General features: G+C 42.3%; 1 protein-coding gene across 8 annotated transcripts; it reads left to right on the top strand.

The window, feature by feature from the left end:
- Window positions 1-66,728: 66,728 nt before the first annotated feature.
- On the top strand, window positions 66,729-260,773 carry Hivep2 (HIVEP zinc finger 2). 8 transcript variants are annotated; one of them, XM_041680434.1, is made up of 10 exons: window positions 66,729-67,622; window positions 109,512-109,586; window positions 178,502-178,603; window positions 237,148-237,192; window positions 237,994-243,539; window positions 244,486-244,640; window positions 247,750-247,925; window positions 251,788-251,889; window positions 252,591-253,486; window positions 258,310-260,773. In XM_041680434.1, the coding sequence occupies exons 5-10, from the start codon at window positions 238,386-238,388 to the stop codon at window positions 259,132-259,134; spliced, it is 7,308 nt and encodes a 2,435-aa protein (XP_041536368.1). In that variant the 5' UTR covers window positions 66,729-67,622; window positions 109,512-109,586; window positions 178,502-178,603; window positions 237,148-237,192; window positions 237,994-238,385; the 3' UTR covers window positions 259,135-260,773. The 8 variants fall into 8 exon arrangements, with proteins under 8 accessions (XP_041536368.1, XP_041536371.1, XP_041536370.1 ...); XM_041680437.1 differs by having other exon boundaries at window positions 109,509-109,586; XM_041680436.1 differs by having other exon boundaries at window positions 109,439-109,586.
- The last annotated feature ends 27,585 nt before the right edge of the window (window positions 260,774-288,358 follow it).

Here is a 288,358-nt window from a genome sequence, read left to right as displayed (position 1 = left end):
TATTAACTGACTGATCTTTTATCTAAGTAGAAGAGTCATGAATTTTGTTCAGCATTTCCTTTTAAAGAAGTTATAAAGCGAAGCTGTAAAAGGAGTCACAACATCCTGCTGGGACAATGGATGATAACGTCCAGGCAAACAGCTATTGGCACAAACTAGTCTTCTCCTTTTAGGAAGGGGAATTTCAGAGTAACTCTACGAACACGGCACTCTTTATAGAGTGAGGGCAATACTGTGCCGTAAAATGTGCACTTGGCTGGGAACAGGTCACTGGATCTGCTTGGCCCAGTTTGCTATTTATTAAAACATGCAAATGCATAGTTTGACTTGGGCAGTCTCTCAATACTTGGACCCACAATTTCCTTATCAGAAGCTGGACTTGAACTAGCCGATCGTTAAAGAAGAAGAGTTATAAAGTGTTCATAGCTGCTGAATAGAAATTTCAAATTTCAACACAATGAAATAAGATAAACCTACACATATCCGTGCCACAAGGAATTGATAAATAATATCAAAATATAAAGGAAGAGCACAACTAATCCAAACTGTTAAAATAAAAATAATGAAAAACCAGGAATGGCAGCTCCTGTCTTCAAGCCTAGCACATGGGAGTCTAAGGCAGACAACTGTCACTAATTTGAGCTCAGCCAAGGTCATGCAGTAAGTTCATGGCTAGCCTGGGCCACCTAGTGAGACCCAACCTCAAAAAAAAAAAAGACTATAAAACCAATATACATCGAGGACATGTAAAAATTGTCACTGAAAAAAAAATAAAAGTAGTATTGTAAAAACACCCAAAAAAAGAGAGAAGGTTGGAATGGCGAAGAGAAGGAATGACAGAATGAGGAAGAAGTGAACCGGAGAGAAGAAAGACAGAAGTGAGGGGAAGCATTATCTTTTCAGCCATCATAAGCTTTTATTTTCAGAATTGCCATTTTCTATCTCTGCCTTCCTACATTGTCTTAGGTAGGGTTACTGTTGCTATGATGAAATACCATGAGCAAATGAAACCTGGGGAGGAAAGGATTTATTTGGCTTACACATCCGCACTGTAGTTCATTCTTGAAAGAGAACAGGAACTCAGACAGGGCTGGAGCCTGGAGAAAAGAAGATGATGCAGAATCCATGGAAGAAGAGGTACTGCTTACTGGCTTGCCCAGCCTGCTTTCTTATAGAACCCAGAAACACCAACCCAGAGGTGCACCACCCACCATGCCCTGGCCCTTCCCCTTAAATCACTAATGAAGAAAATGCCTTACAGTTGGATCTTATAGAGGCTTTTTCTCAGTTGAGGTTCCTCTGATAACTAGCTTGTGTCAAGTTAACATAAAATTATCCAGTACACATCCTAAAGGGTTTTTTAAATAGTTAATACTATTATATTGAAAGTAAAAAGTATATTGTTCCTGAAACAAGAGTATGCTGTGGCCTAGATACTTGCGTCCCTTCTTCCAGGCTCTTAGGTTAACACCTAAATCCCAGTGTTATGATGTTAGGAAGTAGAGCCTTTAAGAGGTGACTGAGTCATTAGGGTGGTGTCCTCATGTATGGGACAGACCCGTCACTCCTTGCATTAGGGAAAGTTCAATGAAAAGACGCCCTCTGAATCAGAGGGGACAATGGTAATTGATCTTACCCTTCTCAGCTCTTTAAGGGTAAACAGTTAGTTTCTGCTGTTTATAAGTCACTTGGTTTATGATCTTTCCATTAAGTAATCTCAACAGACTAAGATGAGCATCCAAGCAAATAGGCCACCTTTGGGCAGTGGTAGAGTGCTTTCTAGCATGCACAAAACTCTAGGTTCAATTCTTCTTGTCTCGTCACAACAGAAGGCAGTTTTTAGATATATTACGAATATATACATAAGTGCCATATCACTACCAAAATATCGAGATCTACAGTGAAGCACTGGGTTGAGCTACCAGAGACTAGTCTAAGAGAGAGAGAGGAGTAATAATATAAGCAAAGGGGTCAAGACCATGATGGGGAAACCCACAGAAACACCTGGCCTGAGCTAGTGAGAGCTCACTGATGCTGGACTGATAGCAGGGGGCTGGGAATCTGCATAGGATCAAGAAACAGAAGGAAATAATTTTAAATGTAACTTTATGAGGATGATGGACACATTTATAGAGGAAATTAAAAATTCCCTTAAAGATATGGAGGAAAGAACAAACAAAATTGGAAGAAATCAATAAATCTCTCAAAGAAACCCAAAGAAGCCAAGAAAAAAAGTCAAGTAGGTGAAGAAAAAAGTTAAAGACTTGAAGACTGAAATAGAGGCAATGAAGAAAATACAAACAGGATGAATACTGGATATGGAAAATCTGGGTAAATAAATAGGAACTACAAAGGTAAGAATAACCTACAGAATACAAGAGATGGAAGAGAGAATCTCAGGTATTGAAGATATTAGAGAGGAAATAGATTCATTGGTGAAAGAAAACATTAAATCCAACAAATTCTTAGCACAAAATATCCAGGAAATCTGGTACACCATGAAAAGACCAAGCCTAAGAATAACAGGAATAGAAGAAGAACTCTAGCTCAAAGGCACAGAAAATATATTCAACAAAATCATAGAAAAAAGTTCCCCTTACTCCATTCCTCTCCAGCATAAGCTATTGTTGGTATTTTGATCTTAGCCATTCTGACTGGTGCAAGATGGTATCTCAGAGTCATTTTTATTTGCATTCCCTGATGGCTAAGGATGTTGAACATTTCCTTAAGTGTCTTTGGCCATTTGAGATTCTTCTGCTAAGAATTCTCTCTTTTGTTCTGTACCCATTTTTAATTGGGTTACTTGGAATTTTGATGTCTAATTTCTTGAATTCTTTAAATAGTTTGTAGATCAGTCTGCTGTCTTATGTGGGGTTGGTAAAGATCTTTTCTCATTCAATAGGCTGCCTTTTTGTCTCATTGACTGAGTCCTTTGCCTTAGAGAAGCTTCCCAGTTCCAGGAGGTCGCATGTATTTATTGTTGTTTTATTGTCTCCGTTACTGGTGTTATATTTAGGAATTGGGCCACTGATATTTTTTGAGTTGATCTTGTATCCTGCCACATTACTGAAGGTATTTATCAGCTGTAGGAGTTCCCTGGTAGAGTTTTTGTATACCTATGTATACTTTTGTATACTATCATATCATCTGCAAATAGCAAAAGTTTGACTTCTTCCTTTCCAAATTGAATCCCCTTGATCTCTTTTTGCTGTCTTATTGCTCTAGCTAGAACCTCAAAAACTATATTGAATAAATATGGAGAGAGTAAACAGCCTTGTCTTGTTCCTGATTTTAGTGGAATCACTTTGAGTTTCTTGCCATTTAATTTGATGTTGGCTGTCGGCTTGCTCTAATAGCTTTTATTATGTTTAGATACGTTCTTTGTATTCCTGATCTCTCCAAGACCTTTATCAAGAAGAGGTGTTGGACTTTGTCAAATGCTTTTTCAGCATCTAATGAGATGATCATATGGTTTTTTTCTTTCAGTTTATTTATATGGTGGATTACATTGATAGATTTTTGTATGTTGAACCATCTCCGCATCTCTGGGATGAAGCCAACTTGATCATGGTGAATGATTTTTTTTTATATTCTTGGATTCCATTTGCTGGTATTTTGTTGAGTATTTTAACATGTATGTTCATGAGTGAGGTAACCCAGACTCAAAAAGATGAACATGATATGTATTCACTAACAAGTAAATACTAGCTGTAAAGCAAAGGATATTGAGCCTATAGTTCATGATCCTAGAGAAGCTTAGTAACAAGGTGAACTCTAATAAAAACATACATAGATCCACCTTGAAAGGGAAAATAAACAAGATCACCTGACAAAATTTGGGAGCATGGGAATGGGGGGAGAAAAGAGGGTAGAAGAGGAAGTGGAAAAAAGAAGGGGGGAGGAAAACTTGAGGAAATGGGATAGTTGAGATAGAGGAAGGACATAGATGAGAGCAAGAAAAGAGATATTTTGATTGAGGCAGCCATTATGGGACTAGCAAGAAACCTAGCACTAGTGAAATTCCCAGGAATCCATAAGGATGACCCCAGCTAAGACCCTAAGCAATAGAACAGAGGGTGGCTGAACTGGCCTTACCCTATAGTCAGATTGATGACTATCTTAAATATCACCATAGAACCTCCATCCAGCAACTGATGGAAACTGAGGCAGAGACTTGCAGAGGAGCACTGGGATGAGCTCCCAAAATCCAACTGAAGAGTGAGTGGAAGGAGTAAGAATATGAGCAAAGAGGTAAAGACCATGATGGGGATACCCACTGAGACAGTTTACCTGAGCTAATGGGAGCTCACCAACTTCAGCTAGACAGGAAAGAAACCAGCATAGGTCCAAACTAATCCCTCTGAATGTGGCTGACAGATGTATGGTTGCAGCAGACTGAAGGACCACTGGCAGGGGCACCAAGATTTAACCCTACTGCTTGTACTGGCTCTTTGGGAACCCATTCTCTTTGGATGGATATTACTCAGTCTAGATAAAGTAGGGAGAGTCTTGGACCTTCCCCAAAGCAATGTGCCTTATACTCTCTGGGAGGTCAAGTGGGGCATGATGGAGGAAATGAGAGGAGGGGAGGAAGTGGAAACTGGGATTGGTATGTATAATGCCAAAAGATAGCTTGTTTTCTTTTTAAAATATAAAATAAATTATATAAAGATATCAGTAGATTCATGTGCAGCTGCTAAGCAGAGAGAAAAGCATCAAAAGCCAAGGAAGGAACCTGGAGGCAGAAACTGAACAGAAGGAAGGAACCATGGAGGAACACTGCTTACTGGCTTGTTCCCCATGGAGCCCTTTCTCAGAGGTGGCACCACTTACAATAGACTGAGTACTCCTACACAAGTCATTTATTAAGAAAATGCCTCCCAGACATGCCTGCAGGCTTATTTGATGAAGGTCTCCCTCAATTATGGCTCCTTCTTCTAAAGTAACTCTAGTATGTGGCAAGCAGACCCAAACTGACCAACATACCACCTGAACATGAGGACCTGAGTCTGAGCTCCAGAACCCACGTTTAAAAAGTCACACACACTTTTACATGCTTATAATCCCAGGGCAGGGGAGTCAGAAACAGGTAAATGCCAGGGTTCACTGGTCAGCCTATGTAGGTCCAGATGGTAGTGAATAGCACTTAAGAAATGACACCTGAATTTGTCTTCTGGCCTGCACACACACACACGCACACACACACACACACACACACACACACACACGCACACACGTACATGCACACGTGCACACACAGTGCTATAGTCTGGCCAGTGCCACCTGTTGTTAACATCTTTTCCCCCTATGGTACATTTCTAACAACTAATGACCTGATATTGATGTCTTATAATCCCAGTTTTATTTGAATATACTTAGTCATTACCTGAAGCCTTCTTCCTGTCTCAGAAGCCAGTTGGCATTTAATTTAATCCACACTTTACTTACTTGAGCCTCTGCAATTCCTAGTTTCACAGCTGGGCCTCATGATCTCGTATTCAAGAACGATTGCTCTCCAGAGTCAGGCTATATTTAAGCAGCAGACTCCTGCAGGCAGAAGCCTTGGTATTTGGCACCAATCTTTGACAAGCTGACCTCATACTAGAGGCTCCTGCTGAGATAACCAAGCTGTTGCCAAAATGAGCCTTCCTTGGTGCCTTATTCCAGCATCTTCTCTGAGACTCAGAACCTTTGCTTTTCATTTGTTTCATGGTAAAAGTCTCTCATTGACCTTTGACTCCTATGCTTACATCATAGTCACACCTGTCTTCAATACCGGGTCTCACAAGGTGATCTTTCCCTATTTCTACGCTTAGTAGATATCTCTGGTTCTAGAGTGCTGGTTTCTGCTTTAATCTGGTTAAGGATTTTTGTTAGATAAGCTAACTTGCTCCCTTTGGAAAAGAGGGAGTTTATTTTTCTTCCAGGCAAATCTCCAATAAATAGACTCTGCCCTTAAAATCCATTCCCTTGTTGTGTTATGCTGCTTGTTCATTCTGGCCACCCAGAACCAAAATAATCACACAGAAACTATATTATTTAAAACACTCCCTAGTCCATTAGTTCTAACTTCTTATTGGCTAACTCTTACATCTTAATGTAACCCATTTCTATTCATGTGTATATCACCACATGGCTATGACTTACCAGCTATAGTTCCGTTCGGCCTTTGTGGTGCTACATGGCTTCTCCCTGACTATGCCTCCTTTCTCCCAGCATGCCATTTGGTTTTCCCCACCTACTTCTATTCCCTGTTCAGGCCCAACACCGTTTCTTTAATAACCAATGGTATTCACAGCATACAGAGGAGAATCCCACATCACCTCCCCTTTTCTGTTTAAATAAAAAGAAAGGTTTTAAATTTAACATAGTAAAATTATATATAACAAAACAGGTATCAAGCAAGAATTAGAGTTACAATATTTATATCTACTTTATCTTTTATCATTACTAAGGAAAACTATAACTATCACCATCTATTCTTCAACTCCATCAAAGACTCCAGAAGGATATAATATTACTTAAATAAACAGAAAGTGTATTGTAAGCAACTTCAAAACTCTAGAATTGACAGAGACTTCTTGCTGCCCGGACAGTCACACAAAGTTCTTCTGTACTGTTGGGACATCCACCTTCAGCCTACTGGCTCATAGTATCCGGCAGACTTTTCCATGAAGCAGGAAATTCCAAAGACAATTTTGTCTATATTGATAGTTGGTCAGTAACTTTCTTTTGTGTCCTGCATAAGGTCTGGCAGATTTTTTCATGAAGCAGGAACTCCAAAGAACTATTTTGCCTTCTTTAGGCAGCTAGACAAGAATGGTTTCTTGCCAAAATGGCTAACCAACCACATAAGGAATTTCTTCAATGCCCATCTTTCTCTTGAAGTAATTGGTGCTGCCAGGAGAAGATGTGTCTCACTGTCATGAAAAGTCCTAAGTTCTTAAAATATTTTAAATGCCATATTCTAAAGGTCTCTGACAGATTTGAAGAATATCTATCTAACTGAAATACATCTCTGTACATCTAGAAAATCTAACTAACAAGACTGCAAGCTTGACTATTATAGATGGCTCTCTATTTACCTATATTTCTTAATTTTACATTACATTTTTAATTGAGCTTCACAATCACAATACAATCAAGAGCAGAAATACATATATATATATATATATATATATATATACACACAAACACAAACACACAATATAACAAAATTGACCTTAAATTTGTATCAATAAACCAAGATCCATATCCATGCAAATCTCTATAGTGTATCTCCCTTTAAATATAAGGAAACATTTATAAAAAATATTTGGGATTTGAGCAAAGTTCTCTAGACTACTTCCTGCTGATTGGGAGTGCTGTTAACCAGGTCTTTTATGGTGTATCCTGTGTCCTAGGTTCATCTCAGTCAGCAGTAGGATGAAGTAATTTTGGGGGGTTATTCATGGCACCCTTTCAGGCATCTTGGTCCATCAAACCATATTAGTCTGGAAGCAATCCACAGATTCTCATCCTCTGTAAAAACAAAAGAAGAACCTCTTTTCCAAAGCAACATATCCTTAGATCCATATTTTGAAATCAATATACCCTTAAAATATATATGTTGGTTTAGCTTAGTAGCCCATACAATAAAATGTCTTTTTGTACTTAGCTCCTTCACAGTCAAAAAATTCAAAGAAAGCATAATAATATACATAATCCAGTCTCTCTGTAAATTTTTCATCTTTATGTAGCTCATTTTTACTCTATTGTTTTTATACAAGTTTAATACTTACTTTATTATCTTTACTCCTTTAATCAATGACTGTCTGTACTCTGTCTCTTTAAAGACTTTGCTTTATTTTTTTAAAAAATCATTTACTTCTTTTTATAACTCTCTGTACTCTTTTTCTTCTCTCTCCCAAGCCAACATACATTTATCCAATGCCATGCTCTCCTGCCTGCGCACTCCTAGAAGTCCTGATCCTGCCACCTGACCAGGCAGAGGGCACTGAGCTACGGGTATGGTATCAGCTACTTTCCCAAGCAGGCATACAAACACCTAGGCCCACAAACCCCATTCAAGTGTTCCATGGCCAGACCTAAAGAAAGAGTCAGAGTTCATGCTGGCAGCACTGCCCAGAAAGCCAGAATTTCAAAACTACAGCTTTTTCCTGCTACCGCTGAATCAGGAAAACCTCTCTTAAAGGAGACACAGCATGTTGCCAGAGAGAAAAGCCCATTTGGGAAAATAAATTTGGCTAAATTCAGTTTTTTAGTATCTAGAATTCCTTTCCAAGTCCTGTCAGGTTTTATGTGGATTTTAGCTGGCCACATTGGCACCAATTTATTGTATTAGGCTGCTTGTTCATCCTGGCTACCCAGAACTGAAATAATCACACAGAAACTATATTATTTAAAACAGTGTTTGGCCCATTAGCTCTAGCTTCGTATTGGCTAATTCTTACATCTTTTTTTTTTTTTGAATTTTCAAGACAGGGTTTCTCTGTAGCTTTTTGGTTCCTGTCCTGGAACTAGCTCTTGTAGACCAGGCTGGCCTCGAACTCACAGAGATCCACCTGCCTCTGCCTCCTGAGTGCTAGGATTAAAGGTGTGCGCCACGACCGCCTGGCTTTAACTCTTACATCTTAATTTAACCCATTTCTATTAATCTGTGTATCACCACATGGCTATGGCTTACTGGCTAAAGTTCCATGGAGCTCTGGTGGGGCTATATGGCTTCTTGTTGACTCTGCCTCCTTTCTCCCAGCATGCCATTTAGTTTCCCCCACCTATGTCTATTCCCTTTGCATGCCCAACACAGTTTCTTCATTATCCGATGGTATTCGCAGCATACAGAGGGGAGTCCCACATCATTCCTCCAGCTAAGATGTTGCTTTTCTGTTGACTCCTGGGTCTCATTCTGGGAGACCTTAAGATACTGAAAAAGTCATGCATCAAGAGCCACTCTGAAACACTTGCTAGCAGACCCATTTATAAAAGATGAAGTTGCATTCAGGATTTGCCATTGTTCTTGACTCACAGGATATAGAGAACTAAAGTTTGTTGGGGTCAATACTCAAGAGTTTAGCTCAGGGGGTGGGCATTTGAACTGCAACCAACTTTATTAGAGGGCAGGCTACACCCTGCTTCTGGGGCCTGGGTCTGTTCTCCTTGCTGGGTCTCCCCATGAGCTCTCCACATTCTCCACCCCAAATGCTCTACAATGAACAGCTTGGTCTTTGAATGAAAGAAATCCTAAGAACATTTAGAGACTGTTTTGTGCTTTTAAATACATGTTAAATTCCATGCTATATTTAAAAATAGATATGAATGTTTAAGCCTATAGAAGCCATGGCTATTAATTTTGGTCAAGGTAAACCATTCGTTTCATTTTTTAAATTGAACATAAAACTATTAGAATGTAAATTTTAAAATAAAATAAAAACATCTAGAAAAATCATTGTCTGTATAATATTAAATTTTTCCTCACTTACACAATTTTTTACTCAAAAAACAAAAAAGCCTGAAGCTGCATATTGTATCTCATACCTGTGGCCATAGAACTTATGAAAATGAGGCAGGATGATTGTTGCAAGTTCAAACCCAAATATGGGCTACAGAGTGAATTCCAGGCCAGCCTTGGCTACAGAGTAAGTCCTTCTGTTGAAAAAAAAAATTTAAAGCAATTAATAAAACAAAACCCTGTACAAGTATATTTTCCCCAATTGCCAAAATCAGATTGGAGATCAACAAACCCGTTTCTAAAAATCTGTATTACAATTTTATATATGACTTTGCTGATGCATCATGTCTAGTTTTTCCTATATTAATTTTATTTCTTAATTAAGCTTTATTAACACTTTATAGTTATTCTTTACCTAATTTTTATTGATAACTCTTAATTTCAGAAATCTACTATCTGGACAGGATACCTTATTTACATGGTGTATAACAATTATTTATGTGTGAGGGAATACATGTGCATGTTTATAGATGTCAGATGACAACTTGCAAGAGTTGGGCTCCCTCCTTCACCAAATGCATCCCAGGAACTGTAGGTCATCGGGTTTGGTCACAGGTGGTTTTCACTCACTGAGCCATCTCCTCAGATCTGTGGCTTTATTATCAAAGTAATTGATGCATTCCTTGTGTCTTAGTCCATGTTATATTATTGTGAAGAGACACCATGACTGTGGAACTCTCACAAAGGAAAACATTTAATTGGGACTGGCTTAGAGTTTCAGAGGTTTAGTCCATTATGATCATGGTGGGAAGCAAATCGGCATGCAGGCAAATATGGTGATGGAGAAGGAGTCGAGAGTCTACATCTGAATTGGCAGGCAGCAGGAAGAGAGAGACACTGGGGCTGGCTTGAACATTTGAAAAGTCAAAACCCACCTCCAGAGACATACTTGCAACAAGGCCATATCTACCCCAACAAGGACCTATACATGCTAATAGTGCCAATATCTAATTACCAAATATTCAAATCTGTGAGACTATGGGGGCCATTTATATTCAAACCACCACACCTCACTACATTAGATCTTTGTTCTTTATTTAGCTCAGCTTCTCATGGTTTCCATCACTGCACAGTTTTTAGAATGCCAGCACAAACCTAAGTACAATTCTTCCCACTTCTCAATTTGTTCTTTTTGTCTTTTCTTTATAAGGTTACAATGTAATTATAACTTTCTCCCTTCTGTTTCTTCCCTCCAAACCTTTGCGCATGTGTGTATACATATCTTTGTTCTTTCAAATCTATTGCCTCTTTTTTCAATAATTGTCATTACACGCATGTATGTATGTATGTATCATATATGTATTCCTAAATATAGCATATTCAGTCTGTAATAATTTGAATGCATGTTTTCAGAGCTAACCATTCAATACTGGATAACTAACTGGTGTACTTGTCTTTGCAGCAGACTCTTTCTCCATTCTCAGCAATTCTTGGTTATCTGTCATTCACAAGACTCTGCTGTCCCCTTTAGCATATCTGCTGTTGTTCTTGTTTAACTATTGTGTAAGAAGTCATATTGGTGAGACTTTATGGGTATAGCTTCTGACATTACTAGGAGACATGATCTCTTGGCAAACTTCCAGATCCTCTGCCTCTTACAGTCTTTCCATCCATCACCTGCAATGTTCCCTGACTGACATCAGAACTGGAATTGCACAGTGCCTCAGACATTCAGCTGAACTTATACTTTTCTATACAAAATTCATGTTTCTGAATCTTATTCTTGAGGCTATTTACTAGAGGAAGATAAATTAGAATAAAGTGGTTTTGGGCAAGCTGGACCTTCCTTTAGGGTTCACAGAGGTTAAGTTTTCAGTTCTGCACATTAAGAAAATACTTTTCAGAGTGCCTATGCTAAAGGTCAGTGATTATCAACTCTCCTAAAGCTGTGACCCTTTAATACAGTTCCTCATGTTGTGGTGACCCCAACCATAAAATTAATTCATTGCTACTTCAAAACTATAATTCTGCTACCGTTATGAATTATCTTGTCAATATCTGCATTTTTCAATGGTCTTGCATGACCCCCACGAAAGGGTCATTCAACCCCAAAGTGGTCGTCACCCACAGGTTGAGAACCATCGGTCTATGATTTCATTGACACATGCAGAGTTTGGGACTTGGCAAATGTTGGAATGGCTACTTTAGTTTAACAATGTGATGTTTTTATTTGTTCATTTGGTATAATAAAGCAATTTCTATTTTTTAAAAAAAACTCTGTGAACCACCCTGTTCCTATTTCTTTTTTAAAAAATTCAACTATATGTTTAAGGAAAACATTCTTTGTCTTAGTGAATGCAAGACACAAAGAGCAGCCTTGTGTTCATATATTTTGCATATGTATATGAAGTTTTTATACATTCTAGTTGCAGTAAGACTTGGATTAAAATGGAAGAAAATATGTATCTGATTAAATAATACAGTGTGATTAAAAGGTGGTTTTCTTGTGGAAACCATCATTTGTAATACTATTCTCGATTTAAAAGGAACCACCACAACTTCCTGGTGAAAGGTCTTACTCTTGGACAAATGTGGGAGTTAAAAAGAGCAGGCCTGGAATGTCTTACAGTGTCACAAAATAGGGACATGCCAAGTAAACGTAATAAAGATTAGAGTTTGCCAAAAAGACACAGAGGACAACACACAGACCTTGAATGGCCAAACTTGAAACAATTTGTGCAAGAAAATAAATAGGAAGTATTAGACTGTAGCTGAAAGCATAAAGAAAGTGTTCCTGAGATCTTACAGATGTGAATAGATTATTAAATCAAGAACTAGCCTTTACAGAGGAGCCCTAAGACATTGATAGAACATCTATCCTCTCAGAGAGGTCAAGAATAACTTCTTCCAATTTAAAAATATGGGGTGGCGCACGCCTTTAATCCCAGCACTCGGGAGGCAGAGGCAGGCGGATCTCTGTGAGTTCGAGACCAGCCTGGTCTACAAGAGCTAGTTCCAGGACAGGCTTCAAAACCACAGAGAAACCCTGTCTCGAAAAACCAAAAAAAAAAAAAAATATGGGGCTAGATATGGTGACTGCCAAGGGTGCGACATGCAAGAAAGTAAATATTCAAAACTTTCCTTACCCTGAATCTCCCTACTGAAGCCTATAGGAGGCTGAATTAACCCCCCCCCCCCCCACACACACACACCCCAGGCTTCATGTGGTAAGAAAGAGCTAGTACAAAGTAGGGAATGCAGGAAGATACCTTGGGTAACATTTTTACACAAAAGTTTTCTAACTTTGGAGACTTTTTCCCGCTTTGAACCAGTGATCAGAGCATAATAACCTGGTGGAAACAGTCATTTATAACACAGAACGTAAGAGCCAAATGTGAGAAAACTGACTTTCTGAAGAGACCGTTGAGTAACCATCCAAGAAGCTGGCTAGTGGCCCTGGCCTTGTTGTAACCTGAGACAGACCTCATGCTTTTAAAATTGTCTATGGCCAAGTTCTCTTTTACCTGTGGTCTGATGTAATTCCAGTGACTTCAACAAATAGGAAAACAGGGCTGTGTGTGTGTGTGTGTGTGTGTGTGTGTGTGTGTGCAAACTTTCTAGAGGCTATATAGCAATATGTCAAAAAAACCTTTTAAATTTTATTATATGCATATTCCACCTATTGTGCAAGCACATACAGATTAAATCATAAGGCTATTAATGTTAATCCTATTAATAAACTGCTTCATGTCTCAACAGTGTATTATTTATGTAAGTATTATATAATGTTTGCACAAATATAATACAGTCACTGAATAAAATGCTTCGCAAGTCTTATGATTCATAATGTATAAGGTCATAGTTCATTGTGAGCAGAAAGAACTTTTATAAAGAAAGGGGAACAATTAAACAGAAAGTATAATACTGGTTACCAGGTTCCATGCGCCTGGGAGAGAGGAAATGAGTAGATGCTGACCTGCAGTTAGGAAAAGTACATTCAAAGAATATATTACACAAAATATTGGCTAGAGTTAGCAGCAGTATGTCATTCCTGAAACTCATTAAGAGAGTAGATATTAAGTCTTCTTGTGGTAGAAGCAGTATGAGCAATAACGCAGAAGTCAATTCACTCTGCAACATAAAAGTATCATTCAGCTGGGCGGTCATGGCATATGCCTTTAATCCCAGCACTCGGGAGGCACAGGCAAGTGTATCTCTGTGAGTGGATAAAGGCACTGGCTACACACACTGCTCAACTAAATTCCTTCCCCCAAACCCAAACAAAGGTAGACAGAGAGAACGGACTCCACAAGGTTGTCTTCTGACCTTCTCGCATGTGCCATGATGTGGGCATGTGTATGTACACACAGTCTCCAAATAATAATAATAATAATAATAATAAAAAATAATAATAATAATAAATAAAATTAATACCTGTATAAAAGGGAAACCCATACCAGTTCAGTGACTATATATTAGCTGCTAAAATCAGGGAATGCAGATGACAGACTTTAAAGGTTATTGTTTCTTTGACGTTTTTCTGCTGGAATCTACTATATCTTAATTATAACTGCCCTTCACTCCTCACCACCAGCTTTTCCCATGATCCCCCTAAATATCTCCCTCCCAACTTCATATCTTCCTTTGATAATTATTTATTGATTTTAATTCACTGAATCCAGTTAGCGCCGCCACCATGCCTGTGACTTGGGGTATGGGGAAGCCTACTAATGGCCTACCTCTACAGCTGCCTCAGCGCCTCAGCTAGGACCAGCTAGGTCAGCAGGACCAGCTTGGGAGAAGTTCTTCGAATCAAGTTCAGTCTGCACCCAGGGTGCAGAAGCAGCTGTGTTTTGACTTGTACAATGGTGCTGACAATATTCCTTTCTGTTGTGTGAACTTTTCATGTGGTGACATGGAATAGACATCTATTCACCTTATGCTGGGTTTACTTCCATAAGACAGAAGAATAAACAGATGCAAGGAAAGAGTTTTGGTGAGCGTGGACAGGAGGTCCACTTCTTGTGAAAGATGGACCAGTTTGTAAGAGCATCATGACCGCTAACGCGAATTTGCTCATATATCTGTGAGCAAAGAGGTAGCACAGTTGAAATTCGGTTACTGCTGGTAGAACGTATGCACGGAACGCCCTTTAAGACATCCCTAACACAAAGTAGCACATTTCTACACTGTTAAGGCAGACAATACCATACAGGTCTCAAAGTGAGGCTAAAAGGGGCATGTATGGCTTGGTCATGTTTTCATAAGAGAGTCCAGGGTGACAGGTAGAAGTCACTGGGTTGTGGAGGGACCTGGAAGAAATAAGACAGTTTCTCTTCTTCAGATGAGGTTTACAGAGGATAGTATCTAATATTTATTCATTCTTCCTTTATTCTAAGCATTGACTTCATTATATCCTCAAAGCAATCCAGCACTGAAGTTAATATTGGAAAGGAAATCCCTGAGAAAAGGGATTATATTAATTGTGGTCCAATCTTCAGTACAGAACCAGGGGCCTCTAAAGCAGCAACTCTGAATCACAAATTCTGAAGCACTGTCTGTCTGTCAAGGCGGAAGGAAGACCTCCTAAGAGACTCCTCCAGCAAGGTGTTTAGGAGGTCATGTAAAGGGAAGACCGCCCCTTAAATGGCAATACATTAAAAATAAAACAAACAAAAAACCCACTGTAACTTACTATTTGTTTGTTTTTCCTATTCTTAATGGCTTTCATCTTATTTTCCTATTTTTAGAGGCCTGTTTGATATCTGATGATAGAGAAAGAAAGAGTGTGGATGGCCGGGGTGCGAAGGTGAGGAGGATCTTGGGAAGTTGAGCGAGGGAAACCATGATCAGAATATATTGTAGGAAAAATTCTATTCTACAATAACAACATTTATTTTATTTGTATTCAGGCATGTGCATGCACACACACACACACACACACACACACAGAGAGAGAGAGAGAGAGAGAGAGAGAGAGAGAGAGAGAGAGGGGAAAGAATGGGTGCTGGTTCCTATGGAAGAGTAACAGTGTGTGCTTTTAACCATTAAAGCATCTCCAGCCCCTTCCATGGCATTCATTTTATTGTGTTAAGATGAAGTCAGAATATCCTCGAAGCACACTGCTGAATGAGAGCAGTATTGACCATCACAAATGGAGGAAGAAGAAGGATCTGGTAGATTAAGTAAGATGGTTCTTGGGGCAACTAGATTAAGTGTGTAGTCCACATAAGTGGAATCTTCATGATCTTAGATGTTGGGGTTGCCTCCCAGGCTCTAACAGTGGAATGGCTCTACACCTTGCTCATTTGAAGAAAAAAGAGTAGTTTGACATGTTCTGGTGAGTGAAAGGTGTATCGCTTGGCTTTTGAAAATGTTCCTCTTAGAATACCTTCTATCTTTAAGATGATGGACATGCAATTCAAATAAACTACGCTTGCTCTATGGAGTTCTCCCCAGTCTACCTTTTCTTTCTCAGATCATCTAAACTACACAATTCATTCATTTCTGGAAGGTTCCATTTAATATTCCTTTATGTATCATCGATATTTGGGTTGTTGATAGAGGATAGTTGAAACTGGATGCAAAATTGTGTTTGGGGGGCACAGTAACTTTACATCCACTTTTTATTGATTTATCTAATGGGTTTCCAAGACTCTCCCACTGTGTGTTGGGTACAAAACAGAGAGCAAAGGAAAAGTAAAACTTTTGCACCCCCTCCCCCACGTTTTCCATTTTAGCAACAGGAGAAAGAAAATGAATAGTAAGCAGAAAGAAAAAAATTCAGAAAAGCATAAGTACAATGAATAGATGGGGCAACTGAGAAGGCAAGGGAGACCAACTCTGATAGCGTTTGAATTGAGTCATGAAGATCAATGTGAGTGCTTCCTAGTGGATCATGCAGCAAGAGCAAATATCAGATAAAACAAGATGACTAAAGACAGAAGGGAAGGACCAGCGTGGTTAGAGTATAACGAGGGGTCTAGCAGAGCCGACTCAGCAAGGCAGAAGCCAGCTTGCAGAAGGCTTTGCCTTTCCTGGGAGGACGTGTGTGTTTCAGTCTAGAGGCACCATGATCCAAAGGGAGACACTTAAGTTTATTGACTCTTCACAACCTGGCCTAAACATCTGGTTGGAATAGAAAATGGAATGGAGGAGACAAACCATAACACTAATTAACATATCTGACCAGAATCCATCTTAACGGATAATCACCATCCTACCCTTCCTCCTTCCCGAGAGAATGTTTAGTCCCAACAGAATTTTATATAAACCCTCATGTTGGGACAAAAGGATCAGAATCCCCGAAATGCTTGCTTATAGCTCTAGTGTTGCTATTGGAAATGGAATTGCTTGTCCAGGCTAGTGTGAACTTTGCGAACACCGACAAACAAGGGGTAGGTGCATATTTCTGAAATGAACACATAGAGGTAATGAGCTAGCTTCAGGAAAGAGAACAGCCACCTCTTCCGCTAGGAGTTTGGCACACGCTACACAGTTGAGATAACATGCCTCAGGTTTCTATACTGAACTGGTGGTCGAACACAATACCCTCAAATTGGTCCTTGGAATCCTCTCGTTTCCCAAATGTCAAAAGTTCATCTAGAGGTCTGAGCAGCTGGCTCAATGGGTAACATGCCTACTACACATGCATGAGAATCTGGGAAAAGTATGACAGTGTGTTTCAGTAGCCACAACTCTGTAAGACAAGACAGGCAGACCATGGGGGCTTGCTGGCCATCCAGTCTAGACAAAATAGAGAGCTCTAGGTTCAGTGGGAGGCCCCATTTTCAAAAAATAAGGTAAAGTGTCAAGATGAAGACATCTGATGTCAACTTTTAGCCTCCACATGTGCCGTACAGGGTCAAGTAAATGTACCTGTGTGTACACGGTACCACCCCCATGCCCACACACACACACACATAAGTCATTCCAAAAAGTTTGAATATCATTTCAAACATGCCACATATTTTAATTCTGACTACAAAGAAATCCTAAAGGAAAAGTTGTGCAGCACAATTTTTTTGGACATACGCATGCACGCACGTGTGTGCGCACACACACACACACACACACACACACACACACACAAAGCTGCTTCAGATTACCCAGATTTCAATATCTCAGTTTCTGTTCACTTTCTCATCACCATTAGGACTCTATCGACGACAGAGTTTTTGCCAACTATGCTACCGAATGCTGTGTTTAAAAAAACAATTACAGATGGCAATCTACTTGGCAAATATCTCCTATAAAAATAAAGTAATAATGCTCTAAGTTGATTTGCTGTTCCATCAGGCAATCAAAGCCGATGAGTTTGGGGTTCTTTTTCCTTTTTCTCTGCTTTGGTCAGCTGTGCATGGAGAGCTGGCAAAGGAAGCCTCTGTACTTTCCACTTTGAGGATATTGCCAAGCAGATTCCATTCATTTCCAGTGGAACCTTGGAAATATTCCTTTAATGTTAAGCAAAGAAAGTTTTGTGGCAAAGAGAATGTCTCCCTTAATGAGGGTCTTTTGTTTGGATAGCGTTCTTCATGCTTGTTTCCGGATGGGGGTATAAATCATTATCATAGATCAGCACCCGAAGTCGCTCCTTCTCCAAAGGATCTGACTCAGCGAGAATAATAAAAAACACGAGACTTGTCTGGAATGTCCATTGGAAACATCACCCTCTAGACTTCCACTAGACTCTCCTAGAAGCCATTGCTCCTTTCCAAAAGTGTCTCCCGGGGGACTCATAAAGGGGGGCGGGGGGCAGACAAAAAGATACGAAAAGAGAACTATGCTAAGAGGAAAGTATTCATAGAGTCATCCTGAAGATAATGCAAGAATCATGTCACAAACCCATGATGCAAGCCTTGACTGAGACAATCAGATAGCTTGAATCTTAATACTAAGTAAATTTACCATGATTTATGTACCAATCTACCCATTAAATTTAATGATTTGTTCAACTGCCGGTAACCCATTGCCTTATGAGCACTAACTATATTCATGTTCTGTATGCTGCGACAGTTACCATCAGATGCTTCGGCCACTAATTCTGTGTTGTGTAAAGGTGACATTTCACATCTAGGTTTCAAGCAGGAACATGAAATCATAAAGGAATACCAAAAGCATTATTTTTTTTTAAACAGCCAAACTGAAGTTAGGGGAAGAAAAATAAGTCAGCATTTAATGGATGGAACAGAGAGAGAAAACATCTGACAGAACAGTAGGAAACTTCGCTCCGCTCTGAGTGCCTCGGCGCCACTCACGCCATCTGTCATGCATTTCTCGCGAAATAAACAATTTCAGAAATGTTTTGGCCAGGGGAGATGCCGTTTGCTTTTTGTACCCATCTATTTGTCTTGTATGGATTAAAGACGATGGCCGTGAAGGAAATCATCACGAAGGAGCTACTTCGACCCTGATCGCGACTAGCTCTGTGACTTGAAGGCTCTAGTGTAGGACACGAGCTACAGATAGAATAGGAAATGGGACGGGGAAGGGGGAGGGGCAGGGGCTTGAAGAGAAAGGATTTGCTGCCAAGAGCAAATGCTGAATTTCCTGCCGTTTTTATTTCCCGAAATCAGAGCGGCTGCAAGAGGGCTGGCTGGGAGAAGGAGCTGGGGAAGGGAGAGGTGATGAGCCCTCTCTGGGGGGTCTCCATACACTGTTTGAACTATTTCCACAATCTGGCAATACTTGTATGCCAGAGGAAAGATGACACCCTCTTGCTTATGTACAGTTCTTGGATTATGACTCAGTTTACTGTTCAAATCTCTCCCCTCCATTCCATGTGCGAAAGTTAGCTTTTCCGATTATCCTTCCCTTCTCGCAACACTACAATGACACCTTGAATTTGACCGTTGGTGGCTCGGTGTAATGTTTTTAATACCACATTCGAGAATGCTTTCTCTATTTTTTGAGTCATATTCAATTTTTCTCCAGTGTTTCTTCTACCATGGAAATGGAATCTTTTTCTCCTAGTGAGAACACTGGGACAGGAGATCCTGAGTCTGGCCTCGGCTTCAGGGTTGCTCTGTGCTCTTGGGAAAGTCTCTTCATCCCCTGTCTCTTCACTGTGTTTTTTGTCCCTCGGGGAGATGCTAAAGGTCGAATGAGATAATATATTTATAGCGTCCGGTTTGCATTGAGAGATAAACATTTATTCCCTCTTGCACGTCTTTCCTCCTTGCTCCCATTACTTGGTGCCTCTTTCCTGTCATGCTCCCTGCCCTGGGATCCTTTTTCTTCCTCCTCTTCATTGTTCTTTACATAGCCAGAGGCAAGGGCTGACATAACAAGGGCATATTAGGCTAAGAAGGGTCATCCCTTTTACAGCACACTACAGAAAAAAAGGAATTTGAAGGATCTATAACTCATGCTTTATGAATCAATAAAAAGTAACACATTTTAATCATACACCTTTAGTCTGAGTTATTCTACAGATCTCTCTCTCTCTCTCTTTCCTACTCTCCCACACACCTCCACACTTAACTGCTTTCCTCCATTAGTCTCCTTTCCCACCTCTGCCTGGCAAGGCATGCCTACTGGTCAATAATGGCATGACTGTCAGGGTGGTGGTACCAACCACCTCCTGATTGAATTCAAGGCTCCACAGGAAGGAACTCATACCTGGTACTCACAGCTTTGCCAAGAACCCGTGGCTGGAGGTTCATCATCCCCAGAGGAGAACCTACTATTGTTGTTTTGTTAAACGAACATGGTATCAAATTGCCTTTGAAACACTTGTCTTTATACCATGAATTATGTGTGCATTTCTTAGTCCTTATCAAAGAAGATTCCTTTTGCAGCGGATGAAGACTCATACAGAGACTGACAAAGGTCAAAGTGAAGGGAATACGTAGTTGTGGAGGGTGCAGTCTTAAATGCAACATCATTTCACATACAGACCCCCCCTTCTATGAAAGCTCAGGCAATACCACGGAAGAAAAGGTAGAAATATTATGAGAATTAGAGTTTGAAGAGGAGTGTTGCTAGCTGATGTCATCTGTTCATGACAAGGTTGATTCAGGCATGTTCTCACTGATTGATGTCGTCTGTCCATGACATGATTGATGCAGGCATGTTCCCACTGACTGATGTTGTCTGTTCATGACACGGTTGATGCAGGCGGTTTCATTAACTGATGTTGTCTGTCCATGATGCAAACATGTTCTGACTTCAACTGTGGCTGCTTAAATCACAGAAAGGAGAATGGCTCATGAGAACCTACACCTCCCTAAGGGGCTCTTGATAGTTAATAAAGACTGGGGTAGGAGTTCCCTTGCAGTGGTGTAGACACTGACAAGTTTCCCATTCATCAGAAAACAATGTCATTGAATGAAATTCTACTTAAACTCAGAGGGTCACACAGACAAAAAGAGACATGAAAGTAAAAATGGGGACTTGTTGGAAAGAGGTTTAGAGGGAGAAAGGGAGAAGACAGGGTAATAAAAGGTGAGGATTAAGATTCATTATATGCAGCTTTTAAAGTAGGGAGAGTTCTGGCATTTACTTGTGGTTTTTGAAATTGAGTTTATCCTTCATTAATGTACTTCAGAAGTTTCTGAGGTCCAAATGTATTTCCTGTTTTCTTCCTACATCCCTCCCATCATCTCCTTATGATTTCCTCATCCCTTTGGCTTCTCTTGAAATTTTTGCTCATTCTCTACTGTCCCCTAATTGTATATTCATTTGAGATTAAGAATGATTTCTTCTCGTTAAAACCAAGTTCTGAGTGGTGGTGGTGCATGCCTTTAATCCTAGCACTCAGGAGGCAGAGACAGGTGGATCTCTGTGAGCTAGGGGCCAACCTGGTCTACAAGAACTAGTTTCAGGACAAGCTCCAAAGATACAGAGAAACCCAGTCTCGAAACACCAGAAACAAAACAAAACAAAAACAACAACAACAACAACAACAACAACAAAAAAGGTCCAGTGGTACTGTGGTGAATCTTGGCTGTTGAGTGTCCACAAAGGCCTGTGTGTTAAAGACAAGTCCCCAGATGGTGCTCTGGAGAGGTGGTGAAACCTTAGGAGGTGGAGTCTATTGGGAAGCTCAAGGGTCATGGGGAACATGCTATAGAAGATAGAAGGGAACTGTGGACCTGTCTCTCTTTCTATTTCCTTTTCTCTTGGATTATGAGATTGAGTAGTTTTACTTGGATACATGTTTCTGCCATGATGTACTGTCTCCAAAGAACACTGGGGACAACTGGGTCATGGAATGGAACCCCCAGTCATGTTTCAGAACAAGGCCTTTCCCAATGTAAATTCATTATATCAGTTATTTTGCTGACTACCATATCTTGTTTGTTCAAATTTCCCTCATGCATACTCATACTAATGCAATTACTGCACTTAACTGTTTATCAGTGGGATAAAATTTTTTATACATACCTCTCACTTTCGTAGGTGACCTAGTTTCAAATGGTGTCTCTTTCTAAAACCCTTTTAGAGTTACTTCTTTGCTTTATTGTTTTGTTTGTTTTTGTTTCAGGTACTTGAAAAATCCCTAAACTCTAGCTTTGCCTAACTTATTTTTAATAGGGTCTTCCTCTTGCAAGTTCCTATTGGCCCTTCTAATCTTTCCCCTCCCTCGGTTACCAGGTAATGACAGCTATAATAAAATTCTACATGCCATTTTAAATATTACTGCATTGTTCAGAAACCCACTTTTCAGTTGTTTGTTTCTGCTTCTTCAAGCTAGCAGTGAAATCCGGTTTCAAGTCGCCCCAGCAAGTAGAGTACTTTGTGTTTAGTCTTTGTGTAGCCTTCTGTAATGATGCATGCTTCTGTCTAAATAGAAAAGAATTCTGTGTGGTAACGGGGCCATTACTTGAGACTCTTTCTGGTCAACAGTGAGAGGTGGGGGAGCATGTGTAACCTCGCGGAAAGCCATAAAAGAGAAAGTAGAGAATACAGATTTATTTGTGGCTCAGAGCTGTGATTTACTTCAGGTCACCCATGTGCCTGTCTGTAAATGACTCACTCACTTTTCTTAAAAATCAGATATTTGCTTAGTGCTATTTAAAAACATTGAGATTGTGAGCTATTACTTCATATAAGCAAGATAAACCAGGTCCTGGCCAAGTGACAGTAACTCGGCTTTCTTGCTATGCTTTATAACAGCCGCAAAGTCTCTAAGCCATGCTTCTCCCAATTACTTTCCAAACTCTTCTAATCTGCCCCATGCTGTCTTTTCTGTGTACTTATGACCAGTGCTGGTAACTTAAGAGAGACCTTTAGGAGCACACATGCTGGTATTTGCTTTGATGTGCCAAGATCCCCAAATTTCTGCCTTAGAACAATGCTAACTGGTTCATGTTTATCTAGCTTTTAGTATTAAGCATTAAGGGGTATTTTTGTCTTCTTTTTTATTGTATCTTGACCTTAGGCCTTGCTAGGTAACCCTGGCTTGCCTGGAACTCACTGATTGTAGCAATCCTCTCACCTTTGCTTCTTCAGGGCTGAGATTAGTGGCATGTTCCTTCATGCCTAGCATGCCCTCTTATGTGTCACATTGTCCTACAGTCTCTCTACTGTCCTTTCTCTTCAATAGTCCCAGAACAGCATATGTGAGCCTCTCCCCATCATGATTGGCTGGTATTTAATAAACTAAGCCTAAGAGACAAGGTTGGAAGAAATTGAAAATATAAATTGAAAACAGAGAGAATAAAGATGGCGTAAATATAAAGCATTAGGTGTTTTAGGAATTGTGGACACAGTGCTGGATCAACGCAAGACCTTGTCTATGGCAATAATGATATATGCAACAGAAGGGATTCAAGCTCAGGAACCGGCCAACCAGTTCAGGTGTACAAAAACTCATCTTTCCAGGAAGGTAAAGTGAGGTCTTGCTGGCCTGGTGACTAGGAGAGCAACCTAGTTTCCACAGCCAAATGTGATGGGAGAGAGGCATGCATGTGGTGCTCTGTGGCTCCTGAAAGGGAAGGACACTCAAGAGACCATGGAGCTATAGAATGCATAGGAGACTCTGCTAGGCACAATGATGCATGCCTATAATCTTGGCCCTTGGAAGGCACAAGGCAGAGGGTTGCACTATTAGTGAGTTTAGCAAGCTAGTGCTACAAAGCAAGACAGAGGCTCAAAACACATGGCTTCTTTAATTCTTCTTCTTAAAAAATGATTTCTTCCTGCTTTGATTATTAATCATTTGCTGACCATGCTATTGGTACAAGATTCTGTAGCGCTCTGAGAGTGCCAAAGAAGCTTGTCTCTTACCTTGTGCTTATCATTTTCTCACTGTTTCAAGAGTCTTCGTGACTTACAATCTTCTCACTTTCTCATCTACGACACTTCTTTCCTTCTTTCCTCACATGCTATCAGAATTGCTTGAAGTGGAATGACATATCAGATTCACCTTGACTAGTTAACATCTGGAAAGCCGGAAGGAGGAAAGGGCAGTGGGCCACTTGCGAAAACTGGCAAGGTGAACATATTGAAGTAATACGGTCAATTTAGTTTCCTCGCAGGCATTCCTTTTCTTCCTTTTTTTTTTTTTTAATTCTCCTCTTATATATTATGTCCCGGCTACAGTTCCCCCTCACTCCACTCTCCCCCATCTTTTCCCCCCACCTCCCCTCTCCTGCAGATCCATGCCCCTTCATGTAGCCTCAGAAAAGAGCAGGCCTCCCAGGGACATCAACCAAACATGGTGGCATATATAATATGCTACATTAAGATCAGGCATGTACATAGATTACAAGGATACTTGCTCAACTGTGTTCATAACAGCATTATTCATAATAGGTTGGCATTTCTTACTCACTGTGAAAAGACCATATGCCACCCAAAATAGCTACAAATCAGCCTAACACAAAATCATAAACTTACTTAAAGCATTATGAGGTTTTTTTTGTTGCATTTTTGGTACCTCACTTGTACGGTTCTCATATGTAAACCTTGTGGATGACAGTATAGTGTCCTAATGTCAAAAAGTTGTCTCTCCTCTCCTGTAGGGTGAAAAGTTGTGTCTCCCATAGTATAGGTGCACACTGTGGCATATCCGGTCTGAAGAGTTCATGTTGCTCTCTTCTTCCATCACTTCATTGATTTTATGATGTACAAACCCTTAAAGCCACAGTTGTAAGCCTGTGGGTCATGAGCCCTTTGGGGGGTCAAATGAACCTTTCACAGGGGTCACATATCAGATATCCTGCATATCAGCTATTTACATTACTATTCATAACAGTAGAAAAATTGCTGTTGCAAAGTAGCGACGGAGTAATTTTTATGGTTGGGGGTTGTCACAACATGCACAACTGTATTGAAGGGTCACAACAATGGGAAGGTTGAGAACCACTGCCTTAAAGGACCTTGGTGGGATCTGGCCTCTGTGGGCTTCGCTCTACTTGTCTTCTCGCTCTGACGTATTCTACATGCAAGAAGAGACTGACTCTTTCGAAACCTTTCTAGTGGTTGTTGTTGCCTCTGCAGGAGGTGCTACACAGACTCTTCCATCACTCTTAGTCCCCAGATAATGCCAGCCCATACTCTGACTCTCAACTTAGACCTCATTTCTTCTGGGAGCTCCACCCCTCCCCAACTAGGATGGAATCAGAGCCTTGGCTAAACTCTTTTACCCATGGTAATGGACTCTTATCCCTGGAAAGCCATAAGCCCAAATCAGTTCTTTCTTCTATATGCTGCCTTGGTATTTATATCACAGCATCAGAAAAGAAACTAATAAAATCAGAAAGACAATTTCGTACAAATGAATGAATACCTATATTTATCTATCCTTATCAGTGATATCTGAATATGTGCCATATAAATGCACACACTGTACGTTGATGTATGTTTGTGTGTGTGTTTGTGTGCACACGTGCGTTCACACATGTGGACAAGTGCACACATGGACATGTATATAACAGATCTGGTGACATGGCAGATACTCATAACCTTCTACCTCAAAGTGTGCCTTAGATTCAGTTTCTGGAAGACACCTGAGGCAATCCAGGTGTAGGATTTTCAGTCTTGATAAATTTTCACTTACCTGTATAGAATATCTTCTTATTTCATTCTAACTTCCTCCTTTAGAATTACTTTTATTATTCTTGTCAGGGATCCTTCCTCCCTGTAACGAAGCAAGACATTATTCTTGGGGCACAGGTCATCCATTTTTACACATCGCCTCAAACAAGTCGGGCTTTCAAAACTGTTTTGATTTGAAATAAACTGAACCAGAATGAATATTTTCATATGATCCACTCTGTCCTTTGTTGTTTACACAGTTGCTCTTTTACTTCTGCGAACTCCCTATAGCCGGAAGCCCATCAGGAGGTCTAAACAATCACTTCTTCACTCTGATTGTTCGGGAAGATGGTTCTGTCAGCTTCTCTTTAGGGGCTATTTTTGTGAATCTGTGAACGGAGATTTTCCAACAGCATTTGATAAACACAAAAATAGAAGTGCTGAAAGTATTAAAAAATAGAAATTATTTACTTAGGGGTGATGATCAGTGCCCCCCTCCTCTGTCTTCTTGCCCATCAGCACAGAAACCAGGGGAAGTCCCTGTCTTATTCCTTATATCTCAGAGCCTGGATGATTCTTTTAAGAAACCGCGTAACAAATATCCAGTGTTCACTACAAGCATACAGATCTCGTAGCCCCACCAACAAAACAATGTGGTGCTGTGGCCAAAGGGCTCCCACGCCTTCTCCCCACACATGACCAGCTCACTCTGCTGTCAGCCAGCTACCAACAATGTCCCCCCTTAGTGTCTCTACATCTCTAGATTCTTTCCTACCACTCCTCCAGGCTTATGATACATTCTTTCCCTCCTGGTTTCATAAACTGAAAAGGACAGCCGGATTATTTCTCTTACTAGCCCCTTCTTCATAGGAGTTATCCTGGACCTTGTTGCCTTCCTGGCTCTGGTTCTAGCGGAACTGACGTTGGCTGTTATTCTCCACGCTAAAGTAAGAGGGAGAGTGAAGAACTTAGCACTTTTGACGCTGTCACTAGTACACAAGGGAAAGCTTATAACTGCTGAAGGCATATGACCCTGAATGAGACATGTCCCTTCCAGAATTTTTGCTACAAGTGAAAATATTTATGATTTCCTAGACTCTTTATCAACCTGCCATTCCCTCAATTTGATCACAAATAATTTATAACATACGTCTTTTATAAGCCTGAAAGAAAAAAAAGATGGTTAATACAATCAACCTACACATCGTTTTTTTAAAAACCAATACAATGCGTAAACAAACTAAAACAAGAAATAAGGTGAAAATGATTTCCAGCAGGCTAGCGAGAGTTTTATAATGCAAAAGCATAGGAATTAGCATTCTAGAGCACACGACAGTAGAGGGAAGGCGTCACATCTATTATCTAAGTCAGCTTCTAGCCATGGCAAAGGCAGATGGAAGACCTGTCTAACCTGCAGTCAGTCATCTGGGATTGAAAACTGCATCAGAGGTGATAAAGTAGTCTGGAAAGGGGAGTTTGAAAGGGACAGTGTTTCTGTGTGAAATTGGAAGCCCTGTCTAGACTCCAATAATATGAACACCTTTTTAACGGACACAAATCACCTCCAGAATATCGAGAAGTTAGATGGGATGCAAAACAGTTTGTTGTTGTTGTTCTAGTGCCTGAACCTTTCTTGTGCATTTCGGCACTCCTGCATTGCTGGAACCAGGATAGGGACGCAGTCAAAGCCAGTAGTCTCTTATCGTGATAAACTGCCTCCCCATCCTCTGTTGATTTCTAAAATGTCACAAAGGGGATGACAAAGCATCCGTTGAGGGCCACTGGCAATTGACAAGCAGGGAGTGCGGGCAGAGTTGTAGAAGAGGCATAGACGTGATAAGGGTTTAGTTTGACATTTATGGGGATGGGTGACGTTGCAGTGTTGCTGGAGAAATGTAGTGTGCCTCTGAACCTCATCTCTCAGAAACTGGTCCTGACTTAGGGATCCTATGGAAGGCCATAGAGCCAGGAAGCAGCGGGAAGAGGGGAGCTTGATTCCATAGCAAGAGCATTCTTGGCTCTGGGGCTGAACAGAAAATGAAGAAACGATCAGAACCACACACACAGCCAAGAGGCCCCTTCATGGAAATTTCGAGGGGGTTCCCAACTGAGCTATGCCAGATGCATGAAAGCCCAGTTTGGGCAGAGAATGTCAATCAAGCTATTCACAGACTCCAGCTGAGGGAGGTCCTGTCCACCGCTGTGCAGCAGAGCCAGAATCTTGGCCCAAGACCCAGCATGGAACAATGCCACTCTCTGTGGGATTTTTCATTCTCTCTCTCTCTCTTCTTTAAAAAAATTCATTGTTTTCCCTTTTATAATAGAAATAATAGATGTTCGTTGTAAAATGGTCCTACAGTGTACAACTGCAAAAGAAAAAAAAAAACCAAAAAAAAAAAACCACAAGAAGATTCTTTAATCCCATCGCTCGAAATTAGTTACTGCTTATATACGTTTGTTTTGGTCTTTTCCTTGTGTGCATAAAAACATTCATTTAAAAGACATCATATCACATGTATTGTTTTTAGCTTTTCGCATTGGTCTTGCAAATGAATGTATTATGACTTTTTATCATCACTGATCTTCAACAAACGGGTTCCTTCCTTCTCAGTGCTTACAGCATATAGACTTATGTCTGCTTTCATGCTAGGTCTATGAGGAAACTGTCAAGGGACAAAAAGATCTCAGAAATAATTATTTTTCTCATTTTTTGCCATCACAAACTATGCTACAATAAGGCACTATCAAGTATGCACCTTTGTGTAAGGATAAAAATATTTTCATAATTAAATTGCCAAGTAGCCCTGAAAAACAGCATCAAAGGAAGTTTTACCAAACAGTTTCAAACAGTGTTTGAAAATGCCATTTTATTTAACCTCTGAGTAAACTAGTTAGCACCAATGTATTTCCTGTTTGCTCTGAGGAAAATAATAATTGATCATTTTAAAATATAGTAAAGCATGTGAAATAATCACCTTTTGAGCTCATACCTTCCAAACCTATCTGTTAAAAGATTTGAGTGTGGGTCTATAGCATAATAGATGGTATGCTACCAAACATGTCCACTGGAGGCCTGAGTGCGACTATCCAGAAAAAAGATCTTCAACTTAGATTAAAGACATTAAGAGAGAGCATTCTTGATCATACTGGGCCTGTATCAGTAGCATGTGAGAGACGAGATGATACAGAGGAGACCGGCTGATATAAATAGATGCAGGACTGGAGTAATTCAGCCACAAGCCTGGGCATCCAAGGATGGCTAGGGAATGCCAAGAATTGCCAGGGTATACCAAGGATTACCATAGAATGTCAAGGATTGCCAATGGTCACAGAGCACTACTACAAACCCAAGTGTATGTACATTTTCATGTGTGGTAGGTTTTCATGACATCGTATAACATGTGACTTCTGGTACTTGACACTTTTTTTAAATTTTAGTTCAATATTCTCAGTATCCATTCCAACTGTAATTCTTTAAAATATTTCCATTCCCTATGTGTAGCTGAATAATGTCCTATCATACTAGTATAACCCAATGAATATCTATTTATTAGTTGGTGGATATTTTTACCACTTCCTTTTTTGGCTACATGAATGGTACTGTTACAGACACATGTGTACACTTTCATGCGCCCAGATGCTTTCATAAGCCTAATAGTGGAATTGCAAGTTCACTTGACAACTCTGCTGAGCTTTTGGAAGAATATCAAAACAGTTCCATGGTAGCTGCATGATTTGTGTTTCCAGTTTTTCCCTTTTCCACTTGTTCTGTTATTATAGGTACCCTGGAGGGTATTGAAGGGTATCAAATTGTCATTTTGATTTGCATTTCCTTAGCGGCTAATGATTTGGGCCACAAAAATTGCTTTCAGTCCTTCAGAGTATTCCATTGTGCATATGTAGCACGATTTTCCCAGTGTGTATTTAAGTAGTTCCCTGTGAACGGATATACAGTTCCCAAACCCTTTTTGGCATCGTAAGTAATTTTCAGGGCATCGGTTTTCCTTCGCCAACACAGAAGGCTTCTGAGTGTAGACTGAGGATTAAGATCACTAGTGAGGGATCACACTCAATCTCTAGTCATATAGTGTCACACAGTCTTCCTGAATAAGTGCGGTTATTTTCTCCCCATAGTGATTAACAGTGCACCAACAAAGCAATGACTATAGACTGCAAGAGATGCCATATTTTGCAATTAACAAGCCATTTATTTGCTTTGAGATGACGTTTTACAAAGCAGCCCGTGCTCGCCTTAACACTTGAGATCTCCCGGACTTCACCGGCCAACCAACTCTCACTCCTACTGCACGTACTGGCTTTGTGGGAGCCTAGGCTGTTTGGTTGTTCACCTTAATAGACCTGGATGGAGGTGGGTAGTCCTTGGACTCCCCACAGGGCAGGGAACCCTGACTGCTCTTCGGGCTGATGAGGGGGGGGGGTTGATTGGGGGAGGGGGAGGGAAATGGAAAGCTGTGGCGGGGAGGAGACAGAAACCTTTAATAAATAAATAAATTATATATATATATTTATATAAATATATAAATTTATATATTTGAATGAGATGCATGGGTGCATCTTGTTCCTGTCCTGGAGGAGATTAAATTACAACTCTACACCATGTTTGGAGATGTGTGCAGAAGCTCATGCACTGGAATTATAATTCCCAAATTCATATAGAGTTGTTTGGAGATGAGGGTGTGAAGGTGGGACTTTGGTGGTTTTCAGGGAGGAGAGACTCACTGGCTCATTCCTTCCCATCATGATAGGATGTAGTGCTATGATGGCCTTTACCGTGGGATGATGCTTTTGCCTTGCTCTCTGGCCTCCATGTCTTCAGACCTGTTTGCCAAATAGCTTTTGCTCGTTGCATTGTTTTAAAACCCTAAGATCCTCTGAATGGAAGAGTCCCAGAGAACGCCCAGAGTCAGTGGTGTAGCAGATGCCAGGTTCCTTAAATCAGACCAGTGGTGCTTTGCAATCTACCCCTGATTGTAAAAATGCATGGGAAAAGCTGTTTACTAAGTGACTCACTGGGTTACACTGCAGCTTCCGGAATGAGATTTTTTTTTCCCTTCTTCCTTTTTTTTCTTGTTTTATTTTGGGGGAGGGAGATGGGTGGGATAGGAAGGCATAATGTGAAAGACACAAAGAATAAATGAAAAGAAAGTAAAAAAAAAAAAAAAGTCAGAAGAGGGTGACTGATTTCCCAGAACTGGAGTTACAGACAGTTGTGAGCCACCATGGGGGTGTTTCCTCTGAAAGAGCAGCCAGTGCCCCTAACCACTGCAGCCCTATTTAATATTTAACGTGTCTTTTTTTATTGGAAGCTATGCACAAAATGCTTGTGTTGCATAATGAAGTATCGTTATCTAGAGGAAATACTTGCAAGAATTTTTGAATTGTAGGCTGAACAAGTTCAAATTTTATGGGGTACGATTTTTGCTTGAAAGAACAACTGATGAATTTTGATTATTTGGGGCAGACGTATACACTTAGATGTCTGAAACCAACCTGTCATTTAAGGAAAACAACTAATTGTATTTGTTGCTAAAATGAGATTTGAGTTATAGAAAATTTTGACATCTCAGTTTTTTTTAAAAAAAAATCATGATTTCCTTTATATAGACTCCACAAACTTCTTGTTAAACTTATACTAAATGGCCTTTAATCCCAGCACTCGGGAGGCAGAGGCAGGTGGATCTCTGTGAGTTCGAGGCCAGCCTGGTCTACAAGAGCTAGTTCCAGGACAGGAACCAAAAGCTATGGAGAAACCCTGTCTCGAAAAATCAAAAAAAAAAAAAAAAAAAAAAAACCCAAAAAACAAAACAAAAAAAAAACCCCACTAAATGTTATTTGAATTCTTGTTCTTCTGTGAGCTAGAATATGCATACAAAACTGGCTTGTTTGTCACATGACTTAGTGGGAGCTCTTGTTAATAATAAAGATAAATGTTTCCAGCCTTTCTGCTGAACGTACATCCCCTTTAAAAACCTCTAAAAAAATTAGTATCTTTAAAGGGTTTCTCCAAGTGGATACTCCAAGTGAGTGTCTTTTTAAAATATGAGAATCGTTCTGTGGGGCTCCCTAAATTTATAGTGATTAACACTCAACACAAGAACACATGAGTGTCTGTTCCGTACACCCATGTTGGTAAAAGGTTTCTAAATCCATCTGTGCATGAATCAAAACCTTTGCAATAATAAAACAGCTCCCTTTGTTGATAGTTGGCCCATTGCTTTCCTGATGCCTGTATTTTTTTTTCACTGTGCACCAAAACAGGGGTCAAACTATTATTCACGCCAGAGGCAATTTCTCTACTCAATTCACCAATTTCTAGCTAGTCTCATCCTTGGCTGTTCTTGAATATGCTATCTCCGCACCAACTCAAGGTAGTGGAGCTGCCCTCATTATTCAGATTCTGAGCAAGTAGAGAGGAAATCTATTGAGGAAGGGGTCTCCCAGACCAGATATAGAACCAAGTCTAAGTTCAGAGCCTGTATATAGATCATGGGAAAATCATACAAATCCTGGGTGTGGGCTCTAAAAACCCAATGAAACCAACTCTAGAGACTGTCAGACTCTGATTTGCATGCAGACACAAATCTAGCACTGGTATGGTTGAGTTGGTTCTACAGAATCTCTCTGGACTAAAAACTGCTTGGGACTATCTAGTCAACCTGCCTTGGGCTGCTTTGTCTGACAACTGCATAATGCAAATACTAAACAAAGAGTCTAAAATATGTGAGGTAAGAGTACATTGAGTACCCCCCAAGAGTCTTGATTACCAGCCGATGGCTCTACTGGGAGGTGGAAAGAGCTTGCAGAGGTGAGCCCTAGTGAGAAGAAGGTGGAACTTAGGTCACTGGAGATAAACCCTTAAAGGGCAAAATTAACTCCAACTCTCTCTACCCTATCTCCATCTCTTTATCCTCTCTCTCTTTCTTTTTCTCTCGTCTGTTTTTTCTCTCTCCTTCTTGCAGTAGCATATTTTTGTAGGCCCAAAGCAGCAAGACAAAGTTACCATAGATGCAAATCTCTGAAGCCATGAGCCACACTAACTTCTCTACCTTAGGTGCCTTGTCCCAGTGATGGAAATCTGACCCATGCAAAGGATGAAGTAATTGTCACTTGTGAATTCTGCTGGTAGTCATTAAAGGCAGAAGTGAGTTACCCATGCTTCAGAGAGCTAACACATCTTCAAGGCTAGCCTCGTATATTTTAGTAGTACCCTGCTCGCTTACAGTTCTGGAGAACACAATATATTTTTCTTTTCCTATCTTTCTCCAGATGAAGGAATGTGTGATTCTAGATTCTTATAACACTTGGTTCCTGGGGCTTATGGGGTAAAAAAAATGCTAATATCAAACCATGAATAGGACTATCTCATTCTAGCAATAAAGTATTTATTCGCTTGTTCACCTACACAAGTTAACAACCATGATAGAATGCAGCAATTCACTCATCTTTCCCCAGAAAGAATCACTCCCGCCTCACATATTTGACTAAAATAGTAGAAGTGACACAGAGTGCTTGTTCTTCCAAAACAAATTCTAAGAAGTCTTGTGTACAGCAGCCAGTTAGAGGCTGGGAACCTTGATTTGTAGATCCTTCCAGTTTCTCCACTCATTGTTGGACACTTAGGGTCAATAGGCTGCAGTAGCATCTGCAATCTTTCTATGTTCTAAGACCAGAACAAACAAGCATCCTGTGTAGGTTGTGTTTGCTCATTAATGACTGAGAAGTGCCATTTGCTGTTGTGTGTGTATATGAACATGTGTGTGTATACTCATGTCCTCCTGAGTTTTGATCTATCTGAAGGATACTGTAAACACTTCCCTCCCATGCCCTGTGAACATATCTGTGTTTTTGGTTGAGTCTACCTACAATGGCAGTCAGGAGTGACTGCTAATCTCTTAGCAATGACCCTTCTGTGGAAATGAGGGTAAAGTCTAGGAACTGTAAAGATCAGGAGAGGTAAATTGAAAGTTGAAAGAGTGAAAACAGGCACAGGGCTAATAAAAATGCCATCCTCAAATTTTGTGAGGCCCAGGCCCCAAAATAAATCCCTTGGGATTTCACTAATTGTAAATGAATACGAATTAACTTGCTTGAAATACAAAGATGTAAGGAAGAGGGTAAAGAGAATTAGGATGATAGCCAAGAACTGAGGCAAAATGGTGAAGGGCAATTACATCTTACGTTTGTATTTTCTCATTTTATGACTTGATTCTCCTATGGTTGGCTGGTGCAGTAATTATCCTTGTGCTGATTTATCTGGCATCTTCAAGAACTCAGGGAGGAAACCACAAGGGTAGAAGCAAGAAGGAGCTGATCCCACCCGAAGACTCTGGGCTGAGGTGAAAATAAAGATGAAGAAGGATCCAGTGTTTTTAAAACACCACACGAAACATGGCAGGGTCTAGAGAGATAGTTTATAAGCTAAGAGCACTTAGTACTTATTACTCTTGCACAGGACATGGGTTCAGTTCCTAGAATCCACATGACAGTTACAACTGTCTATAACTCCACATCTAGGGGATTCAACTCCCTCTCCTGACCTCCATAGACACCAGGCACACACAAGGAAAACACACATAGGGATAAATTAGATAAACAAATTTTTTTATTTATTTATTAAAGATTTCTGCCTCCTCCCCGCCACTGCCTCCCATTTCCCTCCCCCTGCCCCAATCAAGTCTCCCTCCCTCATCAGCCCAAAGAGCAATCAGGGTTCCCTGCCCTGTGGGAAGTCCAAGGACCACCCATCTCCATCCAGGTCTAGTAAGGTGAGCATCCAAACTGCCTAGGCTCCCACAAAGCCAGTGCGTGCAGTAGGATCAAAAACCCATGGCTATTGTTCTTGAGTTCTCAGTATTCCTCATTGTCCCCTATGTTCAGCTAGTCCGGTTTTATCCCAGGCTTTTTCAGACCCAGGCCAGCTGGCCTTGGTGAGTTCCCAAAAGAACATCCTTATTGTCTCAGTGTGTCGGTGAGTTCCTTGCTCGTGCTCTCTCTCCTTCTGCTCCTGCTTTGGACCTTGAGATTTCAGTCCGGTGCTCCAATGTGGGTCTCTAGGTTAATATTCAGGAGGATGCCTATATGGATAAACAAATCTTTTAAAAATATTTTAAACAAATCATGGTAGCAGAGTATATGGCTCAGCCATGGCGGACTCAACAGAGACCACCCAGGCACTACCCAGGAATGGACCATCCAAGGGGAAAGTCCCTAATGTTCCAAAGGAAATACTTACCATTCCAACCACTGTAGATAGGATCATTTGGTGTCCCTTAACCCAGCACACACCCATCCCCTTTTCACCAGGACACCCCCAGATAAATGTCAGGCAGGCAGGGGTCCTAAACCTTCTAAATCCCTCAACACAATTTCTGCTGTGATAAAAAAAAAAAACACCCCAACTGAACTAGAGGCTCTCTGATCATGCCAATATGTTGGACACACAGAGAGTCCAGATCAAACTTGAATAAAGGTTCTTTGCCTTTGCATACAGGACTCAGTCTCCTTGTTGGTTTTTGGGAGACTCCACGATCTGGGCTTAACACGAGCAATGAAGTTTCAGGTGTTTTGCCATGGAAATCACTTCTAACATCTTCAGTTATTGGACAGGGATTTTTCATCACTCTTAATTTTTCCATTTGAATAAACAATGGCAATTTGACTTCAGTTGTTCATGGAATTTGTTTGTTTGTTTCTATGACCATAGCTGTGGCAGTTCTTGGATTCTGAATATATTTCCATAATTCTCATGAAATGGGGGTGGTTAAGAACTGGGGAATTCTAGGGTTTTAAGGTTTTTTTGTTTTTATGTTTTATTTATGTGTCTATGTGAGTGACTATCACATGTGTGCAGGTGTCTCCAGAGGCTGGAAGAGGCATCAGGTCCCTCAAAACTGGAGTTATAGGCAGTAGGGAGCCACTTATGTGGGTGCTGGAAACTGAGCTCAGGTTCTCTGAAAGAGCAGCAAGGGTCCTTAAGCACTGAGCCATCTCTCCAGTCCCATGGAAGAGGCATCATCTTTTTTAAATGTTGACTAAACAACCAACAGATAAAGGCTAAAATAACATTGAACTCTCAGATCTTCACATATCTCTATGGGAGAGGCATTGCTGTGTCTATTACAGTGAAAGAAAAGGAGGCTTGGAGAAGTAGATGATTCCTCTGTTGTACATCAGTGTCACCTTCTCACTGTGACCTACTCAGTCAGGGTCACAGCTTTCTATATCTTATATGTGTCCCTGCTTGGGCCACACAGTCACATAAGCTGTACTTCAGAGATATGGAAAGGGGGAGGCTGGCAACTGGTAGATAATCTTGTCATGATGAGCATCACATAGACTGTTACGGTATTTCATTAACATGATCAACTATTGCTTTCTGTCATATTTTGGGGTAGAGGGATAGGGTCTCACATAGCTCAGGCTGACTTAGAACTTACAAGGTAGCCGAGAATAACCTTGAACTTCTGATTCTTTTGCCTCTTCTTCTAGAGTGCTGGGATAACAGGCGTGTCCCACCATGCTCTGTTTCTGTTGTTGTTGTTGTTTGTTGCTGTTGTTTTGGTTGAACCAAGGGCTTTGTGCAACTGAGTTACATGCCCAGCCCCACTATTGTCTTTAAGGGAATGCAGTAGAGCATTGGCATCCTGAAGATTTGGATGGATACATGCTTATGTAGTGCCTATGGCTGAGTCTAAAGCAAAGTTCACCTTCATGTTTCTTTGAATATCATTTATCCTGTGTCCACAGATATGTGCAGTCCTTAGTCTGCATGAAGGAACACCTCTTCACATTAGATACCATTATAGAAAACTACAAGTGATCAAAATGCAGATTTTTGGAGTCCAGTCCCAACTGATACATCTATATTACAAGTCCTGTACCTAAGGCTCAGGGAACATGGCAGAAGACGGGGAGGAAAGAGTCTAAGAGCCAGAAAAAAAAGGGAGCTTTCGGTGAGATTGTGCCTCCTAGTAGTGTCAAAAGCTACACCCATGAAGTCTCACCAACATGACTGCTTAATCATGAGATGACCAAGGACAATAACAATAGGCAGGCTAACATGGATGCGAAGGGGTGCAGGGGAGCCCAGGAGGCCTCAACACACAAAGAACTACAAGCAACTAATGAATGCTGGGAGTGAGAGAGATCCTCTTCTGCAAGGAAGGGGGCACCAGTTGGTATCCAGTACCAAATGATCAGCCCTGAAAACATACATACAGGTGACATTGCCCAGGCTGAACAGGTTGTACGTGTGTGTGTGTGTGTGTGTGTGTGTGTGTGTGTGTTTAATAACAATTAGGGGTGGGGAGTCATGAATTTAAAAGAGCCAAGAAGGTTAAATGAGAGAATTTTGCAGTAAGGGATAAAAGGGAGAACTGATGCAATTGTATTGTAATTTTAAAGAAGAAAAGAAACAAAATGGAAAATCCTTATCACCCTGGAGACTTTCTATGTTTTATTTTCATGTATTGGTTTTTCCTTTTGCAGTTCAGGTTAGATTTGAAATCACACTATAGCCAAGGCAGGCCTTGGACTTGAACTCCTCCTGCCTCTGCTTCCCAAGTAGCTGGTATTACAGGCTTGAGCTGCTAAGACCAATTTAACTGTTTTGCTCTGACAGTTGCTACAAATTCAAATGAAGCAAACAGGATTGGTTAAAAACAAAAGAAGTCAGCGTCAGGCATGAAAAGTGGCAAAGACTGCCGTTTCTGCTATGCTTCCCAGGATGTGCTGAAGTTTTACACAGAGTCAGGAGGTTTAGAAACCACACCGAGAAACATTCCTTGGAAAGGGGAACTCTTCAATGGTCTAAGATTACAGGTCCTTGAAGCAGAATGGTATGCAGTTGAGTTTTCCATTCACAGTTCCAGGAAAAAAAATGGGATTTTTTTCCCATTAAGAATACTGTTATTTGGTTATTTTGAAGTATACAGTACATACATGTATTTTTTCCAAAACCACTAGATTTCATAAGTAACACACATTTGAGTATCACGAGGCTTCTCTATTGATTTTTAGAGCAGTCCTGGGCTCAAGTATAGAAAAACTGGCTTTCAAACACAGAATAGCAGCTGGGTCCTTCATCCTTTGGTTCATAAGGCACTTAAATCTACTATTTGTTTCTTGAGAATGCCTTAGCTACTCATATTTATAATAATAAAATCTACAAAACAACTGCCAATAAATCCTGGGAGGGCTGAATGTTCTGGATAACAGTGTTTTTATTTTCTACCCTGAAAAAAATTCTTTCTGTGAGTCTTATTTAAAAAGAACAGTGCTTTAAAACTTAAGAACCCTAATTAAATGAAATATAACTAAAGGACTGTATATTGTAATTTCTTCTTCCTTCCTTACCTTATCTCTCAAACTAAGAGGGAAGTAAGCTCTGGGAACTTTTGTCAATTTGACACAAGTTCAAGTCAGCTGTGAAGAAAGACTCTTCATTGAAGAATTGCTTCTATTAGATTGTCCTGCAGGCATGTCCGTAGACCTCTTTTTGAAAAAATATTATTAATGCCTGATGTGGGATGGCTGAGCTCACTTTGAGCTGTGTGTCACCCCTGGGTGGATGATCCTGGGCGGTATAAGAAAGCAGGCTGAGCAAGCCATGAGGAGTAAGCCAGTCAGCAGCTTCCTGTCTTAGCTTCCCTCAGTCATGTCCTATGACGTGAATGTGGAAGCCAAATAAACCCTTTCCTCCCCACGTTGTTTCTGGCCAGATTTTAATACAACAGAGAAGCAAAGTAGAAAAGCTACATCTATATAGTAAGCTGCATAAACTCTCTAAGCCCAGTTTAACCTAGTTCTTTTGTCTTCCTTTAAAAATAGGGAAAACAGTAAAAACCCAATTAAAAAATCCTAGAACTCATGAAAATTAAGGACACTGAACACAAAGTGGTAAAAAATGAAGGCACAGGAAGGACTGCACTTAGGTCAGGAATCTGGGACCAGGGGAACTGATCCGTCTTCTAAACCGAGTGGGTCACTGAGATTCAATCACTCTGTGTGCAAGGCTCTGCTCTCTTTGGTTGGGCCACAGTCTCTGCTAGATTCTCATAAGGGCTAAGAAGAGCTTTAGTTAACTCTTGGCTTACATCTAAGTGAGTCAGAAAAAGTACCAAAAAGAAATTTCGATTTCACAGCCATGATCAGAACTGTAGGATAATTGATTGGAAATAACCCCAGTGAGCATGACTTGGATTTTTCTGTTTCTCTTTGAATCCCTTTAGATGTGAGATTTTATTGGCCAGGTCTAGGCCATAGGCCAACTTTCTAAGTTGGAAGTACCTGGAGGGTGATCAGAGGAATGGAAGGATGAAGAAAATGAAAGTGGATGAAGAGAAAAAGCTCAAGATAAAACGGAAGCAAGTGAAAAGAACGCCTGGTCAGCGATCCAGGTGAACTCGGCATGAGTCATTCTTCCTAATGGAGCTTAGAAGGCATGCACCAGATCAATAGCTGCATATCAAGTGTCAGAGGCCACGATAATCTGTTTGAAGAGTGCTATCAGTCGCTGCAGGGCGGTTACGATCGAGACTATCACTTGGTTATGGTTCCAGGGGTTCACGGAAATCCTCGGTGTTCTACTTCCCTCTGTTATCTTGTGGAAGTCACAAAGGTGAATTACACAGGAATCGGGGAGCAATCATTCCCCCTGTGTCTTTGAAGACACTGTTAACCTCCAGGTTACCACTTTGATCAGTGGGAAAGAAGGTAATGTAGAGTAACATCAGTGGTCTCCTCTTGACCTTTGCTCCTGTGACGTCATTAATCCTATGGGTCAGGGAACCAATAAGAGGATTCTGCCCAAGGCTAAGTACTTAGCCAGAGATCACACTGTAGAGAGAGAGGAAGAGCTAGAAGTTCCGAGACCAGATGCACCAAACCCTTGAGTTAGTTGTGTGTACAGCTCTCCCTTCTTTTGTCTCTCCGCAGCCACCCTGTGCTCCACTGATCTCCTTTCAGTCTCTCTAGTAGTTTTGAAAATGGCATCTTTTCCTCAGCTGTTCTCACTGAATTCCAAGCTTGCAAACATGGCCACTAGACTAGGAGACCCACCCCACCTCCTGGCCATAAGCCCAGAACCTGAACTCCAGACAGGTTTTGCAGTAGACTATTTTCACCTGAGAAACGTGATGTATAAAAAGAAACTTCTCCTATTCTTTAACAATGATATCAAATCTTCTCAAGTATCACTCTTTGATTTGACTGACATTTGTTAAGTACCTACTCAAAGTCAAGAATTCTTTGAGAAACCTGTATCAGAGTCCAATGAGAGCGGGCTGTTGACTTAGTGGTTAAGAGCACTTGTTGCTCTTGCAGAGGACTCAGGTTCAATTCGCAGCACCCACATAGCTGCAGGCTTTCTTTGAACCATCTGTGACTCCACTTCTAAGGGATACAGTGCTCTCTTTTGACCTTGGCAGGCATGCAAAGCACTTGTATACATAAAAATAAAAAGATTTTATAGAGAGCCCAGTAAAGCACATAGACAAACAATCAAACAATATTAGGGGGAAATACAGATTTCTCTGGTGACACAAAAACAAAACACTGAATTCAGGTTGATGGGGGTCAGAAGAAGGTTGTATGAAAGTCTTCTAAAGAGGAAGATGACTAGGTCAAGCTTCAGGACTGGATAGGGCAGGTGAAGGTGGTAAGAACAGCAGCCGGCTAGAAAAAGGGTTTGTAGGAGAAGAGGTAGCCATACATCATTCAAGGACGAGTAGGACTTGTAGGGCATTCTTCAGGACTTCAGGATAGGTCAGAAAGGAGAGAGAGAGAGAGAGAGAGAGAGAGAGAGAGAGAGAGAGAGAGAGATTAAATGGACATTGTCCATCTATACCAAGCAAATGCCCTATCACTGGGCTACAGTCCCAGCCCCTAACATGATTTTTGTGGAACTCTAATTCATTGGCCACTCTCAGTACTATACAAGAATTGATGCTGCTTTGGTTCTGTGTTTTACTTATAGATGGGGTATTAAAACGCAAAGACCTTGCTTTGAACACACTTCAATATGTGTCTATCCTATGATGGACAATTATATTTTCAAGTACTTACCCAAGAGAAATAAATACACATCTCCACACAGAGATTTACACAAAAGATGTTCAAAATTGTGTTGTTTATAATAGCCCCAAATAGAAAGAACACAAATGCCTATCAATAGAAGACTGGATACACAAATTGTAGCCTGTTTATACAAGGCAGTTAGATTTAGTAATAAAACAGAGAGAATGACCAATATACACAACAGCACGTTTGTTCCTCCTATCATTCTAAACATGCACACAAGTGATTGTTTACTGCAAGAATAGGGAAAATGTTTTATCATGACAGAAATCATAAAGTGGCCACTCAGGATGTGGGGCAGATGAAGAAGGAACTGGACAAATGGGAGTGTCTGGGGAAACGTGCTCTGTAGGTGGACCTTTCTACAGTGCTCCACCTTGCTTTCAGGGATGGTTACAAGGTCTTGTTCAGAACTCATCAAGCTGAACGCTATGACCGTGTGCATTTTATTAACTGTAAGTTCTGCCTCATTTTTTAAAAACACTAGCACGAATGTTGTTCTCAAGGACCTAAAGCTAGCAGCATGGTTTGCTATGGCTTAGCTGATACAACTGAAGACTTTAGAACTACACACTGATTCACAATTCTAAAATCCAAATGCGTGGAAGAGAAGTGAGCAAAGTATTAAAATGTTATTCAAAAAGTGAATCAGCCATAAACACTTTGTGCTAACTTGTGTAGATATTCTTCTGACGGGAGTATGCCCGTTATAACAGAAGCGTTTTCAGCTTGTAGAACAGATAATAACTCATGAGAGGAACAGCTATGGACTGGATACTCTTTACTGAGATCATTCACTTAAGTATATCACAAGAACTCACTGGAAATATTTATTTTACTTCTCACAAATTTGGTATACAATCCTAACACTGATAGATAAAAATGAAGCTAACAGAATATTCAGCAACGATGTCAACAACAAACTGGTTAACTGATATCATCAGCTGGAGGAGAGTACTTTAAATTAGTCACACTTATGAAAATTTACTATGAGTATATTCCCAAGAGTGACAGAGTCGTCTCATGTAGTAGATCTATTTCTAGCATTTTTGAGGAACCCCACACTCACTGATATCCTAGTGGCTACACCAATTTGCACTCCCACTGGCCGTAAATAAGTCTTCCTCTTTCCCTACATTCATTTCAGCATCGAGTGTCATTTGTATTTCTGATCTTAGCCACTCAGATTGGGATAAGATGGCATCTCAAAGCAGTCTTAACCTACATTTCCGTGGTAGCTGAGGGTGAGGAGCTTTTAAAAATGTTCCGTGACCATGTGTATTCCATTTGAGGACTCTCTGTCTAGTCCCATGCCCCATGTTTTAATTGGGTTGTTTGTTTCCTCGGTGCTTAGTCTTCTGAGTTCTTTGCACACTCTAGTTACTAAGTCTCTGCCATATTTGTAGCTCATAAATAATTGTTGCTGGTTTGTGTGCTGCCGCTTCACTCAAATGATGGTGTCCTTTGTCGTAAAGAGGCTTTATAGTTCCATGGGATCTTATTTATTGATTGTTGCTGTTCATGTCTGCCATGTCAGGATATCCGAAGAACCCTAGCTCCTAGCATAAAGATCCCTGCTTATCCACATTTATTGCTGTTTTGTTCTCAATACCTAGGAAATGGAAACAGCTTAGATGCCTACCAACTGATGAATGGATAATGGAAATATGGTGTATTAATACAGTAAAATATCGTATAGCTGTTAAGATAAATAAAATTATGAAATTTGACATTAAATGGATGGATCTGGAAACACCATTCTGAGTGAGGTAAACTTTATCCACAAAAAATAATTGTATGCTTCCTTTCATTTGTGGATGTTAACTTTATATTTTCAGATACGCATGTTTTATTTGGAATATTTATATTCAGGGAATTAGTAAGGGGCTATGAATGAGATTTCAAGGGAGGAGAGAGAGAACATAATGGAATAAAGGTTTGGGGGGAGGGGGGTAATGGACCAGAAAGGGTTAACTGGGAAGAAAAGTAGGAAGGGAAAGGTAGGGAAGGGATAACTAACTCTAAAAACATTTTTAAAATTCATATGGAGTCTACTACTGCTGATGCTTCCTAAAATATATACATATACACTTATAAAAATATTTATGGAGTTCCCCTATAAAGAGGCAGTGATGCCCAATTGGACCCCACAAGTTAGTAAATAAAAATCCCCATGCCAGAAATGGGTCAGCTCTCCTGGAGCTGTTGGCCAGTGAGGTCCCATAGACGAGCCCCCAAACATTACAGTTTGTCGGCGGTGCCCTTGATTCCCCTACAGAACTTGCTGGGAAGATCTTATGTTTGAATGTACTTGAGTTATAAAACACAGGGAAATCTAGCAGGCGGTCACCTGGAAGCTTTGTCCCTACTGGTTAGCTTGTATCATGCTGTAAGGTGCTGAAGAGAAAAGTAATCACCGATTTTCTTGCTCAGTTGTGAACCATGTGAGTGACAATAATGACAGGCAAGACATGCCATGCAATACTGTCAGGAATGTCATCAGAGTAACCAACTACTTATGCTTTGCTCTTAGGCTCACTCCCTAAATTGCAACCCATAATTGTACCAATGTTGGGACCAAGAACCTTTGGAGAAATACGTCATAGGCCTGGGGGAAAGCATACTACTATTATTCTGCTAAATAAGTGCAGTATTAAACCAATTCATAATGACTTACCACGAAACCCATTGATTAGTGTGTCTGACAGCCCTCTTGAGAGAAGCTTTGGTTTGTTGGTTTTTTTCAGATGGTAGTTACATAGAGATCCATAACTAGTCAGGGTGCAGAAAATAAGAGACTATGGAATGCTCAGTCCTAAATAGGACACCTAAAAGGATTTTGCAGTGGCCTGAAATCTCAGCAGCTTGGTCAATCTTGTATGAAAGAAAGATGACAGAGGTTTCCCCTCATTTATCAAAAGTCCTGAAAATGCAATGCTATAACTGTGACTAGATTGGAAACCTAAAGGAAGAAACACATTTTTTTAAAAAAGAGAAATAAACTCTACCACAGGAAAGACTGTGACTAAGTTACTCTTTTCTTTGTATACTTTGTATAAAAAAATAGAAAAATAGTATTGATATGTGATATTAAAATGAAGAACAAAAATGCAGATCAAACAATCAATAAAATATGTTTCACCCCTCAATTTGTGATTTTCTTGTACTAGAATTTTTAAACATAATTTGGTGTGATATTCACTACCACGGACTTCGTTAGCTTTTTTTTTCTTTTTCTCCTTCATTTTAAACAACATTTTCAAAACGACACTAGTGTAAAGCCCCAGTGGCTTGGGACTTCATGTTTAGACTGTCTTCATGAAGGACAAAGTGAGTGGGTTTGGGGTTGGGCGGGGTTGACAGGATGCTCTCCTAAGATACATGGAGCCTTGGGTTTGGTTCCACAGCACCACACACAACCAGATGTGATACACAACTTTAGTCCTAGCTCTCTGGATGTGGAGGCTGGAGTATCAGAAGGTCAGCTTCCTTCAAAGCTGAGATATACGAAACAGTGATTCAAAAGAAACACACACACACAAAGATTTTCTACACTGCCTTATTTTCAGCTTTCTTGTAAAAACATAAACTTGGTTCCTTTCTGGTTTCTTAATATTTGGGGAAAATTTTGCAAATGGGTAAGATTTAGCTTTTGCTGTCCATTATTGTCTACATATCCTGAGTAATTCCATTACCTGCCTAAGCTTCAGAAAGAGCGACGGGAAGGATTTTGTAAGACAGTGACAGTGCTGTCTTCAGTTTTCCAGGTGATCTGAAGTTGTGTTGTTCACAGTCTGAAGGGAGACTGCCCAGTGGACAGGGTTCCTCAAGGAGACGCCTAACCAGATCTTCCCACCAGGATCCCATCCAAACAGATGTGAGCCTATTTTTAAAGACTTCTGGGAAAGGGAGATTCCCTATCTCCCTTAGCAACGTGTTCCAATGTTTAACAACATTTGCCGTTGGAGAGTAGGGCTCTTGAGGCTGACTTGAGTGTTTTTTATATGTTTTTACATATTAGTGGTTTTTTTATTTATCTTTCTCCCTTTTAGTATCAATTGTATATTCTTGTTTCTTTGCCTTTTTCAGTTAATTTCATTTATAGACATTTTTCTTGCAAATAAAATGGAGTTTTAAATGATCAAAGGTTGAAAATAAAACATGCAGAATATAATTTTATGAGACACATTATTTGAAAGGGAATAAATTTTAACTAATATTTTACACAAACACTGTACCAACATTTGATACTCTGTCCCGGTAGTTGTGAATGTGTGAACTTGTGTGACAATCAGGGACATACTATTTATTGAAACATTACGATAAGATAGTTACACCTGTAAATGTGTTTACAATTTTATCTGGCTTTAAAGTTTCTTTTAAACGCTCTGCCAACCATTCATATTTTGTTTTTTTAACAAATTTGTATTTATTTTAAGTGCATGTGTGTTTTGCCCATGGAAGTCAAAAGAGACAGTTAGACCCTCTGAAACTGGAGCTGGAGATGGTTGTGAGCCACCATGTGGGTGGTGGCAGCTGAACTTGGGTCCTCCGGAAGAGCAGTAAATGTCCTTGATTTCTGAGCCATCTCACCATGCCCAACCCATATTCGTCTCAAGCTGATAAACTCTGAACTAGACTTGGGTCTGCGGAGTACAAAATACACTTTCTGCCACGTCACTGTCGAGTGCTTGCCTCTGACTCCATCTGCACACCTACGTAACCAATCATGTTTAAACACACAGCTGGTCACATCTCACAGATTTGTTAGTTCCAGGAAGATAAAGTTATCTGTACTACTTCTTCCTTTCTTGTATGTAGGTGTTCATGAGTATGAGGGGGTGTGTGTGTGTGTGTGTGTGTGTGTGTGTGTGTATCAGAGGTCAACCCAGGTGACTTCTCATTGCTGATCCACCTAATTTCTTTTTAACATTTTTTTTTCTAATGATCATTTTGTGTGTATGGATGTTTTGCCTGCACCACTTGTGTGCCTGGTACCTGTGGAGGCCAGAAGAGGGCATCACATCCCCTAGATCTGGAATTAGAGACACTTGTGTGCCAGGCTATGGTGGCCTAAGTCTTTAATCCCAGCAGTAGGGAGGTAGAGAGACTGGTCAATCTATGAGTTCGAGGTCTACAGAGTGAATTCTAGGATAGCCAGGGCTACACAGGCTACACCCTGTGTCCAGAAATAGAAGAGATAACAAAACATAAACCAAGAGAAAGAGAGAGACAGTTGTGAGTTACCACGTGGGATATCATGGGGTGTTGGGACTTGATCCTGGATCCTCAGTGATCTTCACCACCACTGAACCATTTCTCCAGCATCCTCCACCTTAGGTTTTTGTGGCAAATTCTCTCACCGAAACTGAAACTCCCTGATTTGCCTAGACTTTCTGGCCAACAAACCCAGGGAGTCCTGTTATCTTGCCCTGCCCTAGCCCTGGCAATAGAAGTGTCTGTTGGTGCCAGCCCAGCTTTTCACGTGAGTGCTGGGTATCCAAACCTGGGTTCTCGTGCTTGTGTGACAAGCACTTCACCAACTGAGTCATCGCCCCAGACTGTTTGGAATACTTCGTGTCAAGCACTTGCTACACACAATTCCACTAGTGATTTATACAGTGGACCTATTCCCTTTCAGGATCTGTTAAAACGGGAGGACATTTTAAAATGACAAACTTTTACCAATGCACTCTAAGAAACTGGTCCCAAGCTTTCTGCATTAGGGACTAGGTAGCTGGCAGATGGCTAGACGTGGAGATGTGGAGTGAGAAGATGATTGTACATCACAGGGCCTTGGCTGTCTAGGTTCAGGTCAATGGTTGAAATGTATTTATTTGTACTTCCTTGTTTACTCATGTGTCTTTAGTCATCTTACGAGTATCAGCCAAAGGAGGAAAATTATGAAGAAGTGAAACTTTGTCTCTGAGTCCTTTGCTGGCCTTGGGACCCTAGTTCTCATACTGACTTGATCTGCCTAGCCTAAATACAAAGCAAAGTGCTTAGTCTTACTGCAACTTGATATGCTATGTTTTTTATATCTGTGGGACACCTTCCCTTTTCTGAATTGAAAAGGAGAGGAGGGTGGGGAAACTGTGGTCAGGGGATGTAAAATAAATTGATTAATTTAAGAAGGAAGTGAAGCTGTTTGGAGTCTGAGTGATCTTTCAAACCCTCAGGTCTCCTATTGGCTGAATGACCATGCGCCACCTTCCCACTGATAAATATTTCTTGTTTGTTTTTAACCCCTTGCACTTTTGGCTTTTGTGGGAGCCTTGCCCCCCAGCTCCCAAACAAGTCACACATAATAGATGCCCGGCTTTAGCTTGCTTTCTTTCTAGCCAGCTTTTCTTAAATTATCCCGTCTGTCTTTTGCCTCTGGGCGTTTACATTTCTCTGTTTCTATCTAACTTTTCTTTTTTTCTTACTCCTTTGCTTGTTGTGTAGATGGGCAGTTGACTCTTCTTTTCTTGTTCCTTCTCTCTCCTCCTCTTCCTTCTCTGATCCCTGATTTCTCCTTGTCTTTATTCTCTTTGCCCCAGCCCCTTTCTCCTATCCTTGCTCCTGCCTCACTACTGGCCATTCAGCTCTTTATTAGGACCATCAGGTGCTTTACACAGGCAAAGAATCACAGCATCACAGAGTTAAGCAGATGAAGCATAAAAGAATGCTTTACAACTTTGCATCATTAAAACAAATGTTCCACAGCATAAACAAATGTGACACACCTTAAAACAATATTCTACAACAAATGTTTATTCTTAATTATTCTATGAATGCATACAGCAGTGAGGTGACCATTGACATTGGGACCTCTGTTGCTCCTGTACCATTAAAATCTACTAAACCACTGACACTTTTATACTCTAGAGTTACTTGCTCATCTTTTGAATTTTATGTCTACCATTTTCCCTGAACATCACCTTTAAAATCATACTGATTGACCTAGTTCTGGCTTCCTGTAAGGCCGTACCAGAAGCCGAGCGGCATAAAAGCAGCAACCATCTGATTTCTCATAGATCTGGAGGTTGGGCATCAAGTATCAAGATGCCAGTAGTGATGGATTCTAGGGAGGTTCCTCTTTTGGTTGCAGAAGGCTAACTTCTTGTGTCCTCATATGGCAGAAAGACAGCAAGTTCTTTCTCAGGCTTCTGTTGTGAAAAGCATATTCCCATTTCTGAGGAGTCCACACTCGGGTCTTATTATCTCCGCAAGGCTCCACCATCTAGTACTATCATCAGCAGTTCCAGGCTTGGATTTCAACATACGAAATCTTGGGAGAGAGGCTCTGTCCATCCAGTTTCTTCCAAGAAAACTGTTCGCATTTGTAATTTGCAGTGCTCTGGCTGGCCCTTGGTTTTTCCTCTTCGTCCATTGACTTACTGATTCTCTTCTCTCACATAGTACGTGTGTGTGTGTGTGTGTGTGTTTGTGTGTAGGGGGCTCATTTTGCTTAGCATAACACAATAAGCAATAAAGAACCGCAGGAATCATGCTGTTTCCCCACTTCCCTGCACACCACTCTCAGCTTTATTCTTCAACTGTATCTGAAGATGAAAGGTGCTAACATCATTGTCATTTTGGAAAGAGTGCCAAACAACTGCAGAGATTCACACTTTCCTAAAAAGTGCAGGGACTGTGTCCTCAAGGATGGAAGTACAAAAGAAAAAGCCGCTTCGATAGCAGCAATCTGTCTGCAGCACAGACTAGACCATGAGTCCACCTTGACCCAGAAGGTTCTGCAGAGCCAGAGCTGAGTCTTCATCGTTCATCCGGTTCTTAGCCTTCTTCCTGCCAATCAAGACAGCAAGGGGAGGGGAGTGACTTTTTGGCCCAGGAGCCCCGACTGCTTGAAATGAGGCAAAGATCACCCAGGCACTTCAGAAGCAAGACACCAGATGGTAAAGAACACATTTCCACCGCTAGACGTTTGGAGGAAAAGGCTAAAGGTGAAGGTCTTATCTCATCTGTCAAATGATGTAAGTCGTTATTAAATCAGGACAAACCAGTTAACATTTGAAGTATAATTTTTGTTGCTATTTATAATGCACTCACCAGTTCGCTTGGCTTGCCAGGCTTATTTAATTGTGTGTGGCATTTTTGCATTTGTTAAAAGCTTAGGGAGAACAAGGAAATGACCTACACACATCACAGTTTGGAGTAACGCGAAGCTTTTCTCCCTGTACCAATTAAATGTTAGCAAGTTTGAGCTACTTGATTAAATCGTGCATTATTTAAAGTAACTCTGAACTTTTGATCACAGGAATCTCTTCAGGTAAGCCTATAAACTTGGTAACACTCGTAGAATTTGGGGGACATGTTTGATTTTTAGATAGAAGTGAACACATGTGAACTCAAAATAAAATTTAAAAAGAGAGAGAGAGAGAGAGAGAGAGAAATGGTCACTGTAAATGAGTCAGCCAGCTTTTTACTACATTAATATCAGTATCAAAAGGAAAACAAAAAAATCGTGCAACGACCACATCTGCAAAGGGAAATCTTGATGTATTTTTTTGCTACAAAAACTGACAGAGTTGAGTCTTGAAGAGCCCCTAAAGGATAAAGTCTTGGTAACTCAGAAACTTACTTGAAGGAAGAAATGGTAGTCAGTTTCCTCTAACTGACTAGCTAGTGAGCCCAGCATTAGGAAAAGGAGCCATCCACACTTTTACCGCCAAGCCAATAAGTATTAAGTTCTTCCTATGTGTTCAGCACTGTACTAAAAAGGTTGCTTGTCTTTTGTGTATATGTGTTCATATGTGTAGGGTGTATGTGTGCATGTACATGTACGTAAGGATGTGGGCACGTGTGGAGGCCAGAGGTTGACAGCAGGACTTTATCCTCAATTGCTTCACTACCTTATTTTCTAAGTCAGGGTGTCGGAATGAATTGAGAGCTTAGTTTTCAGCTGGACTGGCTGGCCACTGGGGTCTGGTAACCTCCCCGACTCCTTCTCGCAGTGTTCGGATTACAAGTGGGTACCACGTCTGGCTTTCTAATTGGTTTGGGAGGTGGAGAGGGATTGAATTCAAGCCCTCACACCAAGTATGTTCCCCTCCGAGCCATCATCTTCCCAGTCCTTCTGCATGTCTTAATTCAGATTATCTTTGGAACAATCTTGTGAGATGGTGATCTTATTATGTCCATTAGAAGGACAAGGAAACAAGTCACATAGATAGTAAGAATTAAACAACTTTGTCTTCTGAGAGACCTACAAATACTCTTAATTTGAATCATCCTTCTCTGGCCCCTAGAAGTTACTTTTCTAACCATGCACTGTCTTATTGAGTTGTTTTTTTTCCAGAAAAGCATTATGATCTGTTTGATAAAACAGTTTTTATCAAATTTATTTGTGTTGTAAAGGTGTTGGCTGACCTTCTAGCAGAGAACTGTTAAATTGATTTACATGCATTCATGTGAGCAGAAATATACATACACATAGTATTTGCTAAAAAGATGTAAACTGATACAGGTATTTGAGTTCTATAGTGACATACTCATGGAACTGTCAATGCTCTAATTAAGTCACACAGCACAGTAATATCTCACATTTTGTGTGATAATGCATGAAAAAAAAGAAATTAAGTTTTTAAGATGGAAGATTCTAAGGGCAAAGTAAATTTGGGAGTTGTTTTATTAACACAGTGACGTGATTTGTATTTGTACCTGACCATAGAGAAAGGTACCCTTTAGAGATATTCAGAAGGCTATGATTTTTGCTCATCTATTCTGATAATACAATGGCTGTTCCAAGACAAGCTGAAGGTGGTAACCAAGGGCTTCATTTATCTGAAATTGGAAGTGCCTACAATGGGTTGGCAAGGCTGTGGGCAGCATTGTATGTTTCCCAGCTCTCTCTAATTAGCCCTAGAAAAATGCAAAGAATAGCACCCACATTCCGGAGGACTTGCTACCTGAAGAGTCATTTTCCTTTTGTTATATGCAGTGTGTATAATTATGTTTTCAGAAAGCCTTCTGCTTTGGAACCTTTCCCTCCCTGACCTGCCACCCAGTTGTAAGCCATACCCAGCAGCCTCTGTTTATCGAAGTGCTAAAGGTTGTTTCTGAGAAAAGCTTATTTTAAAGTAATTAATTGTGTGTGTGTGTGTGTGTGTGTGTGTGTGTGTGTGTGTGAGTGTGTGATTATCCCAATGTCTTTCTTTCCAAGTCTTTGAAAGTGGTCTACCCAGCAATTGCACCTCTAGCTTCAGGCCTACTCTCTTGGTCGCTTCTCAGGACCTTTCCTTCCTCTCCCTACCAAGCAAGCCGCACTGGCCTCTCAGTTCCTCCTGGTGCTGGGCTGTTTCTGTCTTGAGCCTTTGCACTTTCTGTTCCCTTTTGCTGAGGGCTTCTCTCCCTGTTATTCACCAGTCAGTTCTCAGGCCAAATGTCAACTCTGCAGCTCACCCTACTCACAGCTGCTCTTGTTTCACCTACTCATCTACTGCCTATGATGACTTCCTTTGTTCTTACTGTTTGTTTGTTTTTTTCCTCTGAAGCTGATTTACTTACTCTCATTTCCCTATGGTCCATAGTGCTTTTATCTTCCTTGTTTTTCCATTTATCTTTAGCCACTAAACAATACCTAGTACGTGGGCCCTTGTAAATATGTAACTACATGTCTTTTTATTCAAAAGTCAATCTATGGAGGTAGAAGTTAGATTATAGATTACTTTGGGGGTATATTGATGGGGAAAGGGCTTAGGAGAAAGTCTGGTGTGTTAAAAACATTCAATCGTTGCCATCAGGGTAATGGTCACATGAAAACACATATATGTAGACATGAATTTAGTTATACATTTATCGTTTGACAACGTTTGACATTTACAAACTGTTTTGCCAATTAGTCAAGAGATTATCAACCCACACGATATTTGGGGAGCTTTTCAAACTAGATGCCCAGATACAACATCTCTAAATGGTCTCTAGAGAATCTCTGAGTGTTGGAAAATAGCCGTTGGCTAAGGAATGATGGAACATCAAGAACAAAACAAGCTGGCTCCCCAAGGATGTATACTGCTCCTTTTATGTGGGTCTGCTTTGAGTGGGCTCAAACTGTATCTTAGGTAAGGTCTTATTAACAGAGGGATGTTCACACATTTCAGGGTCAGTACCACGGTGACAAGAATGGAAGATTAAAATACAAAGTATTAGCTGGGCAAGGTCTCATATACCTTTAACCTCAGCAGTTAGGAGTCAGAGTTAGGCAGATCTCTGTGAGTTCTGAGTTGTAGGCCTACCTACAACTCATAGTGAGTTCTGGGACAGCCAGAGTTACATAGTGAGACCCTGTATCAAACAAAACAAAACAAAAATACAAAGTATTTATTTAAAAAAGGGTATCATCAACACATTTTCTGGTTGAGGATTCCACATTCTCAATGAGGAAAAATACTAGAAACAAGATAAAATTAGAGGACATTAGCAGGGTATACACCATTATAGACCATATTAATTTTTTTGAATAAAAAGCTTTGACATATTCACTTATATGTAAGAAATCCAAGCAGAAATGACATTCTGAGTAAGTTGTTTATTTATTGAAAATATGCCTTTAAAAGATATAAAATAAATGATCCTATTACTCAGTTACCTTGTGAAGACAAGAGCAATCTCATCTGTGTGAGTTAATTTTTCAAGTGCAATAAAATCTTAACTCAAGTATGAAATGTTTTAAAAATTACTTAAAACATTTTTAATCTTGTGAAATCTTTCTAAACAGAGCATGGATTTCCTCTCTTTATTATACAAAATGTATAACTTGGGCACACTGGCTTCTGCAAGGTTGAGGACATGATCCACCTTGATGGGCACACAGACTTTTACCCATGGCTGCAGGTTGTATCGCCCTTGTCCCTGTCATAGCTAACTGTGTCTTTCCCTCTTCAGTTGCTTTAAATCTGCACAACTTTAACAACCCCCTTTGCTGGGCATGTTCCTCTGGGTCAAAATAATAATTGCACTAGCATTCCTTTGCATGATGCAGTGCTTTTAATTTGCTCTCCTAATAAACACTCCATTTCTAGCAAGAACATGCGTTGCTACAATGCTTAGTAGCAACTGATTACCATTTGACACCGTCTTCCCTCTTAAATCAAGGTTCAAAGCTACACAAAAAAGCTTCTGCTTCATCAGAAATTAGACCAATAGGCAGTCTAGATGTGGATGAAGTCATTGTTATCATAAATCCCAAAATAGTAAGTAAAAATAAAAGGCTTAATTGGTAAAAGAAACACACATTCCCTCCCCAAGACTAGTCGTGAGAAACAACTCTCATCTGTTGCAGAATAATCCTTCTGTACAGGGTGAATATGTATTACTCTCATTGGATAATAAGGAAGTTGATTGGCCTATAGCAAGGCAGGATAAAGTTAGGCAGAATAATCAAACAGGACTTTGGGAAGAAGCAGGGAGTCAGAGAGACATCAACCAGTTGCCAAACAAGCAGGATGTGTAGAAAATGAGGTAACAAGCCATGAGTCACATGGGAAAACATAGAGAAGAAATATCTAAACATAGGATTTAGAAAGTAGCAAGCCTGAGCTATTGGCCAAGCATCCACAATCAGACTCTGAGTGGTTATTTGGGAAGCGGCTGCTGGTTATTTAGGAGCAGGCAGTCGGGATAGGAAAACTTGCCTACACTCATTTCTTTTTTATTTTATTATTATTATTATTTATTTATTTATTATAGATTTCTGTCTCTTCCCCGCCACCACCTCCCATATCCCTCCCCCTCCCGCAATCAACTCCCCCTCTCTCATCAGCCTGAAGAGCAGACCAGGTTCGCTGCCCTGTGGGAAGTCCAAGGACCTCCCATCTCCTTCCAGGTCTAGTAAGGTGAACATCCAAACAGCCTAGGCTCCCACAAAGCCAGTATGTGCAGTAGGATCAAAACCCAGTGCCATTGTTCTTTACTTCTCAGTAGTCCTCATTGTCCGCTATGTTCAGCGAGTCCAGTTTTATCCCATGCTTTTTCAGACCCAGTCCAGCTGGCCTTGGTGAGTTCCCGAAAGAACATCCCTATTGTCTCAGTGTGTGGGTGCATCCCTCGCGGTCCTGAGTTCCTTGCTCATGCTCTCTCTCCTTCTGTTCCTGATTTGGACATTGGGGTTGTAGTCCAGTGCTCCAATGTGGGTCTCTGTCTCTGTCTCCTTTCATCGCCTGATGAAGGTTAATATTCAGGAGGATGCCTATATGTTTTTCTTTGGGTTCACCTTCTTATTTAGCTTCTCTAGGATCATGAATTATAGGCTCAATGTCCTTTATTTATGGCTAGAAACCAAATATGAGTGAGTACATCCCATTTTCTCTTTTTGGGTCTGGCTTACCTCACTCAGGATAGTGTTTTCTATTTCTGTCCATTTGCATGCAAAATTCAAGAAGTCCTTGTTTTTTACTGCTGAATAGTACTCTAATATGTATATATTCCATACTTTCTTCATCCATTCTTCCATTGAAGGGCATCTAGGTTGTTTCCAGGTTCTGGCTATTACAAACAATGCTGCTATGAACATAGTAGAACATATACTTTTGTTGTATGATAGGGCATCTCTTGGGTATATTCCCAGGAGTGGTATTGCTGGGTCCAGGGGTAGGTTGATCCCGAATTTCCTGAGAAACCGCCACACTGCTTTCCAAAGTGGTTGCATAAGTTTGCATTCCCACCAGCAATGGATGAGCTACACTCATTTCTTAACATGCAGCATATCGAATTCCTTCTATGTTGCCTTGGGCCCCAAACTTTTACTTACTTCCATCCACTCCATAAGTACCAATTTCTTTGAAACTGGACATCCATGTTTTGCCTGGAGAAGAACTTGGAGGATGTGGAAGGCATTAAAGTTATCTCACCTGCGTTCTCATTTCTCTTGGATATTATTTTCTGCTTCTCTTCTTCTATTCTTAGCAGTTCAGATTTTATAATTTCCTAATTGGGGATTCCTAACCTCCATGTTGTCTGGATGAAGGAGTGGAGGTTCAAAGAGTGAATCGGAACTGAAACCAATATCCTTAACTGCCACCTTGCTTCTGCCTATGAAGCCTGGATTCTCATTACTGCCCTCTCCATCCACAGGCCCCGAACAAAGGCATCCTACAGGACTGGACTTACCAACTGTGATAGCTAGTATTGCATGGCAACTTGACTACATCTGCGTAAGATGAGATTGGGCACATTCAGGTCGGTATGACTGTAGACTTGACTACATCTGGAATCAACTAAATCCCTAAATCTGGGAGTACCTGGGAGGGGTTGTCTTGATTGCGCCATTTGACACAGGAAGACTCACCTTCATCTGGGCCACTCCTTCTGGTGGCAGCCCACATAAAAGGACAGGGAAGACGAAGGCTTTTGCATTTTGCCTGCTTGTCCTCGCTCTCACTAACGAGGTCATCCATCCTGTTGCTGAGGTATTCCTTTACTGGCGTTAGAACCTACATTTTCAGGATCCCAACATAGACCTAAGACCAGCAGCTTTGTAGGAATCCTCCAGGACTCCTTCCATGAGTACGATAAAAAGAAAAAAGAAAGCATAAGGAAAGGGATTAGAAACTGGTTTCATCTTTGATAATTTTGGCTGATGGCTGGAACTGACTGTGGCCTCTTGTGAGTGGCACAAGCAGACAACCTACAGTTTGGGCAACAAGCCTGGGTTGTTCGGAGAGTCCATGGGACCCCTTTGGCCAACAACTCAATTAGATATAATCCAGTCCTGGAATTGAAACCTTCATTTGGTGATGAGAGGCTTTGTCTCTCTCATTATTTGGCGATTTCATTCAAATTGCTTTCATATATGTATGTATTTTAGGAAGCTTCTGCTGTATTAGGTGTCCATACTACTCCAAAATGGCCCTTTATTTTAGCTGTCTCTCCCCATATTTTCTCCCTTATCCCCCCCAGCTCTTCACCTACCCTGATCTTCCTGTCCCAGCTCCACTTCTACCCTTTCATAACTATCTATTCTAATTCCCTTTCCTAGTGAGATCTATCTGCCCCCTTCAGTCCTACTCTATACTTGACCTCTGTGCTTCTACATATTATAGCTTGACTACCATTGCCTTAACGGTTAATATCCACATATAATATCCACGAATAATATCCACATATAATATTAACAGTTAATATCAACCTATATCACTCAGGATGACTTTTTCTAGTTCTATCCATTTTTTTTTCTGAGAATTTCAGGATTTTATGTTTTAACTGGTGAGTAATAGTCCATTGTGTAAATATGCTACATTTTCTTTATATATCTTTCTGTTAAGGGACACCTAGGTTTTTTTTTTCTAATTTTTGGCTATTATTAATAAAGCATCAATGAACATGATGGAGCAATGGTTCCTGTGGTAGGATGAAGTATCCTGTGGGTATATGCTCAAGAGAGGGGCACTAGTAGTTTTGATGGTAATTAAATTTTTTTATTCTTTGAGAAATTCACACAATGTATTTTGATTATATTCACCCCCTTCCTTCACACCACTTTTGCTCTCAGCTCCTCCCAGATCCAACCCTTCCCGCCTACCCACCTCCACTTCGTGTCTTCTTTTATGCTTTTATTTACTTAATTTTATTATTGCTGCTTTTTTCCACTAACCATGTTGTTGAGAGCTCATGGGTGCAGTTTCCCTGAGGTGTGCAGAAGATATTATCTCACAGCAGATATCTTGGCTGTCTCATTCATTCAGTCTTCTGCTCCCTGCTTCTGTAAATGTCTCTGAGCGTCGGGTGTGGGGGTTCTGTTGTAAATGTGTTAACTGGGGACAGGCCCCTACTCTCAGTTATTGTCTGCATGTTGACAAGTCGTGGATTTCTATAATGATCTCTGTCACCTAAAGAAAGATGTTTCCATGGTGAGGATAAGAGCTGTACTTTTCTGTGGGTTTATACACACAAGCATGAGTATTTAGAACACCATTAGGAACTGTACTGGTTTGGCCAATTGGCAGTAGTAGGCACTCACCTGGGTTCCATAACCTCACTAGTCATGGGCAGTTGCCTAAATTTGAAGTGCTTGACATGAATCCCCTTCTATCTAGCATGTCTTACATTCCAATTCAGCGGCTCTTGGTCACCCCCAGGATATAAGTGCCACCATCATACCTTTTGAAACATCTTGCCATGCTGGTCATGGTTATGATTTGTAGGCATTACAGCTAGATTGGACTTGCTGGGTTGACTGGTTTTCCCCCTGGGTAGCTTGCATAGTTCCCTTGGATGGAATCTTATTCCTGCTGCTTTTTTCTTTCATTCTCCAGTCCTTAAGAAAGTAATGAGATGTAGTGGAATTTGCCTTCCTTAGACTAAAACCTGCTGGTATCTGATGCAATCTCTCTAGAATGTAATACACGAGTTTCACCAGTGGCTTGGGTTGTGAAATATGAAATATTCAGTGTCTGTCACACATCGTGGCAGGGTCCATGTCAAACGAGACCAGAACATCATAAGAATCTGTTTGTACCAGCTCATGCCTCAGCCTTCCTGTCCCTGAGTGGCCACATCCAGAGTGCCTTTGTGCCCCTGTCCTATTTACCTTTAACTGTCAATGCCACCTAGAATTGCCTGGGAATGGAGTCTCAGTTGAGGGAATGCCTAGAGCAGATGGGCCTGTGGCCATGTGTGTTGGAGGATTATTTTGTTGATACAGAAGGGCCGAGCCCACTGAGATTGGAAACACCCCGTGGCAAATGGTCCTGGGATATGTAAGGATGATAGCTATCAACCAGCCTGAAAGTGAGCAAACCAGAGAGCAATGTTTTTCCCATAGTTTCTTCAAGTTCCTCCTTGAGTTCCTTCCCTGAAATCTCTCCATGATGGACTGTATGTTAGAAGGAAAGTTTTCTTCCCTGAGTTGATTTTGGCCCACCTGTTTCATCACAGCAACTGAAAGGGAACTGGAGCATGGCCTCTCCACCCTTTCTACACTGGGGTTAATTCTTTCAACAGGCATTTTTCCTCCTATGTAATTATTTGTGTACAGATGAAGCCTAATTTTTAAAAAGAGACATCAAAAATATCTTTTAGGCAAAAAGGGGCCAATTGGCTATAAAGAATTAAATAGAACACAGGAAAATGTGACCAAAAGGAGCGAAGGGGATTCCTGGTAGCCAGCCAGCTCAGTTTCATCATATTCAGTGGACTAAGGGGTGGCTCTCACACTTCGATGAAAACTGGTGTAATGTGAAGCTCTTATTCACCATGGAGCTTTCCAGATCCTAACCCAGGGGGCAGTACAGACTTTTGATTAAGCTTATCAAGAGATGCTGTTTCAGGCCTTGGAAGGGCATTTATGGAAAATCTGGAGTATTAAAAGACACGCGGTTGTCAATATGCTTTTCTTCTTCTTCTTCTTCTTCTTCTTCTTCTTCTTCTTCTTCTTCTTCTTCTTCTCCTTCTCCTTCTCCTCCTCCTCCTCCTCCTCCTCCTCCTCCTCCTCCTCCTCCTCCTCCTCCTCTTTCTCCTTTTTTCTCCTCCTTCTCCTCCTCCCTCCTTTTCTATTCTTTTTTAAATACAAGGTTTCCCTGTGTATCCCTGACTGTCCTGGAACTCACTTTGTAGACCAGGCTGGGCTTAAACTTAGAGATCCACCTGCCTCTGCTTTCCAAGTGTTGGAATTAAAGGCATGCACCACCACTGATCAGCTTTCTGTTTATGTTTTGAAGGCATGGGAGTAAGCAACTTATCATTTAATCCTAACAGATGTCGCCTTAAGTCACACTGTGGTCCTAGATAATTAGACCTTCATTACTATCACTTCCCTCCACTTTGCACGCAAAGGATATTACTAGTTGAACAAACCCAATGGTGTATGTTAGGATGTTTAGACCTGTGTTCTATTAATGATTTTAAAAGACAAGACTATTTTCCCTTAAAATCTTTTACTTCGAGATCTAGGTATTCTCCATAAAGCTAATTACGATTTAACTTATTTTTCTTCACATATCAATTAAAACAGATGAAAACGGATGATCCACTGACAGGCAGTTCTAAATTTTTACTAAGACCACCTGTTATATTCCATTTGTTCATCAGAACAATCCTTTTAGTGTTGCTGATTTTTAAGAGCATTAAATTAGTCAGAGTAAATGGCACATGTGTGTATAATTTATTTGTGAGTGGGGATCATGTGTATATGTATGTGTGGGTGTGTGTGGGCATGTGTTCACGCGTGTAAACTAGAGAGCAATGTAGGGTGTAACTCCTCAGGTTCTGTCCACCTATTTTTGAGACAGTTTCTCTCCTGCCTGGAACCCACAAGTGGTCTAGTCTAGACAGCCTGCAAGCCCTAGGTATCCTCCTGTCTCTGCCTTCCTAGCAGTGGGATGGCCAAGTACATCTCATTGTGCCAGGTTTTGACGTATGGGTTGTGGGGACTGAACTCAGATCTTCATACTTGCAAGGCAAGCACTTCATCAACTGAGGTTATTCCCAAGACACATTTTTCTCAATTTTACAGGAGGATTAATAAATTAAATTAACAATTAATTATAATTAATTAATTAATTAAAATTTCTCCTGTAGTCCAAATTTATGCAGTTGGCGATATTGGATACATCATTATGGTCAACTTCTTAATTTAAGTAAACAACAAGGCAGAATTCGAAATTTAGTAGACAAATCTGTGTGACTCCTCCTTTGTGTGATACTTTCTCCATGAGGGATTTCTCACTCTTCCAAGTACAAGCATGACCAACTAGATCACCCAGCCAAGGCTAATGACTAGTTCACGTGTAAGGACATGGCTGGAGCTGCCCAAGCTACATGGGAAGATCTTCTTCCACTTTAACCACCAAAACAATCAACTGTAAACTGGGAATGCTACTGCCATGCTTCCAAATGTTTGTCTAGAAGACAAAGGAAACAGAGAGATGAAAATTCCTGAGAGACAGGCAAAGATCTAACTAGGAGAAGAACAATTTGCACTGAGGATCTTGCTGAGCTCCCAACATCCAGCTATGAGAGACAATGAAATCCCTGTGTTGCAGTTTGAAAATGAGATGCTCCTGCAAGTGTATGTGATGAGGTGACATTCTATTGAGATGTGATGGAACTGTAAGGCAGGGACTGGTTGGGGACAGTAGGTCACACTTGAGATGTGATGGAACTGTAGGGTAGGGACTTGTTGGGGACAGTAGGTCACTGGGGGCATGTCCTTGAAAAGTCCATATTGTCCTAACTCCTTCTCATTGTGCCTTGGTTCTGCTTTGTGTTTGTCATGGGATGAGTGACCTTGCCCCATGTTCTGACTCAACATGGGTTCAAACACGTGGAGCCAAGTGGCCATGGACTGAACCCTCTAAAACCACAAGCTCCAAATCTGTGCCATTAAGTTTGTTCTGTCCATTATTTTATCATAATGATGAGAAAAATAACTAATACAGAAAATTTGTAGTGGGCAATTGGGTATTTCTTTGTTGCTAAGCCTACCCACTTGGCCCATAAGGTGTTGGAACTGGATTGTAGGGGAAATTGGAAATTAGGAAAAGTCAGTTAAAGAAGCCCAAAGTGTTGCAAGGAGAACCAACAGGGTGTTTCAGGGATGGGGTGGAGGGCTCAGAGGAACAATCCAAGTAAAACTACAGTCAGTACAGTTTTCTTTTTTTGTAATCTCAGGTAGAACTATGGAGTGAGTTGGAAATTTGAAAAGAGAACATTTGTGATACATTCTGGCAAGCAATTTATTGATATTCATGCCTTGAGACTTTAGGTGATGCAAAGTGTAAAATTACTAAACTAGTTAATCTGATAAAGAAAATTATAAGCCATCATAGCACTCAGGTTGTTGTTGAAATAGGAGCGGCGGGGCTGCGTCCCCGGCACCCGGCCGCCCCCACGGCTAGCTTTACCAGAAATAATTACACAGAAACTGTATTTTTTTAAACACCGCTTGGCCCATTTCTATCTAGCCTCTTCTAGGCTAGCTCTCGCACCTGGACTAGCCCATTTCTAATAATCTGCTGTAGCCCACGAGCTGGCTTACCAGGAATGATCTTAACCTGCGTCTGTCTGGAGTGGGAGAATCATGGCGACTCCTGACTCAGCTTCTTTCTCCCAGCCTTCTGTTCTGTTTACTCCTCCCACCTATGTTTTAACCTATGAGGACCAAGCAGTTTCTTTATTGCTTAACCAATGAAATCAACAGATTGATATATGACACTCCCACATCAGGTTGTGACATGGTTATTGTTGACTGCATTTAGCTGGTTTATAGTGAGAAGTACCAGCAAAATGATAGTAGAAAGATTAAAAAGCATAGTTTTGGAATAAAAGTGAGAATAAAGTTTGAGCCAAGCATCATGTGGTTCCTGAAGAGACTAGCCCCCACCCCCCACATGCGCAAACACACGTACACACACGCACTACACATGTGTACACACACATATAGCAAGGGGGACAATAGAAAAAAGATGACTTGAGGTATCTCAGGAACTGGCCATATACCACCCATGACTAACTCAAGTATATGAAAAGTGAGCTCATTTAAACATTTTCCCTGGTAAAGAGAGAATTCTGAGATGCTTGAACAAGGCCAGGCTGGGGACAGCTATGAAGATGTTTCCTCTGGACCCATTTCATTATGTTTAGTCGCTCAGATACTCGAAAGCCACTACAGCTATGGCCAAAAGTGATCTTAACTGATGAAGTTGGCAGCAGACCTTGGTCCATCCATGTGTAGCCAATCTTACAGGAAGAAGGAAAGAGTTAAGGGATCATGAGGCTTCTACCCTGACTTCGAAAGAAAGCTTGAGAGGCCAGGCAGTGTGTGATGGGCTTACCCCACGAGGGTGGCAATATGAAGCTCTGATGGTGAAGACTCATGTGGAAACCCCAGGGAGTTGAAGAGGACACGGACATGAACTATCTACCAAGGGAGGGAACAGGCAGGGAGTTGAGTCATCTTGAGATAGGAGTCACTTGCTTGTAAACCAGAAGTCTGGGGAATCAAGGTTGCCAAAGCATTTCGAACTCAGTTCATTCAGCACGCCCCAGTGTGTGGACATGGTGTTTGTCCTGCTGGGAGTCAGTCTTGCTTAGGTCCGATCCTTTCTTGCTGTTATCCCATTCTTCCTTTTTAGGATGGGAATGTTGACTATATCTTCAAGTGTATATTCTTCTTCATTTTAGAGGCCATTACAGCTAAGTGTTAGCTATGAGTGTCGGAAGAGACATTGAATTTGGACTTTTGAGTAATATTCCACATCTAGAGACTTTGGGAATTATTTTTTTGATAAATAAAAAAATTTTGCATTAGGAAGTGATCATAAACCTTGGGACCCAGGGGTGGAATGTTCTCTTCTAAATCTGAAGTGCCCTCATAGGGCTTACTTATTGAAGACTGGTTCTGCAGATTGCTGAACTATTTGATGGATGTGGTTTCTACCTTAGGAGGCAGGAGTCTAGCTGGAGGAATCAGATCTTTGGAGATTACATCATGAAACCTATTCCTCTCCTCTTTTCTTAATTACATTTTTTGTTCTTGTGCAAATACCCTGTGACCGAAGCTACTTATACAAGAAAGAGTTTAATTGGGCTTGGAGTTCTAGAGGGTGAGAGTCCATGGGGACAGATTGATGGAGTCACACCCCTTAAAGCTTCCCAAACAGTTCCACAAACTGGGGACCAAGTATTCAAACATTTGAGCCCCTGGGGACCATTCTGATTCAAACCAACATACTCCTCCTGCTGCTCCCTGTCCAACACGTGATAAACAGCCTCCTCCTTCACATGCTCTTAATGCCATGACATTCTGTACAGGCACATGGAGCCAAGCAACTATGATTCATATATGAGTGAATGCACACAAATCATTCCACTCTTATGTTGCTTCAGCTGGCTTCTTGGCTACAGTGGCAAAAGAGTAACTAATATATCCCATTTCCTTAAAACTTGCTGAAGTTGAGGCTACATTCTCTAGGCATTTTATGGACAATGTCTTCTTGGTGATCAGGCTTTGTACTCTGTGGAAGTAGGTCTTAAGCATTAGAATGCATTAAATAATCAGCTGCTATAACTGTTAAAAATGCAGTCTTTGGCTGGGCACTGGTGGTTCACACAACTTTAATCTGAGCACTCAGGTAGCAGAGGCAGGTGGCTCTCTGGTTTCAACCTGGTCTACAGAGTGAGTTCCAGGACAGTCAGACTACACAGAGAAACCCTGTCTGAAGGGCAAAAAGAAAAGAAAAAGGAGAAGGGGGAGGAAGAAGAAGAGGAAGAGGAAGAGGAAGAGGAAGAGGAAGAGGAAGAAGAAGAAGAAGAAGAAGAAGAAGAAGAAGAAGAAGAAGAAGAAGAAGAAACAGAGAGTCTGGAGTTCACACAGATTCAGTTAGAGGGGGGAACTGGGTGGCCGAAAACTTGTTTGTTCAACCTTGTCCTACAGCGAGAGGAATCCTTACAGTTGCCTAGAGTCTACTCACTGGTTGTCTCAGTGTCTCCACACCAAACCTTTTCCCCTTGCAGTCTACACAAATTTCAAGTTTGGAAGGTTCATGTTAGTCTTTCCTTTTTCCTGATAACTGCTCCTCCAGATATCTGCTAGGACAAATCATTTCTTTAACCTTGGTAGTAAGTTTCTTTCTTAGTGTTTGACACAGTGACAGGACTATCTCACTCCACCTATATGCTTTATTTAAGTTTTTTTTCTTGAATCTCTTTACCTTTTAAAGTCCTATACAGTTTGATTTTCATATTTATTATATACACTGATTCTTTCCCTCCCCCCTTCTGCCTAGAAGGAAACTCCTTGAATTCACAGTTCTTTCATTTGCTCACCAATGTGTCCAAAGTGTCTTCAGTACATGGCAGACACTCAATAAATATGTTTTGAAGGAAAGCATTTTCTTGCACCAGGATGAAAAATGTGTGTTCAGAACTATTAGTATTTTAGTTTCCTAATATCTCATAATCCAGATGCTGAAAACTTCTTTCCTTTGAAACTGGGACATCCTAAGGGGATGCGTTTAGGGAGTGATGGAATGGAAGTTCTGCCTGGTTTCTGGTGCTCCATAGAGGTGTTCCCTCTGAGTCCACTGTGCTTTATCAAGCCTCACTTCCCATGGGGCTTTTCTCGGGGTGGCATGCAGTTTCCTATCCAATGCCAGCTTTATCCTTGGAGGAGGAGTTTTTCTGTGACTATCCTGTCCATCCTTCTAAGAAACCAGACATCCACTGACTGTGCACAGCATGCGTGTGCTATAGATATACAATAAGGTTTATAAAGGGAGTTTGCGTGGAAGGCAAAGGTGCTGCAACCATTCCAATAGAAGCTGAAACAGCAGGCCATGCCGGTGAGACCTACTCAGGGAAGAGGTGTGAGCCTCAAGGTGCCTTTTACTAGAGTCCCATGGATATCTGGCTCTGGAATGGCTAGCAGTGATTTGCTCTCTCTGTGCATAGTGGCTTGCACCACTCAAGCCTTGTGTATATTAGACAGAGAGCAATGACTGATGTATTGAAAGACTGTGACTACCGTTCCAGTAGACATCCCATAGCTATAGGTAATATACTTCCCTTAGAAGCAGAGCCATGGGTACTTCTTGTGCTAGGGATTCCCGAGGCTAATTTCCACTGGTCCCACCGGGGTCTCCTGTTTGTTTATATTCATATTGATATATATTTTAACATCTATTCAACTCAGTTCAATCTATCGTCTTTGACACTTGATAACTTTCACTCAACGTAATCATTTTAAAAGTATCCAAGATTAGCTGGTGGGGGTGGTACATGTCTTTAAATCCAGCTCTTGGGAGGCAGAGACAGGCAGCTGTGAGTTTGAGGCCAGCCTGGTCTATAAAAAAGCATTCCCGGCCAGTCAGCTACACAGAGAAACCTCGTTTAGAAAAACCAAATCAAACCCAAGCAACCAACCAATCAAACAAACAAACAACAAAAACCCTCAAAAGTGTCAAATATTGATTAAAGACATTCTTTTCAGGAATCTTTTGATGGTAAGATCAGATTTTCACAATTTTTTGTATAATACCTTCCTTTTTAAAATACTTATTTCAACTACCCATGTACCTGAGTATTGTAATAATCAGAATAGACTCAGAATACTTTGTTAGTCTTTAAAAGAGTGGCTAAGTTTTCAAGTAACATTCACTCCACTGAGGCAAACTGCTGCCTGCTACTTTGTTTACTCAGTTTCTGAGTGCTTGGGCAGCTGCTGTGCCGTGTTTGCTGAAGGGAAATTGGATTCTTAGAGAAACTGAGTAATCTTCCCTATTAAGCAATTAAATAAAATAGGCTCTGGGCACATTTAGCAGGTGGGCTTGAAAGTGGAAAAAAAATTGAAGATCACACTTGGATTTTAAATGGATATTTTAAAGACAGACATTTAAAAGAAAAATGGTGGTTGGGATATTTCTTTTTCCTATTAAGGCTTTCCAGTTAAGACAAAAGGGGCGGAATATCAAGGAACTTGTACAATGAAAGAAGAAGCTGCTTAGTGGAAGAAGGCCCTGAATTTAATTGAGACTCATCTAAAAAACATAGTAAATCTTATTCCTTATCTCCAGATTTTTCTTCTTCTAAAAAGTGATTAGAATTTTTATTTTATTTGCCATTTCATTTTTGTAGAGTCGCTCTTCACAGTAATGCTGTCACAACACAGGGACTCTCATAACACTCTGTTTATAGGTCAAAATGAAAACCAAAACCAAAACGAAACTAAAGGCGTTATTCTTCAACTCATTACAGAGGCGGCCCTTCACTTTTAATGAGAAGGTTAGCGATTTTTTTTTTCTATGTCTTGTCGTTTGGTAACTGCGAAATCTGAGACTGGAGACGGAGAATATCCCTTAGTTGTTGGTGATATACCGGCCTTAATAGCAGAACCACAGTTCTAGTCTCTCTGGCCCGAATTCCAGAGGCTAATTTCCACCCCTCCCACGGAGTCACCTGCTCCTGGGGAACCCCGGCCAGAAACCGGGTCGCGCCAGGTCAAATCTTGTGCGTCTCTTGTTTACTCCGCCCCAGGCTGGGCGGTGGCACGGACAGGGGGTGGGGAGAGGGTGCTACGGCCCGGGCCAGCCCGGGACGCTTGGTTCCGACAGCTTGGGCGAAGCTGCTTGTGTGCCCCGGGTGGGTGGCGCGCGGTCGGGCTCTGCGACTAGCCCACCCGGAGAAGACGCTCCGGGCGTCGGCGCCGCCCAGAAGCCTGTGTCTGCGCTCAGGCGCAGCGACCTCCTGGGGACCTCCCCCGAGGGTGCACACGAGTCCACACACGCTGGGTAACGGCCCGAGGGAGCCCCGGTGTCCCCCGGGTGTTGCCGGGTTGGGGAGGAAGCCAGAGTCCCGGCCCCTACTCGCTTGGGATTCCCTCCCCACCTCCCCGACGCCCCGCCCAGCTCTCCCAGGGCTGGGTGTGATTTCAGTCCCTACCAAGGAAACAGAAGCGCACAGCTGGAGGTGGCAGCAGCTCGCCCCCTTTCCCCGAGCGGCGCCCCCAGGAAACCGGCAGCTGCTCCCCGCGCCGCTGCCCCAGCCTATTTGAATACCCCGGCGAGGGCGGGCGGCTTCCTGAGCAGGGTGCACCCGGGGCACCCTGGGGAGTGACCCCGGGCAAAGCAAATGGGACTTTTCGAGCGCATGAAAACTTCGTGCTTCCGCCGGGGTACGGAAAATGCCAGTAAAACACTTTGAGAGTTCCAGGGGCCGCAGTATAATTTTGTTGTTGTTGTTTTTTTCTCAATTGATAACAAAATCGTGAGTAGAGGCCGGGGAAGAGAAGAGAGATGGGGCAAAATATGAGGACCACACTAATCACCTAATTCCGTTCCCTAGGAAGGCAGGGAGCCGGTACGTGGGAAGGGGGGTGGGGTGGGAAGGGGCTGGGCACGAAGGAGGTTTCCACACCCTAGTAGGAAATTCTCAGACTGCTCCAGACGCCCCAGTGTTTCTGCGTGGCAAGCTGATACCAGTTCTCAGGGGAGATCCCGGCTCTTAGCGAGGGGAGCTCAGCGGCGACCTTTCCTCCCCCGCGCGCCCGCAACGGGGCCAGTCCGGGTCGCCGGGCGCCCCGCACATCCCTCGCCCCACTGGCCAGCGCCAGACTGGTTTTTCTGGTTCAGCCTCCCTCCCAGGGACGCGCTGGGGGATCCGATGACGTCGCTGGCTGAGTCTCTCCCTCTTCCTCCCTCCCTCCCTCCCCGCGCCTCTCCCCCGCCCGCCCTCGCCGCGCACTCCTCCTAGTAACTTCTGTTCGGGGAGGCGCTGCCAGGAATAACCCGGTGCGTCCACAGCCCGGAGGGGAGGCGGCCGCTGCGGCTCCCGCACGCCGACAAACTGCGGCCCGGGTCCCGCGGCTCAAGCCCTTTTCTGGCGGCTTCGGCCCGGGCCCCGGCTCCATCTCCTTACAGTGTCCGAAAATAAATAAATATATAAATAAAGGCTAGAGGAGCCAGGGCTGGCGGTGGGGATCGCCTCCCTCCCTCCTCCCTCCCTCCGCGCCCGCCCTCCCTCTGTCCTTAAGGAAATGCTACCAGACACCCCCCACCAGACACGCTCAGCCTGGGTGAGGAGCGGCCGCGGCAGCAAGAACAAGGGCATCAGGGAGCTTTCCTCCCCTTCTCTCCCTCCTCTTCTTCCTCCAGCGCAGCGGTGACTTTACAGGTGAGCGGCCGCCGCGGCTGCGAGGATCCCCCCCACTCAGCCCGCCTTGTCGCGCCCTCCTTCGGCCGCTGTCACCCGGACTGCCGGGAGCTGACAGCCACCCGAGGGGCTCGCGGCCGGGAGACTGGCGGCCGGCGGGAGGCGGGCTGGAGGTGAGGGGGTGGAGAGCTGGAGAGCGGGGCGCCGCCGTGCGCTGTCTCTCCCCGGTGGAGGAGGGTCTCCGCAAAAAGAAAAAGAAAAAGAAAAAGAAAGAAAGAAAAAGAGAGAGACATCTTCGGTGACTGTGGCACAAGTATTTGCCAAGTTGAGTCTTGGACACTGAAGCTTGCCGGGAGCCCGAGCAACTTGAAAGGTCTCCTGGCTGGGTAGCAGCCTCCCTCCACGCCTCGACTCTTGGGTACTGGGTGCAGCCCGGGGGTGCGTGGAGGGCGCACCGGCCGCTGGCAGAGCAGAGCGGCGGGAATCTAGGTCCCTCCTCGGCTCGGTAAGTGGCCTCGGCGCTGGGTTTATCCTGCCTGCTCTTGAGATAGAGCTTGTTTCACTTTACCCTGAAATCGCCTTCGCCCAACTCCATCGCCCCCTCCGCCGCGCGCGACCCAGGCCGGTTTCCCGGTGGCCCAGGGGTGAGGGTCAGAGGAGGGGGAGGGGATGGGGGGGGGGAGACCTCGACGAGGGGGGTCGGGCGCGCTGGGAAATGCGGGGAATACCCTGGCCGAGGATCTATGCAGATGAGGGGAGGCTGCTTTGCGTAATGTCCTGGGGGGGGGAGGGGGCAGCGCGGGAGCGCTGGAGGCAGGAATGTGCCTGGTTACTAATGAGGGACGTGCACCGGCGCGCACCGCCCGGCCACCGCTGCGGCTGCCGCGGCTGGCGGCCCGTTGTCAGGTAGCGGGGGAGGGGGCGCGGTGCGGGGCCGGGGGCGGCGCGGGCAGGCGGGCGGGCGGACGGCAAGGGCCGGACCGCCGGCCTGCGGCCGAGCGAGAGCCGTGGAGGCACTGGCTGTGAGCATTTCGGTGACTCCTTTCTCCTCCGGAGCGAGGAAGGAAGGAAGGAGAGAAGGAAGGAAGGAAGGAAGCGAAGAAGGAGGGGACTGTCTCCATGGAAGGTTCAGGCGGAGGCGCCCTCGCCTTGCGGGTGCACCGGCCGCAGAGCGGCTCCAGCCGCCGCCGGCTGGCCCCGGACGCGTGGAGACGGGTGGGGGCGGATTGCATGCTTATTTGTGCTTCTGCTTGGGGGATCGGGAAGAAACATGTGTGTTTGGGCTGTGCACCGTGAGGAGCTGGGTCTGCGCCTTTATGTCTGTTCCCTGAAGTGGGTGGAACGTTGGCCCGTTCCGGGAATGTTCCATGACGTGGTGCAGCCACAGGAAGGGGGTTAACGAGGGGCTCTCTGCCGCGGCGGCTTTGCTGGCTGCTATCAAAGCAGATGTGCTGCTGCTGCCGCACCTCTCACCTCCCTTCACCCCCAGTCCCCCTCCTTTCTATTCTGTGCGTCTGGTACTGGTAGGGCTAAGACAGGAAAACATAGCTCTGTGTGTGCGTGTGTATCTCTCTGTGTGTGTGTGTGTGGTGGAGGGTGATGTGCGTGTGTGGTGTCTGTCGTATTTGGTGGGGGGACGACTCCAGATATGCCCTGCCATCCCAGCTGTTATCACAGATCGGTGCGCTTTATACGCATGTGCCTCCCGCGTCCTGTCCCTCTTACATAACAGACCCAGTGCAGCAGAGGACGGGAGCAAAAGAGACCCCAACCCTCCAGGCTCATCCTGTGTGGGGGCTAGAAGGTCGGAAAGGGTCTCTGGGTGTTGTGCTTTAGGGATGCGGCTCCCAGTGAGGAAGAGACAGAGGGGAAGGAGGGTTTCTTTTAGTGGCTCATCACTGGCCTGCCTACTTGAAAGCATCTAAGTGCAAAGGACTGCAGGAACTAGTCCTCCGAATGCGAAAGCTTTTGACTTGCATCGCCAAGGGAAAGTGGGCGCTCTCACCTCAGAGATGCAGTGAATAGAGAGGGTCGGTATGCTTGGAGGAGACCCGCAGTAATGTGCTTGGGCTGGGGGCAGAGGGGTCTAGCGCAGAGGCAAGCAGAGGAATCTCTAGGTAATAGGTTACACGGGAAACCCCAGGACACCTGTAATGGCTTAGAATTCACACAGGAAGCTGTGCAACTGACATTGCAAAACCCTTATGCTGTGCAGTTACTTAGGCCCAAAATGAACACAGAGAGACTTGCTTCCTGTACTTTCATTATATTGAAAAATTGAACTGATTTTTTTCCTTCTTCCTTTTCTGCCATTTTAAAAATAACTCAATTTATTTAAAAACTATATTGGTACTTTCTTCCACTCCAAAAACTAGACTTCAGTAATTCACAGGAGGACTATTTTTTTTTTTTGCCAACTCAGAGCCCTCATCAAGGGCTATTGATTTTTTTTCTCTTCAGTACAGTTGTTTCTTTTGCGTGAATGATCAAACCAAGAAATTACTTGAAATATTAATAAGATTCATACTAATTAAATTTGCTGTGATCTATCCTCCTAAAAAAGGCCATGGAACTTTATTAGACACATTTCCTGTACTGATACAGTGATGCTATTTGTCCTTGAGCAAACCAAGTTATTTTAAGTATATCCTTATATTATTATTTATAAATGTGTTAAAGGTTTGCGAATGCCTGATTGTTTATATGTCTTATAGGCATGCCAATATAAAATTTTACAAATTACCCAAGAGGATTGTATAATGAGCCTGTTGGGTTTGAGTTTTTGGTTGTAGAAGTTTATCAAAGCAGGAATGCTTTGCATCTGAGTAATCTGGAAATCATTTTTCATTGCTAAGAGAAAATTCTGGTGGAGCTCTAAGGAATCATGGTACCAGATTACAACTGCATTTTTATTCTGGAGGGGAGGGAGAGCTGCCAATATCCACATAATGACGGTGAACTTCAAGTGTCATAATCTCTTGGACCACTAGGCTTGAAATAGGCACTATGTTTCTCTTGTGCAGAAAAAATGCGATATCACAATGCTGCATCTTCTGAAAATTGTGTGAGATCATTGATTGCTTTGAGAATAGATGGGGTATAACACAAAATTTCATATTATCATCTGTGGTGTGTTCAGTGGTTGCATTTTTTTAGATTGACTTTATTAGCAGTAACTTATTGTATATGAAATTGCTTAAGATTAAATCAGTGAAAATTGATTGGGGGACAGTTGGGGGAATGGTAATATATTAAGGCTATTTCATATTTAGAATTTAGCTTATATTTTAACTGGTTAGATCCTTGGGGGCTGTTGGGCTAAAAAGTATTAAACTAGACATTTTTGTAAGACATCACAACATATGAAGAATTTATTATAGGTAACATATCACATAAGAGAATGGTGTTGTTTGACTACATTGAAAGATTACCTAGCAGAATGTTTTGATTGATCAGCTCCTTTTCTATTGGATGCGCTTACAAATGTTCTTGTTGCCATGAAACAAAACAGAAGACAACATTTATCCAGGCGTGCCTTGGAGGAGAGTGGTGCATGTGTCGGCCTGAACTCTTGGCAGTGTGACATTATTCAGAAACCAGGTTGAGTGCCTTATGCATATTCTAGTAAAATGATAAATTTATGTTATGCTTTGCCATTTTTTTTTAAGTGGGAAAAACTTCATTTCAGCCACAACAACCAATAAGCCTGCTCTTCGTGTTTCTTTTCATTTCTTAACGTAGTACCAAAACGTTGTTTGGCCTGGTGAAAGTGTAATTCAGTATTAGTTGTGAAGTGATTGAAACTTCTGTGGTGACCATTATAATAAGAGGAAAGGGGCTCAGATCAGCGGGAAACACAGCTGTGGGGCAGACGGGTTGCAACTCTCTTACTGGCTGAAAATACAGTTTTCACATTTTAGTTCACATCAGCACAGGGAGCGCCTTCTCCTACATCAGCCCTTTGCATCCATCCCGGGGGTGGAGACGTGGCTCTAGTGTGTGCCTGCCCTTGAATATTTCAGCGGTAGACTTCTTGTCTAGGAACTTTCATGTGAATCCACTGAGCTCATGTTTTGGCTAAACTTTGGTATGTAAGCGCTCTGACTTTCAGAGTGATATCAGAGAGTGGAGCAGAGGAAGTCTGCTAACCCAGGTTAAGGAGCTCAGGTTTCATATGGCGTTTCAAACCTTCCAGGGTAAGTGTTGGCTTTAATCACTGAAAGTCTTCAGTGATGCCAAGGAAATACTTAAATGGGGGCTTTGCTGTGAAACTAGGGGTGGACATAGAGTATTGAGACATAGGGAGATTTTGTTTTAACATAGTTGTAGTCTGAAGGAAATGTCTGAGAAATGGTTTTACTTTCTTATTTGTTCCTGCTATCACCACGGAGCAGTGCTCCCTTTGTGCTCATTACGGCAAAAACCTGGAAGAATGAGTTTGAAAATCAGTATTTTGCAAAAGGTGTCAGACACCGTTAGGTCATTTGGAAAAATATTTTAGCACTTAATTATTGTGGCACAACTCCAAAACTTCACAAAAAGAGGATGTGTTTTTTGCTCTGTGCGACTTAGGCTTCTCGAGATGAGCCAGTGTTAGAGTGACATGGGCCTTTCCTGGCTACGTGGTTGCCTTAGGGCTGATCCAGAACTGATGTCTCATCTACTATTGGTCTGGACCAAAGATGTGCTAATCTTATACATTCACACGATCCATCATTTGAGGTTATCAACTACGACAAGTTGATCTATTGTCGTAGTTAATCCATATGTTTAAACTTCCTGTTAGCTTAAAGCAGAGGGCAAACTTGTAGACATGGAGAGGAAAGGATGAAAATGATGCTTTGGTCCCTCAGGGTGAATCTGGGCAGGAAGCAGGAGTCGTCTCATCCCTTTTGGATGGTTGACTTCAGGGTCAGGAATAACCAGCCCCCACCCCTGCCTTTTCAAACCTGTCACTCACAATCTTAGCTGTCTTTTCCGAATACCACCACAGATGTCTTATCATCACAACTGATATTCTAGTCATTTAGTAAGTAGTTTTTTTGATGGGTCGACCATTATGCTAGCTACTAAGGATATAATGATTGGATCAAATGAGAAAGGGAGTGGGTAGATAGACACTGGCCACGTGGTCAATGTATCTGTGTAATAATGTGCTAGTTTGCTGTGGAAAATACATAAAGGAGTTTATGTCACCCTGGTCTGGGAGCAAAGTGACTGGGAAAGTGTCGAAAGAAAAGTGTCATTTTCTTGATGTTGGGAGACGTGCATGTGTCCAGGAGCTGGAAGCAAGCCAGTGAGGCTGGAGGGCTGATAACAAGAAAGAAGTGATGACAAGATAAGGCCAGAGGAGGAGGGTGAGCCCTGGGAGGCTGGTGACCGCATGAGTGATTGCCCAATCAGGCATAAAGGAGGCCTGCTCTTGGCAAATCAGGCCCTGTGATGTCCTTCCTACTGGCCATGTTAGAGGATAGTTGTCATAGTAAAGCAAATTTCCAAGGACTGGATGGAGCTGTGGCACAGATCTCTCCTTCATAGAGCTTCGTTATCAATTGGTCTGACCCTCTGGGGATTTGGAATGTCACTGAAGGAGCTGTCTTCAGTGTATGCTCATATTTGTGATCATAAGGAATTTAAATTTCAAAAATGTTTATTTGGGGGCTCTAGTAAACTGAACTGACCGGCATCATTGATCCAATTGATGAATAATTACCAATTCAGAGAGTGCTCTTTTTTTCTTAAAACAAGGTCTTTGAAGTAACCAATTAATCTTTGAAGCCCTGAATGAGCTGGACCTATTATTTCTGAATGACTAGTAAAGGGTGAAACTTACAATTCTCTAGATAATTTATCTACATGACTGCAAAAATCAGGATTCAATTTCACATGATTTGGGATCAGTGTTACATGACGTTGAAGGAAAAGAACTGGAAACAGAGGCTTCTGAAGATCTCCCTCCTTCTTTTTCATGTATACCATGTTGTTAATGTACCATCAATCTCAGTCTTTATTGAATATTGAGAACGTAGGTGGCAGTCCGAGCTTGGACTCCGTCGACAGACTCATCACCAGACAGCAGGACAGTTATCTCCAACTTGAAGGCTTGTTTTACAATCTGCAGAAGACATATGGTTTATTAGACGCTTTATTATAAAGTAGAGTTAAAGCTTCCAAATCAAAGTAGAGTTAGAAGCTTCCTGCTTCCTAAACTGGAAAGAACTGAAGGTCTTCACAGGAAAAGGGATTTGTAATTGAAAGCTTTGAAAGCTGAATAAAATAAGCAGTGTGTTGTGATAGGGTATGGGGTGGGGGTCAGAGCAGTGGTACCAGGGAGGGGGAGAGTCAGGGGGAGTTTTGGAAGGTAGCTGACTGTCTATCCCCTGGGACCATAGTAGTCTGGAGGAAGCTGGGTTGCACTTGAGGGTTGGGTCAGAGCAACCATTCTATGAAGTGTGGGTTTTAGAAAGGTTCTAAAGGCCTTGGTAGCTGGGAGTTGGTCAGATTGCCCTACCATTCAGAATGGAGGCGGACTCTGTTGTGTGACAGTGAGACTTTAATCTCTCGTCTAATGTTACCTTAACAGGCAGTAAATAAAGTGATTAAAATATTTGATTAAACATTGCCATTTCAGGTTTGAGCAGCAATGTAAGTGAGGTATATCACTATTATTTTAAGTTGCTCTACAAAGTTTGACCCTAAAAAATAATTCACGATGACGTAATGGAAGCTGATCATCGAACACCAGTGTGTAACAGTGATCATGGTTAAATCACAGCGCGTTTACACCGTGGGGTGGAAATGTGTAAGGGATGGATTGGTGATTCGTTGGAAAGTCATTAGAACATGGTGTTTAGTTGGTAACTATTGGATCTAAGTCATGATGGTGTTGGAGAAGTGGAAATGCAAAGCTTGACTCGACAGAGGTTTGTTTGGTGGTTTCGTTTTCTCTAAAAAGAAAGAAGATCTTATTTGCATTGTGGCAGATTCACTTATGTCAAAGGTATGGGACTTTGGCAACCAAGCTTTGGGTAAATTTGGACTCACCCTCATTTGTCGTAACTTAAGGTTCTGCAAGTATTCACACCATCCCTCGAACATATAAACATGGTAGAAAATCATGTGTTCAGGGAGAGAGAAAATATCGATAGTTACAAGATAACACCAGGAATTCTTATCTAGATCGTGGCAGAAAAGATTTATTTTAAAATCGAGATTCTGTCTAATTCCATAGAAGGAAGATTGTTGGGAAGGTAATTTAAATTGTAAGTAGCTTTGTACTCCAAAATGGGAGATTCATTTGAAACTATGCTTTATTTCTCTTGGAAGCCGGACAACTGGTTTAATAGTGTACATATGAAACGCTAATTTGCCTTGTTAATTGGATGCAATTAAATTGAGGTTATTTTATACCTCTTAATTGTCTGAAAATTACATGTGTTGCCATCTCTGTATAGTGGGAGGCGAGAGCCAGGGAAGGGATCGCAGGCGTGCGGGGCAGAGGACGAAGGCTTGGCTTGGTCTTTGCAGGGAACTTTTTGTGACAACCTAGAAGCTAGTCATCCGAGCTCTCTGGACTTCATTTGGAAACGGAAGAGATGGGAACAGATGGCTTTTACAGCCTCTCTCATCTTATATTTTATCAGTCTAAAATTCGACTGCATTGTTACAGGGGGCTGCAACGTCATTTTATTCTGTAATCATGGTATTACCCAAATGTACAAAACACTTTAAAAAAATTGGCACAGGGCCAATCTAGCAAATCAGTTAAGAGGAAGGGATTGGGGGCTTAAAGAACTCTGGTCCTATGACAGGCTCCATAGCAGGAACCACTTCCCACTTGGGAGCTCATGGCCACCCTTGAAGAGATTTGGTGTCATTATCTCTGTGTTTGCAAGTGAGGAAACTGAGTCACCCGTGGAGCAGCACTTGAACTCAAGGCTCTGTGTCAACTCATGGTGTAGTTGTTCATGTTAAGAGTCCTTTAAAAATGAAAAAAAAAAAAAAGCCAGCTAACTATTTTTATCACCAAGTACAGGCCTCCCTCAGCAGCCTGTAGGTACTTACCAGGGGTTTAAGTGGGCATTCTCTGGGTCGGGAGCCTCGATTTGAAATCAGAGCAGGGTGAAATGGCCCTGGGTGTATTCCAGCTGGGGTGGGGGTGGGGGTGGGTGGTTGAAAACTCACTTGACAGCTCTGAGGTTATGAAAGGAGGGACTATCTATTGGAGGGCCACTGTGAAGCTCCTGTGGGCCTATGTGCTCAGATCCCTGTGAGCTCTCAGTGTGTGTATGGTGCTCGGCGGCTATGATTCTTTTTAAGGGATTGCATGGGAATGAAAACACAAAAGAACTCAAGTTGTTGTGACAGTAAAATGTTCCTGAACTATTTTCAAATGGTCCGTTAAACTCTTGATGGAAACGGTTTAGAAAACAGTGTCATAATGCACAAGGCTTCGGCAGTTAACAAATGGAAACACCAATTAAGATCTTGGATATTCCTCAGCCCGCTCAGCCAGTGTGCTGCACCAGTGAAGTGAACTGAATTCTCTGGTGTGGGAAGGGTTCAGGCTAAAAATAGCTTTGGGTGCCTGAATTACCCAACTTGAACTTTTGCCTAAGTTTCAATAGCCCGGGAGAAATAGTGTTCCCCCCTGAGGTCTTGGGTCCGCTCGTGGGGCAGTTTTGGGGACTGCTGATTTTAAAATGTTTTCATTCAGCCAAGGTTGGTGGTCTGGGAAAGGTGGTGGTCTAGACACGGAGGCATCACCAGTGAACAAAACAGTAAAAGAGAAGGCCTGATCCTTAGGGGGTTAGCATTTTAGTAGAGGAATTTCGGAATGTTCTGGCAAATTCAGTTACTATGCTGTATGTTTTTCAAGGTGTTCGATAATTCCTACTTATATAATGAGTGTCTTAGCCTAAATGGGATTTAAAGAAACCATGAGAGATTACTTCAATCACTCCTAAAATATCCCACTGATTTAAACATATGTATACAGACATGTATGTAAACATATAAATAAATATTATAGCACTATTTATTCCTATTTTTTCAGGGTTAAGGGCACAGCAGAACATGCACCCAAACCAGGATTTCATCCCTAGTACTGCAAAAAGAAAATTTAAAAAAAAAGTGGAATTCAAATAGTTTTTAACACTCAGTGCTATCAGGCTTTGGCATAGACGTGGAACACCATTTCTTTCTTTTGCAAATGGCATATCACATTGTATTATAAAATGCATTTGTGAGTTTGCTGTCATAAAGATTATATTTGGAATTTATATTTTAACATTTCAATGAATAAAGTTTCTAGAAGATTAGGTTGGCTCCCACTTCCACCAAAGTCTGCTGACCACAGTGTGTGACAGTGTATTTGCTGGATCTTCAGAAGCATGCGTTGAAGGCTAGGAAAGAAACTTTATCTCTCTGTGAGGTGGGATACGCATACAGCCATGTGAAGGAACCTTAAACAGATCCAAGTTCTGATTAGACTCAGTCTCAGTGGCCAGTCCATCTGTATGCTTCCCACGAGTGGATGTTGCTGTTTTGGGTTTTATTCTATGTTCTCTAGTTACAAAGACCTCTTGAAGCCACGATCTAAATCTCCTGTCTGTTTTCACCCTCTTGGGCTGAGAAAGGGACTTTGTAATTGAACAGGGCGTCCGTGTGAGAAGTTAATTTTCTTTGCTCATCTTCTGTTGAAGAGCCTCTAAGGAAGAGGGTTGTGTGAAGGGGTCCTTGCTCACAGGTTAGGCTGTGAGGAAGTGCTGTTTCCTAGTGGGTCAGCTAGAATAAATATGGAATAAAAGAGGGAGTATATTCCTTTTCTCCCCCTTTACCCTTATGCCATGGAGGCCAAGCGGAAAAATAGAGGAGGGTAGACTTGGAGCGAAACTGTGCCCTGTCTTGCAAAGCTGGTGGTGAAATTCTGTCTTGGACACTGTGCAGTGGTCCCTTGGGTCAGTTCTGATGGGCAGCTCAAGACTTTATAGACAGGTCATGAGGAGTTCAGCTTCTAATTGCCCATGGAGCAATGATCAAACTTGGTTGCTTTTCTTCTCTTGCTTTTTACATCTGGGATAATCTCCATTCCTTTAAGCAAGCAAGAAAACCACAAGGTTATAAACATTCGGTTTATTTTCTTGTCCTTAGCCATGTGACAAAGTTTATTCTTGACGTCTAAAACTTTGGGGATTAAATGAGGATTTCAGATGCCAGCACTGCTCTTCCGAGGCTGTGTTCATTAAACCGCACACCAGGGCTGGAAGAGCCACCAGAATGGATGTCTCTACACTCTGACCCCAGCACTTTATTGCTTGCCTCATTATTGATTTTCAAAATGACTCAGGCTAAGTGACTGTACCTCTATCATATTTTTTTTTCCCATCTGTAAAAGCGAAGCTTTGCTGGTAGCTCTGCTCTGCCTCCTGGGAACGGAGCAGGGCAATACAAGAGAATCACAGGGACTATATTTAGAGTGGGAAGCAACACTGACTTTTGAGAATAATTCAGTTGCTGGAGGAAAAAAAAAACCCCAAAAAGTCTCAACACACAGCAATATGTTTGTGACAAGGGTTAGCAGGCCCTTCTTGAGGTGGCTGATTATTATTGCTGCAGTATATTACAGAATATTTGTTTTCTGAGAGATAATGATCAGAATGTTCCTAGCTTCTGATAATGTCCCCTGATGGGTTTGACTTGATATAGATCATTATCAGGCAAGGCTAATAAAATATCAAGCTAGTTACATATATATTCAAGACATAAATAAGTAAAAAAAAAATGAGGGAAACTGAGGGAAGGAAAATTCATCCAAAGGCAATTGTTTCTGAATGTGTAATCTGTTTACTTGTTCAAATGACCTTAGTAATATGCATGATGAACTTGATCCCAAATTTAATCAAGTATAGCCTTTAAAATGGGCCAAGTGGTTCAGAATATTCTCAATGACCTTTTAAAAAGCACAGCACTCATCAGTATTGAATGTAACAAATAAATGAACATGAAATGTGGATGCTAGATTTTTTTTTTTTGTAATGGACAAATTCCAAATCTGTTAAGTCATTAGTTGTGTTTTGGCTGTGTTTGGGGGGAATTTGCTGGTGTTAAACCTAATGAAGCCTGACAGTGGTCATTAACAGCTGGAAAAGTTTTACCCCTTAGTGGATGAATTTATGTCTCGAAGAAACTGCCCTGACCACCCTTTTTTTTATTCATATGGTTGATACAAGAGGGGACAGTTGAAGACAAGCAGAGGACATTTCAAAACTAATAATAATTACTGTGGTTTTGAAGTTGACTAAGATTATATGACATTTTATAGTCATAAAAACAGTGTTTCCATGTGTATCTTAACACTTGTGATTGCCTTTGAGCCAACTGGGTTGGTTTAAGTTTCATACAAAGTTTTCACAATATGCCATGCCACGGCATAAAGGAAATGACTATTATTTGTATTTGACGTGTGAGTGCCCCTGGAAAATGAGATGGAAGAAGGGAGAAGGCTGAGGAGTAGTGTCTTCTGGAATGTGCCTATGGCTTGGTGTTTTAGCCCATGGAAGTTAGTTCCTGTGCTTTTGTTCCTAGTGCCCTAGAGTTTGTGTATGAGCCAGCTGCACCTTTAGGGGCAGCAGAACATCTCATAAGATGTTTTTCTTCTTTCCCTGTGGTATATTGTGTAGGAAGTATGGCTGTGGTGACTTAGCCCATTCAAGTGTGAAATGATGCTGATCAATACCTTAAGTATAAGATCCGATGTATTGATCTGTCAGCTGGTAACAGGGTGCTTTGCAATGTGAAGTCTCTTGTGTGATTCTAGGAAATAGATAAGCCATTATTTAATCCTCAGCCATGGAAGAAAGAATTCAGGGCAGTTCACCCTGAACTGCCTGGATTCAGCCTCTACTTAAACACCATTTTCTTTGGGAGGCCCTGCCTACTTCTGCGTAGTTCTCAGCGGCAGTGCAGAATAAATTTCCCCATTGTCTGGCAGACATTTCTCCAGTTATTTAGATGATAATAGTGTTCACTTTGTTTACTCTCTTTTTCCCAGTCTAACTATTCATAGTTCCTTTCAACTAAATCTCATGGGATATTTTCATTTTTATTATTTTGTACGGGATTGGGTGTTCATCATTTTGTCCCAGATTGGATATTCATGTTTGAAACTTTTTTAAAAAAAATCAGACCTCAAAACTAAGTTGCTTAAATCTATTTACTCTTTAGTTCTAAAGTTTAGAAGATGGTCCACTTGGTTTAAAAATATTTTATAGAAAGGGCCTAGCCATGCTAGTTGACATTTTGTAGATAGCTTATCTAGTGCAGAGGTACCTTGTAGAATCATACAGTTCGAGCAGATTTTAGCAAGTGTAATAACAAGATTCTGGTATTATATGTATGAGAAAATAAAATGCAATATAAATACAAGGTGGTAGAAAATAGAATGTTTCACCGCTGTCATCAAAACCTGTATAATCTAACATGCTTCTGAAAAGAACTGTGGAAAGCAAGCTATTTTTAAAAAGAGACAGGTGAAGTACCACCAGAGAGGCTGAGATGATACATTAAAAAGGTGCAAAATAACCCTTGGTGGAGGATGCTGGGGGAGGGGGGATTGCGGGAGAGGTTTCTTGGAAGAAGGGATGCTTGAGAGAGACCTGACTTTGACAGGCCTGAGCACCACAGTGCAGGGAAGTGTCAGCAGCGCCTGCAGAAAGGCCTCTGCTTTGAAGACAGCTTGAATGCCTAGGAGGAGTGTGCCAGCTGAAAACAGACACTGGAAGACAATTTTCTTTAAGGACTTGAGTTTAGGTACCCAAAACCGTAGGCAGTGAGAGATGCATTATACCATGGTGAGAGGTTGAGCCTCATCATTTTGCAAATACAGTTGAAAAAAGGTGAACCAAATAGGGGAAAGAAATGGATTTGGAAGTTCCTATGCAAGAAATTCAATTGTATTTGTAAATAGCATGACACATAAAGACATTGGTTCTGCACAGTCTTACTGTTAATTCTTCTGTACTACCTGTCTTACAAGTGGCGATGTCTCAGATAATGACCTCAGTCTCAAAGGCAGAGTGAAGCCAATGCGTGGCCAGTGAATCCATTGCTATCCACTCGAGTGCCATTTACGCCTACCCCTTTACACTTCCTACCTTTGGGGAGTAATAATGACATGCTTAGTTTAAATTATTATCATGTTAAGATAGAATAAACTAATGTTTTCTGCAATATCTTTACTCATTAAAAACGAGGGTACAGAATATTGCAGGCATTTCCATGCATGTGCCTCAGCTGTGCAACCTCTGCATAGTACAGTATAATACTCAGCTATTTTTGCATTTTTGCAACAGCCTTGAAAACTATTCCTATTGAACTCTCCACTGCCTGTAGTGTCTACAGGAAAGCAAGTTTTAATTTCCCTGCTTAGATTGCTTATTAATCTATAAAGTGAATAGCTAGGGAAGTCAATGTTTAAACAGAATGTATGTCATAGAAAGAACAAATTTATATAGAAAGGTGATAGAGTAGCCTTATAATAGAGCTAATGATTACATATTACTAGAATAAGAGTTCTCATTTACTGAATAGGTATTTTGATTTTGGATCTCTTAATGGTTATGAAGATTGTGATATTTTAACTTTCTTCGTGTTTTAAATTTTTGGAGAAATATACTTTATGTGGGGTTAGTGTAAACGCAAATAGTGTGTGTATCGTTACTTTTCAGATGTCATTGAGTACATGTAAGGACTCTAATGTTCAAGCACTATTATAAATTAAATTTTACTAAAATTTATAAAATATAATTAAAACATACTGTTCTGAAATATGAAATGGAGCTGGTTGCTGACAAAGGAGGTGTGCTGTCACACACGGGTATGCTTTCTAACTGTTTCACCAGTGTGTGTGTGTGAAAACACAGTAACAGCTTCCTAGAGATGTAAGGTCTGAGGGCATGGTGATGGCATCTTATCCTGCCGTCACTGAAGGGAGAGGCAAGCGCTCCTTGGACCACTTGTAGTTCTTGGGACTATCTAAGTTACATGTTCTTCTGTTTGAATTGCTACCCAGTCAGCCATACACAGCACATACACACACACACACACACACACACACACACACACACACGACCATATATACATAATGATAAAGTGTTATATAAGTAACACTGTAAATAACTTTTTAGACTCTCATTCATTCGTTCTTTTTCACATAATGAAAAAGCTTCGAGAACCTGAAGAACTCATAGTTTAATATTATGGTCTGTATTTTCAATTATATGTTTATCCACAAGTTGATGTATTCTATTGCTGCTATACTGGTTTTTATATCTTTAGTCTGTGCTAAATTTGTAGCAGTATTAATTTCATTTAGCCTGTAATTAGGATTATAAAATAGGAGAATTTTTAACCATTTGCTTTGTTCTTTCCAAGTGTCATCATCAACAATGAAATATAAACCGGAAAGCGTGAGGTTTAAATAAAATCTTTACTGAGCCTAGACAGTATTTGGGCAGTCACTTGTAGTTTGTGGTATGTTAATTATATACCAGTGACATCATTTGAAAGAGTAAGTAAGAATATGCACTCATAAAGCAATGGTTAGTGTAGACTTACTGAATAAAGCAGTGACTGAGAGAGGGACACACATTGTAACTAGCTGGTGAGGAGTCCCTCAGGGGAAAGACAAACCACTAAAGGTCTTCTAGGATTGGACACATTGTAATCTCCTTTACGATCAAGATGCTTTGACACTGTTGGGGAGTTCATAGTTATTTAAAAGTTTGCGCTCTCTCTCTCTCTCTCTCTCTCTCTCTCTCTCTTTCACAGACACACACACACACACACACACACACACACACACACACACGGCTAAGCATTTAAGAGCACTTGTTACTCTTGCAGAGGCCTTGGGTTCAGTTCCCAGTGCCAGGGGATCCTAAGCCCTTTTCTGACCTATATGGATGTGGTGCAGACAACACACACACACATAAATAAAATGATTTTTTTTTAGTTGCTGTGTCCATGCTGAGGAAATGAGGCATTTGGAGCGATCATTTTTTACACCCTTCCGGGACTCACAGGGGGCATTGCCTACCTCCTCCCTGAGGTAGAGCAGTGGAGGCATCCGGAGGAACAAGGACGTGGTGCTCCTTGTCAGTAGCATTGACAGCAGAAGAGCTGAGGTCTTCACAAGTCTGCCGACTCGGACAGAGTGCACATTTAAGTACTCAGAGCTTATTTCCGGATGACAGTATAAATATGTGTGAAGTAAATAGATTTTTTTCTTTCTTTCTTCTTTTTCCTCCTGAGACAAGGTTTCTCTGTGTAACAGCTCTTAACTGTTCTGGAATTCACTTTGTACACCAGACTGGCCTCAAACATACAGAGATCTGCCTGCTTCTGCGTTCTGAGTGCTGGGATTAAAGGTGTGTAGGCCACCGACGCCTGTCATAAATGGAATATTTTAATATTGTGTAGGTTTAAACTGATTATCCAATACACTGATTTTGTTCTTCAGGTGTTAAGGTAAAAAGACAAGAGAGAAAAGACACATTGACAGCCGGGTGGTGGTAGCACATGCCTTTAATCCCAGCACTCGAGAGTCAGAGGCAGGAGGATCACTGTCAGTTCAAGGCCAGCCTGGTCTACAAGAGCTAGTTCTGGGACAGCTAGGGATGTTGCACAGAGAAACCCTGTCTCCAAATAAATAAATAAGTAAGTAAATAAAGACACATTGATTTGGGACACTATAATGGCATCCTAGATTCCCTTCAATATTGTCTTAGTAAGGACTGGAATGACAGTTGACATTTATCAGATTACATGTTTATGCCCCTTTAGCATAAAAAATAGTCACCTTTTAAAAATGAGGGCTCTTGGATTGGACACATAGCCCAGTTAAAGTGTTTTCCTGCTTTGAGCCCAGTACTGCCATGGTGCATATCTGTAATCTCAGCACTAAAAAGATAGCGGCAAGAGGATCAGAAGTTTAAGGTCATCTAGCTAAAAAATTGGTCACAAACAAACAAACAAACAAACAAAAAACAACAGACTTCTTTATTAAGAAATAGACCTAGATGGTGAGCACTACAGAAGAGGTAAAATGTTGCTTTCTGTATCAATTCTTCATTTTTTCCTATTTCCCTAGGTTACAAGGAAGTTTACATTTAAGTAATGTTATCATATAATAGAATCTTAAATATGTTGAAATATGTGTCATGAGATCAGTTTTAGGGTCTCAGCAAATTGAGAAGACTGGAGAATTCCCATATACCTTTCCTGTGTGTGTCCTGCCTCTTCCCGTCAATATTGTACCAATGAGGAAGATGTATTTCCATCCAAGGACTTATATTGAGAAATTGCCATTACTGAAGGTCATGGTTTATATGGTATAAAACTGTAACTATCTTGTGTCTTATCCTGTGATACACTGTATAGTTGAAACTTTAGAGACAGTGGTTAATGCATATCATCCTGGCTCACCATGAGAACAGAAGGCATCATTTTTCTTGTAATTAACAGTCTATCTCATTAACAAACTGAAATGAAACTATTTCAGTTTTTGTTTCATAATGATTATACAATACCTTATGGTCTTATTTTTAACCACTATTAACCTTAACCCACTGACTTGTAGAATTACCTAGGGTTATCATGGTTAGGACTTGAAGCTAAATAGAAGGCTAGAACTTCAGGATAAAGGCAATCAAGTCAGTGGCGTAAGAGCTATGAACTAGGCATTTGTCCTTTAAAATATTTTGGTCAAGTATTTTCTTGCTATTATTCAGGATAAATATAAGATTGAACTGATCTTAGGAGACTTTTCAAAAATGAGTTAAGAGCATTAAAACCTTAATAAGTGAAAGTTTTTATTTTGTTTAATGGAAAACAGTATTTCTTCTTATCTTTGACTTCATTGGAGGTATGCAGTTTCGAAATATGTCTTCTTTTCTGCCATGTGACAGTTGCTTAAAGAATCCATATTGGAGGTAGAAAGTGGCATTGGAGGGGTGTGGGAGGTATGGGAGAAAGCAGGCAATTTAAGTGGTTTCCACTTTTGATGCTTCAGAAAAGAGTCCCAGTGGAGAGTCCTGTCAGGGAAACTGAATCAGGACTGAGCCAGGAAAGTGGTTCTTGGGGGCCCTGAAGATGCTTGCCTCTTTCTGGGGAAATGGTCCCGGCAGTAGAGAGCCACTGTAGAGGGCAGGGCCTTAAGTGGCCTGGACCTGGAGAGTAGATCCCACACCCGGGGATGCGGCGGGAGCCTTGGCGCGCAACCTCGCCTGCGCGCCCCCGCCCTGCTCGCGGCTGAACTTTGGCCCCCGGGGCGGCCACCCGAAGTAGCTGACTGCGATGACGTCTCTGCTGCTGTCAGTGCACAACAGGAAATGCTCTCCGCCTCCCCCCTTCCTGCCGGGAGAAAGTGGGGCTCGCTGCTACTGGCAGCCGGCCGAGACCTAGTTTCGGGGCCCACGGCGAGCACCCAGGTTGCGCAAGGACTCCGGCTGCAGGGCCTGGCAGTGCGGAAAGCCGGGGTGAACACTGGCCGAGGAGTGCCCAGCCTGGGGACCCCGAGCATCCGGAGGGGTCCCAAAGGAGGCCCTGGGTGCTGAATAATGCTGATCTCATAGGGCCTGGGCCGATTCTCCTTTGCAAAGTCCTCAGGAAACCTCCTCTTTAACCCTCCTTCTGAAGGCCACCTTTTCACTTTGTTGTGGAAGTACTGACAGGGGCAGGACAAGGCATAAACATGACGCCAGGAGACCCTGCAGGACACATGCCTAGCCAGCAATCGGCCTCAGGCGTCATTTAACCTGTTATTTAAGTAAAGTCAAGTTTGCTTTGGAAAACACAAACCATTTTGCAAACTTAAGGACAAGACGGCAGCAGCCGTGGATTTATTATCTTGAAGTTGCCGATAACTCGTGTTGACTTTTCATTTCCCTGGTAGATCTAAAACAACTGAAAACAAGCAGAGTCAACCTAGGCTTTTTGATAAGAAATGATGGCAAGATCTTTGAAAATTGCATTTTCTATGTGATAATCAAGATCACGATCTGTGATTTCGTACTGTGGATGCCTGCGTCTCACGTGCTTGCAAGCACAGTAAAGGGAAGAGCCATCAGCTAAAGCAGACATTGTGATAATTTCCGTGCTTGACTCATGAATAGGCTTTGTAATGGTAGATTGTTCTTCTGGCCACACAGCCAAAATGCCAAAGTTCACTAGGAGGTCTGCCGAGGTTTCTTGTATCACAGACTTGACAAGAGTTTTTGTTAGATGAAAATACTGGGTAGTAGTTTCTAGTAAACCTGAAAGTCTTGCGGGAACACGAATGCTGTTTATTCTTCGCGTTAAGCTACTGGTAGAGCTTACCACTGACCTATGCCTGCATCCTCAGTGATTATGTGTAGCATACGATGTCATCAGCCTTGGGGAATTGTCAACTGATTTATACAGCGACGGACTTTAAGGCTGTCTGAGTAGATTTTTGAATAAGACCTGTGGATCTTGAAATTATGCCTTTTTGGGGGGTGGGTGGGTACCTTTTTTTCTTTTTGAATTTTGACAGAATATAGAAGGCTACTTAGTAAAATAAACTTGGAGCTGGAAAACCAGGGAGTAGTTGAGGGGAATTGACTTCATTGCCTAGACGTCATTACGACTTGCTAGCAGTCTTTATCAAACACAGAGCCTAAATAATGTAAGGCAATCTCACTACCCCTGAGCTACACCCATGATACACTTTTAATTGGTAAACAGATTTAAGAGCAAACCAAAGGGCAAGAATCAAAATGTCTCATGGAATTGAAGAGTATTGCGTGAGTGAAATGTTAATTTTGGGAAGTGATTTTCTTTGTTATGTGAAATTAGGCAGATGGTATACTGGCCATCATGAAAACTGTATAAGTGCACATCAGTCTCCTCTTTGGGGTCACATTATGTTTGAATCCACGCTACTCTGTTTCTTCACTATGACTTAATTGCTTCCAAATGCATTGTCCATTCATAACATTAGCATTATGAAAGTATTTATTTAGTAATAGATTTATAAGGATCAATTACTCCAGATTTGTATTAACAATAATCCCCCAGGTTTTTTTATGCAGCATCTTGTTGGAGGGTGTTAAGTAGGATCCCAGACATATTAATTGAATCTCATAATCACCAGGAGATTAACACACTGTTGCATAGAAAAACCGTTGTGTGAGAAGTACTTCAGGGTGGCACCAAATTTGTATTTTATAACATTAATCCAAACTAACACTTGATCTACTTTGGCGGCTCAAATACATGTACTTTGTTTCATATACAAATTAGATACACCTAGTTTGGAGGTTATATTTTCTTTGCTGTGGAAAGATCATACGTCTTCATGGAGCTACCCTACAGATCTCACGAGAACAGTAGAAAAATGTCTTTTCAACTCTCAGCGTGGGAAGTTGGATTCCTGGAGGGAAGCCCTCAAATAAATTTAATCCTGCAGTAGAACTCAGAACTATAATTTGAAATACTTTTAAAAGATTTATTTAAAGATATTTTAAGGGATGGATGTAAACACCTGTATTTACTTATACAAAGAATTTGCTGTCTACTGTAAACCTTTCCCAGTGAACTAACTGTGTAATCAAGGGCTGAGTTTGCTCTGTCCTTGCCATAGCTCCAGTGCCCAGAGCTGCGCCTCGCCCTGAAGTCTGGCTCCACGCACAGGTGCTGAATGGAGCAATTGGACGAAAAGGTCCTGGTCACATTGCAGATGTGGTTCACATTCCTGGCCGGCTTTCAGGATTCTCTTTGTCAAGTGCTTTAAACTCAGCAGCGATGAGACAATACTTGAAGCTTCAGAAAATGAAATATAAGCATAATAGGTGCACAATAAATGTTTATTAAATTGAAATATTGAAAGACACACAATGCTTGGCAAGCCCGCAGGCCCGGCGTTCTGTTCACTGTTTTAGTCTTTTCATCGAGTTTGAGTCATTTTTTTTTTTTTTTGCATCACCTTGCTCTATTGATTGACAAAAGAAGACATTGGGGCGGGGTAGTAATAAGCAATCCACTTGAATGGGAAGAATGTTCAGAAGCACTTAACCCTTAGGCTCTGCTTAACAGTGTGAGATCTGAAGTGAAGACTCTAAGCCTAATGCATGTTTGACTTTTCATCTCTAACATGATTGCTGCTGATGCTGCATTCAAGTTTTCCTGGATTAATGTCACCGGCGGTACTTCCACTGCCCAACAGAGTGCTTCCCAAGGCAGGTTTCTCCTGTGTGCCCTCTGTATGATCACATTGGACCCCAGGATCTGAAGGGGCCCCAGTTTGATCCAGTGCTGTTGTGTTAGCCTTGACTGTTTCAGTCTTAAGCAAGGATCTCTGTATGTTTGTGTTGTATTGGCTCAGCACATTATCTAGCTGATCTCGATGCCCTGCTGGTGTCTGTGTCCTGTGGGTGTCTTGACAAAATTAATGTCTGGCTTGTAAGACAGACATGTAGATGTCAATTCTTGTCAATCCTGAAAACGCTGGTTTTGATCGTGAGGTCTTGCTCCTTCTCTTTTGCTCAGGTGCAGTGAACTGGAAAGAAGGCATTGGAGATCTGTGTTGTGAGGCTCCTCAGTGTCAGCGCATCTGAAGTTGAATATGCAAAATCTTTTTTCATTTCCTTTTTCTCATGACAGGGTTTCTCTGTGGATCGCTGACTGTCCTGAAACTCTCTCTGTAGACGAGGCTGGCTTCGAACTCACAGAGATCCACTTGCCTCTGCCTCCCGAGTGCTGGGAAAAGTCATATGTCACCACCACTTGGCAACAAACACAATTTTAGAGAGGAAATCCATGCCTGAAGCTCTCATGGCAGCCTGTTGGTTGGATACCGCTGACGGAAAGCTGGGAGTGGAGCAGTCGGAGTGGTCATGTCTGTACTAATTTCCTCTTCCTTAAAAGTAACTTGTTGCCTTTCCTCTCCTCAGCGATAATTTTATAATTTTATAAAGGTTACTAAATGATGAACTATTTTTCCCCACTGGTGGTGTTGGTCATTGAGACTCATCAGCACCTTTACAACTAGTTATTGATTTGTTGCTAGCCATACGTTATATATTGGCATTATTTTAATCGAAACACCCTTGTTTTCTGGAGAACACTATGCATTTATGTGCTCATGCATAGATGGGACTTTCTGGTACTAATCTATACTTGAGGGATTTAAATTCCATAGTTCTTACCGAGAGCTAGCACTACTGCCTACTCAGATTCAGAGCGGGAAAAGAGTGCTTGTCCAGCACTGTGTGTTGAGAAGCTGACCTGCTTCTGCTTGAATGCTGCCTGGCTGCTTTCCCTTGTGTGATTTTGATCAGGTGATGTCATTTCTCTTAGCTTCGGTTTCCTGATCTGTAGCATAGGCACCTGGGTAAACTCCTAAACAAGACTCCTGAGCATTCAGTGTGTTGAAGTCCTTGGTCTTTCAAAAGCACCCAGTGACGGTGAGGAAAGGTTAGACCACTCCGGATCTTATTATTTTAAAAAATTAGATAAAAAGATTTTTTTTTTTGTGTGTGTGTGTAACATGTATGCATTTTTTTTTTTAAATACAGAGTTCCATTGTAGATGAGGTTGGCTTCAAACTTCCTATGCTGATGTTAAATTCCTGGTTCTATAACTTCCATCTCTGGAGTCTGGGGATTATAGCCTCTGGACAGTTACTGTATTTTTGGATCCCAGATGAGATCTTACATCTCAGTTGAGTGAATGAATTGACTTGCATGCAAGAATAAGAATATTATGGAATGAAAGCAAATGTGGAGGGAAGCTGAGGGAGATGAAGGAGGCTAGACGAGTCCTCTTCCCTTCCCTGGGGGTGTCATGAAATGGCTGCAGCATCCTGGACACCCGGATAGCATGGTGGGGAGCAAGGACAGGAGTATGGGCCGTTAGCTGAGTCTAAAGGACAAGTGGCACACCATGATACATGGGGATGCTAGCTGAGGCCATTTCATGAAGATGTGGACTCAGAGAGCTAGAAAGTTAACCAAGAATTTTATTCTAGAAACCATCAGAACCGAGAGTTCCCTGCGGGAAACTGTAAGCCTCCGTAACAAGGACACTATGGAGAGTTCAAACCCATGTCAACATTGAAAGGGATTCAATATTTGGGAGATGACTTGCATTGATTCTTTTTTAAATATGTCATTTCCTGTTTATTGAGAATGATTATTTTTGCCCTGGCTTTTGGTATCTATAGGGAGACATTTAATTTAGACACCGAAGTATATGAAAGAGGATAAACTCCTAGAATTTCCAAAGCAAGTTTTACCGTCCTTTCCTCTCTATTTTTTTCATTGTAGGCTACAACCCCCAGTTTCTAATGAGTTCATAGCCCTGCTTACTCGTAATTTTCGGTATGAATGGGACCATATGTCATCATCGTCACTGTGGATAGAACACCTTGGGATTTTTAATTCATGAGGACTGAAGGAAATTGTTGGGCACTTGGTGTGTTTATTAATCTTTCCTTACGTTTAGTTATCGTATACGTTAAATTCTTTGTCATATGAGGAAGGATGTTAATCTCCTTATCTTATAGACAGAGAGGTTTAGTTTCTTAACCAAGGTCACACAGCCTGTGGGTTCTAAGCATTTGAGTTTTAAGCTCAGGTAGTCTGAATTTAAGACTAGGTTTCTTTTTCTGTAATGATATTACTTGCCTTCTTATGGATCTGCGGTGTCAGTGGTGAAGGATTATCTGGGTTAGGGAGACAAACAGAGAGCAATATTGTCTTTAACAAGAGTAGGAAATGCGAGTTTAAACAAACGGTCTTCCTGTTAAGGAAAATGCATTTTCTTTTTCTAAAAGGCCCATTTTCCCCCTGTCACTTAAGAAGTAACCCAACTTCTTTTAAGAACACCGCTTGACCTGTGGGATGCACTGAAATTGCTTTCCTGGTGTTCGGGCAACTCTCAGGGAGTTATCCCTTTTGGTGCTGGTCATGGGGGTCTTAGTTGTTGGGGCTGGTACTGGCACTACAACTGGCTGTCTGGATGGTACAAGAGTAGACCACCGTTGGTGTTGCCAGGAAGTCAAAATGTGAGCCCCACTCAGCTTGGGATGTAGGGTTGGGCAAATGTCAGTCCTTAACGCCTTGACCTCTGGAAGCCAGGATATGGGAGATGCCAAGGTGACTAAGTGACACATGAGTATCTGAATAGGCAGAAAGGACGTTATTCTTCATGCTCATCATTTTCTTTTTGTCTCTGACCATCTCTATCTGTTATATAAAATGGGAAAAGTTTGCAGAAAAGTTGTTTCTTCACAATAGACAATAACTTGACGTTGCGGAACCAATTTTCTGTTAAAGAAGTACTTTTAAAAAAGTTATTTCATGTTCTGGGTCTTAGCAGTGTCCTTAGGAAGCTTTGTGTACACAGCCCGAACAGGGCGTTTTTAAGCCTATTGTTACATCATTTGAATAGTTGATTATTCCAGACCCGTCTGCCTCCCTTGACGACGTGGATTCTTTACACTTAAGCATCAGTCATTCCCGTAGAATGGTAGATTCATTTACAGTTTATTGATATGATTGGTGAGTAGTAAGGTGAAGTGTGCAAGGAACAGAGGACAGTCATGTCAGGTGTGTTTATTTTCAGCCAACAAAACTAAGTGACAGTCACCAATATTTTAAATGTCATTTTACTAGCCTCACATAGTTAATGTGCACTACGTCTTCATTTCCGGAGCTCAATGGATTTGAACGTAGAGTTTATTTTGCAATATACAAAATTAGAGAATATTTGTAAAATGGGCCTTGGCATGATGGGGAGCTGTTCATGGTGCCTGCCGCACCAGGGCATGGTTTCACAAAGAGCAATTTGATCTGCAGAAATAGCCTGTGCTTGAGATGACTTTGTGGACCTTTATTTGCATGAAGATATTTGTAGGTACTTCCTGGTTTAAGTTTGAGCTTGGGAAGTGGCTTCTAAGTAAGATTCAGCTTTTAATTTTTAAAACACCCTAATGAATCACGAACAAGGATATATAAATTTCCAAACCTGGTGAAGACGGCAACTTTTTTGGGAAAAATACAGATGATTTTATATTTTTACATGCATCAATGGCAGTTTTTAAAGTCTTTACTACTATTCCTTTTTCCTTTTGTTTGCACTTTTGTCTCCTTAAAAGAGAAGGTTGAGGTGACTTGCCTTATAGGTCTTTGCAGCCCTTAGAGGTTTGTTTTATTTATCACAGTGTATAAAGGGGTGGTGGCGCACGCCTTTAATCCCAGCACTCGGGAGGCAGAGGCAGGCGGATCTCTGGGAGTTCAAGGCCAGCCTGGTCTACAAGAGCTAGTTCTGGGATTGGCACCAAAGCTACAGAGAAACCCTGTCTCGAAAAACCAAAACAAACAAACAAACAAACAAACAAACAAAAAACGTAGGTTGAATACACACCGGAATTAAGAAAGCCACTGTGAACCACTGAAAGTGTCATTAAACTAGAGTGACAGGATGGATAGGAAAACCTGGGATTCATCAAGATACCCAGTGTCTTGCTGGGTGTATTGGGACACACCTTCGAGGTGGAGGCAAGTAGGTCTCTGTGAGTTCAAGGCTAGCCTGGTCTACACAGTGAGACCAGGACAGCTAAAGCTCTGTAGTGAGACTCTAAATCAAAAACAAACAAACAAACAAGCCTAACGTGACAACTTAAAAGTAATGTGTAGGGCATTATGTTCTATGAAGCAGTGCACAGATGTGAACTGTTAGCAGTTACATGGTCGGTGACAGTGGTTTTAATCTGAGACATTAGAAACTTGCAGTTGGGTTGATTTATGCAATCACCTTAATTGATTAGAGCCCTTACGCCCATTTTTAGAAAATAGCTTGTACGTAAGAAAATACATTTATGTAACTTGAGGCTCTTTCCTTCATTTCCTCTTGTATTTGTTTTGATTATTATGAATGCGTTCGTTCCCTAAAGTCTAGGGAACACTCCGCTGTTCAGTGGAGAGCAAGAAGCTTGTTAGAGAGTTTTCTGTTTCTACAGCTGCGCTTCAGGGTATCACATTCTGAAGAGGTCAGCTGGGCATGACCTCATGGGCATGAGACAATTCTGAACGAGCCACAGGCCTGCAGAGTTGCAAAGAGGATACAGAATGTCTGAGTGCCGGGACACTGCTCGCTGCTGTTAAAGCTGAAGCTGTCCTGAACTGTTGATGACTGTATTATCAATACTGCATTGGAGAAGACACTTGAATCTAGTTAAATAACATAAAGCTACTGCAAACAACATTTATTGTATATTCATTGTGCTATGGTTGGGGCTTCCTGGAAAATTAAAAGCATGCTATATCCATCTTTCTGAAAGGGGAATTTGCATTACAATGGAGTCGATGAGAACACAGTGTCTCCTTTCAACACACTCATTTACTCTTCCTCAACTTATTTACAAGTGTTTGCCGAGCGTCGTTTCTGTGCCAAGCACTGATTTAAGAGTTGAGTTTGTAGTAGGACAGGGTAAGTCCGGTTCTGGTTTTAACACATGCTGGGGACACTCATCTCGGTTAGTACAAGCCTTGCTGAAGCCCAGGCGTGCATGTGAATACTCTGCTAGGACAGAGACCTCAGGCCAGTGAGCTTGCAACAGCTTGAGGGAAATGCTTGCCCACCAGCTCTGTGGTGGACGGAATTACAGGGGAAAGGCATGCAGAAACATGGCTATGGTCAGAGCATCCCGAACCAGGGAGGGAAAGCTGGGGGAAGTTGGTTGCACTGGTTCTATCCTGGCCTTCTGTCTTAATTAGGGTTTCTAATGCTGTGAAGAAACTCCATAACCATGGCAGCTCTCATAAACGAAAAATATTTCATTGAGGTGGCTTCCATGTTTAGAAGTTTTGTCCATTGTCATCCTGGTGTGGCTTACTGGTGAAAGGCAGACATGGTGCTGGAGAAGTAGCCGAGTGCCCTACATCATGGCTTGCAGGCAACAGGAAGTGACCTGTCTCGCTGGGCCTGGCTTGAGCTTATATAAGACCTCAAAACCTGCCTCCACAGTGATACACTTCCTCCACCAAGACTACAACTACTCCAACAAGGCCAAACCTCTTAATACTGCCACTCCCTTTGGGGGTCATTTTCTTTCAAACCACCACACCTTGTAAACCCATGTTAGAATTTTGGTCTTTGCCCTAAAATAAATGGAAAGCCATAGAAGTTGTCAAAATGGGCAGGAAATGATCATATTTACATTTTGAAATTTTCTTTGCATATGGCATGAGGGGTGTTTTTATACTGAATATAGACTGGATTACAACACTGGATTAACCTACTGTGATCACCTAACTAGAGTGGTAGAGGGGGACAGTAGAGGAAGGTGGAAAGACAGGAGAAGTTAGAGTGACTTCTCAAAGGAGAATCTTCTAGGACTTGATGGTGGGCTGGAAACAGAGAGAAATCACCCTGAATGTACTATAGGCATGTGATTGTTGCATTGGAAGGGGTAGAGGTGCCATTCACTGAGATAGGGCTCACTGAAGGCAAAGTAAAACAGGCTTCTGGCTTTGGTTTTGAATGACCGAGTCAGCAAGTCATCCAATGTCAAATGACCAGGCTGAATCTGTAGGTCCAGAAGACAGAAAGGGTTGAGACTGAAATGTGGGGGCCACCAGCCCCTTGATGGTGGCCAATGGGAAGAAAGAGGCATAAGAAAGGGTGCCGGGCTGACCCTGAAGTATTCTGGCTTTGAGGTTGGATGTGAGGTGAGGCCATAAGACAAATTAGGCAACACTGTCTAGAAAAAAGCCGTGCAGGGGAGCCACCATGGCAGTATGTAAGTAGATGAAATATGTGTTTGCTTACTAAGACTGCTGGGCTCTAGTACCACACACAAGGAGGCTGGAACAATAGGTTCCCACAGGCTTCTTCTGTGGTCTGAATATTTGAAGTCCGGCTGTCAGCAGGTCTATCGCCTTCCGAAGACTTGGAGGAAGACCCTGGCCAGGAGCTTTCAGTCCCAGCTCCTGGTGACAGCTGGTGATCATGGGCATGTTCTGGCATGTCATCACTCTCATTTCTGCCCCTGTCTTCACATAACATTCTCTCTGTGTGTCTGTCTTCTAAGGACACCAGGCATGTTGGATTAACGGGCAACCTCATTTCAATATGACATCATCTTCACTAATGACATTTGCAGTGACTTGTTTTCTAAATAAGGTTACATTCTGGGGGACTCTGTGCTCAAGACCTCTGTGTGTATTTGTGTGTGTGTTTGCATGTGTATGTGTGTGTGATATATAAGTAGATAAAGATTAGTGTATATAAGGAGGACTCTAAGCTGTGTGAGGATTTCTTCTTATGTAAGGCCTTCTGTGGCATGTAGCTTCAATAGAGACACAGTTCCCATTCTAGACAGTATTATCTGGCCCAGTAAGGTTCAGATCTAGCTTAATGTATAGCAATAGGAAGAGGGCAAAATGGGAAAAGAATAAAATGAAAATTTGTCCTTCCTTTTTTCTTCCTCTTCCTCCCCTCCACCTCCCTCCTTTTCCTCTTCCTCATCCTTCACAAGAGGGTGAAATTCAAATTGAGCCTTGGTGGATGCAGATTAGGAATTAAATTTCTGGGCAGTGGAGGTAGAGAGGGTCTGGGGAAAGGAGAGTATTCATCCAGTCTTCAGTTAGCTTCTGGAACCTTCTACGTAGCAGGCAGTGTGCCAGGTGCTGGGGAGCCCTGATGTTTGGATTAGACACTCAGCTTTCTGACATCCATCTCTGCACCCACCACCATTTTTTTTTTTTTTTAAAATCTGAGACTAGGTCTCGCAGAGTTTTCCAGGGTGACCTCAAACTCTTGGGCTTTAGTGAGCTTCCTTCTATGGCCTCAAGAGTAACTAGGACTATAAGAATATACTACCATGGTACCCTATGTCATTTTAATGAACAATATGTGAGCAAAATTATCTCTTATAATTGTGTTCATGTTCACAATCATTAGTTTAATAATAATAATAACTGATCAGCTTATTCAAGGATGGCTAATCTAAATATGTTACCTACGTTTACAAATTTAATTTTTATTAAAACCTTAGGATGTAGTTTCTCCCATATTTCATATGGACTAACATACCACCAAAGGTGTTATTTGCTTTAATGAGGAAGCACAAGGCTTGTGGTTAGTTGGAAGAAGCAGCTGATAGTAAGATTCATGTTGATTTCGGAAATTTAACATATAGAAAAATGCTTCTGTCTTGGAATAGGTGGGCAGCCTGTGTTTGATGGTGTAAAAACATAATGGACAGATGAAAAACTGGAGGCTTAAGGAATCTAGGCAGGCTGTGGAGTGTCCACATCCATCCACAGTGGAGTCCAGATTCTCATCCGAGGAGCTACACCAGAACCTAGTGCTTAACCCTCTGTTCCACACCCCTGTGTGCTGTGACAGCAAACACTGAGCAGTTCTAGGAGCCTTTTAGAAACAGGTACTGATACAAAGAGAAGTTTCACACCAGAAATTGGTTTTTTTTTAGATATTAACTCCCTTGGTGGGAGTATTGTCAGCGTAAGAGGTATAACTTCATTTAGGCCACACACACACACACACACACGCACATACACATTCTCTCATATACATCTTATGTGCCATTTTAGTAAAAATTAGTATGTTTTCAAACATGCTTGATGTTATTTTTTCATCCTTTCTCTTTCTGTATGACTTCCCTTCAACTTCTCAGTTAACATTCCGCCACACACACACTCCGTAGACCCTTGTTACTTTCCTGGTTTCTGTGGTTCCTATGGGTGTAAGAGCCAGAGGACCCGGACATGTGCTAGGAGATTTCGCAGATATGACAGGAAAGCTTAACCCATAATCCCTCAATGGTACGGCTTCCTAAACAAGACCCGAACACGTTCAACATCAGTAGAGAAGCAGACATGGGGACTACAGGCAACCAGAGAGTGTTCTAGGAGTGGGGGAAGTAGCCTTCCTAGGGGGTGAGCCCCGTGACCGGTTATCCAGTATCACTTGGCCAGCCCTGGAATCATATACATACGAAGAGCCCGAAGTGGACTGAGCAGGTTGTATTTGTGTGCTTATGCTTGTGGATACGTGACGGTTACAAAGAAAAATGAATCTGAGAAAGACCAGAGCATGGGAGGAGTCGGAGGGAGGAAAGAGAAGGGAGGAAATGATGTGGCTATATTTTAATTTAAAAAAAAATAAACTTATCTATTGAAGACGAGATAACATTCAAAGGCTCAAATCTGACTTTCCGGGTACAGAGCAGGTGCTGTGTGCAGGCGAGGGAATCGCACAGGTGAGTGAGGCTGCTGAGGGCCTTGGCTGGGTCCTTGGAGCCACCAATGGTGGCCACAGTGAAGAAGACCCGCGAGTAAGGCAAGAGGTGCAGGTGTAGGTGGGGATGGGACAAGAGTGGGTGACTTCTTGTGGAAAATGAGGTGCCTTCAGCCCCGTTCTAGGTTTCACTTCCTCTGGAGGTTGCACTAGGTCCCTCACACCCTAATCTTTATCTCCAGTCTCTCAGTTGTCATCAGCGTTGCTGTCACTGTGCTGCTTTAGTTTCGTTTCCTGTGCAGCTCCCGTCCCTCTGGTCTTAGGTGACCCTGTAGGTATTGCTAAGGTGACTCTGTTGGTATTGCGAGCTTCTGAGGCTTGTGGGAAACTGCCCGTGTGCACAGCTCAGCACGGGAAAGTGTGCTCTGCCCGGATGAATAAACAGTCAGGAGTGAGGTGCTGTGGATTAGCTTACTCTTCCATTTTAATACTTTCCGTCCTGCAGCTCTTGATGTGGGGTTTTCCCCTTGCTGGCTTTGAAAATCAGATAATTTCTCATATTTCAGGTGCTTTGGATCTATCCCATTGATGTTACGAAGGGAAGTTTCTCTTTCCGTGGTCTAGAGGCAGCTCTTGGAGTGAAAGGTCTTGTGTTCTGGGTCCTCAAACTTGAGGTTTGAAGATGATGTAACTGTCTGATGAAGAATCAGAACGAAAACTGGCCCTAAGCTAAGATGTCAAGACCCATAGGGCGCCATGAACATTGGTTCTGCCCACCCTGCAGGGAAAGAGACCAATGCTGTATCATGAATAAGAGGACAGTACTTTTCTGGATGCCGTGTACTAAGTATATCTTCATTCTTGCTTCTGAAATGACTTGATTTCTTCTTTCTTAAACATGGAAACCCACCTAGGCAGTTGTCTTGTATAACAGACTTTACCATGCCACCTAAGTGTCTCTAGTCTGCAACGTTGAGGTTTCTCGTGGTCCAGGATAGGTATGAACACAGCCCAGCCCAAAACTGTAACCTGACTTGTTTGGCTTTGATTTTTGTCAGCTTGACAAACTAGAGTCCTTTGGGAAGAGGAAGCTTCAGTTGAGGAATTCTCTCTTTCACATTGGCCTAGGGCTTGTCTGTGGGATGGTTACTGAATTACTAATGTTGGAGGCCCAGAGCCCTATGGGTGGTGCCCTCTGTAGGCCTGTGGGCTCAGACGCTAAGAAAAGTAGTCGAAGGACCCAGAGGAAGTGAGCCAGTAAGCAACCTTCCTCCGCGCGTGGTCTGTTTCAGTTCCTGACTCAGTTCCTGCTGGAGTCCTTGCCTGGGCTTCCCTCAATGATAGGCTGGGTTGTAGAAGTCTAAGTTGACATAAACATTTTCCTCCCCAAATTGTCATTTGGTCAAAATGTTTATAACAGCAAAGGAAAGCAAGTGAGGTATTATTAAAAACATGAGAATTTGTGTGTGTGTGTGTGTGTGTGTGTGTGTGTGTGTGTGTGTGAGAGAGAGAGAGAGAGAGAGAGAGAGAGAGAGAGAGAGAGAGGGAGGGGTAACAGCCTCACTGTTCTTGAATATGGTCTTTGTGAAGGATTACATCATGTGACAATGTCTAAAACTTAGGAAATTTCCTTTGCGTCTGTATTTTTATTTTGTAGGTTGTTCCCAGAATGGGCTCTGAATCATAATTATTGACTCCATAATATGATGCTAGAACTCAGCATTTCGGGATGCCTCCCTGGTCATCCGGAACCATTACAGCAGGGAAAAGCCATGCTCATTCCTATGGGAGGAAGAGGGAAATGGCAGCACAGAGAACTGCTAGGACATACAGGGAGTTGCTGAGGAAAAGACATGCTTTTCTTAGAGCAGTTTGGGGGAGACTTATCCGAAGGGAGCAAAGTGCATCTTTAGATAGAAACAAAAATGATTGTTTATATTTGGCCCTGGAGTTGTATTTCTAGAATAAAAGCCACTTCACAGAATTGCTCTTCAAACAGCTCTCTGTGATGATGGACATATCCTATATGCGCTCTGCCTGAGATGAGAGCCACTGGCCCTCTTTAGGGCGTTTGGAACATGATTATTACCGCAGTTGAGGAACCACACTTTACGTTTTATTCGGTGCTGTATAAAGTTTATAATGTGAAGTCCCACGGCATTAGTGGCTGTCATATGGGACTGCGTCGCCAGATGAAAAAATATGCAAAGGACTTAAGCCAGTGTTTGGATTTGGATAATTCTCTTGATCATAAGTCATAGAGATTTTGATTGGCTTTTACTTTTCAATATAGTTTGTTACAAATGCTAGCATGGAAGCTCTCATACAAACAAATATGACAAGTGCAGTAAGCTATGATGTGTAGTTTGTTAGGGACATCATCTGCCTTTGTATCAGCACACAGGTCATACACGCAAACCTTCATGTACACACAGAGATGGGCAAGCTGACTCGTGGGTGTGTGGGTGTGGATGCATGCTTTCACATGCTCTTTCTTTCTCCTTTGGCCTTTTAATATGGAGAAAGGGAGAAAGAGGATGGCTTTGGGTGATTTATCCTTTGGAAGGAATAAAAATGACTATTAAGTCTCCTACTGGGGAAAATATCAGGCTGGGAAAAGAGTTCTTACTAGGTAGTTTTCATCCCTGACCTACAATTACTGACACACTCGCTTAAGAGTTCAAGTGGTCCTTAGTTTCTGTGCTGTAGACTCGGGGGGGGGGGGGGGTGTCACAGTGCTACCTGTCTGCCTCAAAAGATAATGTCTATTTATAAAGCTTCTTTTTAGGGTGTTCGGTCTAAGCCAGTATCTTAGATTTTTTATAATCCTGCAGCACACTTCTTTTTCTCCTTGTGTTGACTGTGGTACCAAGACACATGGCTATACATATTTTCTCCTCGATCTTCAGTGTCGTCTGGCAATCTCCACATCCCTTCCAGACCCGCTTGAAAGTCTCCCTCTTCACATTCTGCGCCAGCTTTGCCTGAGAAACTTCCTTTCTGGGTCCTCACAGTACTCTGCCAAGTTTTGGCTGTGCCCACTCCTCCAGAGTGGATGTAGCCAACCATGCCCTGGAATACTCTGCAGTGTTGCTTCTAGATGCTTTAAAGCTTTTTTTTTTTCCCCTCTTATGTCTGTGCTTTGTTTTGCACTCATTATAATGGAAGCTCCCTGGGCAGAGGCTGACTTTGATCTTTATTTTCTTGAGCTTTCTAGAATTAATTTTATCCAGTGGCGTGCAGAGAGTGGCCTTCCACGAAGGCTGCACTGTGATAGTTAAGTAGAGGGCATGGGAATTTCAGGGCTTAGACCGGCGTCTTTCAAAAGCTCTGGATGGCTGTTTAAAGCAGAGGTTTCCAATTGTGTTATGTCCAACAGTCTCTAGGGGTGCTTCTAGGATTTAGGTCTGAAGGTTCAATAACACAGGTGATTGAGTGGATTTGAGATGGGTGCAAGATGCCTGAATTTTAAGGAGTGAGCCAGGAAGTGTGCATACAGCTGCTTTGACTGCTGCTCTCTGAGAAACTGTATATTTGATCTGTATATTGCGATACCACTTCTAGCCTCTACCTGGGAATGACTTTTGGTGGTAAGGAGTGTTGCTGTTAAAGATTGCAAGATCTTGGGGGTGCTGTTCTTCTTCTTATTCTGGGAGGAAAGAGAAGATGAGGTGGGGGATTTTGTAGGAGAAACATTTGTTTATCTGGGCATGCTGCTGCATGCCTTTGATCTCAGCACTCGGGAGGTAGAGACAGGAGGATCAAAAGTTCAAGGCCAGTTTTTAACTGGATAGGGAGTTTGAAACCAGCCTGGGATACATGATACCCTGTCTCAAAAAAAAAAAAAAAAAAAAAAAACCCAAACAAATCGTCTGTTTAAATCATTATCATGTCAGCTAGTTTCGACTGAACACTAGACTATGGTATCAGAAAGGGCGGGATAACCATGGATGGTTTCTCAAGCCACAGTGGTCTAAAGCAGCCCCTGAGCCTTCACTCAGTTTGTTTGTCCAGAATCAGTTATTACAGGCTTCGCGATCTGACCCTCCAGAGACAATTAGGGAAGTGTCTGGAAAGCACATAGGAAGAGTGCCACTGGAAGCAGGTGGTACATTGGTTGCAAAAGTAACCACCGACAGTCAGACAGTAAAAACTCAAAGTCAGACAGAAGACATCAAGAAACCAGGAAATAAAAAGACATTTAGAAGGCAGAACCATGCTGGGCGGTGGTGGCGCACGCCTTTAATCCCAGCACTTAGGAGGCAGAGGCAGGCGGATCTCTGTGAGTTGGAGGCCAGCCTGGTCTACAAGAGCTAGTTCCAGGACAGGAACCAAAAGCTATGGAGAAACTCTGTCTCAAAAAAAAAATCTAGAAGGCAGAACCGAAATGTAGACTATGTGGAGTGACTGAAGGACGAAGGGACCAGCAAGAGCATGAAGCTGCCTTGGCTTGATCCCAGGAGCTAGCAGTGATCTGCGGCTCCATCGGAGGCTGTATTTCCAGAGCTCAATGAGAGCTGTGACTCTTGGGAGCTGCTCCATAGGAATCTTAGAGTAGCTTGAAATTAACAGCTGGACAAGCCACAAATCCATGACTTGGAGATGGTCATCTATGTGCAGAACTGAAGGCATAGCCGACTGAAAAGATGGGCAAATACTTTCCTATTTTAGTCCGTACAGTCTTGGATATTTACATGTTTGGTACCTGTTTCACTCTTAGTTGCTCGTTAGTGTTGCTCTCCTCTCACTTGCCATTTCCATGTTTAAATCACCTTAAAATACATAGAATGTATGTTTTTGGATCGCAAGTCCCCACGTATGTAGTTCTGACACTCAAGAATTTTGAGTCATTATTCAATATGCAGCATTCTTAGCTCACAAAACAGCTTATTTTAAAGTCGTCAATAATGTTCAGATAGTTAGTTGCATATAGATCTGAAGAGGTCTCTTTTTACAGAGCTAACGTTGGATCATATTTTACGTCGCTAATTATCCTTTAATAGATCATAATGATTTCCCTGGGGAATGGTACATCTATTAGAAGTAGATATTTCAGCATACATACTAATTAGAAAAATGCACAGTAGTGCCAGCCCATACATAAGCCCCACACAGCAAAGAAAACCAAGGCTGGCCTTGAACCCTTAGGCTCAAGCGATCCGCTGTCTCAGCCTCTTGAGTAACTGGGGCTACAGGTGTGTGTCACTGCACCTGGCTGAAAAATCGCTTCTAATGTTGTGTAAAATCGGCTAACCTGCTATGAGTTCCTCTCCACCTCGCTGCAGAATTCTGTTGTCAAGTGGCTGTAGAACTCAGAATTTATTTTAGTCAGAGAGAGGAAGGAAGAGGTGAGAAGTCTTTTACTGTAGGCATACATTAGGTCCCAGTGAAAACCTGAAATAGGCAGAAGCCTTTTTCCTTCCAGTAACATCCTGCCAATTAGACTTGAATCAATTCGTCAGGGAGGAAGAACCCAGTTAACCAGCTCTCGGTCTCACCGTGTTGTATTGCATTTTATACAAAAGCTACATGTTCAAACTTGCCTCTTTCTTCCATCACTTCTTTCCCTTTCTGATTAGAAACCACAGCCCCAGCTAAGAACAACTTAAATACCTGGTCTGATTCCTGCACTGGGCTAGGCATGATGCAGGAAGTGCAGCGCGGCTTCTGTGTTGTTTGGGTCGGCAGGGAGGATGCAAGCAAGAGTCAGTGATGCATCCACACAGGAACTGAGTACGCTTAAAGACAGAATGGGAGGCAGGAAAGAAGGGCAAGTTCATAGAGGAAGATCATTGCAGGAAGGAAGCAGGCGAGCGTCTCTGGAAGATAGGGGCCTTGAAGTATGCTTGCCATCTTTTTAAGGAAAAGTGGACTCAGAAGATGGCATTCCTTGAAAACAGAATGTTATAGACAAAATTTAGGATCACCCTTGCAGGGCTGAGCAAGACCTGGGTAGTGCTGAAGTTTTCAGAGTGCCACTCACACAGCCTTCCCTGTGAATGATGGTCTCTGGAGTGAGCAGCATCGTGCTTCTGAATGTCAAGGGCAGGGTTTTGCCCAAGGAATCGTTGATAGGATAGGCTGGACAACTGAATATACTGATGGATCTTCTGTCAGGGTCATTGAACTAAAATAGCCTTATTGCCTCTGAACCTTGTGCTGCTAGGATGGAGTTTCCTTGGGAAGAGAAAGCTGAGGGTGATATTTTAAATGACAGGGTGACAAAGCATTTTGGGAGAGTCAGGGTAAACTAGCAGTAACCAGGGTAAAATGAATTGAGATGCGACCAGACTTCAGATGGGTTCAGAGTGATTCTTTATGGCCTTCCAAATAAAGCCTGAGTAACACAGCAAACTGGCGCTCTTGGGGAGGATGCAAGACCCACACCAAACCAGGCCTAGCATCAACTTTCTCGCCTTAGTCTGTATCTTTTGTTTATGCCTCCCACAGAGGCCTCATTTCTCTGCTTTCTTGTATAATAATTAAGATATTAAGTAAATATTCCAGCTTCCAACTTTTTCCTTGTATGCCTGTCACTGTCATCTGCTCTCCACCCAAACATCTGTTTGTGGATTGGTCCTGGGCTCGGTTCTCTCCTGTGTTGATCACGGTTTTTTACTTTTGGCTTGTAGTTAATTTTAGTTCCAGTTCATGGATCAGGAGCCCAAGAAGGGGGTTTGTTAACATTGTACCGGAGCAGGATAAGGGCCAAGTAACAAGGATGGAATTCTGAAGATGAACATGGATGTCCATCCATCCGTCCGTCCATCTGTCCACCCATTCATGGTTTATTACGTACTACTGAGGTGAGCCACCTCTTCCGTGTGGTGTTGTCACTGGGTCCTGCTTTTCTGGCTTCTGTCTTTCTTCTGTCAACCTCTTGGCAATTTCTACATGACAGCTGATGACCCAGGGGGAATAGCAAGGCCTCTGATGGTGTTAGTGGCAGCTGGTTTTATTTTTGGATTTTGTCAGGTGTTTGTAAGTTGAGAGCTGTTTGTATTCAAACAATGTGATTTGGTGGTGTATATGACCTCCCATGGAAGTAATGAATGTGGCAAAATGAGGGGATAAAGTGAACAGTCTTTAACATCACATTCTTCTACCAACTTTAAAAACCTGGGTGTGGGTGAACGACTAAGAAGACGGCTGTGCTGTGGAATACTCAGTCTCATGTCAGGTGGATCTGAGTTTTGTTTGGTTTAGAGATCTGGTCACTGATGGAATAGTCACAGGTTGATGGAATTTACATGTTGATCCGTTTGGGAGTTTTTTTTTTTTTTTTGGCACCTATCAGATTCCTGTAGGTCAGTTGTTCTTGTCAAGTTTACATCTTATCTCACCAACAGTATTGTGGGATAGAAAACATCTGCCTTGTAGCAATTTGATTTAAAAAATTTCCTTATATGTACATTTGAAATGGTTACCTATAATCCTTAGTTTCAGTCTTGTTGAAAACATTTACTTTTTTTGCTGATTTCCATATTTTAGTTTTAATGGCCACACAAATTTGACTACAATGTTCAGTTTTCAAAAAAAGTCTCCTTTCTGACTATTTTACTTCTCTCAAAAGTCTGTTTGTGAAATAATCTGAACATTTGTTTAATTATACACAATCCTGGTATTATTTGCAAGTATTTTTCCCATTTTTATCAACATTGTACCAGAGTAAAAAAAAAAAAATCACCTCATTGTTGTACTTCAGATTTAAAAAAAAAAAAGCTGGTAACTTTTTTTTTTTTTTTTCCTAGTCCTGCTGACTTTCCTTGCCTAGTTCTGGTGACTTTCCTTTAGTAGTCCTGGTGACTTTATTAGTCCTGGTGACTTTCCTTTACTAGTCATATTTGTTTTCTAATTCATTTACTCCTCAGTTAATTTCAAAGAGGTCTCTTTGAACTCTGTTTACGCCAGATGTTCTTTAAATTATTTTCATTGCACCAGTTTACTGATGTGTGTGTGTGTGTGTGTGTGTGTGTGCACGCACGTAGATGTGCACACACACACATTATACATGCGAGGTGGTCAGAGGACCACTTGACAACTTGTAGGAGTTGGCTGTCTCCTCCTCTTTCATGGGTCGGGGGATCAAACTCAGGTGACAGTACTTTCGTCTCTAAGCCCTCTTGCTGGCTTATAAATAATAATTTTTAATTTTGAACTTAGTTCTGCTGTTGGTATGATGTATTTAGTTATTATTTTTTCTGTTACTCACAGGTTTTGGGAGTGTTGGCTTGGTATTTGAGTAATTTGTTGGAGGCTAGCTTCTCATCAGTGTTTCCAGTGTTCTGCGAAAAGTCCTAATGGCAGTATGGGTTCCTGGTTGTTAGTATTTAAGTGGATACTTGGTCTTCTGTCAGAATCACAGAATGCCTATGCTGTTCATTTGAAAATAATCATGATCTTACTACCTAGAGATGCTACTCAATCATATATTTACAGATTAAATGTAGCATTATTGACAGAGAGTTTGGATAGTAGATGAAAACTCTATTCAAGAAGTTTTTGCATTAGGTGTGGGGGTGCATGCTGTAGTCAGTACCCTAGAGGGTGAATGTCTGACCAGTCTGAGCTATAGAGGGAGGTCATGCCTCAAAAAGACAAACCATAGATATCCATTTCTAACTACGGTGTACGTGACTGGTAAATTAGGAAATAGACATTTTGTATTTATTTAGTGCTTAAAAGCAGCCCATGTTTGGGGATTACTTTTTCCATGTGCTGGTAAGCATTTGCTCTACTACTTCTCAGGTTCAGACTCTATTATGTAAATGGAAGTGCTTCTGGAATTTATAATGCACTCCAGTGTTTGTTTTTAATTGGTTCAATTGACTTTTAAACAATCTTGTTAAAATAACCTGTTATCTGATAAATACAGTTTATTGATAGCTGAAGACTTTGTTTCTCAACTCTGACTTAATGATGAGAATTCAATATACCCTCCAGTCTTTCTATAGGAGAACTAACATTTTGAAAACAATGGAAGATTGCTTTTCTTGAATTCATTTTGAAGGATGATCTGTATTAAGAATATTATAAGCAAACAAGAAAACCACCTACATGGTTATTGAGAATGTATAGCTTATTGATTTTTTTCTATTTTTTATTGATTTTATTGAGCGCTACATTTTTTCTCTGCTCCCCTTCCTGCCTACACCCTCCGCTTAAACTCTCTTCCATGGTCCCCATACTCCCAATTTACTCAGGAGATCTTGTCTTTTTCTACTTCCCATGTAGATTAGATCCATGTACGTCTCTCTTAGGGTCCTCATTGTTGTCTAGGTTCTCTGCGATTGGGATTTGTAGGCTGGTTTTCTTTGGTTTATGTCTAAAAGCCACTTATGAGTGAGTACATGTGATATTTGTCTTTCTGGGTCTGGGTTACCTCACTCAAAATGTTTTCTAGCTTCATCCATTTGCCTGCAAAGTATGGTAATTTCTCAGAAAAATAGGAAAAAAAAACTTTCTCAAGACCCAGCGATAACACTTTTGGGTATATATCCAAAGGATGCTCAATTGTATCACAGGGACATGTGCTCAACTATGTTCTTAGCAGCATTGTTTGTCATAGCCAGAACCTGGAAATAACCTAAATGCCCCTTGACCGAAGAATGGATAAGGAAAATGTGGTCCATTTACACAATGGAGTACTACACAGCTTAACTGATTTTTAATAGTCATGAAGGAAAGGAGTCCTGCTTACAGTGCATGTGACATACAGCCCACTGTTAACCGACATCCATAGATATAAAAGCATGGGTTGCCTATGGTTACTTAAACTGATAACACATAGCACGAGGGTGTTGGAGAGCATGTCTGAAACACTTAGGCTGAGCAGATTTTGGGGATGGAGCTAGTAAACCTCTTCCACAGACTGTTATGGGTGTAGTTGATGCCAACTTAGTAGAGGGAGCTTGAGATTCAAGTTCTGAATTCTCCAATTCTTTTTCTCTTGGGTAAGAAAGGCCTGCTTATTAGAGTCTGGCCATGCACCCAGTTGGTTTGTCTTATTTTCATTTGGAAAGAATACATGAGCTGAAATCCATATCAAGTTATGATTTCTACTCTAACATACGGATAAGAAATTATTTGTGTGTGTGTGTATGTGTAATAATGTGTGGAATGAAACATCACATTCGTCTTCTGTGTTTCTCATATGCTTTATTTATGGTTAGTTTTTTAAAGTTAGATCCTGCATTGTTCACATTTCTAGGGAAATACATATTATAAAGAAAATATGACACTGACATCTTTTTCTCAGCCAGTTAAATGGTAGTTCCTGAGTTTTCTGAAAACAACTCTAAAGGAGATGGGTGAATATATTGAAGGTGATTAGTTCAAAACATGAAAAGCAGAAGTGGGCATGTATGTCCCCATTTCATTGATTTCATTTTCCCTGTCATTAGGGGCTACTCATCAAATACTACTTGAATTCCAGATACAAGAGTAGAGTTTATAAGTCTAAAAGCTACTAGAAATTCTAGTCTCATCCTGATGAAACCTTTCATATTTGTTTGTAGCTCTCATGAGTGAGTTCGCCCTTCTTCTCATTGTACAGTGGCATGCAGGCATTCTTTCTGCTTCCTTACACATATAGGAAATGGGCTGATGACATTTGGGCCCTTGCTATGGAATAATCTTTCCAGACTGCAGATTGCTACTGTGAAGTGCATTAGTGTTAGCGTGATGTGTGTTAGCGTTGGCATTTCCTACATCATTTTGTTTTAGGAAGGAAAGTGGAGAGAAGAATCTTTGGGAGGGGAGCATCATAGTCTCTGAGAAGACATTAAAAATTTGAGAACTTTAAAAAGTAAAACTCAGTCCAAAAGAATTTCCACCATAATGTTTTTCCACCTTCTAGTGAGTTTGGAAATCGATTATCAAAGTCAGTGGGTGAATGCTAGGAGCCCCTGGACTCCCCAGTCCTGGTGGGGAGGGGGCTGATGATTTTATGGAGTTTCTTTGTTGACACCGTGACCTAAAAGTTATGTTTCAGGTTTCTTGACTCCCTCTTGGCAAGAAAGCTCTTAAGCCTGTGAATGTTGTTTTTATTAACAGAATAGGGCAGAAGCAGTGGCTTAATGCCCACACTTATTCAACAGCAAGGGTGGATTTGTAGAAAGTATGCTCTCTGGCCTGAAAGAAGTTGGTTTTCACATTATTGTTTTGCTCTTGTTTCCATAGGAGAAGAAAAATTGTGGATACCATCTTAATGTGTATTCTTAATGTGTTGGGCTATGATGGTTAATATCCAACATCTTACATGTCTGGGTGATATATTGCACAGTCCTTCGACTTATTTATTATAAAAGAGAAACATTGGGAAAAGACCCGATGATTCTTTTCTGCTCTCATGAAGGGATCACTAGAAGTCCCGCGGAACTTTGGTTGCTCAGCAGTTGCACATGCAACTTTTCCTGCTGTCATTGCCAGCGTCCTGTTTGATCATGCATATTTGTTATTTATTCTCTACTCCGCCACCCGTAGTGTGCACTTTGTTTGTGTCACTCGGGACAAAGATGGGAATGCATGCTTTCAAATAGCACGAGGTTCTAGCTACGTTGCTCAGAAGATCTTGAACCACTAGGTTGCTGGCAGGGTGGAGCCATTGAAAGAGAGTGGGTCTGTTTAAGTAGATGCCAGATTCATCAATTTTAGGTGCATGGTATCTAGTAGTTAGGAGAATAGATACTGTTGGGGGTGAGAAAAAAACTGGGGTACAACAGTGGAAGATGTCATTCTTGAGTGTTTTGGAGGTATTCAGATCAAAGAAGAAAAGTTACTATGAGAACAAAAGCCCAAAGTCACCAAATCATCATTGAAAAAAGGCTGGTCTGAGGTTGGGGAGTTGTTCAGTGAGTAAAGTGATGACTGCACAAACATGTGGTCGTGAGTTCAAATCTCTAGCATTGAGGTAACCACTGAGTATAGAAGCATGCACCTGTAACCCCAGATGTGGGAGAGTGGGGGCAGATGGATCCCTGAGGCTCCCTGGCCTGCCATTCTAGCTAAAACAGTGAGCTCAAGGTTCATTGAAAGACCCTGTCTTGGAAAAGTTTAATTGGGGGAAGAGAGAGAGGGAGGGGAGGGAGCAAAAGGGGGGGTTATACCTGATATGGATTTCTGACTTGCACAGGTGCATGGGTGAGCACACACATGTACACATATACATTTATACACTACCTACAAACAGAAAGAATAAAAGAAAGAAAAGAAAAAGAGTGGGTCTTGTCTATTTCAATGTTGATTAACAGTTAAGGAATCTGGTTTGCCTGTTTACAGTGTGGCATACGATAGCACACTGTATGCCATGATGCCCCCCACTTGGTTCATATAGGATTGACTCTTTTGTGGTTTATAGACTGAAGTTATGAGTTTGTGTATAGGATACTATATTTTGTTAGGGGGATGTGACATTATCATGCCTGCCCTCTTATAACATCAGCCTTGACCAACTTGGTTGAGATAGAGGCTGCCAGGTTTTTCCACTATAAAGTTACTATTTTTTCTCCCTGCCTCTTCTTAACTGGGCAAAACTTATGCTTTCTCTCTCGAAGAGTGTGTGCAGGGGTGCGGGTGGGGCAGTTATCAACACATTTTATTGGTTGATTGATTTCACTCTGGACTCATGGATGTCTGTTTTATTCTTTGGGTTATCATTCAATGCCATTGCCATGTATCTTACATTAAGTGTTTCCTTTCCTGTCCATCTCTTCTTCTGTTTCTTTCTTGCCTTCTCTCTCTCTTCTTTCTTTCACACAAGGTTTCACTGTTTGGCTGGCCTGGAACTCTGTACGTAATCCAGACTGGCCTTGAACTCACAGAGATCCTTCTGCCTCTGACTTTTAAGTGCTGAGGAAAGGTGTGCAGCCCCATGCCTGTTGTCATAGATTGTCCTATGAAGTAAATGTTTTTTTCATTGATCGCCGGGGACCTCCACGGAGCTTGGCACAGCAGGTGTTAGCTACATCCTGCTTCTCCTTTCTTTACATGTCTTTCCTCGCATTATTCAAACCTGGAGATTTCTTTTTTTTTCAGCCATTTTTATAGTCACATTTTAATGTGTGCACTCTGAATGGAGAAGTTATAATATGAAACTTCTTGTCAGCAGATTGGTGAATTTACCTGAGAAATTGAGAGTCGAGAGTATGAGGAGGTGTGACTAGGACCAGAAGCTGATGTCCAGGTAGGAAACCCAAACTCGCTTTCTTTAACTCCTTTGCACTTGTTTTAGCAGAAGCTGAGATGTGAAGTCTAAAATGGGAGGGGGGGGAGGGTGGTGGCAGAGATGCTGTTTCCGTAAGGAAATCACACCGTTTCTTTTTCAGATTCTGCTACTTAGTGTCCAAACAGTAGGATAATCGCTGAGCTTTGAAACCCGGTCCAAAAAGAACTTGCAGAGGAATATGTATTTGAAAATGGATTCTAGACATGATTTTGATTCTTGAAACCTATTCAAAAAGTAATTATCACAATATAAATAATATTTAGGTTTATCGTGCCAGAGATTACACCTACTGGCTGTGAGATGTTCGATATGTATCTCAGCGCACTTATTAAATATGGGTTTATTTATATTTTACGTTTCTCGCAAACTTCCCTGGATGTTATAAGGTCATAAACACCTTCTACTAGAAGGTGCAGGGACGCTCATGTATCATGTATGTGCTCGCGAAATGACATATGGATGCTAGAAAAGCGAGAATCAGTTCACCAGCTGCTTTTGTGGTGCTGATGTTGCGAGGTTAAGAAACACGAAGTCAAGAGCAAATCCGAAGTGCAAGTACGGTCTCTACTCACAGTGATGCTGACCTCTGCTTTAGACATAGAGCGGCAGATGATGCGTCCATCTACACTGCAGAGATTTAGGAGCATGGCAGCTTCTAGTCTCTCAGAGGGGATGTGTACACCAACGCATTTATAACATGGTGCTGGGGGGAAGTTTGTGGGGGAGGAAGTAAGTCCTGCTCACATATTGTGTGTGTGTGTGTGTGTGTGCGCACGCGCATGCGCGTACTTGGTGATCAGGTCTGATAAGAGACCACAGATGCCCACAGGGGTCATTTCCACTTGCAAGCCGGGTCAATATCCAAGCTCAGGAAGGCTACTGCAAGAGTGCTGCACTTCTTCCCTCTAGCAACATCAGCAAGGATGCTGCTACTTGGGTGTCTGTGGGGGTGGGGCATTGGGTTGCCGATTTCCAGCCTCTTTCTAGAGAGCACTGCTAAATGGCAACTTTATACCCAAAGGGGCTGCTGACCACTGAGTTTGGTTTTCTCCTTTGTGGGAAAGGGCAGAGCAAGTGCTCATGGAGTGAGAAGTTCTGCCAGTGCTCTCCTGGACTGCAAGTAACTCAGATGTCAGTTCTCCTCTCAGTGGGTCTCACAGCCACACCCATCCCCAGAAGTCCCAGCTGCCCTTTGCTTCCTTTCTTCTTCAGGGTAGATGACACCTCCCCTGTCTGTGTTCCGGTGGAGCAACCTTTGTTCTACTTTCCCCAATCCAGGAGATAAAGGAGGAATATTCTGCTCTTTTAGCTGCTGTGAGAATAATCTGCCATAAGTCTCAGACTGCTCTTGTTCTGTGGAAAACGTGAACTTGAATATTGATTATCATCTCCACTGGGTTCAGATGTTAGCAATAAAAAACAATATCCTATTCTATACAGATTTTTTTTTTCCTTTTTGGTAAGACAGTTATGCTATTTAACTCAAGTTGGACTGGAATTTGAAATCTCCCTGCCTCAGCATCACAGGTGCTAGAAGTATGTATCGCTGCTCCCAGCCTCCTGTGGGTCTTCACTCATTTCATCCCTCAACTTTAATATCTGGCCGGAATCTTGGATGCTTCCAGGGGTAGAAAGAGCTGAGGTGAGGCTGAAAGGGAGTGACAGTGTGCTCGGAAGATCCTTGTGCAAGCGCCAGATGGTGTTTTCACATCTCACGGGAAGGTCCTTGCTAGCAGACTCCCAAAGAGAAGTGGCGCGGTCTAGTGTCGTTTCTGTTGTGAACAGTCTCACTGGACTTACTGGAAACTACGACGAGGCCTCAGTTGATCAAGTGCTCTGCATGCAAGTCCAAGGACCAGAGCTTGGGTCCCGGAACCATGGAAAGGCAGAGTGTGCCTCGGAAGGCAGAAACAGTGGATTTCCTGAGCCAGCTGCCTAGAAGACTAGCGTTATGGGAGAGCTTGAGGTATGCCCGAGAGGTCCTACCTCCACATACACACAGCTGCAACCATTCACATACTTGCATGTGAACATGTCAACATGCATACATACATACAGACAGACAGGTATAGTACATGCACGTGCATATGAAAAGAAGAAGGAAAAGGCAGACATGGTGGCATACATATACATGTAATCCCAGTACTGGGGAGGTAGAGGCAGGAATATGCCTGAAGTTCCATGGCCAACTAGTCCTGCTGAATTGTGAGTGCTGGGTTCAATGAGAGACCAGGCCTCAAGAAGTAAGTGGAGAACAATAGAGGAAGACACCTAACATCAACTTATGGCTTCTCCGTGTGTGTAGACACATGTACATACATACATGAACATGTATACACATACAATACATCTACTAATAACTAAGGATAAACGAAAAAGAAATTTTCTGCAACAGTCTATTTATACACATATAACTGGTTTCATTTTTTAATTCATTTGTTCAGGTATTTTTGGTTAACTGTTTTGCACTGGTCAACACACATAAAAAAAGACAAAATATATACCTGCCTTGACTTAATGTACTGTAAGTGAGAACTGCACACTACAAAATCAAATAAACAAAACAGAACAGCAGCAACAACAACAACCCACAGTACAATATGAAGCAGGCTATATGAGGTTCAAAGCATCCACTAAATCTAACCGTGCCATAAAGGGAATACCCTTGCTCTGCTTGAAGGCTTTGACAGGGGCATAAATGCCTGGTTTGCATTTTGCAGGATGGGTGAAATTTGATAGCTAGCAGGAGAAGGGCATTCTAGAGGTCCAGGAAGGTGGTGTGTAGAACACGGAGACAGGGAAACAGCAAGGCACTGCCCAGGGAGAGCAGCATGTACATGTGGTTAACTCGCTGGGTGGATGGAGAAGGAATGGATCCACAAGGGGAGAATCTTGAGGAAGAGCTTGACTGTGACTCTGTCCATCAGGGTTTGCCATAACGATGGATGTGACCTCCATCCTGTAGGAAAGGAAGAGAGATGTGCTCAGAATAAGATTTTTTGTAGACCTCGTAAGGTAACATCATGAGAATACAAGTTAGAGGAATTCGGTAGCATCTGAATTTGGATTTAAGAGACACAGCATGCAGGCCATGACAGTCTTCCTCCAAAGATAAGACTTGAGGTCTGGACTAATGCTGCGGTGTGGAGAGTGATAGACACGGAGCGCACTGTTACCCTCTGGAAGCAACACTGAGTAACCGAGTCCGTGTGACGAACATGAGAAAGGAGGTGGTCCCCATGACTACAGCTTGAGTGACAGGGTATCTCAGTGGAGAGACCGCTCAAGATGAGGAGGACAGGCAAGCCTTTGAGGAAAGCAGAGACCCACATTGGACGTTTGCTGAATCTGTGGTCTTACAGTCTGGAAAGGCCTGGCTTTGCAACCAAATGACCTGATTTTCCACTTTACTTCCCCAACTGCTTACTGGAGTGCTGATATGTCTGTGCCTTTGCCTCTAGCACCCTTGGTTTCCTGTTCTGCAAAGTGGGGCTGACATTGACTTGTAGGCTGCTTAGGAGAGGTGAAAGCGATAGTCGACACTGATTTCTGGACACAAAGCCAGTTCTTCCTCCAAGAGCAGATTGTTATTACCACGATGTCTTCAGGTTCATTCCAAGCCCGAGAGGCCAGCAGAGAGGTTGAAAACACAGACTTCACAGTCAAGGGAATGAAAGCGAACAGAACTGGCCAGGAGCACACCTCTGCTAGACTCATTCACTTGGCAGTGTTGAGAGCTTGTATGTCTAAGACGACAGAGACTTAGCCTTTGGCCCAAGAGTCTTGGTGTCTGCCGCACAGGAGAGGGATGGAAACCAAGGAGTTTCTAAAGAAAGGACCTGGACAAATCAAATCTAGTGGTGTGTGTGTGTGTGTGTGTGTGTGTGTGTGTGTGTGTGTCTGTGTGTGTGTGTAATAAAACATGGGCAGAAAGGAATGTAAAATGTTTTACAAGTTGAGCATCAGAGCTACCAAAATCTAGAATGTACTTAATATTCTGAGGGCACTTTCTTGCCCCTTTTAGTCTCTGTAGGACCCAAAAGTAGTTAAATCCTGATTTTTTTACACTACCTCCCCTAGTTTTGCTTGTTTTGTGATTTATAACTATGAGATCAGATGCTCTGCTTTTGTGTGTGTGTGTGTGTGGCTTATTTCACTCAATATATGTTAATGAGATGAATTTTCATTCTCTCTCTCTCCCCCCCCCCCCCCCCCCCCGAGACAGGGTTTCTCTGTAGCTTTGGAACCTGTCCTGGAACTAACTCTTGTAGACCAGGCTGGCCTTGAACTCACAGAGATCTGCCTGCCTTTGCTTCCCCAGTGCTGGGATTAAAGGTGTACACCACCATCGCCTGGCTGAGATGAATTTTTCTGGTGTACCAGCAATTCATTCTCATGACAGAGTTGGGTTCCATTGAATGAATGCAATTGAGTCATTTTACTATTCATGAATTTGGGTTCATTGCACAAGGAATGGTATTTCTGTGAACATCTAAGACATGTCAATAGGGTGTAACCTAGGGGGTGGAGTTACTGCATCAAGAACTTGTGTGTATCAATTGTAGCAGCTTCTTCCACTTATCTTTGAAAAGGGCTGTGCCAGTTTATTCTCCTTCCAGCAGGGCATGCGCTATCCAAACGAGCCACTCTGATGTTGTGCTTCTGCCCATTTAACAATCATGCCTTGGTGTAGTCCTGGAGATTTTCTCTTTTCTGTTGGTTTATGAAGTTGACTCCTTTTCTCACATTGTTTTGCTATTGGATGTTCCATTTTATAATGAGCTCATTGAAGTATTTGTCGCTTTTCCTATTGGTCTTTCCTTCTTTTGGAAGCATCAATATTGAATGAGAGAAATAATATTGAGGACCTGCCAAGAACTGGGATTACCATATAATAGCAGCTGTGCCCTATGCCCTCTTGAAGGTTGTGATTTTGAATGACTAGCTGTGTGTAGGAGGGGTGAGAGGCTGGAGAGTGGAAGAGCAGGGAGCCAGGAAACACCTATTGATGTGAACCTATTGACATGTGTGGAAAAATGAGAGGGAAAGTTGAGCCTTTTAAGGAAAATGGGACAACCAGTTGAGCAGAATCCTGGAATGGCCACTGTGCTCCGAGCTTGGAGACAGAAGTCGTGTTAGTACAGTTATGGTCAAAACTGTCTGAAAACCAGAGACTTGGTGCTTGGCCCTGCAAATGTTGTAGGCTTGTCCTAGATACAACTTTGAGAAGCCAACTGTGGAGTGTGGTGTTTTGAAAGAAAGCTATAGGATTGGGTACTGTGGAGTGTGATGTTTCAAAAGAAAGCTATAGGACTGGGTACTGGTGGCCAATTGTTGGCATTTTGGCCAAGGAACAAATTAAAGAACAAGAAAGGAAAGTGAAAAAAGATAAAGGATAAGAGAATAAGATTGCGGAAGGTAAAAAGAAGAGTTAGGAACTTAAGACCTTAGAAATCTCCCTTCACTGTTCTTCATCGCAGAAGGGAAATTTCAGTGGACGCTGGCAGAACTCAAGATGAATTTAGGCCAACAAATGAAAAATAATATGAAGGTTTAAGATTGTACGGGGGGAGGAATAAAATAAAGTACTGCTCATGGCAAAACAAACTGGCTACAAAGTCAAAATATAATTATTGAAATAAAAATGTAAACTTCAAATTTTTCCAACAACTTTTAAAATGTGCTCCATTTATGCTTTTGGTCATGGAATAAGATAGGTGTAAGTAATTAAACTAGATTGTTTTATATACTCTAGAATATTGAATTGTCAGTGGTCCAGGCCACCTTCAATTTCTACAAGGTCAAGCTTGTTACTGAGGTAATTGTGACTATTTAGTGAAGTCTGAGGGCAATGTCTGATATTCAGGCAATGGGGACGGGTAGGAGAATGGTTACAGACTTCTACTCTTAATGCCATCATCTTGCGCTCAGAATACCACCCCACTACTCACCAGCGATACCCTGGGCAAAGCTAGCTGGAGCCAATCTTATCTCCTAGAAGAGAATTACTCCTGAGATAGACTAGTAAGAGTAAAATACTTGGAATAGTTCAAACAACACTGTGGGTACTCAATAAATATTATTCTTAAATATAGCTTGTGTTGTCATATCCTCTGTTAAAGGCACATACAGTTTTAAATAGGCATCAATATATATATATAACATATATTTAATATATATATATATAATTTTGTTAAGTTTCAGTGCAGTTAAGTTACATTTCTCTTGAGCTTTATTCAGTTAAAATCACTGGCCATTTCTTCCTCAGTGCATAAAATGCGCTCTGTGTCATCATGCCTGAGACATGGCTTCTACTCTCCGAGTGCTCAAGCTTTGGACTCTTTTCCTATTGGTCTGTTTTCTTTGGATCATATTTGGTCTATGCTGAGAAACAGCTGAGAAGCTAATTGAAAGTAGATTCTCATCACAGGTGAACGATAGTGACATTAAGGGCAGGGGAGGCTGGGATCACACCTCATCTTGACATTACTGGGCTTAGCGTAGGACACCAGAATGATCTGCTGCATTGTCCAGAGCTACAGGCAATAAAATGGATGGAGGCAGATAGGTACGCTATCAGAGTATCTGACATTCAAGGGGTGACCCTAGGATAGTACTGACTATTTGAATTGTATACGACTGATCTTATATGTAGCTGATTTCCTCACTTGAGTGACAGGCTCAGGACCATCTTGCTGAGTTGTCAGGATGGTTAAATCAACAAATACTTGTAAAGATGCTTTATGAACCATAAGATGCGGTGCACCTGGGCGGTTTGGCACGATTTCTGTGCTCTCTGTTTGCATTGCTGAAGATTGGTGGTTCAACAATGAATACTTATAATAATGTAATTTTAAGAGGATTACAGGGGACCTCATTCTCCGCAGAGTAGCCTCTAGTCTGATAATGGACGGTTAACTTCCTGCAGAGATTAGTTCAAAAGAAAAAAAACATGGCTGCAAGGTAGAATAAAGATGGGAAAGGTTAATGGGAAGAACCAAGGGTACAGTTAACTGGTGCGGAACAGAATGGGGCCTGGGGGGCCATAGTGAATTCTTCAAGGCTTTTCTTCATTTAGTCCCCAATCGAGAGGAGGGAATTGACAGCTGAGACTTGGAAGTCAGACCCCTGCTCTATCCTTACCTAGGCATAACTTATCAACACCTCTGAGCACCAGTTCTCTCAGCTCCAAAGGAGAGTCAGTCCCTCGCCTGACCAAGTTGAGTCAACACTGTCAAGTTCCCTGACAAGTAGCTGTTGTCTTCTGATTACACATTGTCAGATTTAAAGGCAAATCAAATCACACACCTGCTGAGTAGGAATACGGAGAGCCCAGATACCAACAGCACTTCACTGACGGGGAGGCTTCACGCCAGGATCCAGTCCAAAACATTACACGTGTATTGATGTCATTAGATCTCTGAAAGTAGCGGATGCCCTTCGGTGTACCCAGTGATTCCCACTGAAGTTCAGTCTGTAGTGCCAGCTCGGGCAAGGTCACCAGGAGGTTTACAATCCTTAGCATTGATGATTTGATCTCATTTCCCTCATTCCTGGAGTATTCCTGCTCCTTCCAGGTTAGTAGAGCGGTGTGGGGAGAAAGGTAACAGGACTGACTGTCTGGTGGGTATTGTTTTTTTCCAGTGGGTATTTGCATTTGGAATCAGCATCATTGGTTACCTAACTTTTTTCTTTTCAAATAATATTTTAAATTTTTTCTTCGGACATTTCATGCATGTGTACAAGGTATCTTAATCATATCCACCCTCCCTCTCTCCAGCCCTTCCAATGATTCTCCCTCCCAAGTTTATAGACCCTAAACAAGCAAGCAAACAAACAAACAAATCAACAAACCGTCAAGCCCAGTTTGTGTTGTTCAAATGTCTACAAGTGTGGCGCTAATCACTGGAGGCAGGGGCAGTGTATCAGGACAGCCACCTCCTAAAGAAAAGTGACTTCAACAGTTGTCACCTGCCAACAGCTCCTGTCCTAGCTAGCTTGTGACAAAGACAGTGTCTGAAGCCAACTTGGGGAGGAAAAGGTTTTTCTTCTTACGCTATGAGCCACAGTTCTTCTCCGAGGGAAGTCAGGGCAGGTACTAAAGGAACTCAGAGGGAATGAAGTAGGGACCTTGGAGGACCCTGCTGATGGCTTTGCTCAAATTCCTTTCCTCTTCAAGCCAGGCCCAAGTGCCCAGGGGTAGCACCACCCACAGTGGGCTGGGCTTCTTCACATCAACTACCAATTAAGAAGATTAGCACCCCCTCAACATACACACATCCCATATTCACAGAGCAACCTTATGGAGGCGATCTCTTAATTTAGGTTCCTTTGCACCAGGTAACTTTAGTGTGTGTTGTAGTAATAGGAGTGGCGTGGCTGCGTCCCCAGCACCCCGGCCGCCTGCACGGCTAGCTTTACCCGAAATAATTACACGGACACTGTATTCTTTTAAACACTGCTTGGCCCTTTAGCTCTAGCCCTTACTGGTTAATTCTGATATCCGGATCAACCCATCTCTAATAATCTGTGAGCACCGGTCTTACCGGGAAGACTCTAGCCTACGTCCATCCTGGGTCAGAGCTTCATCGCGTCTGCCTCAGAGAGCAGAGCTATTGCATCTGCCCCAGAGAGGGGAGCATGGTGTCTCTGAGCTTACTTCCTCTTCCTCCCAGCATTCTGTTCTGTTTTCTCCACCCACCTGTGTTCTAACCTATGAGGGCCAGCCAAGCAGTTTCTTTATTTTTTTTAACCAATGACCTTCCTTCAGCAGTGTGTCAACTTGACAAGATAAAATAAAACAACTCACTACCCCTCCCCCCCAAAACCAAACCCAGTCCAGCTCCCCAGGTAGGGGTGAAGCCTTGGAAGCCCCGCCATATTCCATGCTGGAATTTTTAACTGACTTGATCTTGGGTAGGTCTTGTGTAGGTAGCTACGGCTGCTGTGAGTTCGTGTGTATAACAGCTGTGCCATGGAACTTTTGAGCATGTTGTGAACTCTCACTGAACTTCGCTTTTTGTACAGTGTAATAATTATACTTCTAAAAAACTGTAGAGCCAATTCTGGCACTGTCTCCAATTCTAATCTCTGTTCCTTACTCCTGTTTAAGTAGTTGGCTTGCACTGAGGATGAAGCCTTGGGCATAGCCTGCCGTCTGTTTACATTTTAAGCCAGTAGGATTCTTGGTCACTTAGCACTTTCTCATTTTAAATGGGAAGCTTCCCCACAAGATGTAGGACTGACCCCTTTGAGAGGGCATTAGGGTATTCACTTTAGAGTGGCTCTTTAGTTTCTTTGCACTGCTTGTAATGAAGATAGGCTTATCACGTCTGTTTTGTCATTATTTGGCATTCCTTGTCCAGATATGTAAACTTAGAACACAGTCCCTTTAAGAACCGCAAGCCATCAGTAAAAAATAACCCAGAGCAGCTCAGGTTACTGCCAGGCTCTAGAGACTTCAGGCGGTCAGGTTGCTTCTGTCCAGCTTCCACTGTCGGGGTGGAGGGAGAGCATTCTCTGCCCCAACAGAGGAGGTGCTGTGCATTGGTTGTGTGATCAGATGTCCCCAGCTCTTGTGGACCCTCAAGGAGACTTGTTTTCCTCTGGGCGTGACTCTTCTTTTGGTGTGGAAGACTTCCTGAGTGGATTCCTTACATTGCTTTAAGTTCATTGGAGCCCTGTTCTAGGACCTGAGGGTATGAACCACTCTTTGCTATAATCTTGGATCTTGTATTATTTCATTGAAAACAGAAATGGAAAAAGATTGAATCCTATCAAAACAAGCACACCTCTGCCCAAGGTGAAAATGTGGTTGAATAGGAAGAAAACGTCATGCCAGGACACACCCTTGTCCCTGGACCCCAGAACCTGTCTGCACATGCCTACTCCTGATGGCCTTTCTATAGAGGCTTGGTCTTCTGGACTGGGCAGAGCTGTGGGATCCAAGAATAAGTAGGATCTAATGCTCCATAAAGATCAAACAAACAAACAAAAACCAGACTGAACTCCTTAAATTAGGTCCAGTTTTTCAGTTGTGGAACAACAAGAAGAGGCCATAAGAGACATTACCATGCATGGTATGAAACAAAGACCCAGCTAGGTGTCTACCATCTGGGGCCTTGTCTCGAGGATGATGCCTAAGAGCTAGTCGTGAAGGATGGAATTTTAACTGGTAGGTGGCATCTGTGAGTCACCCCATCTCTCCTCTTATGTAGAAGGAGGGTGAGGCCCGGAGAGGATAGGTGACTTATGGGAAGTCACCCAGCTGGTTAGAAGTAGATCTACAAACGCAGTTCAATTACACACACCACTCCTCTCTGTCAGGAAAATACAGTCAGATTCAGTCAGGATCCCTTCAAGCCCCAAATCTTACCTATAAATGGGAATTGTACTGCATGGCACATGGCTTTATAAGGTATCACAAAGATTTGCTAAGTGAGCGTGGGCGAGAATACTTTCAAAAGCCTCCAACTGAATGTATTAGTACTTATACATATGCTCACATGTATGTGATGGTATAGGCATATGGTACCTTCTCTAATATGTGGCTAAAATTTTAAGGGGAGCAAATAAATGAAACTGAGGTTCTCTTTTAGAAACACAAAAACCCCCAAAGTTTCCGGAATATAGAGAGAAGAGCACTTAGGGCAGTTGAGCCGATGGCTTTGTTGACTGACTCTGTGAATGCACTTTCCTGAAAATCTCAGCCCGTCTTGGAGTTGTCCTGACGCTGATGTTGTGGATCCAGTGGGTAGTAATTCATGATTGAAAGTCGTAGAAGAAAAATGAACTGTAACTACTGTTCAGATACTGCCTAGTGCTGGCATTCCTTGTCCATATAGTACCTCTGGTGTAATTCAGGAGGCAGTTCATATACTTAAGAGCTGACTTAAACATTGTCTCCCCTTGGTGGCAAAGACTGAAGGCTGTGCCCTGCAGGCGATGACTGTAATAGACCCATTCTTAATGGAGTTTACACATAGAAGTTCAACCATCCTTGTAATTATTTCAAGCTCGAGTCTTCGCTACAGACATGCACTCAGACTGGCAAGACATATGCATGATGTTCTATTTGTAGCGCATTGTTCTCTATAATAACACGGGCTGGAGAGTTAAACATTATTTTTATGACTCTCAGTTATACCATTTGCATTAATCTTTATATGCCTGCTTTCTTTTACTTGATCGTTATTAGAGAAGACTCAGAAGCTGTAATTAAAGTAGTAGTACCTGACAGATGGGAGGTCAAATGTTACTTTCCTACCGAAAGCCGAGCTGAGATGGGAACCTCAGAGCTGAGGTTTCCTCCCGATTTCTGTGTGCTCGCGGATGTAGTCTGTGTCTCCACGTCATGCTGGCTGGTTTACCTTCCTCATACGTCCGGTCTTTCACTCCCAACATGGCACTCCATTGTGCAAGGGGACAGGACCCTTAGTGAGTTTGCAGCCTTAGACTGTAGACAGGGCAAGTTTGTTATATGTAGTCACCTACAGTAAGAGACGTCAGTAGTTCTGAAAGATACAGTGTGTAGAGACCTTATTGAAAAGTGATGCACTGGGACTGTCACGTGATCCTCTGAGGCTGCGCAGAGTACTTTCTGCCCCTTTTAGAGTAAATTTGCGGCTGGGTGGTGGTGGCACACGCCTTTAATCCCAGCGCTCGGGAGGCAGAGGCAGGAGGATCTCTCTGAGTTCGAGGCCAGCCTGGTCTACAAGAGATATCTCCAGGATAGGCTCCAAAGCTACAGAGAAACCCTGCCTCAAAAACCAAAACCAAGCAAGCAAACAAAAAAGAGTAAATTTGCCCAGAGAGCAAGGGCTACAACCCCCCAGTCTGATTTCTTCAGCAGAATGGGCAGTGTTGACCAGGCGAGTGAAGATCCACACCCTAAGGACCACTGACACTGGAATGCTTGTCATTGTGACTGATTTGGTGACCAGGGAGAAGGCTGGGTACGCAATGGGGCTCCGCTTGTGTCAGGGTGGTAGCCATGAACTGTGTGGATCTAAATGAATTAGGATGTACAAATCAGTTTTCTAGGCATGCTGAGCTCTCTTTCAAGTATATTGGATGGCACCAGTGTACAGACATGTGCTGGTCAGGCTGATGCCTGACAAATGTATCTATTTGGACATGGAAAGTAAGGATTGTTCTGTTGCTGTGCAACCTTGAGGCACGCCTTTAATATCCCAGTGCTCGGGAAGCAGAGACAATCAATTCTCTGTGAGTTCAAGGCCAACCTGGACTGTATATTGTGAAATCCAGGGCAGCCAAGAGACCCTGTTTTGAAAAGAAGAAGGAGAAGGAGGAGAAGAAGGGAATTCTTCTGCTGCATGTTTATAGTGTAAACATGATCATCTCTTCCCTGTGCTAAGTGCATTCTCCATAGGTGCCTGAAGCTACAGCAGGGCAAACTTTAGCAATCTCGGTTTAACCTCAGCCTTCTTTGTTAAATGAGAGCACAAGATTCCCAGAGGTGACGTCATTGCATAATGTCATGGTTAGCTTTCTGTTGCTGTGACAGAACCCCTGTAACTAAAGGCAACTTGGGCAGGAAAGGGTTTATTTCTCTTATACATCACAACTCATCAAAGGAAGGCAAGGCAGGAACGAGAGACCAGAGCCTGGAGGCAGAAACTGCAGCAGGACCATGGACAACTACTGCTTAATTGTTTGCTCAGCTTGTTTTCTTGTACATTTTAGGACCACTTGCTTATGGATGGCCCCTCCTACATGAACCACTAATTAAGAAAATGTCCCATCACTTGCTGACAGGAAAGTCTCACTGAGGCATTTTCTCAATTATGGCTCATTCTTCTCAATAACTCTATCTTGTATCAAGTTGGCCACGAATCCAGCCAGAATACCCAGTGTAATAGTTTGCTCTGAGAAGAGTGATAATGTCAGTGCCGAACACTATCATTCAATCTACATCGTTTGCGCTCTGCTGGGAGCTGGAGGGGAACTAATGAGTACAGTCGCCTTTGATATCAGGAAGTTCAAAAGCAAACAGGCTGTTTAGGCAGAAGAGTTAATAATTACAACAGCACAAGCGAGTCCTGATACAAGACTACATGTGCCGCAACCCAGAGCTGTGGAAAGGTTTTTACAAAATAGTTGCCATTGTGTGTGCGTGTGCGTGTGAGTGCGTGTGTGTATCTGTGTGTGTGCGTGTTCTGTAGCCTCTGTGTGGAGAAAGTCAGTAGACGGCTTTCACGAGTCTGTTCTCCCCTTCCACCATGTATGTTCTAGAGTTTGACCGCAGGCCCTCAGGGTTACTAGCTAGTGTCTTTATCTGCTGAGCTATCTCTGGCCACTTTGAGATTTCAGTGGAAGTCATGCCATAGACAGATTTGTGATTCGTTAAACCCACCCTTGGTTCTTTTCATTTCTGTATGGTGCAGTTTGGGAGGACTTAGGGATGAGTACTATGCTTACCCAAAGAGAAACAGTGAGAGCTAAAACTGAGGTCGCCGCAGTGGAGTTAGAGAGAATAGAGACTAAAGGAAACTTGATAAAATTGACTGGTGTGGTGATTACGTGTGGGAGCTGAGGGTTAAGGCTGGGATGACGGTAACTCTCACTGTTCACCTTTGGTACGTGAGTGTTTGGCCTTATCACAGGAAGTGAGATACGTGGTGAAGTGTGTGTGTGCGTGTGCATACACATGCATACACGCTTTTCTAGGTACATTACACGTTGGAAAAGAAGACAGTAACTTAATTAAATTCAGTAAGTAATCCTATTTGTCACATTAGGAAAAACAGCTAGTAAATACTGAAACTTTCAAAGCTACAAAAAAAAAAAATATTTGAAAACAAAAGTCTCACTGAGCTCCTGAGACTGATGGGAAGCTAACCCTACAGTACAAATTGATATTTCACCGTCCTCTGTTACGCATGATATATTGAACTGGAATGTATTTTCCCACTTTTGATATATTTAACATGTGTAAAAAAGACTTCCTCGTGTGGTTTTTCATGAGTGATATAGAGGATTATCATAGCCTTCCTTTGTGGTGATAAATATCCAGAGTAATACTTCTCAAGGAGGAGGGGTTTCCTTCTTTCTCAATTAGAGAGGTTTCAATTCATCGTGACACAGAGGGTGTGGTGTGGCATCTTAATGTCACTGACGTCATGGCGACTAGGAAGTTGGCTGGGGGAATAAATCCTACCAGGTCGTCCTCTCATCTGTTCCATATGAACCCTCCGTTTGCTAGATGACGTCACTCACCATCAAGGTGGACCCCTCCCACCAGCTAGCTCTCTCTGGAAACACTTCTACAAAGACAACCAGAACTACGTTCTGCTAATATCCTAAGCATCAATCAACCCCAGCGAGGCTAACCATTCCAGGAGGAACTTAAATATGGCTTCTGGAGGGTCTAATGCTAACAAGGGATTTATTCTCCTATCTTGTATTACTTTTATGCTATGCTGGCTTACATCTCCCTCCATGCCTCCAGTTCAGTACAGGTATCTAAATAACCTGATCTTAGGTTAGAGAGCTCGTGATTTTGGTTATGTGTCAAAAGATGAAATCGATTGCTTTATTGATTGTACATTAACTTTTAAAACATTCAAGCTATGTTTGCCTTTAAGATGTATTTATTTTTATTATTTATTTATATATTAATTTATTTTTACGTTGAAACAGAGTCTTACTCTACATCCCTGGCTGGCTTGGAGCTTGTTGTGTAGACCAGGCTAGCATGGAGATCATTATGTAGATGAGGCTGGCCTGGCCAGGAACTCACAGAGAACCTCCAGCCTCTGCCTCCTGAGTACTGGGATTAAATGTATATACCACCAAGCCCAGATGAAGAATGATTGATTGATTTTACGTGCAAGAGTGTTTTGTCTACATGTAAGCCTGTGTATCACTTGAATTCCTGGTACTCTTGGAGGCCAGAAAAGGTAGGTACCAGTTCCCTTGGAACTGGAGTTATGGATAGTTGTGAGCCACGATGTGGGTTCTGGGAATCAAATTTGGGTCATCTGGATGAGCAACTGGTGTTTTTAACCACCCAGTCATCTCTCTAGCCCCGGTAGTGTTTCCTTTAAGCTCTTAATTGTTGTACCTAATGCAGGAAGTGATGTCGCAAATTGAAATATAAAACTCATCATGATAGTGTAGTCTGATTTAAAGTAAGCAAGTTCCCTTTCCTCACAGGAATAAAAATTTAATATTGGATATGGAATTGTTTAAACCAGGAATGAGGAAGGAGCCAATTTATGGGACACAGTCTTGTTCCCTGTATTGACAGTTGCCGTGTCTATGTGATTGGTAAAAGGGCTTGCAACGAACTTGACGTTGGTAGACCTGTCCAGGCATAGACCAGCATGACCAGAGGCTGTCAGGTGTGTGAAGTCCAGTGGCACCTGGTGATACCTGGGCACTTTGGCTTGCTCTGAGCTATTTAAAAAGCAAGAGCTGTGTAAAATTAGTGAAATTATTTCGGCTTCTGAGTCATTAATTTAAGGAACATTCTCATTTTGATAAAGGGGACTATGTCTCAACTGATTATTTTTTCTCTTTCTTAAATTATCTTTGTTGTATATTATATATATGTATATGTTTGTATGTGTATATATATATGTATATATATAAACATACACACACAGGCACACACACACACAGATACACATATCTCCACACACACAGGCACACACACACACAGATACACATATCTCCAGATAAAACCAGACACTGAAATTTTGTGAAATGAGACCCGCCCTGTACAGTTTGCCCCTTGGCCTCACATCCTATACATTGCTAACATGTGAGCTGTTTGCTCGCGAACGCCGGTGTGGATGAATGGAATGATGGAGGTGCAGGCCTGTTTGTTCAACACTGCAGAGATCCTCGACTGGTGAACATTTCCATTTAGGTTTTGTAAAGTAGGCCGCATGCTGTTGACACGTATGCATAGGAGAGAAATTCGAGCCCTCTGTGAGATCTTTGAACTAAAAATAATTTTCACCTGTATTTATAGCCCTGTTATCATACTTGAGGAAAGTGGTGGAGAACTTACCCGTAGAGGAAGATGTCATCTTAGCTCTTCCAGAGAAGTCAGGCTCTTCTAAATAAAATCCCAGAATACACTGTCAAAGTTTCAGCCTTGTTGCTAAGAGCTTTTCGCTGGTTGCGTGGGCAGGAGAGTCAGTAACTTTGCGTACCAGAGATGGACTGTATCCCAGACCCATATTCTGCGGCTGATAATTTGCATGGTAGCAACGGAAATGTGTCCATGATTAGGAAAGCATTGTTAATTAAGGCTAGCAAGGCGGCAGAGCAAGCAGGCAAGGTGTTCAAAGAGCAAGCAGGCAAGGTGTTCAAATCCCGAGGCTGAATTTTAGGCTCTGTCTTAGACAGCTTCCTTCATTGTTCACTGTGGTGGATCATTTGCTTAAAGGAAACTTGAACGGGAACATTTTTAGATATTTAACTAGAAAATATGCCCAAATCCAGTCTTTGTTGATCTGCAGATTCTGTGAAGGACCCGTTCTGCCGGGTAGCAAGCTGTGCATATGTTTGAGTAGGAGGAGAAAAGAACAGATGACTTGAAAAATATTAAAATTGTGACAAATGTAAAAAGTTATTTTCCTCCTCATAAAATAATAATTAAAAAGAAAACCAACCTAACCACCCAGGCTTTCAGTCTCCATTAATATCTCGTCGCTTGCTCAGTTAAGATAGTTGCATATCTTCCTTCACTTGTGTACCCATTTGTTGAACAATGATAGTGCTTATGCATTATTAATCTTAATTAGCATGTAATATTCCACATGTAGCAGGTGTATGTAACACACACCGTAATTATTTCTATAAATGATCCAACCACTTCTGAAAAAAATCATAACCGCAAAGACAGTGGGCAAAGTGTCAGCTTCTCCGGTGCACCTTGTAATTAGGCTTTGTACTTCTTAAAAACATGTTTTCAACAGACAAAAGATGCACAACTGCAGTTTGTATTATTTTTCTAACATTGATTTAGAAAGCAGCCAAGACCATGTATCTCTGGACTACTCGAGAGGAGGGTTTTGGGGTGTGCTCTAAGCAGGAGTTGTCCTTTGAAGGCTGTTTATGAGCTAGCTGGCTGGTACTGGTTTGATGCTTTTAAAGTTATGCTAAAATTTACTAAGCAGCCTGTTATGGTGGGAGCATTTTTAAAGCAAGCACTCCTGGTTGTGTCTGTTGAACTTAAACTCAACCACTTACTGTGGCACATTGACTTCAGGTCTGTTGTAAGAAAGTCTAAATGTAGGCTGTTGAATAATCCCTTTGAGGGCCCTGTGACTATTTTTATGCCTGGATATGCGTCATCAGTGGGTATTTTCTCCGGTGACTCGCTTACATCAGGTCTCCTTCCATACATTCTACCAGCGAGTGACTTATGATTGATGGGAACCACGGCTCTTGTTTAGCTTTATCTGTGACCTCAGCGAATGGACAACAAGAATTTCCAGGCTGTTAAATTCCCTGCATGCCTGAAGACAGGGGCTCACGATGTTGATCAAGGCAGGTAGTGAGGGGTATCATTCACCAGTGATGACGGGGGAGGGACAAGAGAAGAAAGGGGAGGGAGAAAGAGGGGAAGGGAGGGGAATTCCTTTTGTGGACTGCAGCAGCCCTGGCTCAGCTAGTCCTTTAGCCCTCCTCCGTGGCTGCCTGTGGGGAAAGGTGCATATCCGGGACATGAGAAAGTAGATAGTTAGAACCTTGCTGTGGGCAGCGGGTGGTTAACTCAGGGGTGGATCTTAGAGCAGCATGGGGTTCTTTTAAATTAGTTGAGGGATTGCTTTTCAAATCGACCCGATTTATCCATGAGCAATTGGATTTTTTTTTAAATCATGAATAAGAATTGAGGATTTAAAATTTAAGATGTCCAGGAGGCACAGCACAGTGATGGGAATTTGGTGTTGTGTTTAGTCTGACGATATTTGGCTATCCATCTGGCGCTATTTTTTTTTTTTACCTGCATCTTATTTTGAGAAGCTATGGAAAGAACTGTGCATGTATGTCTATGTATGGAAATGAATTATAACTAACACACAAGAATGGTTAGTTTTCATTTCCTTCCTTTCCCACGTGTGTAAGATGACTACAGAGAGATTGGTCCCAGCATCTAAGCAACTTTATGTGCTGCTGTCTCCTAAGTGGTTCCTCTGTCTGTCATCTGTCTGTCCATCTGCCTCCCACCGCTTCTTTGCTCCTCTCTATCTTATCTTGCTCTCTTGATCATTTCCTCCTGCTGCTTGTTTGCAGAAGCAATGACTGACTTCCTGTGGAGTGAAGGGAGGTGGGGCTTGAGCAGGTGGGTGGGGGGTCACATGTGAGTCAGGGGCTCTCTGTGTGGTGATTTTTCTAGTCGTTAGTTTGGTTTCTTTAAATGACAGGCAAAATTAAAACACTCCTTTCACTGTAATGCAATTATAACATTTACTCATTTAGGTAGAATTAGTTTTCTGGTTTTTTTTTTTTTTTTAGGATGACTTTCATCATGAAAAGAAATTACTGATTTTGCTTACCAATTTTATTATCCTCCCACTCCCAAATAAGGACATTTTCTCTTAATGTAGCTTTACCAGTCTTACTGCAACAACTTTCTTGATGGTTTGCCTCCTGGGAACCACACTGGGAGATAATCCCGGACTCTGGGACCCTGACAAAGCTGTGTGGGGTGAAGAAACCATCCTGGACGGACGTGTGTTCACAGAGCTTTCGCTTCATTCTGCCCCAGGAAGTGGGCATGGGACATTTTGTAACTATTTTCGTCGCTTCCTTGCAAAGGAGCGCTCTCCTCATGGTAAAAATCTTATCACCTGTCAAGTCATAGTACTTCAGTTTGCGACATTTACAATTCAAATGACTGAAGGAGCAGGAGAGAGAGAGATGAGCGCCACTGCAAACCTCACCTACAAAAACACTTTTCTTGCCTTTTGAAAACTTGCTCCTGGGATAAGCAGCATGACTCACAGCAAGCAATTTATCACTTGAAATTTGTGAGAGATTGAAATTCAGAGCTATGCCTTTTGAGTCAGTGGGGATATAATGAATTAAGCTTTCTCCTACCGCATCTGTTTAAAAGGAGATCATTAAAACATGGGTGAGACCCCTTGTTTGTTGATTTCATTTTAGTATCCCCTCGGAACCACTGGCAGCTCAGCTGGCTTGCTGAAGAATGACAGTATGTGCAAAGAAGAGTTTGGGGGCGGGCTTAGCTGAGACACTTACACTCTCCGCCGCTCGGGGTTATGGGGATGTTATGAGGAGGTATCCAGTTCGCCCTTTCTTTAAAATCCCTGTAGTCTTTCATGTGGAGGAGTGCGAGGGCAGAACCAAACACGGAGGAGGATTATGTATTCTTCATTAAAAATATCTATTTCACAGAAGATTGTAATTTGTGTGGGAGAGAAATAGCTGCTTGTCCCTTGACGGCATTGTGCTTAGTCCATAAGAGCTGTGTGAGTTCAGGCAGGATCGCCTCGTTTTGGTGATCTTATGACTGCCTCAGTTTGGAGAAGAGAATGTAATTTTGAGGCCACATGCTGATGGGTAAGAGTAATTGTTCTCTTTTTGGCAGAGCTTAGCATAGAATCTGCTTTGGCATTTTTGTAACTATGTATGCAAATCTATCTTTCCCCTCCCACCCCAGCCTGCCTTTCTCTCTCTCTATGTCTGTTTATTTCTGTAATCTTCAGTATTGTGAAACTCTAAAGGTGTAAGACAGAAAGATCCGCATTTGATGTGCAAACCTGAGTTTGAGCAAGCTCTTGGCTGCAAGTGGCCTTTCTGCTAAAGCGGATCCTGCAGTCTGAGTGGATGTCATTGTACACTTGGTTTCTATGGAGATACTTTTATTGCTTGTAGATGATCAGTCTGGGTATAAGGTTATATAGCAGCTTGGGTCAGAGCTGCTGATGGGGGTTCCTGGTTAATGTGTGCTTCTTGCTGGAGGAGGAGCTCAGGGGAAGAACACTGGGAGGTTCTGTGTTCAGCTGCTAGCCCCTCGTCCCCAGAAGCAATCCACTGACTAAGAGTCATGTTGTTTGTACAGAACCATGAGGATACCAATAACAGCCTTCAACATGGAGGTCATATAACAACTTTTCTGTCTTAAATAAGGGCATTTGACTCTTACATTGTATTTGGATAAGCAGAAACCCCTCAGAGGCACCTACAGTTAAAGCGATGCCTGTGTCAGGAAATCGAGGTGCCAGACAAATCGGAAGGCTGACTTACGATGGAGCTCATGTGTGTGGGGTGGTCGGGGGTTATATTTTGTTTGGTATATGATGCTTCTGCTTTGTGAGTTCTCCTTGGTGATTTAGGATTCTTGGCTCTTCACATCAAGTCATTGTACAGATGAGACCCAGGAGGCACTGTAGACAGATGAACTCTATTGGAAATTGTCCATTCTGTCGACCATGGTTCAGGGGCAGGCCCACACATAAGATCTTATCTGTGAGGGTTGAGGAGCTGAAAAGCTCTCTCACCTCATGGGTCTGATGTCACCAAGAGTGGGCAGACTCCTCCTGTGGCCCTGATAAGGGTAAGGAGCTGGTAATTGGTTGAGGCTGTGTCTATGACCCCGAGTACATTGTCTTAATCACCCTATGACAAGGATTGGCAGAGGCCCCCAGTGACTGATGTTTGGATAGACCAGGAAGTACTTAGATTTCTACAACAAGATGTCATCGTTTAAGCCAAGGCGGGGTTTGGAACTCCTGCCCAGGGATGGCTTTGGGGAAATATTTTCACAGGGCAGAGAGGATTAGAGGTGAGTGAGGGGGAGACACAAGGCAGGTGGAGTAGACGGAGCAAGTACACTCTTAATGGAAATATTATTTTGTACTCTTTTCTTTTCTTCAATTGGAGAAAGAGGAATTGCGTGGAGCTGAAAAAATACCCTTGGATCTAAGTGTTCTGAGATTTGTAAGTAGGGTTCTAGAGCCGGTGCTGGGGTTCAGGGAATTCCACCAAGGACATTCTTCTAAGTCCACTGAAGTTTGATGACACTACTCACTTGCCTTACAAAAGTTAAGACAGCTGCAAGGAGTCACCTGTCACCCTGTGTGGAGGGGATTCCTGCCCCATCTCAGACCGAGTGGCTTCCTTCACTTTGCAGTTCACTTACTATAGAATGCTATGCAAAACTTGCCCTTTCTAGGCCTTTGTTTTCCTTAACTGATTAAAATTTCCTCCCATGGAGATTTATAGATATTTAAATAACGGATTGCCCACAAATGTCTCATTTCCTATAAAACCATAGCCTGATTCCTGTGTGAAGTAGCTAAGGCCAGATCCCCAACTGGTTTCCTGTGTTATTTAGATTAGTTTATGTGCGTGGAGAGGTAGGTAATTTGTAAGGTCACACGGCCAAGTCCAGTAAAGAATTTATCTTCTTCCTGGAGGAATAAACTATGAACGGCTGGGAACATATAGTGTGAGTTGCGAGAAAGGATCTGAGTATTTCACAAATACAAGACACAAGGCAAAATGTCTGCCCTTAAGAAACTTCAGTCTAGCAGAGGGAAAAAAGGGTGAGCATCTCACACTTGACTAAAACAGATGTCTGGGACCCAAAGGCAGATTCAAGAAATGAAGGAGAATGGAATTCTGAAGTGGTTGTGGAGCAAGGACTTCTCTGTCCAGATGGGGATGTGGGCACGGGATGGTATTGGAGCTTTGCCTTGACTTTCGACTAAGGGAAGACTTGAAGGGGGACCTAGTACCTTATATGTGTAAAGATTTAGGCAATGCATGAGAGCCACATGAAGAATTGGGGGCAAGGTCTCGCCAGTGCAGACCAGCTTTTCCCATTTGAAATGAGTAGCTGAAGCAAAGTTTCTCTTTTCCATGGAAAGCCTGCCTCCAAGGGAGAGAACAGGGCACCTTTACCGCTGTAAAGCACCCGGGGCCCTGGAGAACCTGCGCCTTTAAAGGCCGGTCATGCTTCCTAGAAGAGAGGCCTCTTTGTCACCAATGTAGGACACATTGGTGACTGTCTCTTGTGGCAAAGGGTTGCCTGATCGTCCCACTTGAGGCTCCTCTGTCCCCACTGGGATGCTTGGATTCCTCTCTGATCTTTGTTCCTTCTCTGTAGTCTCTATTTGGGGACCAGGGTAAAGCCTCACCTCTCAGAGCCTGGTGCAAGCTCTGGGACTCTATTCTGGTTGCGAGGGAGCTGGATTTGGGTGTCTTTGAATACTGAGCAGAAACTTTCCGACATACTCGTCTTGTTTGTTGGTGGGAACTCATCTCTGTTGGAAAAAGCTAAAGGAATAGGAAAGCTGAGCTTGGAATCCTGGGAAATGTCCCATCCTAAGACTGGGAAGGAAAGTAGACTCCAAAGAGGCCGGGGAGGGGTGGAAGCCAAGGAGAAGGCTGTAATAGGATGGGTGGTTTTCAGAGCCCTCAAATCCTTTCAGGTTTAGGCAGTCACCCTACACTGGTGGTGCTCTCTGCTAATCCCTGGATAGAACAGTGACCCAGACATAGTCGCTGCTCTCAGAGTTCATTGGAAGTCAAGGATCAAGGCCCTTGCTCTGATTACAACATAACCTGGGAAAACAGAAAGGATACGAGGCTGGCCTAGTTTGGAGAGGAGCATAGGAGTGTCACTTAGAGAAGCAAGATTTTGTGAAACTCCGAGGAGGGTGCGCTGAGGTGTCCAGCCACGACAGCCATGCAGAGATAGCCAAAGTCAGTTGGTCCAGGATGGTGGGCACGAGCTGAGAGTTCATCAAGAGAGGAAAGAGGCTGCAGCGGCTGTGAGGAAGAGGAAAGCATGGGGGGCAGGGAATCTAGTGTTAGCAGGCTGACTTTTGAGTCTGAGACAGAGAGACAGAGGAGAAGAGGGTGCGAGAAGACAAAGTGGAGGCTTCCAGAGGTCAGGTGATGAGGGGCTTTCTGGCAGCAGCTTGTGAAGTATATATCTCTAATTTATTCCTATCTCGTATGCTGGGTATCCGCGTTCTTTCATGAAAAAAAAATCTACTGGATATTTCAATTGATTCAAATCAGGCTGTTCCTGAATCCATTGCAAGGATCATCTTGAAATAACATTTCAAGTAGATGAATGTGAAGGTTCATAGCCTTCTCTAGCTACTTGTTGCCTGTACAAGAAAGGCATTCTTCATAACGATTTAGAAGTCACCAATTTCAGAGGCCTTTAGAGTTTGTCAAACACTTTCAACGAAGAGTCTTGCTAAATCCTTACAGAGACCATCTGGTAGATGGGACAGATATTGCTCTCTCCTCTCACTTTATAGCTGCTGTAATTGAGGATCAGACAAGTTAAATAAGTTAAATAACCTACCTAGCTAGTGCCTCACCGTGCAGGAGAGGCAGAGCCAATAATAGATGTCAGGTCTTCTGAGGTCAAGTTTAAGGTGTTTGTCGCACCGTGAACTCAGCTTGCCTGGAAGCCCTTTCTCCCTTCGGAGGCTAGACTTTCTGAGTTAGGATGCTGAGATGTGGCGCCTTTGGTTCCAGCAGCACTGCAGGGAAGGCTCCCTGTGTCCCTGCGGTCCCGTTGCTGACACTGCATAGAATTTGCCTTCTTGGGCTGTCAGCGGAGACATCTGCCCCAGCTGATTTTCTTCTAGATTAGGAAAAGCCTGTTTCCTGCCAGGACTTCTGGGGAGGTACAGAAACCACTGTGTACTTCCCTGATGCCATCCTCAGTGTCTGCTGGCATTGTTTGGAACATGGGGAGTGCTTTTTGCCTGTGTCCGCATTGGTGTTTGGATGGGTTATAGCCATGACCAGGATCACTCTCTAAATTCTTCAGGGAGGTACGCCAGGGAATCAGGCATTGCACCTAGAGGAACTATAGGTCTCAATACTGGTTTCAGAATGTATGCTCAGTTGTGCTATTAATGGACATTTTACACAAGGTACTCAGACAGAGGCTGTTTTGGGAAGTGTTGCATGTGGAAGGGTATAGAGCCATACTTTGAAACACACGTTAGAGTCAGGAACATTTGTTAGCAGTGCAATGATTGATGCATCTGTGTTAACATCATCTTACAACATGCCCCGTTTCTATCAGACATTCGATCAGCTTCTCATTGCACGGAAGCTAAAGTCATTTGGATTTTGACAGAGCTTCTTTGGAGGCAATTTACTGCCTCAGAAGTTCACATGATCAAGAAAAAGTCTGACAATTAATTGGAGTATCAAGAACTTCTTCTAGTGAAGTGAATATGTGCATGGGAATTACATGACATACTTCAAGAGGGCTGCACTGCCTTCATCTACAATAATTTTTCTGCCCCCGGATCTTGGCATTGGTTTGGATACATGGCTCACATCTATTGGTGGTGGGCAGGTTTCCGTGACCAAGAGGTATTTCTTTGCAATGACAAAAGCTGAGGTAGAGAGTCTTCATACGTTTACAGACCCATGCTGTCATCCTTACACCTTTCTGTCCCCTTGGAATGATGCTTTCCACCTAGAACAGTTGCACAGGTCTCCAGGAGGCTAAGGAATGACTTTCTGAATATTTCTTATGCTTTCAAGTGCGGGAATTGAAGGTTCCATAAATATAGGGAGATTGGTTCCAAGAGTCTCCACTATCAAACTAGATGTTTTTCTCTTTATTTTCTCTGATGTACCAAAAGGTATCATGAGTCACAATTCTTTGAAATGAGATACAAGTTGTATGTGGTAGCCAGGCATTGTAGGGAGGCAATATTGTGTCAATCCCGAATACTACTGACTGGAAATCTTCCTGAAGTGGGGTTTAAATTTTGAACATTTTAGCAATACATCATGTAACTTGTAGGTAATTGAAAAAATTCACCAGAGTAACATTAGAAATATTGATCTAGGTAGTCACGATAATTTAATAATCCGAGGCCCAGCGGATAAATTATTATTAATTAGCATTAATACTAATGGATGACATTATTAATGGAATAAAGCAGACACTTTGTAGAGAAGAATAGACGTATGCCTTTTGAGCTTCTTTTTGCAGACATGGCACCGTAAGTTGAAAGATGAGCAGGACATTATTAATAGAAGCCTGCTCAAAACGTATGATGGTGGAGAACAAGAGACCAAGTGGACACTTTGGTGGATAACACTGTGCCTTCTTGAAAAGAGACCTCATGTGGCATGGCCCAAGATAGAATCCTTCAGAAGTGCGTAGTCTTTCTATTTCACCGCTCTCTCCCGTCACTTTCTGGGTGGCTTCAGGTATTTGAAACCATTCTGACTTTCTCTGGCCTGGTGCTTCTTCAGAGCTTTTTGGTGTCCTCTTCATCATTCTCGTCCCAATTCGGCCTCGCTCTCTTGTACCCGGACACTTATCTACCTCTCTTCTAGCTCAAATTGATTTTGTTCACTACTGTTTGGTCAATTTTGCAACTCTCTGTTGTTGGAACTGTGGGCTGTGTTCCTGCCGCCCCAGCTCCTGGTCGCCTGGCTGGCTTTAAACCCGAAATAACAACACACAAATTGTATTCATTTAAACACTGCTTGGCCCATTTTCTGATATCCCGATCAACCCATCTCTAATAAACTGTGTAGCACTGATCTTACGGGGAAAGATTCAGCATGTCTGACCTGGCAGCTTGCTTCATCTCATCTGCCCGGGAGAGGGGAGCATGGCCCTTGAGCTCACTTCCTCTTCCTCCCAGCATTCTGTTCTGTTTACTCCACCCACCTATGTTTTAACCTATCAGGGCCAAGCAGTTTCTTTATTACTCAACCAATGACCTTCCTCCATCAACTCTCTACTTGCATTCGTCTTTCTCACACAGAATTATTAAGGGGGTCTTTATTGTTCATGGTGTAGGGGGAAACTTAGAATTAAAAGTGGCACAGGAGGTGGAAGGCAGAGACCTGTGTCCCCATTCCCTTGGCTTCTTATTTGCCTTGTTCTAAATGCCTCCCATTTGCATGGCATTACTGTCGCCAGTTTCTTACTCGCCATCCATCCTGACCAAAGTCGGGGCCATTGTTTTCTCCTTTCAACTCTACACATTTGGAGTAGCTGACCACCATGATAAACGCTCCCTTCTCTTAGCTTCTGTGACATTCATGAGACTTTTCTCTCACCCGCCTCCTGGTTCTCCTTTCTACCCTTGCCCTAAGCACTGCAGTCGCCTAGGGTTCTGTCCCCTTGTTTGATCAACTCTCTGAGCAGATGCCAAGTAAGCATGTGGTTTCAAGTTGCTCACTGTTAAAGTTTTATCTCTATGAATAGATTTTCTTGTGAGTTCTCAACCTGTCTACTTGCTGAATATAAACAGTTAACAAAAGGGAATGGTTGATGTCTCTCTGGTCAGCTCTGCTCCCCACAATACATTCTAAAAACTCCTTTCTAGTACATAGAATAATTACACATACCACCCATGCTCAAGTAACAATTTGAGTATAACTACAAATTCTTTCCTTTTTTAATCCCCCCCCCCGTGTGTGTGTGTGTGTGTGTGTGTGTGTGTATGAACGAACTCCTGCTTATGTGAATTGAGTGTATATGTCCACATGGCTGTGGAGGACAGACAACCTCATTGGTACAGACAACCTCGTTAGAAGCTCCATCTATCTCTTTTGAGAATGGGTCTTCCGTTGTCCTGGACCTCACCAATAAGGTTAGGCCGGTTGACCACCCAGCTCCTAGGATTTTCCTGTTTCCGTCTTCCCATCACTAGGATTACAACAGTGCACCACCATGCTCTGGCTTTTTTATGTGAGTTCTGAGGTCAGGTTTGGTTCTTCATATAAATAACAAGCACTTTATTGTCAGAGCTATCTCCAAGCTGATTCATTCTTGAGTCTACTCCGTTACTGTATCCCAAGGTAAATCTTTCTGTATCGTTTTCCAAAAGATAGGCAGCATGGTGGAGCTTTTCAGTTTGTTCTGCTACAGCTTCTGTCAAAGCCGCTATTTAGAGGCATAGTCTGTTCCAGAAGGTGTAAACTGTCTTTCTTGACTATATTCCCTGAAGTAACTTGGGAAAAATTGATAACAATTATTTTTTCTTTTGCTAAAAGTCCCCCAATAGACTATGTTTACCCTTTGAATAAAATCCGGACCCTTCCCCATGGCCATGGATCTGTGTTTCTCAGGGACCATCCTTTTACTGCTCCGTACCCTGTTAGGCTCTCACCGTATGGCTTCGTTCTGTTCCTAAGTTTGCTAAGTTTGTTTCTGCTTTGGTCTTTGCACTGAACTGTTTTCCTTTGATGCAAAGCTCTTCACTTTCATCCGCTCAGGTACGACGTCTCCTTTTTAAAGTCTCAAATGCCATTTTATACAGGCCGTTTGTGACTCAAGTTTGAGCAGACGCCTCTGTCCTCAGTTCACCCTTAAAGTTTTTCACTGTGTATAGCCATTGTGCACAGCGCTCCATGAGGGCTTTTCATCTTGATATATTGTACCTTGAGTTCCTGTTGTGCCATTTGTTTTCCTGCAGTTTCAAGTGTGCTTTTATGTCGTATATGTGTATATATGTCCATGTGTGTGCATATATGATCTTGTGTATCTATTTATAATCTAGAAATCACATGTGGGGGAAACTTGATAGTTTTTTTTTTCCTGAGATTGGCTAAATTGCTAAATCCGCTTAACACAGTTGTCCATTTTCCTGCAAATGGCTTTGTTCTTTATGTATGGCTGAGAGACATTCTCCTGTGCATATATAAGCCATTTTCACAATCCAGTTCTCTGTTGTTATCAACCAAGGTTGGTTCCATAGCTTAGCTATTGTGACCAGCACAGCAGTAAACACTGAGGTGCCAGCATCTCTGTTATGTCACCGTGGAGTCTTTGTGCAAATACTTAGGAAGGGTACATATGAGCCAGGTAGGTCCATATTCGAATTTTTTGGAAGAACTTTTATACTGATTTCCATAGTGGCAGAACTAGATTGCATTCCCACCATTTGGTTCATCTTCTATCTCATCCGTTTCTTTATAGGAATGACCAGATGTGCTCTTGTGTGTGTGTGTCTTCCCAGTATGAGCTCCTCAGGTTCCTGACATGGTGGATTATCGCCTGTATCACAGGACTCAGCCAAGAGCATCGTGGGAAGTGGATACTTAGGGGTTCTTGTTGACTCATTCACCTTCTTATACCCGCTCCGCTTATCTAAGACAAAGGTGTAGACAGGTTAACTCAGTGACCCCAGATTGGCCCTACCTTCTCAATTTTAATACTTACCTCATCTCCAAGTCCCTGACCTGTCCAGTTGACCATAGTTCCCTCTAAATGGACCATGTTTATTCAGGTTTGCAGGCCTGTGGCTCTCCCTTCCTGAGTGTCTTTCCTTTTCTCTCCTGTTGGCTGCATTCCCCAGCTGTTTCTCTCTCCCTTTCCACCTTACTATTTAGTTAGTCAGACTAACCTCAGACTTTTCATCCTCCTGCCTCAGTCTCCAGAGAGCTAGAAATATAGCAGTTTGCTCAGTTTCTCCTTTCCTCCTGAGATCAGCTCTTTTAGTCCACCATGAGATGCATTAACGCATGGGCTGTAGCTCAGCCCTACCCCTTCCAGAAGTTCATGCTCCAAGGGTGTCAGCATCCAGGATGCTGTGTTTGCTTTCCAGTTTGATGACAAGCCCATGCTTTCACCCAGAATATGAATTTCAAAATCCTAAGACCATTTGCCTATGTAGTTATTGATATGGAACAAACAAACTTCACAAACAACAATCAAAATAGGTATATATTTAAGAAGCCTGAACTGGAGAAAAAAAAACCGAGAATAGAAATTTAGGTAGATTATGATACAGTGTTTTATAAAGATTTGTAGGGGAGTGGCTGGAGAATTGACTGAGCGGTTAAGAGATCTTGTTGCTCTTACAGAGGATCCAGGTTCGATTCCCAGCACCCACACGTGGCACACAATGGTCTATAACTCCAGTTCCGGAGGATCCAATGTCCTCTTTTGGCCTCTGTAGGCACGAGACATGCACGTGGTACACTAACTTTCATGCAGGCAAAATATCCATATACATTTAAAAAAGCGATACAATTACAAAAGCCTTTTAAAAATAATGTGTAACTGAGCCTATGAGAGCTTTTGCTACGGATATTTGTTTTCTTTCGAGATGTGTTTGTGGAGAGTGGAGAGAGAGACAGGCATTGTTTCTCCAATTAACTCGGGTCAAAGCTCGAGTTGGGTTTTTAATTTGGTTCGCTCTGTTCAGGTATTTGGAATGCGGAGAAGCTCTATGAAAATACCCTGCCTACACGCTTTGAATATCCTCTTCCTGCTTATCTTCAGAACAGCTTGCTGCTTTTAATAGCGAGTGCCTGAGTGCAGGGGAGCCATGTGTAGTGGGAAGACGTAAGTACAGTGTGTCCTCCACTTCCCAGCTGAGGTCCTGGGCTCAGCTCGGGGCTTCCTGAGAGCCTGAGCTGTGTTTTCTCTTTGATGTTGGGCAGGCCCCCAGAACTCTGATTCAGAAGGATGCTGTTCATTCCTCTTCGACCCTTAGGAGAGTTCCTGGTCAGCGCTGAAACATTCAGGAAGTGGAAGACACCTCGTGTACGCGTTTTATGTGGATGGTGATTTATTGTTGTCCTTTAAAAACTTTTCTGAAAGTCCCTCTGGGTCTGGATAGGAAAAGCAAGAGTTGAGGAGTCGCAGGCTTGTTTGATCAGTTACGGGAATCCAGTGCTATGAAATCTGCCCGAATTCAGGGCCCTTAAATGGCATAGTTCTCCCCTTCCAGAATGGCTGGAAAATGCTTACTTCGAGTTGGAAGTAACCATATACTTCTTTTCCCAAAGATAACTCTTCAAATATTTCAAGCAGATGTAAGAAAGAAAAACATTTGATAGCACGAAAGGCACCCAGTTACAGTCTTTGTAAATAATACTTATCCCGGAATGCACTGTTTCTTTTACCTCTGTTTTCTTTTGCTCTAGAAGTCCTATGAATCAAACCCAGCGTCTTATGCATACCAGATCAGTGCTCCACTACAGCCACATCCTCTGCCTCACTATATTTCGAGGGCATCCACCTATTTTAGAAAAACAGGGGTGAAGGAGATACTTATTGCTGTATTTATCTTTCTTGGATTTGAAGTGAATAGCATTACTTCACTGAAGAGGATTGATGTAAAGGTTTTCCAGAAGGTTCCATGTGTTAGGTTCACTGCCAGGTATTGCTGGCAGGGCAATCTATTCTGTGTTCTTATGTGGTGTCCTCTGCTGGGTCCCTGATATATAAAAACACATGTGTTGTCTAATACCTTAGTATTGCCACCATAATTTCTTTCTGTGAAAGAGACTTTTTTTTTTTTATGGAACTAAGGGACATTTCTTGGTGTGTATGTCTTATGGTTGCTCTTGTAACCTTGTTAAAGCCCCCTAGAGAATTAACACCTGTGTAGATTGGGACTGGGGACCTCAAGAATCTAGGGATATAGGATAGTGGATTGGGAAGTGGGACTTAATCTAAAACTGTGGGAAACTCTGGGGTAATACATTGAAAACTGTGTAGTGGGAATCACTAAGAAACCCGCTGATTATGAAATCTTACCTTAACCTTCAATCTTGGTCACAAAGAGGCTAATTAACTCCTATTGAAGAGATGTGGTAACCATTTAATTTGTGCCTCTCCATGTAGGGGATATCTACATGGAGATATAAGAGATTATCTATGTATCTCTTCGCTTCCTTCAGGTAGGGGCTTTTGCATTTTTTGTCTTTAGGTAACGATTTGAATGCCATTTAAATGAGGATGGACTCTGATATTATCTTCCTTGTGAGCTCACTGGCTTCTCACCCACCAGATGTAATAATACCAGCTGTTTACTCAAGCAGAAAAAGATGCATCAACTCTTGTTTTATAGTGATGTCACTTCCCACAGTCCATTTTGCTGTTATTTCTCCTCTTTCTCCTCCTCCTCCTCTTCTCCTTCTCCCCTTTCCTCTCCCTCCTGCTCTTTCCTTTTTCTTGCTGTCTGGCTTAACCTTTGTTTTGTTTTGAGTGGGTCATAAGTATCAGAGAAAATTGTTGCTTTATGGAAGTGCTTTCAAAGCCTCATTGTCTTAGACATCGGACATCCTTGTTCCTCCAGTTCGGGAACATTTGGTCAAAAGCAGATTAATTGCTAAGCTATCAGTAAATAATTAACCACGGACTTGTTCCCAAGTTATATACTCACTGGCTTAGAAATGGCTTCCCAAACTACAGCAGATAAGGGAGGTTATTCCTGGCTTCACTGTGTCCCCATTTTTAATGACCTGTAGCGTGGGAGACATCAGCTGATTCCCACGCACTGGTCCAGCCAGTCAATCAGCCCCTTCCTGGGGTTTTCTCCTACAGTGGCAGTTACTCAGGAGATACTGCAGTCTTCTAAGGACTTCTCCCTGTGAGTCACTCTGGGTCTGAACGTGGGGACTGTTGAGTTCAGGGGGGAGCATTTTGTTGCACCACCATTGAATCTGTGATCGTTCTTTTTTTTTTTTTTTTAAAGATTTATTTATTTAGTATACAATATTCTGTCTGTGTATGCCTGCAGGCCAGAAGAGGGCCCCAGACCTCATTACAGATGGTTGTGAGCCACCATGTGGTGGCTGGGAATTGAACTCAGGACCTTTGGAAGAGCAGGCAATGCTCTTAACCTCTGAGCCATCTTTCCAGCCCCCCCTTTTTTTTTTTTTAATTTTTTTTTGTGATCGTTCTTTGTTATGACCCAACTCAGTTTAGTTGCTTGGTCGTGTACTTTCACTTCTAGCTGTAAAAGGCCTTTGTTTAGGTCTGGCATGGAGGTGCACAGTGCAGCAGGCCTTTCCTTGCAGAACTCAGGAAGCAGAAGCAGGCAGATCTCAGAGGTCAAGCCAGTCCGATCTGCATATGAAGTTACAGGCCAGCCAGGGCTGAATAGTGAGACCCTGAAATTTATTATATGCTAATGGTCTAAGAGCATAATCTCTATCTGCGAACCAGTCAGTACTTTGCCTGAGTTTCAACTGTATGCAAAGTTCTTCTGTGTCTGGTAGACACAGGCAAAGAGAGGCGCCATGGCTGGCTGCAAGGGCCAGCCGGTAGAGATGGGGAGGTGAGTGATAAATATGGATGAGGGCCAAATAGGGTGTTAATGGGAGCATATGTCTCATGCTTTTATAAATATGTATTTTAGTGATTGATTTTTATAAATGTTCCATACAGAGATTTTTTTTTTTGGATTTGTAACACGAAAATGCAGATAGTATTTGTGTAGAAGCTGTCATTTCATCCCATTGTCTTCCTTAAAAGAAATATTTGCAAAATAGCTTGGAATTATAAAATATATGTTTTCTGGTCTTTCACAATATACAAAATTGCATTTTGAGCTATAAAACAAGCAACTAAGGTCCTTATTCATTGTTATTTTTTAATTATATTTTTAATTAATAAATTGTGTGCATGTGTGTGTATGTGTAGTTAGTGTGTTCATGTGTGTTTGAGGGAGTCAGAGGATAATTTGCCAGCGTTAGTTGTCTCTACCTTGTGGGTCTGGGATAGGGTGTGCAAAGACTCTCTGTGTGAGCTGGGAGGGATCAGGAACAAACGAATTTTCCAATGGCCATTGTTAGCCCTGTTTTCACCTACTGCTCTGTGTCATCATAACAAACACATCCGCTATTCACCTCCGCCTTCTCTGTGATGGCTGTGAATATTTGTCCAATGGAGGGGGCGCTTTCTTCTTGAACCTGAGGAAGGCTGCATCAGCAAGCGAATGATTTCCCTGGTGCTAACAGTGTCCTGATAGGGAAAAGGTGGGGCGCCACAGGTGATGGAGGTAGAGGATGATGAGTGTCGCATGTGCATGTGTGTGCTTGGTCTCTGCTCATTGGAAGGCTCCCTTGACACTGATTTCTGTTTGGTTTTAGAAGTAACATTTATTTTTAAAATGGGGTGTTCCTCATGGTGATGAAGTGTGTAGGCTCTGGGATTTAATGCCGTGGTCATCATCTCAGTCCCCTTAGAGCCAAGGGACAACTGGGAAAGTTTGTAAAATCTCTCTGAGCTCAGCTTTTAAACTCTAGGATCAGATGGTTGGTCTATGTGAGGGCTGTTGTAACACTTGAGGCGCCGGGTACTCAATGTCGGTGGCAAGAGGGCATGATGTTTGTTCTCTGCTACTGTAGTGTTTTTAGCACTGTGCCTCAGTCTAGTTCAGATTTTACTGAGTAGTTTATTTGCCTGTTTCTCTTTCTCTGTTCTTTTCTTTTGAAACAAGATCTGTTGTAGTCCAGGCTACCCTCATGACATAGCTGTGGATGACCTTGAACTCCTTTGTCCTCCTGCTCTTGTCGGTCCAGTGCTAGGATTGCAGGTGTGTCCATGCCCTGGTGGGAATCTGGTCTTTGAGAGGAAAGTCGGGCAAGAAGGTTGATGAGAAGGAAGGTGTTGTGGAGAGTTAGAGAAAGAAGAGTGAGCTTTAGCATAACCTCCTGAGGGCAAAAGCCAAAACAAAACAAAAAACCACAACAAAACCCAGCCGATGCTTTGGGCTACATCTATTTATTGACTCCTCATGACAACCCGTACTTTTCAGATACATGATGGTGTACCAGAACTTCTTAGTGACTGGCTCACAGGCAGGGGGTCTGTGCATGGTTCAAGAAAGCTAAGAAGGGAGAACTCCTGGATTCAGGCCACTGTTCCCTTCACTCCAGTTCACAGATCCTGCTCTGCCATGTGGTGGTCTTGGTGCAGGATCCTCCAGGAGTGGGGGTGGGGGTGGTGCTTCAGCAGATGAAGGTGGACATGAGTGAGGATCTGGTCCTTCTTCCTGTAAGATATGAAGCCAGAATTAATAGCCATTCTTGGCCTGGCCTGGTCACCGCTGTTTGAGGATTGTCAAGGACTCTTCTGACCTCTTAGGACAAATTACGTTTAGTCTCTGTGAAGTGCTGTTTGAGATCAATGTTCTGGGGTACAAACTGTCAGTGTTATATTTTTCCTTTCTGGTGTGTGTGTGTGTGTGTGTGTGTGTGTATGCAGGCATGTTTGTGTGTAAATGTGCATGTTGCTGTGTGTGCAGGTGCTTATGTGCACTTGTGCATGTGAAGGCAGAGGAGAGCCTCTGATATTTTTCTTCACGTACTTTCTACCTTGTTAAGTTTTTAGTTTTGATTTTTAATTAGGGTCCCTCAATTTTATCTGGAATTTATCAAATCAACTAAGCTGCCTGGCCAGTAACTCGCAGAAATCACTTGTTCCTTCTCAGTGCTGAGCTTATAGGCACAAGCTTGGCTTTCTTTTTCCATGGGTCCTGGGGACTGAACTTGAGTGAACTTGAGTCCTTGAGCTTACAAGGCAAGCACTTTATGGCCTGAACCATCTCCCTAGTCCCTGTCAGTCTTTTCCTTTTGCTGTGAATATAATGAGCCTGTGCCCAGTGGTTTAACATACGCTATGAAAGACTGCAGATTGACCCTTTCTAACCCAAGGCTTTCTGGGATAAAGGTGTCAGTGACCTTGAAGTTGGTGAGCAAATGACTCATGTACATATCATTGAGGCCTGAGCTCAACTCAACTGGGTCTTTTACTTGTGTGCTAAGTGGATGTTTTACATTTCCTGGAGGCAGGAAGATGGTTTTAAGTTTTGCTCTTTATGTTGAAAATAGCGAGGAACATTAGGAACTGGGCTTCAGGCTGGGGCCGGAGTTGAGTACACAACTTTGGTTACTGTCCCAGACACTGAAACAACAGCAACCACCCCCAACCACTCCCAAACCACAAAGATGCATTGTCTTATACAGCATATTCAAAAATCAGGTGGGTTAAGATGCGGGAAACTGATCAGAGAAAATCTAGCATAGTACTTTAGAATTTTTAAAAGACTTCATTTTAAATTTAAATGTGGATAATTATTTCATACTTGTCAAAGGGTAAAGGTTAAACTGACTTTGGTAGTACAGTTGAATGCATCGTTTCCCCTACATCTTGTTTTGCAGTAATTTCTTTCTGAAATTTGTGCATCATTGATATGTATACACTTGTCAAACAACCGGATTTGTTTTTACTCTATACAGTTTTGAGTATCCGTAATGTTGTTTTAAGAAAAACCTTGCCTTCATGAGCCTTCTTTTGCAGAGAAGTAGTAGCTTCCCTGAAGATGTGACACTGCCAATGGTTTGCTTTTTTTGAAGTAAGTTATCTGGGGCAGGGTTTCTCAACCTTGGCGTTGTTGACATTTGATTCCAGATGTTTCTTTGTTGTGGGGAGCAGTCTTGCGCAGTGTAAGATGCATCTAACATCCCTTGTCAGTCAGCTAGCAGATGCCAGCAGTCCTTGCCCTTCTCTGGTAGTAAGCATCAGATGTGTCTCCAGACACTGTCAAGTGTGCCTTAGCATTTGACAGAAACCATGGCTGACTGGGAGCTACTGACACAGATCTTCCGCGTTGTATTTAAATCTACCTGTCTGTGCTAGCCTACAAATTTGAATAGACCCTGGCAAGCTCACCAAAAGGAGATGTTAGACTTAGAGATACACCTATCAATTATTAAAGCCTAAGATTATAGCAAGCCCAACTTGGATTGAGAATAAGTGTTTTGTAATCAACTCCCAATCCCCATAAAGAATTCCAGCTAACCATAGTTCCAAACATTTTGATTATATTGTCTCTTCTCTTTCAAAATGTGGAGATCCCCTTGATTTGAATGAGTTGATAAAAATAATTTGTTTTCTTTAACATGTCAAATGATTGCAGTTTGCCATGTGTTGCAAGATTTATCTGATTAGAATATTCTTTGTGTGTCTCCTAAGAACTTAATTGCCTTATTGGGTGGATCCATGTCGTGATGAGCGAGAATGTGTGCCAAAGGGTTGAGTTTCAGAAATTCATTCCTAGACTTTTTGGAAGACAGTTTAGCATACGGTGACAAGTAGGTGCACCTGGTTATTAACTTTTGGAGGCAGGTAGGCAACTCTCTTGGCCCGAGAATTGTTTGCTCTTTAAAACACATTTTGCTAATGATAAAGCATGCTTTCATACTTGTGACCCAGGAGCTGAAGCTCTGGCCAATCAGAGGAAGGAACTGGCTAGATGGTAAAAGGAAGTATTTGTTCCGTTATTGAAGCACATGGCCTCTTGCCATCTTTGATAAAGGATTGAATATTGTGCACCCAAAGTCTGCTGCCCTCTTGACCCTTCATCAGTCATCAGCTGGTCTGCGAGGCTGCAGGAGCCAGAGGGCAGTAGGATGACTATTGTTTGAGCGTTGTGTAACTCCCCTGAAACGGAAATACTGACACAGCAGTATCACTAAGGGATATCTTTCTGGTTTTCGATTATGGGCATGTGTTTCCTTTCCGTTCTAAAGCTGTGTCAGGTTACAGGTATAAAATGGTGAAATTTAGGGCCTGAAGTTGTGTTATATAGATGGTCAACCAAGAAACTTCTGGAAACTTCTTTTGTTTGGTGGAAAAATGATATATGATCTCTTCTATTACATTCTTGCGTGTGGGATCCTACCTAAATTTCCAGTGTTGTAAAAACTCTAGAGCAGTGATTCCCAGTCTGTTGGTTGTGACCCCTTTGAGGGTTGCTTATCAGATATTTACATGATGATACATAACAGTAGGAAAATTAGAGTTATGAAGTCGCAAGAAAAATAATTTTTTGCTTGCGGGTCGGCACAATATACGGGATTACACTAAAGGGTCTCGGAGTTAGGGAGGATGAGCGCCTGTGGGTTAGAGCATCTCACAATTGTCTCACGTTGTTCTATTAAGGCATTAATGACTGAAAGAAGTGACTGGTAGCTGTGTGACTGCTACCATACATTCTGTTTGATTTTTCTGACTGGCTCAGGAAGACTTTATCAGAAGAGCTATGTTTAATATTCACAGCTTCATTTCATCTAATCTTTATATTTATGCCACTTTCTTGAGCAAGTTAGCATATCAGCTGCAGCTGTTGCTGACCAGAGTGCCTGAGAACTGGGTGGAAGAAGGGGAAGAGATAATGGGTTCAGGTTCTTTGTCTCAGAGCATATCTGTCACCGTCAATCTGTGCTGATAGCAACTGGCTTGCAGAAGGCAGCTCAAGCCAGACGCTTGTTCTGCATGTAGTTTGTCCAAATACGCAGTTGTGGATGTCACAGTGATAAATGCCGCTGAGACATAGTAAAAAACCGGATGACTATCTGTGATTGTCAGGCTTTTCGTGAATGTATAGTGTGGATTGGTTTGGGCCACCAGTCTTTCTGCAAAGCTATTGATCTGTGAACCTTGATTTTTAACTAATATATCAATAGAAAAATAGATGAAAATCTGTCATTATAAAAGAGGGAAACGTTTGCTCCTGTGTTGAGTGAGCAGTGATGTTTCTAAAGGAGGTTATTTAGAAATAATAAGAAATAATGAGAGGTAATTGGTAAACTGTTTCTTGCATAGGGCATGGATATCTTACTGAAGTCAGATTCCTGGCACCCACATACAAAGCCAGGCAAAGTGCCACATGCCTGTGATCCCAGCACTGAGAAGGCAGAGACAAAAAAAAAAAAAAACCAGCAAAATTGATGAGCCACGGGTTCTTTGAAAGACTCCGACTCAAAAACTGATGGAGTGTGAGGGAGGAGGAACCCCCTGTGTTGACCTTTGACCTCTGGATGTGCATGCGTGTGTGTGCCCAATCTCTGTTCATATAAACAGACCCATATAGACAGCATACTTGTGTATAATATTTATACTCACACACATGTTCTAATACTAGTGTAGAAACAGCCCAACCACCCTTAGTAGAATAGGTTATAGGTTTGGCAGACAAAGGTCAGATTATCCTCACCTTGGAATTCACATAATTTCTCTTTAGATCTTGTTCCTCAGTCTTTCTTCTCCGGGTTCCTTTTGGGGAGAATTGAAAACCTCCATCAACAGCATAGCTTCATATGTGGTTTTCCATAAAGAAAGCAAGGGAAAGGGATTGATTTTACAAGCAGTTAGGGAGACATAGCTACCCCATTTACTCTTCCTGTACTTAACACTGTTGGGTTTAAGAGAAATCTTTATGTGCTTCAGTCCGATCTTTCCGAGGGCTGCCGTAATGATGAGAAGAAAGCCCTTGACACAGCCTGGTACATTAGTCTCTGAATTAGTTAGGTATAAATGGAAGTTTCTGTCCCACCCGGTCCCACAGTCGTTCAGTTCCAAAGAAACACACAGAGACTTAGACCGGGTGGACCAGAAACTTCAGTTTATAGTTAGGGTTTCTATTGCTGTGAAAAAAAAAAACCAACCTTGAAACCAAAAAGCAAGTTGAGGAGAAAAGAGTTTATTTGGTTTAAACTTCCACATTGCTGCGCATCAGTGAAGGAAGTTAGGACAGGAACTCAAACTAGGCAGGATCCTGGAGGCAGGAACTGATGCAGAGGCCATGGAGGGATGCTGCTTACTGGCTTTGCTTTCCCATGGCTTGCTCAGCCAGTTTTCTTATAGAACCTAGGACTACTAGCCCAAGGGTGGTACCTACCACAGCAGGCTGATTTCTCCTCCATTTGAGAAAATACCTGAGAGCTAGATCTTCCGGAGGCATTTTCTCAGTGGAGGTTCCTTTCTTTCAGGTAACCCTAGCTTGTGTTAAACTGACCTAAGACTAGCCAGCACAGCCCCAGCCCCAGTCATTCTCTTCATTGTCATTAACTACAAAATACTTGCTGCTTTGTGGGCTACTGTTGGCCTCTCAGACCTAAGTATTGTGTGTGTGTCTCTGATGTAGAGATACACACAGACGACTAATAACTGAAGGAGGAATTGGTGCTTCTTCCGTTTTACAGGAAGACTCCATAGCAGAAGAAAATATCTGTGTGGCTGGGGACTGGGAGAGGGAGGAGGAATTACATATGGCTGAGCAGTTCCTGTGAACTGGTGACCATGACAGATAGTTTCCTCTCTTGAACACTTAGAGCCTGGAATGCTGTCTAGATATTTATTGGACTAACTACTATGAAGCTATTTAGTTCTCCAGCTGGCTTTTGAGGTATTTACTGTCATCATTACCATCTTAGTCTTGAGTCCGCAGGAGTGTATATGCCTTGCCCAAGATTTTGTTGCAGTTCATTTGGGGCAGAGCCAGAGGTCAGACTTACAACGTGCCTGCTCTCCGTCTAATTTAACTTCTGTCGCCTCCTTGGCAAAGTGAATGTGATCTTTGTCTTACAACGTTACAGATAAAGAATGGAAATATGGAGAGGTTACCGTGGCAAGGCCAAGGGCAGAGGAAGGATTTGAACCAAGGCCCGATTTCCCGATCAGTTTTACTCTTCACCTTTGCAGGGTGGGATGTGGCAGGGGGGGGGGGGGAGGGATTGTCTTGCAAAAGCTCAGAGTTGTAGCTGTGGGGATGCCTGGCTTCCTCCTCATAAGGGTGGATAGGGTTTTGAAGATGCCCAGAGGTGTGTCATACTTCCCAATAAGGCAGTAGAGTCCTATTTACAGAAGACCGTGAAGGCCTTTCTGCTTCCGCCATGTTTGATCGTCTGATCCCCATTCTCTGTCTCCATCATGGAGCTTCTTCTTGATTTCATTAGTTTGCCGGTTTTCAGCGTACTGGGCTCCGCTATTCCTGTTTATGAATCGTTGAAGTGTGCACTTTAAAAAAAGCAATTAAATTGCCATCATAAGTTATAGGATGCCTGAAGTCAGTCACCTGATGTAATGGTTAGAGGTGTCCATGTGCATTTAATTACATAGCTCAGTAAAAGAAGTTAGTAAATCTTTAAAATCTTTAATTTTTTTTTCCTTTTTCTGGTAATTTCAATTTAATGATTTCTGAGCTTCATTAGTGACATGACTCTATTTTTTGGTCATTTTTAAATGAAATTAAGATTTTTCTTACTTTCAGTGTTTCTCGTACTATACCTGATGCATTTCTCTTCCCCCACCTCCCACCCCCACTACATATATGTCTATAAAAATAGACAACTGAATTTGAGCTCAATGAAAACTCGATGACAGCAAGAACACAATTCACAAATGGACTGTGAGCAAGCTTGTTGAAGGAATCTATTTTTGAAGATTCCAGTTTTGTGCTCTAAGCCCCAGACAGATGGATCTAGATAATGTTTACGGTGTGAGCACGGACGACTTGGGAGGTAGCTGCAATGCGTAAGAGGTGGCTGTGTTAACTCCTACAGGGTTAGGGCCTCCGGGAAGAGAACACTGAAGGACTCTGCCCAGCGTCACCCGTGAGAGTGGTCTTTCTCTCTTCAGGGTATTTCATTGTTATTTTCCTTTGAGAGACATTGAACTGAACCGTCCTTCTGAAACAAGCAATCTTAAAAAGCAAAGCACGGAGCAGTAGACGGGGGGGGGGGGGGGGAATTGGGTGTTTAATCGAGGTGAGCCATAGCACATGTGTGTACCGCCTGCTTAAAATTTACCAAATGAACGGGGTCATCGTCATGTGCATACTCTTCATGTCCTTCCTGCCCATCTGTAGGCTGATAACTGTCCTTGGCTTGGAAACAGTTTTCTTGACAAGCCTTTATTCCTCTTTGTCAAGTCATAAATCTGACCTGTGACTTAGTGGAGTGTTGGTAGTAGTGCTGTAGCCATAGCCTAATTGTCGTCCAGTGCATTCTGAAGGGCTAGCTGTGATATTGGGACCTATATACTTATACCATTGGCAATAGTAGCTGTGATATTGGGACCTATATACTTATACCATTGGCAATAGTAGCTGTGATATTGGGACCTATATACTTATACCATTGGCAATAGTAGCTGTGATATTGGGACCTATATACTTATACCATTGGCAATAGTAGCTGTGATATTGGGACCTATATACCTATACCATTGGCAATAGTAGCTGTGATATTGGGACCTATATACCTATACCATTGGCAATAGTAGCTGTGATATTGGGACCTATATACCTATACCATTGGCAATCGTAGCTGTGATATTGGGACCTATATACCTATACCATTGGCAATCGTAGCTGTGATATTGGGACCTATATACCTATGCCATTGGCAATCGTAGCTGTGATATTGGGACCTATATACCTATGCCATTGGCAATCGTAGCTGTGATATTGGGACCTATATACTTATGCCATTGGCAATCGTAGCTGTGATATTGGGACCTATATACTTATACCATTGGCAATAGTAGCTGTGATATTGGGACCTATATACTTATACCATTGGCAATAGTAGCTGTGATATTGGGACCTATATACTTATACCATTGGCAATAGTAGCTGTGATATTGGGACCTATATACTTATACCATTGGCAATAGTAGCTGTGATATTGGGACCTATATACTTATACCATTGGCAATAGTAGCTGTGATATTGGGACCTATATACTTATACCATTGGCAATAGTAGCTGTGATATTGGGACCTATATACTTATACCATTGGCAATAGTAGCTGTGATATTGGGACCTATATACTTATACCATTGGCAATAGTAGCTGTGATATTGGGACCTATATACTTATACCATTGGCAATAGTAGCTGTGATATTGGGACCTATATACTTATACCATTGGCAACAGTAGCTGTGATATTGGGACCTATATACTTATACCATTGGCAACAGTAGCTGTGATATTGGGACCTATATACCTATACCATTTGCAACAGTAGCTGTGATTTTGGGACCTATATACCTATACCATTTGCAACAGTAGCTGTGATTTTGGGACCTATATACCTATACCATTTGCAACAGTAGCTGTGATTTTGGGACCTATATGCTTATATCACTGGCAACAGTAGCTGTGATACTAAGACCTATATACCTATATCATTGGTAGCTCTCCTGATTTGTGTTCTAGGCCAGGGCTTCCCAAACAGTTTCTACTTGCAGCCCTAGTTATAGAGACATCCAAATTGGGTGCACAAATTAAACCTTTACTGATGATAAACCATAAAGAAATTTATTATTAAGCATTTATTTACTACATATGTAATTTTATTATCACTGTGTGGGGGGCTGCATAACTGTAATTCCCACACTTGGGAAGTGGAGGCTAGACTATTGGGCATTCAAGGCTAATCTGGGTTATGTATTGTTTATGAGGCAGACTGGGCAATATGAGACTGTGTTTCAAACAAAACCAATAAATAAATAAATTAAAAATAAATTATTAAAGGTAGAAACAAATTTGTATATTGAGATGGATGGGTTTATTTGTTTATATATGTATATATATATCCTTTATATATATAATTAAATCTTAGCTGAATATTTGATACTACCAGATACAGAACATAGTTTACATTTTTCAGAGGTGATAAATATTTTAATTTTATAACCTGTCAATGCTGATAACTCTGCTTTGTATAATTGCCTCGCATAAAATGTTTAGGGCCACTTAAAAAAATATGTTTTGACATTTTATCCTAACTCCAAGCCAAAATTCAGAATTATTTTTGCTGACCCAAGTCAGCAGCTCAAACTCAGTTTTAAAAATCAAATATTCGAAAGCAATCTAATCCAACGGAATGCTGATGAGATAGATACTTCCATGCGGAAGAATAATGGTAGGAAGTGTTAAAATTCTTTGTTTTCTATAGCAATATTATGTTTTTATAAAAGAACAAATCTTTGTAAATACAGTAAGAAATGTTAAAATCCATGGTAGACAATAGTCTCAAATCTGAGCCGGTGTGTTTCGGGCAGCCCAGTGCAAAGGGTGTGTGCTGTGTGTTTGGAACCAAGGCTGGGGTGACGCTGTGAGTCGCCACACCGGTGAATATTGCCTTAAAAGCCTTGGGTCTACCGCACGTTTGTTCTTGAGTTCAGTTTTGGTCATGGAGCTTTAGAAACCCTTTTTCTGTTGCTAAATTTTTCACCACCACAGTATGGGGTTGTAACCCACAGTTTAAGGAGCCAAGTCCTAAGCTCCTCCTAGAATTGGCAGGAAGGATGTCGAGGCTGTGGAGCTCCACTGTAGGCTTTTGGAGGCGGAGGTAACAATGTTAGAGCGATTAAGTTAGGTTTGAGTTCCAGACTGCAGAACTTGAAAGTGGGGGTGGGGGGCAGAAGAGGAAAACCCTCTGCCAGACCAGCAAAGAGGGAAGAGGGAACACCCAGCCACTGCCACTCCAGCCCCCCTCCCTCACACCCCCAACCACAGCCCTTTCTCTGGTCTGTCTTACTGGGTGGCCCTTTCCAAGGAAGGGGACAAAGGTAAATCATGCAGGTTTAATTTGAAAATTGCTAACACACATATCGCCTCTCGATACAGCCCTCCTCTGTAGCAGGGCAAACATTTCTCTACACTGGGACAAACTGCATAACATCCCTGGGATGAGATTTAAGTAATGAGGGTGTTTTGGAGGTATGTTTGAGGGACCTGTGGACTGTGGCTATTTCTTGAATTGTCCCTGGGATGTGAAGCCTTCTGCAGGAAGACCCGTGTGTTCTTCCGTATGAGATTCAAGTCTGTTTCTGAGATGGAGATGGGGCAAGGACTTGGACTCGTCCACCGTGTAAAAGTGAATAACTGATTGTGGCAGTGAGGCACTGTACTGTGAGACGTTAAATTTCATGTTTCTTTTCTTTTCTTTCTTTTTGAACGGGCATGACAGCTACTATTGAATTTGGCCTTTTTTGGTGAAAGACTTTCTAAGCTTACTTGATTTCCACATTACTTCTGAGATCTCAACTGAGTCTGTAATGGCGTTCATAACTTGGTATTTGCCGGGCTCTGCCCTTGCGTCTTGCGATATTGTGTCTTCTCAGCTGTTGAGTTTTCAGGAGGTGATGCTTATTAATGCGGGATAACTATTGAAAGCCAGTAGCAATTTGGAGACATTTCCAAAAACACATCAAGTTTTAAAACAATTCAGTCTCACGTATCATGGTCAGGACAAGGCAGAGGAAACGTTTGCTGTCTTTAGGATGTATACTAAAGCAGCCCAAGGCAGACTCCTATAATGACGAGTTTATTTAAATGTACAAGAATTCTTTTGTAAGCAGTTTCCCATTATATTTGGTCCGATAAAATAGAACTGTGAAAAAGATGTAAGAAAAAAAATAGCCAAATCTGCCCTTATCCTGTATACATGTTCACATATGCGCCCATGCATTCAGTGTAGTAGCAAATCTGTTGTTCGTGCTTCTTAAATCCATTGTCCTTGGGGCTGCAGAGATGGCTCAGAGATCTAGTGCCAGGACCTTAGTTCTGTTCCCAGCGCCCAAGTTGGACACTTGGCAACCGCCTCCTGTCCCGGGGGAAGCCAACACCTTCGGGTAGCACTAGCACCTGCACGCTTGTGCACAGATGCACACACATCCACATAATTAAAAGCAATAGAAGTCTAAAGAAGTCAGTGCACGTGTAGAAACTGTCGGAGGGAGGATGGCATTGGTCCCTCGCCTCTACAGCACATTCGTGACGTTTGTTCCCTGATCTTTTATAATTTAGTCCAGCTCCATGGCTCTGCTCTTTGAGAGATGGCCGCAGCGCGAAAGGAGAAGGCAGGCTTGCAGAGATGCGGCAACAACGGCTGATAACAGGGTTTTAGCAGACAGTGCTGGTCTTAGCCCTCACACTAACTCTCTGAATCTGTTTTTATTTTTATTCTTTTTAGAAAAAAGGATTTTAAGTTTCAATGCGAAAATTCAAGTACTGCCTCCTCATTGTTGGTGGCTCAAAATCATGTCAGAGAGCAAGTGCTCACTTGCCCTCGTCCCGTCTTTCCGCAGCTGTCCAGTGTGGCCATCTGTTCTTTCAGGTGGACGGGACTCTAGTCTCCAGCAAGGCTGCCGTCCTGTCTGGTCGGCTTGCTTACCCCCCTCTTCCTTAGGAGCCCTCTTTGAAATGGAATCCTTTCCTAAGCAGAAGCCCCACACACCAAATGCTGTCTATTTATAATCCACAAGTGCGGGGCTGGCAACTTAGAACTCAGATGACACGAGATGGTTTAGTGGGACAAGCCTAGTTCTAAGAGCAGTCAGTCCATTGAGGACTTGGACAGATCTGGTTTCTTTCTTTTCAACCTATTAAAATTTCATCTTCGTTACATTTTAGTAGCAGTGGATAGGAGGAATGTGCATACATGTTAGACCAGAGCCCAACAGAAACAGGAGCTGGAGACATAGCTCATTTAAAGTACCTGCCATGTATGCATGGGGACCCGAGTTCGACTTTCAGCAACCACATAAAATCAGGGTGTGGTGGCATGAGCCTCTGATACTGGTGTTGAGGCCAGAGACAGGAGGATCCCTGGAATCTGTTGGCTCATTGGCCAGTGAGGCAGCCTAGCCAAATGGGAGTTCCCACTTGCAAAGAGAGACTCAATCAAAAAAGCAGGAATGGTTTCCGAGGAATGACTCATAATGTTGATCTCTGGCTTGGATATATACATGCATATCCTCACATTCACAACAGCAACAATAACAGAAAGCCCCAGCAACGCAAAACCCAACTGTTGGCGAAAGACAGTGATTTAATGCCTACGAGTAATAGTGATACGTTTGACTGGTCTTGGGCTATTTATTTTCTTCCTTTAGAGCATTATGAGTATATGTTGAGACAGGGTTTCTCTGTGTAGCCCCCATTATCCTGGAACTGGCTCTGTCGACCAGGCTGGCCTCAAATTCATAGAATTCTGTCTGCCTCTGCCTCCCAAGTGCTGGGATTAAAGGTGTGTGCCACCACCACCACCTGTGTATGGAGTGGTTTTGTATCATACCTGGTTCACTGGGATACGGTATTCTCCTTTTATGCATAAAACTGGTTTCCTCAAGTTTCCACATGTACATAAGTGGTACTTTATGAGTCAGTCTTGTGAGTAGTCCGGGAAGCCATTCTAACTGATGTAGTGACCGGGGAAGACTCATTGACAAAGTATTATCTGTCCAGTCACTGTCCTCTGGGAGTTGGGTTGAACATTTGAAAATACTTGACTTTGGTTGACATCATTGGTAACTAATTGGTGGGTGGTTCCTTCACGGCATGTTCCGGTTATCTGATGTAGGCCAGAGGAGTCTCAGTGAGTTTCGGTTTCCTGGATAGCACAGCCAAGCCTTCTCTGAAATGGTGGTCGACAGCGTCTGTTTCTCTTAGTTGAGTTTCAGAAACTGTAACGGATTAAAGCTTGCTTCCCTCCCACTGATAGAAGGTACAGAAATAGGTAGGTTATAGAGCACTGTGAGCATGTGTTCAGGTAATTTAAAAATCCCCAAAACAGACAGGAATTACCGTATATTTACTTATTCACATCAAGGGTCCATTTCAGTGTTTCTCTTCTTTGTTGTAATTAACAGGAGTGGGCCATACAGAATCAACATGTGTATCTTTAAGTGTGATCGTGACTCCGATTTTCTTACCTATTTTACTCTTTAGAGAAATAGAGGCCGGAAGGGATAGAACCCTTTCTCTCTCCTTTCAAATAGGTTAGAAGAGAGAGAAAAAAAAAACCCTCTTTTCAGTTTCCCTAGTGTGTTCTTCAGTGTTCATAGATTAGGCTAGACTCAGCCCATAAATGAACTTCCTTCAGTTCTACTTTCTGGGAATAACAACCATTGTGCCTGACGTTTTCTGCAGGTTGTGCAGATTTAAGCTCAGGTTCTCATTCTTCCCCACTCCCTCAAAGTAGAGTCCTCTGACTTCAGTGACTTTAAAAAAATAATACCCCAACTTCTTGCTTAGCAATACAGTGATAAACATTTTACTTGTAACCATTTCTTAAACAATTATTTCTTTTGAAAAAAAGGAACAGTTATTTCTTCGGTCTGTTTCTAGACATGCTTAGTATCTTGTACTGAGCATATATTCTTGGCTAATGAAGCTCCGCAGACTGTTTTTGCAGGGAACCAAAGTCACAGTATTGGTAAAGGAATTATAGAGAGAAATCTGTTTCTAATAGGGTCTTCTTCCTTCCTCTTCAGATTCTTTTTGATGGGTCTGTGTAGTTCCTGGCCTCAAAGTTGTCAGTCAGAAATCACTTCCCTGTCCCGTTTCTTCCAGTGTTTACTGAGCACCTGTAACATTCCAGATGTGCTGAGTAGCACGCAACCCCTCAGAGCTCTTGGTCCATGAGAAAAACAGATGCAGACAAACCGCAGGATGAGGGTTTCCAGAGAGATGCGTGGGAACGTAGAGCGAGGAGGGGAGACACAGGTTACAGATAAGAGTGGAGGCCAGAGGCCTGGCTGGATGCTCAGGAAACACTCGTCTCTTGCTGTGACCAAGGCTCAGCTTAAAGTGCCGGTGGCTCTAGAGATGCACAGATCACGTTGCATTCCTCCTGCAGGACGTATGTGTGTGCCTGCACGAGCATGTATGTACGCACATGCATGTGTTTATGCCTGAATGTGTGTGTGTGTGTGTGTGTGTGTGTGTGTGCATGTATATGTGTTGCACATGCATAGCCATGAGCCCACATGCACATGTGTTGATAAGTTTTGGGGGGAGGGCCTGGGAGGAACTGACTTTAGAACAGGGCCTGACTGAAATGGTAGGATCAAGCAGAAAAACAGCCATGCTGTTTTTGTACTTAGCAGACATGTCTTTGAAAGTCCCCAGAGAAAGAAAAATAGCATTGCCCAGTAAGGGAGAAGGATGGTTCTGTGGTTATAGGTAGGTGCTAGGTTGGGATCTTAGGTTCACTCTATTGGACAGGCACTAGGCTCCTAACTGTGGGATTCGCTTGGCAAATCTGATGTACAATTCCATCTGTAAGAACAAGCCCCAGGTCCTCTTCTCCTCCAACCTGTAGCTGGGATCAGCTACAAGGACCTAGCAGGGAGCTTGTATCAACTTCCTAGCTTAAGCCCATGCCCAAGGGCAGCTTTCTGGGGTAGCTGAGGCTCAGGGAAGTTCATCCCAAAGCCCCGAGTCCTGTCTCAGCAAAGGTGAGGCCCTCCCTCAGAATGGACCAACCCTGCCTGAAATTAAAGCAGGGTTTCAATATGTATACACTACCCATGATTAGGTGTTTACAGCATCTAATCTTCAACAATTAAAGAGAAGAAGTGTGGGTGGGGTAAAAAATAGCGACACCCACATTCTGAAGTCTGAGAAAAACAGGAAACTAGTCTTTTTTAACCAGCGATGCCCAGAACTGGTTATTGCAAAGAGCTTGTTTTCCTAATGTGATGTGGTCAGCCCAGCTGTGCCAGAGGTCGGTTTCTGCTCATTATGATGGGCGTCTGTGGATTTCTTTAGCTGACAAACCTATAGACAGGCGAGCGTAATTATCAGTGGTAACCTGGTCATTATGGCCGGATGGTGCTTCGAAAACAATTTGCCCCGGTCCTGAAAGCCCCTGAGAACATATGAAATAGGAACATTTGACCAACACATAGTTATTTCCAGGAGCTGTAGATGAATCAGGCCTGGGAGCCATAGAATGGTTGACTGTAGGAGAGGCGATGGAGTTTCTGCCATCATGATTTCATTTTATTTTATTTTTTTTAGGTCGTCGTACAGCACTGGGTGACAGTATATCATTTTCCTTGCTTTGCTCATCAGTTCAAGCTTCACGCACTAATGTTTTCGCCTTCTTGTTATTGTTGGCTTCCATGTCCGGGTGCAGTCAGATAAGTTGAAAGTTAAAATTGGGGTCACCGAGAGTCATTTATCATCCTCAGTGTCCCAGAGGTTCCCTCATCACTGCATTTGTGGCCAATATAGAAAAAAAAATGACCATGGGAAAAAGCGATGCAGGCAATGGTCGGCTAGACTTCTGGCCTTGGGACACATGTAGATGGTTTCAGAACCAAAGCGAAAGGAGAAATCCCCATTACCTTCTCTGCAGCCTTTCACGGAAGAGCAGCTTCGTGTCAGATGGGGTGGGGACTAGGGTGGTGCTGAGGCTTCCCCTCCACTTCCTGCTGTGGGTTCCCTGCTAGTGGGAAGCCCATCTCCACCAGAGCCCTCCCTGCAGACCATTCTCTGTGTCTCCGCGTCACCTTAGGGACAAAGGGGGCATTAGACTTGGGGAAGTGAAGTACTACAGCCGAGATTTCACTGCTTATGGCCTTTCGCTGTTTTGGTTGCCAAGCCAAGCCAAGCCAAGCATTCTGTTTGTGTAGTGAAGGCTTTATGCTTGTCTGTTTGCATCAGTCTTTACAGTTGTCTCTTTAATAAGTAAATTACTCACCCTTCACTCTTGCGAAGCTTGTTTTCAGTGCTTGATCCAGGCAATGTGCCTGGGCTTAGCAATGCCCCCTCTCCAGCTGACTGCCTGGGCAGTTCCAAAAAAGGCCATCGTCATCCCTGCTATTGATTTCTGTGGCACGTCACTCAGGGGAGAGTTATTTACAACGAGAGGAGTCAGCCTCTTGCATCTGTCTCTTAGGGTTAGCACAAGGGTACTGTACAGCAAGGCTGTCTTCATTCTGATCCAGGGAGATGTTTTCCTTCCCTTGGAGGAAGCTTGGCCAGAGTCCTGGGTAGTCAAAGGAGCAGTAAGTGAATCTGTGTGTGTGTGTGTGTGTGTGTGTGTGTGTGTGTGTGTGTGTGAAGGTCTCATTTTCTTTTTAACCCCTCACAACTTCTCAGTGAGCAGGGAAGACGGTGGATGGATGTCACTTAGCCCTTACCAGGATGTGGTAAAGGTAACCAGATGATGGCTGTCAAGTACACTCAGACACAGATGAGAGATAGTTCTAAAAGTATCAGCCCTTGCTGGGGGAAAAGCTAACAACAGATCTAGCAAACCAACATGTTTTATCGAGACTCAGGTTTCAAATGCATGCTTAAATCTGGTACTTCTGCTAGAAAACAAAGCCCTGAGGCATTATGATAATGCCGAAATGGCAGGGGGAAATGGATTATTGTTACTTTAACTTTATACATGCTTCCACTGTGGTACATTTTCTGTACGTTTTCATATTCAGATTTTAAAATCTAAATAAAAACCTTTCTCATACTCCCAACAAAGGTTGTACCTTTGCCACAACCCCGTTGTAATAGTTACCTGTTGAGTGAAGCTACACCTGTGAATAGGACACAGTATAAAAACTCAGGCCACAGAGCTGGTGAAATGACTGGGCTTAGGGGCACTCGACCCTCTGCCTTAGGACTAGAGTTCCATCCCCAGAATCTCTGAAGAGCAGCTCACAACCACCTCTAGTTCAGTTCCAGGGGACTTGCGCCCTCTTCTGGACTCTGTGGGCCCTGCACTCACACACACCAACCTCCCACAGACACACAATGCACATACATAATTAAAACTAAAAACAATTCTTTTTACAAAGTTCTCTGAGTGAACACTTAAGAAAATAGTATTTTTCTTAGCCTAGAATTTTCAAAGTGTCCCTCTCTGTCATTACTGAACTTCCCTCTCTAGAGTTATAAAGTGCGAAATTTGTGAATACGTTTGACCACAGACTCCTTAAGCACAGTTTGGTGGCGCCCATCGGCTCCCATGTGTGACTTTCTTTGAGGAGATGCAGTGAACAGAATAGTCCTCCCCTTCTCTACAGACAGAGACCTTCTCGGATTTTATAAGGTCAGCATTTCTAATACACCTCAGAGCGATGTGAAAGTTGGGCCTGTCTAGCTTGTTCAGAAAATATTCCCTTGGAGGGATAACTCACTGTCTGCTGGGGGTTGAGGGAGTGGGTGTGATTGCTCACGGCCAGGCAGGGGTGGAGGAGGCGGGTGGCTGTCTTGTCCTGCAGATACCCAGATGGTAGGAGCCCAGGTTGGAGAGGCTTCCCTAGCTCACTTTTCTCTCCTATTTCCTAGCAACATCCTTGCCCCTTGAGCTCTCAGAAGGAAGCCATCCTGATGACGGTGAGACTCGGAGAGGAAGTTGTCAGTAAAATGGTGCTTAGCTGGAGATAGGGGTGTCTGAGACAGCTGACATTTCCTGCCTGGGTCAGTCAGTCCAAGTGGACTAGGGCCTGGGCCCTCCTGGAACCTGCACCCTGCAAGACATTGCTGCTTGTGGAAAACCTTTGCAGGGGAGACTTACTTGCTTTAACACCTCTTGGCTGTAAGCCAGTCCTGCCAGAACATGCTCTCTTCTCCTGCTTGTCATTTGACGCTGGATGAGGAACACAGCTGCTGCTTAGGGACAGCTGTGGCAGGGGTTCTCGGCTCCTAAGAGTACCAAGAACCTGCCGGAGGAGACTTCAGTTTAGAGCCAGGTGAGACCGGATTGATGGCATACTCCACCTGCCAGCATCCAGAAGCTAAGCTGCCTTGATTTTCATGTCCTTAATTAAAGACCGGACATTACACTTTGATAAATCTAAACAGTATTTGGGTTTGGTTGGCTTTTCTTTTGGGTACTCTTTGTGGTGGAGAGACTGGCTTGTACGCTGTGAAATAGTTCCCAGCATCCCTGCCCTCCGCCCACTAGATGACAGCAGCCTAGCCCTGCTTTCCTCCCAATCTCCATAGTCAGAAGTAGCCCCTGCCTTTGCTCCGTGTCCCTTGGGAGGCCAACTTTCTGCTGTGTAGACCATCATAGGCTACCAGGGAACCAGAGGCCTGTATATGTGCCAGCCTGAACCAGCCTTTTATCAACAGCACGAAGGCTGAACTGAGGAGGCCAGAGTAGGAAAGCAAGGACAGAGAGGGTTAAATTTCTAAATAGTGAGTCTCCCTAGTCCATGACAGAGTGAGTGGTAACCCCAAGCAGGGGATTTCCCCTGCTGGCTTGTGGCAGGAATTCCCTCTCCCTCTTGCCCTGAGCTCCCGGGACTCCCTGCTCAAGGAAGGCCCTTGTTTCTGACTCACTTAATTCTCCTCTCTCTCCTGTTTCCATTTTCTGCCCCCTGTTGCTGCCAGTAATTGTACCAACCCTGCTGCCTCTGACAAAGATAGGAGCCATTGAGAGTGTTCCCGTCAATGCCGTGGCAGGTCAGTCTGCCTCTAGACAACGGGTCTTGCTATTCTTACTTCTTTGTTTATTTCTTTGAGTTCTTCCCGGTCTTTTGTGGCCCGCATAGGGAAAGACAGTTTTCTGTGCTATTGACTCAAGTCCTCAGTTTGGCTATGTGGCAAGAAACTGTGCCATGGAAGGTTGGCAGGCTCTGTGGTGCTCCTCTTCCATTGCCCTAGGCTAATTCTAAATCCAGTTATATAAGCTTTAGGAGGGTAGCCTGGAGTGCCTACTACTATTTGTGGCTTTAGTCTGGAGGGGAAGCATGATCCAGACTTCAAATATGAGGTGGAAAAGTGAACTTGGAGAAGGTGATTTTTTTTCAGATAAGATGTGGAGATGAGAGATAGATGAGCAGAGATGGATGAGAGAAGGGTTGTCCTAGCTTAGCCGTCACCCGTTATAAGTGAGGCCTTCTGTAACACTACAGGGAGATGCTCTGGGTAGGGAGGTCAGAGTTCGCACTCCCATGGGGCAGAACCTTCCCTCTCAGTCCCAAACTCAGAGAACTGACGAATTGAAACAGCTGTGCCCTGCTTTCCTTATGAGGGATAGAGGACGCATGGAGATATTTTGGAGTTCTTGGGGACGTGCTGTGGTATGCTGTCTTTACCAAATGCATGCGTCTGCCAAGAGACGAAAGGAATAGCAGCTATGGATTGAGATCCCGGCTCACCAGAGACAGTAAGAACTAACTGGGCCCTGTGAGTTTTAAAGGGGAAGGATACAGGAGCTGCATGCTGTTCAGGACTGTGGTGGGACTAAAGGAAAGTTTAGTTACAAGGGAAGCATAGACTCCCGAGTTGTGTTTGTATGTCATATGACAAAGGCTTATATCCAGTTTGTCAGGGTAGGGACATTTGCCATTTTACGTTAGGACTAAGCACAGAGGGGATTGTTGCTCCTGGATCTGAAGAGGTTCAAGGATTCTCTTTATCCTCATACTTTCCTGCTTCCCCTCCAAAGTTGTCAAAACTGTATAGGTGGACACTTTAGATAGATGAATTTTCCACAGATAGAATGTGAGAGTGGAAACTTCTAGAACATCTTACTGATGATTTTGAGGTTGGGTTCAGGGTGTGCTGGGACATGGGTTAGTTGTAGAAATGAAGTATAATTCTGATTATGCAGCTTCCGGTCCTGAGTTCTGGAGGACATGCCATTTGCATGTTGTCAAGCTCAGAGACTCATAGACACCCTGTGCCTTCTGCTTAGGGATTTAACTGGCAACAGTTGCTTTTCAATGTCTGCCCTTCGCTAATTCAGAGATTCATAGGGGACAGTCTTACAGTAGCACACATTTGTTTGCTGAATGAATTGTTGGATAAACGAGGGGAAGAAAATATTCATCATGGATATTTTAAAGGGTGTTTTTATTTATTCATGGAGAATTTTATACCTATAGACAAGGTGCTTGATCATATCCCTTTCAATCCTTCCCTCCACCCTCTCCTGATCCTCTCCGATACCACATCCCCCTCCCAGCTCATGCCCTTCTTTACTTTTTTAAAGTTCACTGTGTCCAATTAGTGTTGCTTAGTTGTACGTTGCCATCCACTGGAGCGTGGGCAACCTACCAGGAAACATTTTTAAAAGGAAAGTAAATGCTATTTTTCTTTGGAAAAATTAAAGACATTTCCCAATAATGAAGTTACTGCAAAATTTAAAAGAGCAGCATGTAGTGATTTTTCTTTAAAAAAAAAAAAGCATGGCTCTTATTCAAGGACAACAGGAATAGATTGTCATTTCTAGAGACAGGGAGCATGACACACTCTCCAAATGTCATCTAGAGGAACACAGGCACAGAAAATCTTCCAAACATCGATTTTTAACTGACATTGGGGTAAGAAACGCTTTTTAGAGCTAGACTAAATTAAGACAGTGAGCCAGGGGAAGCCATGTTGTGAGATATGTAAGATTTTGTTGTTGACTGTGGAGTACTGAGCTTTGCTCTAAAAGCACCCATCCCCATGTAGAATCTGGTGACAAAAGACTCCCCCACCCCCCTTTATCACAGGGCAGTCCCTCCAGCTCTGTGAGTGGCCAGAAATGATACCATGTCTTTAACTCTTCACACTTGGTGCATGGAGTCCCTTTGCCACTGAAGTCCTTAAGACTTGAATTTGAAAATGGGGTGTGTGTGACTGCAAGGTGTTCTGTCTTTCTTGGACCTAAGGATCTTCTTAACTTCCCAATCTGTGGATCTATCCATTCAAGATGGTAAGTTGTGGGTTCATCGTAGATGATTAAAAGATTCTTCTTCAGAGCCCTTGGGATGGGTAGAGGGGTAAAGGGGCTTTCAGCCAAGCCTGACAACCTGAGTTCAATCCCAGAAACCCACATGGTAGAAGAGATCAGATTCCTGCAAGTATGCATAAACATTGTAACATGAATAAATGAATAAAAGTAAACAAAAAATACATAAATACCCATCTTCAGCACTTCATCTGCTGCCATGAACAAGTTCCTTAGACTACTGAGGTCCTGAGTGGGAGGTGGTGATAGGAAGTAATTTTACCTGCCTCATAAAAAGATTAAGAGAAAACACACAACAAAGCCCAATGGAATCAGTAGATGCTGGCTGCTTTGATTTTTCTCTGATGATGGTTCAAATTTCATTATTATTTCTATGTGTGTCTTTTACTAAACATTTCTAATAGTAAGATCCGATTTTAAGCATTTACTTTGTAGAAACTAGAGTGGCCTAAACAGAATCTGGACTACCAAAATGACTTGTTATAGCTTATAAAGAAATCGGGTAATGCCTGGAGCATCTGTGTGAGTCTGCATACAAAGCGTCATACTGAAGGCCAAGTGGACCCTACTCTTGGCTAGGAGCCAGAACATGTTTCCAGGGCTTATGTGTTTTAGGCCTTGCTCCTTCTTGTTGGTCTAGATTTGTGTTTATTTTATTTTATTTTTACTGACATCTCTTAAGACTTAACAGCAAAATACTTAGAAAATTCCTAACTTGTAAACGAAATAAGAAAGTGCTTCTTTTATTTTTAAACTCCCCAGACACCAACCTCATATGTCAGGCTCTCAGGTCTAGAGGAACACACACCCTTCCCTGAATGTTTCGTCCCATGAATTAAAAACTAGGTTTTCAGTTAGACCCACACAAAACAATCCATCACACGGTAACGCTTGTGTTTTTTGGTGGGAACTTTTTCTTGCTGAACGCTTTCGATGTGATGGCTTCCTTGTTAGGAAGTGACTTTCAGAATGAGAACATGGTAGGACGGAGTGCATCAGTCTGTCTGGGTGTGAAATGGGAGGCACCCACCAGTGTTTTCTCTCATGTTGCTTCAGATGTCAGTGTTTCACTGGTGCCTTCAATACTCAGGCTTAGGGCTCACCTCCTCTTGAGACACATGTTTGAAGAGTTCCTTCAGCAGGGCAGTTTGGGCCTCCTCTTTGTCTCCGATACTATCTGAAACATTATAAACACTGGTTAGACTTTCCAATGGAAGTGGTTGTTATTGCATTAATTTAAAAACAGCCTTAAAAGCAGGAGTTCATGCTGCTGCTGATATTTAAAGTTCTTCTGGCGGAGGCACGTGGCTGCCTAGCCTTTCCTGTGTACCCTTTCCACAGTTCTGTCTGGTTTCTTCCTGATTCCTTTTATGGCAGAACAGCCTATCCCTTTGATTAAAGGCTCCCCGAGTCCATAAATCAATATTAGTGGTTAGCTAATTGTTGAGAATTTGAAGTTTTACTTTAACACAATCAAGTCATAATTATTTCTTCACTCTGGCCAAAATTTAATCTTGTAAAATCTTGTTAGGACATTGTTATTCTCCTCCCTCAGGTCTTTTCTTTTACTGAAAAAAATGTTGAAATCTCTTCTATCTTGAAAAAAAAGAGAGGGGGAAAAAAAAGCAAAGGATAAAACAACTCCCAAGGCTTTCGCCACTCCTGCGTGACTTGTTTCTATGGCTTCATCATTTTGACCACCTAACTTGTTATCACAGCAGCTTCCTAATTTTGAAACCCAGTGACACATTTCAGTCCGTGACTGACTTCAGCTGTTGCACATTTGCAGTTGACTCTCATGCCTCACTCTTTCTCTGTTTGTCTCAGTGGCTGTGTGCCCTGGTAGCCTGGTCACACTGTTGTTTTTAACCTCTTTACACACCTGCCTTCATTATGACTTCAACCACATTTCAGGCACTGGGCCTCTTCCTGCCCATGGTTTCCGAAGTGCCCTGTCTTCCAGGGCACGCTGTCCTGAGCATCACTCTAGGCTCATGGATACAGGTGGGTGTGCGCACACACACATTCCTTGCGTTCCGTACCTGGAAGTGCAACGGTTCCCTCTTGGACATTTCTATCTAAGATATTTCTGAAGACACCTCAAGCTGAGTTTGTCCCCAGACTGAACATATCTCCTCTTCAAATTTGGGGCTCTCCCTGTCTCCTTGACAACCGTCTGCTGATGAGTATTAAAAGTCCCTCCTCTTGGGCTCTACTGTAACCTGATGGGCCACACTTAGCATACTTCCTCCAGTCATGTGATTTTTGAGGTTAAAGACCACACTAGCAACCTTCTGCTGAGGCAGCATGGTGTGCAAAAGAATAACAGATCACAGAAATAACCAGTTAGAGAGACTAGAATACTTCGGTATCAAAATGCTGCCTTTTCTAGTGCTATCTACATTTAAAAAGATCATCCAGCCTTGTTAGTTGGATTTAGCCTGTAGAATTCCGGAGGAGACGAGACTACTCTTGTCTCCATAGAGCAGAGCTCAGTTGCTGCTTGAGCTGGTTTTAATCACCATCCATGACGGGATGGTGGCAGTAAGCAGTTTTCATTCGATTTTCTCAGGTATTTGTAAAAGTAGTGGCTGGAGGAGGTAGAATCCAACCACCTGCTTGAGAAGCTGGGATATAACTTACTTTCTATGTATCCTACATTCTCATGTGGGTCGGGATCGGGGAGGGGGCCAGATAAGACACTTCCATTTGTGAAGACACAGGAGTAGGGAAAACATCAGTGTCATTTAGGGAGGTCATTCCCAGTCCAAACAGAGGTGACACTCCCTCTCTGTGTGGCCTGTGTTCATTGAGACTGTCTTGAAATCTATTGCTATTAGGCTCATCTTTCTGTGCCCATGGTTTCTTCACAGTACAGTAACTTTAGGGGAGGATTGCTATTGGAGTTGTTATAATGTTACAGAGATTGAAACAGGAAGCAAATTGTATTTCATTGGACAGTGAAGTCTATTAAGCGGTTAGATATTAAAATGATGTTTTTGGTTTCATAAAAAAATTAAAAGTCATCAATCCTTATGGGTTGGTTGAATGTAGCCTGTTGTAACTACACAGAACAAGTGCCTAGTTACTACAGATTAATCAAAGCTAATTTTAAAAATTCGAAGCCTTAGCTGTGAAGACTCAGCTCTAGGTAGGCTGGAATTTTTAGAGCTATGATGCAGACCCGAGTTATGTAACTGTCTTTCCCTTTTGGCATTCATAAAAACAAGAAACACACTTCCTGCAGTCATCTCACGTTGGGAAAATAATTTAAATACATGAATAAAAATTCCGTTTGGCTCTTTGGCTATTACTAGACTTTACATGGATCTGTAGTTGGAATGTTTTTGAGGCTGATACTGGTCTGGTTGTCTTTTGTAAGGGACAACAAACAACACATCCTGTTTTTAGAATAGTCAGCACCAGTCTCTGGGGAATAATTACAGAAATAGCTAGGGTTCCTCCTATATCAGTTAGAAGCTCTAAAATTTCCATTTTATTATGTTTTTCTTCAAAGTCCTCTTCATAAGTGTGACTTAAAGAAAATTGTTTGGTGTCCTCTGGTTCTAGAGTCCTGCTAAGTCCTGGCTGGTTAAGATGGTGTAACAACAGCCATCTCAAATGCTAAATATTTGTGAACTCCTCTTTTGTTTTGTTTTGTTTTGTTTATGTTTTATTTTTAACCTCTTCCCTCTGGTAGTTTCATCTTTCGGAGGCTCACCAGAATTCCTTTAAATGTTTGCTTATGTCAAAATGAGTGAAAATTGACGAGAAAAAGATATTTTGAAAGGATTGTAATGTGGCATCAGGGCTGGCAAAGGAGCCAGAACGGTGATTTGCAAGCTGAAAATAAGTCTTCCTTTTAAGCAATCAAGTAAAACACGCTCTCTACCTTGGCATCCCCACACCGGATTAGCAAGGAGCTGGAAGTTATTCTTCCCCCAGCATGCCATTAGGAATGACAGGCGGAGCTCTGACAAACTGCCGGCTTCATAGAGCATGTGCTGCTGGCCATACAGCCATGATGTACAGGCTCCATTAGTACCGAGTGCCCTCAAGTCACATACATCTCCTTTGAAAAGAGACCCGACAAGCTCTGTCCCTTCTAAAGAGCATTCCTGCAAGGTGGCTTCTTACAGGGAAGCCAGTCACTTCAGGGCTGCAGGGGTCCCATGTCTCTGCTGTTTGCTTTACCTTAAAGGGCAACCAGCTCCAGACATCACATCACAAGAGATTTATTTGTTTTTCTGTAACTTAGAGGCTGTGTGTGGGTGGGGTGAGGGAGTGCATGCGTGTATGCGTGTGTAATGAAGGTAAGAGGTCAGTGTCGTTGGATATTTTCCTCACTCACTCAACGCTTTATTTTATTTTATTTTTTTTTTTGAGTCTGAGTCTCTCCCTGAACCTCGAGGGTACTGATTAGACAAACCTAGCCTGGCCAGAAGGTCTCCCCAAACCAGCTTTTATACATGTAGACTGCCTCAGATCAGAACCCAGATCTTTATGCCTATGCTTGGAACCCTTTGACAACCCAGGCTGAGCTGTTTTCAGGGTCTTCCTACAGGGCGGGGATCTCTGTCTGTTTCTGTCCCTGGTTTGTTCTCTGTAAGAAAATGCGAGCCCAAGACATGTTTGAAGCAGATTCTATTTCTATTGACTTAACTGGCTAAGTCTCTCCAGCAGAACCTTCTCCGTCAAGAGCTGTGTCATGCTTGTGAGCCAGAGTCTGTAGTCTTACCTTAAATCCTTGCTACCTACAAGGGGACTGTTTGCTGTGCCCTGCCAGATCGTAGTGCTGTCAGGATGTAATTAACATTCGATGTGACTCTAATTAAATAGAATTGGTGGGAAATTTCTGGGAGGGTGTAACAATGCAGACATGATGTTTGCATTTAAATGTTTGAGATTACTCCCTTTACTGAAAACACACACACACACACACACACACACACACACACACACGGTATATCTCACTCAGCTCTATTGTTTTGGATTTTGGCTGCAGCGTATGGGGACCAGAGTGCATTCAGCATGCATTGTGGTGTCGCTCTTTCAGACAGAAATGTGGAAGAATGTATATTCTTTCCCTTTTTTAATTTCTTCAAAGAGATTCAATCGCAGCTCTGACAGGATAGGGCAGGATCTCTGAGAAGACCTTCCCAGTGCTGGGAATTCATAGATTCTACCAGGTCCCTTTGCCTATTGTCCCTGGCAGTACACTCCCCAGCAGCTCCCAGAGTCTTTGGCCAGCCTCCCAGCGCCTCTGGCTTTGATGTGTGGTGCAGGCTGTCCTCTGGCCAGGTTGTTGTTGCTGTGGCCTGGGCTTCACTCACCAAGTGCCAGGAGGGATGTCCTGTCTGCAATATACATTTCCACAGCCTTAGTCCTGAGGCTGAATCTGTCTTTGTGTCAGCCACAAGTGGCTGTCCCTGACTGCTCTGCTGTGCCTTCTTTGGGTGTCTGCTGGAGACAGGTTTGCACTCTGCCTGTCCTTTGGGAGGAGGGCCCGCCCTTCTGTGTGGGGGAAGACAGCTGCTCTCTCTGCCAGGTCCATTGTTAGTCTGAAGGGTTTTCTAGGCCTGGCTCCCTGGGAGAACCAACCCAGCTAGTTGAATGGCTTCCTCTGGGGGCTGCACTGACCTTCATTTAGTCTAGGCCTAGTGGTTGAACTCCTGAAGACATCACTTCTGGCAGGGGAAGTCTTTCTCAGCTGAACCCTGTGTGAACCACAATTCTAGGGGTGTAGTTAGAAGCTGTGCTACTGCAGATCTAAGTCTGTGACTTCTGGTGATTCCCCCTTGGCGGTTCTAAAAGCAAGTAGACCCGTGAACACAGAGGATTGCAGTGGCGGCAACCAAGGAGTATAAAATAATCCTGTGTTTCCTTTTTAGGGACAGCTGTTTACTTCTTTATGTGGGTGTTGATAAAGTCCCAAGATTTCATGGTTGCTTTTGTTTTCCTCTTCACTTTCTTTTCCCCCACAAAAACTTACTTTGTTTTGTGTGTTTTTGTTCTTTGGTACCCTCAGGTGAAATTTTGGAGCTCTTTTGCTGTCGTGGGTTTGGAGAAATGAAATAGTTGTAGTTGTCTTGGTCCCATGACTCAGGGGAGAGTACCAGAAAGGGTTCTGAGTAGAGAGTTTTGGGGGAAGGCAAGGCTTTGTGGTTTCATCAGGGCATCTTATTCGTATTGTATTTCATGTTCTGAAGCTGTTCATAAGTTAGACTTGATTTAGATTTCATAAGCTGACGACATTTTCTCCTTGTTCGTGAGGGCTTGCACGTCCAGATCTGGGATGGACCTATGGATGGAAGACAGTTAATTCACTGGAGGAAGTGGAGTTCCAGGGCTCTACCTAGTAGAAGAGTTATGATTACAGGTGTCTTACAGTGTTCAAGCCTTGAAGTCTTGAAGTGACAGAGGTTCGGTAGGAAAAGCAAGTCCCAGGGATACTTAAGGTTAGTTCGTGCAGCGGCGGCAGCCTGCCTCAACACCTAGGCAGTGACATCATGGCCTGCCTCCAGGTACCTTTCCACCATCAGCTATGACAGGTGCACCTTTTAAAAGTGCGTGCCAGTCACAGCGGCCCTCACTTGCTTCTCTCTTACCTCTTTTCTGGCCTGTTCTCTCTGTCTCCCACCCACGTCTCTCATGTCCGCACTTCTAGATGACCATTCCCTCATTCACTTCCTCCCTTCCTCCTCCCCCAATCAACCTCTTGCACTAACTCTGTTGAGGCATGTTTGCTTAGTGGCATACCTTGGCAAGGCCCGCCAAAAGGTACCCACTTTGCTTTTTTTGTTTGTTTTAATCCTTTCGCTGGATGCATCAGGCCAGTTGACATTACTGTGAAACACGGCAGGAGCATCCCAGTTTGTTTTCAGTGCCTCACTAAGGTGATGGAGTATGTTCTACAGCCAATGGAAGTAGAGTGGTAACCTGGCCTCGGGACGGTGCCCTGTCCTGATTCTTTTCCAAGTGCTTCTCCTGCACTTGCCGGTGGCAGTTACATCCCCACAGTCCCATGTTACCGTCTTCACAATGGCCTCTTGATGGAATTTCTGCTTTCATAGAGATCTTTTCAGTTCACTGTTGCTTTTCTATTGACAACTTTGTGCGGTACATCCAACATTATGTGGGCCAGCAGGAAAATGTTTCTGAGGAGGTTAAAAAAAAAAAGGTATAATTCATGAATGATTTCATTTTGCTTCTGGGAATGTTTCTTCCTGTTGCCAGCCAGGGTGGGAGGACAGGAAGAAGATGCTGTAGCTGAGGGTGTTATGTGGGTGTGTGCCGTCCCAAAGTACTGTATAGGAAGCATTTACTTTTTTTTTTTTTGCAATAAAAGTAATATTCAAACACTAACAGAAAATCATCAATTATGTTACAAAGTTGTGGCCTAATGCTGTTGGAGCTGTTATTAAAGACGAATGTTAACCAGAGACATACATGTGCATAAATATGTATACCAAAATGATAATTTTGTGCTCCCAGGCTTACACCCAAAATGTCATTCCTAACACTGTTACTGTTGCTAGTGGAGCGGATTTGCATGGGGCGAAGGCAAGCTATCCAGTCCTCTCCATCCTTGGGTAGACCTGAAAAAACTTGAGTTGCAGTCTCTCTTTCCTAGGTTCAAAGTGGATTCTTGCTGGAAGTCTCCAGCAATGAGATCTTTGACCTCAAAGCAGGTGCACTGTAATTATCTGAACTCTACTTTCTTGCTCACCTTGAAGGTCCGTCTCTTTTTTCTGCCTACTTCCCATTCCACTCTGGGGCCTGTACCTTCAGCATATTTGAAGCCCTTGGTAACTGCTGTCGACTAAACTGAATGCTCCCTGCTCTCAGCAATTATTAGTTTTAGGATCTTCACTGTGCCTTTTAGCATTGAGTACTTACTCTTTTTTTAAAACACTTATTTATTTTTATTTTATTTTATTTTATTTTTTGTCATAGGCATCAGGTCCCCTGAACTGGAGTTGCAGACAATTGTGAGCTGCCATGTGGGTGCTGGGAATTGAATCCGGGTCCTCTAGAAGAGGAGTCACTTCTTAACCAAATAGCTGTCTCTCCAACTGCAGCACCACTCCTAAGAAACAATGTGTGCATGCCCTCTCTCCACCCTGCATGCCTGTGATGTGTGTGTGTGTGTGTGTGTGTGTGTGTGTATGTTGTTGTTGCTCAGGTCTCATGTCATAGACTTTATCACTTCCGGCAATGGCTAGCAGAAAGGCAGACACTTACCCGGCTGGCTGAGAGTTAAAATCTTGTTTCTCCAGCTGCACCCTCATACTAGCACATGATTTATATTTTAGTTTCACCTCAGACTTACAGGATCTAGAACTGGCATTGTAATTTAACAAACTCCCCTGTTGACCATGTGTCTGTTAAAGTTATAAAAAGCACTGCCAAGACCACACCACCTTTAGCTCTCTGCAGAGGCGCTGTTGTGACTTAGAAAGGTATCTGGCTATTGCGGAGCACTGCTGGCCTTTCCTGTGACCCTGATGCTGGCTTTAGTCTTTACGTATGACTGGTCCCACTTCGGACTGGCAAGATCGTTCCATCTGTAAAGCACTGGCCTTGCAAGAATGAGGATGAGTTCTGGAACCCAGCACCCATGTTAAAAAAAATAAGATTGGGTGAGGCAGAGACAGGAGGATCTCTGGGGCTAAGTGACCAGCTTGTCTAGCAAAGTAACAAGCTCCGTGTTCAGACATACGCTGTCCCCCAAAATAAGGGAGAGAGCTATTGAGGAAGACACCCAGGGCCAGTCTTTTTTTTTATATAGGTAAATTTTCATTTTCATTTTAATGAAGCGCAATTATCTAACCTTTTTTAAAATGACTCCCTGGTGTTGGAACCTACTGTATGATTTTACATAGCATTGCCATTTTTAGACACACACATATGCTGCCTAACAATATAATTGGCTGTATTTTGGTGAAAGAGAAATGAAGAGTAAGAGAACAGTGTGCTGGTCGGAATGAGATGTCCCCCATAGTTCTGGAATTTGAATACTTGATCTTTAGTTGGTGATTCTGTTTGGGAAGGTTTAGGAGACGTGGCTTTGGTAGAGGAAGTGTTTCTTGGAGGAAAACTTTGAGACTTTATAATGACTTGAGGCTTTTCAAGCTTGCTTTCTGTGCTTCCTACTTGGGATTTAGGACGCGAACTCTCAGGTTGCTGCTCCAGCAGTTACGACTGCCTGCTGCCATACCTCCCTGCTGTGATGTGTATAGACCCAGGGCCAGTCTTTGTGTGTGCACTCTCTCTCTCTCCCTTCCTACCCCCATACATACATGTATACATGTACACACATAGTATATGAACTAGAGATTCTGTGTGAAGTCATAATCTTTATTTGTATTCTGGCTCAAACTATCGTTTCATGCAAATCATACACAGCTCTTCAGATGGCCTCTTGTAGATTTCGCACTAAGGAGCAGACAGTATGATTACCTTTGTTCCATAACTCCTCCTCCTCCTTCTACTTGTTCCCTCCCCCCTCTCCCTCCCCCCCCCTTCCCTCCTCTCCCCCTCTTTCTTTCTCCTTGAACTGCTCACGCCCACTCAGCTTGCTATTTTGAACTCCAGGGAAGAAAATTTGTAGACATCTTGCAGTCTTTGAGGAACTATAGTTCGGATGAAATATCTGCCACTTTCTCTATGCATTGTCTTTCTCCAGTAAAGCAGAGAAATGCCTCTTCTACTTTCACACCACTGAACACACGGTGTGGCTTCTAAAGTAAACACAGAACCAGCCTTGGTCCTTAGGATTCTCACATGGACAATCGAGATGCTTCCTCCTTTCATTTGTGTGTGTTAGCCTTCTCTTGCCCATCAACCTAGCGTCTAGATATATGGACCACTTACACTATCTGAAATGTAACATTGCTTTCCAGTACCTATTGAGTATCCATTAAATCAAGGGCGATGGCATATGGTTATAATTAGCATGCACAACAAAATGGAGACTGTTTTCAGTCCAAAAAAATAAGTTCAAAATATTTTATTATAAGAGGTCTTATGTAGCTCAGATTGGTCTCAAACTTGCAATGCAACAGAGGCTGACCTTGAATTCCTGATCCTCCTGCCTCTACCTGTGTCACAGGGGCCTGGTATGTTATTATGTATCCAAGTCACTTGCACTCTCTTTTCCTCTGTCTTTGAATCCAAGCCTAGATGACAGAAGAGGCAGGAGACATTGGAGAATGGGGAGGAAGGAAGGTACTTGGCACTGGGAGGTCCGAGGCATTCATTTTTGTTTTAAATGAGCTCAAGGCTTCTTCAGATGGGGGAATAAATGGCTGATGGGGGTACTGTGTGGATGTGGTAGTGTTTATGTATGGTTTGATCTCAGTTTTGTCAAGAAAATTAAGCTGCTTTATTTAAGATAGGACTTATAATACTTATCATCTACCTAATCCCTGTTTAACCACAAACAGGGGATATTATTCTGGAAGACTTAAAAGGAATTAGCACAATTAGTTGCTGGATAGGCATGATGTATTTTTAGCAAGTGAAATAGGAACGGGAAAGGGGGGAGGGGAGGCTAACAGAATGTGAACATTTATGGGATGTGAAAGTCGGAGTGTCATCCACACAGAGATAACTTATAATACAGTGAACTTGCTTAACGTGGAAACGTGAAAACTAAACTCCTAAAATGACGTTTCCATTAATCACACCTAAATATTGCATTTATGATAAGTGCCATTTTAACCACAATCCAAATGGAAGTTTCTGAGTATGATTGAAATGAGGGGTAAAGAATACAGGGATTGAAGGCTGCATAACCTGGATTAAAGCAGCTGAGAACGTTGCAAGCACACAGGTGTATTCAAGATTGTTAGGACAAGAATCACAAGGAGCAGAACGTTGTCCTTCTACAGACTCAGACACACCACACGCAGAAGTACCTGAAGCAGCCCAAAATGTGCATGCCGTGTTCATGCGACAACACAGAATCGATAGTTCAGTGCCGACCACATAATGTTACAGTTTGAATCAACGTTCCATCTTCAATGTGTGGACTGAGATAATAAAAACAGAAGCGAGAAACTAACTCCATAGACTCCAGATAAAGATACAAAATAATCCAGCAACCAGGAGCTGAGAGGATGGTGCTGGCTGTTGTAGAGGGCCTGGGGTCAGTTCCCAGCACCCATAGCAGTTGGCTCACAACTGCCTATAACTGCAGCTCCCGTATAATACAATTCACATGCATGCACACACGCACACACACACACCCACACACACTACATAAAAGGCCACTTAACTATAAAAGTAAAGTCAGGACCTAAACATGGTCAACTTATATGATTATTTAATTTTTTCATTAAAGATAAAAGACAAATTATTTTAAGCAGTAGAATTGCTGTCACCATTAAAATAATAATAAAAAGAAACTGAGGTACAACTTGAATTGAAAAAACCTCTTTTTGTGTGTCAAGTACAAAGTTAGAACATGTGCTAAATGTAGGATACCTATTTATTGTTGGTTGCTTTATAAGAAATTATAAATGCTTTGATATGGGTTAAATATGAGTTCATAAAATATTCCTGCTTTTCGATTTAATAATTTTTTTCTGATAATATTTTAAGGAAAATAGTATTTCCCGTGATACCCATGAAAGCATGTGAAGTCTTTCCCCATATGGGACAAGACTAATGTAAGAAGTGACTTCATTCAGACCCTGTGGACTAGGACATGGCTAGGAAAGATGAGCAGCTCGAATACGTGGAAATAAAAATTACAGAATAGTAAGTAAAAAAATCAAGAGGGCTTATGCAGTTCAAGGGCATCTGTGTAAATGCCAGTACTCGTATTGAGTTTGTGTAATAGAATAGGACTGTCTGTCTGATTCAAATATTTACAATTTTGTTATTTAGTTCTAAGGAAAGCTAATATAAGTAACTAAGCAGGGTGGTTGTGCTAACCAGGCTGTTAGGTGGCGCCAGTGGTGATGGAATGGTCTGAAGTTTGCCATGTTTGGCGTCCGGTCTCTCTTGGCACTCGTTTCTCTTCACCTTTCTGTTGTATCCTAAACCAAGAAGCAATTTTAACAGAGTTAATACTCGGTCGGCTTTTTCTAAGGTGAGATGCCTCAATTTGAAAGGGGACACGGCACAAAAGAAACCAGGAAATCTGTTTCTGGTTGCAGACCCTGGGAGGTACTGACCTTCTGAGCCTCGGTTTCATTGTCAGTGAAAGGAGAGTGTTGAAAGATTGCTCAATGCTAGCCCAGGTGTGGAAGGACAGGGTGACTTGTGGTTACTCCAGCTGTTGGGAGCTACTTCAGCAGCCAAGCACTACCCTGCCCCAGAAAGTATCCCAAGAGCTTGCGGAGCTTGGGCCCTGGGTACGAGCAGAGAAAACCGTCCATCTAGCCCCAGCCACGCAAGCCCAGTATTGTTGGCTTTGAGGCACTTTGCAGGCACTGAACATGTCCTTAAGTCATCTGAAATCACTGCTCATCCCCAACAACAGATAGAGAGAAGCTGCTTGTATCTGTGTAGGTGAAAAGGCTGTTAGCATATGAGCCTGATAACAGATGGGCCTGACTGGTTGTATTCAGAAATTTTAGACTTCTTAGGAGGCAAAAATTGTATCATTTAAGGGAACCCTATTCTATGTAAGAAGCGAATAAGACTGGAAAGGGATGTTAGATTTCAATGTTTGTCCAGGTCAGTTTCATGTTGTACAAATTAAAAGAAAAATTAAATAACTGTTAAGCTTGAGGGCTGGAAACATGGTTCAATGGGTATAGTACTGGGTGCAGAAGCACGAGGACCCAGCTTCAGATCCTCAGGCACCTATATACACGCAAAGCCAGGTGTGGCTGAGCACATCTGCAGTCCCAGGGCCAGGAAGGAGAAATGAAGATCTTGGGGGGCTTGCTACCAGTCAGGCTAGCCAGTGAGTGAGTTCCTGGTGTAGAAAGAGTCCCTGTCCCAAAATATACAGTGGCGCCCAAAAGGGAGACACTGGTACCATAAACACACGTGCATACACGACACACAGCCACATACAATGAGAAGAAGGGATCTTGAAGTGTGTTCTGCCTCATGAGGAGATGAGTCCTAGTCTAGTCTAGAAAGTGACCAACTGAAAGAAGCATGCGCCAGCCTCTACATACACCCAACCTGGCCTGTATTCACAAATTGTGCCATGAACCTAGGTACCATTGTCACTTGAAAGCCTTCGAAAAGCTTGGATAACAACAAAAAAGGAAAGATAGATATTTTCTCAGCTTTAGGTGTTCAAAGACAGTCTTTGTGTTGTGCCATCTTGCACTTCATCAGATGATGATTTATTTATTGATCCAACAAAATTAACACACACACACAGACAGACGCAGACCCACAAGACACCAGCACACACAGAGATATGGAGACATGCGCTTGTGCGCACACACTTACACAGGATGAACGGGGGGGGGGGGGCGCAGGGCAGTGGTTGAGATCTTACTTTGCAACTGCAAGGCCTTGAGTAATATTCCCAACACCACAGAAATAAATGGATGGATAAGTTAATAAGCAAAGCACATGACATTTGTCTTGTCATTCTAATGGCAGGAACTCTGCAAGGATAATAAAGACTGTTTATCTTTGCTAATGAAGAAGTCTCTTGAGTCTATGCCCAAGTGAGCTTCCTGAATACCACTCAGTGATCAGCTATGAGGCCAGAATCTTGGCATAGATTTTCTTGAAAGTTCACACATATTTCTTTGACTACTATAGGCTCTTCTTGGATGTGGCTATTGTTGTTTTTATTACCCATTATCAGCAATCTTTTTTGGAGTGAAAAATCTTCTAAAACTAGAAGTGGATAACAATTTATTTCATGCTGGTTTCTTCTAAACAATGATTGATTTCACTAGCTTGAGGAGCAAGACTGGAGACTGGAGAAACTGCGCAATAAAACTATGTATATATTATGGCTTTGGAATATAGGCTTGAACGTTGACTAGGGTGGGGTTGTGTTTACGTTCTGTGACTTCAAAATACCGGCTTGTTTGGAAATACTGAATCTATCCCAGTGCGACCCGATTCAGGATTCCCTGGGAGCTGTGTAACTTTCTGTCATCTGCGCTCGTGCCCCATCTGTCCTGCGGCGTCTATTTTAGTTTCTCTCCAGGTGAGCTATTGCTCGCTTTCTCTTGGAACTGCTCCCATAACTGAGACAGTAATTTGATTTCTGGACCTCAGGACCGGCATTGCCCTGGCAAGACGAGTGGAATGTGCAGGTTATATTTGTAATCAGCTGTCGATAAGGCTTCACTGCTGTGAACAGCTGTTGGGGGAAACAAGACAGCATGCTCGGAATGGTCTGGAAACCCATCCTACTGAATTCTTTTCAAGATGGGTTGATGGCTCTTACGAATAAGTCACCCGTCTAGGTGGTCGTGTCTGTTCCTAAGCAGAAATTGATGTAGCTAAGATTTAATGGCTTTGGTGAAGTACAACCTACATCTTTATTGTGTTCAGCCAATTACAGTAATCAATGGGGGTTATTCCAGAATGAGCTCAATGCTTGCTTGCATGTGATTTTTAATGCCCTTGTATTATGTGGTCAATGGTTCCCATGTGCCTATCGGGGTTGGAAATAAACTCTTTCATCTCCCTCTGTGACTTTAATCTCTCTATGCTTGAACATTCATTTTGTCCCAATCATAAAATTTAATCCAGTTACCAAATACTTTTGTTACTCTGTCGCACGGTGCCAGAAAAGACGTATTTGTAGTCTCGAGTTGAATTTTGTATCGTTAGGTTACAGAGAGTTTCCAGCTCCCCATTGAAATGCTCTTCTCTTTGTGTTTTCCTTAGGTGAAGTCTGTGAGTTTTGTCAAAGACAATGATAATCAGATCTACTGGAAAGATTAAGTGAATTGATTTGATTGGAACCTTCTCCCAACAGTCAGCCAATAGGTAAGTGAATGTACACGCTTTCTGTGGTTTCACTCCAGTTACCAAAGTGTGATGTTAAGTGGGTGTTAGGTGAGATTTTGACAGGAATAGTTTGAAGCTCTCAAAATCAGTGCTAGACCTTGGGGCTGTGACTTCAGTGAATGTCTTTGTAAATCTGTCCTGCAGCTTTAAGAATTATTTCAGGTTTAAAATTGTGTGTTTGATTGTGTTTGGTGTATGCATATGTCTGTCTGTGTGTGTGTGTGTGTGTGTGTGTGTGTGAGTGATGTGGGGGGATGTATGCATATGTATGATGTGTGTGTGTGGTATATGTGCATGGGTGATGTGTGTGTAGGCTGTATGTGCATATGTATATGTGGTGGTGTGCATGTGTATGCAGATACACAGGCCTGTGTATACAAAACCTAGGTGAGGATGTCAATATATTCTGCTCTATGCCTCCCTGCCTTAATCATTTGAGAGGGGCCTCTCACTGACTAGACTTGGAGCCAGCAAGCTCCTGAAGCCCTCCTTGCTCTTCCTCTTCAACACTAGAGTTATAAGCAAATATAAGGCTATGCCTGACTTTTTACTTGGGTGTTCTGATCTGAACGTAGACTCTCACGCTTACTGAGCAAGTACTCTTACCCACTGAGTCATTTCTGTTGTCTTTGTTCTCTGATTTGGCTTGAACAATGGAAAAATTTACCATTTGAAATTGCTCCTTTTATCAATCATTCTATTATATTGCATTGCATTGTGTTAGATGCAGAGGATTGAACCCGCGCTCCTTGCACATGCTAACTCCAGATTCTACTAAACCCCTTTTATTTTATTGGTAATTTTCTTGTAATCTTGGATCAATATGTGAATATCCTGTTTTGCTTTGGGGAAAATCTGTGTGTAAGTGTGTGTGTGTGTGTGTGTGTGTGTGGTGTGCGTGTGCATGTGTATAACTGCATTTTACTGTACTTAAATCTAAGATACAATGAACTTTGAAGGAAATCCCACATCTTGCCATATTAAGCCATTCTGATGCCATGGAAATTTCAGTTTGTGTGTGACATGATCAGACATGTAAGTCAGGACTTGCTCAGTTGACCTTCATGTTCTGCTAGATAGCACTGGAGGCTCCTGAGACAGAAAATTGAGAACCAGGAGGTGTTTGGGCTGTTCCCAGATCTCTAGGGACTGCCAGAATTTAGTGGGAACAGGACTTTGGCTACTCTTAAAATGTCAGTGTAGTAAAGCCTGCTCTCTCAAACAGATTTTTGGCATCAGAAAGTCTAAATGATTCTGATTTTAGGGCTTGGTAATTTTTTTTTTAACACAGGCAAACTCATGCTTTAATTAACCCCTTGCATAGTAACAGAGAATTTTGGGGGAAACTGTTTTCCTAATTTAGGTCACAAGATTGGAATTACTGAAGTCTTACACGTTTTCCATGATGCTAAAATTGAATACCTTGCTATTTAATTTCTCTTCAAATAAACCAGAGCCATTTAAAAATTCAGTGAATGTTGATGAATAAGGGAAGGAAGTATCTAATTACTCAGGGAGGAGGTTTCAAACAAAACCAAACACCTATGTTTGTTTAGCTGTGAGTCCCTAAAGGTAATCTCTCGCTGATAATAGTGTCTGGACTGGCTACCAGCAGCTGCCTTATCTGAGGTGATTTGCCTTGAGGCCTCAGCCTTAGATCTTGCTTTCTTTGTGTAGCCTCTGGACATTCAGAAGAGGAGAAACTTTGGATCTAAAAACTGCAGGGAATCTTTTTCCTCCTGCCTTGTAAGGTTCAGTATTCAAAACACATTTGTGACTACCAGTTCTCATTGTTATGCACACATAGGCCATTTGGGGACAGTTTTGGATACTTAAAGAGATATCAGGCAATCGGATGAAACTCTCATCAGGAAGAGAGATGTTTAAAACGTTTCAAAAGCAAAGCTTGATCGTGTTTAGTAGTTACTGTGTATGTCAGAAGATGAAAATTAATACCCCAAACCATCAACTTCAATATTACTCACAGGCTTGGCTCTTATTCTTTCTCCCAGTGTGTGCACCACAGTGCTCACATTCAGTTTCAACTTGTGAAATGTAATGTCAGCTACGTAGAAGAGACTGAAAGTGGACATAGCCTTGCTGCTTGAGCCCTGGGCCTCTTGGACATTAGTTCCTTGAAAATACTTTCTGTTTTGTGTTACTTAAGTGTGTTACTTAATCCATAATATTCTCCAAAGATAAAACATATGGTTGACCAGAAGTAGGAGCCAGTGACTATTGATGATCATGAAGACAGTAGTTAGTGCTAACAGTTGAACAGGAACTGTTTGGACTGTATAGGAACTATATTCTGTCCACTCCATGCCTGGTGGTTCATTTATTTATCTATCTATCTATCTATCTATCTATCTATCTATCTATATATCTATCTATCTATTTATTAAGGATTTCTGCCTCCTCCCCGCAACCGCTTCCCATTTCCCTCCCCCTCCCCCGATCAAGTACCCCTCCCTCATCTGCTCGAAGAGCAATCAGGGTTCCCTGACCTGTGGGAAGCCCAAGGACCGCCCACCTCTATCCAGGTCTCCTAGGTGATGCCTGGTGGTTCTTTAGCCTACCAGCAGGGACCTACCTCACAGAGATGGCCTGTTTTCTCAGTTCATCCAGATGCTGTTTTAGGAAGGGTTTCCTACTCTACGTTTTTCTTGTAATGTGGACAGACAATATGGTCAGTGACTTCTCATAGACTTTAGTGGTAAATTTGACCATGTCCTCTCACTCAAGGGATTTTCCTCTAAATAATAAAATATTCACCATCACAAATTTGTGGCATATAGAAAGATACTTCAAAGAAGGAAATTCTGCAGCCATTAGAATATTCATTTTATGGTACTTCCTGTCAAGAATAAGAAATGTGAATTATTTTATTTTTATAATAATGTTGGTTTTTATACACTGCTGTTTTCCTTCAGGGTGGTAATGCTTTTGACCAATCTTAACATTATATGTCTAGCTAAAACCTGGGTTGGTAACCGTTGGTTCTGATCTATGATCAGGTGGAAGTGTCATTCATTGAATGGGTAGATTTATTTAGGAATTTGATAAGTGCTGTCTTTGCATTAGAGGGAAGAGAAAACATTTTAGCCTTCATTGAGCAAGCTGTATAACTCAAGGTCCTAGCTGTAATTTCACAGTCATTTTAAAGTAAGAATTAAGAATCCATATTTATTGGGAATATTAGATTTCAAAGTAGTAGTTCGCTTGCCCAGAATTATATAACTACTACAGTTATTAATATTTAGAATCATAAATTGTTGAAGTCTTATATTAAGAAGTATAAAATGCCTATTTCTGATGTGTGTCAAAATTGCTATATTTTGTGATTTTTTTCAGACCCATTGTTCAACCTTCCATAGCTCCCTTCTCTTCTGATATGCCCATATATGTTTTTTTATTCTCCTTCTGATTTCTAAAAATTCAGAAAATAAAAGAAAACACTTTCTTGTATTTGGACACTTTTCAGCTGCTCGGATGGCATCCATCAAACCTGCTGGGCTTACTGTGGCTTCTCCTGTCGTCGCAGGCAATTAGCTCCTGTCTTATCGGGGTATAGCCAATGAACTGTTTCCTTTTGTATCAGGGCAGTTTTGTAGATTTTCATGTGCATGGAAGCCATTTCATTGTAAATCCCTTCTTTTTTATTATAACTGAAGAGGGTATCATACATGTTTGAGTATTGACAAGAGAAACTAGACCACTGGATGTTAAGAGAATCACTCAGTACATGACTTCCAGTGACCTGACTTTGTTCTGTTTTTTTTTTTTTTTTTTTTTTTTTTTTTTTTTTTTTTTGGTTTTTCGAGACAGGGTTTCTCTCTGGCTTTGGAGCCTGTCCTGAAACTAGCTCTGTAGACCAGTCTCGTCTTGAAACTCACAGAGATCCGCCTGCCTCTGCCTCCCGAGTGCTGGGATTAAAGGTGTGCGCCACCATCGCCCGGCGGCCTGACTTTGTTTCATCATTATAATAGACCCATATGGAGTCCATGAGTTACTACTCGATTTTATGAGCTATGTGGTTCCAGTTTTCAAAAAGTATTTCCCTGAATTCTTCAAGCATTTCACTTGGCCACACATTTCATTCATTATGAAATCAATTTAGTCAACCTATTTAGTCAATCAGCATTCATTAAGACAGTCATACGAGCAACACACATTTCAGCCCATGTCTGTTCTATAGCTGTTCAACACCACGATGGAAGGCTGCTCTTGGATTTAACAGTGTTCTTTTCTGTAGAGTTATTTCTGCCTCTTTCCTTTGGTTTGTACTGTATGATGGCTGTGTGGGGGACTTCTCATCAGTTGCTTCCACCCGCCTCTGTGAAACTGAGGTTCTGTGTGCCGTGTTTCTGTGTGTGTTAGCACCCAGTGTCATAGTTAATCATTTGCAAACAGTGTTCACCTGCGTTATCACCTGGGCGAAAACAGCTCCATATGCTTTAGTTTGTGTGCGAGGAAATGAAGGCTATGGCTGGAGAGCTGGGTGCTACAGATAGTGGCTTAGGCAAAGCCACAGCCCCAGTGAATTAATCACAGAGACAAAACACAACCCTGATTTACATAATGTCAGCTGGCATGTCACAGTCACCATGAGGGCATGGGTCTAGTTGATGGACATTATCCAAATATTGGAGCTTTGCAGATATGGTCAGTACATTCTGTTTAGTCTGATTCATATAAGGAAAGAGAAGCCATATTGAAATTATGAGAATTATCAGATTTTAGGGATTCTCCAGCCAGCCCAGAAGATCGAACACCAACCTGGCATCCGAATGTGCAGTTTTCAGACCCCTGACAGATGCAATCTAATGAAAGACACTGTAAGGTTTACCCAGTCATTCTCCCCAACCTGAAACTCTCGTCATCGTCAAGCAATGCTCTACCCAATTCAAAATGAGTTCTTGGATCCAGGCTTCTTGGTCAGTTTCAGCGCTTCTTATAAATTCTTAAAGTGGATAATGGACCAAACCACCTCCACAGAGCTTCTCATTTTATGTTTGAACATAATGCCACGGTGATTTCTTATCTATGAATTCCCAAATGATAAGTTAACTTTCCCTGCTGCACTGTCTGCTCTGTCTGTTGTTGACACTAAAGATTGCTGAACTTTGCTGATGTCATAGTCTGGTGAACATCTTCATTTTATAGTTACCGGTCTTTCTGTTTTATTTTATCTGGTCTCAGAATCCACTCAGCCCTTCTATTCCTCTCATGTAACTTCTTGACCTTTTTTTTTTTTGTGTATGTATGTGTGTGTGTGCGCGCGTGCGGGCTTGGTAGCACACAAACACATGCCTTGTGGTGAAGTAATTTATGTGAATTGTGTGTTTATTGTGCTGTGTATCTAAAGGCCCCACTTGAGAGCAACAGTAGATCTTTGTTTTAACAATATCTTTCTCAGCCTGGGAGAAAATAAAAAGGCTCAAGCAAAATAGTTGACATCCCGTAACTACTTGTTGAATTTCATTAAAATATTTGTGAATTTCCTTTCAAACTTCAAGTTAAGAGTCTGAGAAATTGATACATAGAGAATGACTCCATGACATTAGTGATATGGATCAGTAGGTCTGAATCTTACTAAATATCTGCAACAGAGTCAATAACGACAAATTTCCAAGCTTTTAGTGCCCTTTTTAGTGTTTTCATTTGAAACTTTATTATAAAAAGGTAGCAAATAAGAAAAATCATGCACCAAGACAAATCAAACCCAAAGACTATATGTTTAAGTATATATGAATATATTCTATAGTGAAGTATAAAATCCATGAGAAGTTCCATAACTTCCATTCGGAATGACTGCTCTGTGGAACTCCACCCTGGGTTTTCTCTTTCCTTGAGTTATGCTGTCTTTGGGTCTAGTACCTTCTTGAAATGTAAAATACAAATGCTCAGTGTAAAACAAATACCATGACAACAAAAACAATTACCTGTGAAAAGACTCATGAGACGAAATGACATGGGACCAGTGGTTTAGGGGTAAAAAGCCTAGCCAAGATGGCCCTGTGGCACTGGCACTGACTGCAGAGTGAAGGCCTAGATGCTTCCTGGAGCACCGGGTGGGGAGGTGCTGAGTGTTTTTGAGTAGAGGGCCCTTTAGGAGGCTCCTGTGAGTTGTGTTCCCTGGTAGGAGCACAGCAGGGTAGGGTAAGAGGGTGAAGCAGTCTCTAGGGACTTAGGGCGCGCTCACATTAAGTCACTCAAGGGCGGTCACCTAGTGGCATTGCCCTTACTGTCTCCTCCCACACTCGTATCACAGACAAAGGCCCTGCCTAGCTGGCTTAAGTGGATGTTTGCTTCCGAGGCTCAGGGATGTCTTTCTCACTTGCCTTTCCTTCTCAGTTCCTCACACCCCAGGTTTTGATTGCCCGGGCTTCTGTGGCGCCCTTCGGCCCTACTTACTTCCTTCAGGTTCTCTTTACACTAGCATAGCTCACCACCCCTGGTAACTGTTGCTGTATCCTGTGTGTCCCAGGGCGCCGTGCCCAGGATTGTTTTTCACTGAAAAAGGTGCCAGCTGTACCTAGTGGGCCTTGTCATCTGACTTCTTTGTGAAGTGGGGGTAGGGCAGTTGTTGGGGACCTGAGTTGGAATAACTGGGCAGTACAAAGGACTGAAAGGGCACAGATAATTGGAAGAAAAGTATATAGGAAGCAGTGAGGGAATCCTGATTGGATGGAGACCTCCCCCCCCCCCCCCCCCCGCCCCCAGTGCCTCACTCACTCTGTGTGTTTTCCAAAGTGCTCATTTTCATGCATATGCTCTGGAGGTGGGAGAAGGAGGCTTTGAACCACGAGTTAAAATAATGACTTTTCACATAAAAGGAAAGTGAAAAGAGATGCCAGGTTGGGTAGTGGCATGATCAACTTGATTTTATGTATTTGAGATAATAACAGACAAAATGCCGTGTATTTTATTCTTTTCGTTTTTCATGAGGCTTCATCTTTAAAAGTAAGAACGCACAGGAAAAGTTGCGTCTTCTTCCTCTTCTTGCTGTTCTTTCAGCTCATTAAGTAGTCCCAAAGATTTAGGAGGGGTTCAGGTTTTTTTTCATCCCTAACCCTTGCCAAGATTCCCCAAGAATTTACCTCCATGGGAACATGTTACTTTTCAGTATTCCCATGAGCCTGAGTGTCTCTTTCAGCCAAGACAGACAGGGGCAGAGCTGCCTTTTCCTTCTGAGGAGCATGACCCCTGCCCTTCATGACTTGCTGAAGTGGCACAACGAAGGGACAGTTTGACCCTTGCAGCCCTAGGTGGTGCACAGACGCATACTTTTCTTTTTCTGTGACATATGTCTCTTGACAGTCTGGTTCAGGGAAATGGGGGGGGGGGGAGTATTAAGCACCAAAATAAAGACAAATATACCAGGTACTTGAATGAATTTATTCTTTCAGTTGGTGATGTATTTAACACCCAGAAAAGCTTAGGTTTTTAAGTTTGATGGTAGCAATGAGTTGACTGGTTTGGTATAATCCACTGCTCTTCCCGTCCGTAGAGGTGCGTTTTCAGCTTAGAAGAGCTATTCTGGATTAAGTTAGTTCACGAGCATCCTATGATCCTGTAACTGCCATTACTTTTGTCATTACTCTGTGTAGTAATGATGAAAGCGAACATGTGGTAAGTGTAGGGGCAGCCAGTGTATCTTAGATCTCAAGTCATGAACGATTTCCATTAACAGAGTGATTTGTGCGCAAATAAATAATTCATGGCTTGCTTCTGTCATCATCTTTAAGTGGAAATTTGGAGAACACCAGTCATCACAACCGCCAACACTGCTGGCTTGAGCCCTCATCCCCTCCCCCCTCCTTTTTTGTAGAACTTGAGCTTTTTTGGCTACTTGTGAAAACTTTAGTTTTGTTAAATTCAGGGAATATCTAGTTGATTCAGTTCTGCCACATGCAGGTTAGTGTTTGGGAAATAAAGAGGAGAACGGAGTTAGGAGTAGTATTTACCTGACTTGAATTTAGGGAAGCTTGTAGCCCTGAGTCAGGAATGTCGAAAGAGAATGCTCTGTGACATCCGTGCTCTCATGGGTGTCCTGGGTTGGGGGGAGGGAGCCTCGAGGATCAGATAGGATTTCCTAAGGATGACTTTAAACAAAGGGAAAATCGTGTCAAATGGAGGAATTGTGCCCACCTGTAGCAAGGCCTGGGATGGATATTATTGTTTTAAACACAGAATAGGGAGGAAGCGGCGTATTTAAGACAGAGCATTGATGAATGGGGAGAAGATGTGAGAGGAGAGACATGGAGGCCGGCTAAAGAGTAGAGAGAGCCTTTCAGTAATTATAACCTATGCTTTGCTTTAGAGAGAACTGGAGGAATCTTACCACACTTTTAAGCTAAGGAGACACACAACTGACTTATGGGGAGGATCTAATTAAGTCTTATTTAATGACAACATTGAAGAGAAAAATCAGAACAACTGGAGGTAGATAAGCCAGGAGGCTACTAGTTCTCTCTGAGTTCTGAGCTCAGATGGTGTAAGAACACAAGTAAGGAGACAATTCCGAGAGATCACAGTAAGTAAATTATCTGTTTGCAGGATATTTTCTTTGAGGGCTTGGAGGGCTTTAAAGGCTGAGACAATTCAGTGTCTTTAGTAAATGTCAGGGAACCAATCCAAATTACAGAATACCAGCTAAACTCCATACGTTATCCTGGGTTTTGAAATATGTATTGTGGAATATGAGAATTATTCTACCTAAAATAGATGACTATTATTTGGGGATTTTACATATGGACTCCGTTCCCTAAAATTCAGAGCAGGCTTCTTTAAGTGCAATGGTGGGAGCTGAGCAAGGGTGGTGAGAATAATGTCAATTCTGTACCAGAAAGGTGGGAAATGTGGCTGGAACAAGATGCACAACTTGGCCTTGAAACTCAAATCCAGTACTTGGAAGTGCTTTAGTTACGTGTCTATTTTTTATGTTTGTCTCAAGTATTTAAAAGAAGCCAATGAAAAGGAAACATGATTTATTTTGGCTCACAATCACAGAGGCTTCAGTCCATGGCCACTTGGCTACATCACTGTGAGGCTATGATGGAACAAAACTGCTTACCGTATGGTGACTCGGAAGCAGAGGCTAGGGACAAGATACCTTTTTAAAGCCCAGCCTTCAGTTGCCTTCTTCTCCTAACCAGGCCTCTCTGCTCCTACCTCCCAAATGCCATTACATCATGAATCCATTACTGGGTCTGTTTGTTAGAGCAATGCCCTCATGATCCAATCCCATGATGTTTAGATGCCTCAGCTGGGGACTCCTGGGGGATGCTGTGTTTGTAGACTGTACCGAGCTGTCGGAAATGCAGTTGAAAATAAGACAGGAAAGCGTGAGAAAGCAGAGGGAGGAGGAGCTTGCTAGAGAGAAGAGCTCCTCCTGAGAGTTACATCCTGAGCTGAGGGCCCTGTTTTCTTGGTGGGGAGCAGGGGCTATGCTAAGTGTGTGAAGGTTCAGGGTGTAGTCAATGCCTGGATCCAAGAAAGGGCCAGTGGGTGCCGCCATGGATCCCAAACAACCATGACAAAGTTTCAGTGTAGAGTGGAAGTAAGCATGTTTGGAAAGTTGTTGAAATGAGGGCAAAAGCATTTTGAAAGTTATTTCTTGTCTTGAAGATGTAATCAAGCACATCCGCGAGCAGGACCGAGCTTTTTCTCAGTGGTTTCTCCTTGTTGGGTAAAGTTTATATAATCCCCGGGTAGATCTTTGTGTTCTGGCTGGTCTTAGAGGCATTGCTTGAGAATGTGTTTGTCCTGCGAAGTCTCTGCCGATTTCAAAATACTGCCGAAAGTGTTGGATTTCCTGCTACCAGCTCCCCACCCCCTCCTTGCATCCTCCTCAGTTCCTCCTTCCCACGTGGTCCCTTGGGCACCCTGCTGACGGTGCCTAGTGCACTATACACCCTTGGCTTAGGTCAGGGAAGTCCTCGGGCTCTCCTTGGCCCATGGCCCACGTAGAAGGAGATTTCTGTGGAGAACAATCTAGGGAAGTGGGTGTGGGAGGACACACACAGACGCGGTCGTACACACGCGCATGCGCACACCTACTAGTTCTTTTCCTGTTCTCAGGGATACTAATGGACAGATGACTAGACAAACCACACAGTCACATACAAGGGCACATTGTGTCATATCCTGAAGAAGGAGAGGGTTGTGGTGTGGAATTCAAGCAACAAGTAAGAGGGATAGAATTTATATATTTGTTTGGTTTTTCCTGTCTGTATATTTTTAAAGAAATCATTCTGAGCAACTGGCACAACAAAGAAATTTTCATGCAACTACCCATATTATTAAAATTATGTGGATGTATTCAACTTGTACTGATATAACCTTCGATTTTGAAGAAATAGGAAAAGTACTTAAAGAAAAGACAGGATGGCAGAAAAAGCATGAGCTCTGCAACGCACAAGTGCACAAAGAATATGAACACGTCTGTACTCATGTGTCCACTTACTGATGGAACCTTTAATCACTGAACATTTTCCGAGTTCCCTTTTTCTCCAGGCTAATGACTAGGAAATGCAACTGAGTTGGGCAGAGACTTGCAAAATTTTAAACAAAGTGTCTTATGGGGAAAAAAGCCAATATAAGCAGGCTTCCCAAGATTATAGAAAGAGAGTTTGTCTGAAAGTCCATTTATAAGGTGACTATTAGGTACTTATTCCCTCTGTGATTTGTTTCCTGCTTCTTTGGGCCCCATATTTTGTTGAGCCTGTGAGAACTCTAACTGGGTCTCAGAAGAACAGCCGTGGAACCTGCTAGGCTTCTGAAGAGACCCTGGTGACCCAGCCTTCACTCCTGCAGCCTTGGGACTCCCTTCTTGGTGAATACAGTGGACAAGGTGCCTAATAGGGTGCTGGCTTCCCGCTGAGGTCTTAGCTGAAGCCCCCTGGGCAGATGGGGCCCCTGTGCTTGTCTGTGTGCCCACAGATTGCGTTCTTTCCCCATTTCTGGAAGCATCAGTAAAGATGCTATAACCAATGGCAGAGCTCAGAGCTGAGGACCCGCGGGCACTGGAGACTTAAATCCAGACTCCCAGAGTTTAGTTGCGTTTTTAGTATCCTGCCCCTGTCTCACACTCATCATTTTGTAGTTTTCTTTTGTGAATGACAAGTTTGGGTCTTGCAGGATTTGTCATTTTTATTTAGCTTGTTTATGTTACATGAGGAAACAAGGCCCTCATTTCCTCCTCCTTACTTGTTCTGTAGCACAGATACGTGAATGTTTGGTTATGTGTAGCAGGCTGGCAGGTTCATCTCTGTTTCAAATAATCAGAAATTCAGATTTAACCAAGAGGCTAGGGGCCTTTGCTCTTAATCCTTAGTTCTTTTGTTTCTGAAGCAAATAAAAATGTGTTTCACGATATAAGGACAAGTGGCAATAATTTTCATTATGCCAAGGCTAAACTTAGAGTCTTATTGTGAGTGAATATTAACACATGTTTTTTACAGTGACTAAGATATTTTAATTTATTATGAATTTTGAAGTATATTAGTATTTTAAAAACACACTGATATAGAATTGGAAGGTTTCCTTTTTAACTATGGTGAAATATTAATGTGAATTTTGAATTCTAGAAAGAAAAAGATAATTTCATTTTATATGATTTTTCTACATATTATACATTTGCACCTCCATTATCTTTTCAAACTCTGTATCTTCTTGCATCTTACGTATATGACTTTGGAGAAAAGAGAAACTAGCCCGATATACACATCTAGATCCTTCATTCATTCAGGCTAGGGATTGGTCAGCTACTTTTGCTTTTCATTTTGCAAGACACACCAGTGTAAGTGAGTTGTCAAGGGCCTAAACAACACATGGAAATGGATGGGTGGAGATGGAGAGAACGTTTCTATCTGATCTCGAAATGTCGGAAATTATCAGCCAACTGCAGAATTCTCTTTGAACACTTGCATGTCAATGGATGTAGCATTATGGAATATCTAGAAACGTAAGTGCACTTAATTAATTAGTTTGTTTATTTGGGGTTTTGTGGGGAGAGGTAGGGTTTCGTGTAGCTTAGGGAAGCTTTGAGGCTCATCGTGTAGCCAAGGATGGCCCTGAACTCTATATGGTCCTGCCTCCACTAACCAGGTGCTGGGGTGACCGGTATGTTGTGAGCTGAACCTCTTCCAGAGGACAGACACCAGACTTATAAAGTGCTTTGGTTACTTAACTTAACAACTTTTCTCTGAGTATCCTGCAAGCAGCTACACAAAGTCTGGGGGCCAACTTTTGATTCCTAAGTTCCTTGAATATATATGTGGCAGTGAAGAGAGTCTTCTAAGAGTTAAAAAATAAATGACATTTTTAGGAAGCCAAATTCAGAGGTTGAAAAGACATTTCTAAATCAAATACACAAAACCAAACTTGTATTTTTTTTTGAGGAAGCTTTATTTTCAAGAACCATTCTACCCTGCGCAACGTGGAGGGTACAAGCTCCATTCTTTCACGCTTCCCCTTAGAATTCAGAAATGAACTAGTATGCAAAGAGAACCTTAAAATACATCTAAAGGGGGCTGGAGAGATGGCTAGCCAGTCAAGAGTGCTTCCTGCACTTCCAGAGAACCTGAGTTCTGATGCAGCCCAGACTTGATAGCTCACAACTGCTTTTCACTACAGCTTCCGCAATGCACTGCTCTCTTCGGGCTTCCTTAAGACGTGTGCAAGTTTGCACGCACATGCACACACATGCACATACATACACACATCATGCACACATGCAGAGAAGTGAAAAATTTTAAATATATATATGTATGTATGTATGTATGTATTTGTGTATCTGAGCCAACCATGGTAGCATATTCTTTTAATCCTAATACTTGGGAGATAGAGACAGGCATCTCTGTGAGTTCAAGGCTAGCATGGACTACATAGTAATTTCCAAACAAATTAGGGAGAAACAGTGAGACTTTGTCTCAAAACAAAATAAAACTACACACACACACACACACACACACATGTATGTTGTATGTGTGTATATATGTATGTATGTATATGATACTTATTGAAATTATAATAACTCATTATATCTGCTTTACTCATGATATATTTTACATGCACAGATTTGATACATTTTAGAAATCTGATGAAAAATTTAAATTGAAAAAAATTAATTCAATTTAAGCTTGGCATCAGGAATTATTCTTCAGAACAGATGCAAATAGCTAATATTTTTATAGAACACATTTTCAATTCTTTTAAAATAATGATAACATTATTAGTGTAGCCTTTTCTTAAGATGTCTAAGAGAATTGAATCTGAAAGTGTTCTGTAAAATTTCCATAAGGACCATAATTAGATACACTTAGAATTATTTATTTAATTATATAAAATAATATAAGGAGATATAGAATTTATATGTTTGATTTTCTAGCATAGGAACCCTTCACATAACAAAACAACGCACGCACACACTCACTCGCACAAAGTGGGTTTTATTACATATCTTCAAAATCTCTAAAATTCCTTCTGTGTTTGAGACAAGACAGTCAATATTCCTTTTACCAAACATTAATACAGATTATTGTGAGTTAGTCCCTCAATCTCGATAACTAAGAAACATCTTTCCCCCAGCCTTTGAAATAGAAAAGAGACAATTCTATTCAAAATATTCACTGTGTTCATTAAGTTGTTAAAATACTTGATCCAAGATTTGTCCTTAGAGTTTATGTAATGGACAATGGCCAGAAATATAAAGTGATGCTTTTGGAAGCCTGCTATGTCCTCCTTGGCCTTCATTACTGGTGTTCACCCCACTAGACACTCATTGTAATAAGTCTGAGAAGGGCACACGTATAGGTCTGAAGGTGATGGAGAGGAGCCGTGCCGGAAGAGAGATGGAACGAAGATGAAAGAGGGGCTCAGCTAAGTCTTCATTTTGCCTGTAAGTAATTTTATCAGACTCTGGCTACAGACTCCATCCATCCTTACTCTTCGGACACATTCCCAATTGAGGATCTGCTGTGGTTTAGTTTTTAGCTAGAAAGCAGAGGTGGCCCAGAGGGACAATGGGGGCCATATGTGTTGCTTCCTTACTTCCTCTGCCTGGAGGGACAGTTGAGGGGACATGTGTGTTGCCTCCTTACTTCCTCTGCCTGGAGGGACAGTTGAGGGGACATGTGTGTTGCCTCCTTACTTCCTCTGCCTGGAGGGACAGTTGAGGGGACATGTGTGTTGCCTCCTTACTTCCTCTGCCTGGAGGGACAGTTGAGGGGACATGTGTGTTGCCTCCTTATTTCATCTGCCTGGAGCCGAGTGAACATGCCACACGGGGAAAATCCTGGGTGGAACTCATTTTCTGACAGTGCTGGAAAAGGAGAAAGGATTGCAAGCCAAGCTTAGGTTGGGTCTTAAAAATTTATAACTTGGGTCACAGGCAATGCATACATGACTACAATAAAATATCAAAGTTTTCTACAGTAAAACATATATTGGCTGTTATAATGTTTAATCAAAAGCAACGTATCTTTTGAAAAGTGTATGAATAAGCTTTATAGTTTGTGAAAAAGAAATTGGATCTTAAAAAAAAATATATAACTTGGGAGAAAGTCCTAGCTGCCAGGATTTGTTGGGTATCAAGTGTAAGAGTTCAAGTGAAGGCTCCCCGACATTTTTTTTTAAATCAGCGATGAAATCTTTGTCTATAAAAACCATTAAGTTGCTAAGGATTTATTTTTAGTTGTTCAAGTTGGAGATTTGTTGGGGGTAATTTTCTGGCTCCTTTTTTATTGTTTTGAACAGCAGTTAAATCTTCATCAGCTAAAGAATTTGAACTATCCTGTTAATATATTTTACGTGGGTCAGCTTGACAAGCTTGTTTACTTTTCATTGTCTGAAGCTTTCAATTTGGAGCAGAATGCCTCTTTTTAGGTTTTGTGTGGGGGGGTGCTTTTTCTGTTTCTGAACATAAGAAGATACATATGCCAAGGTTCTCACTTTGTCTATTCCCAGTGACCTAAAAGATTTAAAATAGATCCAGGAATGCAGCTCAGTGAGCAGTCTGGAAACCTGGGTCCCATTCTTGGCACCCTATAAGCCAATCATGGTGGCCCATACACTCAGAAGTTCAAGGTCATCCTCTGTCACATAGTGAGTTTGAAGCCAGTCTGAGATACAGAAAGCCCTGTCTCAACATGGGGCTATGGGACGATGGCTCAATGAATGAATAAAAGCCATGCACTTTAGCCTATGTCTGTGATCCCGGCACTCCCATGAAGAGATGGGAGACAGGAAGGAGAATTCCCAGAAATTTTAGAGCCAACTAGCTTTATGTATCAGCAGAAAACCAGAGAATCTGTCTCATACAAAGAGCAAATGGGGACTTTGATACCTGAGGTGGCCTTCTGATTTTTAAATGAAAAGTGTGGTGCACACACATTTGTACTCCCACAGTAATGTGCATGCCTTCGGACACATGAGCTCACACACACACACACACACACACGCACTACAGGTGTATGCACACGCACACATAAAACCAATCAATACTAAAATTTAATTATGTTAAAATTATACAAAACATCATTATATTTATTCAGAAAATAAAGTATGAGAATTTAAAATTTTGTAAGCTATTTCAAAAAGCTGTTTTAGCAAATATCCAAAATTATTTATTAAAAACAAGTCTGCATTATAATAAATAAGTAAAACATTTTTGATCCAAAATTATTCTAACAGTTCAAGCATATATATATACATATATATACATATATATACATACATAGATAGATAGATACACACACACTAATAAATTATTCTAACAACTACTATGTGTATATTTAAGTGTAACCAAGTCTCAAGCTGTTTTGGTGGAACTAAAGCCATGTGCAGATTTAGTCTGAAGTGTTGACTTATATGTGACTATAAATAATTAACATCATGTTTCCTGTGGCCAACATCTTTACTAATAGCAGACTCTAAGAAGGAATGCCTAATTGCAAAATAGTCATCAAGTATCGTGTGCAGTTGTGAATGCTGCAGTAGTTCAGCAGCAGCAGGGGAGCCCCTGGCCAGATAGAGCACTGAGCAAGGGAAGCAGAGAGATGCTTGGTGTGGCTGTCTATTGTTGTGTAAGAATCTTTTGTGCTTGTGCTCACAGCCACAGCTAGGCACTATAACTTTTGTTTAACCCAAGCATTAGGCAGCCTAAACCTGTGCACTTGGAATGGTGTCTACCTACACACTCGTGAGTGCCCCACCTGCAAACCTTCAGGGCATTTATTTCAAGTATTTTGGTTTTTTTAAATCAGTGCAAAGAGATTGGGGAAAAGATCCCCCCAAGAACCTTAACTCTTGAAGTCATGGTTTAGGATTACGGGCTACTCGATATTCATGACAAAGGTGCGATATAGTTTTCAATACATTTTGTGTATTGTATACATTGTGTGTGTGTGTGTTTATGGATGTGGATCTTTTAAAGCATGAGACTCAAGGCATGCACTTGTCTTGCCTGGGTGCAGGGCTCTGCTGGCTGTGGGGCATCTGGGCATTAGCATTCTTGCCGTGGGCACCATCTGCAGAGGTGGCAGAGGGCTACCTTCCTGAGGACACTAGAGGGAGCTGGCACTGGCAGGAGGAAGCCGCAGATGGTGTTGTGACTGGCTGTCAGATTGCCTGTGGGCTCCTTGAAGGTTCCCTTGCTGGAGTCCTAGAAATACTTGGTCGGGACTTTTCAAGGGGACCAGAGGTCCTGTGTGAGCAGGTGGGGGCTGGAACGGGCGTTGTAGTTAATTGGGGTTAATGTAGCTACATATGTACTTGCTGGTATGATGGGGAGGCCTGGTCGTGTCCGCAATTTATTTCCAAGTCAGCAAATGCTCCCTCCTTCTCAGTCACAGCAGAAAGTAAGGGCATTTCTAGAAATGAGTTTTTGTTGTTGTTGTTTTCCTGAAGTGGTTGGGAAGGAGAAGAGTGGGTTTATTTCTTCTTGTGATTGTTTTCTGCTGAGGAAACAGGGACACAGCTAAGTGACTGTAACTATGTGGAATTATAAATGGCTTTATCATTTACCTAGGGTGGAACTCTTACCTACAGATGTACAGAATTCAGTTGAGAAAAAAATAGGTATCACAGGTCTCTAAACCACATGCTTGCATTTCTGTTTTTATTAGAGTGAGAACCTGTGGCAGCAGGTATAGCAGGGTCCATGGCTTTGCTTCCAGCTGCTAGTCCTCTCTCTTCACAAAATGCCTTTATGATATGGCAAGTAAAGATTATGCAGGCATTAGACCTGCACTATCTCTTGTTCATATATTTTGCTTATAATTTCGATGTGGCTGTTTCATAATAGTTAAAAATATAATTCAGTGTGTTTTCTGTTGCATAGTTAAAAATATTATACTCTTGTAAGATCCAGAAACATCTGATAGAGGAAGACAGCAGAACTGGTCTTTTGTGTGCATCTAGAATATTCATTCATTCATTCATTCATTCACTCAGGATAGGGATTGTTCATTTGCTTTTTGCTCTTCATTCTGGTAAAGGCACACCAAATAATCATAACTGGATTTTCCTCAGGTTGCTGAGAAACACCTTGCCTCCCTTTCCTCCTTTCTCTCTTCCCTCTCTGTGACAGTGGAACTCCTAGGGAGGCAGGCAGATAGGAAGAGCTCAGAGAAACAGGAAGTAGATCCTCTTCCGGGTGTCCATTCTCAAACTCTCCCGAAGCCTACAATCACCAGCATGTTGACGATGCCAACAATTCTCTTCTACAGCAATAAATTCTCTCTTATTCACGTCCATAGAAATTGAAAAAGATTCTTCTAGAAATCCATTGTTGGGAGAGGGTAGGTATGCTTTTATTTCTCTCTGTGACTCTTGTCTATGGAGGAAGCAGAAATAGGTTCCTCACGGCAAGAGGACAGGGATGTATAAGACCAGACAAAATCTCCTCTTTTACCCTGAGGTATCAAGGCCTTATGACTTGGTAGTTACTTAAAATCATACTGTAGAAGAGGAATTCAAAGAAGTGTCCTTTCTTTGCTGGGCTTCCTGGCAGCTACCATTGATTTTCGTGCCAACTGAACGTGCACCTTTCTCCTCATTAGTAAATGTTTGACTGTATAAGGAAGATTGTACCTATCCTGGTCTTAATGGCTTCGTCTCACCTGCCATTTCTAGACCTGGTGGGTGAGCTGTGGCAGTCTCCACTCAAGCTTTCCCCAGTGTGCCCCAGCATCATGGGCTTGTCCTATTGGAATCAAGAAAATAATCTATTTGCCCTAGATTATTTGACTCCACTTCAATGGTCATATTCAAAACTATGCACGTCTTCCTTTATGATTGACAAATCTTTTCAACAATGCGATAGGCTTGCTTCAACTAACTCAGGGACTCTTCTGATATTGTTTCTCCCTGACGTTTAGGTGAATCTATGTTAGAACTACGAACTGGAAAATAGAGACCTAATGGCTAACATCTCGCTCCATGGTGCCACCTTTAAGCTCTGAGTACGTCTAAGGGCACCATTGCTTTTATCCCCACTTACCACTTGAGAAACCGGAGGCATCAAGAGGCTAGGTAACTCACCTGATGCTCTGAGTTGTTCACTGAGTGAGGGATGGGATTGAAAGCTGAAATTCTGGCTCAGTGCCCACGACCTGGCCAGGATGCTGCTGCTTGCTTCTCGATATTACTTCCGTGCTGTGCTCCAGGGATTTCCAGTCTCCGTTTTACTTTAGTTTGGGGAATGAGTGTGGGGGCCTTTGAATGTTTTAGCTTGTCAGTGTAGTTAGCTCAAGGAGGAAGACTCCTTCCCCCATCTCTCAAAGCCGCCTCTGAAGATACTGTTGTCATTTGGTTCAAAGCCTGTTCTGCTTAATTCCCTATCTGTATGAGGGCAGGAAAACCAGGTTCTTAGCCCAAACTCGAATCGTCTTGGAAAGTGTCAGATTTGGACTGTCTGTGTATTTCAGGGATATGACAAGGCCTCTGCCTTTGCCATCAAAGCCTCCTAGTTGGCTGCCTTAGTAGGTACACTTTGAATATTTCTGTCTACATTGCTGTGTTTTTAGAGGGAAAATAAGTTTGCCAGTGTTTATCTTCTTGAACACTAGTTGACATTTCGTCAACTAGGAAAGTCTGAGTGCTGGCTGAGAAGCCAAGCTTGCTAGCTAGAACCAGTCCCCCAGATGGTCAGGCTGCGAGGCAAACCTGCCTCAGAGATAGATGCTCCCCGCTTGACGTGTGGGGCTGTGAGGTGTGCCGTTCCCCGTGTCTGTGCCCAGCATGCACAGCGCATTTCTTCATAGGCTGAGACAGATGGTACGGTGCAAACTAAAATGATGAGGGAGGAAAGAAAGTTAAAAAAAAAATAGTAGAAAAAGGGCATTTGATTTTCTAATTCCTAGTTCGGAAGTGAATTCTAGCTCCTGTGATTCACTAACACATGCAGCGTGGCTCTGAGACTTGAATGCATTAGCATCTGCTTGAATAGCTCAGAGTAATCAGCAGGCAGCAATCTTTTCCTTCATGGCTACCGTTCCAAATTTCACGGGGTTGCCTCCAGATCCGAAAGATTTGGGCCGCTGGAAGATACTGAAGATCCATCTAGAATTTTTTTTTTTTTTCCAGAGGAAGACATCCCCCACCACCCGTATCAAACAGCAGGGAAAGGAAATGGGCTAACTTTTACTTTTATGCTCGAACATATATTTCCACACATACACATATCAGTGGGAAGGGGGCCCAAGTGCCTGGCCAAGTAGCCATGATAAGGGTAATTAATCAGGCTTCGTACAGCTGCTTCCTGACATTTCTGCAAGTTGTTGTGGAAAAATTAATGAAGGTTAAATCAGCAATGGTTTCAAGCTTGGCCAGTGGAAAGTATGACAGTGTTTCCATCAGCAAGTAAATTGGGCTGCTTTTTTTTTTTTTCTATAGGGGAAGTGGTATGATATGCCTTCTCCACAGGAAATGGAAAAGGGGTAGCTAAAATGTGTGCAGTGCGGGTATGCAGGGGTGCTCCAGGGGTGTTCCAGGGGTGCTCTGGCAGGCTGCCTTTGATCGACACTACTGTTTGCCCATTGTGCCGGAAGTGTACTGTGTGTAGAACAGAAAAAAAAAATTGCTTAAAAAAAAAAAACACCCAAAAAAACAGTGAGGTTGGCCTTCGGTTGACCTGCCACCTCAGAGAGGCTGATGCCCTGTGAACGTGAACTTCAGGAGACAGAATGTGGAATTTATGACAAGCAGAAAGTGAAACCCACCTGTCTGAGTTTATTTTTCAAGCCAAGGTAGCTCAGTCCAGGCCCTGTTCACATCCTGCGTAACCCTATGGGATTTTCCCCGGCATTAGTTCAAAATTTTCCCATAGGGTCACACAGGATGTGAACTAAGTAAACACTTAACAGGCACGATGAAAAGGAAATTAGCTTTTTAAACGGTCCTTTCACTGTTGGTATCCTGTCCTTGTTAGAAACACGGCTGAGGGTCACTTGAGTGTTTTTTTTTTCCTCAAGTCATTACATTATTAATGGAATATATTAATCTTCCCCGTGACATAGGAAATGCATTTCCTTGTATAAGAAACACAATCTCTCATGTACATTTTTTTTATTTGTGTTTGTGTTGGATGTATGTGTTGGGGAGGGGTGGGTGGATGGATGGGTGGATGAGGGCATCTAAGTGTGGAGTCCGGAAGGCAACCACATTCCCAGCCCATCTTCCGACCGTTTTGAGACAGGGTCTCTCATTGACACTGTGATGTGTCACCTTAGCTGTCCTGCTTCAATTTCACCATCTCTAAATTGGTGGCAGTAGAGAAAGTCAATCACTATAACCTGTGTAAATGACCCAGACTCGGCATCTCTCTCTCTCTCTCTCTATTAAATACATCTGTCTATATGTGTTTATCTGTGTTATCTATGCATCTCTGTATATCATTTCCATCTACCTATAGCTCTCTTCATCTTCACTTTAAGATGTAGTTTAGATGTCATTTCTTTGCGCATCATTTTTGCAGTTCCTCAGGGTAGACTTCCTCTATGACACACACACTTTGCCCCTGGTGTTCCTCTGCTGGTTGACATAGTTCTTTATTCTTAGGTTCTGTTGGTTCTCACCACTCACAGGAAAAGTGTGAAGTTCATGGTTCTTATCATTGCTGGTAAAGCTTTATTTACCTCTGTGCAACACACTCAACTTGAAGCGCAGCTTCTTTCTGAAGACACCAGGGGGCTTCCTGTGTGCTGCTGGGAAAGGGTTGGCATTTGCTGGAAGAAGTGTTTAGCTTGGGGTCGGGACTACGTGTAGCCACCCAGTCATCATTGAAGGAGCAAAGCATCAGCATAGAGGGAAAGTGAAGGTGGTAAGAGAATAGAGTTCTGAAAGTGTGTTTTCAACCCTGAGCCACACCCCCAGTCAAGGGCCTTTCTCAGGGAGGGGTGTAGGTGCGTCCCTCTGTGGGTACACACACATGTGGAGACCAGAAGGCAACCTCATGTCTCGTTCCTCAGTGCCATCTACCCTGGGTTTTCTGAGTTAAGGTTTCTCGACAGGACGTAGAGTGTACCGATAAGGCCACACTGACAGATGAGCAGTCCTATAGATCTCTGGTCTCTGCCACCACTTTCCAGTTTTTCCCTGGGTTCTGGGGACTGAATTTGAGTCTCTGTGCTTGTACAGTAAGCACATTACACACTGAGCCATCCACCCAGGACCAAGTGCTTTTTCTATATCTCTAACTACTATCACAGTGTGCTTTAAGCCAAAGACGTATTTTGGTTACAGCTTTCACGCTGGTTAATCACTAAGTGATTTTTAAAAACAGGCACTGTTAAATTTCTGGGATAAAACTCAGGCCTCAGAGCTTTGGTTCATACTTTATATTTACTAAGAGCAAGGATATTTTGAAGGTCATACAGATCTACTTGCTTCAGGATTGTTGAAGCCTTCAAATGTTGAACTAGTACTCTCCAGTTACATTCCACAAAGACTCCCTCTGTTCGCAGATGGCAGTCACTCAGCTGTTCTCATTCCCCCTCGTCTCTGCCCCATCATGCACCCCCACAATTCCTTTTCCCCTCTTCTCCCTCCATTTTTCTCTTTCCCTCTTCCTTGATGCCATTGCGATAACAAGATTTCAATAAAAGTGTATCTAGAAGCAGGTTGTCTTAGTAATCCAACAACTTAATGGCAGAAAATTCTCTACTTTGCTGCTGTAGATTAATGGCTTACAAGCAGTAAATTATGATTTAGATTCTTGAGCACAAAAAAATAGTGACTTTGAAGCAGGAGGGTCTCGGAGGAGGAAAATGTGTAGTTGGCTGTAGGAGTTCTTAGAGCCCATTTATGTGGGGTAAATGGCAAGTTAGTATATGGGGAGAAAAATTCAGAAGGTAATGGAGGGTGTTAGATGGTCTGCGTCTTTGACGTAGAGAGAAGCTGTTGGTTCTAATATGCTAGAAAACCATGAATACAGCACAGGAAGATGTGGCGTGTAGGAGGAGCACACTGACAGAAGGGTCTTCATCTCACGAGGGGCTGAAAACCCCTACAGGTGCTGAGAGTAGTGAGTGGATCCGGTTGTCAGGAATTGAAATGGGATGTGATTGCAGAGGCTTGTGTCTGTGCAATGCAAATAAAGAAATTAATTAAGGAAATCCAAGGAAGGAAAAAATACGGGCTAGACATGGCTGAGTTGAGGGCAGAGAGCAGCAGAATTGGAGATTTCGCTCATTAAATCGTTGTCATGGACCCTTGGCTCTCCTGAGACCCGCAACCGTTGTGCTCAGGCGTTTCCGAGCCTCATCTCTGCCTGGCAGAATTTTCAAGCCCTAATTTAACATCTCCCAGCTGCATAAATATTTCTTTCCCAACAGCAGCTCATAGCAACCTTCCCTCTACTGCACTTGTATAGCACTATTATAAATGCAATGGCACTCAGCTTGATCTTCAAGGCTATAATTTGCATTTTCATCTGCATGCCTACTTGTCTTCTCAAAGAGATCCCAGACTGATGCAGAATTGATATATATATATATATATATATATATATATATATATATTCTTTAATGTCAAAGGCAGATGGCAAGATCTTAGTGTATGTACTAGGGACTCAAGAAAGATTGAGCTTTTAGTAAGTCCTCAAGGGATTACTAGATGAGACAGAGGGGAAGAAGTACAACACACAGTCCTTAGTCTTCAATTAAGAGGACGATAGCGGAGTTAAGCATTCTGCTCAAGAGATTACCAGTATGGCCAACATTTGAGATTAGGGGATGAATGCCTTGGAATTCGGAGCTTTCTAAAATGAGGGAATGCGTGTAACTAATAAGCACCTCTCCACTTGTTAGGGTCGCAGTTCTGAACTTGGAGGTCAGGGGACAACTCTCCGGAGTCAGTTCTCTCCTGCCACCTTGTGGGACATGGGGATCAAATTCAGACCCACAGGCTTTGCCTGTAAAGGCTGTCCCTGCGGAGCCATCTCAGAAGCTCCTCCAGGAAGTAATCATACAACAGGAGTTACCAATGTTTAGTTGACACTTTGAGTCCCAAGGCCTTTTCTGTTCCTTGGATAACTTTCTCCCAACTCTTTTGTGTGATCATATCATCCTTCTCCACCTTCGCTTTTGTCCTTCCATGCATCGTACTTCTAAACACTGGAATAGAGTCTGTCATTGACTTGGTTTCGCTCTGATGTGAGTGTGTCCTTCCAGAAGTATGTGTTGCGAACTGAGTCCTCAGTTCCACAGTGTTTGGGCGCAGGGCCTATTGACAGGTTATGAGACCATAAGGGTTTTGCCATATTGAATAGGTTACTGCTGTTATTACAGAAGTGGCCTCATTATCAAGGGAGTGGGAACCTTATCAGGATGTGAATGTGCTTCTCTCTCTCTCTCTCTCTCTCTCTCTCTCTCTCTCTCTCTCTCACACACACACACACACACACTTACACACACTGTAACCAATGGCAGGATGCAGTAAGACTGCCTTTCCCAGATGCCAACGTCTTGATTTCAGACTTTCCATCTTTCCATCTTCTGGAGCTGAGAGCTAGTATTGTTACCATAAATGACTTCTTCTTCATCCACCTCACCCTTCCTCCTCACCAACTCAGCCTTCAGTAAAGCCCATGTTTATTAGTTCCCAGAATGCACTTTGTTCCTTGGCACTTCTCTGCTCTTTGCCTTCCGGCTATTGCTGTTACCCAGTGTTTCTATTGGGTGCACTTCCACAGGTGCTTCAGGGCGGAATGGCCAGTTGCCTCCTCTTAGGCAGTACTTCTTGCTCATCTCCCATATCCTTTCCTCCAGTGCATGGAAACACCCACTCACCTCCACTCTTAATGATTTGTCCTCACTTAACTGTATCTGCGTAAAAATAGCTATCATTTACCTGACTATAGATCATAGGTGTTTGATGATGTTGTCATACTATTATTATATTTCCAGGGGTCTACTTCATAAGTTAACAAAGTAGAAAGGAAGAAAAGGTGAACCTATGGGCTTATTGCAAAAACATCAACATTGGTGATGGTGCATTCAGATATAAATATCATCTGTTTAATAAATTATCAAATTTAAGGTGTAACAGTATACTACATTTTATCTACTTCAGGGACAAATTTAAGGAAAATTAAATATATAGGATATATGTATATATATATATTCTTGTATAGTAATAAAATCTTGAATGTCAATATTTTCTAGAATCTCAAATGTTCAAAAACAGAAAATGGGAGCTATGAATGATGGTTAATTTAGATAGTAGATTTTAAAATATTACAAAGATGAATCTTTGATGGAAGCCAGTGAGGCAGATCAGCTGGCAAAGGCACTGGCTGCCATGTCTGAAGACCTGTTCAGTTCCTAGGACCCACATATGGGTACAGAACCAATTTTTGCAAATTGACCTTTGACCACACCACACCTCTGCATGTGCACACACACACTCTCTCGATAACTAACTAAATAAAAATATTCAAAATACATAACAATTCAAAAACAGAATACTAATGCTTGTAGTGAAATAAGCCCAGGTAACAGTTTTGGTTTTGTTAATATAAAATTTATGCTATAATTTTTGGAAAACCATAGCCTGCCCTGAGTCTCTCCCACCCACCACCTCCCCTCTCCCCCAGATCTGCTCCTTCTCCTTTCTCTTCAGGTATAAATATCATCTGGCTTATAAATTATCAGATTTAAGTGGTTTAATATTATACTACATCTTATCTACTACAGGGACAAATTTAAGGAAAATTAAATATGTAGCATATACATATATTCATGTATAGTAATAAAATCTGAATGTCAATATTTTCTGGAATCTCAAATGTTCACAAACAGAAAATGGGAGCTATGAATGATGGTTGATTTAGATAGTAGATTTTAAAATATTAAGAATACGAATCTTTGCTGGAAAACAGTGAGATGACTCAGCTCTCTCCTAGGGTATTAATGTAGCCTTTTCAATGTAGCCTCCAATGACCTCCTACTAGACTCTGTCCTCTCTCACATGGCTGTACTTGGACTAGTTCCACCATGTGAACTTTTAGGGGGTACGCTCAAACCTCATCTAAACCACAGAAGACAGATGCTTAAATTGTGGGTTTGGAATAGGCCAGGTATTTTAACTGTTCTCTTGAGTTAGTTTCTGTTATATGTGTAAGTTCATTAACCTTTTCTTCTGTGACTTGTTACCTTTTATGATATTTAATTTTCTGTCTTTCATTGTCTTGGCTTTTAAGGATTTCCTGTTAGTGCAGTTTGGAGCTTTGTTAAACCCTCCCATCACTACTTGCCATGCCCATCATTACACACAACACACATGGCTCAACATTTACTCTCTTGACCGTACGGAATCTAACTGAAACCATTCTAATATCTTTTGCTGCTGATTCTATCTTTCTGTCATTCCTGGAGACAGTTCTAATAGATTAATTTCTTTCTCTTTTGTGGATCTTCTTTGCACACTTCTTTTCATAATTGAAAATTTGGGGTCAGATATCAGAATTTTACCTGGCTGCACACTCAAAACTTTTGCATTCCTAAAAGTCTTCTTCAGCTTTTTTGTGGGCAGAGTTGAGATTTGTAGGAACAGCTTGTTTCTCTCATAGGTAGCATTTCCCCCTGGTTTCCCTTCTCCCACGATCAGGGCAGGATCCCTCATAGTACCCATCCAACACATGCTTCATGCGTTCGAGCTTTTTGGCTCTGGCTGGTGGAAGCAGACATCCTTCTAGTCCTCTGTGAGCTCTGGCATTTTTCTTAAGATTTTCAGGCCATTCTTTTCTCGTGTCAGTGTATATAGACACAGTTGACAGTTGAGTCGCTTGTCCGGTGAGTTTTCTCTGTAGAATGTTCTTCCTGGTACTTTGACTGTTTTCTTGAGCTTGTGTCTTAGGAGCCCTCCACGCATAGAGATTGCAGGTGTGTGCTTAAGTGAGCCCCACCCTGTGTCATGACCCTTCTCCCAGTGACCATGCTCACTTGGTTCCAATTTTCTACCTTTCTTGTTGTCCCTAGCCAGGACAGTAAGTCGGGCTCCTCTTACTCCATGCTCTTGGGAGGCGAATCAAGGCCTATTTTTGCTTTGTTTACTCATTTATGTATTATCTGTTAGTCTGAAGAACTCAGGATGCTGTTAGAAATGTCTCAATATAGGGTTGAACTTAACATACACACCTAACCCTGGAAGCGAGATCTGTGAAATCGGCATGGAGAGAATCTATTAGGAAACATTTTTGTCCCGTTGATATAAGAATTGTTTCTTTCTCTAAACTACCTCCACGTTTATAAGCTTTTAAAAAAAAAGTCACGTGATGTATATTCAGTTCTGAATTGTGACACTTAAAAACAATGACTCTTTCTTCCTAGTCCCAATTTGACATTCTTCAACATGGTTGCATCCTATGGCCAGGGATTTGTAACATGCAGGAAATTTTAGCTATTGAACAAAATGCTTGGGTGTAGAAGATACAAATGCCATGGTTTGAGCAAATCATGTACTTACCCATATTTCTATGAGGCCTTGTTTCTTATATCGTTCTTAAGTGATTATTTCGATTTCCCTAACCTTTCTGCAGTGGAGGGGCTTGCTCGTTGCATTTTTAATGATTTGTCTTACAATGCTAGTGAGGTCATTCCATGGTGGAATGCTCCCTCCCTCCCTCCCTCCCTCCCTCCCTCCCTCCCTCCCTTCCTCCCTCCACCTATCTCTCTCTCTCTCTCTCTCTCTCTCTCTCTCTCTCTCTCAACACACACACACACACACACACACACACACACACACACACACACACACCTCGTGAGAACAGGTGTTTTCCAGAGAATGTTTTGATTTACTCTTCAAAGATAATGACATTTGTTTACACAGGCAGAGCTGGGGGCTGGGTCCGTGTAGACTTTTCCTGAAGGAGGGTGTGTGTACCACTTGCATTGACAGGGAGGTATGAGGGCTGAGGAAGGATGGCAGAAGAATTCCTGAGAGGTAGTGCTCGCATCGACCGACTCTAAATATTTAATGCTGAGAGAAGAGGCCACCCCGTTTCCTCCTTGCTGTTTCTTTTTTTCTTTCTTTGGTCTCCTTGTAACACCACATAGAAGAAATCATACTCGGCAGGCTGTGCAATAGTATCTCTCGTGTCATAGCTTGCCTTTTTTTTTCCCTATAAATCAATGTATCTTTGTATATTCCTTTCTGTCGTCATGACAGCCGCATCCAGATTCCTAACTAGCAGCATGAGAAAATAATTGCAGCAGCAAATATGTAGACTACGTCTGTATTTTGTTATTGAATAACTTTCATGATGGTTTTAAAAAGCACTAAAACTATTATATATGTAGTGATTGAAATATTCATCTCAAAATCTACTTTTACCTGGCCATGTAATACGGTAATTATAATCACTACCACTATATAGCAATAACCAATTTCCAGAAACTGTTATGTTCTTGATTTACATAATTCTCATCCTCACAATTCCCTGCAGGATAGGCATTGTTGCATGGGGGAAGGGGTTATGGCATAGGGGGTGGAGCATGAGGGAATCAGCCCAGAGAGGACAAGACATTTAAGCTCATAGTCTGAGTAAGTGGCAGAGCTGATGATTCAACATGAGTGTGTCTGACTGGAATTTATGCCAGGCTCTTTTCCCCTACAAGACTGACAGTGAATTTCTGTTTACTCCCCAATGATTGCACATGATAGAATAAAAGAAAATTCAGAATGTTGGCCAAGGCCCTGTAAAATAAAATACTGAGGACCCCCTTTGAGAGCCCCGTGTTTGTCGGATTGTTTTCTAGGGATGACAGGTTGCTGATGCAAGTAGAAGTGACTCATCTACCTTGGGGAAGCCCAGGGAGAGTGCAGTGGCGTGGTATGGGGTGGGCTCAATGTTGAGATGGAGGGTACAGGATGAAGATGGGGATGTTTTCAGATGATATCAGGAAGAGATGGTGCCTGAGTGGAGTCTTCAGTGGGAATAAGAGGTAATGGCCTTCGTTACCTCTGTTAAAAGGGTAACTGAGAACTTGGTTTGAGAAGCCAGCCCTGACAGCAGGTGCAGTCTCGGGCTGTGGTTATTACATACATTAAGCTAAAGAGTAGGTGCCTTAACCCACGTCTACCATTCTAAATTTTCATATTTTAAGCATATATTGTATGATATCTTAGATTTTGGGAGGGAATATCCAAAGACAAATATAGTTTAGCTTTCATGAGCCTTTTACTTTTAATACGAAAGGGGGAAAAAAAAAAACCTGTGTTCCTGTATTTATAAAAGAAGACAGAATGTAGGGTTTTCTGATACAACAGCACATTGACAGTGAGATGGTTATTACCAGCAGAAAGTTTACACACCCAACCATCCATCCATCCATCCATCCATCCATCCATCCATCCATCATAGTCACCTGTCCAGTCTGCCAGGTAGACCACATACACAAAGAGATCATTCGTTATATGTCAGATTTCATGAGTAGCTGCCATGTAAACTGACTCTGGTGTCCATGTTGTTTTTAATATCATGGTGGTCATGATGAAGAAAATAAACAGAGCCCCATGGCCTGCTTAAAGACACATGGGTGGAAAAGTCTGTTTGTGCTTGAGAACAATGCTTAAGCTTCTTTTCTGGAGCTGCAGAAACTGAAGTAGAAGGGGAAGACTAGGCTGACTGGAAGTAAAGCAGTAAATACGACAGAATCTTAAATGGTAGACATGGGTTTTAGGAATTGGAGTCATGCTATGAAGTTACCCTGAATTTCTCTGATCAGTTTTTCAAGGCTTGCCCCTGTGGGCTTGGAGCAGTTAGTCAGGACTTCTATCCTTAAGAATATTTTTATTATTTTAAGTGTGTGTGTGTGTGTATGTGTTGCCCATGGGAGTCAGAGCCTAAGATCCCCTTGAATCTGGAGTTACAGGGAGTTGTGAGCTGCCTCATATAGGTTCTGCGAGCTGAACCTGGGTCTTCTGCTAAAGTGGTACACATTCTTAACCGGTGACCCATCCCCCTATACCCAGCATTTATATTCTTAACTGCATCTGCCTTCCAGCTGGTGAACATCCTGGCTGTTGTGTAATCTCCTCCTGATTTGGATGCACAGTCCTTCAGCAATTCTCAATACTGTATTATAGAACACACCCCAAAACATTATTGTTGAATATATACAATTACAATACTAGATTTATCAGAGCATAGTTATCCAGCCATAGATTTGAAATATGCTTCTTATTTAGTGTATCTTTATGGGGGGAGGGAGTAAGCTTAATTCATGTCATTTCAATGTAAAAGGACTTTTTTTGAACAATGCCAAAACACAGTTTGTCAAGTGACTGTCTTCATATGACACATATGACCCCTTCAGTCCAGCTGTATGAGGACTGTGTCCATGAGACATCTTGCTTTGTATGCACTGATGGGCCTCAATGCAAATAGAATGTAGACTGTATTGAAGACATGCAAACTGAGGGTGAATTTGATTAAACGAAGCATGAAGGCAAAGATGACCTTTCCAGCCCATGGTTCTGATGTCTTAGCCAAGTTGATTCTGCCTGGTTTTTGGCAGCCCTTCGCTATGAATGTATTGTTCCACCACCTGGGTAGCGTCTCCCTCCAGTCTCTGCTTTTTAGAGTCTTCCTGAGTCTGCCTATTGAGACCTGTATTGAACATCGGTGTCCTTTGTTGAGCCGTCCTTGAGTACGGTGGCCAGAAGTGCCCATGCTCACTCTGTGAATGGTCCTTGTAGCTCTTGCTAAGATTAAGTTAAGAGACTTTGTGGCACTCGTTTCAGTGCCAGGTCCTTACAACTCATTTGACCTTAGAATAGTATTTAAGCACTGTAAACCCTAGCTAAAATTTGGGGACAATACCACTCACCCCCCCCCCCCAGAAGTATTTTGATAACGAAATGAGAGGATGTATGCAGAAAGCTAAGCATGCTATTGTTGTTATATGTGTTCAGGAAATGGTCAGTTTGTTTCTTCTCTGGGAACAAGTTCTGAGGCCACATGCTATCTCTTAGTTATCTTTGGAGGTGATTGCCTACAGCGATCTCTGAAAGAGTCTGCCCTAGTTCCTGGAACACAGCAAATATTCCCTCTATGTATATATACCCAGTGTGATTTCTGAATGGGAGAACGAACTGCATAGAAAAGGTCTTGACAGATACAACTTGAGGCTTTGGATACACAAGACAGTCCCCGGAGAATGTGTTCTGAATAAGTTCCATCCCCCAGAGAGCTGTGGAAGACCTCTTCCTGGAGAATTCAGCTTGACTAGGCAAGCCCCGAAGGAGAACAGAGGAAGGCGGTTCCCATGGCCTATCTGCTCCCTCCTTCCATGGAGATGAAGAGCGGGTCTTGTGGAAAGATTCCTGTGTTAGGTGGAGGGAGCTCTGGCACCTAACCACGATGTTCTCAGAGGTTGGCTGGAATGCCGGGGTGGGGAGTATCTTGAGAAGGAAATGTTCTTCCTACTTGCTTCCCTTGCTCTCGGTGAGAAGCACAGGCTGTCCCCTTTGTGCAGGGACCAGCTAGAAGAAGTGGCCCAGGGTTATGCACCTGTGCTTTTGGCCCCTTGGGCTCTTTAAGGGCATCTGCTGATCTCACCAGTCCACCTGCTGGCCTCCTGCTTATGGTCCATTTCATCTCCTCTGGCGTCCACTTGGCATTGAGTTCATCTTAAGAAGCAGATAACCTCACTTGCTAGCTTTCTATCCGGAGGTTGTTAAAGGATTTTGTGTGCTGTGTTTTTCTTTTATTTATTTTTGGATAAGGGCAACATTGTTAGTCGGGGAGACCTGGTGGAGTCTAGCTGGAAGGATTCATCTTGTTAAAGTCTGTTCAAAGTAAGTATTTGGGCTTCTGTATGGGAGTTTCTCCACACGAAGATAGTTCATGTGGGTAGTCTGATACTCTGTTCTCTTTCTCTCGAACAATCTCTGGAATACTGAGTTTGTACTTCATTGATGGCCTAGGCATAGTATTCAACCTCCAGTAAATAGCTTTGGTCTTACTCTTACTTAGTACCTTAAGCAAAAGTCACTAGAGAGAAGTGTGCATCTGCTAGTTACCCCAGGCAGAAGTGAGCCAGGACCTTTAAGTCAGTAAGTATACTGAGCCAGTTCAGTTTTTCCTTTACCTGATTCACTTGACGTCAGATATTCATTCTCCATTTGACTCCTGGCTACTGTTCCTCCCATTTCTTCTCCAACCCCCTGAAGGAAAGAGCTGTGAACCTTGGTGTTCCGAAATTTGTCTTGGCATCAGGCTAGGCCCAGGAAAGCGTGAACATCACTGTACAATGTACCTTACAAGCTCCGTGTCTGTGAGCCCATTGGCCTGTTTCAGCACCTGCATGATTTTTTTTTTTTGTTCTCTGAAATTTTTAGAGCTGACCAGGCCACACACGTGGGGCATTCATTTGTAATTATTCACACGTCCTTTGAGCTCTTTGCTACAAAGGCATGGCTGTTGAGGCTGTGAGCAAATTCTTCCAATTAAAATGTGTGCATGTTGGATAAAAATAAATTGGCATTATGCTTCCATGTGCAGTTAAATTCTGAGCTCAGCTTCGTGCACTGTGACACTGGAAACAGGCTTGCCAACGTCATACCATAATGAAAGGAAATTGGAGAACCAGGTGACCTAGTTTTGGTATTCCTACATGAGGGATCCTCTAGTGATGAACTTGAAACCTTCCTGAGCTCAACAAGTTTGTATGGAAAGGAGACCATTTGGGTTCCTCTTGCCCTTCAGGAATCAGGAGAAGCATTCTCATGAGCAAGATACCTAGGAAGGTGTACTAAGAGGTGACTTTGGGAAGGTGTCGTGGCCCTCTAATGCAGGAAGAAAGGCACCGGGTCTTTCCCTTTGTTCTGTCCTGATTGGGTCGCACAACTGTGGGGTCAGGGTCACTATTAAGCTTATTTTCAGTCTAAGTATCTGTGTTTACTTGAGCCCAGAGAGGATGTCTTCTGCCTGTGTCCCGAGGGTGTGTGTGGATGTGTATGTGTGTGTCTGTCTATACATAGTTGTGGGCTATTTTCTTCCCCGTTGTTGACTACAACCATAAAAGATGCAAGCAGCAATGGTTTCACAATTGAGCCCTAAGTCTTTGTACCCACATAGTGTAGGAGAAGTCTTTCCCCCCTCAGCCCTCTTCTTCAACTAATTATATGCCTTGCTTGTGCAGCTGTAATTATTTCACCAGCCTCTGCAAAACTTCTCTTTAAAATATAGTCAGAAAAATAGCAGAAATGAACCTATTTTGAGAGCTTGTGTGGTAAAGCAAATTCCACTGAAGGAAAGGGATCCTCTGGGTTGGAGCCTGAATGACAGCGTTTTATCACTTGTAAGTTCAGGTGATGGAGATAGGCCAGCCCCCCAGTTTCCTTCTGGACCCAGAAAAGACCCTTGACAGATTAGGAATAAAATGCACTGCAGTCTTGACCTAGTCAAATGGTGGCATGTTTTCGAAACCACAGAACTTTCCATGCGCACATTTTCTTTAATGCCCTTAGAAGAATGCACAGTCACCCTTTCTGTTTGTAAGTGATTTTGTGTCAACGAAATGTTTTAGATGTCATTTTCATCCACGTCCTGGATTAGCCTCTTAGCTCCGTTAATTTTAAAATGACATAGGTATTAGAACATCAGAATCAAGGTTTCTAGATTGCAGCATCTAGCTCAGCTTTGGACACATGGCGGGACTCGCCCTCTTTATATTAAAAGATGTAAATTGACAAAGTCATTTGCACAATAAGAAGACTCCATCCATCCTGCTCTCTACTTTTTTTTTTTTTTTGAAACACTGCAAGTCAGTGTGTCTTTGTCATGACTGCTCCCTCTCCAGGAAATTCCCTTATTAGGGGATAATGCTGTTTTGGAAGCTTTAGACTTTGCTTATAATGCATTTTGTATTTTTTTGGGGGCACTGTAATTTTGATCTTTAGAACTAAGCTTGAGTAGATTAGGAAAAGAGAAGCCAACAATGTTTTGTGAAATTAGGAGACGTAGAGCTGGGGATGTTTTCTGCGCATGGCACATTTTTTCCCTAGCATTACTTAGGGACCGCTAAGGTAAGCAGATGCACTTACACAGCAGCGAGCACCTTTTAACCTTTTGTGTGTGGCACTGGGCTGGTTGGCGAGCTGCCAAACCCATGTCCTATCTGCTAGAGCTCACAGACTGCAGCTCCTGAGCTCACCTACTCCTCCACCTGTTGGAGGAACCCTGTGGCTGAAGCACTTATCCCTGGAATGTGGGTAGGTCATGTGATAAATGTACACCCTGACTCCTAACACACTCCCTGAGTGATTCTCCCCTCCATTCCCAACCCCCGTCTATAGCTTGACCCTTTGATGGAGGTTGAATTATTGTAGAATGTAAGTCCCTCAGTTTGAAGGATACTTGATCCCCAAATTACCCCCAGGATAGAGCCACCTGTCAATCACGCTTTTTAAACTGCCGTTGTAAAAAGGGCATTCTGTATCCTACCCCACCTCCCACTTTGGCTACAACTGCTAGTAGCGTATTAACAAATACAGATAGAACCTCTGCCTTCCAGGCCTCACACTGACATTCTGCTGTGTGATCGAAGTGTGTCATGGTGTTAGGGAGCACTAGGAAATGTCTGTCCTGTAGAATCACAAGAGAGCCCTGGGGGAGGCTTCTGTGACAGAGATTCCACTCAGAATGGTATGGAGGCCAGACAAGTTCACAGAGCCGTGAGACTTCAAGACTTAAATGAAGAACTTAAGGCACAAAGGTCTGGATTGAGTCATCACTAAAACTGCTGCTGAGGGTTGTATGAAGCCATCCTTCAGAGCTTACAGTGATGTCATGATTGCCATTTCCTCATCCACTCACGTACCACTTCTTGGTGGGGTATGTATGGAAGAGGTACACAGTCAGGTGACTTTGTTTAATGAACATCATGGCATGTCCTTCCATGAACAGAACTTCCCTGATGTTGCTAGGCAAGGTCAGTCGATGTGGCCACCGCTGTAGATGGAGTCATTGTTGATGGAGCCGTCTTTAGGTGGCGCATAAAAGTCATTTAGTTTTACAGGAATCAAGGCCAGCAGGGCAGGGATGATTGTACCCATTTTTAAGTGGGGAGGCTCAGTCAGATGAAGTGGCTTATCTAAGGATATATAATATGCACAACAGAATCAGTGTTCTCTCAGAGGTGTCCGCCATCCCCAGAAACACTGGGGGAGGGGGCCTAGAGTGAGAGAGAATTGGCTTTCCCTGTCCCTGGCCTTCTCTGTGGTCCTTGATCTTATCTAACCTTCTCTAGTGAGAACCATGAGAGATAAAGCATCCTGAGCCTGCTCCAACTTGCTTAGTTTCTACCTCTTACTGTTCTACCTCTTACTAATGTGTCTTGTGGGCTCCCTTGCTGCCACTTTTTTTTGGATTCCCCCAATCTGGCATCATACGTGGTTAGACCCAGGGAGGGCCCCCTCTTGTCTTATATGAACTAGCATCAGAACAGCCTGGAGGAGCCAGCAGAGGTGCTGGATGGGTCGCTCTGTGACATTCATGGCCAGAGGGGATATCGCAGGCCTAGCGAACAAGGACGTTTCCAGTTTTAGAAAAGCAATGACCCCTTTGTGTTATTTTCATAGACGTTAACAATTTCCATGCATTCAGGGAGCTTTCTCTTCCTAAACCTCCGTCCTCTTTTTTTTAAAAATCCTCTTTCCCGACTATGGTGGTATTAAAAGAATTATGTTTAAGATTTCTTCTCTTGACTTTAAATTTGACTCCCTCTACAGATTAAACTCATTTACACCCAATAGGTACTAATCAAGCAGAAAAAAAAATCTTTTAGAAATTGTATTGGTAAGAATTCTTTTACCAATAGATTTACTCATTGTGGTGAAGCCTTCCTTTTTATTTTCTGAATATACGGGGCAGGTATAGAAATGGAGGCTAAGTCGTTAGGAGTCTGAATACTGGAAGGAATCGGGTGTTTCGGAGGGGAGCATGAAGCAAGGGAAGAGGCCGTCTGTTAGTTCGAGTTCCACCTTTTTACACTTGAATTCTGCACCTCTCCGAGCAGAGGCAGAGGTGCTTAATAAGTGTTAATAATGACTAATATCACATCACAGATGTTAATTGAATGTTGAGAAGTATCTAAAAATTACAGTGATAGAGACACACTTCAGCAGCCGAGCATGGTGATGCTCTTCCTGAATTGAATTCTACAGGGTTTTTTTTTCTTTTTTTTTTGTATGTGGGTGAGCAATTAAGACAGGTTTTTCACACCAGTCAAATGCAGACGTTTTCAGTATTTTCGTGGTGCCACCCGACCGTACTGCAACCCAGACACCAAGTCTGAAGTAAGGGAAAGTATTTGCTACTTAATCTAATATCCGGGGAACTTCTCAGGCAAAAAATCTGAGAATAAAGAGCCCTTAGCAATTTGACCTGGATTTGAAAAACATCTGGAATTTCTGGCCTTACGAAATTTGTGTACGTGGGGCCATCGTGCATAAGGAGTAAGGTGAAACTCCAGCTACGGCATGATGCTGGGTATCTGTAGTGGCCTTGCAGTTAGCATTCTTTTCGTTCCTGTGAGAGGGACTGGTTTTGCTCACTGGCTGGATCCCAGCCCAGAGGTGTCCCTGCTTTCTGATGTCACCAGCTCGCTCCTCTGCTGCCTTGAACTCCATTCACGGTTTCATTGACGTCAGTTGAACAACTGTTGTTGAAGACACTGAAATGTTTGGAATGGTGGGAGAGCTTTTCCGCAGGTCTTACTTCTTCAAATAGTTTGCTGAAGCTGCTGGCCAGTTCTGAGTTTTTATTTGGTGATATCGGGATAGTGTGGAGGATGTCTGGGGGTGTTTTTCTTGCTCTGAGTACTTTAGTGCTGTGCAGATAAATGACTCTCCCCAAGGTTGATAAGGTCCCTATTCCCCTTTGACCTTAAGGAATGTGTAGGTTGGTACAGTGGACGGTGTTGCCCTTCTGAGCTAAACCCAGTATGACAAGAGTGGCTGCCTGCCAGCAAGTTGAGAAGTGAGTTTATTCCTGTCATAAAACAAAAGGTCCCCCAACAGAAATTCTTGTGATAGTGATAGTCCATTAAATAAGTTGATAAAGCATACTAAATATATATTCTAAATATTTTCATAATTGAAGTTATATTGATACCAGAAAAAATCTGTATGTTTATATAAACACATTCACATAGGCTTATATACATGCGAAATCCATTTCAACTATGGATATGCATGTTATTATTAGACTCATGTAGCTTAAGTTTTGTACCTGTATTGTAGGTATTAATTCTAGAAATTTAACCTGCCAGTGTAACAAAAAGAATGACAATAATTTATGCTGTCTTATGAGTGATAGGCGTTGTCCTAAATAACTTGCATGTGGCATCTCATTTAATACTCAAAACAACCTTCAAAACTATTTTAGGATGAGGAAACTTGTTGGGGGAGTCATTCATTTAACCAGGGTCTCCTAGTTGGTGGATAGTGTGTGAGGATGGAGGCCTAGCTGGACTTTCATCCCAATGTCCACTGCCTTCGTGGGGTCACTCTTGATCCAGAACAGTCAGAAGCAGAATTGGTTTGCATTTGAGAAAATGAGCTATGCAGAAAATCCCATCCAAGAAGACGACTGTGACTGTGTATGAGATCTAGGAAGAGGACAGCACCATCCTACGGATGCAAGGTGTTCTAGGCATTGCTTGGTAGCCATGATGGCAAGCATGGAGTTTCTGACCCAGATGGCTCAAATCAGCAGAGAAGGTGGTGTTGGTTGCTGATCCCGCCTAGCCGAGGGCAAGAGCCCTGTCCACTTTCTTTGGAGGAGTTTCCTCTTCCGTGCTCTCTCTTCTTGGCTGGCAGATGTGCCATCAGATGCAATGAGAGAGAGTCGTGAGTTCCTCGTCTCACCCACAGATCCAAATGGGAGAGAATTTCGGAGTCTTTGTGAGATAAAAATCTCCCTTCACATTTGAAAGCTGCTGCTCTTTTTTTTTTTTTTTTTTTGGTTTTTTGAGACAAGGTTTCTCTGTAGCTTTGGAGCCTGTCCTGGAACTAGCTCTTGTAGACCAGGCTGGCCTCGAACTCACAGAGATCAGCCTGCCTTTGCCTCCCGAGTGCTGGGATTAAAGGTGTGCGCCACCACTGCCCGGCTGAGCGCTGCTGCTCTTAAGAGCCCACTTGAGGATGATTTCAAATATTCCTCCCCTGGTGTAACGTTACCATGGCTTTGGCCTCACAGAAGACTTCGTAGATGAGGGGGAAACTGTTGTTTATGAAGCGCCTTTGTTTACAGTGTGGGTGTCGGTTGGGTGTTGTATCCTTGCTAATTTAGCCGGGCCGTGGTGGCGCACGCCTTTAATCCCAGCACTCGGGAGGCAGAGGCAGGCGGATCTCTGTGAGTTCGAGACCAGCCTGGTCTACAAGAGCTAGTTCCAGGACAGGCTCCAAAACCACAGAGAAACCCTGTCTCGAAAAACCAAAAAAAAAAAAAAAAAAAAAAACAAAAATAGAATCTTAATGAATTCAACCTTGAAGAGAATATTTCAGATCCATCGCCTTTGATGAGTTACTACTGTCTTTGGCATATGTAGGGGCTATGAAGTAATTTAGAATTGAATTATACTTTAATTCAGCTTGGTACCTCCACTTGTTGAGATGAAGTTTTACTCACTAATGCCTTAAGAAAAACTAACCAAAATAAATACCGGGTTTGGTGCTAACTATACAAGTATGTAATGAAAGCAAATTTGCAAATGGATGCATTTGGAAGGTTTACAGCAGTGGTTCTCAACCTGTGGGTCGCAACCCTTTCACAGGGATCGAATATCAGATATCCTGCATATCAGATATTTATATTATGATTCATAACAGTCGCAAAATTACAGTTCTGAAGTGGCAACAAAAATAAGTTTATGGTTGGGGGGATCACCACAAGATGAGGAACTGTATTTATAGGAAAGGGTCGCAGCATTAGGTTTATAGCTTTAATTAGCTCTAAAATAATCCCATTACCCTATTGTATAAAAACTTTGTAACTGGTTTTTGTGTTTACATAACGTTCTTGGTGCCCTCCACAAAGCAGAACTTAGTAGTTAGTCCTTTGAATTTTTCTACCTCTTTTTTTTTTTTTTTTTTTTTTTACCCATTGGCAGCAGAACTACCATGTTTGTTAGTACCACCGCAACAGCAGTATTTACTTGGCATTTAAAGCGATTTCACTTCCTTTTCCACTTATATCAGCAGGCGACCTTATCATGTCATCTCAATGTTGACTTGCCAACATAGCTACAAACACGGTGTGAAAGTGAGGTCACGAACTTTATTGTCTCTGTTTTGCGTATTAAGAAACTCAAGCTCAGAGAGATAACGGTTTTTCACTCAAGGTTGGTCCATAGAAGAGGAGACAGAGCACCTGTTTCTGTGGACCACACAGGCCGTGTGCAAGGAGACAGGGCACCTGTGTCCATGGACGTAGTCCTGCTCTGGGAAGTAGAAAGCTTGGAAGGCTCCTCGTAGGTAGTCTTCCAGAAATTGGGCTGACCACTGCTTGTCCGTTCTGAGCCTCAGTTCCTTCACGTGTTTTTGCATTAGAGTTGAGGCTGTAATAGATTTTGCATAAAGAAGGCATTTCTTTTTTTTTTTTTTTGATTTTTCGAGACAGGGTTTCTCCGTAGCTTTTGGTTCCTGTCCTGGAACTAGCTCTTGTAGACCAGGCTGGCCTCGAACTCACAGAGATCCGCCTGCCTCTGCCTCCCGAGTGCTGGGATTAATGGCGTGCGCCACCACCGCCCAGCCAAGAAGGCATTTCTGATATGCTTTTCTTCATATTGTATTGTTCAGTTCTAAAGAAATATTATAATCTGTTTGTTGAAGTAATTTATATCCATATTAAAAGTCAAGGAGCAGATGCTGCAATAAAATTAGTCTGGGAGCGTTGTCTAAGTTTCTCGGCAAAAGCACAGCAAGGTGCCTAGAAATCCAGCAATACAATTCTTAATTCTGTAATTTTTTGTTCTTTTTGTGTGCTTTTTTGTTATGTATGGGGTTTAGTCTTGACTTTTTCTTTTTTTTTTTTTTTTTCTTAAAACAGGATTTTGCTCTATAGCCCAGATTCGGAAGAACTCACTATGTAAACCAGGCCTGAAACTCCTGATGTTCTTATTTCCTTAGCCTGCAAATCACTGGGATTTTTAGACATGAACTATAATATCTACCTCTCTCTTTTTGTCTTTTATCTGCTTTTGTTTTATTTAAAGAAAGTATCTTCAAGCCAGGCGGTAGTGGTGATGTCTTTAGTCCAGCAATCCGGAGTCAGAGACAGGCAGAGCTCTATGGGTTCTAGGCCAACCTGGTTTACAGAGAAAGTTCTAGGACAGCCAGAGCTGTTACACAGAGAAACCCTGTCTTGAGCAGAAAAAAAAAAGTTAATGGAGTTGATTATGGCTATTTAATCTTTTACACTGTTGAGTATCAAACCCAAAGCTTTATTCCTATTAGACAAGCACCTTACACCAGCCCCAAAGAATTTTTATTAAGATTGTCCTTAGCAACTTCCTCTTCCTTCAGTGATAAATGAGAAAAAATGAGAGATTCAAAATGGTATCAGTCAATGTGGAACCACTGAGATTGAGTGAACTGATGCTGATTGAGAACCTGCACACATTGGCTGTTCTCCTAGCCGAAACGAATGCAGCCTGCCATATTGTTATGTGGGTGTTAAAAACACCAGCATTACACCAGGAAGCCCATGTTGGGCACTGATCATTACTGTTGGCTAAACCCCAAGTGGGAATTTAAAGCGCATATCCTGTAGTGTTTACATTTACTTGAGAGGCAAGATTGCCTTAAATCATATGCAACTGATTAATCAAAATGACGCTTTGTTTTCAGACTCCTCATTGTTTAAAAACGTAACAGCGCTTAGGATCATTAGTGTTTGCACGGGAATGGATTGGGCAGCTTTGCGACTTGATCAAATGGATTCAAATCTGGTTAAAGTACTGGCTGCTAAATCTGATTTTTAACTCTGTGCATGCTCGACAGAATCTTCATCCAAACTCTCTGGTAAACTGCAGAAGGCTGGGGTGCAGATCTGCCAGCATAAGTTATCTGTGTCCAAGAATATGTCAAATACATTTTCAATGCCGCCTGCTGAGACTTGGCAGTAGTTGGAAACTTGACCATGTCTCAGAGATAATATCATTTGACCATATTATTTTATGTTATTCATATGCAGTTTCTTAGAGAAGGAAAAATAAGACTTGTTTCTATTGCATTGTGTTGCTTGCATGTATCTTTCCTGTTGCACTTGTAAACCTTTCTAGAATCAACATCCTATAGTTAAGGATTCTGGAGGGGGAAACTACTTGGAGAGTTTCCATTATTTTTTATAGACCTGGAACTAATTAGTTTTCATAGCTGTGCTGCCCAAACATGATTATAAGGTACAAATCGATTCAATTCTAGAAACAGTTCCTAACTGTACTTAGGATGTTTCTTCTAATAGTTCCCATTACTGAGATGTGTGTGTATTTTATGTGGCTGAAACAATAAAAAACCAAGTATTTCGTGGTGGAAATGATGTTGGTGATCAAAAGTATGCCTCAAAAAAACTAGATGCTTCCTCAGAGAGGATGCACATTTGTATGTTAGCTTTCTACCTGTTCAGAGAGGGCCACCACATAGACTGGAAAATAGAATGTCTATTCTGAAGTAAAAATAAAATTCTTGTGCTGCTGGGACAGCTGAGTGGGTGAATATCTGTAAGCAGATTCCTGCTCTTCCATGTTCATGTCTCAGGGTCTAGGAGGTCCATTTTTGAGCACTAAACAAGAAAAGGTTTTTTCCAGGTTTCCAGGTCTTGGTTACTCATTCCTTAGTTCCTCTCTTCTTTCACATTTATTTATTTATCCCTTCACTCGTGTGAAAATGTGCACCAACTTCCTACTCTGATCTCCGCTGTTGTAGGCTCTGTGGTACATTCACATGGCCGTGTTGGCCTGTGTGCATATGTGTGTGCCCTGCAGAGGCCGCAGCAGGACATTAAGTAACTTTCTGGGTTTCTCTGTGCCTTGTTTTTTTTTTTTTTTTTGGGTTTTCGAGACAGGGTTTCTCTGTGGTTTTGGAGCCTGTCCTGGAACTAGCTCTTGTAGACCAGGCTGGTCTCACAGAGATCCGCCTGCCTCTGCCTCCCGAGTTTTCTTTAGACAGGATCTTGAACTGAACCAGAAGCATGACATGTATGCTAGACTGGCTAGCCAGGAAGCTCTCTGGGTCTGCCAGTCTCTGCCTACCAACGCTGGAGTTACAGGCATCTGCAGCCATGCCTGGCTTTTCCCCTGGTTGTCAAACTCACATCCTCCTGTTTTGAGAGCCAGCACTCTTACCCACTGAGCCATGTCCCCAGTTCCACAAATGGCTTTGTGATTCTCAGTGTGCTTCAGAAGTGGTTGAGCATACGGTACACAGTTAATTTAATAAAGCCAGGAGCCTGGATTTCAAATAATAAATAATGGTTTATGCTTCTGAAACCTACTAACATTTCTGAAATCAGGATAGCTCAGTTTTTACACTTAAAATATAAAGGAAATTGCCCCATCCTTAAATAAAAAAATATATGTGTAATTTTTAATTGCCAAGATCTGATATAGATAATGGCTTTGGGTTCATCATCTAGGGACTTTTATTGAAATATAAATGACAAAATTTGGATATATTAGCAAATTGTTAGATTTACGAGCACAGATAAAATTGGCATATATTCTGAAACAAAAACAACCAAACAACAACAACAACAAAACCTTGAAAATGACTGTATAAGAGTTTCCTGGGACCTGGGGAGACATCTCCACCAGTAAAATGCATGCCAACCTGAGCTCCGTCCCCAGAACCCTTATGAGAAAGTAAATGTGGTACTGCGAGATGGCTCAGTGAGGAAAAGCACTTGCTGTTTATGCCTAACGACCTGAGTCCAGAGACCACAGAAAAGCCAGATGTGGTAGTGCAAGAGTTTGCGATCTCCTCTTGCCTTCAGGAGGCAGAGTCAGAGACGAGATCGCCTCCAGAAACTCCTTAGCTGGCTAGCCAGCATCCCTTATTCTTGCCGGCTGCCCTGTGCTGTGGTCACCTGTCATTCCCAAGCCTTCCTTCTGTGCTTACTATAGTACTTTTTACCTCTGGCATCCCCTAACTATCTCTGTGTTTCCCTTCACCTGTCTTAAGTCTCCACTGCTTTTACTTTTTCTTTGTGCGCTGCCTCTCCACCCTGCAGAGTAAACTTTGGTGGCAGGACAGATTCGACACCTGTATGTTGGCCTTGATTCGTATTTGGTGTCATTAAAATCAGTTCACACACACATACACAAGCACACACACACACATACACACACACGCACACATGAATGCACACAAACGCACACAGATAGGCAGACACACACACCAGTAACCAAATAGCTAAATTTGTGAAAAGAAGGCTCTGAAGTTATAACTTTAAATCATAATCCTCACTGATGTATATTCATCAAATAAACCTCTTTCATCTTATCCCTATTCCTCTACATACATAGCTCAACAGTTAATGCTGAGATGACTTGGAATTAAGTAGTTGCTTACCTACTACAACACTAAGGGGTAGGAAAGAGAGAGTTACATGGGCAACAAACAAACATTTGCGAACGTACTACAAAATGAGAAAGAGTGATTTGTATTTGAGACAGGGTTTCACTGTAGAGCCTGGGTCAGCCTTCAACTCCAGATTCTCCTGCCTCAGCCTCTTGAGCACTTGGATTAGAGGCATGTACAAGCATTGTCAGATAACATGACATTTAATTAAGCTAAACACCATCTGCCTAGCTCTACCATTTTGCCAAGATACTCTAACCTCCACCACTCAGCAGGGGAACCCACAACAATGGGGTGAGGTTTTATCATATTCATCTCCTCTGTGGCAAAGTTGAGTAGAAGGAATTATGAAACTCACCTATGGTGGCTGCATGAAAGGGACCTTCTGGATTAAAACTTTTACTTTGAAAGTGTTTTTGTTATTGTAATTTTCATTATTATCAGAGAAACAGGAAGCCAGGGGGAAAAGGAATGGCAAGACAATGCCACCATGTCTACGGAGTGAGTTAAATGAGGGAACTTAAGGAGAGAGAGCCAGTTCCAAAGTGGAAAAAACCAAAACAAAACAATGGAATGTTGAGATGGAAAAAAAAGGAAGGAAAGCAGAGGGATGGGACTGGGGGAGAGAAGTTGCAGCAACAACTTGACATAAAATAGCTCTTGCAGAAAACTGGCTGTTAATTAAATCATTGCTTCTGCTTTGGATACTAAATAATGTACTATTTGTAAGAATTGATTAAGCGGACATCTAATTTTGCCAACTTTTACTCCTTTAGGGAAAATTAAATTTTTCATCAAATATTTTTTAATAAAACTGGAAAGTAATTCAAAGGCCATTGATTTTTTTCTTGTGCCATCTTCCGTGTCCAATAATTTTAGAATTGAAGTTATGAATTATCGACATCTCTCCTTTAAAGGTGAAGGTCATTTACTGTCTAGGATCCATTTTTGTACCCAGTTGGTTTATGTGACAAGGCTAGATTATTAATGGTTGAACAATAAAGAGTTTGGATAGTTACAAAAAAGACAAGATCTGACTTAGAGTTTGAAGAACTGGCCCAGACCAAGAACGTCACAGTGTGTCTTGACTCTCAAAGCAAGACAGACTTCCCTCTCTCCTCCTTTTCACCTCCTAGTTGAGTGACAAATTTAATGATTTGGAAATTCACACTATACATACTTTTGGATAAGCATAAAATCTAAATGATAGCAGGAGTTTATACTTATTTGTTCATAAAACAAATGTACTTTCCATCTGACTTACTTGATGTCAAATACGTTGAACCTTAGCCTGTAGCTCTGATCTTGGTAGACCGTGTGTGAGCTGATGGACTTGTGGGGAGAGCTGGTGATGCCAACATCAGAAGAGCACAGCAGCTTGTAGGCTGATGCCTGGGGACAGCAGTGTCGAACAGACATCCAGCTGTGCCCTGTAGACAGGTAATCATGTTTAAATGCTCATCAGCCTAGTAACATATCCTAGCAAAACAATAAATGCCCGAAAATGTGAGACGATCATCAGAAACATTAGGGAAAGAGTCATAGATGGCAGTTCTAATGCACATTTTTGCCTTCATAAAAAGAAAAACATTTGTAATTCACAGTGCTTTGATATTCAGTTTTTCTCTATTCCAGAATAGCAGTAACTCATGGATTATTTCCAATCAATTGACCTGTCTCCCTCCCTTCATCTCTTCCTTCTTTTCTTCTTTCCTGTGTTAGATTAAAAAAAAAAACTAGGCTCCTTCACATTCTGGGCAGGCATTCTGCCACTGAATGGCATTGCTAACCCCCAAGTTTATTTGATTGCTAAATAATAATTTTACATTTTTATGGAATACAGTGTGGTACTTCCATACACATGAACATGATCTTTTCTATAACCAGGACACTATGCAAAATGGCAGAGTAGGTATTTGGGGTTCACTTGTTAAGCCTTTTTTTTGTAATGACTCTGTAACAGTCCCTCTTCTAATGTACCCTGTTCAACATTGTGTGCATGTATGCTCGCGTGCATGTGTTTGTGTGTGTGTATGTAGTATGTGTGTATTGTATGTGAGTTTGTGTGTATGTCCCCATGTGTGTGTTTATGTGTATGCATGAGTTTATGTACATGTGTGGTACATGTGTATGTGTACTTGTGTGTGGGGTGTGTATGTTTGGTACATGTATGTATGTATGGTGTATGAGTTCATGTGTGTGCCTCTGCATGTGTGTGGGGTGTGCATGTGTTTGTGTGTGTGTATATATTCTGTGTTTGTGTGTGGTATGTGTATGTGGGAAATGAGTCCATGTGTCTGTGTATGGTGTGTATATATGTATTTATGTGTGTATATGTGGGTATACTGTGTGTTTGTCTGTGTGCATGTGTTTGTGTTCTGATGTGTGTTGGTGGTGTGTCAGTGTGTTTGAGTGTGTGTGTGTGCGTGCATCTCCAGAACAAGCAACTCACAGCCACTTGACACTGAAATTAGCACTCCTCACACTCCAGAGTTGAGCAATGAGCCACAAGAGTCTTGCTCTTTTATTCATGAGGAGAAAGATGTGTCTAAGCGTAGCCTGTGAGGCTGATGGAATGTATCTTGAGCAGCGCCCTTAGTGCCCTTCAATCATCTTTCACCAGCACTTCTGAATCTTCTACTTGGCGCAACTCAAGTACAGTTCCATTCTGTAGCTGAGAAGGAGCAGGCATCCTTCTGTTAGACAGGCCATGCTCAAACTGTTCCTGTCACTGAGACACAGAGGCCCTGTCTCAGTCATGTTCTCATGTCCTCTTGTCGTAGGATTTATGTTATGATGGCTGATTTTATTTTGGAGAGTTCTTATCTAAAGGATAACTGGTGTATTCTAGTCTTTCACTGAAACGATGACTTAGCATATTTTTAGCCTGAGGGACAAAATGAAGATCAATAGAGGTCTTTCTATGTGCCTGAGAGGCTCATCAATGAAATATTAGCCCCCCACAAAATTCGTTGAAGTCACATTACATTTTTTTTTAGAATCACCTGGGAAGAAGCAATCCTACAAACAACGGATATTTTTCAAATACTCATTTCTCTACCCTCTACCTGTCTATAAGGAAACTCTCACTGTCTTAGTGAAAGCAATGTGTAAGAACCCACGGGTGTTTTCTGAGACTAGAAAGGCCAGGAAAGCACTCGGATGGAAATGGTGATACATGGGCTTTCTAAGTTGTTATTACACATTAGAGATGAGTGATCGAAAAATATATTCAAGAGTAATTAAAAGTAGAGAGGGAGGGACCAAGGGAGGGAGGGAGGAAACAATGCGCTTATAACAGAGTGATCAACCTGTACATTGTTAAGTCAAACTATACTCACGTTTTAAATGAACCTGAGATTTTTCTCCTCATTCTTTTATTTTTGAGATTATAAGGTAATCATGCCATTTGCTCCCTCCTTTCCCTCCCCTCAAGTTCTCGCAATTAGCACTCCATGCTCTTTCGAATTCATGGCCTCCTATTTTATTTAATTTTTCTTACATGCATAAATGTATATATATTCCTAAGTGTAACCTGCCCAGTCTGTATAGTGTCACTCATAGGCGTGTTTTCAGGGATGGTCATTTGATACTGGATAACCGATTGGTGTTCTCTTCCTTGGGGAAGCCTATTTCTCCTGCACTTGGCATTCCTTCATTGCCTGAAGTCCTTATGTAAGGTCAGGCCTTATGGGGTTTCCTCCATGTCTTGTCCTTGTTCAGGTCATGTTTAAGACGTCATGCTGGCGAGGCTTCATGGGTGTAGATTCTGGCATTACTAGAAGACACAATCTCCTGGCAAATTTCCTGATGCTCTGGCTCTTACAATGTTTCTGCCCTTCTTCCATGATGTTCCCTGAACCTTAGATGTGGGAGTTGTTTTCTAGATGTATCCGTTAGGATTAGGCTCCACAAGTCTGCATTTTGATTGGCCGAGGTTTTCTGCAGTGGTGTCCATCTATTTCCCTGAGAAGTTTCCTGGTCGGGGATTAGGACCACACTTCTCTGTGGGCATAACAACAAGTACTTAGAATGTAGTTAAAGGTTATGCCAGTGCAGTAAAGTGGTGGTTGTAGGCTCTCCTCCAAGATGTATGACATCACTAGCCCTGGGTGCTTGACAAGGTTTCTGTGACCCAGAGATTTTTAAGCAAGATTTACTATTACTCTTTTGGACAAACTCAATATTTATTAAATATGATTGTTTTCATCTGGTAATTACATATGAATCTAATAACCTGAATTTTTTTAAACCGCTGTCTTCCCTCTTTCATTATAATGCTTAACAATATACCCATAAACTGTTGGTTTCTATGAAATGTAAACATTGTAAACCAGCATTTTGGTGAAATATTTTTCTTTTATTTTGATGAAGAACCTAAACTTTAAAAACTCTCTGAAAATTAATGGAAAAATTAATTTTTCTAGACAGTTTCACCATGTCTTCATTTTAATAGTGAAAATAATTGCCTAGCTTGCAGGACCATAACTGATTGCCTGTCTGGGCAAAATCACTTCAATCAATTCTATGCCATTTGTGTTAATATCATTTGAATCTTTGCTTAAAATCACAGTAATGCCTGGGAAGGTGCTACAAGGTCAAAGGCAAGCTTATCAGTGACAGTACCAAAAAGGTTTGTTGATTTTCAAGAGAGACACCAAACATGGAGTAAGTGAGGTTAAGTCACTATAGTTGTAAATCTGTTGAAGCCATTTTCCTCTTCTCAGTGTGAAATCCTCCACCTGGGTGAAACAGGATCTCTAATCTGGAACTTCAGAGATAAGAACATGATATGAGAGGAGTCTGTCCCACTTCCAGGAGCCACTGTGCAGGCAGAACCGAGAGCGTTTTCCCAGTCCCAGCTTGGCAGATGTTCACAGAATCTGCTTGGTCTGTGGAGGTGGCTGGCAGGAATAGCGAGTCAGAATTTGTCCTGATCTACTTCGAACTGAGTTCTCTGTACCTTTCTTACCTCTTACTGTAGAGATGAGTAGATGGCCAGTCTCAGGTATTCGGTGAGAACTGCAAAAACTTGTTGCCTAAGAATAGCTGTATCTATGGAATCTTGGCCCATTTATGTCTTGGATGAATCTTGGATGAATTTTGCTTTGAATGCAAAACAGTTCAATGTTTGTCCTCCTTTTTGCTCTGAGGGTGCCATTTTTTTTTTTTTACTTTAGCTTAAGCTCCTATTTCCAAGGGACATTATTTTCCTCTTTCTTTAAAAAAATAAATTTTATTAGTAGAAAAGGATGCAAGTAAATAAAAAACATCACACAACGTAATTAACCAGACCCAAAGTCTATATAACTCCATGACATTTTATGCAGCTAAAATAGGCTTTCAGAGGAGCTTCCCGTTAAATTTTACACTTTTTAATCTCGAATATATTTTATGTGCTTATTCACAACCTAACCCCCCAAAAAAATTCATGACAGAATTAGAACTAGAAAAGCGCTTAGTTTTATACCGTCTTTTATAGTTTGTGTTCATCATCTGCATTCAGTTCCTTCCTCATCTCCCTGTATTAGGCCTTTCTTGTTCTCTTTTCTTCATGTGATACTTTACTCACATGTATGTATGTTTACATAAATGTTATTGACTAAATTCTACATAGGAGAGAGAACAAGTTTTTTTTTCTTTCTGCGATTGTCACATAATCTCAGAAATTAATTTTATTTTTAAAGGGATGATAATGGATTGCTGAACTATATATGTATATATGTAATCACAATATAGAATATGGTGTCTTTTTGATTTTTTGGGGGGATGGTTGTTGTTGTGGTTGTTGTTGTTTTGACATCATCACTATTCTTCTGATGGTTACCAGTCCATGTTCTTTGTCTTTGATGAAATTTCCCGTTTAGCAAAGACTGGCGCTTGACAGGTGACATTTGGAGTGCTAGCAGTGGTTGACTTGAGGCAAGAAGAATCAAGTTAAAACAGAAAATAAATCTAGCATTTGCTTAATAATTCACTGTTTGCTGCAGTGGAGTTTTATCTAGCCTCCCACGTTCATCTGCTTGCTGACGTGGCTTCTGCTTCAGTCGCAGAAGCTATTTTTTGCACCTTTTTTGTCTTTGGAGGAATCAAGTGGGCCTGCTTGCTTGTAATGATTCATATCTTAAAGTGCACAGGGTGTCCTGAAGTCCTGCCTCAGGGATGCAGTAAGGTGATTGAGGGGTCAGGGAGGAGGGAGTGAAAGCACTTTAAATACTTGTAAGAAGTAGTCCAGGGACAAGGCACATTTTCACAGTTGGTTTGTGATTCTTTAGTTCTATTTGCAAAAGTTTTGGAAATATCTTGGCAGCAATGCAGACAGTGTTGTTCTTATTATCGTAACTAACAAATATACAGTGTCCATCTGTGGGTATCATAGTCATTTTCTTTTAAGACAGTGTTTTGCTGTGTAGCCCAGATTGTTAGAATTTAGAAACCCTCCTGCCCCAGCTTCCTGACTCCTGGGATGGCTGCCCTGCCACACCACACCAAGATGTATAGTAGTAGTGTTTTCTTTTCTGCTAGCCTCTTATGTGTAGATTCAAACCATCTCAGATGATTAATTCATGTATTCAGCTTAAGTAGTTTGATCTTCCTTGAATTTCTTTAGATTAGATTTGGATAAACATTAATTCAAAGTACAATGCAGTCCTTTTCTTCACTACATACTAGCCTCTAGGAAGGCTGTAGATTTTTTTCTTTCTTGGCGTTGGATTCCTAGTTCAGTAATTAATTTTAGCACAGAATATAGCCACTGGAAAAAAAAGGAATTTTTATGAGGTTATCTGTGAATATGAAGTTTAGCTGATGCCTCCCTGAAGCTGGCAAGTGGAATGGCAGCCTGGTCTCCAGTGCCATACCTTCCACATCCAGGACTCTCTAGTTTGGTTTGATTTGATTTTGTGTGTGTAGTGCTCATATGTGTGCAGATGCGCAGGCATGCTGGTGCATGCATGTATGTGGAGACATGCTTTGGGTGTCCTTCCTTGGCATTGTCCACCTTAGGTTTTGAGACAGTCCCTCCATGACATGGAATTCATCCAGCATAACAGGCTGGCTGGCTAGTGAGCAGGGATCCACCTATCCATCTCTGCCTCTCTAGCACCAGGATTACAAGTATGGGCCACTTGAGTTCTAGGGATGGAACTCTTGTCCTCATGCGTGCCAGGCAAGCGCATTGTCAACTGAGCTATCTGCCTAGCCCCAGTAATTAAGTTTTAACGATAGAATTGTATTTTTTTAATTGCTTCTGCTCTGTAATGAGTATTTCCCCCTTAATACCGGTATTCATTCAAAGATATATGTTGTGTTAAAACAAAAGAATTTTTTAAAATTAAAATGTGGGTTTGTTTTTTTTTTTGAGACAGGGTTTCTCTGTAGCTTTTGGTTCCTGTCCTGGAGCTAGCTCTTGTAGACCAGGCTGGCCTCGAACTCCCAGAGATCCGCCTGCCTCTGCCTCCCGAGTGCTGGGATTAAAGGTGTGCACTACCACCGCCCGGCCTGTTGTAGTTTTTTTTGAGAGAGATATAATCCCAAATTTTATTTCTTGAGGGCAGGCAGTTCCTATGGGTGAAGAATAAGCATGGCTGTTGATCTAACTGTAAGCATCAACATCTTCAATGTTCTTGTTCATCCCAGAAGTTGTGCATGAGCTTCGGTGGAGAGAGTTGGGAAGCAAAGATGATTGTGATGCGGTTTATTGATATGAGGATAACAGGTTAATAGCTAAAATTTATTATTTTTGCCTCTCGATTTTACATGTAACTTAAAGAGCAGTTTGGGCCTGCAGGGAATGCCTATACCGACTTCCTTGACCAGATGGGTGTATTCCATTTAGATAAGAAATATGTTGTACAGCTTTTGTTTCTTCTGATTTTCACGATAGAACCATTTCAGTCATAACCTTCTTAACTGGGAGAGTCTCATCTGAGAGTACTGTTTCTGGCCTAGTTTATTTCCATGTGCAGTTCTTAGTAATCCTTATAGGAACAACTTTCATAATATGATAGGATCACAGGCCACTGGAAATGTGAAATCACAAGTACGAAGTTACAAACATTTTGTGATAGTATGTTAAAGGCGCCATGCTAGAGTTAAAATAAGTCCCCGGTGTCTTGATGACATCTTCCGTGATGTCCACCCTGCAGCCCACTTGGAAAATGTGGCTCTGTTTTCTCAGATACTCTTTCATGGCAGTTTAGACTGCAAGCATGTCAAAGCACATCCAAGTGACATCGCAGTGATGTAAATTTCCCAGAGCTCTCCCAGTTCTTTGGTGGGGTCTCGCAAGATACACAGCACCCTCTTCCAATTGGTCACTGGTCCCCCTTAAGGATGACTAAAGATATTATTGAGATTTTTTTTTTTTACTAAAGGCAGCATTTTTGCATAATTTAGCTTTCAAGAAAGTACATCCTTGAAATCATCTCATGGGAAATTGTGTTCATTTGGACTTTGGCACTGGCCATGTTTTCTGAGAGGTCCTCTATCATTTGGTTCTTTCTGACCGTGCTTCTCCCGAGCAGTGTTTCAGCAGTGTATCATACCAGGTGGTGGAGATAGCGGGACACCTACATTTAAGTAGTTGTGAGCCAATGTATGTGTGTGTTGTCTCCTCTCTTGTAGCCCAGGCTGCCCTATGTAGCAAAGGATAACCTTGAACTGCTGACTTTCCTGCCTCCTCTTTCTGAGAGCTGAATCAGGTGAAAAACACAATGCCTGAGCCCATGTGGTTCCCCCCCTCCCCCTTTCCTTCCCTCTCTTCCTTTATTTCTCTTTTGTTTTTTGAGACAGTATTTCTCTGTATAGCTTCGGAGCCTGTCCTGGAACTCACTCTATAGACCAGGTTGACTGCTGACTCACAAAGATCTACCTGCCTCTGCCAGTTCAAGTATTTCTTAAAATATTTAATTAATGATCCATAGCATCAGGAAAGCCCATATACTTGTTTGTAAGTATATAGTCACACCCAGGTCTCCAGAACAACAAGAACAGCAAACAATAACTAAGATGCCATCTTGATTTTAAGCAATGTCTTGTAGGTAAAATACTGGCGGCAAAGAGGATGAGCTTGCTGCCCGCTGTCATTTCACTACATGGGATGTGATTATCTAGTGATGTTACTTAGCATTTGCTGCCACTAAAGTAAGGATTAATTTCCTAAGGTTAACTTTTTTTCTGAGATAGATATTGTTTCTCCCGGCCTGGTAGGGTAGGCCCCCAATCCTGAGCAGAGCCAACCAGCCTGTCTTGCTGCTTATCCTACCCTCTATTTCTTGCTGTGTCTCTTCCTTGTGCTCTTGTTCCTTCACACACACACACACACACACACGCACGCACGCACGCACGCACGCACACGCACACACACACATCCTGCCACAGCAATACAAAGACAGATACCTTTCGAATGTCACCATCTTCTGAAAAGTGCTGGTATCTGGCAGGATGGAGCATATCTCCCTTGACAGAGAGACACCTTTTGGCTGGTACAGCATCCACAGGAACCTCTAAACCCATATGCTCAAAATTTTATCCTCAGTGCACTGAAAACACTGGGGGGAAATTTTAAATGGGAATGTGAGACTGCACTTAGAATAGCGAGTCCTTTGTTGGCGGTGGGTGCCAAAAATGACTTTGTGTGGGTTTGGTTGCCATAAAAAGAAATCCCAGTGAACAAAATGATAGCTAGCTGTTTTCTTTTCATGTAAGAATTGCTTTGCTATTGAATTTTTAGCATATTAACCGATTGGGGAAAACTGGTATTTACATTCAACATGCTCTTTGAAATTATGAAAAATGGATGTATATGATCATAAGGAAATAATCTTAACTGTAACTAATTAAGTTGTTATAGAGCTCCCTGGCTTTAAGCAGATCTATATCAAAAAGTTAAACTAAAATCTTAAAAGATACATAATACATTTGGTAATTTGAAATAATATTCGGTCCAAAAATATTTTCCTGAACTCAGTGATCCATTCGATGTGCATTTTCTCTCTTATATTTTCCTCCCTAACATACTCTAATATAATAAAATGCTTCCCCATTTATTAACATAATCATACATTTTAGTAATAGAATACAAACTAAAGAATTTATTTATCTTGAAATATTAAACCTCTTAGTGAAAATATCAGTTAAGAATAACATAAGAAGACATGCCTTTATCAAATGCTGGATTGAACTTTAAAAGCCTTGTGGTTTTTTAGAGTGAATTACTTTCCTTGGCTTCAGGGAGGGAGAACAGCACAGAAACTTTTGAGCATACCCAGGGCCTACTTGGATGTAAAGGAAAAGCTCTGCCATTTGCAGTCTGTGGCCAGGGACGTGCATTGCTTCTATTACATTTTATTCTCATGTCCAAGGAAAAGCAGCTCAAGACAAGCAGTCCATAAAATCCTCCTTGCCTGTAATATTCATCAGTGTGATCCTGGGATTCCCCGAGGGACCAGTACTTTTTGCCCTTTTCCACCTTTCCAGTCTCAGAAAGTTCCAGTGATTCATGAGTAGCAGTGAATTGAAGGCTACCCCAAAATAGTGCTCCGAAGAACAATGTCAGCTGTTTAAAATCCTGGGTGAAGGGCTCATAGGGGACAGGATTTCTCTCTCTCTCTCTCTCTCTCTCTCTCTCTCTCTCTCTCTCTCCCTCCCCCATCCTGTGTGAGCGTGTGTGCATTTGTAGTGTGTCTGTGCCTTGCTTTTTAAATGGACTGACTCAGGTTCTCACGCTTGCCAAACAAGTACTCTTTCTTCTGAGCCCCTCCTTAGTAAACTTCTCAAGCATTTCACTGAAACAAGAAGATGGACTTTGCTTTTAGAAGAACATGGATCAGAGCATCCTTGTGTTGGGATGTCCGCTCTTCCTGAAGTAGGAAGGAAGTTCTGGAAAATGGTGTTTCTGGATTAAATAGCAGGGCATGACAAGGATCTTATCCAGAAAGTCTGCTTTTGCGCTGTATATGACACTTTCCCTCCGCATTTTGAAGCTTATTTTCAGAAGAGGTGCAGTATTTAACAGGAGTTTTATTTTTTTTGTTGTTGGGTGTTTTGTCCTCGGAAAGTATGTATCTAGTCAGTGGTGTAATAGTTTTAACTGTTTTGCAGTAAAACGGAATGGTGGCCGTCTCCTTTAGAGAGATAAGCCCTCACTGTCAAATGAAAACATGAGTCCATGACAGTCTTTCTTTTCATAAAATTCTGCCCTTACTTCACTTGAAATTACAGAATTACATATTGTATGTCATGCAAAGAATGGGAACTGGCGAATGCTGATTTTCACCTCTGAGGTGGATGTTTTCCCTTAAAGAAATTGTCTTCAAAGACTAAAGGAGAGCAGTTTGTCTAAAAGATTTCCAGTGTTCCCATAAGGTGCTGCCTAAGTTACACATAAATCCCTATCTAAATTATGGTCATTTCCCCTAAGAAGTCACATTTGTGGCTACTTTCTTATCTCTAACCTGTAAGGTCAGATATTTTCTTCTAAAACCTTCAAAACTTGAGGGTTTCAAATATGGACAATAATTTAAACTTGGGAGCTACACGAAATCACTTGAAAAACATTGAAGATGCAGTGTTTGAAGTTGGGATGAGGTTTATGAGAGAGCATGTGAGAGACGTGGTGCTCAGAGGTCAGCCAAGCTTGGGTTGGATTTCAGCTCCTGTTCCCGGCGTCCGATGTCTTCCTCCTCAGGGGAGCAGACGTAATCATTCTATAGTCCACAGGTGCCATAAACACCCAGTAAGAAAACATATGAGATCTTTTGAGTTTTAACTGTGCTGGTGTAGAACAAATACACAGTGAGTGACAGCTTCTCTTGTCACCACAGGCTGAGTTGTCCTCACCTGAAGTACTCAGGACCAGTACCAAGTGTTAGCTTTTTTTAAAGATCTGTAATATTTGAATACACACACACACACACACACACACACACACACACACACACACTTACACATATGGAGAGAGATATATTCTGGGAATTCAAGTGTAAATTAATTTATATTTCACATATGAATTATGCATGTGGCCTGAAGATAATTTTATATAATATTTTTAGTGTATCTCCCTTTGAGCACAACTTATCACATGAAGCCAGGAATGAAAATTTTTACCTCTTGGCATCATGTTGGTGCTCAGAAAGTTTCATATTTTTGAGTGTTTTGAATTTCAGAATTTGTCAAGGAATGTTCAAGCAGTGCGAGCATTGGGACTGCAGTCATATATCAATATAAATATAAGGTATTAGACCTAGAAAGTAAATTGGAAATTGTCTCAAGCTCTGAATCCCAATTGAGGATGTGCATACTTCCTCATGAATCACAGGCAAATTCTACTTCCACTTTAGAGGGCCGTACTTGCCTCTCAAAGTTCCAAATAAGCTATATTACAGGGACCTTAAATATTGAATTATGCACAGAGTTTCACCAGTTTAGGGGCAATGCCATGCACTTTTGTTAGTGTCCTGCCTGGAACTGATTGACGTAAATTCTCACTGGTATACTTTGAGGCCATCAGTTTTCTTTGAAATTAGGAAAATCACTGCAAGGAGACAAACCTCCATTCAATGCAGAAGTTTCCAACAAATCAACATTAATATGTATGTGACTTAGTTTCTATACAGGCAATTTGAAGATCTGTTTATTATGCCCCATAGCTACTAATGGAAGGAGCTTCCTGTTAAAATGTCTGGCTATAAATGATTGGCTCCATCTCTACAATTTCACTACTATTAAAAGTTGCTGGAGGACTGGAGAGATGATAGGTCATTTGGAAAAGACCTTGCTGCACAACCATGAGAATTTGAGTTTGATGCTCAGAATCACATAGAAAGGGCAGGCATGGGGGCACACACTGTTGAAGCAGAGACAATCCAAACCTTGGGCTTCTTGGCCAGATAGCCCAGAGCACTTGGCAAATGAGAGCCCCTCTCTCAAAAGAACAGACAGACAAGTGAGCAGCACCTACAGATGGACAACTGGGGCTGTTTTCTGATCTCCACATGTACACACACACACATATACACATACACACATATACACACACATACACACACATGTACACACATACACACACATACATACACATACACACATATACACACACACAGTAGCATCTTTATGAAATTGTCCATCTTCCACCTCTTTTTATTTCCCTTTTTCTTTTTCTATTGTTTGTTTTTTCAAGACCGGGTTTCTCTATGCAGCCGTGACTGTCCTGTAACTCACTCTGCAGACCAGGCTGACCCTTGGACTCAGAGATCTGCCTGCCCCTGCCTCTCTAGTGCTGGGATTAAAGATGTGCATCACCATCACCCACTTTCAATCTCTTTTTATTAAAACGGGATTATAATATGCTTACTCATATGCAGTAAGTTTTCCTTCACTCAGTTTCTGTCACCTGAGCAAGGTTTGGTCAGTACACGCCTGTACTTTTCCTTGTGGTCCTGTTTTCTCTGTGAGCCTTGCTTTCAGAGTCCTTCGACACAATTCTTTGTGCACAAGCACTTACTTACAAGTAAACTTTCAGTGAAGGATTCTCAGCCATTAGCTTAGCTGTTTTGTTTCAATAAGGACTACCACATAGACTATCATGGAGACATCTCTGTTTTTATCCTGACTGGTGGGACTTAGCTCCAAAGCCTCAGGATCCACTGGGTACTACATTAAGGATTCCTTATTGGGAGTCACTTGAAGTCTTCACAATAACCAAGTGGTCCTTCCTCCTCACCCGGTCTGAGGGACTCCTTCACACTTCTGTAATTTAAATGTTATGGAAGTAAGCAGCTCATTTAAATATTCAGATCTTAAATATTCAAATTTATTCAATTATTCAAAAATTAAAAACCACAATTTTCAAGTTTTTTGGGGGGTTTGTTGTTTGTTTTTGAGACAGGGTTTCTCTGTAGCTTTGGAACCTGTCCTACAACTAGCTCTGTATACCAGGCTGGCCTCAAACTTAAAAGAGATCTACCTGCCTCCGCCTCATGAGTGCTGGGATTAAAGGCAGGCGCCACCACCACCCAGCCCAATTTTCAACTTTTGATATCTAAGGAATTAGCAGTGGGCCAATCATCAATTAGCAGTGGGTCAAGTTTTGCTATATGTATCAGTCTTGGGAAATAGAAAGTTACCTTAATAATTAAATTTAAGTTCTTATATAAAACAAAATCCATCTAATTACAGGGTCACCATGCAATACTGTAATGTTTAAATCCAGCTCAAGATCATTTTTTCAAGTTTGAATTATATGGCATGTTGTGAACTGTATTCTCCTAACTTTATCATAGCACAGTACAACTTTTGCTCCTAACTTTCCTTAATACCCAGTGAGCCCCATCTCCCTTTACTGTTCCGAATAGCTAGGATGCTTCCACTCTGCTCTCAACTCTTCTTCCATGAGAGCGTTTTAGATTACACATAGGGATGTGATTATATGGTTCATGTTTTTCCATCTCTGGGCTATTCCACATCCTGTAATGGTCCTCAGTTCCATGAGTTATTGCAAACAATGGGATCTCACCTTCTGTATGTTCATGTTTGTGTGTTAATATACACACGTGTGTTCAAGTGCACATGTGCATGTGAAGACTAGGTGGGGGTAGCAACACGTGTCTTCATCCATCACTCCTACCTTCATTTATTTTATTTTGGGGCATGGGTCTCTCACTGAATCTGGAGCTTGCTGAGTTGGCAATGCTGATTGGCTAATCATGTTCCTGTCTCTGTCTCCTCAACACTCTGGGGCTCAAATTCATACTTGTGTGGCAAACACTTTTCCAACTGAGCCGTTGTGATGGCCCCCAAATTTTCATTCTTTTTAAAGCAGAATAATGCCTCACATGTATGTCCCCATGTGAATTCTAGAATTTTATTTTTCTTTGTCTGTGAAGAATGTCTGTGGTGTTTTTGATTAGCATTACATTAAATCTATAGATTATTTTGGGTAGTATGGTTATATAATTATATTGATTATTACTAACCATGAAGCTAGATTATCTTTCCAAGTTTTAATGTATTCTCTTCTGTCTCTTTCATCTATGTTCTATAATTTCTATGGTAGAGATCTTTCAACTCTTTGGTTAAATATATTCTTTTTTGTTGTTGAAAGTATTGCAAATGGGATTACTTTCTTGATTTCTATTTCAAATAATTAGCATATTGGCATATGCCTCACATAACTTTTTATAGCTTATTTACTTGGAGAAAATTTGTACGATCTCTCAAAGGAAGCACTGGCTCAACTCTTATGACTACTTTGGTGGCCCAGCATAAGGCTTATCGCTCTAGGAGAGTACACTGTAAAATAATCTTTGTGGTTGATTTAGGCACATACCATTGAGACTCCCATCCTTGGTGCATTGAACATTATGTTTGTATAATAATGCTGTAGTTTGAGGCATAGTTTTTCCTAATGGTGTTTGTTTTGTGTACAGGTCGCGTCAGGACAATCATGCCCATGAGAACTCTAAACTGTTCAGGTAACGTCTTCATTTTTAAATGGCCCTTTTTAAACTGTCTTCCAAGTTGGTTTTGCTTTTCATGTTATGAAAGTTTTAGGACTGTTTTTGTTAAGTTTGATACAGTGTCACCAAAGTTCTTTGATAATCTTTGTATCTTCTATCAATCTTTGATCTAGCTCTGCTGTTTGCTGTTTTCACGCTATAAACGTACTTATGTATTGTATTAACATATAAAATCCCAAGTAGTTATGTTTTGTTATACATGTATTACATAACATTGATTATATTTATTATTTTCTTTTATATTTTATATTAATACAGATATATGAGTATAATTTATTTTAAGCTATATGGAATTATGAAATACACTTCTGCATGCAAGCCACAAAAACTTGGCTAGAAATAGCTTTCAAGTTTCTAATTAAGGCTTTAAAAATCATATATTGTAAATAATATTTACATTACACTGACCCTCAGATGCTTTGGGATGTATATGCGGATGGAACCCAGGTTCTCATACTCATGCTGAGAAGCATGTTGCTTTGCCACTGAATTCAGGCTCCCCATACAATTTCTAAACAAAATTAAGGAGAATTTATAAAACTTGTCTGCATATTAGGCATGGAAGAAATTTATGCTTATGACATAATTCTGGGTTTGAAATTAATATCTTTGAATTAGGTAACTAATGCAATAGCTATAAATAATTTATTGGAATGGAAAACATTTTAGTTTATCCAATTTCAGACTGATGGTTTAGCATGGCTATTGCTGTCTTATTTGGAGACTCTCATGACCACTTGTTTTCTTGTCCTCCAGGTCATTGTACTTTGCTGAAGCTGGCTGTTGATCTTTGCTGTAGCTGATGGGCAGAATTTCTCCTGGACTATTCAGCACCCTAATTTCATCCTAGTTTTAAAAAAAAATCAAATGCCATAAGGAACCTTTGCAGCTTTGCACTTTGCTTTTGAAGATGGACATTTGTAGGATGGAGAGAACTGTATTATAGCTTGGTTCAAGGACATTTCCATCCAATGCCCACCGATTACAGTGTGAGTGTGGAAGGTTCCAGAGAGAGGGAACAATCCACAAGTTTGCAGACAACCAAGACCATGGAAGCAACCCAGATTTAAAAAGCACAGCCTTGGAGACACTCCATGAGTCTGCTTGGCTTCCAGGCAAAGTAGCACTTAAGACCTTGTGTAACAAAAATGGACACTGGGGACACAGCTCTAGGACAAAAAGCTACCTCAAGGTCTGGAGAAACTGACAGTGTGTCAGGTAGATGGAGGCAGGAACAATCAGCTGTTATTAAGATGAGCACTTTCGGCAGTCAGGAAGGACAGCGGCAGCCACAAATAGATCCCGAGCAAATCGGAAATGCCGCGTCAGCACAACTGTTTGGTTCTGGGAAGCTGGCCTCGCCTGGCGAGGGCGTCCATCAAGTCACAGAGAAGCAATACCCGCCGCACCGTCCGAGCCCTTACCCATGCCAACACTCACTCTCCTTCCCTCAGCACTCATTGCCACAGGGCATCATGCACAGCAACAAGCCACACCAGAGCCTAGAAGGCCCTCCCTGGCTTTACCCCGGCCCTTTGCCATCCGTTGCCTCTGAGGACTTATTCCCTTTTCCTATCCACAGCCATGGAGGTGGTTATCCTAGAAAGAAGATCTCAAGTCTCAACCCTGCTTACAGCCAATACTCCCAGAAAAGTATCGAACAGGCGGAAGATGCTCACAGGAAGGAGCACAAACCCAAAAAGCCCGGCAAATACATTTGTCCGTACTGCAGCAGGGCATGTGCCAAACCAAGCGTCCTGAAGAAACACATCAGGTCACACACCGGTGAGCGGCCATATCCATGCATACCTTGTGGTTTCTCTTTCAAGACCAAGAGCAATTTATACAAGCACAGGAAGTCTCATGCCCACGCGATTAAGGCTGGGTTGGTCCCTTTCACAGAGTCATCTGTATCTAAGTTGGACCTGGAGGCCGGTTTCATTGACGTAGAAGCAGAGATACATTCGGATGGTGAGCAGAGTACGGACACGGATGAGGAGAGCTCTTTATTTGCAGAGGCTCCCGACAAAATGAGCCCCGGCCCTCCCATCCCATTGGATATTGCTAGCAGGGGTAGCTACCATGGGTCCTTGGAAGAATCCTTGGGCGGTCCGATGAAGGTGCCAATTTTGATTATCCCCAAAAGCGGGATCCCGCTACCTAATGAGAGCTCTCAGTATCTGAGCTCTGACATGCTCCCAAATCCGTCTTTAAATGCTAAAGCGGACGACTCTCACACAGTGAAACAGAAACTTGCACTGCGACTCTCAGAGAAGAAAGGGCAAGACTCTGAGCCATCCCTCAACCTTCTGAGCCCGCACAGCAAAGGAAGCACTGACTCGGGATACTTTTCTCGCTCAGAAAGTGCAGAGCAGCAGATAAGCCCGCCCAACACCAATGCAAAGTCTTATGAAGAAATCATCTTCGGAAAATACTGTCGACTTAGTCCAAGGAATACGCTCAGTGTTACTCCCACTGGTCAGGAGCGCACCACCATGGGACGGAGAGGCATCATGGAACCATTACCTCATGTGAACACCAGGCTGGAGGTCAAGATGTTTGAAGATCCCGTCTCCCAGCTGATCCCCAGCAAAGGAGAAATGGACCCTACTCAAGCAAGCATGCTGAAGCCCACAAAATTCAACAGTGAGTGCAGGCAACCGCAGGCCATCCCGTCATCCATCAGGAATGAAGGAAAACTCTACCCAGGAAACTTCCCCGGCAGCAATCCGATTCTCTTAGAGGCCCCCGTGGACTCTTCACCCCTCATTAGAAGCAACTCCATGCCAACTTCCTCGGCAACTAATTTAACTATCCCTCCTTCTTTGAGAGGAAGTCACTCGTTTGATGAGCGGATGACAGGGTCAGATGATGTGTTCTATCCCGGCACGGTTGGCATACCTCCCCAGCGCATGCTCAGAAGACAAGCAGCCTTCGAGCTGCCGTCAGTACAGGAGGGGCACATGGAGTCTGAGCACTCTGCCCGGATGTCCAAGAGCCTTGCCAGCTTATCTGTGAAGGACAAGAAATTAGTTCCCGGAGACAGGGTTGGCTATGACTATGATGTCTGCCGTAAACCATATAAGAAGTGGGAAGACCCTGAAACACCAAAACCAAGCTACCGGGACATTTCCTGCTTGAGTTCTTTGAAGCATGGAGGAGACTACTTCATGGACCCCTCTGTGCCCTCGCAGGGAGTGACAACCATGTTTGGGACTCCTTGCGAGAACAGAAAACGCAGGAAAGAGAAGAGTGTAGGGGATGAGGAGGATGCGCCCATGATCTGTGGTGGCATGGGAAGCGCCCCTGTGAGCATGATGTCTTTAGAGTATGACCCCAAGATGCAGGAAGGAGGAAGGGGTGGCTTTGCCATGCCTGGCCACGAGAACCTTCCTCATGGTCACTCTGAGCGTTTTGACCCAGCTCGTCCCCAGCTGCTGTCTGGAAGTTCTTCTCTTGGGTCTGAGGATGTTCCCTCAGCTGCTGATCCTGACAAGATGTCAGACCTGGCCAGGAAGCATCCTGGAAATGTGATTTCAGTGATTCAGCACACAAACTCGCTGAGCCGGCCCAATTCCTTTGAAAGATCTGAGTCAGCAGAAATGGTGGCCGGTTCGCAGGACAAGACCCCCTCACCTTCTGAGACATGTGACAGTGAGATTTTAGAAGCCCCTGTAAGCCCGGAGTGGGCTCCTCCAGGGGATGGTGCAGAAAGTGGAAGCAAGCCAACCTCTTCCCAGCAGGTGCCGCAGCCGTCCTACCATACACAGCCAAGGCTTGTTCGCCAGCACAACATCCAGGTTCCCGAAATCAGAGTCACAGAGGAACCCGACAAGCCCGAGAAGGAGAAGGAAGCTCCCGCCAAGGAGCCAGAGAAACCTGTGGAGGAATTCCAGTGGCCTCAGAGAAGTGAGACCCTTTCCCAACTCCCTGCTGAGAAGTTGCCTCCCAAAAAGAAACGCTTGCGGCTTGCAGACATGGAGCATTCCTCAGGGGAGTCCAGTTTTGAGTCCACAGGCACCGGCCTTTCTCGAAGTCCCAGCCAAGAAAGCAACTTATCCCACAGTTCCAGCTTCTCTATGTCCTTCGAGAGAGAAGAAACGGTTAAGCTCACGGCACCCCCTAAGCAGGATGAGAGTGGCAAACATTCTGAGTTTTTGACTGTTCCCGCAGGTTCATACTCGTTGTCTGTCCCAGGTCATCACCACCAGAAAGAAATGCGGCGTTGCTCCTCCGAGCAAATGCCTTGTCCTCATCCGACAGAAGTCCCAGAGATACGGAGTAAATCATTTGATTACGGGAATCTGTCCCATGCTCCGGTGGCGGGAGCAGCTCCGTCAACCTTATCCCCGTCCCGGGAGAGGAAGAAATGCTTTCTGGTGCGACAGGCTTCCTTCAGCGGCTCCCCAGAAATTGTCCAAGGTGAAGCCGGTGTTGACCCCAGCGTCAAGCAGGAGCAGATGGAGCAACTGCACGCTGGCCTCAGGGCTGCATGGTCCTCTGTGCTTCCGCCTCTCCCGGGGGATGACACAGGAAAGCAGGTGGTCGGCCCTTGTGGCCAGCTGAGCTCAGGGCCACCACTCCACCTTGCCCCACAACAGATCATGCACGTGGACAGTCAAGAATCTCTGAGAAATCCGTTGATGCCACCAGCCCCCTACATGGCAAGCAAGCACTTAGCCGAGCAGCCACATCTGTTTTCACACCAAGACACGGTCCCATTTTCCCCTATCCAGAATGCCTTGTTTCAGTTTCAGTACCCGACTGTCTGTATGGTTCATTTGCCAGCTCAGCAGCCTCCCTGGTGGCAGGCCCATTTCCCCCATCCCTTTGCTCCTCACCCTCAGAACAGCTACACCAAGCCTTCTTTCCAAGCTGACATTCATTCTAGCTACCCCTTAGAGCACGTAGCAGAACACACTGGAAAAAAATCCGCTGACTACGCACATGCAAAAGAACAGACTTACCCATGTTATTCCGCGACACCAGGGCTACACTCCAAGAACCTCCCTCCGAAGTTTCCGTCAGACCCGAACAGTAAATCCACTGAAACGCCCACTGAACAGCTTCTTCGAGAAGATTTTGCCTCTGAAAATGCCGGGCCTTTGCAGTCTCTCCCGGGAACGGTGGTTCCTGTTCGCATCCAGACCCATGTCCCATCCTACGGCAGCGTCATGTACACAAGCATTTCTCAGATACTCGGACAGAATAGCCCCGCAATTGTCATATGCAAGGTTGATGAGAATATGACCCAAAGAACACTGGTAACCAACGCAGCCATGCAAGGGATAGGACTGAACATAGCCCAAGTGCTTGGGCAGCACACAGGCTTGGAGAAATACCCTCTTTGGAAAGTACCTCAGACCTTACCTCTGGGCTTAGAATCCTCCATCCCCCTGTGTTTACCGTCCACCTCGGACAGCGCAGCCTCTCTCGGAGGCAGCAAGCGGATGCTGTCTCCAGCCAGCAGTTTGGAGCTCTTCATGGAAACAAAGCAGCAGAAACGGGTGAAAGAGGAGAAGATGTACGGGCAGATTGTGGAAGAGCTCAGTGCAGTGGAGCTGACCAACTCAGACATCAAGAAGGGCCTCTCCCGCCCCCAGAAACCCCAGCTAGTGAGGCAAGGGTGTGCTTCGGAGCCCAAGGATGGCTCCCAGTCAAGGTCATCTTCCTTCTCCTCCCTGTCGCCTTCCTCTTCTCAAGACCACCCGTCTGCCAGTGGGCCTTTCCCTCCCAACAGGGAGATACTTCCGGGTTCCAGGGCACCTCCACGGCGGAAGTTCAGTGGGCCTTCGGAGAGCAGAGAGTCCTCGGATGAGTTGGACATCGATGAGACGGCGTCAGACATGAGCCTGAGCCCTCAGAGTTCTTCGCTGCACGCAGGAGGCAATCAGCAGGAAGAGGAAGGGAAGGCCCGCAAGCTGCCTGTCGGCATGCTGGTTCACATGGCCTCTGGCCCTGGAGGAAACGTGGCAAATTCCACTCTTCTTTTCACAGACGTGACAGATTTCCAGCAGATTCTTCAGTTCCCTAGTCTGCGGACAACAACTACTGTGAGTTGGTGCTTCTTAAATTATACAAAACCCAATTTTGTGCAACAGGCCACCTTCAAATCCTCAGTTTATGCTTCATGGTGCATTAGTTCCTGTAACCCAAACCCATCAGGATTGAACACCAAGACCACGCTGGCCCTTCTGAGATCCAAACAAAAAATCACTGCAGAAATTTATACTCTGGCTGCTATGCACAGGCCCGGAACTGGCAAGCTCACATCCTCCAGTGCCTGGAAGCAATTTGCACAGGTAAGTACAGACCCAGAGTCAGAAAACACAGTGTGTTGTGGGTCTAATACTAGGCAGATTGTACCATGAAGGGTGGAAGATCTAAAGCTTCACATAAACTAGGGAATACTAAGTGATCTGGTCTTACTTAAAGATGGAGAAGCCATAGCCTGCACTTAACTCTGTGGGCTCCCAGGAAAGCCTCAGGGGATGGGCATGCCTGCTTCAGCGCAGATATGGAAAATTCTCCCACTGGGACTAAGGTTCATTGGTCACTTTTCCTCTGTCCTCTGAGTGATAGCACAGATATGATGAATTCAGGGGCTTATAAAATGGGGAACTAATTAAAAATGGATACTGAGAAAAAATTCAGGAAAAAGTGTGAAGGGTGTTAGCGCTCAGATTAGCAAATGCCATCATCCATGATCCAGTGGTGTGTTTGGCTAAAGTTTATATTCTCCATATCTTTTTCAAAAATGGCTTCCCCAGTTATTGTTATTGGCTGATTTGCTCCCAAACAGTTAGTACTTACACGTAAAAAATTTAAATATAAATAACCTTAGAATAAACCAAATTAATAATGAGGAAAATAGAGATTTAAAAAATACGTTTCTCATGCATGTCCATGATTATTTTGCCTTCAGTGATTTTTGAAACCACTTCTTAATGTGGATTGTTTGGCTTGCTATTTCAAAAATGTAGAATGTGTCTTTGAAGTCTCTCTCAACACTGGGCAGAGGAAGTGTGAACCAGCCAGTGCCCCTGCATTTAAACAAACATTGAATTCACCATCTGGAAACCCGTCTTCCCTCTGATTTTACCCCCAGTGTCCTTTTGTTTTCTGCATTCAGCCCACAGCCTCTCATGATGGAATTGAAACTCACTTCTGAGGTGACAGGAGTGTGGGCTGCACGGGCCAGTGTATCCTGGAGAAAGCATGTGAAATGGTTCTCTTTTGACCCTGCAGATGAAACCGGATGCACCCTTCTTGTTTGGCAGCAAACTGGAAAGGAAATTAGTGGGAAATGTCTTAAAGGAAAGAGGGAAAGGAGAGATGCACGGAGATAAAGATCTTGGATCCAAACAAACCGAGCCAATCCGAATTAAGATCTTTGAAGGGGGGTAAGGAAAACCCAAATGTCAAATGTTTCCTGTTGGTGTGGAAGGTCCTGAGTGTTTGCCTATGGTAAATAGTGGGCACGCTTGCAGAATCTCAAAGGGAGTTTCCGTTTGCAGTCAAATGTATAAACTCTGGCTGGTAACAGATTGCAACCGCATCCATCTTCTAGGTCTTGTCGTCACTGAGCATGGCTCTGCTATGCGTGTGTCTCACATCTCAAATTTTATATGAAATCTATGTTGGCAGCCTTTTGTCTCACTTAAGTTCCTTCATTATTTAATATTTTAAGGGCATTTGGATTACTACGTGGGCATATTTGTATTCTGTGTTGATGTTAGTGAAATCATGCATACTTCTGGATATTCCTAAGAAATCATTTCTTTGAACTGCAGACTTTCACGGGATACTGAGAGCTTCACACCCCACCCCATGTCCTTTTTTTTTTGCTCTTGATTCAAGTCAAGGTATCACATTGCATTTAGTTTCCCATGTTCCCTGTCTCTATTGGTAGATAACAACCTCTTTTCAAACATTCTGAATCACTGAAACTCAAGTAGTAAGGCCCAGTGGTTTTCTTATGTGTATATTAAGAGAAAGTATGTACAGGTAATAGCTAGTTTTATGGTTCAATAGAAATATATTATTTGATTTAATCCACGGAAGAAGTTTAGATTTATGATTTTAGATAAAAAACATTTAATTACATTTTGGGGTTCATGCCATTAGTCTTATCTCACCAATCTACCAATAAATTACATAGTTTCATGAACATACTTTCATTCCAATAGTATTTGAAGGATAAAATAGTGTTAGTTTTTACTACAGAAATTTTCTCATAGTTTGACCAATTTGGAGTTATTATAGTTGAGTTGCCCTTGGCTTTTTTGCCCCATTTACTCACTGAGTCTTTTTTACCACAGTTGCACATATGCAATGAACTTGGCCTCAGTAAATTTTGACATCCCTCATTTCATTATGCGAATGAGAAGAACTTGGAATTTTATCTTTCCTGAGAGACAGCGTGGTCTCTGTGAATCAGTCACCGTACTTTTGTGCATCAGCCTTCTTCAGAGAGTTGCATGTGTACTGCTAGCTTGCAGGAGCAAGCAGGATTACTTTGTGCTTTGGGGAGTCTGTCTCCACTAAAGGAGCACATAAGTCGAAGCATGTTTGAGAATCTCTCATTGCTGTGTTTTTGTTTTGATGATTCAGAAAGCTTGTACATGTATTTCATTTTTTTTCCTTGCCCAATCATTTTTAAATCTCTGAACCAGTTCTCTACCCAATTCTGGTATCCAGGCTTTTATTCCAAACAGTGTGTTCCCACCTCTTGTACTGTTGATTACAAAGTGGTAACAGCAACACAGAAGAATTATTGCCAGATTATCCAGGTTACCTAATAGATATAGCTAATAAGTACTTCTTTAAATTACTCTTTTCCAAAATCCGTTATGTATCAGGTAGATTTGTGGGTCTGCAGAAACATTATAGAGTGAAGAGGCTATCTGGATATATTCTGCTCATATACAGATTTATGTAGAATTTTACTTTATTCCATTTTGGAAGTGAGTTAATCATAAGAAACTGAAAACAAGCTCTCGTTAGAGGATAAGATGTGTTTCTAATCAGCCATGATGACAGGCTATAGATAAACCTGGAGTACTCTTCCCTGAAGAATATTGGCTTTCTGTAAAATCACTGTGTCCCCTTAAGCGTTTCACTGCCTTAGCAACAGACAATAAAATTGAACGGAGAAGGGTATTTCTGTATCTTGAGGATTTACTCTGATTTATTATAAAATTCAAATGTGAAAAGATAACAGGTTTGAAGACCAAGCCAAAGTTAAGTGTTTTATGAAAAAAGAAAGGGCTTGCAAAATTGTTGACCTTCATTTTCCCTCGAGGTTAGTACTGACCAAAATGTCAAGCATGCTAAGATGAAGTATTATCCATAGAAGAATTGGCCTCCCAGTAGGTTGATGGATATTTTTCTTTTTGAAAAGCTTTCTGAAAATTTGAAAGCTTTTCAAAAGCTTTGTACCTGTTGGGGGTATTAGCTAGAGCAAGATGGGAATACTCACTAGCCTTTTAGAATGGAAAATCAGCTATGGATCTAAATACCACTAAGGAAATAAACAAGGGAACAAGGAATTTTGCATGTTAGCCTACTGTTGTAAGCTACCCAAAGCACCCTCAGAAATGCTTTCTTCCCAGAATGATATGAGATCTAAAATTCTAGCCTTGCTGCCGTGTAAGAGATCATACTTCTCATTGATTGTGTGGTACAAACCTACGGTGTACTGACTGCTGTTGTTCTCTAAGCAAGAGTGCATAACCTTGGATGGGTTTCTTCTCTTCTATCTGAGTCTTCATCTACTCGGTTTCACAGAAGTGGATGACCTCAGATAACCCCTTCAAACCTTCAGGAAACAAATACTAATTTTATTCCAGAGTCTCTCGTTTTCATTATGCAACTGTGCCTTCAAGAAACCAGTCAGCATTCAGACTCCACGTTAGTACAGATTCGTGATCCTAGGTAGGACAGGTGAAACCCGTAGACAGCAGTTGGTGAAGTGAGCTCAGCCTGTGTAAAGATGAAATTTCTGAGACGCTCATGTGCCAGGATTGCAAAAGTCGAGTGGATGCTGGCAAGGAAGAATTCTATTCTCGCTTGTGCTTATTTTAGCAAGTGTAGAGGAGTGAGTGCTTGCACACGTATATTGTAGATGATGTCATGTTAACAGATTGTGCATGAAGGATGATTATTCTAATATGTTGCTATGCTTTTAGCAAGGTTCCCTGATTGGAGGCTATACTAATGCAGATACAGGTTGAGGTCTGTATCTCTTTAGGCTTATGTAAACCTACCGGAACATCTGTGTACTACATCTGTAAATATGTAATTCCATCTGGAGTGACATTTTGTTTACAGTGATAAATCTGTTATATAATCGTCTCAAGTATTTGCTGTATAAACTTCCCAGGGTTCATAGAAGTCAAGAAGGAAAAGACCCTCATAAAAATTGAAGTCAGGCTATGATTAGCTTTTGGCTTGATGTATCACATGTTAAGAGTGTTTAAAATCACACGGGATTGCCTCTTCTTCAAATAGGTACAAATCTAACGAAGATTATGTGTATGTCAGAGGACGTGGACGTGGAAAGTACATTTGTGAAGAGTGTGGGATCCGCTGTAAGAAGCCAAGCATGCTCAAAAAACACATACGCACTCATACTGATGTCCGGCCTTATGTATGCAAGTTATGTAATTTTGCTTTCAAGACGAAAGGTAAAAACCTGATTTTTTGCCTCCATTTTTTGTTTGTTTTTGTATTTTATTTTTTTGCGGGGGGTGGGGGATACATTTCAGGATAACTTCTAGCTACTTAGGATTCTGAATACTATTTTCTAACTCACTTTCACCGACAATAAAGAGTATTTTGTTTGTGAAAAATGTGACCCCCTGAGATCTATTTCCTCCTTTCTGCCCAGGATCAAAGGATGTATGTGAGACTGGAAGGCTCCTTTGATGACTAATTAAGAGCTACAGACACAGGGCCAGGCAGGTTGTCTCTGAAGGAAGTGGCTTAGAAGTGCCTGGATAGCCATTACTTCATGTGGGAAATTTATGTGGGCTAGATAATATTTGCACCAATATTGAAATTCTGCAGGGAGACAGTACATGAGAGGCAATGGCTAAGCAAGGAACGCAACTGGGAAGAAAATATGTGCCATCGTCAGTTTCAAGAGTATAAATAATGTAAAGCCTCACCGACTCCCTGGTGGGCCCCCTCCATCCATAGCTGCATTAATTATGTATAGAGATTTGATAGCTTCTGCTGTGTATTCATCGACATGGAGACGAGGCTGACTCCTAGACCTTAACGGTTGGTCTCGGACCTGTCCTGAAATAACATTCTATCATTTTCAAATATCCGTTTCAGTGGGCTGATTTATGCACAGATGTTTCGCTCTTGGTTGCTGCTCTTACATTTCTATTATTCTGTGATATGATGAAAATCTTCACGCTGAGTTGTCAGGTCTATCTAAGGTAGCTTGTAGACAGCCCCTCATTAACCCCTCTTCATTTCCAGAGTCTTAACTTTAAATTTTAAATCAAGTAACCTGCTCTGATGTCAACAGTTAAAAGCAGATAAGAATTACGATAATCCGGTAGGGAGATGTATACCTATTTCAGTTGTAGCCACAATCTTAAAGTGTGTTTTCTTGATGAAAGTGTAAATTTTTTGTGTCTTCAAATATCTGATGTTTATTAGGAGAGTATTTATGTGTCCATAATGCCTCACCTGAAGTCCAAGAAGAGAGAGGGAGCATATTCACTTGTATTTCAAAAGAAATAAGCATGCTATTCTTTAAATACCCCCTTCCCTTAGCATGGTCCAGCTTACTGAGAAAAGAAAAGAAAAAGGGTGATTTTTTTTTTAGGACACACTGCAAATCCACCAGGCATTACAAAGGTTATGTCTTCACCAGGCATGCTGTCAGGAGAGGTGCATGGAACTGGATGATGAAACAATCCATTTCTAGGTAGCTGATTAAATTGGCTCTGAACCATTGCCTGGACCATCAGCAGGAAATGGTGTACATTGGATCATTAATGTAATTTCCATGGCAGCCTTTGGAAGTGTATAGTTAGAGGTCTTGTGGAGGTGAGCAAAACATTCTAGGAAGCCCCGCAGGACTCACCTGCTGCTGAAGTACCTGCTTTTCAGAGTTCTTTCTTCTGAGCGCAAATGTATATGAAGACCTCCTCCATGCCTCTGCCGAGCTCCCAGCGCTCTCTTGTCCTCTCTTGTCCCAGCTTCCTTGCTCTCGTATGCTACCTCAAGTGCCAGTGACTTCTGCAAATCAAAGCCAAGACGGGACTGTTTCCACTTCTAATCCCTAACTTCAAACCTCCTTAGATGGGGGGGGGGGGGGGATCTAGAGCCCAACTGAGTTCCTCTCTGAAATAAGAATATGTATACTATGAAGAAGCATACTAAATACAGTTAGCCTTGTGCCTATGAGGGATTGATTCTGGGACCTCCCACTGATACTTACTCCCCCATACCAGGTCCTGTATCACTGGCACATAGTTCACATTCTCCTGTATACTTTAAATAATTTCTGGGTTTCTTTTTTTTTTTTGTAGGTTTAATAAAGTTAAGTTTTTTATTAAAAATTTCTGCCTCCTCCCCGCATCCCTTTTCTCTCCCCTTCCCCCCACTCCCCACACTCCATTCCTCTCCCCCTCCCTCTCCAGTCTGAAGAGCAGTCAGGGTTCCCTGCCCTGTGGGCAGTCTAAGGTCCTCCCCCCTCCATCCAGGTCTAGGTAGGTGAGTATCCAAACAGGCTAGGCTCCCACAAAGCTAGTACATGCAGTAGGATCAAAACCCAGTGCCATTGTCCTTGACTTCTCAGCAGCCCTCATTGTCCACCATGTTCAGAGAGTCCTGTTTTATCCCATGCTTTTTCAGTCCCAGTTCAGCTGGCCTTGGTGAGCTCCCCTTAGATCAGCCCCACTGTCTCAGTGGGTGGGTGCCACCCCGTGGTCTTGACTTCCTTGCTCATGTTCTTCCTCCTTCTGTTCCTCATTTGGACCTTGGGAGCTCAGTCCAGTGCTCCAATGTGGGTCTCTGTCTCTATCTCCATCCATTGCCCGATGAAGGTTCACTCTGATGGGTCCCCCAGAACAGGATCAGGTTCCCTGCTGGCCAGGAACCTCGCTGACAAAAGGCCTACCTTGCTGCAGGCAGGCTATTGAAGCAAAGCAACTCCCTCCCGCCCCGTTGCCCTCAGCACCCTGTCCCTTCTGGGTTTCTTGGATACCTTATACAATGTAATTGCTGCGGAAGTGTTTAAAATCATATTGTGTATTGAATACCGAAGAAAGAAGTTTAATCTTTCAATACAGATAATATGCTTTTCATTTTTTAATATCCTTGGGTGAGTCTACAGATATAGAAGTCATGGATACAGGGGACTGGCTGTAAATTATCTTGCCATAATTAGCATCTACACCCATATGCATACCATCCAAACAAAAACTGTAGCAGAAACTGTGGTTGTTTACCCTTTGTACTTTTTGGCTCGTTGTGTTCTTTGGGGGCGCACCACCTAGCTCCCAAATAAATCACAAACAGATTGTTATTATTATTTATGAGTGTCCAGCCTTGGCTTGTTTCTCGCCAGCTTTTCTTAACTTAAATCATCCCATCTACCTTTTCCCTCTGGGCTTTTATCTTTCTTACTTTTATTCTCAATCCATGGCTGGGTGGCTGACCCCTGATGTCCTCCTCTCTTTCTTCTATCTTGCTCCTTCTCTTCCTTTCTTCTTCTGTTTGTACTATCTGACTGCCAGTCCCCCACCTATACTTGGTACTGCCTTGCTATTGGACATTAAGTACTTTATTTGACCATCAGGTGTTTTAGACAGGCAAAGAATCACAGCTTCACAGTTAAACAAATGCAGCATCAACAAAAGCAACACATCTTTATATCATTAAACAAATGTCCCATAGCATGAACAAAAGTAACACACCTTAAAATAATATTCCCCAACAAGAAACAGACAAGTTTTATGAATTTGCAGAAATTTAATAAATTTAAGTAACTTATATCTTTAAGAATTATTATAGCCCCCAAATTTTTTAGCTCCTTAAAAAATTGAAGATAAGATGTTTTGATAAGAGCAATAAAGGTGTAGAAATATTTTGTTGGAGGTATTAAACTAATATATAGAATCCTTAGCTATGTAAGCAACGAATTAATAATAATGTGATAGCAATTTTTAGAAAAAATATTTGTGATTTATTAATTTATTTAATAAAAGCATAGCTCTAGTAGAGAACAAATGCTTTCATTAGGTTGAGTTTCCAGCTAGGCTGCTAGGAGCCTGCGCTTGAAAACCAGATGCATCCTGGTACATGGTTACTCTGTTGTCAAGATGATAGAAAATGGTGGGCTAATTTCATCAAAATGAAAGAACAGGCTCTGCACATCTCAGCTGACCCCTGAATCTCTTTTCGATATGTTTTATGGTGTAGAAAGATGTATATACACAAGGTAGTTCATCACACATATTTGGCTTCAATCGCCACCGTTTGAGAGCCAGTTAATTCTCTTGTTTTCTTGTTTGTGTTTCCCAGGAAACCTAACGAAACACATGAAATCTAAAGCACACATGAAGAAATGCCTGGAGCTGGGAGTCTCAATGACATCAGTCGAGGACACAGAAACTGAAGAAGCAGGTGTGTGACTTACTGAGTTGATTAGCCTCTTTGGTAGGCTTTATAGCCCAGTGACTGCCTGTCACTTTCTTAAATACTCTGCAGGAAATGAAATGGCACACTGAATCGCCTGGAAACTACTAATGAGAAATAAAGACATTTCAAGTGTCACTTATTTAGAGGTGGGGAGACCTTACTAGGAACATAGTTGTATCTAAAAATGTGAAGGGTTGTGTGTGTGTGTGAGGAGGATGCGGTTATGATTTATATGTTATGGAGCTTTTGGAGGAAGTTGAAAGCATTTTAATGTGTTAGTATTCCTATTTAGAGGAGACTCAGTAGAAAAAATATCCACGGTTACCCTCAGTCAGTAGAGAATCTGAAGGTCAGCGAACCTCCTGAGGCAACCCTCTTAAATCAAACTGGCACCTGAAGCAGCAGAGATGGCCGATGCCTTTATTATCAGCAATATTAACTACGCCCATTTGTTTAGAGTTTCCCAGTGTAACATATCTGAAGTCTAAAGCATGAGATCCTGTTCTGGACTTCTCAGGGATGAAAGCAAATAGGCAGGGGCAAGTAAATGTCCAGGGGTAGCTCAGAGGTGTGATTGTTTCAGAGGACCAAGGGGCCAAGGGAAGCTTTGGGAATGAGTGCTGGGGCAGACGTGAGCTCCTAGCCTCAAACGTGGGATTTTAATCACTGTTATTGGACTATTTCAGAAAATATGGAAGATTTGCACAAAACATCTGAGAAGCATAGCATGTCCAGCATTTCAACTGATCACCAGTTCTCAGATGCTGAGGAATCTGATGGCGAAGACGGCGATGACAACGATGACGATGATGAAGATGATGATGACTTTGATGACCAGGGAGATCTGACACCCAAAACAAGGTCAAGAAGCACCAGTCCTCAGCCTCCTAGGTTCTCCTCTTTGCCTGTCAACGTTGGCGCTGTACCCCATGGAGTTCCTCCAGATAACTCTCTGGGACATCCTTCATTGATCAGCTATTTGGTTACTCTGCCAAGTATTCAGGTTACTCAGCTCATGACACCCAGTGACTCTTGCGAAGATACCCAGATGACAGAGTATCAGAGACTGTTCCAGAGCAAAAGTACGGACTCTGAACCAGACAAAGACAGGCTAGACATCCCGAGTTGCATGGATGAAGAGGCCATGTTGTCTTCGGAGCCAAGCTCCTCCCCAAGGGACTTCTCCCCCTCGAGCCACCATTCTTCACCAGGATATGATTCTTCACCCTGTCGCGATAATTCGCCAAAGAGGTATCTGATACCCAAAGGAGACTTGTCACCGAGAAGACATTTATCACCTAGAAGAGATTTGTCACCCATGAGGCATCTGTCACCAAGAAAGGAAGCGGCATTGAGGAGAGAGATGTCTCAAGGGGATGCTTCGCCAAGAAGGCATTTGTCCCCAAGGAGGCCATTGTCTCCTGGAAAAGACATGGCAGCAAGAAGAGACCTCTCTCCCAGAAGAGAGAAAAGATATATGACGGCCATCAGAGCACCATCTCCCAGAAGGGCTTTATATCATAACCCACCATTATCCATGGGACAGTATCTGCAAACAGAGCCAATTGTATTGGGGCCTCCTGTAAGTATGACCTGAGCTCTCTTTCCACCAAAGCTGCAGAACATTGGTATTTACCGTAGCATAATTGTAAGGCATTTATTATAACGTGGTTGTCTCTTGAGAGAAGGAGGGAACCTATTAATACAAATAGCAGGAAGATATTTTTATTACACACTGTGTTGGTGACGTGGCTGTGGCATTATTCCAGGTATAATATTGCATCAGATCAGGAGGGAACTTCCAGCTGGGAACAGGTGAAGCCTTTGGAATGTTTTCTAAGCTTAATTAATTCGAGGCATGAGCCCTGGGGATGGCACGCCTGCCTAGTCAAACATGAGGACACTCCCGTGTCAGTGATAGGCACTCTTCAGCAGGTGAGGACTCTTATCCAGTCCTCGTCCTTGAATTCCAAAATGCTTTGGTAAAAATATATTCATGACATTTCCCGACATGAGTGCTAATGGAAAAATGGTCAGGGCCGAGAAAAAGGCAGTGCGTCACTCGGGTAGCTCAGGAGTCAAAGGCACAGAGGCTTCTGTGTTTGTTGCTGTTCTCACCTGGTAGAGATGCTAAGTGAAAACGCAGGCCTAGAGAATGAGCAGTCAGAGAACTTCGAGAATATTCTGAGGCTTCTGCTTTTCACCTTTACTATAAACCAAGGTGGCAGCAGTGGTGGTCATAGACCAGCCTGAAACCAGGGTTTTAGTAGCAAGCCGTTGAGAGAAGCCCAGGAGATCTTGGGGTCTCTTTTCATCTGGAGAGGGCTGTTAAAAGACAGGCAGCACAGAGGCCTGCTTCTGGTTTGTTTCCTTCAAGAGGCTTTTTAGTTTCCGGATCTTTGTTTCTGTCTGTATTCTCTTTGCTCTGAATTCTGTCTGATATAGCATGGTCTTTCTCAGTCATAGAAGCCACTGCCAACTCCTAACTCTCTATTGCTGCCCTTGCGCCCTGTTCCCTCCTTCTCTTCGCCTACGGCTGTGTTGAATCATAAGCTCACACTGTCGTTCTCGAACTTCAGGAAAGCTCCCAGCTTTCCTCCCTGTATCCTCATCAACCCTTTTCATAAATCAGGTACAAAGTTTTATCCTGATGTTGCAATCCTGCAGAGACATGCTCAGCAGTATGGACATGACTGATTTCAACCTAATACACTAGCAAGTTAAGAAAAGACACCACATCTTTGCACATCTATGTATCTTGTGTAGCATAAGTTACTGCATCATGGATGTGAAGCTGGAAGTCCCTCTGGGGTAGCATCAAATACTTCCTCTGATGGAGACATGGTGATGCTGGCAGGGTGTACTAAACCAGTCCTGATCCATCATCTTTGAAGCTTTTGATTCAGCATTTGGCCAAATGGCCCATAACTGGCCTGTATGAGGTGGTGGAACTCTTTCAGGCAATCACATCGGGAAAACAGAGACATTGATGTAATATACTGTTAAACTCGAGCAAAGGAATTAAGGAATTAATTAACTAATTAATTAAAGAAATTAAGCAATAAAAGAATTCATCTAATTTTGACCCTCTAATTGAGACTACAGAGTAGTTGGAAGAAAATTAGTTTCATCAGTTACTGAGTTTGTACTAGTTTTTGTGCAGGGTCTTGTTTATTTTATTTTGTTGTTTCTTTTTAAAATGGCTGGGTATCTCCCAGAGCTCATGTACTTCATCACTGACACAGCCTTTGGCCTGCTACCCAGTCCAGTTCTGTTGATGTGCACTCATTCCTTTTGGATGAGCAGGGAAACTTTTCATCTTTCAGTGAGGTGTGAACAAGGTGCTCCTGGTCAGAGCAAAATAGACCTGGCTGTGTGTGCTCTGCCAGGTATTTCTCCTGACTGCTTTCTCAGATGAAGGCATCTAACAATGTATGAAAACATCAGACTGGAATATGACTAACCGTAGTCCCTTTTCTAGAATTCTGCTGTCATTGTGCCAACATTGATGCAGGCCCCACAGTACAGGGACTGGTATGGAAAGACTCTGATGCCCACTCTGATACAAGAAATAATTGACTTAGTCTCAACTTAAGGTCAGATTTAGGGAAGGCAGCATGCAGCACTAAGATTCCACCCTCACATCTTCTGGTAGAGAATAGAATTTTAAAAGCCTGTGCATTTTATTCATCCAGTCCTATGGTCATCACTTCACTTCTGATCAGTGACGGTCTGAATCTGAAATATCTATTGAGAGCCAAGCTTTTATTGGATTTAGGACACACAGAATGTCTTCTAGTTTTAGAAGCTAATCCATCACTCTGTTATCAGCCTAGAGTCAGGAATCGCAAGTAGATCTGTGTAATGGTACATCTTTCCTAGTGTCTTCTGCTGACCCCTTCCTCGGCCAGCTGATAAGATCTGCACTCTCAGGAGGTATATGCAGTGGATGGCACAAAGAACAAACAGAAACATAACAGGAACATGGAAACATACCCAAGTCGCCTTTTATTTTAAGCCTTTAAATCTCTGATAACTATGGTTTCCACATAATTCATTTTCTTTGGAGATTATTATCTTTCTAAATAATTCCTAATCCCACAAGCATTAGGGTTCCTCTGCCTTAACTGGTGTTTGATGACTTGTTCTTTTTTAAAGCAGAGTGGAGGGTCAGGAATTCTATGTATACAGCATTTAGGGGAGTCTTCTTTTTTTTTCCATTTTTTTTTATTGAGAAAAGGAGAAAAAAAAACAAGTTTCCACCTCCTCCCAGCCTCCCATTTCCCTCCCCCTCCTCCCACCCTTCTCCCCCTTCCCCCACCCTTCTCCCCCTCCCCCCACTCCTCTCCCCCTCCCTCTCCAGTCCAAAGAGCAGTCAGGGTTCCCTGACCTGTGGTAAGTCCTAGGTCCTCCCCTCTCCGTCCATTCCTAGGAAGGTGAACATCCAAACTGGCTAGGCTCCCACAAAGCCAGCACATTACATAGGTTCAAAACCCCGTGCCATTGTCCTTGGCTTCTCATCAGCCCTCATTGTTCGCCATGCTCAGAGAGTCCAGTTTTATCCCATGCTTTTTCAGTCACAGTCCAGCTGGCCTTGGTGAGCTCCCAATAGATCATCTCCACTGTCTCGGTGGGTGCACCCTTCGTGGTCCCAACTTCTTTGCTCATGTTCTCCCTCCTTCTGCTCCTCATTGGGACCTTGGGAGCTCAGTCCAGTGCTCCAGTGTGGGTCTCTGTCTCTATCTCCATCCATCACCAGATGAAGGTTCTATGATGATATGCAAGATATTCGTCAGTATTGCTCTAGGATAGGGTCATTTCAGGTTCCCTATCCTCAGCTGCCCAAGGAACTAACTGGGGACCTTGGCTTGGGCATCTGGGAGCCACTCTAGGTTCAAGTCTCTTGCCAACTCTAAGGTGGCTCCCTTAACTAAGAATTGTGCTTCCGTGCTCCCCTAGGGGAGTCTTCTTGAGTCCTGAAATGTTCCCCCATCCTAGCTTGTGAGGTTCTGGCAATCCCAAGGCTGGTGACTGCACCATTTCATCTGTGTTATAGAAAAAAAAATTGTAGCTTGGATAAGATGTAGCCCAGAGCACAACCAATTCCAAGCATGGCACACGGTAGCAGGCGTATGCATCATTTATAGTTCCTGAGCCAGGCTCAAATCTAAATAGAACTGGGTGAATCTTTAATGGTAAGAGTCGGTCCTTGAATCTGAGAGTGGAGGCATCCTTGAGATAAATTACAACAGATTTTAAGATTGCTTTCCTAGATTACCGCTGTACCTAACAAATTTTTAATCTATCTTGAGTTCTCGTATAAGCCAACAGTGGAGTACATTATTAATGAATCATAGCAATTGAGGATCTTATATATTTACTAGAGCACAATAATCTAGCAATCTGAATTATGTTCTGCTACAAAAACAAGTATAGCAAATTAAACCTTCATTTCAGGACTAAACCCGTGAAATCTGGCTCCGGTTTCTAAATACTTTTGCTTAATTTTCAAGAAAACATTTATGTTATAAGTAATATCAACAGAGGAATTGAGGCATCTTTGATTTTCAGCTATAAAATTGAGTATAAATGATTAACTATTAAACACATGTGATGGTTAGCAACTACTTGCTTCCTTCTCAACACAGTCATTTCTGTAAGATTTGGCCTTGAACGAGGACTTGAAGAAACCTGCATTCTTTATCAGATCTCTTCTTAGTAGGTGTGCATTCTTGTAGTTAGTGTAAGACCTCTCCACAGCAGGGATATCTTCCACTAGATAGATGCTCACCACAATGTGACGTCTCCTGAGGAGGGATGTGTTCCTGTAGCCCAAGACATTGCACAGGACAAAAACTGGTTTGCGGTTTCTCATAACCGCCCAGCCATCCTTTGTGGGAAAAAGGGTTTTCCTACAAGCCTGTTGCTAACTTGTCATTTCTACCTTGTCTCAGGAATATCTTTCAGCTCAGCCTAAATCATAAGTAGTTGATAGTATTATCTTCTTTTAATTTCAATCCCATCAGTATTTGCTAGTTGTTTATTGTTTGTTTGGTTTTCTTTTTTTGTTTTATTGCATTGTTGTTAGTTGTTTTCCTAGTAAATCCATTCTTTTCATTTGCTCTTATGAAGAAAATAGCCCACGTGCGACTTTGTGCCTTGTGGGAAATTCACTGGATACTTTAGCACCCTGCTGTTTAGAAGCAAAAGCCACTGTCCACAGGCCTGCACCTTCATTAAAGAACTGAACAAAGATAGCTGAGAAATCTATTCAGTTTTGAGAAATTCTTCCTAGGTGCTGGGCATCCTGAGGAAGGATGGGGGGGGGGAAGAGGGAGGAATTTTAGCCCAAGAATGGAAAATGGTTGGATCTGAACAAACTCTGTGCTCTGTTTTCCTGTGTAGAATCTAAGAAGAGGATTACCTCAGGTTCCTTACTTCAGTCTCCATGGAGACCAAGAAGGTGCTTATGAACATCACGGCTCCAGCCTTTTCCCTGAGGGTCCTACTGACTCTGTCTTCAGTCATCTTCCACTCCACTCTCAGCAGCAAGTACGAGCTCCTATCCCCATGGTGCCAGTTGGTGGGATCCAGATGGTTCACTCCATGCCACCTGCCCTCTCCGGTTTACATCCTCCACCCACATTGCCTCTGCCCATGGAGGGCTCTGAGGAGAAGAAAGGAGCACCAGGGGAGGCCTTCACTAAGGATCCCTACACCCTTTCCAGGCGGCATGAGAAACAAACCCCTCAAGTTTTACAGTCATCTGGTCTACCTAATTCACCCTCCTCCCCACGGCTATTGATGAAACAGAGCACTTCAGAAGACAGCCTAAATGCCACAGAGAGGGAACAGGAAGAAAACATACAGACTTGCACAAAAGCCATCGCCTCCCTCCGGATTGCCACAGAAGAGGCAGCTCTGCTTGGGGCCGATCAGCCCACATGGGTGCAGGAGCCCCAGCAGAAACCCTTGGAAAGTGCACACGTCAGCATCAGACACTTTAGCGGGCCTGAGCTAGGTCAGCCTTGTACCTCAGCCGCCCACCCTGACTTACACGATGGTGAGAAGGACAGTTTGGGTACATCACAGACTGCAATAGCCCACTCTACATTTTACAGCAAGAGCAGTGTGGATGAGAAGAAGGCAGACTTTCACAGCAGCAAGGAATTGTCTTTAAGCACAGAGGAAGGCAATGAACCTTCGGCAGAAAAGAATCAGCTACATTGATCTGAGATGCATGGACGCATTCATTTCCACATCTCTCCCCCCACCTCTTTTTTTGTTTGTTTTTCTAGGAATAGAGGTAACCGAGTTGATAGCATGCCTGTCCTAAGTTACAGTAGTTGGCTATTATAAATACTTTTGTTACTTTGAAGACAATTAGGTAAATTAACAAGTCATCTTGAGCCTGACCAAAACAAAATTTGAAATTAACCTATTGGGTCTGGTACTTTTAAGATTGTACAGATGTTTGTGCCTTTTCTTTACTTTGCTTATATTCTTATAAGCATTTTTTAGCAGTAATTTGTACATATTTTAGAATTTGTGTATCTGCTTTGTAATAAATGTAATTTCTTTCCTCTTTTGGACACTTGGATCTAAATGGTGTAAAGCAAAACAGCATCAATATATATGTGAGGTTGCACTAAAACATATTTTTATATGATAAAAACTGAACAGCTTTTATGTACAGCTCTGATTCTGTAATACTAATATTTATTTTGTTTCATAAATTGTACATTTTTTTCTTAATGTTGTGGATTGCTTTTCTATGTGAAGCATGGATTTACTGTTGCGTAACTAGAACAGAAACGTCCATTGTAAGCAAGATATTTAAGCTAGAATATCTTATTCTGCACTTATGCATTAGTTACAAAAAAAAGATAAAGGATGTATCAGTTGGTTCTTAACTTGTAAATTCTTTTTGTCTCGTTTGCTGGATTGACAATAACTTAAGTGCTGATTGTGATTTTAAATGGATAGTACCGTAAAGCATTAAAGTAAACAATGTGCTATTGTGAGTTTTTTCAAAGCTTTATAAATCAGTTATAAATAATATTAAAAGTATTTGGTCTTATGTGAACATGTTGATCTATATACTCATCTAAAAATATGGGAAAAAACATTCCGCCCCATGTAAATATGAACAAGTGCATCACTGGTACAGTTTTGTGTAACTCAGTTGGACACTAGGTTGCCACAGACCTATGCTAGGGTGTCTTTAAAAATTCAGATGACAAAGCACATGGGACTGTGTAAAAGCTTGGTTATCGGCCGGCCCGGTGGCTTGGTAGGCAGTGCTGTGCGCTGCCCATGGAAAAGACCTGGGCTTAAAAATCTTGGTTCTTGCTGCACAGGTTAGTGACTGGAACTAAGGCTGCACGGAGGGATTGCACTTGGACTTGAGGGTTGGGTGTGGAAGCGGGGAAAGGGGATGGAGACCTGCTCCCCAGCTCTTCCCATCAGCCTGTCCATATGGTTACAGGGTTAACATCAGCATTAGGGGATGCCGCCTTGCCCTTTGTACAGGGGAAGAGTGTCACTCCTGGCTGTCTCAGGGGGAATGAAGAAGAGAAGCCTTCAAGAGAAAGCAACTCTTGGGAGGAGGAAGTTTTTTGTATATAACCTTCAGAACGGCTTTTGATCAGTGTTGAAGGTGGGAAGAGCCTTTGCAGGTCTGGAAGAGTGGAGTAGAGAGAGGGGTACAGCAACATGTGCACACACACGCACATGTATGTGCATGCGCACACACAATCTGGGTTATCTTTGTGCTATATCGTGGATTATAATTCTGTGAAACCAAGTTTGTATATTGAATTACATTAAGGAGTGTTCTTTAAAAAGAGAAATAAATATACAATTACATGCTTGAGGTGTCTAGTTCTTGTGTGTGTATGTTTTACATTTCATCTTTTGGTTTTGTTTCCTGGAGGATTTTGATGCTATTAACCTATACTCGGTGATTTCAGTTACTATGTTCTTTCCATGCTGAGGCGTGCCAACTGCAGATAGTCTTTAACAGGAGACAAGACAGCTGTTGGCTTCAGTGGGTCGTCTGAATCGCAGAGATGGCAGGCAGTTTCTAGACTGTGGTCCTAGAAATGGTATCATCCAAACCAAAGCTTGAGCCTGGGAAACAGGCACAGTGTCTGAGTAGTCTCAGACCATTTCCCCATCTCACTCTCAGCACACAGACTCATATGCAAATGAAATTCCACGAGAAAAATCTTTTGCTGCTGTTTTTAAAGTCAAAAACCATCAGACATATACCATAGCATATCTACAAATCATGGGGATTTTAACGAAAAGATTCTTTTTAGTAACAAAAGTAATAAAAATGACCATAAAAGGTCAAAAGCTCTTAGTGTTTTAGTGTTTTTATGATAAAATCTCAAGTTGTGTGTGTGTGTGTGTGTGTGTGAGAGAGAGAGAGAGAGAGAGGAGAGAGAGAGAGAGAGGAGGGGTGGGAGAGTCTGGGCCTTTGCTTTTTTGTTCACTTTTCATTGCTAAACACTGCTTGTTTACCTACTATGAGCTAAGAAGATCATGGGCATCTAGAATGGATGAGTTTGCTGTCCAGAAGATCATGTAAGTATAGAGATTTATACATGAGCAAATGTTAATATTAGAAACTACACTAGATGTGGCTTGGAGTAGCCAGGATTTGTAGTCAGGACCATAGTTTTGCAAGTAGGAAGAGAGAGACCATCACAGCCTTGAAATACAGGCTAAAAATAGTATGTTGACAAACTCAACTTACTTTTTCATCACCTACAACGGAGTACCATTCTGTGCGTTGGGTTACAGTACAGAGCACAACAGATCCTTGCTTTCTGTAGTCTGTATTCTGATAGGGGGCACACCAGGAGAACCATGTTGTGGAAAAGCACAGGTGCTGTGACCCAGGATGTGTGAAACTGTACGTGCATAAAAAGTAAGCAAAGTGAAGTTAGTTCCATGGGGATCTGGCAGAGTGGTCCAGAGCCAGATTGCAAACAGAACATAGTCTTGTTTTCTAGTCCATGCTTTGTGTCTGGAAAGCCAAGGAAGAGAGACTGGAGCAACAAAGCCGTGTGTGTGTGTGTGTGTGTGTGTGTGTGTGTGTGTGTGTGTGTGAGAGAGAGAGAGAGAGAGAGAGAGAGAGAGAGATACATATTACAGACTATACATGTGTATGTAAAATTATAGAAAAGGTCAGGAAGCAAGGGAGGAAAGGAACTAATGCTAAATGTAAGTACAGTGCTCATGTATGAAATGGTCAAAACCTTAAAATTTTAGTTAAGAAAAAAAAGCTGGTTGTGGTTGTACATGTGGCTAATCATGGTGCTGGGGAGCAGGAAAAAGATGGAACCTTGGGACTCCTAAGATAGCTAGCCTAGTCTGCTTGATGAGCTCTCAGCCAAATGAGAGACTCTCCGAAGGAAGACGGACAGCAGTTGAGGAATGACACTCAAGGCTTATGTATGGCCTCTACATGCATGTACACAAACATTTGTACTCATGTGTGTACAAATACATATATATGTATGAATGATACACATGTATATGTGTGTGAATAATACACATGTCTATGTGTGTATATACATTTGTATATATTTACATATCCATCTATACATAATTTTAAGGAGAAAGGCAACAGTATATAATGATTTGATAACTGTTTACTTAGAAGCATAATAGAAGCTTTATAATAAAAATATAAATGAAACCAACCATCTTTTAAAAACCTATAGAGCAGTGAAGGTAGAAACAGAGGGTTCGTTGATGAAGCAAGGCTCAAACTGCAGCCTTCCAGCTCTGAGCGCATCTGCTCTTAAATAACAGACAGCTTGTTATTGTTCCTCTTTATTTCCAGTGGAAGTCGCTGGGGTCAGATAAGCTCAGACGGTTACAACAAACATGAAGGCCATCTCATGGTGGGCAGCCAAGGTTATTAGTTCAGAAATGTTTCCAATCATGGCTGTGTCATCCTTCCCTTTGCTTTGCTTCTCTCGAGCTGTATGCCATCATACATGCCAATGTTCCCACCGGTTGCTGGCTGTAGAGAAACATGCTGTCTCTAATAGATACGCACTAATATACCAGGCTTGGTTTTGTCGTAGTATTCAAGGACATGACAGAAATGATTTTATTTTCTGCTGAAGTATAGCTAAACACTGACAAGCAGAAGAAGTTAATCTTTGATTTTTCTAAAGTTCTCTGTGGGTCATCTTACCTCTTCATATGCATATTCCTTACTTAGCCCAAACCAGGATCATCTTCAAAGGTAGACATTGCTTATGAAAATGAACCAAATTAGCAGGTGTCCTCTATTTCCTAAGTGACTAGAAGTTATTTCGGAATCAGTGATAGACACTAGTCTGTTTTTTCCCTTCAAATAGAATTAAAGCTTTGCTGCCTTATGTAAGCACAAATTTAATAAATATGGATTGGTATGAATGAAACTCATCTCAACAAATATAGAATAGTTCCGGACAGCGCTTATTGTTACATTCATTTATTTATTCATTTGGGGGCCATGGCACACATGGAGAAGTCAGAGGAAAGAGGAGAACTCACGGAACCCCCTCTCCGTCCACACTCTGGGTCCCAGGCATCAAACGCAGATCCATCAGACTTGGTGGCAAGCATCTGAGCCATTTTTCTGGCCCCAAGCATACAATCTCTGGAGGATACCATTATTTTATTATTTCATTACAAATCATGTTAAAGAATAAAGTGCTCTGAAGTAAAAATTTTTCTATAAAAATACTCAAGGATTCATGAAATGATCTTTGGCCGCTCTACTTTCAGAGGAAGCATGAAAAAGCTAAGCCATTTTGCCTTATTGACAGAGTGGCACAGACGGTCCAGTGTGACTTCTCCAATGGGAAAAAAGCTTGGGCTACTTGGATAGCTGGGCTGGCTTTCTGAGCTCACCACCAGAAGGTGTGGAGCGCTTTGCTCTGAGCAGTTGCTCTGCCAAAAAAAAAAAAAAAAAGTTGATGGGAATCTTTAGCCTCCTAAAATCTTCTCAGTTACAGGCAAGAGTCCAGTTCCAAGAAGGACGTGCACCATGGACTTTATAAAGTAGGAAGTCCTGGGCATCTCTCCTCTTACTTAGTGGGTCTGCCTGGAAGTCTATTCTGACTACAAGGTATCAAGGCCTTAAAAGTGCAGTTCTATGAATATGTCTTGTCATGGATTGGGTTTGATGGTGGTGCTAAGCACTAATACTCAAAATTGTTATCCTCATGGCAACTTCTTGTATCCATAGCAACAATTACAAGTACAGTGTTTAAGAACCATACCACTTTGATGAAGAACAACCCTCTAGCAAAGCATTTTCAATAATAATTATGTAGTGTGTACTAGGCTCACGTTAAGGGCTTTCTTCATCCCTCACTTAACAGTTACAAACTAAAGGAAGCAATTCGATTAAGCTGACATGCATAGTTACTTAAAAAAAAAAAGAAGGCAGTTAGATATTGTTTGAACTGTGGAAGTGTAAGCATGATATGTGTATGAGGCATGCATGCCAAACTATGCATATGGAGACTAGGTAACAAATTTTTTGAACTAGGTTTTTTCTTTCCATTTGCACATAAGTTCTGGGGGTCAAGCTGAAGTCGCATGACTTGTAGAGCAAGCACTTTTACATATTAAGCCATCTTCTAGCCCTAGGTAGCTAATTTTGAAAGCATTACTGACCAATAAAACTTTCAATAGTGATGAGATCATTCCATATTTGCCCTTTCTAAACACAAAAATACCCCATGGCTACTCATGGATGTTGAGCACTTGAAGTATGATGTGTACAACTGAGAAATTAAAATTTTGATTTGTTTCCAAATATATTTAGCTTAAACTTCAGGGCTGGGACCATTTGCTTTTAGGACTGTGTATAGTTTCTAAGTCTACCCCTCTGAACGTCTTACCCTGGCAATGATCTTACCCAAGTGCCTAAGGAAGTGACAGTTCAAGTGCGGTGGGGACTTTTGGAAGGACTTGGTATTCCTATCACTTGGTACTCAGAAGCTCTATCAGGTTATATTCATCATCATTTTCTCATTCCCTGATTACATGCAGTAACCTTTTAGGTTAACAAAGGCTAGTGAAAGCTTTGCTCTCCATTCTCCAGTAAAGTTTCCTTATTTTTATGTGAATATGAGCCTAGGCAGATGCATACCTGGACAGTCCTATGAAAGTGGAGCATGTTGGTTTTTCTGTGTTCTACATAAGAAAGGTATTTACTGTTTTAGGCATGACATCTGTTATTTACTGCTGATGGTCCATACCAAACATTATCATAGTTGGCAATTCTCTGACCACTAAAGTACTGGAAGAAAAGAAACGGTTGTATAGGATGACGGGCTGAATTTCAAGCCCAGGTTGGCCTGACTCCAGAATCATTCATTGTGTAACATATGCCTTTGATGTTGATTTGTATCTGAAAGCAAGGAAAAAAGGAAGTTCCCATTCATTATTTCAGTCCCCTATTCAAAAGTATTTAGTGACCCTGAGCTTTGTGCTATACTGTTAAGCCGACAACGTGGCATAGGGACAAGAGGTGGCAATGACAGCCTTGCAAGGCTTTAGTAAGGAACTTGCTGTAAAGTGAACACAGATATGAAGTAAGTCAGGAGGAATAGGGACTTCCCATCCAGCAGAAGGTGCTGGGGTGTAACAAGGTTGTTAGGGTGTAAAGGTGTTTACCAGGTGAGAGTATAACATAAACAAGACAGCAAACCCAGGAAAACCCCTAGAAGGATCACATGCTCAGAGAAATCAGGGCATGTGAAACATAATAAGACAAATTTTGCCTAGAAGTTAAGACTGAGATGAAAGGCTCCCTCACTTTGAGCTCTTCCTGTCACTTGAAGTTAGTTATGGCTGATAGGCATAGTTAGACATGATTTCCATGCAAATTTATGCAAGCTGTATGCATAACTTTAGTTATAAACCCTATATTAATGTATGGAATACAAATGCAAAAACAATGTTTAGACCTATGCCTATTGAGTTAATGTATTGGGAAGACATGTTGGAAATTTGCCATTGTATTATGTGTATACATATAGAAAATATGAATGAAAGTAAAAGTGAAATTGATTCTCCCCACCAAGTAGTGTTTGTATTCTCTTTACATAGACCACAGCTGGAAGTTAGGGTTCTGGACAGTTGGACTTCATCACCCTTACGGCCAGCCTGGGTTTCCGGTTGCAACCCATACAGTAGGGGAAGGTGGTACAAATGCGTCACATGGCAGGATGGCAAGTGCATGTGGAAGTTACTATATTTTAAGTGCCCTGCATCAATTTTTATGTTCTCTTTACTCTGTAGGTTGACCATCCTTTAGCTTCAGTTCCACTGTTGAGATGACTTCTCCCATTCTCTCAAGAGCTCCTAGCGTACAGGACAGCAGCAGCAACCCCACAGTCACATATTCACAAGGCAAAGGCAACTACATAGCTCTTTGAAATCATTTGTTTCTCTTCAAAGATTTTGGTCCAGTCTAAATAAATTTCGTGAGTCAAATTAAATTTACCTTCCTGAACAACAATAACAAAACAAAAGCAAAAATTCTAAGGACCATTCAGCAATGAATCCTCATGAACAGTTTTTATCCCATAACTAGCCTAGCTCCCTGTGTTAATCATCTCCCTGTGTTGGTGGTGGGATGGGGGGAGGGAGATTAATCAGCTGCACCTTGAGTTTAAAATGAAATCATCACCACAGAAACCTCCTTTTCACATTCCTTAACCATGAGCAGGACCTCAAAATTAAAATAACTATTTTGAAACCAACCGGTTACTATAAACACCAATGTAAACAATGCCGCTGTGTGGGTAAAGATGGCAAGAATGAGCAGGAATGGCAATTTAGAATGTGAATTTCCTTCTTTCCGAATTTACACCATCAATCCTCCCTCCCTCCTTCCCCCCCCCCCTCATAAAACATGTAACATTTTGGGCCTCAACATTAGAACTAAACCTACTAAAATCTTTTCATTTCCAACAAAATTTCAGAAACGCATCCTTTGCTATTTTCTTGGTTATTTTAAATAAACTGTCAACAATCTGTACAGAGAGAAATTTTGAAGACTATAGGATAATGTAACAGCTGTGTCTTCCAAATCTTTCCATTTGGTCTCTTTCCCTTTGAATGGTATCTTCTTACAGATGTTTGGGCCTATGGTTCTAGAGATGCACCTGGCAAGGTGACAAGTAGAGTCAGAGTTAGAGAGGTACTTGAGAGTCTTTACGGGATGCAAACATTGATCAACCAGGGGTCAGTACACCTTGGAAGAGCACATAATGCTATTGCCCTGGAGTCTAGTGGATGTGATTTCTTTTTAATTGCAGGCCTAGTGGGTTTTCAATGAGCATCTGCTCAAAGGAGAACCTCTGGTTCTTGTATTTGTGATGATATATATATATATATATATATATATATATATATATATTCAATGGACATTAAAAGTTTTCATTTTTTTTTAGCTAAAACTTCCTGATGGAAACAGAATATACCTACAGCATCCTGTCTGTTATTTTAACTTTTTAAGGGAAATGTGCTTTATGATCTTGAGCTGAGCCAAGACCAATATTTCTTTATCAAAGAATGGCTTTCCGCTCAGCATGCTCAGATGTGCTCATTCTGCAATGCTGTTCTTTAGGAATGTGTATAAGTCCCATGAACCGCATCCTCATTGCTTCTTTGTTTGGGAAGGACTTGGCTTTGGACTTCATGCCTATGCTGCCACTAACGGGCTTCAGGTAATAATTATTTTTCCAAATTTTATTTTGTGGTTCTGCTTTGTTTAGCTTTGCACTCACAAAAATGAGGACTCATTGGGTTTTATCATGCTTTTAACTCAATATCTGACCAGGAATACCAAGTGCAGGCACAGAACACCTCAACCATTTTCCTCCCTTTTGCAGCTACCACCAATCAAACTGATGTCTTTCTCTAGATCTGTGGATCTCAACCTTCCTGATGCAGTGACACTTTAGTGCAATTTCTTATGTGGGAATGACTCCCAGTCATAAAATTATTTTGTTGCTATTTCATAACTGTAAATTTGCTACTGCTATCAATTGTAATGTAAATATCTGATACACATGATATCTGGTGTGCAACCCCAACAAGGTTATGCCCCACTGCTCTAGAGGGAACATTGTGTGGTGTTGGTAACCAGAGCTCAGGAACTAGATGACATGGATTCAAACCCGAGCTCTGCTACATCTTAGCTGGTGGTCATGGTGCAAGAGAATGTTCTAGAACAAATGGTCCAGAGACCAGAGGCTTGGCCCACAGCATTGTATTACACACACACACACACACACACACACACACACACACACACGTATGTATATAGTGTTCCAGGTCAGCAAGTATTGAGAAGTGTGGGTTCAAATGCCTGCTCCATCACTTCTGATTGACCTTGAATAGGTCTTTTTGTATTCCTAAATTTCATTTCCTCTCCCAAAGCATGGGGTATGACCTTAGAAACATTTTCTTTGAGTTACTATTAGAATTCAATAAGATGATAAATAATATTTAACAGTTTCTTAAATTTGTTTGGTATAATTATTATTTCTTATTATATTTTAGAATTATTTTGTCACATGCTAACTTATTTGTTTATGTATGTGTATGCATACATGTATGCACAGGTAAAAGTTAGTTCCCACTTGATGGAGTCAATTCTCCTGGGAACCAATCTTGGATCTTCAGGCTTCTCAGAAAGCTCTTTAACTGTTTGTGCTCTTTCAGCAGCTCAACTTATGGGTTCTTTATAATCCAGAACTTCAGTTAGATTTAGTCTGAGATCTAATTGAGTATATTTTCACATCCCTGATTAGAGGAATGGCTTAATTATTATCTACTGCTTCAGAAAATTAATATAAGCTGATTAATAATTTAAGTATTTGTTTGCTATGAGTACTAAAGTGTTTTTCTGCTTAGCTACCATGTCATATACCATTATCTATTTTATCCACTAAGACTCCTACATACTAATAACATAATTCAGAGAAAACAACGAACAAAATATATGATAGAAGTAGATTCAAAGGTGCGATGTTCCCTTGCTTTTTGCTCCTTCTACAGAGAAAATTTCATTTTAATCCCTTGATTCATCCTCATGAAGATTTAATTTATTTCACTAGAATAAAATTATGGAGCAATGTCAACATCTTCATACACAAAGACTGCGTTGATCAAATGTTGTCTGACGTGGTGATGAAGGGAAGATTGAATCTCAGCGCCATGAGGGCATTTTGGATTTGGGGGTGGGTTGGGATCACTGTCTTATGTTTTGGCTGTTTTGACAGTTCTGTAGCTGCACACATATGTCACTGCTCTTGGGGTTGTGTACTGTGAACTTTAGTCTATGGTGACTCACACCTGTAATCCCAGGACTTGGGAGGCTGAAACAGGAGGATTGTCAAGACTTTGAGCCTAGTCTGGACTATATACCGAATTCCAGAACAGCGAAGGACTCTGTGTTGAAAAATAAAGCAAAACAAACAAAAGATTACCTTTACTCTATACTAATCATATTATGAGTTTTTAAAGAAAGATTGGATTGATAATTCTGTTTTGTCTCAAGCTTGGGTGAAGTTAGTGGTGAAACTCATTTTTGCATTCAAAGGGTAATCAAGAGTCATACATTTGTATGTTCACAAGGCCATCACCCAATGATAACATTAAGTTTTAAAATGAATCCTAGAATAGCTCAGCTGTATTAAAGCACATACTGTACTGGCTGTGCAGATAGAAGATTGCACAGTCAAGAGTAGGCTACACGTGTAGTAAGTGTGCAAGGAATGAGATCTGAGGAGGACCTGCAGCTTCCCCTGGATGGACCAACCATGGATGACAGCAGGCTTCGGGTGAAGATTACGAAAACACCTCCCACCGTATGACTGCAGCAGTGCTAGCCTGGGGTAAGGACTTGCAGGGGAGGCAGGCACAGCACAGCCAAGGGCAAGCACTCAGCACCAAAGTGACTGGAACCTGCTAACAATGTCTGCAGCAAAGGAAAAAGCAATTCCTGGTTTGTGTTTGATTCTCCCACCCTAGCAAATGCAGAGTGAATATCTTCTGCAGAGCCATAGATATGGCTTGGTAGGATGTCTGAGTCATCAGTTGAAACATAGGTGCAAAACCCCCGAAGATCAACCCCACCCCCCAAACAAAACTAAACAAATGATAAGAGGGTGGCAATGGCCCGGGGGCAGATGCCATTGCTGCTGTTGCTTAACTTTTTCTGAGCTCTTGGGATCTTTCCTCTGCCAGGAGCTCTTTATCCACTGAGCTGGCACTACTCTACATGTTAAACTTGCAAACTCGTCATCTGTCTTCTTTATGTCCTTTCTCTGGGGCGACCTACTTTGGACTACTGATAGGCTATTTCTTGCAGCCGATAAACATTTAGGATTCCTTCTTTTTGTTCTTTAAATAATGCACTGGATGTGTGGAATACAAAGACCCAGTCCCAAGAGGTTTTCTTACTACTATTTCTATCAATATTTTTACATCAACTAGGTCAATATCATTCAATTTTCAGACCATCAGAATTACTTTGGGGAAAAAGTTTTATTTCATCAGTCAGTAATCCTTACTACCCTGTACTGATACTCTGTGGCGAGTCTAATAGTCAATACCATGCCATTGACCATCGAAATGTTTACTACAAACTACAAAAGTATACAACCAAAAGAAATACAAAGAATAAGCAGATTAAGTAGTTTTATTTCAAAAGAGTGGGGCCTATAGACATATTAACCTTTACCTATCTGTTTTAAAAAAAATTAGAACTTGCCAAATGCACAGGGCAAAATTTTAGATATGGGAGAATAGCAGTAAATAGGATGGTTGAAGGTTGGCCTTGTAAAGATGTATATTTCAGTGAGCTAACAGGCAAACAAAGGGGTGGTTTGTCATGTGAGACCATGCAGCAGGGTCTAAGGAGAACATGGCTGAAGCTGTGTTCCTTCAGCCTGAATCTCTCTCTGGTGAAATTTCTGTAGTTTAAACATTGAAGATCAGGAGAGTCGGCTGGTTCAGTCTGGTGAGGAAACTTGTTATTTCCCCAAAACACATGTAGGAACAAATGTTCTTCCATTGAACCAGGAAGGGAAGGAGCAGGGACCAGGCTAGCTGCTTTCTGTAGTCACTCTCTCTTCAGAAGTACCTCAATCTAATGCCCTGGGCCCGTCTCCCTAATATTTGTCTGCCAACACGATCATGTTTGTAACCAAGTCTCAAACACACAAACTTTTGGAGGCACACTTAACAGAGCACAGCAGGAGGTAAACTGATGTGGGATTCTCCTTATATGCTATGAATATGTTTTATTGCCATTGGCTAATAAAGATGCTGCTTTAGGCCAATGGCTTAACAGAATATAGCCAGCCTTGAAGAAATATATAGAGAGAGAATAGGTAGAGTCAAGAAAAGCCATGTTGCCACTGCAGGAGACGGATACCCCTGACAAAGCCCACTGGAATGAACTTTGCTGATAGGCCACAACCTTGTGGCAATGCACAGATTAATGGAGATGTGTTAATTTAGGATATAAGAGCTAGCAAAAAATACGCTTAAGCTATTGGCCAAACAGTATTGCAAATAATATAGTTTCTGTGCAATTATTTCGAGTCTGGTCAGCTAAGAAAATGAACAAGCAGTCTCTGCCCACAGTCAACAAGGCTGGTGAAGATGAGGAGGGGCATCCACACACTCTTTACTCAGATGCACTTACTGTTGAGAGACTCCCCAGCTGCCCCATTTCTACCATTCAAGTTAGCTACAGTATGGCTCTTCATCTCTGAACACATCCGTATACATTCCTAATAAAATGGCTGTCTCTGTGTGGAAGATAATTTTATGTGTTGATTTGACTAAGCGTTAGAACTCCAGAATTTCCTTAGACCTCATTCAACGTGAGGGTTTTTAGATGAGATAAATGTCCATGGACTGGGAAAAGCAGATTACAGTCTCTGGAGGAGATGGGCCCAGAGCAACTGGCAAGAAAAGCCTGGTCCTCACTCTGAGAGAATTCTTCCTCTCGGAAGGTTTAGAACTGGGAGGTGAGTTTTCACTGGGTCCTTGGGCTCCTTAGTCTTTAGTCACCCGAGCCAGGTGTTTGTCATCTGCCTCCTTCCAGAGATGTATCCCTGGAGAACTTGGACAAATATGCCTTATCTAAGCATGGAACTTAAGGAAAACTGGGCATCAGTACAGTTCCTTACTGCAATTTTGCTATATTATGAATGCCCTTGGCACCATGAATTTCTCTTTCCGCACCGTATTTCACAGTCACTTATGATACTGAGCATCCATGTCTCTTTTGGTCTTCTTTCATCACCATCAAAGACTCCTTCTAGACCTCAGGAAAGTGTTTGGGATGTAAATATGAGTGCAATGCAAGTGGTCAACGAACATGTTCAATGAAAGTGTTCCCTAATGAGTGAGTTCTGGGAACCGAGTAGAAAAGCTAGACTGCTACCCAGCCTTTCCTCCATTTTAAAGCGTTCCTTGACGTCAACACACATTCAATGCACATTCCAAAGAAATGAGAAAGCACAATTCCTGTGCCCATGGTTCCAACGGTTATATGGTCCCGAAAGAATATAATTGCTTCATGACTTTATGTTTCCTTCCCACCACATGAATGGGTACAGTTTCTGCACAGACGGCCTCATTCCCCGCCTTATTTGTTTATCTTTCATTTCTGCTCTTACTTCTGAGTACCTTCAAGATTGCGGCTATTCTGTCTGGAACTGTGCGTGTTTCCGTCTTACGATGGAGGTGCTCACTCCCATATCTACCACTCCACCCCTCAACCTACACACGTACACCTTCTCACCCCACCCCCAGAGTAATTTGCAAGCTAACAAAACTTTCATAATGCAGACATCAAAACTCATATCGCCGCTATTTACCTTATTGTTTATCTCCTGTCTTGGTTCCAGATGGGAATGGGCTTCAAGTCACATAAAGAGAAGTGAGCAATAGTTTATTAGGTGATAGATAATGACTCATATGATTCTCTAACAGACCCTGTCCACTGCTATGTTTTTATGCAGATACAAAACACAGTTTGATTTAGTGTACACTGCTACTGCAAATGAAGTCCTAGAGAGTGGGAGCCGGGTCTATACTGGACATAACCTACACGCACACTCACAATACTCAGTGTCAAATCCACAAAGGGATCACAGCTATCCAAGTTCCTCCAGTCCTGATGGACATTGCCGATGAATGGTAACACTAAAGACAGCTTCCTCTCTGCTCTGTGAGGACTGCCATAGTCTATATCTAGATTAAAATTCCAATGACTGTCTGAAAAATTCGAACATGGCTAACCTTCCTTATCTCTGGGAGCCCAGGAGCCTGTGGAAACAGCACTTCCTGCCTGGCATGAATGGGGAACACAGCTGATATGATTTATTTAAAACATCTCCTGCTGTAGCTGATACATTCCCTAGACAGTCTGCATAGCTGTGATCTCTCTGTCCTGAACTGTTAAGGTCTTCAGTGAACTTGCCAAGAAGATGGGAGGGTTCTTGGGATGCAGGAAAGATGCTGAAACTTCTATCATTTGAGAAACTGATTAGGGGTGACTGATAAGAAGAGGAAGCCCAGGCAAAGGAAACAACAATTATTTCACAATGACCAAGTCTGTGGGAATGTGATTTCATTCTCATTTTTTTTTCCCATTACAGCTTTGCGCCCTACCCTCCTCATTCCCCAACTTTCTGGGGCATTATATAAGGCAAGGAATTTCAGCATGTATTTTAAGGGAATTCTGTCAAACAGATCTCCTCTCTCTCTCTCTCTCTCTCTCTCTCTCTCTCTCTCTATATATATATATATATATATATATATATATATATAATTTGTGAGGATTTTAAGATTCCAATTTTGATCTCTATATAAATATACATACATATACATATGTGTATATATAAATACATATATATTTATATGTATATATGTAAGTATGTGTATATATACAGGAATGTAAAATAGTAAAGAGTCCACACTGAGGGGAGGAGGCAGCAACTTCCAGCTAGGATCCATTTCATTTCTTGGTATTTTATTAGCCATTTCCTGGTGGTGGTTGTGAGCAAAGTGTTACCTGGAATTCTGCCAAATCATTCTTAGGCAATTTGTTGCAATGAGCGTAGGTCATATTCTTTTGCTATTGGCAGGTGTTCTGGTTTTGTCCTCATTTAAGAAGTCCCAGTTAATCCAGTTCGGTACAAGTCTTTCCTGTTCAGTCCTTGCTTCTTTTATACTCATGGACCTGAAATGTTAGCTAGGGTTGAACTCACACACTCAAAATCCCCTTAGTGCCAATTTCTAAGGACTGTGGGAAGTTTTTTGAGAGCTCTTCACATATCTGCATTTGTTCACAGAAGATTTTTTCAGTGGGGTGGTGAAAATAAAGGAAAGGGAAGGTGCAACAGCTCACGGTCAAGTGTTACCTGACTTGAGTGTACTAGAAATGTGTGTTCTTTTCGCTGGTCTGGTGTCACATAATACTATAGACTAGCTTACACAATGAACACTTATTTCTTGTAGTTCTAGACGCTGGGAGGTTTATGGTAAAGGTGCCTACATATTCCATCCCTAGTGAGGGTCCTTTTCCTGTCTTTGAGGGGGTGACTCACCATCACTGTGTTCTCTCATGGCAGAAGAGCCCCAGTTTCTCCTACTCTTCCCATAAAGGACACATATCCAGTCATGAAGGCACCAACCTCATGACCTCATCTCACCTAATAATTTCTCAAAGATCTTATCTCCAAACACTATCACATATGTTGGGAGTTCAGTATGATCTTTCTTTTCAGTGGGGATCTTGCTCACTGTATAACACTGTACAGATTTTTGGTAGGAAACTCAATTAAAGAACCCAAGGAAAAAGATATAGGCATCCTCCTGAATATTAACCTTCATCAGGCGATGAAAGGAGACAGAGACAGAGACCCACATTGGAGCACCGGACAAAAATCTCAAGGTCCAAATCAGGAGCAGAAGGAACTCAGGACCGCGAGGGGTGCACCCACACACTGAGACAATGGGGATGTTCTATCGGGAACTCACCAAGGCCAGCTGGACTGGGTATGAAAAAGCATGGGATAAAATCGGACTCGCTGAACATAGCGGACAATGAGGACTGCTGAGAAGTCAAGAACAATGGCCATGGGTTTTTGATCCTACTGCACATACTGGCTTTGTGGGAGCCTAGGCAGTTTGGATGCTCACCTTACTAGACCTGGATGGAGGTGGGGGTTCCTTGGACTTCCCACAGGGCAGGGAACCCTGATTGCTCTTTGGGCTGACAAGGGAGGGGGAATTGATTGGGGGAGGGGGAAGGAAATGGGAGGCGGTGGCGGGGAAGAGACAGAAATCTTTAATAAATAAATAAATAAAAACTGCAAAAAAAAAGGTTGGATAAAATAACTTGCTTTAAAAAGCATCCTTTATCTGAAGAGGTATCTACTTTATGTAGTAATAGTTCTAAAAAGCTAAATAATGAAAGAACACCCTTCTGTCCTTGACTAAGAAAGTATTGGGAATCCAAGGTATTCATTCATTCATTCATTCAGAGCTCAAGAGAAACAGATTACATGTTCCACAGAAATTCAGTGCATGACTTTTTCTAGAGATCACTCAGGCTGTGGTGCACTTGCAAGAATTTGTCTCTCCTTGTGTTAAATAGTGCAGACCCAGGTGCAAGAATTCCACATCTCTAGGCCAGGACTTTCATGTGGTTCCAACTAATATTCCTTCTGAGTGAAGAATTCCAGAGTAGACAGGAAATGGGAAAACCGTTGTCTCAGACCTTGATGCCTCTCTGACTGTCTGTTATTATCTAACAACTTCTAAGAAGACGGAAAAGCTCCTCTAATTATGACACCTTTGCTGAAGTATTCCAGGGGCCACTGAGTCAGTAAGATTATTATTTTGATCTATCATAAAAAATGTTCAAACATCTCTGAAGGTAAAAGAGGACAAAAGCTTCAGGATGCTTCTAATGTGATTTAATTGGTTTATAAATCACATTCCTTTAAAAATTAATGTTACATAATTCGCCCAGACAAGACAGATATCGATTGAGTAATAAAAACAAGCCCTTCAACCAGTATTTACCAAGTGCTTACTGCATGCCTCAGTCATTGCTTGTGGCCTGTATACATAAGTCAAATGTGTTATCGTTTTTCAAAAATCTCTAGATGGATTTTTTTAATTGGAAAGCTTGGTTGACTTTGCCATGGCTTTGAGCAATTGCAGCATTTCCTCTGTCCAACCTCCTCCTCAACCCTTACACTTATTTTTCCATGAAGGAGAAGACATTGTCATGCGTGAGCGCTGAGGGACCCCTCATCAGACTGCAATGCGGCGCTGATCACCAAGTACCAAATCCTTTCCTTCATGAAGAGAAAACACACCCAGCGTCCTTTAATGGGCAACAGTATTTAAAATCAGGATGCAGGTGCCATGGAGGCCTCCAAAGGACACCAGAGAAGTCCTGTTACTCCCAGGAGCCTAGTAAAAGACACTGACCCCTGGACCTGAAACCTGCCTAGTCTCAATTCTGTTCAATTCCAGCCACGTACTCTTTGCCAAGTACTTCTTGTGTATGTGTATACGTTTCTTCTTTGCATCAGTGGGGACTGAACCTGGGGATTAACACATGCCAGGCCCATCTTTTTGTCACTGAGCTCTATCCTCAGGGCTAATCATGTCTCTAAATCTCAATTCCTCAACCTGTGATGTGAGTTGTTGAAACCACATCCATTCTGATGGGTTTGTTCCAGGCACTAAACTGCTTCAGCTGTGCCGGGAAACTCTACCTTCCAGCTCCGTTTCCATCAAGGTGGCTGACTTTCAAAACAGGGCTTGCCCCTGGTGAGATGACGTCTCTGTGTGCTTCAGTGAGAGGTGGACACCAGAGGCCTTGCGCAATCCTGTTGCTCTGTGGCTGTTGAAAGGGGAACTGACTACTAAGGAGTCTAAATTCTGAGAATCTGCTTCACGGGAGCCAGAAACCCCAGCAGAAAGAAGGAAGGAACTCCGGAAGTTCACTTCATGGTCATGACCAGGAAGTCTGTTGGTGACACATTTGTATCTTGGGGAGGGCTTTCAATTCCTCCAGTGTGTTCTTCCTTCTCAATTCCTCCTCAAGCCACATCTTTCCCTGTCTGGATGGTATTTTTTTTCTGCCACCTATGATCTAGAAAGAAAATCCAAACCTACATCCTTCAGAGGAACTGTCTGGGAAGAGAGTTCTTAATACTAGTGATCTTCCTTAATGCCAAGGACTACTCCAAGATTCCTTGTATGTTTTCTTTTTGTAAATAAAGCTCTTGGCCACTCCACGCTGTGTTCACAGTTTGCACCCTCACGCGGCAGATAAAGTGAGACGAGCAAAGGCTGAGTAGGTGCCATGTACTCTCAGTGCTGCTAAATGCCAAGTTTTCAAGTCCACGGCAGGAGTATACAGCTTGCTCTTCTCCTTTCTCTCCTGACTCAGGAAGCCACTGTGACCTCCTTAACTCTGTTTTCACACCTTGGATTCAAATCTGTTTTAAGTCCTTCCTGGCCTTTACCCTTGAACTGCAGTGCTGGCAAGCAATAAACTCTAACGGTCAAAAGCGTGAATTCTGAAGGCACACTTCCAGGGTGAAAATGCCAGATATTAGCTGCTTCATTTGGGTGACTTGTTTCATCCCTTTCTGTTTCAGTTTTCTTTTCCGTAAAATGAAATTTAGACCACATAATTAACTCCGAGGGTGATTTGATGCTGAAATTAAACCAGGCAAAACAGGAAATTTCCTAACAGGTTCTAGATATATAAGATGCATTTATTTAAAAATTAAGTACCATTAGCTTCCCCACTTATAAGAAGCACAGCACCTGAGCTCTATCAGATAGACCTGTGGCTGACTGGCCAAGGCTGCCACCTGTACCTCCTTGTCATGTCAATCACAATGATTCACAGGGGTTGGTGACAGTGCTGCATCATTGTGGAAATCTGGGCTGGACTCCATCCCTTGGAAGACGCATGCTCCATGCAGTACAGCAAAGGCGGAAGTTGGTAATGGAACTGGGCGCAGTGTGGTGCTTGTCTTCCCATATCCGTGAGCCAGTGGAGGGAGGCAGAGACTACTGGAAGCCCAGATCTCAATCACCCACTTGCATTTCTGGACAAATGAGCTGTCTGGGTTCCACCAATTTCCCTTTTGATCAGGAAACAATAATCCGTGTATGGTCCAATGTACCGAGCAGCAGCAGCTGCAGTCTGTGCTGAGATACGCAGTCAGACTGCTTCATGTGGCAAAATTAATTTCTCTCCCGGGCTTTCATAAAGAAAAAAGAAGCCTTTAAATAAATACATTATTATCCTCCTTTCCGTTCATAGAAATCACAAGAGCACCATATAGCAAACAAGCAAAGCTTTCACAGTCCCTTTCTTTGGTACTCACGACAACCCTGTGAAGGAGACAGGACAAACCCATCAGAAGGCTCTGTTTTCTCCCCATCTCCAGTGTATGAAATCTTCACGTTTGTTTCTTGTTTTATTTTTTACAGTGGGATGTTGGTATCATTGAGTATATATTGTCAAGTCCTTTGAGTTTTGGACGTTTGACCCTTGAACTCCTCCTGTCCCGTCTGTTCCCACAGCACTCGTCTTGGTTAAAGCCTCCAATAGGACTCTTTGACTCAGGTTCAAACCGGTTGCCACTCATTGCTGCCAAAATCCTTGTCAGCCCCTGAAATTAATGAAGTTACCCCTTTGGAATTGGGACTCCTGTCAATCAAATTTTGTGATCTTTATTTAAAGATATTTTCATGATACACACACGAAATTCTAGTGTAAGAGTACCTGTGACTGTGCCTGTCTGTGTAAGTCCAGGGGAGTCTGGAAGTACAATCTGGGGTACTCAGTTTGCATAGCTATTCTGCTCTTCGATGTAGCCTTCCAATTAGCAATGCATGCCAATAAAACACTCTAAGACAGTTTGTTGACTTTTAGAATCAGTCACTTTTTACATTCAATGCTATCAACATGTCTTCAATATCAATTGTTCAGTGAACACGTTTTCATTGTTGGAGGCCCATGGAAGCCCACTTGTACGGTAAGGGCAGAATCCAAACTGTTCTAGACCTTTAGAGAAGCATTTCGGGGGAACAGGAAGTTAAATATCAGCTGGGGCAATTGCATTCCTGGGCCTCCTCAAATTAAACAAACTGCAGTGAACTTCGAAATTTCTGGAAGTTCTCTCTTGGAGAGAACTGAGGTTTTCAAAAAGCAGTCAGTGACAGAGGAAAACAAATTTTGATTTGTAAGGAGTATAAAGTTCTGTCTTTTAAAAGTGCGCTTTAGAGAATATTGGTTGTTTTCATATTGTGTGTAGGATATTTTAGGAGGAGTTAATTTTAGCAAAACAAAATGAAGTACACTTGATAGTTGGAAAAGTAAAAGTGTAAGGAGGCATTGAATGACAGTGGGTAGAGAAATGCATCCCCAAAATGTCTTACAGCTCTTTTTTCCCCCTATATTTAATGCAAAATTGCCTATTTGGTAGCAATAATTGGATGTCTAGCATATAGTTTATTGGAAGCTTTCCCATTATTTTTGCATTTTAAAACAGATGAAACATGCATGCATGTATTTGTATTTCTATAAATACAAGTGTCCATATTTTCAAAAAGAGAGAATGGACCAAACAAACGAACAAACAAAATCCCCCATAAACCCATAAATGGAAGAAGCTTAATGTGCATGACTTGGACTAGCCCAAACCAGCCACACCAAAACGCATCCTACTGTTGAAGCCAGTGCTGAAGAAAAAAAGCTTATGTTTCATTTAAATACAAATGCACATATTACTGATAGAGAAACAGTTGTCTCAATGGCAACACGGTTCTGGTCAGAGGCTGTGCAAGCCAAAGATGAGGAACTGACTCTGTCAAGTGATGAGAGAAAATCAATCTGCATAAAACCCTCTACCCAACAAAAATGCCTTTCAGGTATGGAAGCAGATGAAAAGTTTTTGACAAGGAAAGCTCAAGAGAATTCACTGTCATCAGACCAGCACATAAAAAAAAAAAATCAATGAAAGTCTTTAAGTAGAAGCAAAATATACAGAATACACATTTAGATCTTTGTGAAGAATTATTGAAAGTGGAAAATATGCAGCAAAGTTAAAGCAAACCCCTCTCATTTTAATCAGTTTAAAAGCAATTGATTGGTTCAAAAAACACCCATAACCATTCTTGTGCTGATAATACATTTAGAAATACGTCACATGACAATAGCTCAGTCATCCAGGACATGGAGAGATAGAACAGATTGCTATAAATTTCTTAAGCTATTTGTAAAGCTGTGTCATATATTATCTAAGCTAGAATGTGATCGAGTTAGATATTTTTGTTAAGGCATCCATTATCAACAACACCAGTTGAAATTTAATGAAGACCCTTTTCAGAGGCCAAGCATGTTTGTAGCCTTTTGAACAGTAATAAAAATCCAACAGTGATACCTTATTGCTTAAAAATAAGTATCACCATATGACGGCAAATAAATGCTAAAAAGAAAGACCCATTGATAGAGTAGAAAGTCACTACTTGATGATTTTGATGAGCTGAATTTGATGATATTTGGAACTTGATGCCACTGGGTAGTTTTTATTAACCGTAAAGGAAGATGTTCCCTTCATATGGAAAAAAGCTGGTAGAAATTAGCATAAATAAATTGCCAAACTTAGCCTCCTCTGTGAAAGGACGAAGTGATATTCTGAGCCACTGAATGAGATACCACGAGCGAAGATTGACTTTGTAGTATCATTGCCTTTATCTGAGAACCAAATCAAATTATGAGGAAATAACAGAACAAATTTCAAATGATGTGGGTGTTCTCCAAGGACTATACTAAATGTATGTTCTCTCTTCCTTCCTTTCACTCCCTCCCTTCCTCTCTCCCTCCTTCCCTCTCTCCTCCTTCCTTCTGTCCTCTTTCCCTCTCTCCTCCTTCCCTCTGTCCTCTTTTCCTCTCTCCTCCTTCCCTCCTCCTTCTTCTTTCTCTCTGTCTCCCATCCCCCACTTTCCAGGGCTTGTGCACACAAGGCAAGCGGTCTACCGCTATGTTGCCTCGTCAGTCCAAGGTTTCCTGTGTTTATAACAGCCTAGCTGCAACAGAGCACCTTGCCTGGGAAACAGAGGCTCACTCCCCCTGCCCCCAACTGTAAACAGTTTGTCTGTGGTCAGAACTCAGAAGACACACACACAGAGAATAATCTAGCTGTATTCATCTCCAAAGCCTGGGTGTTCAACCTTTTGTCAATATTTGTGATTTGTCAGGAAACACTGTGGTCAGCTTGTTGAAGGTGGTGTGGGGATAGGGAATATAAGAGGACTTACAGGGGTTTAAATGGGGGGGGGGATATGTAGTAAGAAGGCTGCTTGTTGGTTCCTGGCTGCTCAGCCCCGAAATAATCACATAGAAACTATATTATTTAAATCACTGCTTGGCCCATTAGCTCTAGCTTTTTATTTGCTAACTCTTACATCTTAATTTAACCCATCTCCAGTAATCTGTGCATCACCACGAGGTCAGGGCCTACCAGTAAAGTTTCAGTGGTCTGTCTCTTTCCCGTGGTGGCTCCATGGCTTCTCTTTTTGATCCCCACCTTCTTCCAGCATTCAGTTTAGTTTTCCCTGCCTATCTAAGTTCTGCCCAACTATAGGTCCAATGCAGTTTCTTTATTCATTAATGGTAATCACAGCACACAGAGAATTCCACATCAGGGATATGATGATATTTCCTTGTATACATGTATGAAATTCTCAAATGTAAAAAACAAAAAATTAAGTGAGAGAAGAATTTTAATCAGTGGTCTTCCAGAAATGCCATAGTTGGCCACCAAACAACAGGTGTGGCTGATTTCAAGGAGCCCATTTATTTCAGATCACAACGGTGACGGGTGACTTATTCTCTGCCAAGAGAAGAAAGCAGTCAAACAGAGGCACCCTGAATTTGAAGTTAGATCGTGTCTATGAGGTCTGTTCTTTGTCTGACTCCCCTCATAGGCCCCGAGTTTTGAAGGAGAAGGAAACCAGGAAGTGGATGAGAAGCAGCCCCCAAGAAACAGCGCGTTTAACGGGAACAAAATGTGTCTGTAACCCTGTCTCCATGTTTAGCTCAGCCACGATCCATCATTTGCCGAGGAAAGCATGGAAAATGCCAGGTCTGTGTTGAAAGGGGGGAAGTGTGAGTGGTATCCTTGCCAGAGAGGGTTGGAAGCGGGAGGCAGCGAGGGGCTCTATATTATACCTGAACTCGGATGCACTATTGCCAGCTTCAAAACTCGACTGGGAAATCAGAGCTAAAATTTTAACATAAGCTGAAGCCTCTTGAAGTGAGAGGGAATGAAAAGGGATGTGTGAACATGCACAGACCCGGTCCTTCTGTTCATCCCAGGAAGCTCCCTGCCTGTAGCTCCTGCAGTACCCACAAAAGGAAAAGACCTTCCGAATGAGGGCACGCCGTGGGGTTCCCTCTGTGAACAGTGTTGGGGGTTCTGGGGAGATGTAAGCCTCCTCTCTGGCCAGTTTTAGATTTAAGCGATGGGGCTTCCTGGGGTCTGTGATGGAGCAGCCTGGGTTGTCATGGACACCTTCAGACACTCCCTGGCACGTTCACAGTGTGGATATATCTGTGAAACACATTTGGCTCACTGGCATCCTTTGACGTTTGCCTGTATTTCTGGGCATTGCCGCAGGAGCTCGGAAAGCTCGCTGAAGCTGGCTCTCAACAAGCTTTGCCTGTGGGGGCTTCGTTTGGATGAAACCTCCCCTCGGGAATTCGATTCCTGGGGATTCAGATTGGAAGCCAAGTTGTTAGATGCAGTATCATTCTTGTTCTCCAAGATTTGTGCCTTCTGGGTGATTTTGATGAGAAGCAAGAACCCAGAGCACAAATGCAGCAGACGGAGAACAAAGACTCCACTTGTTTAGTAAACGGGAACACTGAATTCTCATAGATGCACTGGCTGATCCGAGTGTTCAGAGCTGCAGTTCACTGCCTCGATACTTTCAGGATGGAATAGAGGAATTCTTTTTATTTACTTCTCAAGTCACTAAACACAATACTTTTTTTTTAAATTTCATGTACGTTTCTCTGTGATCTTTTTGAAGTAATCTTCCCCATGCTACAGCTGTTCTAGTCTATGTCACAGCCATTCATTTTCATTGGTGGCCATGTTGCCTTCCAGATGAAGAAACAAACACCTGTTGTTCATCCCACACACGAGATCCAGATGTCACGATTCCATACTCCTGGAATTACTTTCTAAAATTGTTATACCATTTATTTATTTTCTTATTTATTTTTATGTGTGTGAGTGTACATGTGTCATGGTATACAGATGGAAGTCAGAGGACTAGTGCGTGTGTGTATGTGTGTGTGTGTGTAGCATGTTGTACATGTGTAGGTCAGGAACACTTTGTGGGAGGGAGTTCTCTTCTTCTATCTGTGGGTCCCAGGGATCAACAGCTATTCAGGCTTGGTGGCAAATGCCTTAAATCGATGGTACACCTTATTGATCCAGGAAATATTAATTATTACTTTGCCATTGTTTCAACCTGCATGCACCCTTCTCTCTCTCTCTCTCTCTCTCTCTCTCTCTCTGTCTCTCTGTCTCTGTCTCTCTGTCTCTGTCTCTGTCTGTCTCTGTCTCTCTCTCTCTCTCTCACACAGAGAGAGAGAGAGAGAGAAAGAGAGAGAGAGAGAGAGAGAGAGAGAGAGAGAGAGAGAGAAAGGAGGACCCAGTGACCATACTTTCACCAACTCATGCTAACTAAATGGAATAGTATTACAGTTTGGATGTCAAGTGTCTATCTCAGATTCATGTGTTTATACAATTGGTCCCCAGATGATGGGGCTGTTCTGGAAGATATGGAACCTTTAGGAAGTAGATCCTAGTTGGATGAAGTGGGTCCCTAGGGAACGGGTTTAAAGGTTTATAGTCCATCGTTTTTTGTTTTGTTTTTCTGTCCTGACTCTGTATCCTGATCCACCCAGGTAAGCACATGCTTCAAAGGCCACAAACTTTAGCAACTGTTGCCACCATGCCTTCTCCTCTGTGGTCAATGAATCAAAATGAATCCTCCCTTGCATATTTGCTTCATGTTATGGATTTGATGACAACAATGGAAATAAAATAACCCTTTTTCTATCCAAGTTGCTTTGGATTTTTTTTTATAGCAATAGAAAGCAAACCAATACAGTACTCTAGTGTAATATCACCTTAATTAGGCAAACATGTGTTGATGTTATACCTTGACTGCCTAAGGCACATGATTGGTCTAATAAAAAGCTGAACAGTTAATTGCTGGTAGAAAAGAGATATGAGGGGCTGGTTGGTAGTAAAATTAAGTAGGAGGAGTAATCTAGGCTCAAGAGAAAAGAAAAGTGTGGCTGGATCCTGACTGCAGACCAGGACTTTCTTCTCAGAATTCTCATTTCCCTGCCTCTACTTCCTTCCTGGTCACTGAGAATATACTTCCTGCCTGGCTACTGCCCAATCAGCACTTATTTAAAATACAATTGACAGGGTACAAACCATTGTCCCACAGACCCCCCCCCCCCCCCCCCCGTTTTTTAGAACTTACCTAAAGGTAAGATGATCCTTCAGGGTTCCCGTTTCATGAAAGAGTCTGCCAGATATTTTGCAGGACACAGAAGAACATGACTGAAAACTGCCAGTACAGGTGGAACTGTCTTTGAAATTTCCTGCTTCATGGAAGAGTCTGCTGGATACTATGGGCCTATAGGCTGAAGGTGGATGCCCCAACAGTACAGAAAAACTTTGGGTGACTGTCCAGGCAGTGAGATGTCTCTGTCAATTCTAGAATTTTGGAAGTTGTTTATAATGCACTTCCTGTTTACTTAGGTAATATTATATCCTCTAGAGTCTTTGGTGGAATTAAAGAATTTATAGTTGTAATTATAGTTTTCCTTAGTTATAAAAGATAAAGTAGATATAAATATTTGTAACTATAATTCTTGCTTGGTAACTGTTTTGTTATATGTAATTTTACTTTGTTAAAGGTAAAGATTTCCTTTTTGTTTAAACAGAAAAAAGGAAATGGTGTAGGAGGTCCTTCTGTCTTTGTGTTGCTTTTATTGGTTAATAAAGAAACTGCTTTGGGCCTGTTGATAGGGCAGAACTTAGGAAGGCGGGTGGGAGGGGAACTAAATGGCATGCTGGGAGAAAAGCAGAGTAATAGAGAGACTCCCTGGATCCACCTGAGACAGATGCTGGGAATTTTACCTGGCAAGCCACTGCTACATGGTGATAAAGAGATTAATAGAAATAAGTTAAATTAAGATGTAAGTATTAGCCAATAAGAAGTTAGAGCTAACAGGCCACGCAGTGATTTAATTAATACAATTTCTGTGTGGTTATTTTGGGGCTAAGATAGCTGGGTGGCCAGGATTAACAAGTTTGGCTCTCCTTGGAACATTCAAGGGAAAAGAAGAGGAAGATACCTAGGGCCAGCCGCCAGTCAGAAACAGGTAGGACATACAGAATGAAAGAAAGGTAAAAAGGTCCCAAGGCAAAATGTAGCTGAAGAGAAATGGGTTAAATTAAGTTATGAGATCTAGTGGGACATAAGGGGGACAAGCATAATATAAGGCTGAGCATTCGTAACTAATAAATCTCCATGCCATTATTTTGGAGCCGGTTGGCAGCCTTAAATAAAGCCTGCTACACAGCACTATAACACACATACAGCAAAATTATAAAAATATGTGTGTGGTGCATGTGTGTGTGTATGTGGTGTGTGCGTACATACACGCATGTGCTTATACAGGTGCATGTGTATGTGCATATGGATGTCAAAAGTCAACCCCAAGTGTCATTTCTTAGGTACCATCTCCCTTGTTATTGTTTGCTTGTTTGTTTTAGATATTATCTCTTCATTGCTGGAAGTTCATTGATCAGGCTAGACTGTCTGGTCAATGCGTCTCAGGGATCCTCTTGCCTCCACCCCCAGCATAGGAACTACAAGCAGTGACTAACAAACTTGGCTCTACATGGATGTTAGAGATCAAACTCAGGTCCTGACACTTACAAGGCAAACATTTTACTATCTTAGCCATCTCCTTAAGCCTATAATTTCTTGGTTAGAGACAGTTCACATTGTTCTTGTGAGGATGGTTCCATCTCTTTGAACACTTAACAGGGATCAAACATGCAAGAAAGTCTAAAGTCTGCTTGTGCATGAGCTGTGACTCCATCCTGAGCCTCTCTGGTGGAAGTTTCTTTAAAGCACCATTTGGGATTCATGCCATAGTCTTCTGGGTCATTTAAATCCTAGGTTGCCATGGAGGTGAATCCTAAGTGTTGCACTCTGGAATTCAGGCCCCTCTGGAGTCGTCATCCTTCAGTATCTCTGAATAGAGGATGGAGGTTCTTAAGCATTTTCCCTGGATCTTCTATTGTTCTTAATAATTGGTCGGGCAGAAGCTCAAGTCTATCACCGACTTTGTGGAGATCACTGCACGGTTTTTGCCAGTTTTTGATCAGTTAGTTACCTGGAGGAAAACATAGCTTTAGATTTCCCAGGCAATAGTCTGTTTGAGGAAATTCTTGTATGTTTAGTAACCTTGGAAATGAGAGAAGAATCATAATAACTTTGAGATAAGTGTTTGAAGCACGGAGATTTGGGGAAAATCTTAAGCACCTGTCTTAGAGTTTCTATTGCTGTGATAAAACACAATGAAAAGCAATGTGGAAAGTAAAGGTTCCTTTAATCTTACCCTTTGTATCAAAGTCAGTCCCTGAAGGGAGGTAGGGTGGGTGTCATCATTTCCATCACCCAAAGTTGCCAGTGCTCTGGCAGCCCCAAGCGCTGGCACGTTCATGTTCCATGGTCGCACATGCTTCATCAAGTGTTCAGGCAACTTATATAGCCACCCAGGACCCTTAAGCCAACCATGATCCACGTGAAGCATGGTCATGTGATCTGCGCACACCATGATTATGTGATCCCCTGTGCGCATGCACTAGACAGCCTTTAAAAACTGGACACCACGGCTCACCGTCCTCTTCTGGTACCAAGTTTCTCACAGGCAAAACAGGCGTGAACACCTTTTTCTTTCCTCTTCTTAATAAACTCTTAAAAGTGGGGTCCGTTGTGTGTCTTGTGGTCCGTTTTCCCTCCTGGTAATTTCAGTAGGAACTCAAGACAGGAAGCTGGAGGCAAAACTGAAGCAGAGGGATGCTTGCTCCACATGGCTTGCTCATCCTGCTTCCTTATACAACCAGGACCCCCTTGCCAGGGATTCCCAGCTCTCGGTGGTCTGGACCCTCTCCCATCCATCCTTAGTCAAGGCAATACCGCATAGGTCTGTGTAAGGTCCAGTCTTGTGGAGGCATTTTCTCAGTGGAGTTACCTCTTCTCAGCTGAGACTGAGCTTGCGTCAAGTTGATAAAAACCAACCAGCTCACTACCGAAAAAAACATCCCAATTGAATTTTAAGATCACAAAAAAGAGCAGAAGACAGTTAAGGAATGAGAAGAAAAGATGGAGGTCAGAAGCTCCCTAGAAGCATTGTGGGAGGAAGGAGTCGTTGCCCTTCTTGTAGGAAGGATTGGGGACAGGTTGTGAGCAGACTAGTTGTTAGGTACGCTAATAACAAAGATTGAGAATTTATCCTGCTTTCATCCTAATAGATTGAAGTCTCTTAGCTTCCCTTGGGGGAAGAGTTTGCTCCTAGACATTTGCTGTGAACTCGATGTGTGTGAAGTCTGATTGCACACAGTCTGGCACCTGCAGAACCTCCAGTTATTTTTTTTAATCTCTGCTTCGCTTATTTTTCCATATATCATGAGCCGTTATTAAGGCAAATTACAGGTAACTGGTTTTCTTGATGTTGCATCGTTCTGAAGCTTCCTGTTGCTTTGTCTGGTTTGCTGGTTTGTTCATTTGTTTTTGTTTTCTGCTGTCTTGGTCCCTGGTCTTTGCTCTGTGTTTGTCCAACTCTAGAGCAGCCCAGTTTTGCTCAATGCTTCAGAGGAAGCTTCATTTTTTTTTTTTTTGAGTACAGCTACCTGCTGATAGTTGCCTGTGGCTGACGAACCCTGGAGTGAGGGCCTAACACAGGAATAAGAAGCAGTTTTTCAAACTTTTTAACTAGAACCTTAAATCAAAAACCCCACGGCCACATCCCAGATGGATTGCTTTCTCTTTTGTTCCTAGCAATGGGGCAGCCTCCACGGGAGGTGACCTACTTTTCTCACACCCCATTACTCTTATATTTTGACCCATCTTTGGGTACAAAGTCTCTGTGATTCTTCCTGTCCTGTAAACATAATCCAGAAAGCCCCCACCCCCCCCCCCGCAACCCCCAAACCACAGAGAAACCATTTCTCTTACTTAT

This window comes from Microtus oregoni, unplaced genomic scaffold (genome assembly GCF_018167655.1).
Source record: "Microtus oregoni isolate MIOR12 unplaced genomic scaffold, Mior012 000033F_ref0000390, whole genome shotgun sequence".
Classification (NCBI taxonomy): domain Eukaryota; kingdom Metazoa; phylum Chordata; class Mammalia; order Rodentia; family Cricetidae; genus Microtus; species Microtus oregoni.
This window is presented reverse-complemented; position numbering and strand designations above follow the sequence as displayed.

What these genes read in the sequence shown, in the direction of transcription:
- Hivep2 (XM_041680442.1), top strand. Translation starts at nt 238,386, where the DNA reads ATGGACACTGGGGACACAGCTCTAGGACAAAAAGCTACCTCAAGGTCT. An exon ending in ATTAAGATCTTTGAAGGGGG is followed by an intron (nt 244,641 to 247,749) that starts GTAAGGAAAACC and finishes TTCTTCAAATAG; the next exon opens with GTACAAATCTAACGAAGATT. An exon ending in CACAGAAACTGAAGAAGCAG is followed by an intron (nt 251,890 to 252,590) that starts GTGTGTGACTTA and finishes GGACTATTTCAG; the next exon opens with AAAATATGGAAGATTTGCAC.